This window comes from Nuphar pumila, chromosome 5 (assembly GCF_984573655.1).
Source record: "Nuphar pumila chromosome 5, dmNupPumi1.hap1.1, whole genome shotgun sequence".
NCBI lineage: Eukaryota > Viridiplantae > Streptophyta > Magnoliopsida > Nymphaeales > Nymphaeaceae > Nuphar > Nuphar pumila.
The window spans coordinates 45,209,766-45,498,123 of record NC_143253.1 but is presented as its reverse complement, the minus strand read 5'-3'; the positions used below and the strand labels follow the sequence as shown (position 1 = coordinate 45,498,123).

General features: G+C 36.0%; 3 protein-coding genes across 4 annotated transcripts in view; 1 reads left to right on the top strand and 2 right to left on the bottom strand.

Moving 5' to 3' along the window:
* The window catches only part of LOC149837493 (ABC transporter C family member 3-like), a 17,227-nt gene extending 3,149 nt beyond the window's left edge, over window positions 1-14,078 (bottom strand). The window contains exons 1-10 of one of the 2 annotated variants that reach the window (XM_090006079.1): window positions 11,573-14,078; window positions 10,547-10,633; window positions 9,749-10,420; window positions 9,493-9,657; window positions 7,944-8,238; window positions 7,616-7,830; window positions 7,215-7,520; window positions 6,659-6,722; window positions 6,343-6,582; window positions 6,149-6,236 (exon numbers count right to left, since the gene is read on the bottom strand). In XM_090006079.1, coding sequence (XP_089862205.1) covers window positions 6,149-6,236; window positions 6,343-6,582; window positions 6,659-6,722; window positions 7,215-7,520; window positions 7,616-7,830; window positions 7,944-8,238; window positions 9,493-9,657; window positions 9,749-10,420; window positions 10,547-10,633; window positions 11,573-13,903 — 4,463 coding nt within the window. In that variant the 5' untranslated portion in view covers window positions 13,904-14,078. Of the gene's footprint in view, window positions 1-6,080; window positions 6,237-6,342; window positions 6,583-6,658; window positions 6,723-7,214; window positions 7,521-7,615; window positions 7,831-7,943; window positions 8,239-9,492; window positions 9,658-9,748; window positions 10,421-10,546; window positions 10,634-11,572 lie in introns of those variants that run through there. The other variant, XM_090006080.1, reaches the window with a different exon arrangement.
* A 96,209-nt stretch (window positions 14,079-110,287) lies between these two features.
* LOC149837491 (uncharacterized) lies at window positions 110,288-282,005 on the bottom strand. Its single transcript, XM_090006078.1, has 2 exons — window positions 281,775-282,005; window positions 110,288-110,468 (listed from the first exon to the last, which is right to left on the bottom strand). Exons 1-2 carry the CDS (start codon window positions 281,994-281,996, stop codon window positions 110,382-110,384), a joined length of 309 nt encoding a protein of 102 aa, XP_089862204.1. The 5' UTR covers window positions 281,997-282,005; the 3' UTR covers window positions 110,288-110,381.
* LOC149837492 (uncharacterized) lies at window positions 177,518-179,339 on the top strand. The gene is made up of 3 exons (XM_090006073.1): window positions 177,518-177,789; window positions 177,985-178,051; window positions 178,173-179,339. The coding sequence occupies exons 1-3, from the start codon at window positions 177,649-177,651 to the stop codon at window positions 179,051-179,053; spliced, it is 1,089 nt and encodes a 362-aa protein (XP_089862199.1). The 5' UTR covers window positions 177,518-177,648; the 3' UTR covers window positions 179,054-179,339.
* Window positions 282,006-288,358: the final 6,353 nt, after the last annotated feature.

Below are 288,358 nucleotides of genomic sequence, written 5' to 3'. Positions count from 1 at the left end.
TTCTAATTATGGAGTCAGGCCTTTTCTTCACATTCCAGAGAATATTTTTTGATCCATTTTTTATATCCGAGTATATTGCCATAGAAGATTTCTACTTGGGTCAAAGAAGCTAAATAATCTGGTCATTATATTATCTTCAAAATCTGATTATTCATTTGATTCACTAAGTATGTTTGGTTCATATTATGTTGAGTTCACACTTGGTGCCATCAAGGCTAAGACATATTCTTTTCTTGACCTGTCTGATTGAAGGTGGCTATCATGCCATCACACAAACTAATATCTTTGAATAGATATGAGAGGCCTTGGAGGTCTGATTCTTTTGATGACACTTCAGGGATGACTTCTTGAATGACCGTGGGATTTAAAGTTTCTCCCTAAAAGAAAAGAGGTTCTAACTTTTTCTGGGTTGTTACCTTCTTTTTCGTATTTTAACATTTGCCCGTAGAAATTCACAGATCAATGACAAACTTTTGTAGACTAAATTCAAGAGGAATCTAAACTTCTAAATTTTTAATGAAAGCTATACTTGTTAGAATTCAAATTAATCTAATTTCACCAAAAAACTCCATCATATGAATTTTTTGACTGGACCCTGTCTGAGATAGTTGTAGATTCAGATTTTCTGCAGATTCTTGAATTTCACCTGATTAGTATGAGATTCTGGAATTCACATATAATGAATCTAATTTTTATATTATTTTTTACAAATTCATTCATATAAAGCCAAAACATATTAAAAAATCATCTATAAATATCAAACCATTGATTTATGAGATTTTCTACAAGACCGATTAACAAACCTTGCTATGCACACTGGATATAATTTTTGTCTTGTGTTGCAGAAGCCATGACCCTCAATTCCAAATTGCAACTAGGTCCCAATTTTTTCTATGATACCTACCAGATGTCAAGAAGGCTTTCATAAAAGGATTTGGTCAGAAGTAGCCTGATTTGGGAGTTATGATTTTTCCACTGCAACAGGTCGGTTAGGGAAAAATCGAGACAACATATACATTATAAATCATACTTAAAATAAAAATACACATGCTTTAACATGCAAAACTAATTTACAGTCATGCAACAACCATATGAATAGTGCCTACATGCCACGTAGGCTCATGACAATCATCACATGATCATAAAATATGCAATGGATCCTAAATTATCCATATAACTCACGATTTATGTATATAATACCTAGTTTAAGATGCTAGCATTCTAAATCATTATAGAACACATGAAATACATTTATAGAATCATGATCCATGTTGTAAACACATGAAATAAAATAAATATTCATTTGATTATGCTGAAAACAATGATATACTAATATGAAATCACGTAAGAATATAAAAGTAAGCATTTTATCAAAAATGTCTTGCTGATTTCCTAGTTTTGGGCGTTTGGGCATAGTTTTACTGAAAACATATTTATCAATCCTTTTTAAAGCATGATATTGATTCGAAAATAATTTTAAAATACTTTTCTAACTTATTTCAGGTCTGATCCACCATAGATCAAACCCTAGAATTGGCAAGACACATGATTTATGTGCTTGTACTCGATCTACAACTATGGGTGAGATGAATCATACCTTAATCACTTTTTGGGGCATACTATTGCCTTTGTCTCTCGTCGCAACTCCTTGGAGCAACATTAATGACTGCTGTAAATTTTCTCCAAGCTGAAAGAAGGAGAGAGAGAGAGAGAGAGAGAGAGAGAGAGAGAGAGAGAGAGATTGGAAAAGAAGAAAGAAGAGAGATAGATTATAGAGAGATCCTCTAATTATAATGGAGAGGTGGTTTCCTAAACTTATGAACTTAGGAAAATATAGAGTTACCAAACTCTTATGGTTTTTTAAAAACTTCTTTAATTATCTTAAATTTTCTAATTATTTTTATTTAGATAATTACCCAAAAATTTAAATGTCATGAGACCTACTTGTAGAATTTCTATGCATTATGGAGTTGCCACGTGACAGAGATGGTGCAAAAGACTATAATACCCTTGGACACCTCCATAACCCTTATGGGCCCCTACGTGGCACCCCACTAGGCTGGGCATGACCCACTGGGCCCCATATGCCACTCTTGGATTCCACCAGGACTCTGGGTTGGGTCTAAAATATAGCCTGATCAATTAAAAAAAAACAATTTTGGATCCAATCCAAATTTAAAAACCTAAAATAGATGCTGGTCCATTTTGAAAAATGCATTTTTTGAACCAACCCAAGTCTAAAATTGCCGGATCGAATCTCCTACGAGATCTACAACTCATAACGGATCTAACTAGAGTCATTGTTCAAATTAAACTCTTGAATTTTGCCTGAATTAACTCATCTTAAATAGTGACCTTCAGGGATCAAAGTTGTTGAACCATCAACCGAGGAATAATCCTACATGAAGTGGCCGCAAGGTCGCCAAAGTGTTGGATGATGACATGCCCTAAAATCACGACAAGGGGAGAACAATGTAATAATTATTTCACACGAGGTAACACGTATTCTAAGTTTTAGGGCCAACATTGTCGCTCCATCACACACGCAATAGACACCGCAGTGTAGCCAAAATATTGGATAGTGGCAGCAAGGTAGCTAAAATGTTGGATAGTTGCCACAGGGTAGTAAGAATATTGGATGGTGAAACACCCTTCAATCTCCACAGGGGAGATGAAAGTTAGGGTTTGTTCGATAAGGGCATAAAGAACTGCCAAAACCACAATATTTATATGATTACGAATAAGTCCACATTTTGTGCTCAATATTGTGAACCCATGGAGATTCACACACCAACAGTGCCCTCCGCAGGAAATATCACAATACTATTGAATCTCTTTTCTTTTGGACCTACGTCCGAGCAAGCATTGCACATCTAAGTCTGAGTCCTTAGCTTTTTTGGACATGACGTGTCACATATTTGTTTGCATTTGAGCAGGTCCATTCAAAATAGTGTGAAGCTGATATACCTTAATTTTTTTTTGAAGTTATATAGGATGTTTGTACGCATGTCCACAGATCCACTCAATCTTTTGTTGGTTCAGTGAGGTGCTCCAAAAATTTGCTAGTTTGATTTTTTTTTTTTAACTTTTAATCTTCTCACTTTCATTTTTTTTAATCTTAAGAGCATATTTACCGTAGACATTCACACAAATATCTAGTGAATGACTGACATATTCAAATTAAAGAAGGGTATTAAAATTAAATAAGGATATTCTAATCAAAATAAAATGAAGATGCACACAAACAAAAGAGGCTGACTAGTTCTTTTTTAAATTATGCACGTATCCGATGACATTCATAGCAAAACCCTAAGAAATCGTAAATCTTTCTTACAACCAAGGGGTAAGTCACATTAGCTGAATAGCATCACAAGTTGTTATAAATTGTGTGAGTTCCCCTGACATTCGCTGGAAGGACCTAATGAATAGCTAATGTTCGAATGTGTAATGTCTTCCGAACCTCTAAGGGAGATGCACATGCAGTTTTTGAGGACCTCTTGACATCTGCAGGTATACCTTGTAAAACTACGAATCAGCTATGCAAGTTTGGCTCTATCAGAGATTCACAACATATTGGTGCAAATGTCAAAGGTCTGCGCAGAACGCTTGCTAAGGGTAAAATGGTCCCACAAAATTTGAGAATCGACAATTTTGGATAGGCGGAGAATTTTGGTATATTAGCGGGTATTTGCGAGAATGGACCAAATTTTGAGGATAGTATGATTATTTTCTTCTATTATGTATATGTTTGTAATATGAAGTATATATTATATTTTCTGAGTGATCTGAAAGCTAAAATTATGTTCTCCCATGCTTCTGCATGAGTTTTTGTACTAGTGTATATATATATATATATATATATATATATATATATATATATATATATATATATATATATATATATATATATATATATATATATATATATATGTAGAGAGAGAGAGAGAGAGAGGGGATGGTCCTACCCCTGTTTTTAGTTAGATCCTGTTAAGACCCTTTAAAGATCATACTTTTACATATGTTTTTGCTTGCTAAACTATTGGATATGTTTGTCATTGCTTATTTACTAAGAAACAGGTTTTTTTTATAATTGATTTGATGTAAAAATGTAAATATTTTATCATCAAAATTTAGTATAATATCAACCATTGTTTTTTTACCTCTTTAAAATACACATCTAAGCATAAAAAAACTTAATAAAATACATCTCCCTATTGAGTAAACAATGATAAGCACATCTAACGATATAAATCGAGCCAAAAATTTCTGAAAATACAATTTTTGGAAGGTCCTAATGGAACCTAACAAAAAATAGGGTAAGACCATCCGCCTTATATATATAGGAAAACTGAAATATGTAAACCAACAAAATATGTAAACCAGTATGCACTAAGATTTTTGTAGGTTTTTTTTATTTTTTTCTAAAATTTCACCATACGGATGTGATCTAGATGCTTGGTTTTATAGAAATAGACTCTTAGATCATCCAATTATGATGTATAAGAGTAATCTTTTAAGGCTTCAAAATCAATAGCTCAAAATTTTCATAAATATTCATACGAAATCACATTTCTTGATCCTATTACGATGATCCAATAGTCGATTCCGAGCAAATAGACTATGTTGAATGCATCTAAGGTTAGATTTACAAAAAAACTATAAAAATCTTGGTTCAAGCTAGTTTACATATTTTACTAGTTTACATATTTCAATTTTCCTATATATATATATATATATATATATATATATATAGAGAGAGAGAGAGAGAGAGAGAGAGAGGTGGCTGCTTAATAAAAACACACTCATGCTAAGCATGAATCACATTCATGATGGATGCTCAGCACTCAAAGAGCAAAAAACCATTTAGCAACGCTTTTGAAAAGACTAAACAAATTTTTGAACCCCATGACACCCCTACTGAGCATTTAGCGCACTTCAAAAGCATCACTAAATGTCCTTTTTTGCTTGTTTGCGCACTGAGCATCCATCACATACACGCCATGGACACTTAGCGTGTATGTGTTTTCATTAAGCAGGGATGGGATTAAGCAACTATCACTTTTCTATATATATAATATATAGAAGGTGGTAGTTGCTAAGCACTTTTCTAGCTAACCGCCGTGCTAATGGAGCTTTAAAAGGGTTTTCTTCATGTATTACTTAAATGACCATACAAATATATTCAGCACAATCGATTTACTAGGAAACATCACTTAGAATCATGTTTCTTGGATGAAAAACATGATTTTTTAAGCCTTGAATATCTAGGAAAAAGTTAGACCATCTATTTTTTAAACCTTATAAAAAACTACCTGTGTATAAGAATCAGAATTCCTATAAAATCAAGCATGTAGAATCTATTTGTATGGTCAGATTTAAGAAAAACATGAAAAAGCCCTTGAAGCTGTTATCTAGAAAAGCAGTTAGCAGCTATATATATAATCATTAGAATATGTTTACTAGAATGTAAACTAAGTAATTCTGGTTCAAGCTTGAAGATGCGTTCAATATAGTCCATTTGCTAAGATTTGACTGTTGGATAGTTTATTTTTTATGCAAAAATACAATTTTTTGATGCTCGAATATTTGCGAGAATTATGAGCAGTCGATTTTCAAGCCTCAAAAGATCCTGCTTATGCATTGTAAATGGTTAATCCAAGAGCCAATCTCCAAGAAACCGAGCATGTAGATTGCATCCACATGGTGAGATTTAAGAAAAAGAAAAAAAAAGCCATTGAAAATCTCAGTTCATACTCCAATAAACATATTCTAGTGACTCTCTCTCTCTCTCTCTCTCTCTCTCTCTCTCTCTCTCTCTCTCTCTATATATATATATATATATATATATATATATATATATATATATGTGTGTGTGTGTGGGCTAGAAGGCCAAAATCTTACCAAGCTCATCTTGGAAGTTACTACCTTAGCTCTATAATAATCTCCCATCACAGTGATCGGATTCTCATCATTCTACCTACAAAAGGAAAGCATGCCCTGTCCAGCTTGCCCATAAGACAGACTTGTGCTACTGCAGGTTGCTTGAAACATTCAATGAGTATTACCTCTTCAATTCCTTGTTATCAATTAACATGCTTAAATATCAGATGCTCAAAGATGGGTCGATTTCTCAGTGTTAGTACTTGACCTCATTGTGTATTCAGCGACAAGCCGTGCAAATGCCGATGAACTATCCTCCAATAATTTGGTTGGAGAGTCGTACTCTGCAATTTTTCCTAATATGATAAAAACAAAGAAAAACAAGAAAAGAAAACTGATTAATAAATGGAGGTTGGTAAAGAGATATCTGTTAATGTTATAGATAGAGAGTAGAATACACACCATTATCAAGAAGAAGGACCGAATCGCTATCTAGAACTGACGCTATACGGTGAGCTATTGTGATCACAGTACAGTCTGAGAATTGCTGCTTAAGTGTCTGCTGAATCAGGCTATCAGTTGCAGTGTCGACTGAAGCTGTTGCTTCATCAAGCACCAAGATTCTGCTCCTCTTTAGTAGAACTCTCCCTAAACAAACAAGCTGCCTCTGACCAACGCTCCAGTTATCTCCATTCTCAGTAACTGCAACAATCCAAGAAATTATCAAAATTGAAGAGGAAATACAATCACTGTTATTAGGAGATGCGAGAAGCCAAACCTATGGAATCAAGTTTGCCTTCCTTCTGCCTCACCACCTCTCCAAGCTGGCATCTTTCTAAAGCCTAGAACATTAGACAATTGCGTCAAGAAATCATAGCCAGGAAGATAGTTACTAGCAACAAGTGGGCACAAGAAGCAATGCACCAAACAGGGGACAAGAAGCGTTTAGGAAGCCTTAGGGTGAATAAGCAAGCAGCAGCAGCAGCAGCAGCAGAAGTGAGTATGATGAAATATGAAGAAAGTAGTTAAACATATATTTACCAAAAAGAACCCCAGATATGCAGGTTCTACAAGAAAATCAAAATTTTTGAAAGAGATGTACAATTCCTCTAGGAAGGAAAGCACAATTTGAATGTCAAGCAAGCTTGATCTCGAAGAAGGCAAGATTTACAGTTTCTGGAAGCATACTCAAGTTTCAGAAGGAAAAAGTATCAGGTTTCTAAAGTCAGCTTCCTGAAAATCGAATTTGTGTGATACTAAAGCTTCTGGTGACTATTGTAAGAAGCAACCAACAAATGCCAGTCAAGAGAGGAAGAATTGCAGGTTCACAGTACCTCCCAAATTTGTTCATCCCTGTAATCTTCTAGGGGATCAAGATTGCTTCGAATGGTTCCCTCGAACATGGTTGGATCTTGTGGAATGATGCTTAATCTGGATCTCAAGTCATGCAATCCAATGGTAGAGATATTAATTCCATCAATCACAATATGGCCACTTGTTGGATCGATAATGCGGAAGAGTGTTTGCACAAGTGTTGACTTGCCACTGCCTGTTCTCCCAACAACACCAACCCTCCTTCCCCCATGAAATGTGCATGTAAGGTCTCTCAAAACAAGAGGCAGATGTGGGGCATAACGGACCTATATAGATGCTAGCCTTTAGTTTGGAGTTCCAATTCTATGGACAAAACTGCCAACTGTAGAGAATCAACAGAAATGATGAGACTTCAACTCACCTGCAGTTCATTGATAACTATCTCTCCATGAGATGGCCAACTTTTACTAGGCCTGTTTGTGTCTATCACAAGAGGAGGTTCACTAGGAACGCGTGTATATTGAAGTATTCTTTCAACAGAAATGATTTTGTTCTCAAGAGTGCATAAGTTCCACACCACCCACATTTGCAGCATGTTTAAGTTCAATCCATATGTCACCGATAAACCTGCAATTCCTGAATAAAAATTGGAGCGAATCTTTCAGTATATGCATAAGATGCTTTTCTATTTCTCAGCAGGTCACATGAGAAAATAGGCGCTATTTCAAACTTCAAGGACTGCATTTTACCTGGGTTAATTACACCCTCAGGCAGAAAGATCAAAAAGATCAGAGAACAGGCAAATGTAAATGAAGATAACAAATCCAAGCGGAAGCAGAGCCACTCCATTGCACCAGCAATATGGAATTTGGGTCTAGAAAGCCCATCTACTAGCTCAAGGTTTGTTTCTATGAATCTTGATTCTTGCTCAAAACTCCTAATAGTTGTTGATCCTGACAGTGACTCAGAAAAATGCTGAATGATAGGGGCTGTGCATACTCCGACCAGTCGAGAAAGTTCTCGGGCAGCTGGTATGTAGTATTGCTGTTATTGAGATGAATATTACAATTAAATTACAACACTTCCAGCAAAATAATAATACATGGATAATAAATGTAAAAAAAAAAAGAATTGTGGGTGCTTTGGACAAAGAGCAAATCCATAGTAAAAAGGAATCCTCATTAATGAAGGTTCCTAGAAATCTAAAGAATGAGAACTTTAGAGCACAAATATATATATATATATATATATATATATAGAGAGAGAGAGAGAGAGAGAGAGAGAGAGTGGGGCTCATATAGAGTGGAGAGTAGGTGCCTACCGCGAGCATACGAGGGTTTTCGGGGTCTTTTTTACAAATCTGACCCTGAAGATGTGTTCAGCAAAATCAATTTGCCAGAAAACGACACTTGAATTATGTTTTTTTGATGAAAAAATGTGAATTTTTAATCTTGAATACTTATAAAAAATTTAGACCCTCAATTTTAAAAACTTATAAAAACCTACTACATGTCAGAATCAGATGATCCAAGAGTTCATTCCTATAAAATCAAGTATCTAGAATACATCTCTATGGTCATATTTGAGAAAAACATGAAAAAAAAATCCTTGGGTAGGCACGGATTGGAGTAGGCAGCTCTCTCTCTCTCTCTCTCTATACACACACACACAACCTCAGCAAAACTCCATAGTAGGAATCATATGAGAGAACAGCAATTGTGAACACATTATGAAGGCCTTAGTTATATCCAAAGTTAAAATGATGAAATGTCATTATCAGATTTAGAAAGACTTTTCATTTATTAAGGCAACAGAGATTAGCATGCTGACATGATCCTTGTAGATACCAAAAGAAAACTTACAAGAGCTATCTTAATTTTTAAATATCTTGCTTAATGTCAGATCAAGTAATCTTTGAAAGGTGCTCATTCTAGCTGTGGGTTTTCCTTCCTTATGCAGAAGGAATTTGAAGGCAAAATGCTCTGCTTAAGAAGTTACACTTCAAGCCATTTGGAAAATATGTTTGGTCCTTTGTTTCAATTTAGCTCCTTCATCAGATGTGGGAAACCATCCTAGATATTTCCAGTTTTTTACCTTTCATTTATTTTTTTACCTGATGAAATTGACTTTTTAACATAAATCTTATTATGAGACAAGCATCAAGATTGAAAATGATAGGCAATCTAGTCCAACCAAGTTGCATGAACAAAGGTCAACCCACTCTAATTATGAAAAAAATGTGGACAAGGGGGAAACAGGATGGAAAACTACAGGCTAATGGATGATATGATGCATTACCTGTAACCAAAGACATGCTGCGATCACAGGGATGAAAATAATGAAAACTTGCCATGCAACCTGTGACATTACAGCAATTATACCAAGGAGCTGTATGATGGAGAAGGCAGAGGCACCCAGCTGGAAAAGAATGGATGTATCAACTGTACTTTGATCTGTTGATGCCTAAACAACATAAAGAAGAATAAATTATACAATGTTGGTTGCAACCACTGTTTCGGCATTCAGGAAAAGAGAGGAAGCAAGAAATTCTGACCCTATTAAGTATTCGTCCAGTCGGAGTGGCATCGAAGAATGACATAGGCGAACGGAAGATACGATTATGCATCCTGTCAAAGAGTACCTTTGCTGCCTTATAGCCAGCTGTTACAAGGAGCATAACCCTTGCAAGGACACAGAGGGAGCTTGCCAATGCCAAAGCAACATAGACAAGAATAAGGGTCAAGCTGCTCACTTGAGATGGCTTGTCTTCAGAAACAGGAGTTGCCCAAGCCATCCAATAGTTGCTCCCAATCTGAAGAAGCTGAAATAAAACCTGAGCCAATATAATAAATGGCACTAAAGCTCCACCATATGCTGCTCTCATGTACTCCCAATAAACTGAAAATCCAACCCTGCCTTTCTCTCTTTCTTCTTCCTCAACAAGCTGTCCCTTCTCCAGCGTATCCACCACTTCATCCTTTTGACTGTTAGCCTCACCACTGTCTCCGGTTTTGGCATGTTGGCTGTTCTGCCTAGCTTGTGAACCATCCTCACATATCGTATTTGAACCATGGTTTTCAGATATTTGTGGAACAGATGCAGTTTTCACAGCATCTATGGCTGACAAAGCTTGCCTGTGCGCACCAACCAGTTCTTCAAAATCAGTTCCTGAAGTTAGAATGCTGTTGTATGGTCCTGCTTGTGTGATCCTCCCATCCTTCATAACCTGCAATATTAGAATAGTGATGACATTCCTAAGCGATCAGACCAAATTTTGATGAAGGTGGACATCTCCCTGCTACGACTCAAGGTGAATCAAGAAATGGAAAACAATAAACTCAACATAACTCACCAGGATGAGATCTGCGGAAGGTAAAAACTCAACCTGATGGGTCACATAGATGACTGTTTTGGAACCCAGAAATCCAAGCAGACACTCCTACAAGCAAAGAAGTCAATTAATGTGAGGTGCTAAGAAGTTTGATAAAACCTACCAGATCGGTAAATGAACACATTGAGGGCATGTTTATTTTTATCACAGGTTACTGTAGCTGTAAAAGTTTTGTCCATGTGAAAGTGATTTATGTGATTCACATTCTCAAGCATTAACTTTCTAATGTTCCCTTTTAGGTTGTGAAATTGACGAGTGAAAATCTATCATGTAAGAATGTGTCATGTCATGTCATGTCATTACTTTAACACATTCACAGCTAAGCATTAATGCTTGTGAAAGTTTTATACACCCTCAGACTTGTGTAAAACTTTCACAAGTTTTGAGGCTTCAACATTCACAGATGAGAATCACATTCATGGGTTGCATTTTTGCATGTTTGCAATGCCCCTATGAAAGTTGTAAAATGTGATTCAGAATCACAAGAAACCTGTGAAAGTTACAAAATCACAGGTGTCGCAAACATCATGTACAAACTTAATGTACCACATCTCTAAGCTCCGAAATAAAAAACTGACTTGTGAATCACATTTAGCATGCCCTGTTTACTAGTTTCATGTGTTAAAGCTGTCTCAAATATGATATTTTTATATAAGCTCCTAATATAAAAAATCCATGTTAGACATCTGTATGGTTATATTTAAACATTTGGTGGTTAGATCTGTGGAAGCAAGAGTGTATAGCACCATATGGCATCATGGTAGAGAATCACCTTATATTTTCTCAGCACATGCACACACACACACATGAATAAAGAGAAGAACATGATAAGAAGAATACAAGCAGAAGTGTGTGTTTTCTCATGATATTTACCAATGAAGAAACAAACATGACAAAAACACAGCATTTTCTCAAACAACAACATAAGCCACTATATCCCAGATCTGTGAAAATCAGAAAAATGAAACTTCGGAAAGGGGATGGTACCTGAAAGAGATGAGTTCCAGTGTGTGCATCAACAGCGCTAAAAGGATCATCAAAGAGATAAATATCAGCATCCTGATAGATAGCACGAGCAATTTGTATCCTCTGCTTCTGGCCACCACTCAAGTTGATTCCCCTCTCCCCTATAACAGTTTGGTCACCAAATGGAAGTACTTCTAGGTCCTTTTTCAGAGCACATACCTCAAGCACATGCTCATACTTCTCCCCATCCATCCTACTACCAAAAAGGATGTTGTCTTGTATCTTACCACTCTGTATCCATGGAGATTGAGCAACATAAGCTGTTTTGCCACTTAATTTAATCCTTCCAGACACCCTAGGAACTTCACCTAAGATGCATGAAAGAAGGCTTGACTTGCCCGAACCAACAGTTCCGCAGACAGCAACTCTCATGCCATGGAGAACTTGCAAATTCAGATCTTTCAGAGTGGGAGTCACTAAAGAAGGATCCCAAGAGAAGACACCATTACAAATTTCAACTGCCATTGCAGAGGGATCTTTCTCAGACTTCTCAACTGCATCCTGCTGGATATCCTCAAGGCGAAGAAATGAAGCAATCCTGTCAAGGGAAACCTTTGCCTGCACAATCATCGAAATTGTGTCGGGGAGCTGATATATAGGCTCCTGGAGCACTCTGAAAGTTGCAAGTGCAGAGAGAATCCTCCCAGACTTAAGTGGTATCCCCAGAAGAACACAAGCACCAAATGAGATCACTGATATGAAAGTAGGAGCTCCCCAGAAAACAAAGGTTAACATGGCAGATGTATACAGATACTTCTTCAACCAACTTGTTTCCGTCTTCCTCAATTCAATTATTTTCTGCAAGAACCTCATTTCCCAACCTTGAAGTTTCAGTATCCTCATGTTCCTTAGGATCTCTGTTGTGGCTTTCATCCTCTTGTCCTTTGACTCCATCATCTTATCTTGAAAACCTTCCTCCAATTTGCCTAAAGGGACGTTGGCAAGCATAACAGCAAAGGTGGCCAACAAAGCAGCAACTGAAGCAAGACCCAAGTTCTTGTACAAGATGACCAATGCAAGAAGTACTTGAATTGGAACCATCCAGAGATCATGCATATACCAACTGAACTCTCCAACCTTTTCAGCATCAACGCTCATGATATTGATGATTTCTCCTGTAGTACGCCCCTGCCTAGCTTGGTTTGAGAGTGAAAGACCCTTCTTATATATCATGGCATTCAAGGCGGCTCTGCTTCTAACACCAACCTGCTGTAACCTGAAAAACCAGTGCCTCTGCGAGAAGCACTCGACGAACTTTGCAACGAGGAACACTGAAACCAGGACGTAGCCCTCGTTCGCGTAGCTGCGATCGCCGTTGAGGTATCGCACCAAAGAGTCGATGAGATAAGGACCTACATATGATGCACAATTATAGGCCAAGCAGAAGAAGGCTGTCCATAGCACCTCTTTCCACACAGAAAAGAACAATGCCTTCACCAATTTGAGCGTCCCCAAACTCTCTCTAGTCCCACTATCATCTAGTCTATCGCTAAAGGCAAGAAAGATGAGTCTTGCACTATCATCTTCAGCCAGTTTTGGGACGTCCTCCAGGTTCAATGCTTTTTTGTTGCCAACAGATAGCAAAGGGCCCATCCAAGAAAAGGTGAGTATGCTAAAAAGGCTTGCATTTGCATAAGGTGTAACATTTTCACTAACATCTTTCTTCTGTGTTAAGCTATTCAATAAAGGTTTCCTGAGATGGGTCTCTCCATCTCCTTCCTCAATCCCAGTTTCACCAAATACAGAAGCATAACAGAGGAAGAGTCCAGCAATAATTGACAGAATATCAACCCAAGCATAAACACCAACATGATGAACTCTCTCAAAAAGGACCACGTCAACAAAAGAACTATATAAAGAGATGATGAAGAACATTGTCCACCACACTCTTAATAAGATTGGGAATCTTCTCTCAGACACCCTGTATCTCAGAACCACAGAAACAGCACACCAAGCTACAATTTGGACCAAAAAATCAACTTGGGTACTGATGAATTCAAGCGACCCTCTATCCCAATACCTCAAACAATTGAAAGCACCCAAAAAAACAAACAGAACAACCAAGGCTAAGCTACAACCAAGGCTCAGTTTCAGCAAAACACCTGAACCTTTAGACGAAAGGGTTTTTCTTCGCCGTCGAAAGAACCAATCCGGTATCAAGAGAAGAATGAAAAACAGATGAAAACCCGAAGAGATCGAATGACGGAAAAGGGGACTAAATAGGAGAAAACCAGCATCAGAATCGTGGGTTTTCATCAAGTTGGAGACATGGTTAGAGAGGGAGCTCAACATGGTTGATATTGATGAACTGATGTTGGGTTTTCTGTAAGAAAACACAGAAAAGAAGAAGAGGGGGAGGGGGAGGGGGGGCCGCAGGAGGAGGAGGAGGAAGATGAAGATGAAGATGGGGAAGAAGTGAAACTTGTAGAGTGAGAATGGAGGGAATTGGTGATGTTGGTGATGACCAACATGTTATTATTTAGTGAGAGCGGTGATGGGCTTTCATAGGGGGAGAGGAAGAGGAAGGGCAGGAGGAGGGATTCCTTCCTCGATGGCCGTGGCTGCTTGGGAGGTCGCTATTGGCTACCCCACAAGTTGGCTTGGAGCCCAAGGAGGAGATTTTGGACCGTTATTGGCTTACATGGCCATGCCTGCGTCATCATCAGCCATTTTGACTCGCTTCAGATCTTGGTATATGCCGATACGAAACGTCGAAACCTGAAGGAATTCAGTCAGGTTTGACTGGATCTAATCAATATCGTCATAATCGAATCAAATTGAATCGGCCCCACATTGATTGGCTTCATGGTCGAACGCACCCGCCCCCCTTTCAGTAGAACCGGGATGGATCTGCCCAATTTTAGCTAACTCGAGTTGAGTTAACCCTTTTTTTTATGATTTTTGAATTTAATAAATTGACTAATTCAGACGGACTCGGTTCGAGCCTAAATCAGTTGATTCTCTGAATCTTTTTGAAAATGGATTCGGGCCTGAAATGGATTCTGGTAACATTGGATCTAATGACGCAAATCTTTTTCTCCAAAACAGTATTGTCATAAAATAAAAAATTCGGTTTTTCTTGGAAAAATATTAACAAGTGTAAAAATGGAAATTTGTTAAATATATATGTAAAACGCTAGAAGGAAATATAACAATGTTAATGTCAATATGATGATAAAAGGAAATTTTATGATGTTTTTTTAAGGTCATGTTGGTTACTAAAAATATTGCAATAGAATTGTGACATTTTTCAAAACATTTTTCAAAATACCAGAGTACGAGTTCATGTCACCTCAGAAGTCCGCAGTTTGGATTGACCTTTCAACCTTAATTCCTTGTGCTCCACACAAACCAAAGCTGAAAATGGTGGTCACTTTTTAGAATCATATTACTTTCAAGGGCATAAGTGACATGATTCATAGACTAAGTTGGAAAAATAAAGTTAGAAAATTATATTTACAAAGTTTACAAAGAATAATTAGAAAATAAATTTACAAATTTAAAAAAAGGCTATGCTTGACTCATCATTTATTTACAAATAATTGTTGAATTCATAGCCTAAGTTAGAAAACCAGTTCTCCCCACACTTTTTCGTTATATGTTTAACCGATTGAATAATGAAATCGATATTTTGTCGTTCATTAATAAAAATATTTAAGAAGCTCATCTTTTTTTTTTTCATATAGAATAAATTTCAAGGGTAGTCAAGTGATCAACAAAATGAATTATATATGGTTGTTGGTCAGCATTAAACAGGAGAAAGAAAGCTGAGGAAATTCCAACATTCCTGATCAAGTTCACAAACTTTTAAGTCGCAATTCATAGAGAGGAATAAGAGAGAAACCAACTTGGGCTCCTAAATATTGTATTATATATTTTACAACTCCCCAAACACCATATTAGGCCATAGACAAAGGTAGGGATGACAGTGGACCGGGGCGGGGCGGGGCGGGAACAAGGTCTCCATGATGGGAGAACTTTGGACCTCCATCCTTGCCCTGTCCCCATTCTCGTTCCCGTTCCTGTCAAATTTACTGTCCCCATCTCCATCCCCACCCTTGCACCAAATCTAGTAGGATCGTACTCCACCAAAATAGGTGAGCCCAGACTCAGATCTGATTGAGAAGTATTGGTATTAAGTTTGAGTTTAGATCCAGTGGATCTTTCATAAGAAAAACCATACCATATCTAATAAATATTACTACATCAATCAACCCGGTTCATATCCGGTAAAGAGATGTTTTTTAAAAAAGTTTTATTCATTAAAAATTTATGTTATCTTAATGGGAACTTGGAACTTAGGTTTGATATAAAATTTCATAAACTAATAATCAGACCTCATGGGTCCAACCAAATAGTTATTCGGATATCTTTCTTTGTCACCAAATAGCGATCCTACCAGATTTGGTGCCGGTTGGGATCGGGTCATACCCGACTCATTGGCATCCCTAGATGAAAGTGGCAGTACATCTTCAAATGGGTCTGTGTTCGGGTTTGGATATATCTTAAGACAAATCAAACTTAATGATAGGGTCACAAATGGATCAGTTTTGTTCGGACCTTTGATTTGAACCTGACACTTTATTTCTTGATCCAGTAACCGACTCTTCTGACTCTATCTCTTATGCCTCTCATTTATTTTTAAATACGGGATTCTAACAGTGATACTTAAAGCTTTTAATTCGATCAGTTTTCTAATTATGATAAGCTTCTTAAATATGATTATCTTTCTAACTCTAATAATGTTTTAATTTTAAATATAAATCAAACGCATGGATCCAATTTTGAAATACAAGTTTAAAAATGTAAAATCTAAATACCTATAGATCCAAATGAATTTTATGGACCTGGATTGAACCTTTCTCCTGGTCTACATCACACGTTCACAAGAAAATAATTATAAAAAGTGTTAGTCCATCAATTACAAGACTATATATAAAAAACGGAAATTAACCATACTTTATGTCAAAATGATGCATTTTTTTAAATGCCCTGCAATTTTCAAAATCCACCTGACGTCCAAATTTGCAAATTTTTTATTGTAAAAAGACTTCGTTACACTTTGCACAAGGGAATTTTATTCAGATACTCAAACTTCTTTCCAAATATCCAAATATGTCAATTTTCTTCTAAGTATATGGATTTTTATTAAATATGTGAATTTTCACTCAAATATGAGTATGTAAATTTTTTACTAAATACGTGAATTAATTTCCTCTTAAAAGCTATAGTGGCACTTTTGAAGCACCACTAAAGGTTTTAGTAGCATTTTTGAAGTGTGGTTAAAGGTTTTTTTATATCTTTATCGATACTTTTGCAAATGCCAGACATGAGGACTTTTGCTACAGTACATCAGTTACAACCATAAGTTGTGAAGGTTTCCAAAATGTGCAAACTTTTTTTACTAAAATTGCATAAGAAGCACAAGCAAGAGGACATTCTCGAATGTGTGAGGACATTTGCATGCAAAGGACATTCATATATATATGAGAGTATTTAGTTAAAAAATGTCCTCACATTTTAAGGACTTTCGCAATCATGAATATCCTTAAAATGTGCAAGCCTCCTTTTAATAAAATCGGAGGACATTTGCAAATTTAAGAGAAAAATCGTATATTTGGATATTTGGAATGAAGTTCACATATTTAGAAGAAATTCACTTGTGTGAAAGGTAAAGGAGTTCTTTTATGGTAAAAAAAATTGTGAATTTAAATATTGGGCAGATTTAAAAAATTATAAAGTATTTCAGAAAACACGTCATTTTTGTTGTAGAGTACGAACATTTTTTGTAAAAAAAAATATGGTTCAGTTTTAGGTGAATAGTAAAAAAAATGGTAAAACAGGAAGCATTTCTTTACAGGTGTACTTCCAAACTGAGATCAAATTTAGAAATACGTAAAGCAGCAAAAAAACCGTTAAATATTAAATACATGATTTAAAAGGTAGGAGTTTTAGTATATATATATATACCCCAAATATTAAAAAGCAGGTGTAAATAGGTGCCAAAACTTAGATGCTTCGTTACATTTATTTTGATGACGAGGAACCTTTGTCACGTGTCCTCATGGTATAATTAAAAAAATTGGTTTGATATTTCTCTATAAACTTTTCAAAAATATAAAAGTGTTACATGACATCATGTAGTTTTTTTAAAAACTCATAAATACCAAATATAACTCCCTCCCTCTCTCTCTCTTAATTACTATAATAAAATTAGAATATGATGTAAATTCCTCAACAAAGCACTCTTCCAAAAAAAATGTCTCCTCATCAATTGTTTGTATATATGGATTGTTTTAAAAAGTTACCATTTGCAATTAAATATGCCGTTTTGCATGGATTGGATGCATTTTGAAAGCATATCATTTGCATTTTGGAACCCCAAGCCTACAGTTTTGAAAATTGAAGCATTTTGCATTACCTTTCATTAAGACGAGTTGTTGCAGGGATGTTTTTGTTCATCATTGGGGTTACAATTTTGAAAATAGAAGCATTTTGCATTACCTTTCATTAAGACGAGCTGTTATAGGAATGTTTTTATTCATCAAGACTTAATTGGGGTCAGGTCTGGAGGACTGCCAGTTTTATTTTATTTTATTATATACTGGCCTTCACTCCCTCACTGCAACAAATTCTACCTTTATTGGCACGAAAATCGAACTGTAAAGACATGAATAATGCCACTAAAAAGATTTACTGCTGTACTTAGTAAGTGCGCCATAGTAGTAGGTAGCATGAAATGATAGCACCAGTAAAGACTATCGTTATTGGCACGCCAATAAAAATCTCTTTATTGGCTCTAACATGACGCTAGTAAAGAGATTTTTTTGTATTTTATTTTCTGACAAAAATAACATCTTCACTAGTGCAAAAATTTCGGCCTCAGGCCAACCCAAGCCTATGGTCTATAACCGAGAGATTTTTGAAATAATGGCAAACTAGATTACATTTCCCTATTATTGTAGCAGCCGAGGTATATCATTTTTGGGCAACCTCGACCTCTCTAACTCTGATCGACTAAAGGTCCAAGGATGCCTTTGCTCATTAATTATAACATATAACTCAAACCTACATGCGACATCGTCACTCGGGGTTGTATCGTTTCACCCTCTCTAGGGTGGACCATAGTGTGAATGGGTTACATAGGCAGTTTTATCTTTATTAGGATAGTTAGTATTTCATGCCCTCGCTTCACGAAGCAATTTAGGCTCAATAGCCTTCATACTTCCCTCAGGGTAGTATGCATATCATGACTTAGTTTTGCCCAACCTAATTCACGTGCTTTGGCGCCTTTAGCGCAGATGAGCACCTTGTCGGTGAAGGCGACAACAAAGATCTTAAATGTGTGGATGTTTGCATGCGAATAATTCAGCAATGCATTTCACAGTTAGTTCATAACCACACACAAGTTCAATGATGTTCATACATGCCTCAATGTATCATGCCATAGCATAATAAAGCATAATATTCAAATGCAAATAGAAGTATTTCTACAACATGATATGTATATCATTCTGTGTAGGCATTATAGCCAATTCGAGAGACAATAATCTATGTTAAAAACATGAACATCATGATCAAATGCTTTTATGCATCATATGCTACTTATGCAAGTTCTTTGAATCAAGTATAACCTCGTGTCATATGCATCTTTCATTTTTGCATAGCCATAATATTTCATAGGCAATTCACATTTAGCATAATATGAACAAGTGTTATCATATGGCACTCGGCCCGAGCATAGACATTATGACATAATGTATTTGTGTCAAACATAACATAAGTATTTCATTCACTATGTCAAAGTGTACTTATTACAAACATGAACATAGGTAAGCATAATTTTCATGAGCAATGTCTTAATACTAATTCCATAAGCATAGACAAGTGTGATTGTTTTATAAGCAATGTCACCTTGCCTTTATCATAAGCATATGTAAAAATATATGCAATACATCTTTCATATGCATAGATACGTTTGTTCTTTTCATATTGCATCTATCTCAAGTATAGGTATAGTCAAGTATAATCTTTCCATGTGCAATATCATATTGCATCCATTAGGATTATATATATGCATGTGTTGATTCCATATGTTACATTCCTTTGGTCATACTCATACGTATAGGCAAAAAAAAATCATTCTTCATGAGAATCATACTGCATTGATCACAAGGCAATTAAACTCTTAATTTCGAAAGTACATGAGCATCTAATCCCTTGCGCGCTCGATATGATGATTTTTTTATATGTGAAAACTTAGGCTTATGCATAGACTTTTCAAGTATGGGTATGAGAAAAGTTGCGCAATATAGTTTGCTTCAGATTTTGCATAATATACTTAGGCCAAAACAAGTTTATAAACCTTATTCTATCTGTTGCCAAAACTTAGTCTTGAATCATGAACTCTTTAGTTTCTTTTTCCATTTCTTTCTTTTTCCTTTCTTTATTTTTTTCCTTTTTTTTTGCTTTCGCAGCTAAGGAGTTGTCGATTGCCGGTCTGTCCAACCAGTATTGGACTGGTTCTGGATCAGACAGCCTGACCTAGTTCATACCTTGGCTGGACTAAACCATTTGGTCCAACCATTTTAAACTGGCTCAGTGCAGACCGCCCGAACCGATCTGCTCGCTTTCGGGTTGGTTTATGCCGACCCAATTGGATCTAGGTTTGAACCAACTGTTGGTTCAGACCTGTCCGGTCTTGGCATGGTTCAAACCTAGTCTGGACCACGAATTTTGATTTATGTCATGAATAGCTATCCATTACTCTTTTATTCATAAGTTATTCTGGACTTTCTGTAATAAACAAGAAATTGTTTTTTATTTTTGTGAATTCTATCACATTCACACAAATTTCCAAGACTACCTCATAATTAAAAAACTTCATGTATTAAGTATGATAATCTCATAAGTATGACTTTGTTAGAGAGAAACAAAATTCGTAAGATGCTTATAAATTTCAAGAATTATAACTTCATAAAACATAAATCACTATTCATGATTGAACATGGTTTTGAAATGATTAAACACCATTAGAGTTGGTGCACATCCATTTCAACCATGGTTTTTTCCAAAATCATGTGTCAGTCAAGAAAGTGTATACATAAAAAAATAATCATGGTTCATACCATGAGAATTCCTTCACCATACCCACATGTATTATGAAATACATGTTTATATGGTTGAGGAGAGAGAGAAGAATTTGAATAAATATCAAAATACATATAACATAAATTCACTTACCTTATCTTGTTGTTGCAACTAGCTTGAACTACTTCACTCTTGGATCTTCAACTCACAAGTGGTGTAGTATAGAGTTTCTCAATGGGCACCCTACACTACACTCAAGTGGAGAAGATGAGTAAAATCCTAAAATCATAGGAGGGGAGAGAGAGAGAGGTCTTGGATGCCTCTCCTCTTCCTTTTGGAGTGGTATTTATAGGCAAGAAGTAATGATTACAATAAGATGTGTGGTTTAGATCATTTATAGGAAAATAGAGGGTTGAGATTAATCCAATCCTCTTCTCAAAAAAAATCTTTCATATATGACTCTTGACTTCCATAAACATGTGAAGACTTTCACCAATTTCAAAACCTACACAAATGCTAAGGATTGTAGCATTTTCCTCTTTGGATTTTCCTATGATTTGTTGAGATTCCTCTTAGAATCTTAGTAGAATTTTCTTGGGTACAAATCCCAAGACAATGATTAGACCAAAACTGCCCCCCCCCCCTTATTAGACCAAAACTGCCTCCCTGATTAGACTCTAGTTTGTTCCATTTCAACTAACTTTAACTACCTAGTTACCTTTTTGTCATATTTTATTATTTGTTAGTTTCACTATTTATTGATATTACTTTTAGAAACCTCAATTTATGAAAATTTTATATTAGTCCTTACTTTATTTTTAGAAATTCTATTTCATGGCTCTTTTTACTTTGGATCTGATCCAATTGGATCTGGTCCAAACTCTATATTACACTTTAATAGACTTTTCCTTAATTTAAAATCATAGTTTAGGGAATAATTCAAAAGTAATTAGCCACTTAAGGTTAATTAAACATAGTTTCTAATTAATTATGATTATTTAACAATTAAACATTAGTTTAATTATTCTGGTTAGTTAATACTAAAATTTTAAATTCAAAAAAAAAAAAACCTTATTAGCTAAGATAAACATTAAATCAACATTTTCACAACTCTAATTTTCCACATTAAAATTTCTCTTCATTTTAATTAAAATTTCACAAAATTTGTGGGTCTTACATCATACCTCTCTTAAAAAGAATTTCATTCGCAAAATCTGATCGTATAGCTATATAAAAAGGTTAGGATATTTTTCTCTCATATTGGCCTCGGGTTCCCATGTACATTCTTTGATGTCATGGTGTTGCCAATGTACTTTAACTAATGAGATTGTCTTTGATCACAAAACCTGATCTTGATGATCAATGATCTCTACCGATCGTTCTCACATGGTTAGATCCTCTTGCACCTCCACATCCTCATATATGACGGCGTGGGACGGGTCGTGAATGTATTTTTGAAACATAGATACGTGGAAAATGTTATGTATCTAGGCATACTATGGTGGTAATTTCATACGGTATGCTGCTTCGCCAATCCGTTTTAGGATTTTTAATGGTCCAATGAATCTTAGACTTAATTTTTTTTCCCGAAATCTGAATACGCTCTTAGTAGGAGATACTTTCACAAATACCTTATCTCTTTCCGCAAAAGTGAGCTCCTGACGTCATTGGTTGGTGTAACTCTTTTGCATGTTCTGGGCAGCTTTCAATCTGTCTCGAATTTTCTGAACTTGATGAGTGTAGTGCTGCAAAACCATTGGTGATTCGGTTGATCGTTCACCGACATCATCCTAGTAAGTTGGTGATATACATGGCCTTCCCTACAAAGCCTCTTATGCAGTCATCCCAACACTTGCGTGATAGTTATTATTATAAGTAAATTCTATAAAACTCAGATGCATATCCTAATCACCCTTCCAGTCAAGTATACAAGCTCGCAACATGTCTTCTAGGATTTGAATCTTCCTTTCTGACTATTCATCAATCTGTGGGTGAAACATGATACTGGATTTAATTTTTGTACCTAATGCTTGGTGAAGTTATCCCCAAAATCATGATGTAAATCGTGGATCACGGTCTTAAATGATCAAAATTGGTATCCCGTGTAATCTTACAATTTCCTTAACATACAAATCAGCCAGACTCTCTAGAGGCTGATTGATCCTGATGGGTAAAAAGTGAAAAGAATTAGTGAGTTCGTTAACTATAACCCAAATTGCATTGTGCTTCTTGCGGGTCCTCGATAGACCTACCACAAAGTCCATGGTAATGTCTTTCCATTTCATTGAGGAATCTCAATTTTTTGTATTGTCCCACCAGGTCTTTGGTGCTCGATTTTAAGTTGTTGACAAATTAAGCATCTAAAGACGTGAGCCACTACTTCTCACTTCATGCCATTTCACCAATATTTTTATTGCAAGTCTTTGAACATCTTGGTACCTCCATGATGGATGGTGTATTTGGTCTTATGGGCATCATCGAGAATTTCTTGTCTCAGCTCAGGTTTATCTGGTACCCTGAGTTGTCCTTCCATTCAGATACTTCCATCATTTTTAATACGAAAAGATGTACCTTCTTCTAGTGCTCGCACTTTCAATTTTTCATACTGAACATATTGCTTCTGTTTTGTAATGATTCTTGAGAGAATCTCTGATTGTATGGTTAATCCAAACAACTGAATAACTCTGCAACTATCTGAAAATGCCTTCCACACAATAAAATCTTTCACAAGCTTCCAACTTCTTATAAGACTAACCAGAACACTACCAGACTTGCTACTAAGTGCATCTACTATGACATTTTCCTCTCCTAGGTGATAGGATAAGGTAAATTTGTAGTATTTGATAAATTTTAACCATCGTTGTTGTCTCATATTTAGCTCTTTCTAAGAGAAAAAATATTTGAGACTCTTATTATCCAAAAAGACTTCAAACTTGTCTTCATACAAGTAGTGTCATCAAAGTTTCAATGCAAACACTACTGATGCTAGCTCCAAGTCATAGGTTGGATAGTTTTGTTCATGAATCTTTAATTGATGAGATGCATATGCTAAACTTTGTCGTTCTGCATCAGCACACAACCCAAACATGTTCCAGAGGCGTCTGTGTACACCACAAAAACTCCTCGACCAGAAGGCAAAGCCAAACAGAAGTTGTTGTGAGCTTTGTCTTTAAAATATGGAAACTCTCTTTACATTTGTCCATCCATTCAAACAGGAGGACTGCTTGATAAAATTGCTCAACTCGCAGGTTGAATCTTGGAAAAGGGAAAGTCCAACACCAAATTGGATTCTAAAGGAAAGTCCAACATGAAGCTCAATTTCGAAGGTAAATCCAATATAAAGTTGGAATTCTGAAGGTAAGTCCTAGCACAATGCGGGATTCTGAAGGTAAGTCCAGTATGAAGCTAAATTTTGAAGGAAATTTCAATTCTGAAGATGAGTTTGAAAAGGAAAGTTTGAAAATAGGATTTTGGAAAGGGACCAACTTGAAAGCTAGATTTTGAAAGTAAGTCCAACTCGAAAGTTGGATTTGAAAGAATGTTAGAGTTTGAACTCGAATCTTGCAAGAAAAACTAGAAAGTTCGAATCGAAATTCAAATCTTTGAAGGAAAATTAGAAAGTTTGAGTCAGAACTCGAATCTTCAAAGAAAAATTAGAAAGCTCTAGTCGAAACTCGAATCTTCAAAGAAAAATTAGAAAGTTTAAGTCGGAACTCGAATCTTCAAAGGAAATCGAGTCGAAACTCAAATCTTAAAAGGAAAACTAGACCAACTTGAAAGTTGGATTTTGAAAGAAAACTCGAGTCGGAACTCGAATCTTTAAAGGAAAACTAGACCAACTCAGAAGTTGGATTTGAAAAAAAGTTTGAGTCAAAATTTGAATCTTCAAAGGGAAACTAGACCAACTCGAAAGTTGGATTTGAAAGAAAATTGGAGTTGGAACTCGAATCTTGAAAGGAAAACTAGACCAACTCGAAAGTTGGATTTGAAAGAAAAGTTCGATTTGAAAACTGGATTTTTGAAAAGACTCGGTCTGAAATAGTCTTGAAAAACAAAGGATCTTAAGGATCAAATTTTGAAATAGAATTGCTTTTAATAGAAAAGAGTGGCCTGGGAATTGAATTTTGAAAAGGAAATTACCTCGAAGTTTGAATTTTGAAAAAAGACCGATTGAAATGATTTTGGAAATAGGCTCAACCTGAAGGTTGATTTTGACATGATCGACAACAATGGCTTCAATAAAAGACTTGACCCGAAGGTCGAATTTGAAAAAGACTGGTGTTTTAAAAGCGCTTGATGATTGGGATGGGAGATTTTTAATCTTCATCCTCACGATAACTTGGACGACTGCCGAAGTCTCAAGATTATCCCTTATCCTGAAGGGATAATGAATTCGATGCAAATGAATGCAAATGGATGGTGAGAGATTTTGTTTGATTCTGCCTGCATACAAGACATTTTGAGGTAAAGACAAATTTTCAAAAAAAAATGCCCTAGTGTAACTAGGGAGTAAGATATTGGACAAAAGGATAAATAATTGATATTTAAAGAACGCTCTCCGAGAATAACATGGAAAAGATTAGCAATGAACTTTTTGATTGATTTGAAAGGCACTCTGAAAGAGGTCGCTCCTCACAAAAGATATATTGCAAAAAGACAAAGAGCAACAATATATAAAGATGGTGCCAACTATGAGGAAAGTTGATGTCTTATTGATGCATTTGAAGAGGGACAACCAATTGAAGAAAGAATTTGGACTACATCATCCCTTCAAAACAACAGAAGCAAAATGAAAGAGATGAGGGAGCATTGGCATCATCATTATTCTTCACGTTCGGAAAAGGTGTCTGCGAGATAGCTGGTTGATCCTCCTCCTTGTCTCCTACAAGAAGTCCTTTGTCGATGCAATCCTGCATAATGTTCTTGAAGACGAAACAATGTTCTAAGTCATGCCCCATTGCTCGATGGTACTTGCAGAATTGATCCTTCCATTTTCCCATGGTGACAGAAGGATCAGTGGCCTTCAGAAATCTTACCATGTCCTTTGTCAGCATGTACTCGAGAACACTCTAGAGTGTTTGATCTAGTGGGGTAAGTTTACGATCATGGCTCCAATCGTCGTGCTGTATCTTTTGCTAAGTGCTTGATTTCTGCTGAGGCTTGGTCAGGGCAGTCGACTGATCCTCTTTTTCATCCTCAACGAAGAGATTCTTGTCGATGCAGTCTTGGATGATGTTCTTGAGAATGAACCACTGATCAGTATCATGTCCCATCATCCAATGGAATTTACAAAATTGGCCTTTGAATCTTTCCATGATCGTGGGAGGATCAAAGACTCTTGGGAGCTTTACCAATCCTTTAGTCAATATGTATTCAAGAACTTTTTCACGCGGCTGATTCAGAGGAGTGAACCCACGGTTATGGCCCCAATCATTATGCTTTATCTTTTTTTTTTGCAGGGATTTCTGGTGAGAGCTCGACTAAAATGGCTTGTTGTCTTGCTTGAAGGTGTTTCTCCTTTTTCTTTCAACGTTGCTTCTAACGGGCTTAAAACCTCCTGTGTCGTTGCTATTGTTGTTGCGAGTGATGTTCATGGAGAAGGTGACATGTGCCTTCTTCTCGACAAGAATCTTTTTAGAACTGGCTTCAGCTTGCTCAAACATCATTTTAATCATCATTTTCTGAAACAACTGATATACGTCAAGATCGATGTCATCCCTATCTGTTTGACCCTGTCCTCTAACAAATCTTGGAGAATCCATCTCTTGCTCGCTATTGCTGCTCTAACTAACACCCTGAGATGATGTAGTCTTCTAGTCGGATCTTGTCTGAACCATGCAGAATCGCGAGTGTTCTCTGCAGAATAAGGTAGATGATTAGATTTGGGATGAAAATAAGGGAAAATAATTAAGGGAGATCATGTCAACAATTTGAAGGATATCCCATTACCAAGGATTGGGTCATCGCTGGAATTGCGGTAATTGTGTTGTCATTCTTAATGAAAGAAGTGAGCAACTAAGATATGCCTTCTTACCTAGGTGAGGTCGTCAAACCATGATAGAATGAAAATTGTTGAAAGGAAATGATTTTATTGATAATAAACTTGACAAAAAGGGGGTGGACAAAAAATCTGCCACCACTTAAGATAATTATGGGACACTCAAGGACCTGGGAAAATAGTAAGGACGACAAAAGAAGCCCAGCTATATTTAGCGGAGTGGTATGTTCTAGACCACTGAGCAGACTTTAGATCATATTCTGCCACAATGCCTGATAACATTCAAGTATCAACACACTTCTGCCTCTGCGAGAACTACCTGACGTATCGCTCTGGCTGATAATAGATGGAGAAGAACGGTCCGAGCAACTTGAGTTGCTTGCCATGCGCATAAGTGTATCGAGGGGTGACTCTCGACGGTCGAAGTAATCCCATATGATTTCTTCTTCATGGAGGTTCTCGATCAAGAATCTGCATCGAGGAATAGGTAGTGACTCCTTGCTGTTATATCTGAATGAACTTTCTCGAGTTGGCACGTGCTGGAAGAACCAAGACTGCAATGCGTAGATGCACCCTTCTACTAAGATCGAATCTCTGAGCATGAAGCGGGTCAATCCATGGTACAAGAAGGCAAGTGTGGTCATGGTGATCGAGAGACGGTTGGTCTGCCGACTTCCACATCTTCGTAAAATTTGCATTATTCTGATGTCGACGTAGTTCTATCCATCCTGGAAGAAGGCTAGTCCTACTGTGCAGAAGATTATTGCACGTTGAATCCTTTATTGCGCTGCTCGAGATAAGGAATCGACTTCTTTAAATGCCCCATATTGTCGGTATAGCTCAAACAAGTCGACACACTAACTCTCATATGCTTCTATCAGTGGCCAGGATATGCGTCCAGTCATCCTGGCTAAAGCATCTTAGGGGTCAAGTCTCTTGACATTGATTAAAAATTGTTGCTCTAATGGATCTTTTGGCTGACCAGCTAGCTCAGGTAGACCCATAATCTCTGAAAATTCATCGAGTAGTAGAGTCATCTCTCCCCAAGGGAACCAGAAGGCACAGGTGCGCAGATTCCACCGCTTTGCCAGTGCTTGAATCAAATTGCCATTGGCGAACTGCTTGCCAACTATCGTTGCCAGCTCTAATCTGCAATCACTCGGATGGTCTGAGAACATACGAAAGAAGTTTTGAAGCCAGGAATAATACCACCGAGAAAGGAAAGATCCGGTGTTCAGAGTCTGATATTCAGGGAGACCTTGCCGCACCTCATAAGAGATATGGCCCTCATGAAAGGCAAAATAAAGGTGACTGGATGTTATCAGGATAGACTGGAAAATAAATAAGAAATAAAGGCAAGACTATACATGATTTTTTTAAAAATTGCAGGCAGGATCAAAACAAGGTTGGAAATTTGAGATCCAGAGGAACAGAAGGAAAAGAAAAATCGCCTAGAGTTTTGAAGAAAAATAGAGGATTTTTTTGAAAAATCATCCAGGGTTTTATAAAATTGTTGAAAAATATAAGAAAAATAAAGAGAAAATAATTGAAAATGTCTAAGATACACTCGCATCACATCTTGCAAACAAGTATGCACATACAACATTCCCTAAAAGGCTGACTCTACATACACAAGTTTTGAAATATCTGTAGGACCCTAACCTTAACTCTAAGGCTCAGATCATATGTGTCTAATCATGCTATGCTGATATACTCGAGCCGAAGCCCGATGTATGTGGCATAAAAATACTTTCTCCGGTTCTAGGCTCATGTTTTTCAACATCCTTGAGCGTCTGCCGATATACTTTGGACTATGGCTATTGGTATGTGGCAGGGGGTTCGACCCAAATAGGTGGCCCAGTTGTGGGGCTTTGTCCCAAACTATGGTTCTGGAAGAAAGCCCAGCAACGTGGTGGCCAGGTAAATTAGGTGGGGTTGTTTTTTGAAAAATGATCAGCATGTAAGAACACAGAAGGCTCTAATTAGGAATGGTAGTGGACCGGGGGAAAGCGAGGCCCCGCCCCGCCTCGCCCCGTTTGGACTGGGGATGAAGGGTATGAAACGGGGATGGAGGCAGGGACGAAGGTTAAAATCCATCCTCGTTCGGGGATGAACCGTCACTTTTCCCCGCCCCGCCTCGCCCCACCCTGCTCGTTAATGATATTACTAGAATACCCTAAATCAAAAAATAAGATTACAAAATACCCACCTTCATAAATACTCTTCTCTTATCCGTCAGAGTCATCGCCATCCAGAGGAGAGGGAGAGAAGGTAAATGGAGTTTTTTTGCTCTGTTTGAATGAGGAGAACAAATCATAAGTTTATTCAGGTCAGTGATCCAGCTTGCAATGTTTATAAAGGTTATTCACTACAAAAGAAATTAGAGGACTTACTTTCTGCCAGTGGAATGAAAAATGCATTGTATTCAATTAGTTCAATGGATCTTATGGCAGAGTTTTTCGGTGCTCTTGCACCTTGCCGAGATTTGGTATGTTTCTGAACTTGTTTCTATAGATGTGGAAATGCCTAATTTTTTATGTGATCTAAATGTTATATTGTTGTAACCTATTTTTGCAAGTTTGCCTTATGTTCTATTGTGTGATTTGTAAATAATTTTTCTTAGTAAAATATCTTTGTTTGTTTTTTGTGAAGCCTGGCTTCATCTGTTGATTTTATTAAGAAGTTACAAGATGGTGGTGTTACTGCACATATACTTCATAAAGGAAATGATTTGATACTCAGGCAGACAACCTGAGTTGGATGGGTTGGTATCATCTGGTACTAATTGTGGTCTTGCTTAGGTGTTCATTTTGATTTATTTTATTTATTAGTGTGTCATAAGTCCTTTAGATGTTTTAGCATATGGTGAGTCCTTTAGATGTTCAATGAATTCAGCAGAGACAAGATCAGGGATGTTAATGAAAGACATCCATATTGGTGAAGGGGGAGCAGACTGAAAATGGGAGAAGAGGGATGGGGCGGGGACGGGGCAGGGATGTGGCGGGGGCGGGGGCGAGGCGGGGGTGGGGATTCATATTTTGAGATGGAGCAGGGTGGAGGTCCAAAGTCTCCCCGCCCACGGGGATGGACCGGGGATGAAGGTTAAATTTTTGAGATGGGGCGGGGTTGGAGACCTTGTCCCCCGCCCCGCCCCGCCCCGGTCCACTGCCATCCCTAGCTCTAATGACCTAAAGAAGTAGAATTTTGAAAATTTTTAAGAAGCAAACAATGTTTTCAATCAGATCCTAGATTAAGGAGGATTGTATGAGACCTAAGTCTATGTGAGCATGAATAATGCCTCCTCAATCAGTCCTACCAAACCATGCCTAAGTTTACATGTAATCCATGTCAACTGAGTTTGATTCTAGGCTCCTAGGTTCACATGAAATAAAGTTGACATTGTAGAACACGATTTTGATAAGTTGAATAGAGCAAAGCACAAGATTAATCAAGCAAAGACTGGTCCCATCTCAATCGCCAAACCTGTTATCATTGTAAAATTTTACTTTTGCAAGTCAAACTGACCTTTGAAAAAGTTTTAAAATAACTCGCCTCTGTTTTAAAATGTGGGAAAAATCTGTAGAATGAGACTCGCTTGTCGGTACGAGGTTCAACAGTTCTTGGCTCCATAAGCAGGGGTAATCTAACCATGGATCAATCTTATGCTTTGCTTTGCTCAACTGTCTAAATCGTTATTTTATTCTTAAATGCACAAAGAATCAGGCATATGTTATGAACTTTGGAAAAATGCAGATTGAAAACATGATGTATGCTTCGAATTTATTGGAAATACTTGGAAAAGGAGATGCTTTGAAAATTGTGAGCCACACTTGGGAAATATTTTTGAAGAAATGGAAACTTGGAAAATCGTGAATTCAACTTAGAAAATTCAAAGTTTCATGAAAACTAGAGATTTTGAGAAAATCAATTTTGAGGAAATAACTTAGAAAATGATGTTGACTAACCTATATGATGAATGAAATGTGGTTTTATAAAATCATATTTGGAAAAAGAAAATTCAAATATCTTTAAAGAATCCTCCTTTCTTTCTGAAATTGAATTTATATAAAATAAAAGGATTTTATGTTCCTTATAGAATTTAAACGAAATAGATTCGCTACGTATCCCTGACTATGGCCACGAATACGCTTTGAATATATTCCATTTGATTATAAAAGAGAAAATATTTGGAAAAGCTTTTGAAAATATGCAATGATTTCTGAAGATAGCCTAAGATTGTAGGTCGTTTGTAACTTAAAAGAAGATGATAAATTTGAGTATCGTTTGTATTCTGACTATGGCCACAAATACGAAATCCACCGAGTTTATCAACTCCCTAGAAGAAGGTGCATGTGTCATTTGTGTTGACCATTGCAAATTTGAAATATGCATATGAATGACAAACAATAGCAGTTATATATCAAATCAAATTATATGCAAATACATTCTAAGCTAAGCAGAAAAGAATTTTTCTTATTTAAATATTACAATTACAATTTACATCAATAATTGAAAGGAAAAAGAAGAAATAAAAAAAATCTATTCTTGAGTTTTCCTGCAAAATTAGCAAACTTATCAGTAAAAATATGTCGGCTTTTCTGGATTTATCCAACAATATCTTGAAGTTGAGAGATTTATCCGGATATATGCCTTTTCCTATACTTCCATAGAATAAAACCAACTAAATAACATAATGGATACTGCATAAATAAATAAATAATAAAAATAAACAAATTTGAAATTTGAAAATGAGAAAAAATTACTAAAATACCCTTAAAACTGATATTATTTGCAAAATAGGGTTTTTCATAAAAGATTTTTGTAATACGCTTAATCCGGAGATCAAACAGATTTAAAACAATGCCAAATCAGATGGAGATCACCCTAACATTATTATGAACATGATCAAATCCTAAAATCATAAAAACAATGTATGAAAATAATAAAATATGCAAAGAAGATAAAATTTGCCCGTGTTTCGGTTGAATCAGAACTCCATGGGCATCCTATTTTTAGGAAATAACTAAATAACACATCAAATGAATTCAAAAAATCATAAAAATTGTCATGGACACTTCTAATAACCCTAAAAATAATATGCAATCAAAAAATGAATTTTGTGATTATTTAAGCAATAAATATTAAATAAAAAGATAAAAATATGTTATTTTACCTCCTATTTCGTACCTATCACGTTGTCAGACCAGAATGACATATCAAACTTGGGCTGCTTCAATGGAGGAGGCTGCTGGAACTTGAAGGAAAGAGAGGAGAGAGAGAGCATGGGTTGAAATCCTAGAAGTCCCCTATTTATAGTTTTTCAAGACTTAGGTTTAGAGAGTTCTGATCTAGTCAAAACTCTCTTAATTAAAAGAGATAATTAAGAGGGGGGCGATTTTCCTTAATTTTTTTTTACTTTTCAAACTTTAATTTAATTAAAACTCTAACTAACCTAAACTAACTTAAATGTCTTCCAAATGTGGTGCCACCTAATGTGGGCCCCATTTGATTTTTCAAAAACAATTTTAAAAGAATGAAAATAAAGGGGTTAATGTAAACACCCCAAATTTTCACTCACCTCCCCGACATCTTCACCAAGCATCATCATCCAGCCTCTGAAATTGCTGGAGGGCAAAATGGTCATTTTCTGAGTCGGACCTTGCAAAAGTCCAAATTTTATCTGCAACTCTCAAAATTTCTCTAATTTTAACTCAGATGTTCAAAATTTTATTCCTGACAGGAGACAGACATCTCCAAGTCTTGATTCAAGATTGCATTTCATAAGACATGACATTGCATATCATTTCATGAACATTTCAAATCACTGCACTGCACAACATGTCATTTCGAGGTCCAGAACTCTCGATTTCAAAATTTTCAATCCAGATTAGAATTTCAACTCTTTTCAAAATTGATTTCAAAACCCTGGGTCTTCAAAATTATCAGTTCTTCCCATTTTACCCCCAGGGCTCTGAATTTTAAAATATTTCCTCAGAAAAATGATCTGGATAGTTTTCAATATGGATTTCAGCCAATTCATCTCAGATTTTGCCATTTTGTCAACAATTTCAAATATCTCCTTTTTACAAAATCGCCCCACAAGGGCCAACTCTTTCCAAAAAAAATTTATTTTACCAATTATTCCAGATTTTATGAAAATTCCAAAAAAGAAGTTTTGTTATTTTATCCTTATTTCAGTAAATAAGCAATGTGGGACCCACACTGGGGTGGTGTCACACAAGCTTTTCTTTTGAAAATTTGAATTTTGAAAAAACCAAAAATATAGGAGCCTTGTCCCCTGGATTGGTGCCACTTGTCTTTTCTCTCTCCTCCCATTTCCATGCCAAGTGTCAGTGTGGGGCTACCCTAAGAAGCCGCCACATGTCATCCCAATTATCTGCCATATGTCACCCTATCCATCCTGCGCCATGTGTCATTTCAAAGACTACCAGGAGATGCCAAGTGTCATAGGTTGTCCTGTCTAGAAAAAGTGGAGTTTGTCTCCTCTGAGGTGGCGCCACTTGAAGTGTGTCTCCTGCAGGGGACACGTGTCAACCCCTCCTTCCTTCTAGAAAAGTAGCCTGACACATGTCTCTTCCTACTTTTCTCAGAAAAGTAGGAGACATGTGTCACTCCTAAATTCCTACAAAAAAGGTAGGCTTGTCTCCTCTGAGGTGGCGCCATCTGGAGTGTCTCCTGCAGAGGACACATGGCAAGCTCTCATTTCCTCAGAAAAAGCAAGTGCCATGTGTCATTTTCTGCTTTCTTCAGAAAAGCTAGAATTCAAATATTCAAAAATCCCCATAGGTGGCGAAAATCAAGAACTCCTACCTTTTTCATCCTGTCTGAGATGGCGCCACATGGCTTGGCCCACCTTCTCTCCCCTCTGCCACGTGTCATTCTCTGCTTCTTTCAGAAAAAGTAGAGGACACATGTCTTCTCCCTACTTCTTTCAGAAAAGTAGGAGACACATGTCACTTCTGGCTTTCTTCAGAAAAAGCAAACCATTCAAAATTCAAACAAGGCACTAGGTGGCGAAAATCCTGAGCTCTGATTTTTCCAGATGGCCTGAGATGGCGCCACATGTCCCTTCCCTCCTTCTCATCCCTCTGCCACGTGTCATCTTCTGCTTCTTTCAGAAAAAGAAGGTGACACATGTCTCCTTCTCATTCCTTCAGAAAAAGTAGAGGACACATGTCCTCTCCCTACTTTTTTTTAGAAAAGTAGGAGACACATGTCACTGCCCTCTTTTTCCTCCCTCTTGCCACATGGCATTGTAGGAGCCACCCTGAGGTGGCGCCACATGTCCATCCTCCATTCCTCCAGGGCCAACCTCCATTTGAAATTCGAATTCTCCTCTAAGGTGGCGTCATCTGAAGAACCTCCTCCAGCAGGCTGACACTTGGAACCATCCTGGACTGCCACATGTCCAGATCTCCTTTCACCAGAAAAAGCAAAATTCAATATCCTCTGAGGTGGCGCCTTCTGAGCCCACTGCTCTGACCTTCTGACATGTGTCAAACACCTTTTGAGGTGGCACCATTCCAAGACTCCACTTGGCTCCATTTTTATTTTTTTATTTTATTTTTAATAAAGGTAGCCCACCATGAGGTGGCGCCACCTGAAGACTCCCTACAAAAGGTGAGTTTGAATTTCAAATTCCAAGAGAGCACCCTCTGAGGTGGCGCCTTCTGAGAGTTCCCTGCAGAGAGAATCAAGCAAACTTTTGAAAAATTCCAAATCCCCCCTGCTGAGGTGTCTCACCCACAAAATTTCCATTTTTTATTTTTCTCAAAAAAATCAAAATAGCCTTTTGAGGTGGCGCCACCTGAGGGCTCCCTGCAGAAGACAAATTCGAATTTCAAACCCCTCAGATGGCACCCCCTGAGATGGCGCCACATGGAGGGCTCAGATCCAGCCTGTTTGAATTTCAAAATTTTTCAGAAAAGTTATAAAAACAAGGGTTCACGCCCAGCCTAAGGAGATCATTTTTTTTAGCTCTGGTGAACTTGGAAAATCCGACCTAGCCTTCCTAGAATCAGATTTTGAACCTTGGAAATCGTGCCCCCTTTGGCGCATTGAAGAAGGTGGAGTAGAGCTCGTGCTGTGGCCAATCCGATTCCAACAGAGCTCGATTTTGGTGGACCATCCGAAGCTCGGAGCGAAGGACGAAGGAAGCTCGTGATAGATTCCCTTTTCAAGAGCTCCTACGCTGCGTAACGAAGCAAGGTGCACTTCTTTTCCTATTGATTGGATTCCATAATTCGAATCGGGGGTCGTTTGAAGAAAGAGCTCATCCGAGGGATGGATTGAGCTATTCTCATAAAACGACATATATAAAAATGTTTTGTTATGCTTCCTTGATGATTTTTAACATTCATATAGTTAGCTAGGTTTAATTTGCATTTTATTTCATTCATTTAGCATATTTCATGAATTAATTAGGATTAATTTAGCATTTATTTCAATTCTGCTTATTTTCAGTAGGTCTCTGTTTTTGTCAGTCAGTCCACACGTCATTTCATGCATTTGTTTTTTATTAAAAATTTCAAAAAAATCACGAAATGCGCCCTTAGGTGTCCCTAAAATTTTTCCAAAAATTCGGAGGCATTTGAATTTGTTTACTGCGGTAAACATTCAAAATGGCAAGTCAGGTTGTTTTACCCGAGATGCGTTTTGAAAATCATTTGCCAACTTGTAAAATCGAGATATCCCTCATGGGAGATTCGATTTTCGATACAAAAGATGTTTTGAACTCGTGAGAATGTATAGTTTTTAATATGATTTTTTCAGATTTGTCTGATTTTTTTTATTTCTGAAAAAAATCCGAGAGTTCGGGACACGTGTCAGAGCCTAATTTGGGCCTCTGAGATCTTGGATCGACTTAGGGCTATGGTTTCTATTTGTGTGTTGCTCCAAATCCGAAACTGTAAAAAGTGAAAGTGGTGTCCGAGATGTCCTCTGTTTGAATATGAAAGCCTGTAATTTTTAGAACAGTGTTGACCCCTGCTTCGGATTTTTTTTGTCAGCCCCCTGTTTTGCTACATTTGTCTGTTCTGTTAGTTTAGGCAGAAATAGTTATATTTTTATCTGTGTTTACGTTGATCAAATGCCGAAGTCATAAACATGAAAGTTGTTCATGTAGGTGTCGTGCATAACTCTGATTAATTTCATAAATTTCCATGGCCGTTTTGTATTTCTTTAGCATTTTTCATCATATTAGTGTGATTTTTACCTCTGTCAGAACTAAATCTCTGTTATTGAACTCCCCATGGCTCAAATCCCGAGGCTATAAAAACCAAAAATGTTCCATTTCGGGTCTTTTAGCAGTCTGCAAAATAACATAAGTTTCCATGGTGTAAATCTTGCATTATCATATTAGGCATTGCATTTGGTTCGGATCCATAGGCAAAATCCATCATTTTTAGGACTTTCCTTGAATTTTAGCATTTAAATCATATCATTTCGTGATTTTTAGCATTCTAGGCTGTTTATCAGAGTAAGTAGATGCTTCATACCGAATTTGGTGCAATTTGGAATCCATTTGAGGTTCGGATCATCCATAATACCAAAACAGGGTCCCGCAGGACCCAGATCCAAGCGAAAAGCAAGCGAAATTCGTTATTTTGGATAAATTGCAAAATGCCAAATTCTGATTTTACAGTCCTAATGTGTTTAGCAGCATGTCATCATGTCTCTTACTGCATTTCATCATCATTTGATTCAATTTGAATTTCAAATTCTCAATTTTACCAAGTTTTCCTTCAAAAAACCCTGATTTTAAAGGTATAACTTTATAATTAGGGGTATTTTGGTCATTTTAACCTCAATTCCGAATTTCAAATTGTTTTCTACTGAATTTCTAGCATTTTCATCATTTCAAATATCAAGGAAGCATGAGAATATGGTTTATATCCAATTAAGTCCAATAATTTCATAATATTATTGGAAAATCTTGAAAAAACCCACATATTTGAGCTAACTTTATTTCAAGTTTGGCAGGAACAATCAAAAGAAGGAGCTGAAGTCTGCAAATTTCTTTTATTTCCTTTATTTAGTGATGTAATAATTTTGGAATAAGAGAGTTAATTTCCTGCTTAGACTATGATACATGTCATATAGTTTGAATTTATGCAATATCCTGATTATATGATTCATGCATTTTATTTCAAAAGCACTATGGATGTTCACGAATGGCACGTGCACCAACTCTTAGGGAGTTGATGGACTCGGTGGGATCCATATTTACGGCCCTAGTCGAAATATGGACGAGACCCAGATCCGTCATCTTTCTACTAGTCACATTGAGCCTACACTCTTAGGCTATCTTAAAATGCACATCATATTTCCAAAGTTTTCAAAATCATGTGCATCAAATCAACTAAATTCTGAACATATTCATGGCCACAGTCAGAATATGTGAAGGATTTATCTTGACTTAATGCACATTTTTCCAACAAATCTCTTAGAAAATCTTTTCAAAGTGCATTCATTCACTCATGTCATTTGCATCATGAAATCATTGATTTTCTCAAGATTTTCTCAAGAAAACTTCATTCTCAAGAAATCGATTTCTCAAGAAACTCTAAGGATTTTTCAAAATCGGTTTTCCAAAGACAAGTTTTTCCACAGTTTTCCCAGGAAAATGATATTTTCTTAAGATATTCAAAAGAGTTTTCCAATCTTTCTTCAAGATCCAAAATCGATTTCCAAGTATTTAAAAAGGTAAAATTCTCAGGATTTCGATTCCACAAGTTTTGAATTTCCTTCTCCAATGAGCTTTCCTATAAATCTTCCATCATTTTCCTAAGAAAACTCTCAAAGTCCAAGTTTTCCTAAGAAGTGCTTCCCTTTTCAAAAAGTTCATCTTTTCTCAAGAATCACTTCCATTTTCCCAAGATTTTCAACTATTTCTGATTTTTCCACATCTTTATAAGCTTTCTCATGTTTTCAAAAACCCCTTTTTTATCTGAGTTTCCTGAGAAATTGACCTTTTTCCTGAGAGATTCTTTCCAACTCCAAATGTTTTTCTAAGCATACATCATGTTTTCCAACTGACATTTTCCAAAATCTCATAGCACATGCCTGAATTCTCTATGCATTTAGGATAAAACATAACTTTGATAATTTCGCTAAGTCAAGCATAGTTTTGGTCCTTGGTTCGATTACCCCTGTTAAAGGCAGCAGGAACGGTCGAACCTCGTACCGACAGGTCGAGCCCCATCCCATGGATTTTCCCGCAATTTTCAAAAACGGAGGCGAGTATTTCAAAACAATTTCCAAAATCCGGTCAAAGTTTGAAGCGCGAAAGCGTTTCTCTCTTTTTCTCTTCCGCAAGGAAGGGAAGACGGGGGAAAAATTTCGCGACGCAAACAGTTAAAAACAAAATTTTCAAAAGCTTTAAAAAGACACTTATATTTATAAAAAAATTTGTAGTTTTAAAATAAGTAAAACATGAAAATGAAATGACATTGAATAAAGATGGAGAAAATTAGGTTTTGCACCCATGCAGGGTGGGCCCCACTTGAAGAAAATTGGTAAAAAATGAAAATTAATTTAGGAATCAAGTTTAAAATGAATCTAGATCATTTTTCTAAGAAAAATGCTTTGAAATAAGGGAATACAAAGCCCTGGGGGTTGGCCAAATAGAAAATACTGATTTAAAACCCAGGCTTTTTAAATTGATTTCAAAAGAAAGGTTTTAAAATCGAGCCTAGATTTGATATTTTGAAAACAAGAGTGGTGGATCTCAAAAATGATATGCAATGCGATAAAATGATATGAAATGACATGCAATGACACAAAATGATATGAAATGACATGAAATGCTATGCAATGACATGCGAAATGCAAACCCTGGATGAGGGATTTAAAGTCTCAAACCCCTGGCAGAGACAAGGAATTGGAGATTCCTGTCTAAGAACGAAAATTGAGTATTGGTTATCAGATTCGATATTGAATCCTATCCAAATGTGAATTGGATCTCAGATATAGCTAGATTTTTTAAAAAAGAAATTGATATGAGCTCAGATTGACACTTGTACCAGCTTGAAAAATGATAAAAATGATGTTCTGAATAAAAATGACTTGAGAAATGATTTTACCCCTGCAGGGCAAAATGTGACACTGGAAAATAAGGTTTGAACTGGTTTAAACTAGATTGAACCGGTTTCTAGGATTTCTAAACTCAAAGGAACTAAAAAGACACTGACTCAACTAAACTCCTAGACTGGATGATTGAGAAATGACATAATTCTAAAAAAAATGGTGAGAAATAAATACTGGAGTAAAGTGAATTACGAAAATGTATTGAGGGTGAGCTGAAATGAATGTCAGCTATACTAAGGTGAACTAAATCTGGAGCTCATACACTAGCTGGGCCGACTGGGATTAGCTCAATTTCAGTTGAAACAAGCTGAAATGGGCCAAAATAAACTCCAAGACTGTGGGAATGGAATCTGGATTGGAATTGGATCACTTGAACTCCTGATAAGCTCAAGCTAGACTCAAAGGAACATGATTGACTGGAATTGACTTACTCAGAGACAACTGACTAGAGTTCAAAATAGAATTGAGCTCATTTCTCAGGAAATTGATCAATTTTAGGGTCTAACTGACAGGGATCTAGGGTGACCTAGGGGTAATGTTACTGACAAAAGGAGCAAAATGACACCTAAACTTGAGTAGACCCAGGGTTAGACTCCTAAGGGGATTGGCATCTGTTGAAAGAGGGTGTTTGAAAATGAATGAGGAAAATTTGGGGTGTTTACAAGTGCCTATGATATTTTAGCTTGTTCATGGTATGCCTTCACTTGGGCACAGAAGAATGAGGTGGTGATGCTGGTGTGTACTGCAGAGATCCCGCTTCACATACCATAGGGTTCAGATCCTCTACTACTAGAGGTACTGGTATTGGGCTAGCTTGAGAGAGCACATCCATTTGCATTTCGGCATTTCCTTGCCATTTCTCATGTTCCATCTTCAACTGACACTCATCTATAATGTGTGGTTTAGATGATTTGTAAGAAAATGGAGGGTTGAGATTAGTCCAACCCTCTTCTAAAAAAAAATCTCTCATATATGACCCTTGAATTTCATAAACATATGAAGACTTTCACCAATTTGGAAACCTACACAAATGCTAAGGATTCTAGCCTTTTCCTCTTTGGATTTTCTTATGATTTCTTGGGATTCCTTTTGGGATCTTGGTAGAATTCTATTGGCTACAAATCCCAAGACAATGATTACACCACCAACCCAACCCACCTCCCTTGGTTAGACTTTAGTTTGTTCCATTTCAACTAACTTTAACTACTTAGTTACCTTTCTTGTCATATTTTATTATTTGTTAGTTTCACTATTTGTTGATATTACTTTTAGCAACCTCAATTTATGAAAATGCTATATTAGTCCTTACTTTAATTTTAGAAATTTCATTTCATGACTCTTTCTACTTTAGATCTTTTAGTTGGATCCGATCTGATTGAATCTGATCCAAATTCAAATTAGGTCTAAACTCTACATTACACTTTAATAGATTTTTTTAAATTTAAAATCATAGTTAGGAAATAATTCAAGAGTAATTAGCCACTTAAGTTTAATTAAACATAGTTTCTAATTAATTATGATTATTTAACAATTAAACACTGGTTTAATTATTTTGGTTAGTTAATACTAAAATTTTAAATTCAAAAAAAAAATAAACAACCTTAATTAACTAAGATAAACATTAAATCAACATTTTCATAACTCTGATTTTCCATATTAAAATTCCTCTTCATTTTGATTAAAATTTCAGAAAATTTGTGGGTGTTACAAAGGACATCAGGTTAGGTCATGAAAGAGGCTGGTGAGGTCGAACAGGCCAACTGTGTGTTCTGCTGAATCAGTAAGATGCAATTTTAGTGTTTTGGGTCATGGATGTGGGTAGGGTCTTAGCTAAGATTGGGATTAGTTGGATGGGTTGTATAGTAGTACACATTTAGGTGTGGTTAAGGTATGTGTAGAGGACTAGAGAAGGCCAAACAACTCATAAAATAAGACTATATGCTTTTATGGATGTGGTCTTGGTCTAGATGGCTTATGCGGCTTTAGAGAAGGTTAGGGACTGATCTTAAGGTATTATAGATTTGCAGGGAGTTGTATAAATACTTGTGACACGTTTGTAAGGAAGATTGATTAGCATAACCATGGTTAAGAGGGCTTTTAGATCAATTTCTATGGTAAGGATCACTCCACAATGAAGGTATGGGTACAAGAAGACCTTGGTCCCTTAGAAGGGTTGAAGGATCAGCCTAACGAGGCCTAGCTTCATGTGGATCACATAGAGGAGAGAGAGAAATATGAGGGAGGAGAGAGAGGAGAAGAAGGGGGGAGAGACGTCTAGAGAGAGGGAGACATCTAGAGAGAAGGGTTCAGGAAATCAATTCAAACTTATTCAATCTATTTATTTGGGTTCTCTAACCCTCTATTTATAGAGTGGAAGCTTGGAGTCCAATCTTAAACTAGTTGTGACTTCACAAACCAAGAACATGAAACTTTATAAGAGAGAATATCCTAGAAGCCAATCTCTATCAAGACTCCTACATTAACTAAAAATTTTAAACAATTAAGGAAGATGAACAATTAAGATTTTAGCTAATTAATGATTAATTAATTTTTTGAAAGATCCAAGAAGCTTTTGGAAGTTAGATGATGTCCTATGGTGGTCTCCTAGTTCACGCCTCCTATGTGGGCCCTACCTATTGACTCTAGTTGTGACGCATGTCAAGTTCCTTCTCCAGATTAGTAGATGTGACCTCTGACTTTTCAATATGTCGAGAAGCTTCCTCAACTGCTATATCACCCTTATGGGTCTCACCTATGACTGGACAACCCTCACAGCATGCAGAGAAAGGCATGTGGATCCTTGAGCTTGGATTTATGCGATCTTCTGAAATTCAGACCATAACAGGAATCACCATGAGATTAGACTACTTTTGGAGTTCATATGGACAAACTGTCTGACTTGATTCACAGCTTTAACACTATCATTTCCTGGGAAGGGTTTAGTACAAATGTTGAGATTCTCATGTCTAGTTGATTGCTCTTCACGAGTGAATTGAAGTTCACTTTTATCAAGTAAATCATGGATGATATGACAAAGTATAATACATTGCTCGGTATCGTGTCTAAGAGTTTAATGGGGATTTGGAACTTCAAGCAGATTAATCATGCTTTCCTATAGTAAATAATCTAGGACTTTTGTTAGGGATTGACTATACCTTGCAAATTTTTTATCTCTGGTCCAGCTCAGGTTCTAGTTAGAATTGGGCTGCCCCTTTTTTTAATTTTCTTATTGTTAATGTTGCCCTTGTGGCCTCTAAATGGTAGTGTTTTGCTGTTCTTGATTTTGGAATGCCCTTGGCCTCAATTGGACCCTTTCTAGTTTACTATGATGACTTGATTTTTATAGTCAGATTTCTTTGACCCATAGTCCTTACTTCCTCCAGTCTTGAACTATTTCTTCATGCATGCCCCTTTTCAGGTTGGATTCCATCCAAGTGGTTGTATTGATTAGATTTACAAAGGTGTTGCATTTTTGGGTGGCTAGAAGACTTTTCAACAGTTAGCTAAAGTTATTCAGGATAATCATGAGTGCATGGGACATACGTGGGCTCCTTCATCCGATGGTACACAACTCTTTATCGATTGATAAGCTCTTGTGCATTCTCATCCTTCTTTTGTGTGAGGTGGTACAATTGGCTTATTGTGGGTAGTGAATCAGTGTTATATATGAATCTCTCCATAAAAAGATCGATAACAATATCAAATTTCTTGATTTAATGAATATTCAATGTGAAAAATCAAGTCAAAGCTCCCCCCTCCAAGCTTCTAGGGAACTATTTTATGAGCGCTCGAACATGATAGTTGACATAATTATTTAAGAATAAGTGAGATGGGCTTCTAGATCCCCAACCCCGCTATACTTTATGATTTTTTGGAGAGCCATTTATGGGATCCCATCTCCATTCAAGATAAAATCCCTGACTGTGTATGACTGCCTTTCACCTTTAAAGTGTTGCATTTGGTGATGCATGTCACGAAGCAACAAAGCTCATTTTCTAAACTTTGCATTTGATCTTCATAGTCTTTATTATTGCCAGATTGAATATGGGTCTGAGGATCCTCCTGATATTGATTGATCTGAACTGTTAGGACAAAAGCTATTTCCTAGAACTATCTCTTACATTGGAAGGCCCTGAGTTTGATTTCATTTTTGGCCATTTTTGTTGCACTTCCCTTAACATCAATTTCAAGGCAGTATTCTCACTTTCTAAATCTATTTGAAACTACTTGCTGCCATGTTCATAGGCCACCTATTTTCATCACCTATTCGACTCTGCCATTAATTGCTTCGGGTCATAGACCATTTGATTTTCTTTTCCAACTAACTTTGCCATAAATGGCCTCTGATAATAGATTATGTACATTCTTGTCTTGATTGGGCCTACTACAAATGGAACTTCTTTGTTCTCATTGGCCTCTTCCCATTCGGTGTCATGTCTATCTATTCGATCCTTGTGTCTCGATTCATCTGGGCGCTCTTCCATCTCTTGGTTATTTAGATCATTTTTCTTTTCAGGATCTTATTGGTTGTCATGGACTTAGTGATTCTTTTGCCTATGTTAGCAAGATTAGGCACCCCTTTGGATTTCAAATAAGATGCCCTTGGAATTTGATCTAGCTTTCGAGTATTCAAGATATTTTTAGATTTTGTATTAGATTTTTTGTATTTTGATCACCTTTCCCCATAGGTCTAGGTTCTAACGATACACAAGAGTCCAATCAAAACAACCAGCACAAAGACTCAATTTTTGAAAAGTGGGTCTTTGTAAACACCCCAAATTTTCACTCACCTCCCCAACATTTCCACCAAGCATCAACATCCAGCCTCTGAAATCGCTGGAGGGCAAAATGGTCATTTTCTAAGCCCGGACCTTGCAAAAGTCCAAATTTCATCTGAAACTCTCAATTTTTCTCTATTTTTATCTCAGATGTTCAAGATTTTACTCCTGACAGGAGACAGACATCTCCAGAGTCTTGGTTCAAGATTGCATTTCATAAGACATGACATTGCATATCATTGCATGAGCATTTCAAATCAATGCACTGCACAGCATGTCATTTCGAGGTCCAGAACTCTTGATTTCAAAATTTTCAATCTAGATTAGAATTTTAACTCTTTTCAAAATTGACTCCAAAACCCTGGGTCTTCAAAATTATCAATTCTTCCCATTTTACCCCCAGGGCTCTGAATGTCAAAATATTTTCTCAGGAAGACGATCTGGATAGTTTTTAATGTGGATTTCAGTCACTTCACCTCAAATTTTGCCCTTTTTGACAATTTCAAATATCTTTCTTTTACAAAATCGCCCTACAAGGGCCAACTCTTTCCAAAATTCCTGTTTTGCCCATTAGTCCAGATTTTATGAAAATTCCAAAAAGAAGTTGTGGTTTTATCCTTATTTCAATAAAGAAGCAATGTGGGACCCACGCTGAGGTGGTGTCACACAAGCTTTTCTTTTGAAAATTTTGAATTTTGAAAAAACCCAAAAATATAGGAGCCTTGTCCCCTGGATTGGTGCCACTTGTCTTTTCTCTCTCCTCTCATTTCCATGCCAAGTGTCAGTGTGGGGCTACCCTAAGAAGCCGCCACATGTCAGCCCATTTATCTACCATGTGTCACCCTATCCATCCTGCGCCATGTGTCATTCCAAGATTACCAGGAGATGCCAAGTGTCATAGGTTGTCCTGTCTAGAAAAAGTGGAGCTTGTCTCCTCTGAGGTGGCGCCACTTGAAGTGTGTCTCCTGCAGGGGACACGTGTCAACCCCTCCCTCCTTCTAGAAAAGTAGCCTGACACATGTCTCTCCCTACTTTTCTCAGAAAAGTAGGAGACATGTGTCACTCCTAAATTCCTACAGAAAAGGTAGGCTTGTCACCTCTGAGGTGGCGCCATCTGGAGTGTGTCTCCTGCAGAGGACACATGGCAATCTCTCATTTCTTCAGAAAAAGTAGATGCCATGTGTCGTTTTCTGCTTTCTTCAGAAAAACTAGAATTCAAAAGTTCAAAACTCCTCATAGGTGGCGCAAATCCTGAACTTCTACCTTTTTCATGTTGTCTGAGATGGCGCCACATGGCTTGGCCCTCCTTCTCTCCCCTCTGCCACGTGTCATTCTCTGCTTCTTTCAGAAAAAGCAGGTGACACATGTTTCCTCCTAACTCCTTCAGAAAAAGTAGAGGACACATGTCTTCTCCCTATTTTTTTCAGAAAAGTAGGAGACACATGTCACTCCTGGCTTTCTTCAGAAAAAGCAAACCATTCAAAAATTCAAACAGAGCCTAGGTGGCGCAAATCCTGAGCTCTGATTTTTCCAGATGGCCTGAGGTGGCGCCACATGTCCTTTCCCTCATTTTCCTCCCTTTTGCCACATGGCATTGTAGGAGCCACCCTGAGGTGGCGCCACAAGTCCACCCTCCATTCCTCCAGGGCCAACCTCCATTTGAATTTCAAACTTTCCCCTGAGGTGGCACCATTTGAGAAGGCCTCTCCAGACAACTGACACTTGTTTGCCACATGTCCAGTTCTCCTTTCTCCAGAAAAGATAGAATTCAAATTCCTCTGAGGTGGCGCCTTCTGAGCCCACTGCTCTGACCTTCTGACATGTGTCAAACACCTTTTGAGGTGGCGCCATTCCAGGACTCCACTTGGCTCCATTTTTTATTTTTATTTTATTTTTAATAAAGGTAGCCCACCATGAGGTGGCGCCACCTGAGGACTCCCTACAAAAGGTGAGTTTGAATTTCAAATTCCAAGAGAGCACCCTCTGAGGTGGCGCCATCTGGGAGCTCCCTGCAGAGAGAATCAAGCAAGCTTTTGAAAAATTCCAAATTCCCCCTGCTGAGGTGTCTCACCCACAAAATTTCCATTTTTTTTATTTTTCTCAAAAATCAAAATAGCCTCATGAGGTGGCGCCACCTGAGGGCTCCCTGCAAAAGCCAAATTCGAATTTCAAACCCTCAGATGGCACCCCCTGAGATGGCGCCACATGGAGGGCTCAGATTGAGCCTGTTTGAATTTCAAATTTCTTCAGAAAATTTATAAAAACAAGGCTCCACGCCCAAGAGAGAGGCATCTTTGGAAACCATTTTGTGAACTTGAAAATCCGACCTAGCCTCCCTAAAATCTGATTTTGAACTTTGGAAATCGTGCCTCCTTTGGCTCATTGGAGAAGGTGGAGTAAAGTTCGTGCAGTGGCCAATCCGATTCAAACATAGCTCGATTTTGGTGAACCATCCGAAGTTCGGAGCGAAGGACGAAGGAAGCTCTCAATAGCCGCCCCTTTCAAGAGCTTCTACGCTGCGTAACGAAGCAAGGTGCACTTCTTTTCCCCTTGATGTGATTCCATAATCCGAATCGGCAGTCGTTTGAAGAAAGAGCTCATCTGAGGGATGGATTGAGCTATTCTCATAAAACGACATATATAAAAATGTTTCATTATGCTTTCTTGATGATTTTTAACATTCACGTAGTTAGCTAGGTTTAATTTGCATTTTATTTCATTCATTTAGCATATTTCATGAATTAATTAGGATTAATTTAGCATTTATTTCAATTTTGCTTATTTTCATTAGGTCTCTGTTTTTGTCAGTCAGTCCACACGTCATTTCATGCATTTATATTTTATTAAAAATCCTAAAAAAATCACGGAATGCGCCCTTAGGGGTCCCTGAAAGTTTGCCAAAAATTCGGAGGCATTTGAATTGGTTTTTTTAGGTAAACATTCAAAATGGCAAGTCGGGTTTTTTTTACCCGGGATGCGTTTTGAAAATCATTTGCCGACTTCTAAAATCGAGATATCCCTCATGGGAGATCCGATTTTCTATACTAAATATGTTCTGAACTCAGGAGAATGTCTAGTTTTTAATATGATTTTGGCAGATTTTTATGAATTTTTTTAATGTCTGACAAAAATCCGAGAGTTTGGGACACATGTCAGAGCCTAATTTGGGCCTCTGAGATCTTGGATCGACTTAGGGCGATGGTTTCTCTTTGTGTGTTGCTCCAAATCCAAAACTGTAAAATATGAAAGTTATGTACGTGGTGTCTTCTGTTTGCATCTGAAAGACTGTAATTTTTAGAACAGTATTGACCCCTTCTTCGGTTTTTTCTTGTCAGTCCCCTGTTTTGCTACATTTGTCTGTTCTGTTGATTTAGGCAGAAATAGTCACATTTTTATCTGTGTTTCTGTTGATCAAATGCCAAAGTCATAAACATGAAAGTTGTTCATGTAGATGTAGTGAGTAGCTCTGATTAATGTCATAAATTTCCATGGCTGTTTTATATTTATTTGGTATTTACATCTGATTAGAATGATTTTTACCTCTGTCAAAACTAAATCCCTGTTGCCGAACTCACCATGGCTCAAATCCCGAGGCTGTAAAAAACAAAAATGTTCCATTTTGGTTCTTTTAGCAGTCTGCAAAATATCATAAGTTTCCATGGTGTAAATCTTGCATTATCATATTAGGCATTGCATTTGTTTCGGATCCATATGCAAAATCCACCATTTTAGGTCTATCTTTGAATTTTAGCATTTAAATCATATCATTTCGTGATTTTTAGCATTCTAGGTTGTTTATCAGAGTAAGTAGATGCTTTATATCGAATTTGGTGCAATTTGGAATCCATTTGAGGTTCGGATTAGCCATAATACCAAAACAGGGTCCCGCAGGACCCGGATCCAAGTGAAAAACAAGCGAAAATCGTTATTTTGATAAATTGCAAAATATCAAATTCCGGTTTTAAAGCCTTAGTGTGTTTAGCAGCATGTCATCATGTCTCTTACTGCATTTCATCATCATTGGATTCAATTTGAATTTCAAAATCTCAATTTTACCAAGTTTTCCTTCAAAAAACCCTCATTTTAAAGGTATAACTTTATAATTAGGGGTATTTTGGTCATTTTGACCACCATTCCGAATTTCAAACTATTTTCTACTGAATTTCTAGCATTTTCATCATTTCAAAATATCAAGGAAGCATGAGAATAGGGTTTATATCCAATTAAATCCAATAATTCCATAATATTATTGGAAAATCTTGGAAAAACCCACATATTTGAGCTAACCCAATTGCAAGTTTGGCAGAAACAATCAAAAGAGGGAGCTGAAGTCTGCAAATTTCTTTTATTTCCTTTATTTAGTGATGTAATAATGTAAATTTTGGAATAAGAGAGTTAATTTCCTTCTTAGATTAGGATGCATATCATATAGTTTAAATTTATGCAATATACTGCTTATATGATTCATGCATTTTTATTTCAAAAGCACTATGGATGTTCACGAATGACACGTGCACCAACTCTTAGGGAGTTGATGAACTCGGTGGAATCCATATTTACGGCCCTAGTCGGAATATGGACGAGACCCAGATCCATCATCTTTCTACTAGTCACATTGAGCCTACACTCTTAGGCTATCTTAAAATGCACATCATATTTCTAATATTTTCAAAGTATTGTACATTAAATCAATTAAACTCTGAACATGTTCATGGCCACAGTCAAAATATGTGAAGGATTTATTTTGACTTAATACACATTTTTCCAATAAATTTCTTAGAAAATCTTTCAAAGTGCATTCATTCACTCATATCATTTGCATCATGAAATCATTGGTTTTCCCATGATTTTCTTAAGAAAACTTCATTCTCAAGAAAATCAATTTCTCAAGAAACTTTGAAGATTTTCCAAAATCAGTTTTCCCAAATCAAGTTTTTCCATAGTTTTCCCTGGACAAGGTTATTTTCTTAAGATTTCCAAAAGAAGTTTCCAATTTTCCTCAAAGATCAAACTCAATTTCCAAGTGTTTCAAGGCCAAAATTCTCAGGATTTCAGTTTCCCAAGTTTCAATTCTCCCTCTCCAAAGAATTTTCCAATGAATTTCAATCATTTTCCAAAGAAAGCTTTCAAAACTTGAAGCTTTTCCTGACCAACATTTTCCTTCAACTATTCATCTTTTCTCAAGAATTTCTTGCCATCTTCTCGAGATTTCCATCATTTTCCTAAGAAAATTCTCAAAATCTAAGTTTTCCTGAGAAGTGTTCCCCTTTTCAAAGGTTCACCTTTTTCTCTAGAATCACTCCTATTTTCCCAGGATTTTCAACCATTCATGATTTTCTCACAACTTTATGAACTTTCCTGAGATTTCAAATCTTTTCATCTGAGTTTCCTGAGAAATCGACTTTCACCTTTTTCCTGAGAGAATCTTTTCAACTCTAAATGTTTCCTAAGCATACATCATGTTTTCCAACTTGCATTTTCCAAAATCTCATAGCACATGCCTGAATTCTCTGTGCATTTAGGATAGGACATAACTTTGATAATTTCGCTAAGTCAAGCATAATTTTGGTCCTTGGTTGAATTACCCCTGTTAAAGGCGGCAGGAACGGTCGAACCTCGTACCGACAGGTCGAGCCCCATCCCATGAATTTTCCCGTAATTTTCAAAACGGATGCGAGTATTTCAAAACAATTTCCAAAATTCGGTCAAGTTTGAAGCGCGGAAGCGTTTCTTCTTTTCTCTCTTCCGCAAGGAAGGGAAGACGGGGGAAAAATTTCGCGATGAGAACAGGTTTGGCGACCGTGATGGGACCTGTCCTTGTCTGACCTAAATTATGCTTGACTTAGTTTAATTATCAAAATTATGTTCACAAAATGTCAGTTCTTTACTTTTTGCTATCATGTGAACCTAGGAGCCTAGATTCTGACCTAGCTGACATTGATTGCATATAGCTTAGGCATGGTTTGGTAGTACCATATTGAGAAGAAATTTTCATGCTCACATAGACTTAGGTCTAAATACAACCCTCCTCAATTTAGGATCTGAATGCAAACAATGTATGCTTCTTCAAAGTTTTCAAAATCTATCTCTCTAGGACTTAGAGCCCTCTATTTCTTGCATGTGATCATTTTTTTTAAAACTCCTCTACCTATCATTACCCGGTCTTTACGTTGCTGGGCTCTCTTCCAGAACCATAGTTCGGGACAGAGCCTCACAACTGGGCCAACTATTTGGGTTAACACCCCCCTACCACGTACTGCGGGCCACAGTCCGAAGTATATCGGTAGGCGCTCAAGGATGTTGGAAAACCTTACCTTAGAACCGAAGTTGAAACTCTATGCCACGTACCTCGGATTTCGATTCGGGTATATCGGCATAACTGGATTGGACAAAGATGATCTGAACTTTGAGTTAGGATTAAGCTCCTACAGCTGTTTTCAAATTGATGCATCTAGAGTCAGCCTTTTAAGGAGTGCTGAATGTGCATGAATGTTTGTGCAGGATGTGATTGTATGTGTATGATTTCCTTAATTTCTTATATTTCCCAATGTTTTCCAACTTCTTAGGCCTTTTTCAAAACATCCTCATTTTCCACAAGATGTTTTCTCAAACCCTGGATGATTTTCAAATATCCCATTTCTTCCAAAACTCCAGGCGATTTTACATTCTATCTTTCTACTGGATCTCGAATTTCTAGCTGCATTTTTATTTTGCCTGCAAAATTTTTCAAAATTTCCCACATTTTCCTAAGTCTCATTCCGAGTCTTCCTCTGTTTTCAGTTCGATGGCATCCAGTCAAGTCGATCCTATCTTTCCTGAATGTCACATCTCCTTCGAGGTGCGACAAGGTCGTCCTGAACATCGAGCCCTCAGCACCGGAACTTTCATTCCCCGGTGGTATTATTCCTGGCTAAAGAGCTTTTCCCGAATGTTCCCGGACCATGTGAGCGAGTGCGGATTAGAACTGGCATCAGCAATCGGCAAGCAGACCATCAATGGCAACCTGATCCATGCAATGGCGGAGCGATGGAATCCTCGGAAGTGTACCTTCTGGTTCCCATGGGGAGAAATGACCGTTTTAATGGATGAATTTTCAGAAATCATGGGTTGCCAGAACCAGCCGGTCAACCAGGAGACCCATTAGAGCATCAATTCCTTATTAATGTCAAGGGTTTGGACCCCCGAGACTCCTTAGCTCGTATGACAGGCCGCCGATCCTGGCCCCTGATCCAGTTAGAAGGAAATGAATATGTTGACCTACTTGAGTTGTACCGCCAGTACAGGACCTTCATGGAAGTCAGTTCGCTATCAAGAACAGCTAAAGAAAGGATTCAAAATGCGATGGTTCTGTGCACTGTAGGGTTATCCCTCTTCCCAGATGGGCAAAACTACATGGACATCAGGATAATCCAACTTATGAGAAGATGGGGAAGTCGACAAACCAATCGCCTCTCCATAGCCATGGCAGCACTCACCTTTCTTTATCGAGGTCTGACTCGATTCTCACTTGGAGAGTCCATTTTAGTTGAAGGATGCATCTACGCACTTCAGTCCTGGTTTTTCCAGCACGTTCCAGCCCGAGCAAGCTCTTTCAGATACAATGGTCAAGAACTGCTTCCGGTGGCGCAGTATCGGTCTATGATCAACAACATTCAAGAGGATGACATTGTTTGGGACTATTTTGATCGACAAATATCTCCTCCCAGATATACCTACGCTTATGGCAAGCGGTTCAAGTTGCTAGGACCATTCTTCTGCACTTACTACTAACCAGAGAGATGTGTTCGGCAGTTCTCCCAGAGGCAGCAGTATGTCGAAGCCCGGCTGTTATCAGGAGCTATGGCAGAGTTCGACCTCACTTCCGCACAATGGTCTGGGGCATATCATTCTGCCCGCTATAGCTGGGACTCTTTTGTTTCTCTTAAAATCTTTCCTGGTCCTAGAGTGTCTGCCGACTATCATGAATGGTGGCAAATTGTTTGTCCCCCACCTCTTTGTCAAGATCAATAAAATCATATTTTCCCCATTTCAATAAAATTTTCTTTCTCTTTCCATTGTGGTTTGACGACCTCGCCTAGGTAACAAGGCATATTTTCGTTGTTTATTTCTTTTGAAGAAGGAATGACAACATAATTGTCGTGATTCCCACGACGACTCAGTCCCTAGTAATGGGACATCTTTTCCAAATTGTCTACCATATTTTCAGCAAATATTTCTTCCAAAAGCTAATTCCGTCATAATCTAATCAGGTCTTTGCCCTGCAGAGAGCATCCATACCATTTGATGGTTGAGACAAGATCAGGCAAAAGAACCACGGCATCCCAGTACTCGTCAGCCTCGGAAGAAAAAATGGGTTCCCCTCGATCCGAGAAGAGTCAAGAGCAGCAGCAAGAAGATGACGGCATAGACCCTCAGATGTATGCCATGTTCAGAAAAATGATGAATAAGATGATGAATGAGCAGCCTGGGACCAGCTCAGAAAGGAATCCATTCAGAGAAAAGTTCCATGGTCGTAGGAGTAAGAAGGCTCCCAAGAAGTAGATCCAGCCAGAAGAGATTTCAGATGAATCAGATTCCACTGAAAAACACAGATGAAGAATATGAGGTGCCTCCGGCATTTCAGAAGCGTGGCCAAAGCAAAAGCCGCAGATCAAAGAGCAGAGATAAAGAAGCGCCTTTGCAAGCGCAGTTTAAAGAAATGGCCCGAGTTGTCAAGGATCTGCAAGCCCGTGACAAGGGCAAGAAAGTCTTCACCAGTGAGGACTTTTATGACGGCTTAGAAGGGGATGATGATCTGGAAAATCTCGCCCGAAAATTCATCAAATTCGATGGTTCTGGCGACCCAAAAGCGCACCTCGCCACTTTCTTTGCTGAATGCTCTCGGTTCAAAAGGGATAACCAAGCATTGTTTCTATGCTTCCCCCGCAGCTTGGAAGAAGTTGCAACCAAGTGGTATGCTGAGCATATCAACCCCATCGAGCTCAAGGAGTTCGACAAAGTTGTGAATCTTTTTATTGAACGCTTCTTGTTCAACACAGAGGCGCTTCCTACACTAAGTCATCTCTGCAATTTAAGGCAGAACGAGAATGAAAAAGCACGGGACTTCATTCACAGATGGAGATCAGCCTGTAATAAGATGAGAGATCCTATCTCGGAAAGGCATGCCCTGTCCTTAATCCTCAATAACTTTTCGCAGCCGTTAAGAGGATTGATCTCCACAGCACCATCCAGGACCTTCATTGAGTTGACTGAACGAGCCGAATGGCTCGAGCTAAGTGTGGAAAATGGAGTCTATGAAGGCTTCACCTTTTCCAAGAACAACTCCCATGGTGAGCAGAAGAAGAAAGCTCACTTCACTTATTCTGCTAACAACAACAACAAAGGCCGAAATCAGCACAAAGGGCAGAAGAAAGATTACTGCTATGGCACATGCAGTTCGAACAACAAGGACCAAAAAGCAAAGCCTGCTCCTCAGTACAGCAAGCCTCCTCAGCAAGATCAAGGGCCGAAACTGCGTGAGAAGACCAAACATGAAGGATGGAGTTACGATAGAAAATTTACTCCTCTCGACCAATCACTCGAGGATGTGCTCGAGTATATGCTATCGAAAGAAATGGTCAAATTGCCCAGATTGGCCGATCCCCCTGTGCCCATGGGAAAATGGAAAGATCAGTTCTGCAAGTTCCACAGGACAGTGGGGCACAACACCGAGAACTGCTTTGTTCTCAAAAACATCGTGCAAGATCTCATTGAAAAGAATCTATTGGTAGAAGAAGAAGAAGAAGAGAAAATGGACATTCTCAACCACCCCTTCCCTTCGCACACCACGACGGTAGTATCGGCACAGCCATTTCTGCCGCATGAGCACATCAAGTCGTGTTCTGCGCAAGATCTCCAAGTTCAACATCAGGTGACAGTGCTACGACAAGCAGCTCCAGATTCCAAGAAGATGGACTTAATTTCAGCGTTCGATAAAATGAAAGTTGCGGAAGCACCTGTAAAGTCAGTTCCCAAATCAAAAGGAACTCCTGACTTCTTCAAGCAAATCGTTAGACCTAGGCCAGAAAGGTCAAGTCAGAAGCCTCTGACCGCTTTATCCAATGTCTCCATCCTTAACTTGGCCAAGAATTTTAGCAAGCACCGACAAGTACTGGATGATTTACTCAGGAAAATCAAGGTTAAACCCAGTACCACTCCTGAAGACATGGCACAAATTGTGAACTCTGCCATGACCAATGCACCAATCACTTTTTCGGATGAGGACCTTCCAAAGCCTCATTCCTTTCACAATAATGCTCTTTACATCGTCGTTCGAGTCAGAGGAATGACAGTACCGCATGTGCTAGTCGATGGAGGCAGTAGCCTCAATATTTGCCCTGAGATGACCGCAAAAGCATTAGGGATCAAGGACGAAGAATACATTCCAGATCCCATCACTATCTATGGATTTGACAACCATGGTCAAACGGCAAAAGGGAAGATATTCCTGGAGGTGTTCATCAACTATTCAGTGCATTCAGTGCGTTTCCATGTGGTTAACGTACCACCCACCTACAACTTGCTGCTCGGAAGGACATGGATTCACAATGCAAATGCAGTACCTTCCACCCTACATCAATGTGTGAAGTGGTCAAAAGGTGGAATGATTACCATAATACTAGGAGAAGACCCAGAAGAAAGGCTCCCGCAGCCCATGATTCCCCGGCCATCATTCAATGCAGATATTCCCAGCATCAGAGAAAGTGAAGAGATCGGTCACGGAGAAAATCGAGAAATACTCCAGGCATCCTCAGAACTATCTCTACACACAGTAGCCACGACTCAATGGAAAGGTCCTCAATTCTTCAAAGTTGGAGGCCGAATCGACTACAACACCATTAAGGATCACCCATTGTTTCCATAATTCATGAAGTCAAGAAAGGGATTTGAGCTACTCCTAAAGCATGGCTATCAACCCTTCAAGGGACTCGGCAAGAACGAAGATGGCCGCATCGAGCCAATGATCCAGAAACATCGTCCCCACAGAGCAGGACTAGGGTTCTTCAGAGGAAGCTCGTCAAAGGAGACTGTTTTTGTCAAAGGGGCACAATGAAGACCATTTGTTATTTTCTTTCTATTCTTTTCCAAATAAATGCCTCATTTTACCAATGTCATTGATCAATTCAATCAATAAAATTCCAAGTTTCTTTGTCTATCCGGATGCCATCTACTCCCTTTCTGTCTATCTCTTCATTTTTCAATGCCATTTTATGCATGGTTCTCTTCAAATGATTGCTTGTCTTACTATAGGCCGATTTATCTAAACCAGATTTCTTCTCCAAACTTTCAGAATGACTTCTCGGACAATTAAGAAGCTCGTTCTCAATCCCAAGGCCTTTTAGAAGTCGACAGCAATTCACAGAATCAAAGCAAGCACCGGAAATGATAAGGTTGCAAAGCAGTCAGATGATTGTGCAGAACACGATCAGTCTCTTCAGGAATTACCGGAGTTCGCCGCAGTTCAGAAGCAAGATGAACCATCTCCTCTAGTACAAGATCCAACTGAAGGTGTCAATATCGGTTCAGAGGAAGATCCCAAAATTCTCCAGATCGGAACCAGTCTGAGTCCGGAAGAAAAGAAAAGGCTTACAGATTTTCTCAAGCGGCATGAAGAAGTGTTCGCATGGACATATGAAGACATGCCAGGCTTAGACCCCAAATTAGTCGAACACCGTCTTGTTTTAAAGCCAAATGCTAAGCCAGTCAAGCAGAAGCTGAGAAAAATGGATCCCAGAATAGAACAACAAGTCAAAGAAGGACTTGAAGATTTGCTCAAAGCAGGATTTATCCGAGCTATTGACTACCTGGATTGGTTAGCCAATATCGTCGTTGTCCCAAAGAAAAGTTGCAAAGTAAGGATCTGCATAGACTTTAGAGACCTCAATAAGGCAACTCCGAAGGATGACTATCCACTCCCAAGCATCGATCTTCTAGTCGATAGCACGGCAGGACATGCCATGTTCTCCTTCATGGACGGATATTCCGGCTACAATCAGATTAAGTTGGCCGCCCGCGACCAATCAAAAACTTCATTTACTACGCCTTGGGGCACTTTTTGCTATACAGTTATGCCTTTTGGGCTCAAGAATGCTGGAGCAACGTATCAACGGACAATGGCTGTCATCTTTCACGATCAGATGCGCAAAATCATGGATGCGTATGTTGATGATATCCTCGTGAAATCTAAAGAGGAAGAAGATCACCTCGAAGCACTTGATCAAGTCTTTAAGCGACTCATCCTTTACAAGTTAAGGCTTAACCCGCAAAAGTGTGTCTTTGGAGTCGAATCAGGCAAACTATTGGGTTTTCTGGTCAGCAAAAAGGGAATTGAAGTTGACCCGGCCAAAGCAAAGGCTATCATTGATATGCCTCCCCCGAAGAATCTCAAAGAACTGCGTAGCCTTCAGGGACGTATGCAATCAATCCGGCGATTTATTTCCAACTTGGCGATGAGATGCGAACCTTTCAATCACTTGCTCAGAAAAGGAGTGAAGTTTGAATGGGGACCAGAGTGTCAGCAATCGTTCGATAGAATCAAGAAGTATCTTCTCAATCCTCCCATCCTGAAGCCGCCAGAATTGGGAAAACCTCTTCTGTTATACATCTCAGTCAATCAAGTCGCATGCGGTGGATTCTTGGCGCAATACAAAGAAGGCGGCTTGATAGAGCACGCCATCTATTATGTGAGTAAGACTTTCATAGATTATGAAAAGAGATACTCTCAAATAGAGAAGACATGCCTAGCTCTGGTATGGATGTGTCAGAAGCTAAGACACTACCTGCTAGCATCTGAAGTCAAAATCTTGTCTAAACTCAATCCTCTCAAATACATCTTGGAGCAGCCTTTTCTCAGCGGACGGGTCGCAAAATGGCAAGTCTTATTGATGCAGTATGACTTAGAATATGTCTCGCAACAATCAATCAAAGGCCAAGCAATTGCAGATCAATTGGCGGATTTTCCTCTGGCCGAAGAAGTGAAAGCCGAAGATGACTTCCCTGATGAGCAAATTTGCAACATCCAGAAATTCCCAGTCTGGAATTTATTCTTCGATGGTTCTAAGAACATGGCCGGAATAGGCATTGGAATCTTATTAATCACTCCTGAGAAGGAGATGATTCCATTTTCTCTCAAGTTAGACTTTCAATGCACTCACAATATGGCTGAATATGAAGCCCTGATTCAAGGTCTAAAGATTCTGCTAGACTTCAATGTCAAGAGAGTACATGCCTACGGTGACTCATTACTTGTTGTCAATCAAGTTCGAGCCGAATGGCAAGTCAAAGATCCGAAGTTATTTCCCTATCAGAAAATTGTTTCAGCTCTCGTCAGCAAGTTCGAAGAATTTTAGTTATTCCACATCAAGAGAGATTTTAATCAAGTGGCCGATAGCCTAGCCAGTTTAGGCTCCATTATGGCATTCAAGAATGGAGAATCTTGTCGCTCTTTTGAATTTGGCAGACTTGACCAACCTGCTTTCATTCCAGCGGAACAAGTAAACCAGGCTGAGCAAAAGAAGAAGCCTTGGTATTACAATATCAAAACTTTCATAGAAACTGGTGAATTTCCTCCAGAACTCTCAAAGAAAGAGCAACGAGCAATCCAGCGTATGTCTACTCGATACTTCATTTTGGCCAATGTCCTCTATCGTCATGGATTCAGTTCAGAGTATTCCAGATGTTTAGATGAAGACGAAGCCAAAGAAGTCGTGCGAGAAGCACACGAAGGCATCTGTGGTGGCCACGTTGGCTACCAAACCCTTGTCAAGCAAATCATATGAGCAGGGTACTACTGGAAGACTATGCAACAAGACTGTTATCATTATGTGAAGAAGTGTGTGCAATGTCAGATACACGCACCTTTCATCCATGCTCCGGCAACATATTTACAATCCGTTGTTTCTCCATGGCCGTTCTCCATGTGGGCCTTTGATGTCGTAGGTCCCATCACTCCTTCAGCTTCAAATGGCCATAAATACTTCCTTGCCGCAACAGAATATTTCACCAAGTGGGTAGAAGCCATCAGTCTCCGCACAGTAGAAGGCCGACACATGGTCTCTTTTATTCACAAGAACATCCTTTGTCGTTTCGGCATCCCACATGACATTGTGTCAGACAATGGTAGTCATTTCAAGAATGAAAAGATGAAGACATTTTGCTCAAAATTCAAGATCTATCATCATTTCTCCGCTCCATATTATCCTCAAGGGAATGGTCAGGCAGAAGCCACCAACAAGATCTTAATTCGTATCTTGGAGCGAACTGTGGAAACAGGCCGTGACTGGCATGAGAAGATCCACGATGCACTATGGGCCTATCGGACCACCATTCGAACTCCAACGAATGCTACCCCATCAGAACTGGTCTATGGGACAGAAGTAGTATTGTCGCTACATGTTTAGAAGCCCGCTTTGAAATTTGCTTCACTTCTGCAATTACCTCTTGATCAATACCAGCAACAGCGACTAGTGCAGCTAGACTTACTCGACGAGAGAAGGCTAAAAGCAGCAGAGCATGCTCAATCCTATTGCCAGAGAGTAGCAAGGCAATATGCGAAGTCTATCATCGAAAGAAGATTCAAAGTCAATGATTTAGTACTTCGGTCCACAGCTTATCTCAAGCATCGTCCCAGCGGCAAATGGTCGCCCAATTGGGAAGGTCCCTATGTTGTCAAAGAAGCATTACTCCGCAACTCATATCGGCTCATCAATGCCGATGGGGTAGAATTGGCAGATCCTATTAATGCTCGACACTTGAAAAAGTTTTATACTTGAAACATTTATCCTTCTCTTGTAATCCTTCCTGTTTCCTTCAAATAATGATCCAACTTTCTTTCCCAGTTACACTGGGGCATTTTAAAATTTTGTTCTATATGCAGGCAGGATATACAAATTCCTCATTTCATGCACATGTGCATTCATATGCATCAATTCATATTCATTTGCATCCAACTGCATTAGCAACAATCTGGTCAGTATTAGGATTTCAACAAACAGTCCCACCACGATTCCTAAATGATTCAAAATCGAAAGGTCATCACCAATACTGAACCAAAACCCAGCGCTCGGACTGGTATTATTTCAAAATCCAGTACTCAAACAGGCACATTTTCAAAATCCCAATTTTTCAGAAAACCGAGTTTCGACTCGGGTTTTTATTCAAATCATTTTCATTTGTTGATCCGAGTTCCGACTCGAGATCTCTCTATGTATTCGAGCTCAGATTCGAGCTCCTCATTTTCATTTGTTGATCTGGGTTCCGACTCGTGATCTCATTATCTTATTTGAGCTCTGATTTGAGCTCTTCATTTTCTTTTGTTGATCCGAGTTCTGACTCGTGTTCTCATTATCTTAATTGAGCGCTGATTTGAGCCTCTCATTTTCTTCTGCTGATCCAAGTTTCGACTCGTGATCTCATTACCTCATTCGAGCTCAGATTCGAGCTCTTCATTTTTTCTCTATTGATCCGAGTTCCGACTCGTGATCTCATTATCCTATTCGAGCTCAGATGCGAGCTCTTCATTTTCTTTTGTTGATCCGGGTTCCGACTCGAGATCTCTTTAGTTACTCGAGCCTTGACTCGAGCGCTTCATTTTCTTCTGTTGATCCAGGTTCCGACTCGTGATCTCTATATTTTATTCGAGCTCTGACTCGAACTCATCATTTTCCCTTGTTGATACAAGTCATTTTGAACCTCAGGGTCTGTCAATTGCTCAAATTTGATATTTCGCCCTCCAAATTCCAATTTAAATCTTCAAATCAGGCAATTCTCCAATTTCGACCTCTGGGTCACCCAATTTCCAATTCCCAATTGCAATTACCAATTTCCAATTTTCGACCTTTCGGTCAATCAATTGCCAAAATTTCGACCTTTGGGTCAATCAATTTCCAATTTTCGACCTTCGGGTCAATCAATTCTCAATTTCGACCTTCGGGTCACACAATTTCGACCTTTCGGTCAACCAACCCTCAATTTCAACCTTTTTGGTCAAATCAATTCTCAATTTCGACCGCCAGGTCATCCAATTTCGACCTTCGGGTCATTCAATTTCCAACAACCAATTTTCTAATTTCCAATTTCGACCTTTGGGTCAATCAATATCAATATCCAATTTCAATCATTTTCTCTTGCGAGATACCCTTTTTAGGGAGAGTTCGAGGGAGCTCGTTCTTTTCGCATGCTATCCAATTCGTTCACTTAGCCCCTTTTCAGGGAGAGTTTGAAGGGACTCGCGTCTTTGTGAACCGTTTGCAAAACAATTTCCAATTTCACACGAGAAACCCTTCTTAAGGGAGAGGCTCGACGGAGACTCGTTTTTCTTGTGACCCCCCAATTTCATACTAGGCCATTTTCGTCATGAAAGACCCTCTTTGCAGAAAGAGTGTGATGGACTCGTTCCTTTCATAACCCAATTTTCAGACCTCACTATTTATCGGCCCCCTTTCCATAAGAGAAGCCTAATATTAAGGAGCTTTGACGAAAGTTTGATTTCTCTTCGAAAGTTCGTTTTGCAAACACCTCCTCTTCAGGGAAGAGAGGAGTATTTCCCATTTCCCATTCAGGTAAGGGCTAAGCCTGAGTCTCTCTTTTTGGGGAAAAAGAGAGGAGAATTTTCGTCACGGATGTGTTGAGCCGGATTTCAAATACTCATTTTCACCAAGGATTTCAAGAAGATTTTGTCAATTTGTCAATCAAATGTTGATTTCAGAATCTTTATTGCACAAATCTTTATTTCAGTTTACCTTCAGCATTACTTCCAAAAGAGTGAAGCTTCTACGAAAAGAGATTCAAAATTCAAATTCTTTTTATTGGCCAACCAAAAGGATGAAGGATAAGTCCTCGATATGGCCAGAAAAGAAGATTCAATGTTATTGAAAAATCGTAGATGATTGATATTGATCGCAGTTATGGCACATCTTTAAGGATTATTCTTGTAAAGACAAGGCAGTGAAAATATCCTGAGTGCTAGAAAAGAGAGAATTTACCCAAGCCCCATTTTCTCAAAATCACCTAAGCTGCAATTAAATATCCGCAAAAGGGATCTCTCACCTGTCGTCAAGATGAAGGCGAATTAGGCGAGTAGACCCCCGGGGCCAAAGAAGATTCGAAACATCTCCAAGATGACGGAGTTTGTGACGGATCCTTCCAGGGAAGGTCCAAAGCACTGTTGAGATGAAGGCAGATGCGATGAACCTCTCGACAATCCCTAAAAGATATTTAATTTCAGCTATCATCCAAAGATCTCCAAACCCATCGTCCAAGAAGGATCGAAACATCTCCAAGATGAAGGAGTTTGTAACGTACCCTTTCAAAAGAGAGAAAGAGATGAAAAAGAAAAGAGAGAAAAGTCAGAACATCTTTAAAATGAAAGAGAATGTAGCCAAAACACAAGAGAGTCAAAAGAGTGCAGAAAGATTATCATGAGAGAAGCCCTCAGGATATCAAACTGCCAGATTTATCAAGAATCCTCTTTAAATTGGTGAAATTCTATTATCAATACTCTTTCATCAACTGCTTTCGTAATATCAAATTCTCTTTCTTGCTCATATCAAGGAAATTGATAACTTCTTTGAAGAAGGTCAATTGCGAGCAATTTGGATTTCAAGTCTCGATTCTACAAAGTGAACCTTGTTTGGAGGTAATGCTTTGGGTAGAAAAGAAAGAATATCTTTGCAAAAATGTGCAACATTTTCAAATATTTTGAATCAATAATAAAATTCTCAATATTTTGATAATATTTTCCAGCTATCTTGACGTGAAGTGAGAGCTTGATGTCCCTTTTTGATACATCCTTACACCAATTTTAAATCCCTCTTAAGGACTTGATTCCTTCCCTTCTTTGAGAGCATGAACTCTCAGATTGCACACTTCCCTGTGTCCCCACTGTCCCACCATAGACAGTCCCATTTCGGTTCGAGGTCGAACCACCAATCATTTTCTCGCAAAAGGCAATTTCAAAAGCTGATTTTAGTCTCAGCAATGAGACGCCCAAAACCAATCCCTTTTCAAGATTTAGGGACCCCATTTTCCTTCCTTTTGCAAAACCCCTGTCGGATTTACTGTGCAAAATCCGAAGGTTCCATCATGGTCTCTTCCTTCGAGGATTCCATTTCATTTTCCGCCCGATCAGGATAAGGGTACAAACCTGAGCCTCAATCAAAGAGGTATTTTATTTTCCACCCGATCAGGTTAAGGGTACAAACCTGAGCCTCATTCAAAGAGGTATTTCATTTTCCACCCGATCAGGTTAAGGGTACAAACCTGAGCCTCATTCAAAGAGGTATTTCATTTTCCACCCGATCAGGTTAAGGGTACAAACCTGAGCCTCATTCAAAGAGGTATTTCATTTTCCACCCGATCAGGTTAAGGGTACAAACCTGAGCCTCATTCAAAGAGGTATTTCATTTTCCGCCCGATCAGGTTAAGGGTACAAACCTGAGTCTCATTTCAATGAGATATTTCATTTTCCGCCCGATCAGGTCAAGGGTTCAAACCGGAGCTTCGTTTCATACGAGGTATTTCTGTCCCATCCAGGTCAAAGGCAAAAACCTGAACTTTGCTCTCACAAAGCAAATCTTTCCTCTCCATTCTTCGTTTCATATCTACCATCTTCCTCGGGCTAATTTCTTCACGCCCAGTCAGATCCTTCTAACTGGGGCATTTTTTTATGTATAGCCCAAATTTGGTGTGTTTTTCTTTGCCACTAAGCTCGGCCATGAGCCGGCTTAGTAGCAAAGAGGGGCATCTGTAAACACCCCAAATTTTCACTCACCTCCCCAACATTTCCACCAAGCATCAACATCCAGCCTTTGAAATCGCTGGAGGGCAAAATGGTCATTTTCTGAGCCCCGATCTTGCAAAAGTCCAAATTTCATCTGAAACTCTCAATTTTTCTCTATTTTTATCTCAGATGTTCAAGATTTTACTCCTGACATGAGACAGACATCTCCAGAGTCTTGGTTCAAGATTGCATTTCATAAGACATGACATTGCATATCATTGCATGAGCATTTCAAATCACTGCACTGCACAACATGTCATTTCGAGGTCCAGAACTCTTGATTTCAAAATTTTCAATCCAGATTAGAATTTTAACTCTTTTCAAAATTGACTCCAAAACCCTGGGTCTTCAAAATTATCAATTCTTCCCATTTTACCCCCAGGGCTCTGAATGTCAAAATATTTTCTCAGGAAGACGATCTGGATAGTTTTTAATGTGGATTTCAGTCACTTCACCTCAAATTTTGCCCTTTTTGACAATTTCAAATATCTTTCTTTTACAAAATCGCCCTACAAGGGCCAACTCTTTCCAAAATTCCTGTTTTGCCCATTAGTCCAGATTTTATGAAAATTCCAAAAAGAAGTTGTGGTTTTATCCTTATTTCAATAAAAAAGCAATATGGGACCCACGCTGAGGTGGTGTCACACAAGCTTTTCTTTTGAAAAATTTAAATTTTGAAAAAACCCAAAAATATAGGAGCCTTGTCCCCTGGATTGGTGCCACTTGTCTTTTCTCTCTCCTCCCATTTCCATGCCAAGTGTCAGTGTGGGGCTACCCTAAGAAGCCGCCACATGTCAGCCCATTTATCTACCATGTGTCACCCTATCCATCCTGCGCCATGTGTCATTCCAAGATTACCAGAAGATGCCAAGTGTCATAGGTTGTCCTGTCTAGAAAAAGTGGAGCTTGTCTCCTCTGAGGTGGCACCACTTGAAGTGTGTCTCCTGCAGGGGACACGTGTCAACCCCTCCCTCCTTTTAGAAAAGTAGCCTGACACATGTCTCTCCCTACTTTTCTCAGAAAAGTAGGAGACATGTGTCACTCCTAAATTCCTACAGAAAAGGTAGGCTTGTCACCTCTGAGGTGGCGCCATCTGGAGTGTGTCTCCTGCAGAGGACACATGGCAATCTCTCATTTCCTCAAAAAAAGTAGACGCCATGTGTCGTTTTCTGCTTTCTTCAGAAAAACTAGAATTCAAAAGTTCAAAACTCCTCATAGATGGCGCAAATCCTGAACTTCTACCTTTTTCATGTTGTCTGAGATGGCGCCACATGGCTTGGACCTCCTTCTCTCCCCTCTGCCACGTGTCATTCTCTGCTTCTTTCAGAAAAAGCAGGTGACACATGTTTCCTCCTAACTCCTTCAGAAAAAGTAGAGGACACATGTCTTCTCCCTATTTTTTTCAGAAAAGTAGGAGACACATGTCACTCCTGGCTTTCTTCAGAAAAAGCAAACCATTCAAAAATTCAAACAGAGCCTAGGTGGCGCAAATCCTGAGCTCTGATTTTTCCAGATGGCCTGAGGTGGCGCCACATGTCCTTTCCCTCATTTTCCTCCCTTTTGCCACATGGCATTGTAGGAGCCACCCTGAGGTGGCGCCACAAGTCCACCCTCCATTCCTCCAGGGCCAACCTCCATTTGAATTTCAAACTTTCCCCTGAGGTGGCACCATTTGAGAAGGCCTCTCCAGACAACTGACACTTGTCTGCCACATGTCCAGATCTCCTTTCTTCAGAAAAGATAGAATTCAAATTCCTCTGAGGTGGCGCCTTCTGAGCCCACTGCTCTGACCTTCTGACATGTGTCAAACACCTTTTGAGGTGGCGCCATTCCAGGACTCCACTTGGCTCCATTTTTTATTTTTATTTTATTTTTAATAAAGGTAGCCCACCATGAGGTGGCGCCACCTGAGGACTCCCTACAAAAGGTGAGTTTGAATTTCAAATTCCAAGAGAGCACCCTCTGAGGTGGCGCCATCTGGGAGCTCCCTGCAGAGAGAATCAAGCAAGCTTTTGAAAAATTCCAAATTCCCCCTGCTGAGGTGTCTCACCCACAAAATTTCCATTTTTTTTATTTTTCTCAAAAATCAAAATAGCCTCATGAGGTGGCGCCACATGGGGGCTCCCTGCAAAAGCCAAATTCGAATTTCAAACCCCCAGATGGCACCTCCTGAGATGGCGCCACATGGAGGGCTCAGATTGAGCCTGTTTGAATTTCAAATTTCTTCAGAAAATTTATAAAAACAAGGCTCCACGCCCAAGAGAGAGGCATCTTTGGAAACCATTTTGTGAACTTGAAAATCCGACCTAGCCTCCCTAAAATCTGATTTTGAACTTTGGAAATCGTGCCTCCTTTGGCTCATTGGAGAAGGTGGAGTAAAGTTCGTGCAGTGGCCAATCCGATTCAAACATAGCTCGATTTTGGTGAACCATCCGAAGTTTGGAGCGAAGGACGAAGGAAGCTCTCAATAGCCGCCCCTTTCAAGAGCTTCTACGCTGCGTAACGAAGCAAGGTGCACTTCTTTTCCCCTTGATGTGATTCCATAATCCGAATCGGGAGTCGTTTGAAGAAAGAGCTCATCTGAGGGATGGATTGAGCTATTCTCATAAAACGACATATATAAAAATGTTTCATTATGCTTTCTTGATGATTTTTAACATTCACGTAGTTAGCTAGGTTTAATTTGCATTTTATTTCATTCATTTAGCATATTTCATGAATTAATTAGGATTAATTTAGCATTTATTTCAATTTTGCTTATTTTCATTAGGTCTCTGTTTTTGTCAGTCAGTCCACACGTCATTTCATGCATTTATATTTTATTAAAAATCCTAAAAAAATCACGGAATGCGCCCTTAGCTGTCCCTGAAATTTTGCCAAAAATTCGGAGGCATTTGAATTGGTTTACTTCGGTAAACATTCAAAATGGCAAGTCGGGTTTTTTTTACCCGGGATGCGTTTTGAAAATCATTTTCCGACTTCTAAAATCGAGATATCCCTCATGGGAGATCCGATGTTCTATCCTAAATATGTTCTGAACTCAGGAGAATGTCTAGTTTTTAATATGATTTTGGCAGATTTTTATGAATTTTTTTAATGTCTAACAAAAATCCGAGAGTTTGGGACACATGTCAGAGCCTAATTTGGGCCTCTGAGATCTTGGATCGACTTAGGGCGATGGTTTCTCTTTGTGTGTTGCTCCAAATCCAAAACTATAAAATATGAAAGTTATGTACGTGGTGTCTTCTGTTTCCATCTGAAAGACTGTAATTTTTAGAACAGTGTTGACCCCTTCTTCGGATTTTTCTTGTCAGTCCCCTGTTTTGCTACATTTGTCTGTTCTGTTGATTTAGGCAGAAATAGTCACATTTTTATCTGTGTTTCTGTTGATCAAATGCCAAAGTCATAAACATGAAAGTTGTTCATGTAGATGCAGTGAGTAGCTATGATTAATTTCATAAATTTCCATAGCTGTTTTATATTTATTTGGTATTTACATCTGATTAGGATGATTTTTACCTCTGTCAAAACTAAATCCCTGTTGCCGAACTCACCATGGCTCAAATCCCGAGGCTGTAAAAAACAAAAATGTTCCATTTCGGTTCTTTTAGCAGTCTGCAAAATATCAGAAGTTTCCATGGTGTAAATCTTGCATTATCATATTAGGCATTGCATTTGTTTCGGATCTATATGCAAAATCCACCATTTTAGGTCTATCTTTGAATTTTAGCATTTAAATCATATCATTTCGTGATTTTTAGCATTCTAGGTTGTTTATCAGAGTAAGTAGATGCTTTATATCGAATTTGGTGCAATTTAGAATCCATTTGAGGTTCGGATTAGCCATAATACCAAAACAGGGTCCCGCAGGACCCGGATCCAAGTGAAAAACAAGCGAAAATCGTTATTTTGATAAATTGCAAAATATCAAATTCCGGTTTTACAGCCTTAGTGTGTTTAGCAGCATGTCATCATGTCTCTTACTGCATTTCATCATCATTGGATTCAATTTGAATTTCAAAATCTCAATTTTACCAAGTTTTCCTTCAAAAAAACCTGATTTTAAAGGTATAACTTTATAATTAGGGGTATTTTGGTCATTTTGACCACCATTCCGAATTTCAAACTATTTTCTACTGAATTTCTAGCATTTTCATCATTTCAAAATATCAAGGAAGCATGAGAATAGGGTTTATATCCAATTAAATCCAATAATTCCATAATATTATTGGAAAATCTTGGAAAAACCCACATATTTGAGCTAACCCAATTGCAAGTTTGGCAGGAACAATCAAAAGAGGGAGCTGAAGTCTGCAAATTTCTTTTATTTCCTTTATTTAGTGATGTAATAATGTAAATTTTGGAATAAGAGAGTTAATTTCCTGCTTAGATTAGGATGCATATCATATAGTTTAAATTTATGCAATATCCTGCTTATATGATTCATGCATTTTTATTTCAAAAGCACTATGGATGTTCACGAATGGCATGTGCACCAACTCTTAGGGAGTTGATGAACTCGGTGGAATCCATATTTACGGCCCTAGTCGGAATATGGACGAGACCCAGATCCATCATCTTTCTACTAGTCACATTGAGCCTACACTCTTAGGCTATCTTAAAATGCACATCACATTTCTAATATTTTCAAAGTATTGTGCATTAAATCAATTAAACTCTGAACATGTTCATGGCCACAGTCAAAATATGTGAAGTATTTATTTTGACTTAATACACATTTTTCCAATAAATTTCTTAGAAAATCTTTTAAAGTGCATTCATTCACTCATATCATTTGCATCATGAAATCATTGGTTTTCCCATGATTTTCTTAAGAAAACTTCATTCTCAAGAAAATCAATTTCTCAAGAAACTCTGAAGATTTTCCAAAATCGGTTTTCCCAAATCAAGTTTTTCCATAGTTTTCTCTGGACAAGGTTATTTTCTTAAGATTTCCAAAAGAAGTTTCCAATTTTCCTCAAAGATCAAACTCAATTTCCAAGTGTTTCAAGGCCAAAATTCTCAGGATTTCAGTTTCCCAAGTTTCAATTCTCCCTCTCCAAAGAATTTTCCAATGAATTTCAATCATTTTCCAAAGAAAGCTTTCAAAACTTGAAGCTTTTCCTGACCAACATTTTCCTTCAACTATTCATCTTTTCTCAAGAATTTCTTGCCATCTTCTCGAGATTTCCATCATTTTCCTAAGAAAATTCTCAAAATCTAAGTTTTCCTGAGAAGTGTTCCCCTTTTCAAAGGTTCACCTTTTTCTCTAGAATCACTCCTATTTTCCCAGGATTTTCAACCATTCATGATTTTCTCACAACTTTATGAACTTTCCTGAGATTTCAAATCTTTTCATCTGAGTTTCCCGAGAAATCGACTTTCACCTTTTTCCTGAGAGAATCTTTTCAACTCCAAATGTTTCCTAAGCATACATCATGTTTTCCAACTTGCATTTTCCAAAATCTCATAGCACATGCCTGAATTCTCTGTGCATTTAGGATAGGACATAACTTTGATAATTTCGCTAAGTCAAGCATAATTTTGGTCCTTGGTTCGATTACCCCTGTTAAAGGCGGCAGGAACGGTCGAACCTCGTACCGACAGGTCGAGCCCCATCCCATGAATTTTCCCGCAATTTTCAAAACGGAGGCGAGTATTTCAAAACAATTTCCAAAATCCGGTCAAGTTTGAAGCGCGGAAGCGTTTCTTCCTTTCTCTCTTCCGCAAGGAAGGGAAGACGGGGGAAAAATTTCGCGACTAGAACAGTCTTCCTAGATCTCATTGATACTTGTGAGGCAACTTCAATAGGTTCTATTGGGTAGGGGTTCCTCCTTTCGAACCTTTCTTGTATATACCTGAGCTAATACTCTTGGCATGCATAAACAAGGTATCCGACTTCGGGGAACCACCAATATACCCGAGTTAATACTCCTGGTATAGGTGGAGGGATTTGAAGATCCAAAGAGTAGGACTGAAAGATTTAGAAAAAAATCACATACAAAATAGAGGCTACCAATAAGAGTCCTAAGAGGAAGGATAAAATCAAGACAGAAGCAATCACGAGGCAGACAATGCCACACACAAACTGATTTTCCTAACTTGTTGGAGGTTAATATTTTTTTAATATCTACGTGAAATGATATTCTCCAACAATGGTCTCTAAGTTCTTTTCCTAGGAAACTCTAGCATGCAAGCACATAATCTATCTAGGATCTCCACCTAGGAAATGCAATAAAAGAATGACAAAAATATCAGCTTTCCAATAATATTGAGATCACTAAGATCCGACAATTGGGTGTTCAGATATCGCCTAGGAAATGCAACTATGTCAGGAGTCAAGTAGGCATCAGAGTACCTACCTCTAAAAAAAAATTGCGATTTTCTAAGCACTTGCATTGGAAATCTTGAAAATCCCTAAAAGAAAAGAAAGCTCGACAATGAGAGCTTTTCAATGATACCAAACACGCAAAAAATGGATCAACAGTTGCAAAGATATAGGCTTGCAAAGTCCACACTATGCTACCTAGAGAAAACAGATTTTGGATTTCTAATAGATCCAAGATCCAAAATGCAAGAAAAGACTATAAAAGAAAGTACTATCCTTAGACGTTTGTTATCGTCGCAAAATTTTTCCCTTCTTTGCGGGAGAGAGGGGAAACATTTTCGCGAGTCAAACTTGACCAACGTTTGAAAATTGTTTTAAAATACTCGCCTCCGTTTTTGAAAATAGCAGAAAAAATCCGAAGAATGGGACTCGATCTGTCGGTACAAGGTTCGACTGTTTCTGGAGCCTTTACCAGGGGTAATCGAACCAAGGACCAAATGTGTGCTTAACTTAGCCAAATTAACAAAATCGTGTTCAATACTAAATGCACAGAGAATTCAGGCATGTGCGATGAAATTTTGTAAAATGCAGGTTGGAAAACATGATGTATGCTTGGAAAATGCTTTGGAGTTGGAAAATGTTTTTAAGGAAAAAGATGGGAATCGATCTCTCAAGGAAGCCCTGATAAAAGAATTTGAAAATCTTAAGAAAGTTTCTGGAGATTTTGAGAAAATCATGAATGGATGGAAATCCTCAGAAAATAGAAAGAATTCTTGGGAAAAGATAAGCATTTGAATGGAAAATATTCCAACTTTGAAAATCGTCTTTGGGAAATGATTGAAGATTTGTAGGAAAACGATTTTGAGAAAAGAAATCAAATCCTAGGAAATTGAGATTCTGGGAATCCGGGACTTGAGGAATTGGAAATTGATTTTGACTCTGGGAAATGATGGTAAGTTTCATTTGAAAATTTGGAAATGAATTCTAAGATAAGAAGTATTTTCTGGGAAAATCAGGGAAAACTTAGCTTGGAAAAATCAATTTTTGAAAACATGTTCAGAGCATCTTGAGAAATCGATTTCCTTGAAATGGAGTTTTTATAGAAATGCACATGATTTCATGATGTGAATTGTCTTGAATGAATGAATGTCTTTTTATGAAAACATCTTTTCAGGCAAATATGCAATTTTAAAATTAAACTAAGGTAAAATTACCACATATTCCGACTATGGCCATAAATATGCTTGCAATTTACTTAGTTAATTCTAAAATATTTTGTAAAAATTGAAGATATGCAGTGAATTTTGGAAGATAGCCTAAGAGTGTAGGCTCGGTGTGACTAGTAGGAAGATGCTGAATCTGGGTCTCATCCATATTCTGACTAGGGCCATAAATATGGACTCCACAGAGTTTATCAACTCCCTAAGGGTTGGTGCACGTACCATTTGTGTACATTCATAGTGATTTTTGAAATAAAATGCATGAATCACATAATCATGATATTGCAGAAATTCAAACTATATGATATGCATCCTAATCTAAACGGAAAAGTAAATCGCTTATTCCAAAGTTACATTATTACATCACTAAATAAAAAGAAAGAAGGAAACTTGCAGATTCCAGCTCCTTCCTTTGAATGTCTCTGCCAAGCTTGAAATAGGGTTATAGCTCAAATATGTGGGTTTTACCAAGATTTTCCAATAATATCCAGAGATTATTGGATTGAGTTGGATGTAAACTTGATTTTCATACTTCCTTGATATTTGAATGCTGAAAATACATGAAAATTAGGTAATAAATAGTTTGAAATTCGGAATTGTGGTCAAAATGACCAAAATACCCCTAATATTGAGGTTATACCTTTTAAAGTCAGGGTTTTTGAAGGGATTTTGACAAAATTTGGGGATTTTAAAATGCAAATGGGATCAAATGATGATGAAATGCATGATGACATGCTACTAAATATGATGGGACTATAAAAATCAGAATTGTCATTTGAAATTTGGCCAAAATAACGAATTTCGCTTGTTTTTCGCCTGCATTAGGGTCCCACGGGAACCCTAATTTGATGATACAACTAAACTGGTCATCAAACGGTTCTCAAATCATGCCAAATTTAGTATAGAGCATCTCTCTACCCTTAGGAACACTATAGAATGATAAAATGCATGGAATGGCATGGCCTAAATGTAAAATTTCAAAGAAAACTCCAAAATAAGCAAATTTTGCCTACGGGTAAGAACCAAACGTAGCATTTAATGCAATAATGCAGAAATCCACCATACAAATGTCTGATATTTTGCAGGCTGATAAAGGACATGAAAATGAACATCTTTGGCTCTTACAGCCCTGCGATTTGACCTACGGTGAGTTCGATAGCAGAGATTTAGTTCTAATGGGACTAAAATCAATATGATCTGATGTGAAAATGGATAAAAAATGATAATTGATCACCAAAAATTAATTGCGAAACTACTGACATGCATATGAACAACTTTTATTTGTATAGATTTGGCATTTGACTAACTGGTTGAGAAATAAAAATACGACAATATACGCATAAACCAGAAGAGCATATATAAATACCAAAACAGAAGACTGAAATAAAAAATACAAAACTAGCATGTAGATTGTTCTAAAAATTGTAAAATTTCCGAATCAAACAGGGGACATTTAGAAATAAAGTTTATTTTAGACAGAACCAATCAACTTAAGTCAATCCAGAATTTCAGAGACTCAAATTAGGCTCTGACACGTGTTCCAAACTCTCAGATTTTTTTCAGTGTCAAACAAAATAAAAAAAATCTGATACAATCAGGTAAAATAATAAACTCAATCCCGAGTTAAGGACATTTTTTGGATTGGGAATCAAATCTTCCATGAGGGAGATCTCGATTTTACAAGTTGAGACCCAATGTTATGAACGTTTCTTAGGTCATAAAACCGGACTTGGCATTTTGATTTTTTAACAAAGCATATGAACTCAAACGATTCCGATTTTTTTGCAAATTATCAGGGACAGTTATATGCACATAATATGATTTTTTTGGCATTTTTGGAGAAAAATAAAAACATAAAATAACATGTGGACTGACTGATAAAAATAGAGAATTACTGAAATAAAACAGAATTGAAACAAACACTAAATACTACCTAATTAACTTCTAAAATATACTAAATTAAAGAAATAAAATAAAAATTAAATCTAATTAATGCATGAATGCTGGAAAATCATCAAGAAAGCATGATCATACTTAATATATGTCATTTTATGGGAATGGTTCGATCCATCATTCAGATGAACCCTTTCTTTAAAACAAAAAATTCATGGGATTCATTATGTGAATTGAAATAAGAACATTATTTCAATAGAATCAACTCGAATGGGGAGCTCACCTAGTGTTCTTCTGGAGCTTCAGGTGCAAAGTTTCATATAAGACCAAAAGGGGTGTGGACTCAGAGAAGAAAATGGGAATTTAAAACTCAGGTTGAAATTCAGATCCAAAGAGAAAAGCCTCTCTTTAGACTGGGCGTGGGCTAGGTTATTTATTGATTTCTGGGAAGATTTTGAAATTCAAACAGAATGAATCTAGAACCTCCATGTGGCACCATCTCTGAGGATGCTACTTGGGATTTTTTGAAATAAATAAAATGCAAATTTTTTAAATAAGACACCTCAATAGAATTTGAAATTTTTTGAAATGAGGTTGGCTTGATTTTCTCTGTAGGAGCTTCTCATGTGGTGCCACCTATGTGTGGGCCCTCTTTAGGATTTTCTTTTTCTGGAGGAAGTAGAGATGGACATGTGGCATCAACTCAGGGTGGCTCTACACTGCCATGTGTCAGAGGGAAGGAGCAGAGGGAGCATAATGCGCCACCTCATAAGCCTTTTGAATTTTGGTTTTGCCTTTTCCTAAAAGCAAGTTGCAGAGCTATTTTTTGAGAAGAGCTATTTTCAGAGATGGTGCCACCTCAAAGGGGGAGTGATTCTGCTTTTTTTGGAGAAGGGGAGTTGGACATGTGTTGGATGCATGAGGAGGCATCTCAGATGGCGCCACCTCAGGCTCATTTTGAAATTTGAGCTTGGTTGGTTCTGGAGGAAGGAGGGATGGCCATGTGGCGCCACCTCAGGGTGGCCCCACATTGCCATGTGGCAAGTGAGAGAGAACAAGGGGGTGGACATGTGACACGTGGCATGAGATAAAGAAGAGGACTGAACACACGTGGCATCTCCTAAAAGAGGCCCCACATTGACATATGTCAAAAGGTAAAAAGAGGAAGATGTAGGGAGGACAAGTGGCAGCTAATGGTGGTGCAAGGAGGAGGACATGTGGTGTCACCTCAGGATGACCCCACACTGACATATGACAGAGAAATAAAATGGAAGGTGAGAGAAAGTGACATGTGTCACCACCTCTAGGTGAACCCCACACTGACACATGGCAGAGGATGGAAGGAGAGAGAAAGGGCCAAGTGGCGCCAATTCAGAGACAAGGCTCCTACATTTGAGGCTTTTTGAATTTTTGCTTTTTCTGAAAGAGGACACATGTGGCGCCACCTCAAAGTGGCTCCACCTTGACAAATGGCAAAATGACAGGATGAGAGAGAATGAGACATGTGGCATCACCTCAGGGTGGTCCCACATCTAGCTCTTTATTGATTGGAAATCAGAATTGAAGGCAAAAGGTAAAACTAAAAAAAAAATCTCTTTTTGGAATTTTTATCAAAACCTAGACTAACTAGCAGATAAGAAATAAACTTGGCCTAGTTATGAAAACCTTGAAAAGAGGTGGTGGCCTCTGTAGGGCGATTTTGTAAAAGAATGATATTTGAAATTGCTGACCAAAGGGTAAAATCTGAGATAAAGTTGCTAAATTCAAAGCTTCGTCCGCTTCTTCAAGGCAGAGCCGATCCAGTTGATAAAATTTAAAAATCCATATTGAAAACTATCCAGATCATTTTCCTGAGAAAATCTTTTGAGATTCAGAGTCCTGGGGGTAAAATAGGAAGAATTGGCAATTTTGAAGACCTAGGGGGTTTAAAATAAATTTTGAAAAGGTTAAAAACTTGAATCTGGATTGAGAATTTTGAAAATCAGGAGTTTTGGACCTCGAAATGACATGTTGTGTCGTGCAGTGATATGAGATGCTCATGCGATGATATGCAATGACATGTCTCGGAGTATTTCATACTGCATGAAGAACTGGAGATTTCAATCTCTTGATGTGAATAAGACTTTGAGATTTTGTGACTGGAGATATTTCTGATCAAAATAATAGAAAATTTTTGAGAATCGGGGATGAAATCTTGAGTTTTGCAGGATTCAAGCTCAAAGAATGACCATTTTGCCCTCCGGTTATCCTAAAGGATGGTTCACAATGGTTGGTGGAGATGTCAGGGTGGTGAGTGAAAATTTGGGGTGTTTACAGATGCTCCTCTTTGTTACTAAGCCGGCTTGTTGCCGGGATTAGTGGCAAAGAAAAAGATGTCAAATTTGGGCTATATAAAATGCACCAGTTAGAAGGATCTGACCGGGTATAAAAAAATTGGCCCTGATGAAGATGGTAGTTATGAAATGGAAAATGAAGAAGAAAGATTCACTCTGCGAGAGTGAAGTTCAGGTTTTGTCTTTATCCGGGATGGGACATAAATACTTCGTATGAACGAAGCTCAGGTTTTAACCCTTGACTTGATTGGGGAATGAAATACCTCATCAAAATGAGGCTCAGGTTTGTACCCTTAACCTGATCGGGCGGAAATGAAATACCTCATCAGAATGAGGCTCAGGTTTGTACCCTTAATCTGATCGGGCGGAAATGAAATACCTCATCAGAATGAGGCTCGGGTTTGTACCGTTAATCTGATCGGGCGGAAATTAAATACCTCATCAAAGGAGACTCAGGTTTGTACCCTTAACCTGATTGGGCGGAAATGAAATACCTCATCAAAGGAGGCTCAGGTTTGTACCCATAACCTGATCGGGCGGAAAATGAAATGCCTCATCAAAATGAGGCTCAGGTTTATACCCTTAACCTGATCGGGCGGAAATGAAATACCTCATCAGAATGAGGCTCGGGTTTGTACCGTTAATCTGATCGGGCGGAAATTAAATACCTCATTAAAGGAGACTCGGGTTTGTACCCTTAACCTGATCGGGCGGAAATGAAATACCTCATCAAAGGAGGCTCAGGTTTGTACCCATAACCTGATCGGGCGGAAAATGAAATGCCTCATCAAAATGAGGCTCAGGTTTATACCCTTAACCTGATCGGGCGGAAATGAAATACCTCATCAGAATAAGGCTCTGATTTATACCCTTAACCTGATTGGGCGGAAATGAAATACCTCATCAGAATGAGGCTCAGGTTTATACCCTTAACCTGATCGGGCAAAAATGAAATATATCATCAGAATGAGGCTCAGGTTTATACCCTTAACCTGATCGGGCGGAAAATGAAATACCTCATCAAATGAGGGTCAGGTTTATACCCTTAACCTGATCGGGAAAAATGAAATACATCATCAAATGAGGTTCAGGTTTATACCCTTAACCTGATCGGAGAAAAAATGAATGGAATCCTCAAAGGAAGAGACCATGATGGAACCTTCGGATTTTGCACAATGAATCCGACAGAGGTTTTGCAAAAGGAAGGAAAGTGGGGTCTCTAAATCTTGAAAAGGGGTTGATCTTGGGCACCTCATTGCTGAGACTAAATCAGCTTTTAAAATTGCCTTTTGCGATAAAATGATTGGGGTTCGACCTCGAATCAGAATTTAACTGTCTATGGTGGGACAGTGGGGACACAAGGAAGTGTGCGAATCTGAGAGCCTGGGTGCTTAGATTATACATGAAGGAATCTTGAAAACTCCCATAATCAAGTCCTAAAGAGAGATGAAAATGGTGTCAGGATGTATCAAAAACGGACATCAAGCTCTCACTTCAAGTCAGGATAGCTAGAAAATATTGTCAAAATGTTGAAAATTTTGTTGTTGATTCAAAGTATTTGAAAATGATGCACATTGTTGTGAAAATGTTCCTTTTTTTCCACCTAAAGTATTACCTCCAAACGGAATTGACTTCATAGAATCAAGATTTGGAATTCAAATTGCTTGTGATTGACCTTCTTCAAAGAAGCTATCAATTTCCTTGATATGAACAGAAAAGAGAGAATTTAATATTGTGAAAGCCATTGATGAAAGAATATTGATAATAGAATTTCACAAAATCAAAGAATATTCTTAGCAGATTTGGCAGTTTGATATCCTGGGATGCTTCTCGCATGATGATCTTTCTGCACTCTTTTGGGCTTTCTTGGACTTCGGGAGAGTTTATAACATCATCCTTCATTTTGGAGATGTTCTGACTTTTCTCTCTTTCTTTTCCCTCTCTCTTTTTTTTTTGGAAGGGTACATCACAAACTCCTTCAACTTGGAGATGTTTCGATCCTTTTTTGCCTAAGGGATTATATTGACGATACTGGCTCATGGGTTGAAGATCTCTGGATGATAGCACAAATTAAATATCTTTTAGGGATTGTCGGGAGGTTCATCGCATCCGCCTTCAACTTGATGGTGCTTTGGACTTTCCCTGGAAAGATCCGTCACAAACCCCTTCATCTCGGAGATGATCCAAATCTTCTTTGGCCCCGTGGATCTAACTCGCCTAATTCGTCTTCATCTTGACGACAATTGAGAGATCCCTTTTGCAGATATTTAATTGCAGCTTAGGTGATTTGAGAAGATATAGATTGGGTGAATTCTCTCTTTTTCTAGCGCTCAAGATATTTCCACTGCCTCATCTTTACAAGAATGGTCTTTAAAGATGTGTCATAACTGCGATCAATACCGATCATTTATGGCTTTGTAATAATATTGACTTTTTCTTGCTGGCCATATCAAGGATTTATCCTTCATCCTTTTGGTTGGCCAATGGAAAGAATTTGGATTTTTGAATCTTTCTTCGCAAAAGCTTTTCCTTTTTAGAAGTAATGCTGAAAGTATTCTGAGGTAAAGATTTGTGCTATAAAGATTTTGAAATCCACAAGTAATTAATTGACAAATTGGCAAAATGTTCTTGAAATCCTTGGTGAAAGAGAGCATTTGAAGTCTGGCTTAACGCATCCGTGACAAAAATTTATCATTCCCTTTCCTCAAATGAGAAGATTTATGCTAGACTAACAAAGGATTTAATATTTAATACAAGATCAACTCAAACATTCAATAAGGATTCAGCCTCAGAACAATATCAGTTCAATTAAGAATGACCATCGGTTTACTGGAAACAATATCAGTTTAATTAAGAACGATCATCGGTTCGCTGAGAACAGTATCAGTTCAATTAAGAACGATCATTGGTTCGCTGGGAACAATATCAGTTCAATTAAGAATGATCATCGGTTCACTGGGAACAATATTAGTTCAATTAAGAATGATCATCGGTTCACTGGGAACATTATCAGTTCAATTAAGAACGACCATCGGTTCACTGGGAACAATATCAGTTCAATTAAGAACGACCATCGGTTCACTGGGAACAATATCAGTTCAATTAAGAACGACCATCGGTTCGCTAGGAACAGTATCAATTCAATTAAGAACGATCATCGGTTCGCTGGGAACAATATCAGTTCAATTAAGAATGACCATCGATTCACTGGGAACAATATCAGTTCAATAGGGATTCAACCTAAGAACATGTAAAAAATATTTGATCATTGCAGAAAAGTTAGGATTAAAAGGGAAGTCTGAGTTGGAACTCAGATCTTCGGAGCAGAAATAATTCTTGAGAAAAGACCCGAATCGGAACTCGGATCAACAAAGGAAAAATGGACCATCATAGTTAGTTGTATGTGGTCTTATTTCAGAATTATCCTCTTATCATGAACGGGGAGTGAATAGAAATTGAAGAATTTTGGGAAAATCATGGAAAATGATTCAGGTTTATCCCTTAACCTGAAGGAGAATTTTGATATAAATTTAATGCAAATGAATAAAAATGAGTGCAAATTGATGCAAATAAAATGCAAAATTAATGCAAGTGGGTGCATATACATGCAAAATGAGAGATTGGTTTATCCTGCCTGCATACAGGATGTTTTGAGGTGAAGATAAATTTAAAAAAAAATGCCTCAGTATAACTAGGGAGGAAAATTTTGAATAAAGGAAGGATAATTGATGAATAAGGTGACATGCTTCTTGACTCAGAGACGTCCTCAAGATCATTCCTCACAAGAGACACATTGTGAAAAGGAAGGAGAAACAAATAAGATGGCGCCAAGCTATTGGAAAGTTTGATGATTTTATTGATGCTTTAAAATCAAGAAAAGAAAATGAGATTACATTATTCTTTCGAAATAATAAAAGCAAGATGAAAAATGAGAAAGTGCCGACATTGTCAGCTTTTGAATGTTAGGATGACCGGTCCTCCTTTTCATCTTCGACGAGGAGATTCTTGTCAATGCAGTCTTGAACAATGTTCTTAAGGATGAAACAATTTTTCGTATCGTGCCCTACTGCTCGATGAAACTTGCAAAACTGTTCTTTGAATCTTTCCATAATTACAAGGGGATCAACGACTTTAGGCAAATAGACAATGTCTTTCGCAAGCATATATTCTAGGATACTCTCGAGTGTCTGATCCAGAGGAGTGAATTCTTGATCAGTGCTCCAATCCTTGTGTTTTGGTTTTTCCTGATCTTTCTCCTTATGCTGAGGGCTGGATTGGAGAGGTTTATCATTGTTGATGTCCTTCCCTTTTTGCTTTTTGAATCTCTCCAAACTGTTACCATGATTATTCTTGTTGCCTTTTCTATTATTGAAAGATTTGGCCAAAAAAAGTAAAGTGAGCCTTTTTTTGGCATCTTGACTGTTTCTTGCAATGGTAATGCCTTCATAGACTCCATTCTCATCTTGAGTCATTCGGCTTGTTCAATGAGTTCAATAAAAGACTTGGAGGGCGAGGTAGAAATGAGACTCCTCAAAGGCTGTGAAAAGTTGTTCAAGATAATTTGGAGTGCATGCTCCTCTGAAATTGGGCTCCTCATTTTATTGCAGGTCTCTCTCCATCTGCGAATGAAGTCCCTTGCCTTTTCACTATCTCCCTGCTTCAGTTTACAGAGGTGATTTAACGTTGGTAGCGCTTCAGTATTGAACATAAATCACTCAATGAATAAGTTGACCACCTTATCGAACTCTCGTAGTTCCATTGGATTGATATGCTCGGACTACCACTTGGTGGCGGTGCCTTCCAAGCTGCGAGAAAAACATCTGAACAGCGCACGATTGTCTCTTCGGAACCGATTACATTTCGCAAAAACATAGCCAGGTGTGCCTTGGGATCAACAATCCCATCAAATTTGACAAATTTAAGAGGGAGATCCTCTAGGCTGTCATCTCCTTCCAAGCCATCATAGAAATCCTCGCTCATGAATATTTTCTTGCCTTTATCCCGAACCTGCAAATCTTTGACCATCTTGGCCATTTCCTTCAATTGAGCTTGTAGTGGTTCTTCTATTGCTTGGACCTTTGGTTTGCGAGTTGCTTCCTGAATGATCTCACATTCTTCCTCGGTATCATCTTCGTCTGAAGTATCTTGAACATGCTTCTTGGTTGATTTCTTGGCCACACAATCTCTAATTCTCTAACTGAATGGATTTTTGTCTAAGCTGGTGCCAGCCTGCTCACTCATCATCTTCTTCATCATTTTTTGAAACATTGCATACATCTGAGGGTCGATGTCGTCATCTTCTGGCTGCTCTTGGTCTTTGGCTGACCTTGGCGAATTCATCTCTTCTTCTAATGCTGATGAGTAGCTGATGCGCTGCGATAATGTTTTCCTTCCGGACCTTGTCTGAACCATCAAATGTTGTGAATGCTCTCTTTCTCTTTCTTCTTTATCTTTCTCTGCAGGACTCTGTAGGACAAAGACATGATTAGATTTTGAGGAAAATTTTTGAATTTTTAAAAGAAAATATTGAGGAAAATATGGTAGACCATTGGAAGATTATCCCATTACTAGGGATTAAGTTGTCACAGAAATTACAACAATTGTGTTGTTATTCTTTGCAAGAGAAATGAACAACGAAAAATGTGCCTTGTTACCTAGGCAAGGTCGTCAAACCATGGTAGAAAGAGAGGAAATTTTATTGAAGAGAGAAAAATATGATTTTATTGATCTTGACAAAGAGGTAGAGGACAAACAATTTGCCACCATTCATGATAGTCGACAGACACTTTAGGACCAGGAAAGAACTTGAAAGTAACAAAGGAGTCTCAGCCGTAGCGGCCAGAATGATATGCACCGGACCATTGTGCAGAGGTGAAGTCGAATTCGGTCATAACTCCTGATAGTAGTCGAGTCTCGATGTACTGCTGCCTCTGAGAGAACTGTCGAACACATCGCTTCGGCTGATAGTAAGTGTAGAAAAATGGTCTCAGCAACTTGAACTGCTTGCCATGTGTATCTGGGAGGGGATAATTATCGATCAAAGTAGTCCCAGACAATGTCATCTTCCTGAATGTTGTAGATCATGGACCTGTACTGCGCCACTGGAATGAGCTCTTGACCATTGTATCTGAAAGAATTCGCTCGGGCAATAATGTGCCAGAAGAACCAGGATTGAAGCGCGTAGATGCATCCTTCGACGAGAATAGACTCTCCAAGTGAGATGTGGGTCAATCCATGGCTACGGAGAGACGGTTAGTTTGTCGAATTCCCCATCTTCTCATGAGTTGGATTATTCTAACATCCATGTAGTTTTGTCCGTCTGGGAAGAGGGTTAATCCTACAGTACATAGAACCATTGCGTTCTGAATTCTTTCTCTGGCTGTCCTTGATAGTGAGCTAACTTCGACGAATATCCTGTACTGGTAGTACAACTCGAGCAGATTGACATATTCATTTTCATCCATCTGAATCAGGGGCCAAGATCGACGGCCTGTCATACGAGCTAGGGCATATCGATGATCCAAATCCTTGACATTAATCAGAAATTGATGTTCCAACAGATCTCTCGGTTGACCAGCTGGTTCTGGTAATCCCATAATCTCTGAAAATTCATCCATTAAAATGGTCATCTCTCCCCATGGGAACCAAAAAGTGCATGTACGCGGGTTCCATCGCTCTGCCACTCCATGGATCAGGTTGCCATTGATGGTCTGTTGGTGATGCCAGTTCTAATCCACACTCGCTCAAATGGTCCGGAAACATGAGAGAAAAGCTTTTGAGCCATAAATAGTACCACCGGGGAATGAAAGTTCCGGTGTTGAGGGCTCGATGTTCAGGATGACCTTGTCGCACCTCATAAGAGATGTGACCTTCAAGAAAAATAGGATCGATTTGACTGAATGCCATCGGACTGAAAAATAGAGACAGACTCGGAATCAGACTTAGGAAAAATACAGGAATTTTTAAAAATTACAGGCAGGATAAGAATGAGGTGGAAAATTCTAGATCCAGTAGAACGAAAGAATGCAAAATCACCTGGAGTTTTGAGAATAAAAAGGGATAATTTTAAAATCGTCCAGGGTTTGGAGAAAATAAGAGAAATATTTTATGAAAGATAAAAGACAAGGATATTTGGAAAATTGTCTAATATTTTTGAGGAAAATATGAGAGGAATGTAAATAAAATACGAACAATCACATCCTGCACAAATATTTTTGTACATACAACACTCCTTAAAAGTCTGACTCTAGATGCATCACTTTGAAAAGCAGTTGTAGGACCCTAATCTTAACTCTAGGTTCATATCATCTTTGTCCAATCCAGTTATGCCAATATACTTGAGTGGAGACCCGAAGTACGTGGCATAGAATTTTAACTCCGGTTCTAGGGTAAGGTTTTCCAACATCCTTGAGTGCCTACCGATATACTTCGGACTATGGCCCTTAGTACGTGGTAGGGGGGCATCAACCCAAATAGGTGGCCAAGTTGTGAGGCTCTGTCCTGAACTAGGGTTCTAGAAGAGATCCCAACAAGGTGAAGACCGGGTAAAGATAGGTAAGGGGGTTTTGAAAAAGTGATCCCATGCAAGAGATAGAGGGCTCTAAGTCCTAGAGAGATAGATTTTTGAAAACTTTTGAAGAAGCATACATTGTTTGCATTCAGATCCTAAGTTGAGGAGAGTTGTGTTTAGACCTAAGTCTATGTGAGCATAAAAGTATCTCTTCAATATAGTCCTACCAAACCATGCCTAAGCTATATGCAATCAATGTCAGCTAGGTCAGAATCTAGGCTCCTAAGTTCGCATGATATCAGAAAGTAAAGAGCTGACATTTTGATAACATAGCCTCGATAATTGAACTAAGTCAAACACACTTTTAATCAGACAAGGACAGGTCCCATCACGGTCGCCAAAGTTGTTATCGTCTCAAAATTTTTGCCTTCTCTGCGAGAGAGAGGGGAAACGTTTCCACGAGTCAAACTTGACCAAAGTTTGAAAATTGTTTTAAAATACCCGCCTTTGTTTTTGAAAATAGTGGAAAATTTTTGAAGAATATGACCCGACCTGTCGGTACAAGGTTCGACCATTCCTGGCGCCTTTACCAAGGGTAATCGAACCAAGGACCAAATGTGTGCTTGACTTAGCCAAATTAACAAAATTGTGTTCTATCCTAAATGCACAGAGAATTCAGGCATGTGCTATGAAATTTTGTAAAATGCAGGTTGGAAAACATGATGTATGCTTGGAAAATGCTTTGGAGTTGGAAAATGATTTTAAGGTAAAAGATGGGAATCGATCTCTCAAGGAAGCCCTGATAAAAGGATTTGAAAATCTTAAGAAAGTTTCTGGAGATTTTGAGAAAATCATGAATGGATGGAAATCCTCATAAAATAGAAAAAATTCTTGGGAAAAGATAAGCATTTGAATGGAAAATATTCCAACTTTGAAAATCGTCTTTAAGAAATGATTGAAGATTTGTAGGAAAACGATTTTGAGAAAGGAAATCAAATCCTAGGAAATTGAGATTCTGGGAATCCAGGCCTTGAGGAATTGGAAATCGATTTTGACTCTGAAAAAATGATGGTAAGTTTCATTTGAAAATTTGGAAATGAATTCTAAGATAAGAAGTATTTTCTGGGAAAATCAGGGAAAACTTAGCTTGAGAAAATCAATTTTTGAAAACATTTTCAGAGCATCTTGAGAAATCGATTTCCTTGAAATGGAGTTTTTATAGAAATGCACATGATTTCATGATGTGAATTGTCCTGAATGAATGAATGTTTTTTTATGAAAACATCTTTTCAGGCAAATATGTAATTTTAAAATTAAACTAAGGTAAGATTACCACATATTCCGACTATGACCATAAATATGCTTGCAATTTACTTAGTTAATTCTAAAATATTTTGTAAAAATTGAAGATATGCAATGAATTTTGGAAGATAGCCTAAGAGTGTAGGCTCGGACTAGTAGGAAGATGCTGAATCTGGGTCTCGTCCATATTCTGACTAGGGCCATAAATATGGACTCCACCGAGTTCATCAACTCCCTAAGAGTTGGTGCACGTACCATTTGTGTACATCCATAGTGATTTTTGAAATAAAATGCATGAATCACATAATCATGATATTGCAGAAATTCAAACTATATGATATGCATCCTAATCTAAGCGGAAAAGTAAATCTCTTATTTCAAAGTTACATTATTACATCACTAAATAAAAGGAAAGAAGAAAAATTGCAGATTCCAGCTCCTTCCTTTGAATGTCTCTGCCAAGCTTGAAATGGGGTTAGCTCAAATATGTGGGTTTTACCAAGATTTTCCAATAATATCCTGAGATTATTGGATTGAGTTGGATGTAAACTCGATTTTCATACTTCCTTGATATTTGAATGTTGCAAATGCATGAAAATTAGGTAATAAATAGTTTGAAATTCGGAATTGTGGTCAAAATGACCAAAATACCCCTAATATTGAGGTTATACCTTTCAAAGTCAGGGTTTTTGAAGGGATTTTGACAAAATTTGGGGATTTTAAATTGCAAATGGGATCAAATGATGATGAAATGCATGATGACATGCTACTAAATATGATGGGACTATAAAAATCAGAATTGTCATTTGAAATTTGGCCAAAATAACGAATTTCGCTAGTTTTTCGCCTGCATCAGGGTCCCACGGGAACCCTAATTTGATGATACGACTAAACTGGTCATCAAACGGTTCTCAAATCATGCCAAATTTAGTAGAGAGCATCTCTCTACCCTTAGAAATACTATAGAATGATAAAATGCATGGAATGACTTGGCCTAAATGCAAAATTTCAAAGAAAACTCCAAAATAAGCAAATTTCGCCTACGGGTACGAACCAAACGTAGCATTTAATGCAATAATGCAGAAATCCACTATACAAATGTCTGATATTTTGCAGGCTGATAAAGGACATAAAAATGAACATCTTTGGCTTTTACAGTCTCACGATTTGACCTACAGTGAGTTCGGTAGCAGAGATTTAGTTCTGATGGGACTAAAATCAATATGATCTGATGTGAAAATGAATAAAAAATGATAATTGATCACCACAAATTCCAAAAATTAATTGAGAACTACTGACATTCATATAAACAACTTTTATTTGTATAGATTTGGAATTTGACTAACTGGTTGAGAAATAAAAATACGACAATACACGCATAAACCAGAAGAGCAGATATAAATACCAAAACAGAAGACTGAAATAAAAAATACAAAACTAGCATGCAGATTATTCTAAAAATTGTAAAATTTCATAATCGAACAGAGGACATTTAGAAATAAAGTTCATTTTTGACAGATCTGTATTTGAAGCTATATTCACAGAGAACCAATCAACTTAAGTCAATCCAGAATTTCACAGACTCAAATTAGGCTCTGACACATGTTCCAAACTCTCGGATTTTTTTTAGTGTCAAACAAAATCAGAAAAATCTGATACAATCAGGTAAAATAATAGACTCAATCCTAAGTTAATGACATTTTTTGGATTGGGAATCAAATCTTCCATGAGGGAGATCTCGATTTTACAAGTTGAGACCCAATGTTATGAACATTTCCCGGGTCATAAAACCGGACTTGGCATTTTGAATTTTTAACAAAGCATATGAACTCAAACAATTCTGATTTTTTTGCAGTTTATCAGAGACATTTATACTCACATAATATGATTTTTTTGGCATTTTTAGAGAAAAATCAAAACATAAAATAACATGTGGACTGACTGATAAAAATAGAGAATTACTGAAATAAAACAGAATTGAAACAAACACTAAATACTACCTAATTAACTTCTAAAATATACTAAATTAACGAAATAAAATATAAATTAAATCTAATTAATGCATGAATGCTGGAAAATCATCAATAAAGCATGATCATACTTAATATATGTCATTTTATGGGAATGGTTTGATCCATCATTCGGATGAACCCTTTCTTTAAAACAAAAAATCCATGGGATTCAGTATGTGAATTGAAATGAGAACATTATTTCAATAGAATCAACTCGAATGGGAGCTCACCTTGTGTTCTTCTGGTATTTCTGGAGCTTCAGGTGCAAAGTTTCAGATAAGACCAATTGGGGCGTGGACTCAGAGAAGAAAATGGGAATTTAAAACTCAGGTAGAAATTCAGATCCAAAGAGAAAAGTCTTTCTTTAGATTGGGTGTGGGCTAGGTTATTTATAGATTTCTTGGAAGATTTTGAAATTCAAACAGAATGAATCTAGACCCTCCATGTGGCGCCATCTCAGAGGATGCTACTTGGGATTTTTTGAAATAAATAAAATGCAAATTTTTTAAATAAGACACCTCAGTAGAATTTGAAAATTTTTGAAATGAGGTTGGCTTGATTTTCTCTGTAGGAGCTTCTCATGTGGTGCCACCTATGTGTGGGCTCTCTTTGGGATTTGCTTTTTCTGGAGAAAGTAGAGATGGACATATGGCATCAACTCAGGGTGGCTTTACACTGTCATGTGTCAGAGGGAAGGAGCAGAGGGAGCATATGGCGCCACCTCAGAAGCCTTTTGAATTTTGGTTTTGCCTTTTCCTAAAAGCAAGCTTCAGAGCTATTTTTGAGGAGAGCTCTTTTCAGAGATGGTGTCACCTCAAAGGGGGGTGATTCTGCTTTTTTTTGGAGAAGGGAGAGTTGGACATGTGTTGGCTGCAGGAGGAGGCATCTCAGATGGCGCCACCTCAGGCTCATTTTGAAATTTGAGCTTGGTTGGTTCTGGAGGAAGGAGGGATGGCCATGTGGCAAGTGAGAGAGAACAAGGGGGTGGACATGTTACATGTGGCATGAGATAAAGAAGAGGACTGAAGACACGTGACGTCTCCTTAAAGAGGCCCCACATTGACACTTGTCAAAAGGTAAAAAGAGGAAGATGTAGGGAGGACAAGTGGCAGCTAATGGAGGTGCAAGGAGGAGGACATGTGGTGTCACCTCAGGATGACCCCACACTAACATGTGGCAGAGAAATAAAATGGAAGGTGAGAGAAAGTGACATGTGGTGCCACCTCTGGGTGAACCCCACACTGACACATGGCAGAGGATGGAAGGAGAGAGAAAGGGCCAAGTGGCGCCAATTCATAGACATGGCTCCTACATTTTAGGCTTTTTTAATTTTTGCTTTTTTTGAAGGAGGACACAAGTGGCGCCACCTCAGAGTGGCCCCACCTTGACAAATGGCAAAATGACAGGATGAGAGAGAATAAGACATGTGGCGTCACCTCAGGGTGGTCCCACATCTAGCTCTTTATTGATTGGATATCAGAATTGAAGGCAAAAGGTAAAACTAAAAAAAAAAGCTCTTTTTGGAATTTTTATCAAAACCTAGACTAACTAGCAGATAAGAAATAAACTTGGCCTAGTTATGAAAATCTTGAAAAGAGAAGGCGGCCCCTGTAGGGCGATTTTGTAAAAGAATGATTTTTGAATTTGCTGACCAAAGGGTAAAATCTGAGATAAAGTTGCTAAATTCAAAGCTTCGTCCCTATTTTCAGGGCAGAGCCGATCGAGTTGATAAAATTTAAAAATCCATATTGAAAACTATCCAGATCGTTTTCCTAAGAAAATCTTTTGAGATTCAGAGTCCTGGGGGTAAAATGGGAAGAGTTGGCAATTTTGAAGACCCAGGAGGTTTAAAATCAATTTTGAAAAGGTTAAAAACTCGAATCTGGATTGAGAATTTTGAAAATCAAGAGTTCTGGACCTCGAAATGACATGCTGTGTTGTGCAGTGATATGAGATGCTCATGTGATGATATGCAATGACATGTCTCAGAGGATTTCATACTGCATGAAGAACTGGAGATTTCAGTCTCTTGATGTGAATAAGACTTTGAGATTTTGTGACTGGAGATAATTCTGAGCAAAACAATAGAAAAATTTTGAGAATCGAGGATGAATTCTGGAGTTTTGCAGGATTCAAGCTCAGAGAATGACCATTTTGGCCTTCGGTGATCCTAAAGGATGGTTCACAATGGTTGGTGGAGATGTCGGGGAGGTGAGTAAAAATTTGGGGTGTTTACAACGTTGAGATTTGTGACTGTTAAAAGCTGCTTCCAAAATAAATCGGCTCCTCTATGATCGATATTTTGTGGATCCCTATTTTTTGAAAGATTTTTTAAATAAATTTTAAAATGAATTTTTTGAAAATGGATCTGGTTTAAGATTCTAAGAGACAAGTGTTTCGTTCTTCAAGAATACGAGCATTTCCTCTTCTAGTAAGCAGGGATAAGCGAATTCAAGGGTGTAGCTTTTTGTCATATAATTATAAGTGCATGATCTAGATGTACCTCGATCTGATCTCCTAAAAAGAGGTGAGGTTGATGGTGTGTGGCACCCCCAACACTCCAAAAACACAAGAAACCTACAAAAGTGCAAAAAATTAAAGATAAACACTTCTCAATAAATAAAATAATAATAAGTGAATAAAAAGGACTTACCAAGGGCTTAGGTAGCCCTCCTAATGACTTCGACGAGCATGAGGTGAATCTGGCAGGCCTTCTATAAGATTGAGACTCTAAAAGGTTATGGTCAGGTAGAGTGGGCCCAGTGGGGCTATGGATCTAGACTTAGGGTATGGCTAGTGGGCTTAGCAAGGTGAGGTGTCAAGGATAGCAGGCTTCATCATAGTAATAGCACTCTCACTCTCAGAGGGATTAAACTCTAGATAGGTTCTAGATGCTGAAAAGGGGGAAAATGACCCTTATTTATAGGTTTTTAGGTAGATTTTTGGATCCTAATTGGTGGATTCTAGAACCAAGTATCCATATCCGACTACTATGCAGTAGCCTCACTTTGATTGATTGATGATTTGAGGTGGAAAACTTTGATTGGGTGGTGGGTTGCTTAAAGGATAAGAAACAAGGTTTTTGGCAAGCTAGGAGGATAGGTTTTGGTTTATAGAAGGTCTAATCACAAAATCTAAAGGTTTTGCAAGGTTTTCGTATGGCTTATCCTCATTCCCATATGTTCCTAATCCAAAATAGGAAACTTTGTTTGACAATAGGTGGGATTGTTTGGTGTTAAGTTAAGACTTTTGCCCCTATCTAATGTCAATTCATTGACCTCTGATGACAACTAGGTCTGACGATAATTCATTTTCCTGACTTGTCGTCTGATAGACATGCTTGAACTACACCAATAGGCCAACTTGTTTTGGCTATACCTCCCTAACCGAATGTTGTATTAAAGTGATTTTTAATGCAGTGTAAAACTAACATCCTTTAGTTTAGTTCATCTTTTAAGTGCAAAACTAAATTTGATCGTTTTGGTGATCAAAATTGCACTCAAAATAAGACTTACCTAAAAAGACAAGTTTAATTCATCTTGAGAAATTCTAATGAAAATTCCTCCAAGTTTGACGACAAGAAAGAAATTTTGGCTTTTTGGCTAGAAAATCAAATTGTTTCGGTTATAACTTTGTGTTCTAGTATTGAAATGATCTGATTTTTATCACGTTTGAAAGCTAAGACTATCTAGTTTAAACTTTATTTTTATATAAATCTTAAGGATGCTGTTTTAAAGGCCAAAAATATAATAAGAGTTGAGAATATGTTGAAAGAGATGCAGTGCCATGCATTGGTTGTGGGCACCATTTGAATACGGTAATGGTGCATTTTAATAAAGTTTTTAAAAGAAAATACAATGTCAATGGGAATCCACTGGTTTGGTTGCCATCACAAAGGGGATGTTCACATTTGAAATCATACATAAGGTCGCGTTGGATGAAATTTTGGAACTTATTTAGGAAGCGAATCTCTTTTCATTATGAAATATTAGGTGTATTACTTCAGAACTGCTCTAAGTAGAGTGAGTTTTCCAACTCCTTTAGCTACATTTCACATTCATGCCTTGGTGGTTTATTAATGCTAGAAATATGTATTTTGAGTGCTAAGCCTTCTCCTAGATCTAAGGTATTTGTATGGTTGGTGTTGTTAGATAGAGTTCAAATATAGAATAATCTCTAGAAGTGGGATCACAATTAGTTGGAATGTCTGAAAATTATGAAATGGGTTTGGGTTTAAGTAGTTGCTAAACACATTAGCATTGGATCCAAGATCCATTTAATGCATTTTGGACTGGATCAAGGTCCAAATTGCCTTGGGATTCAGTTCAAAACTGTAAAATGGCTGTAACTTTCTCGTTTTAACTCTGAATTCTGCAAGATTCGAACCGTGACTTCTTTAACCCTAAAACATCATAAGAATGAAATGTAAACCAATAAAATATACTTAAATGCATGATTTCTATAATAAAATGAATGCATAATCATGTATTATCAAATTCCCCCATGCTTATTGTTTGCTAGTCCTCGAGCAAACACTAATCCTAAACTAAATTGAAAGCTTAAACCTCTATTTTAAAGAATACAAAAACCAAAGTAAAATTGTCTAACTCACTTTCGTAGGAATCACGGTTGCATTTAACATATGCAACAAGCCCTTTAAACTCCTGGGTTACCCCAGTGGATGAGTAAGGTCTCGTGAGGGTTTCCAGTGATGATACCTACAAATATATGTATCATGCATAACTTTACAATTTTCTCAAATATCAGGCAAGTATAAAGCTTTTTTTAACAAATACATTTCAGATATTCACATTTTTTTTCATTTATTGAATCATCCATGCCTCCATAGTAGAAAAAAATTCTTCTATCTCTTTAGATTTCTGGGTTAGCTATGTTTTATTTTTAGACAATTTTGCTTACTAATGTCATCCTCTATTTATCATTACATAAACACTTTTGCACTATTTTGTAAAAAATTTCAAACAATGTTTTTCTTTTCTTTAAGCTCTTTTATTTTTTTTCTTTCTCTTTCATTAAGCACTATGTCAATTTTCAGATTTCATGACCCATGTAACGAGCTTTAGGCCAATGTCTCTCAGGTTAATCAACCTTAGGGCACTAGACACAGAGTGTCCCTCAGACTTAGTCACTCGAGTCATTACATCTTGAATTTTCATAGTTACATATAGTTTTTCCTCTCTGCTTAAGTAATGTCTCTACTAACTGGGCTTTCTAATGGATCCTTGTAATGATCTTTGGGTCGATGGCTCCCAAACAAGATGGTTTTAAAGCACGAGGTGTAGAACACCCCTCGGGCTTAATTACTCAAATCCAAAATGCCTGATATGATAATTGCACAGAGTTTTAATATTCTAGCGGCCCTATTCACTTGAGCACAAACACTTCAACTCGTGTCTATTCCCAATGATTAGGTATTCAATCACTTTAGTGCAAACACTTCATCTTGTGCCTGAACCGTGCTTTTAAATGCACTACAGCTAGAAGTGTCAAAATACTATTTGTATGCCCTTTTTCTTTCTTTGCTAACATATGTTTGTTTTCAAAAAATCCAAAGCATTTATATTCATATAAATCATAATAGATTTTCACAGTTATAAACAAATATTTTCTTCAAATGCCACATAGGTAACCTTTTCATCTAAATCAATTTTGGAAAAATTTTCACATGGAGCTTGAAATTCATTTCAAAATGACAAAGATATGCAAAAACCATCATATATTGTTAAAATTTTACTTTAAAAATGCCCAATTTTATGAGTCTTTTTAAAAAAATTACTCAAGATTTTTTTAGGTAGATCATACCTTCCCCTATGCTTGAATGTCATTGTCCTCCATGACACTCCCCATGCTTGAATTAAACTGCATGAATGCTTGAAAAGTCATATGGACACATAAGAAAGGAAAGATATGACCAAAGTAATATGATGCCTCGTGTTGTGAATCTCCAAACTGTCCTATGTGTGTAATCCATCCTGGTGTGTATGCATGATATATATCATTTATGCTCACAAAAACAAAAGAATCAAAGGAATAAAAGAAACAAATAAACAACTGAACAAAAAAACTCTACTAATATACACTAGTGTGGCATGCCTTCCACCAAACGCTAAGTTTTGCGTCTTTAGCTAGATGTCAGATAGTGCTCAGCCCTCAAAGTCTATGAGCTTGATGGACTCCTTGTCCAGTCCCTCACCAAGATCCGAAATATAAGGCTTCAGTCTGTGCTCATTTACCTTAAAATGCCCTCCTATTTTGAGGTCCACTAGAGTGACTGCTCTATGTGAAAAAACTTCGTGAACCTCAAACGAACCATTCCATCTAGACCTAAGTTTCCTTGGAAAGAGTTTCAATCTAGCATTGAATAGCCAAACTTTTTGTCTCGGTATGAATTGTTTTCTATTGATATGCTTGTCATGGAAACCCTTGGTTCATACTTTATAGATTTTGGCACTATCATATGCCTCATTATGCAACTCTTCCAGTTCACTTAACTGTAATCTGCATTCCTTACTAGCATGGGATAAATCAAAATTGAACGCTTTGATGGCCCAATATGCCCTATGTTCCATCTCAACGGGAAGGTGGCATGCTTTTTCAAAAACTAATCGATAGGGTGACATGCCAATGGGAGTCTTAAAAGTGGTCCTATATGCCCATAGAATATCATCCAAACGCTGAGACCAGTTTGGTCTGACCGACTTTTCTAAGATCTTTTTGATCTCCTTATTGGAGACCCCAACCTGCTGTAAACACCCCAAATTTTCATCATCCATTCTCAAACAACCCTCCTCGTGCAGTGTCAACCCTGTTAGGTCAGAATAGGAGTCAAACCCTGAGTCAGTTTTAGAAAATCACCATTTTACCCACTTTCATTAAGAAAATTACCATTTTATCCCTAGGTCATCCCGGACTCCTGTCAGTTGGAGTCAACCAAGCTCGTTAGTCAATTCAGAACAGTAAAAATGTCAGTCATTTCAAGCTCATCTGAGCTCATAATGAACAGACAATTTTCATTTCTGACCATTCCTGACAAAATGGGATCATTTCTTCATAAATGAGCTCATTTCTCACTTAAATCCAAACCAATTGTATCCGAGTCAGTCATTCACAGTCAATCATATTCCCCAGAGTCTAACTTGAGCTCACCAGGAGTTCAAGCACTCCAGTTTCAGTTTAAAATCATTTCCAAGTGTCAAGGAGCTCATTTTAGTCCATTTCAGCTCTTTCAGCTGAAATTGAGTTGAGTTTAGTCGGTTGAGCTAGTGTTTGAGATTCAATTTTAGTTCATGTCAGTATTACTGACCTTTAACCCAACTCAAACCCAGCTCAGGTTCGTAATTCACTTCACTCCAGTTACCATTCCGAACCATTTCTCTAAAAATGGCAGCTTTTCTCGAAAAATCAGTCTGTAAGGTCAGTTGAGTCAGTGTCTGGTCAGTTCAGTTGAGTTCTGAAACTCTAAAACCCAACTCAATCCAGTTTAGTCCAGCTCGAACTCCAATTTTCAGTGTCACTCTAACCCAATAGAGTCCCGAAAACCATTTTTTGAGCTATTTTGCAAATTTTATCAATTTTAATGCTTTTTAAACTGGTACAACTGCCAATCAGGGTTTAAAATCCAAAATTCTTCATTCAGGGTCTGCATTTCGCATATCATTTCTCATCATTTCATATCATTTTATCACATTTCATCACATTTCATTTTAGAAGTCTAGAACTCCAGTTTTATAAATTTCAATCCAGACCGAGTTTTAAAAGGTTTCAGAAATCAATTTCAAACCCTGAGTTTTCAAAATTAACATTTTACCCCCATAATTCTAAATTTGGAAATATTTTCTTGAGAAAAACAATCTGGATTTCTTTCAAAATTAAAATTTTAAATTCTACACTGAATTTGCTTCGCAACGAGGTATTGAACTTCAAAATCTGAGCTTATTTCAAAAACTGCCACAAATAGCTCATTTCGTCTGGAAATTTTCTAAAAAGACTATTTTACCCCTTTAATCGTCAAAATGAATTTTAAAAGTGTAATTTGGACCCGCTCTGAGATGGCCCATCCATTTACATTTTCTTGTTTTAATTTATAAGAAAAGAAAAAAAATTATCTTTTTCTTTATTTTTTGTTTGTTTTATTTTATTTTTTTAATTATTTTATTCCTCCTAAGGTGGGACCCTCAAGGGGGTCGACCACCCTAGCCCACCTTCCAGCCCACTTCCTTTCTCTTTTTCCTCCATTTTCTTTTTATTTTATTTTATTTCTTTTCGTTTCTTCTTTCTTTGTCCTTTTTCTTTCTTTTTCTTTTTTTTTTGTTCTTTCTTTCTTTCTTTTTCTCCTTTCTTTCCTCTCTCTCCACTCACGTACATCTTTTTCCAGCTTCTCCTTCTTCCTCTTTCCCTCTCCTTTCTTCCCCTTTCTTTCCTTTTCCTTCTTCCCCTCTTCTTTCCTTTTCCTTCCCCTCCTTCTTTCCCCTTTCTTCCTTACCTCCTTTCCATCTTTTTCAAAGGCAAAAAGCCTCCAACCATTTCACGTAGGGTGGTTCACATGAGTCAGTTGATATTATTAGGAACTTAGGTTTTGATGAAAAAACCTAAGTTATCAAAGGGACACCATACGGCTGGTCCAAGAATCCAATTCAACGCATCTCTCTCTCTCTCTCTCTCTCTCTCTCTCTCTCTCTCTCTCTCTCTCTCTCTCTCTCTCTCTTGAACTCTCTTTTTCTCTCCCCTTTGCTGCAACAGCAACACAGCCCCATCTCTTGGCTGAGATCCCCTCCATTACAGCCCATCTTCTAGCCACCAGTGCAATCCCTTCCATTGCAGCAACCTCCTCCCTCCAGCCACGGCTCCAACAAGCAAGAGATCCACGCCCTTCAGCCACAGCACAACAATCGTTCCCTTTGGTTCATCCAAAGGCAGCCCAACCTTCATTGTTCCAGCAGCTGCTCCACGTTGAAGCCTCCTTCTAACAGCCACCTCCGGATCTCCTTATACCAGCCACCAAAGGGAAGTATCTGCCTCCACTGCACCAGTTGGTTCCAACATCTATAACTCCAGCCCATCAAGAAGCCATCACACGCCATCTCCAACCGGTGCAAGCACAACCCAAGGTAAATCATTTTTTTCTTTTTTTCTTTTTTTCTTTTTTATTCCTTCTTTTCATAAAAATATCATTATGAACCCAGTCCCAAGCTGTATTCACACGTTTGATTTTATTTCATAAACCTATGCCTTTGATTTGGTAGCTAAGGCTGCATAAAGGAAAAGATATGTCCGATGCATGGATTGGATCATTCCTTCCACAGCTAAAAAAAAAAGAAAACTATGATTCATATGCCCTGTTCATCTTTGATTTCATTTTTAATGTTCTCATATAGGTAACGTGTGCTAGGAATCATACGTATTGCATTTAGTTATTCGACACTAATTCTAATAGTTTAATTAACATATGTTTTTTTAGTTCGTAAAGGCTGATTCGGGTGTCCAGTCTAATTATGATTTCATGCTCAAATTCTTGTTTAAAATTTCTGCCTTTTTCGTGATAGATGCATCTATGTGTTTGTGATTCTCTTTAAAAAACCCAGATTGATTTGGGTTCTGCAACTTCATTTCAAAAATCAAATCCCAATTCGGGTTTTGAACTTCTTTGAATTTTTAATTTCTGCTTTAGCAGAAAAGAACCTCCAACACCACCCTCATGGGAGATCCGAATTGTCCTCCAAAAATCACAGTGGATTCATAGTAGAATCTACTGATGATCTGGAAAATTTGATGTTTTTCCAGCTAGTTTTGACCTCTGTCAAAAATCGGATTTCCCAGCTCCCTGGGAAAATCTCGATTTTCCTTCGTCAGGGTATAGACAGACCCTAATGCACCAAGTGCATCCAATCCGTAGCTCATCTGCAAAAACTTTCAATACGAAAGTTATTCCAAACATGTTTTCCTGTCATTTCCTCATATTTTCGGATAAATTCAGAAAAACCTACATTTTCGTGCTAACATTGTTTTCTAGTTTTGCAGAAACATTCAAGAAGAAGATTTTATTTTCTTATTTCATTTTAAATTCAATATAATAACAAATGTAATAATTTGGAATAAGAGTTACAATTCTGCTTAGAATAGGGATGCATTGCATATAGTTTAATTTCTGCAAATTTCAATATTTGATGTATGATTCATGCATATTTATTTCAAATTCACTATGGTTTACACGAATGGCACGTGAACAAGCTCTTATGGAGTTTATAAACTCGGTGGGATTCGTATTTATGGCCATAGTCAGAATAGGAAGAAAACCAAGATTTATGATCTTCATATCAGCTACATTCAACCTACACTCTTAGGCTAACTTCAAAAATACACTGCATTTCTCAAAACTTCAAAAGGATTTCTCAATTCCTCAATTGAAATTCCCTTTCAAATTCATATTCATTCATTCATATTATTCAAATTGCAAATTCATTTTCCAATTTCAATTTCAGAAAATTTAGTTTTTTCAAGAATTTCCAAGTCTTTCTCAGGATCTGATTTTTTCAAAATCCTGAGTTTTCAAATGAGATTTCAAAGTATTTCCCAAGTTCAAATTAAGATTTTCCAATGTTTTAAAATTCTCAAATTTCAAAATCCTAAGTTTTCAAAAATCGATTTTCTCAGATTTCCCATTTTCCTAAGAACCCAGTTTCTTGAGAATTCATTTTTCATTTCAAAAATCATTTTCCAATGAATTTCCTGATTTTCCCAGAATTCGCAAATCCATTTTCTCAGAAAAGCAATTCCACATTTCAAAATCGATTTTCTAAAGTTTAAATTTTCCTGAGAAATCACTTTCCAATGCAAATTTCTGATTTCCAATGAAATTCAATGATTTTCCCAGGAATTCAATTTTCAAGTACTTTTCCAATCAATTTTTAAGCATATTTCAATTTTCCAAAGCAAACATCATATTTTCTCAAACATTGCATTGTTTTCAAAATTTCATAGCACAAGTCTGATTCTATGTGCATTCTAGAAAAAATAGAGCATAATTTAGATATTTGAGTCAAGTTAAAGCACGCAATTGATCCTTGGTTCAATTACCTCTGGTAAAGGCGTCAGGAACGGTTGAACCTTGTACCGACAGGCGGATCCCATTCCACGGATTTTTTCCGCAAATTTTCAAAACGGAGGCGAGTAATTTTCAAAACCATTTTCAAAACTTTGATCGAGTTTGACTCGTAAAATTCATTTCTCTCTCACAAGAGAAGGGGGAAAATTTTTGCGATGATAATAGGTGATGATGCATAAATATTCTGTTTTATTAACACATTTTCACTGCATAAATGCATCATCTATAGGTTTAAAGCATACACTTAGGTGCATAATGATGTTATAGAGCTTTGGTTCGAATTTCATCGAAATCAGACTTAAAATGAAGAAATTAATGCATTTACAGTGTAGCGGGTCAAACCTTGGAGCAGATTTGAGAGATTTGGATCCAGACACCCATTTGGATCTTGGATTTGGGTCAAAACACATGGAATCAATCCAGCTCCAACCCAATTCGAGTTTTCATAAATTATTTTCCAAAAACCCCCTGCAGAAAGAGGCACCCAGTAAATAATTTTCTTTTAACACTGTTTTTGTAAAATAACCCAAAACAGCCCAAAACGTCAAAAGGGAGAACACGCCCATTCCAGCCTTGTCTTTGCTTTGATTTTCGTGCCCTAGGGGCACGATTCTTGCTCACCTCCACTTCCACCTAGCCGCCCCTCCCATTCATGTTTTTCCTCATCCATGAAGCTCATCTTCAATGGAGACGCCATCTTCTTCTTCCATTCTTTTCTTTTCACATCTTGTCCTTCTTCTCACCATGCTGAAACTAATCATTGAGGTTTTCTTTTGTAGGTTGCAGCTGCAGGTGGAGTGACCAGCCGTGGTAGGGGCGTCGTCTGCCTCTCCATAGCAAGCCATCCCTACCCCCGTTGGCTCTCTTCTCCATTAAAACACGCCATCTTCGGGCATATCCATCCAGATTGTTTCCCTGCAAAAGACAACAAAGAGATGTTAGACGGCATCAACGAGGTCCTTCGTGGCGCGAGATCATTGCAAAGTCTGCTCTCTTCTCCCCCTCAGACGTCGGATCGCCCTGGAGGTTGGTTCTCTCATCCCTTTCTTCTAGTTAAAACCTATCATGTGTGTGAGTTAGGTGTTAGGTATTTTCTGTTTTTCATCCAGCTTTAGCATAGATATTGTTCGTGCATAGACCAGAACGTAGAGTGTTTAGGTGTTTGGGTTGTTTAATTGTTTTATTTTTAATCCATCGATGGTGATTTAGGTGTGTGCGTGTGATCCAAATATTTCTGTTATTTACAATGTGTCTGCGTTTTCTAGTGTTTCTCTGTCTCATGAACCTCGTCTTGATTGAATCCATTACCTTAGAAATCATGTAGATGTCATTCCTTGTTTTTAATGTTTTTAGATTTTGATAAAACTAAGTGTTGAGTATTGTCTTTCTGATTTTTAGGTAGGTCGTCCAGCCAGTTGTGATGTTTTCTATGATTCTTTAGTTTGCTGTCTTAATTTCAGTTTGTAAATTACTGTTTAGGTTTTTAATAGATTTTAAATCATGTAGTATATTTAGTATGAATTTCTGTTTTGTTCTTAGTCTAGTCGATTGTAGGGATATGTTAGAATTCACTTTCTGTTTTGATTTTCTGTACAGCATAGTAGTTAGCTTCTTTTCATGTTTCTTAGTTTAATATTTCAGTTTAGACGTGTACTCATGTAGAATATAATTTAGATTTTGCTTAGAGTCCTTAGTTCGTATTTTTTAGTTGTTAATTTAATGTAGATTGCATATTAGGTTTGTTCAATTCGTGTGTTGCCTAAAAGTTCTGTAGATAGCAGTTTATAGATTATTGTTTAACGGGTTTGGTAATTAGGTTAGGCATGTGTTCATTAGAATAGTTATAGTCTTTAATTTTTGTTTTAGTTAATTTAGTATTAATGTAGTAATTTAATTTGGTGTATAGCATTTACTTTGATAGACAATGTCCATTTCATTTTATTCTTTGTGCCCTTGAATTAGTTGTATATATATTAGTTTAGTTAGATTAATGCTAGAGTAATTTAGTTAGTTGCTTAATATGATATTTTAGATAAGGGGAAATTCAGTGTTTATTGTTAGAATGCGTTTTTGGGAAGGCGGATGTCCTATCCAAATTCGTGGGAATGAATTTAGGAAAGTTGTAATGATTGTTATCCAGCCAATTACCATGAGTTACATTTTCAAAGGTGGAAACCCATTTGAATTTCAAATGAATTTCTCTAAAATGTATTTACACGATTTTGGTAAGTGTTGACATGTCTTTTAAAGCCAATCAAAACGTGTGCAAGGATTAGAAAAGGATTTCTAAAAAGGGAGTAATGCTTTTAAAGCTAGCCAAAATCGTGTATTGTGCTTTTGGAAGAGTTTTCAATTTGGATAGATTGCTTTTAATGATAAAAAGGAAAAAATGCATGATGCCACTGGGCTGGACGGTTTTACACTTTAAAACTTTCCTAAAGTGCTATTAAGGCAAGAATGAGATAGGTTATCCCCTACCAAATCCGTGGATTCTTATTTTAAAGCCCCATTTATTATTGTCTAGTTTGAATTAGCATTAATTTTAGAGTAGATAACTTAGTAAGTTTTGCAATAGGATTAGGTTTTAGAAATTCGTGTAGGCCCATTTAGGTAGGTAGTGATCTTAGTTAAATTTCATTCATGAGTTAGATTATGTGTACATTATTGTTTAGTAAGGTTTAATTAATCATTAGAATAGGTAATTTAGAGGGTGGCATGGACCCATTTTAATTCCATATCCTAACCGACCCCCTAGTCTAACCGTAGTCTACCCCAACTAACCATAGTTTGTGCTTGACCATAGTTAGTTACCCATAGTTAGTTAATCCTAACCAAATCCTAGCCTTAGTTAAACCCTACTAACTCCCACAGTACCCTAGAACTCTAGTTATTAAGTAATCATAGTTAGTCAACTAACCTAGATAGTTAATTAATGCCTAACCCTAGGTAGTTAATTACCTTAGTTAATCCTAGTAACCACAACCGATCCTAGTTAGTCTAAACCTTAGTTAGTTAGTTAGTTAATGCTACTAACCCTAATCGACCCATGTCAACCCTAGTGAGCCTTAGTCGACTAACCCTAGGTACCTAATCCCAACCGTATCCTAGAACCTTAGTTAGTACCCTAAGTGATAAATTATTTTAGCTACCCTAGTTAACCAACCCCTAGCGAGCCATAGTTAGTGATTAGCATTAGTTAACCCTAGGTAACTAACCTAGTTAGTTAGTTGATCCGAACCTTAGTTAACCTTAGTTAGCATGACCATAGGTTCGTAGTTGTTTCTATTAACTTTTAACATTAGTTAGATAGTTTATTAATTTAGTTAGTTAGTTAGTGAGTTTAGGTTAAATTAGATTTAACAAGTAGTGTAGATTAGAATTAATAGTAGTTGTTTAGGTTATTTCTTAGATTTTATAACTTAGTTTAATTGTTATTGTTTTCTGTAGTTTAGCAGTAGCTTAGGTTTAGTTAGGACTGTATTTGTTTGTGATTTCAAAGTAAAATGTCATTAGTGGATTCAAATCAATGAATAGTGCAGTGAGCCAAAACCCTAATTTCTACCCAATCGTGCACTTGTCATTTCATGTGGATTTTTACTGAGTTTTCTGAAAATTATTTTTCATTCTTTACATCTGTGTGTTAACTCTCTGCAGACCAAATTTCAGCTCGATCCGAGTTGATTTGGTCTGTGTTTTAAGCGTTTTGTGAAAACAGCATTTTCGGATTTTAAAATTTCGGGTCTAGCGATTTCCAAGATTATCCTGATTTTGAAACACTTAGATCTGGAGATCCAGAACGTATTTTTCAAATCTGTAAAATGTGTCATTTTCTTGGATCTGTCAGTTACAGTATAGAAGTGATTTCAGAAAAATTGAAATTCGTTTGACCCCTCAAAACTGTGTTTTGCGAAAAGCTGTCAGAGTCCATTTTTGCATTCTTTAGGGACAGAAAAGTCATTTAGCTATTTGTTTGATTTCGTATAGTTTTAGTGTTTTCTAGTATTGCAGTTAGTAAATTAAAAAAATTTAGATTAATTAGAGTTGTTTTACTTAGTTAGACTAGTTAGAAGTTATAATTGTAGTTTTCTTTAGTTTTAATTGTAATTTAATTTATGTATTAGTTTAGAACTAGTTGTAGACGTAAGTTAATTTTAATTGTTAATTGTGTACTGTCTTTGTGTTTTTATTGTGTAGGTTGATAAGTTAGAACAGGTTCACAGGTGTAATTCAAATATGAGGTGCCAATGCCCATGTTGTGAAAAGACAGTTTTGCCCCTAGAGACCTGCAGAAGACTTAGCTTCCTATTTTAGTTTATTTTCATAGTTTAGATTGTTATTTAATTCAATTTATAATTTTGACATAGTTGTAAAGTGTGTGATATTAATAAAGTGTTATTTTAGAATTAATTCAGATTATATCCCGTTCCGTGTGGATTCGACCCGTACTCGCCACTTCGGTGGAAAGTCGGTTTTATATCTTTGGTTGACGATTTTCCCTTGATTTCATTGCGAAATATGTTTTAAAAATGCCATCTCCAAAAGTATAACCAAATTATGGCGTTGTTGCCGGGGAACGGCGATATATTCTGATTATTTCTGAGATATCATTTTATTAATATATGTGTTTAGTTTAGTTTAGTTTATTTAATTGTTTTAGTTTGTAGATTTTAACATAGTTAGAAAATATAGGGTTCATTCGTTGTTTTTCTTAGGATTCACTGAATTCCATGCTTTAATGATTATTTAAACAGGTGAGTCTTAGATAAAATAGTAGTGTTTTCCTATGTTTACTAATATTGCGTTTTAGATTAGAATTGTTTTCATAGATTAATTAGATTGTTTTAACATAGTTTAAAATAGTTTAGTTGTTTAACTTTCTGATTTAGAGTAGAATTGTCTTTTTATTTCGTAAAGTAATTAGATTATTTTAACATAGTCTAACATAGAGTAATTGCTAACTTGCTGATTTAGATTAGATTGATTATCTTAGTTAATTCTAATATAGGTTAGCTGCTATTTTGTTCATTGTTTTACTGATTTAGATATAGATTGATTTTATAGAGTAAGTCTGACATAGTTTAGTTGTTTTATATCTTAGTGTTTTATTTCATTAACTGTTATTTAGGATGTATCATATGTACATTAGAATAAAGTAGTTAGTTGTTCATGAGTTTTATTCTGAATTATGTTTGATTTCATTTCTTTTGTGTTGCATTTCATTGTTTACATATATGAACATCCGATCCATCAATGTGTGAGTCAAAGTCACCAGTCATGAAGAAGCCTTCAGGAGTAGAACGTTGACCAGATGAGCAGAAAACTATGCATTTGTACATGCATAGTGGTGGTGCAAAGTCCAGTCAATCGACAGCTTCAGATGGCTCGAGCATACCAGGTTGTATCAATCCTTTCTCCTTATTTATTTTATTGTTCTGTAGTGTGCATCTGCATTGCATGATTACATATTTTGTATGCCACTAGGGACAGTGTCATTCAAGCATGGGGGGATGGTTTAGATGCACAGAATTTAAAAAAAAAAAATCTTTATGTTTGGTAGCTAAAAACTCGTAAAAATAGGTCTTTAAGAATAATTTGTAGCATTTATGATTGTATTGCTGCATGATTTGACAATTTAGACATTTGTAAGCCCCGTGTGAAATGTTTTTTCTGATCTGATTTAAATAGTGTAGTTGTTTATGAAATAGTTTAAAGAAAAGATAGTATTTGATTGTTAGCAAGTTTTGAATCACCTTAGTATAAGTATGCACAGTGTGTTTTGTAGAAAAAGTGAGCAATTGAATGATGTTTTTGAAAAATAAGCTTTATAGAATAGAGCTACGTTTAGTTGTTGATGTCTTTGTGAATCCTAGTAGTAGAACTCAGACACGAGTTGAAATGTTTGAGTCTCTTACGAAATGGATAATGAAGGAGATCATCTTCTTGTCGAGTTGATATTTGTGGCCTTTGTAGTTCAAGTAAGTAGAGTCTGAAGGGTGTTTTACACCTAGTGCCCTAAAGCCATCTGGTTTGGGAGCCACCGATTCGAAAGCCTGTTACATGGACTGCATAGAAAGCCTAAGAGATAGAGACATTGCACATGATGAGAGGAAACTGTACGTAAACTATTAGAATAGAAGGTTAGTGACTCGAGCAATTAAGTCTGAGGGATACTTTGTATCTGGTGCCCTAAGGTTGTCTGACCTGGGAGTCACTGACCTAAAGCTCGCTACACGGGTCATGAGACTTGATATTCGAAATAGTGCTCAAGTTAGAAGAATTGAAAAAGAGTGAAAATTGAATATCAAAAGAAAAAGAATGAGCTGAATGAATAAAATTTCATTGCTTAAGAATATTTGTGAATTACTGTGCAGAAAATATACAGGTGAGGATAAATGAGTAAAACATGAAAATACTTGACTTTCTGAGAGAATTCATAGATAATTACAATTTTAGAAAAGTGAAGAAAATGATTTTTACTGTGGTGACATAAGAATTTCTGAAATTGTTTTGAAAATGTAGATTACATGAAATATATGTTTACAATGAGTTCTTAATTTCCTAATATTTCTGAAAAAAATCAATCATGCATGATATTGATGTTTGTGGGTAGCATCTCTGCAAACCCTCACGAGACCTTACTCGTCCACTAGGGTAACCCAGGGGTTTAAAGGGCTTGTTGCATATGCTAAATGCAACCGTGATTCCTACGAAAGTGAGTTAGTTTTTTTTATTTATTTAATAAGAGCTTTCATGTTATTGGGTAGTCCATATTTTTATTGCATGGTAGAGTGTATTGCTAGGGACTAGCAATTATTCTAGCATGGGGGTATTTGATGATGCATAAATATTCTATTTTATTAACATAGTTTCACTGCATAAATGCATCATCTATAGGTTTAAAGCATACACTTAGGTGCATAATGATGTTATAGAGCTTTGGTTCGAATTTCATCAAAATCGGACTTAAAATGAAGGAATTAATGCATTTACAGTGTAGGGGTCAAACCTCGGAGCAGATTTGAGAGATTTGGATCCAAACGCCCATTTGGATCTTGGATTTGGGTCAAAACACATGGAATCAATCCAGCTCCAACTCAATTCGAGTTTTCATAAATTATTTTCCAAAAAACACTTGCAGAAAGAGGCGCCCAGTAAATATTTTGCTTTTAACACTGTTTTTGTAAAATAACCCAAAACAGCCCAAAACGTCAAAAGGGAGAACACGCCCATTCCAGCCTTGTCTTTGCTTTGATTTTCGTGCCCTAGGGGCACGATTCTTGCTCACCTCCACTTCCACCTAGCCGCCCCTCCCATTCATGTTTTTCCTCATCCATGAAGCTCATCTTCAATGGAGATGCCATCTTCTTCTTCCATTCTTTTCTTTTCACATCTTGTCCTTCTTCTCACCCTACTGAAACTAATTATTGAGGTTTTCTTTTGTAGGTTGCAGCTATAGGTGGAGTGACCAGCCGTGGTAGGGGCGTTGTCTGCCTCTCCATAGCAAGCCATCCCTACCCTCGATGGCTCTCTTCTCCATTAAAACACGCCATCTTCAGGCATATCCATCCAGACTGTTTCCCTGCAAAAGACAGCAAAGAGATGTGAGACAGCATCAACGAGGTCCTTCGTGGCGCGAGATCATTACAAAGTCTGCTCTCTTCTCCCCCTCAGTCGTCGGATCGCCCTAGAGGTTGGTTCTCTCATCCCTTTCTTCTAGTTAAAACCTATCATGTGCGTGAGTTAGGTGTTAGGTATTTTCTGTTTTTCGTCCAGTTTTAGCATAGATATTGTTCGTGCATAGACCAACACCTAGAGTGTTTAGGTGTTTGGGTTGTTTAATTGTTTTAACTGACTAACAAAAAAAAAACAAAAAAAAAATGATTAATAAAACCAACTGAAAATTCTATATGCTGGAAACGACTAACATGCTGAACAAAAACCAGAATCGGATGATAAAAACTATGCACTCAACTACCTAACAGACATTAACACTATCCTAAATAAATTAATCTAACACTGCAGCCAAACACAATGGAAATCACCCACCTGTGCAAAAGAAATTCAAATGAAATAGCAAACCAAAACCGGCTATTCTAATTCACTACAAAATTAGAAAAAGTAAATTCTAATAAATAAAAAGTTAAACAACTAACCTAATCAAACAATGATTGACATAATAAAACAAAAGAACAAAAAAGACTTTCACGCAGCTGGTAATGTATTGTTGGCTCAAGAGAGAGACCAACGTGTCACGCTGATTGATGTTAGATAAAAATTAATATTGAACTTGTTGACAGCGTGAAACGCTGTTCATGGATTTTGAAGTGCGACCAGATGAGTGCAGCCTGCACGGTCTACGTTCTCCAGCACAGCGGACCTGCAGATTATGCTGAACTAAACCACGATTCCCTGTTTGCGTGACTAAAAAAAAACTATACACAATAATGCAACTAAACAGTGAGAACACAACGATGTTTAAAGTAACTATTACTAAAGAAAAATTTATGCTATCTAGAAGATGAGACGAGCATCAAACGTAGCCAATCTAATTTCTATCATGCCAAGATGAACGAATAAAAAAAACATACCAAATCATGCTATATGTAGAGAATAGGTAAAAAAAATATCAAGTACGAAGCATGCAATGATCCTAAGATGGGGAGAAAAGAAGGACTTACTAAGATCGGCTGGATGGGTTGAGGAAAGAGGGTGGTTGATCCAGCTGCATCCACACGGTCCCGACGAAAAAAAAGAGGCTGCCGATGAAGAAGGGGTTCGAGGCTTGATGAAACGAAGGGGGAAAAAGAAGAAGGTGAGAAGAAGAGAAATCGGCAATAGAGGGAGAGAGCAAGGGAGAGAGAGAAGAGAGAGGCAAGATGGAGGGAGTGTGAGGGCTGCTGGAAAAACAGCCTCCATGGCTGGAAAAGATGAGTTTATCATGATCTAATTAGGTTAAAACAGGTTTTTCAAAAAGAGTCTGAAGATTTTTGCTAATTTCCAAAACAAGGTCTCTTATGAAAAACATGTTTTTCTAAAAATCAAAACTTACTAAACTAATTAAATTTTAGCTAATACAAGCCTAAACTAATTGAACTACAATTAAAAAATCTAAATCTAATAAAAACACTAAAACTGCAGGGAAAGCTTTGAAAAAACTGATTTTCTGGTAAAATTCAATTCAATGCGGTTTCTCAAAACTAATGATAAAAATGGGTTTTTATAGTAATTTTAACATGGATCATGCATAAATAATGATTATTAAAATGCAAATATTATGCATGATCAAATACCCTCATGCTTATCGTTTGCTAGTCCTCGAGCAAACTGAAGAAAAAACAAAAATGATAAACTAATCAAAACAAAAACCTAACTCACTTTCGTAGGAATCAAGGTTGCATTTAGCCCATGCAACAAGCCCTTTCAATCCCTGGGTTACCCCAGTGGACGAGTAAGGTCTCGTGAGGGTTTGCAGTGATGCTACCCACAAACATCTCTGTCATGTATGCATAATATTACACATCCTCATAAGTAGTAGATAATCAAAGACTTTATTTTCACAAATATTTCCTGTTATTTCAAAATCAAAACATAACTAGAATCTTTTATATACCACCACAGAAAAATAATTTCTTTCACTTTTCTAAATATCATAATTATTTATGTTTTATTCTTAGAAAACATATTATTATTTACTTATCCTCACTCATATGTTTTCTGCACAGGTTTTCTCAATCACACTTCTAAGCATTGAACTTTTCTTTCTTTTTCAGCTCTTTTCTCGATTTTTTTCATTTTTTTCACGCTTTTTCTTTTTGCGCATTCATTCTTCTCTTATAGCTTGCGTGTGGTCTGCTTTTATGCCTTGTGCAATGTCAATATCTTCTATACTTTTTCAATACATACCAAAAGATATCAACTAAGACATAAAAGTGACTTCCTTTATTCACCTTTATAACATGAGAATCAAACATTTCAACTTGTATCTGTTCTCAGCTACTTAGGATCATGAAGTTTCCACTCTCCTTTTCAAAATGGAATTAAAAGTTTCAACTTGCATCTAAGTTCCATCTACTAAGGATTGTGGAATTATCCAAACAACCTAACGCATGCTCTTTTTTCACTTTCTTTTGAGCTCATTTTTACACTTTAAAACTTTCCTAAAGTGCTATTAAGGCAAGAATGAGATAGGTTATCCCCTACCAAATCCGTGGATTCTTATTTTAAAGCCCCACTTATTATTGTCTAGTTTGAATTAGCATTAATTTTAGAGTAGATAACTTAGTAAGTTTTGCAATCGGATTAGGTTTTAGAAATTCGTGTAGGCCCCATTTAGGTAGGTAGTGATCTTAATTAAATTTCATTCATGAGTTAGATTATGTGTACATTATTGTTTAGTAAGGTTTAATTAATCATTAGAATAGGTAATTTAGAGGGTGGCATGGACCCATTTTAATTCCATATCCTAACCGACCCCCTAGTCTAACCGTAGTCTACCCCAACTAACCATAGTTTGTGCTTGACCATAGTTAGTTACCCATAGTTAGTTAATCCTAACCAAATCCTAGCCTTAGTTAAACCCTACTAACTCCCACAGTACCCTAGAACTCTAGTTATTAAGTAATCATAGTTAGTCAACTAACCTAGATAGTTAATTAATGCCTAACCCTAGGTAGTTAATTACCTTAGTTAATCCTACTAACCACAACCGATCCTAGTTAGTCTAAACCTTAGTTAGTTAGTTAGTTAATGCTACTAACCCTAATCGACCCATGTCAACCCTAGTGAGCCTTAGTCGACTAACCCTAGGTACCTAATCCCAACCGTATCCTAGAACCTTAGTTAGTACCCTAAGTGATTAATTATTTTAGCTACCCTAGTTAACCAACCCCTAGCGAGCCATAGTTAGTGATTAGCATTAGTTAACCCTAGGTAACTAACCTAGTTAGTTAGTTGATCCGAACCTTAGTTAACCTTAGTTAGCATGACCATAGGTTCGTAGTTGTTTCTATTAACTTTTAACATTAGTTAGATAGTTTATTAATTTAGTTAGTTAGTTAGTGAGTTTAGGTTAAATTAGATTTAACAAGTAGTGTAGATTAGAATTAATAGTAGTTGTTTAGGTTATTTCTTAGATTTTATAACTTAGTTTAATTGTTATTGTTTTCTGTAGTTTAGCAGTAGCTTAGGTTTAGTTAGGACTGTATTTGTCTGTGATTTCAAAGTAAAATGTCATTAGTGGATTCAAATCAATGAATAGTGCACTGAGCCAAAACCCTAATTTCTACCCAATCGTGCACTTGTCATTTCATGTGGATTTTTACTGAGTTTTCTGAAAATTATTTTCCATTCTTTACATCTGTGTGTTAACTGTCTGCAGACCAAATTTCAGCTCGATCCGAGTTGATTTGGCTTGTGTTTTAAGCGTTTTGTGAAAACAGCTTTTTCGGATTTTAAAATTTCGGGTCTAGCGATTTCCAAGATTATCCTGATTTTGAAACACTTAGATCTGGAGATCCAAAATGTATTTTTCAAATCTGTAAAATGTGTCATTTTCTTGGATCTGTGAGTTACAGTATAGAAGTAATTTCAGAAAAATTGGAATTCGTTTGACTCCTCAAAACTGTGTTTTGCGAAAAGTTGTCAAAGTCCATTTTTGCATTCTTTAGGGACAGAAAAGTCATTTAGCTATTTGTTTGATTTCGTATAGTTTTAGTGTTTTCTAGTATTGCAGTTAGTAAATTAACAGTATTTAGATTAATTAGAGTTGTTTTACTTAGTTAGACTAGTTAGAAGTTATAATTGTAGTTTTCTTTAGTTTTAATTGTAATTTAATTTATGTATTAGTTTAGAACTAGTTGTAGACGTAAGTTAATTTTAATTGTTAATTGTGTACTGACTTTGTGTTTTTATTGTGTAGGTTGATAGGTTAGAACTGGTTCACAGGTGTAATTCAAATATGAGGTGCCAATGCCCATGTTGTGAAAAGACAGTTTTGCCCCTAGAGACCTGCAGAAGACTTAGCTTCCTATTTTAGTTTATTTTCATAGTTTAGATTGTTATTTAATTCAATTTATAATTTTGACATAGTTGTAAAGTGTGTGATATTAATAAATTGTTATTTGAGAATTAATTCAGATTATATCCCGTTCCCTGTGGATTCGACCCGTACTCGCCACTTCGGTGGAAAGTCAGTTTTTATATCTTTGGTTGACGATTTTTCCTTGATTTCATTGCGAAATATGTTTTAAAAATACCATCTCCAAAAGTACAACCAACAGGTTTGGTGACCGTGATGAGACCTGTCTTCGTATGATCAATCATGTGCTTTAACTTAGCTCAATTATCAAAATTATGTTTTATGGAATGTCAGCTTTAATTCTGATATCATGTGAACCTAGGAGCCTAGACTTAAACCCAGCTTACATGAATTGCATGTAGACTAGGCATGGTTTGGTATGACCATATTAAGGAGAATTATTCATGCTCACATAGACTTAGGTCTGAAATAGAACACTCCTTAATCTAGGAATTGTATGAAAACAATGCTTGCTTCTTCAAAAAATTTCAAAATCTCTATCTCTTTAGTTTTTAGAGCCCTCTGTTTGCCTGCATGTGCTCATATTTCAAAAACCACCCCACCTATGTCTACCCGGTCTTCACGTTGCTGGGCTCTCATCCAGAACCATAGTTTGGGACAGAGCCTCACAACTGGGCCACTTATTTGGGCTAACGCCCCCCTGCCACGTACCAAGGGCCATAGTCCAACGTATATCGGCAGGTGCTCAAGGATGTTGGGAAAACACAGGCCTAGAATCGAAGATGAAATTTTATGCCACGTACTTCGAGCCTCAGCTCGAGTATATCGGCATAGCATGATTGGACATAGTTGATCTGAGCCTAGAGTCAGGATTAGGGTCCTAAAGCTCTTTCAAAATTGATGCATTTAGAATCAGCTTCTTAGGGAATACTGTATGTGCATAATTGTTTGTGATTGAATGTATGATATTCATTTCCATCTTATTTTCCCATATTTTCCCCAGTTTTTCCAAAATACTTCATTTTCTCATTTATAAAGCATTTCTTTGTAAACCCTGGACGATTTTTCCAAATTATCCATTTTTTCTTCAAAACTCTAGGTGATTTTCCATTCTTTCGTTCCTCTGGACTTCGAATTTCCAGCTCTTATTTTATTCTGCCTGCAATTTTCAAAATTCTTGTATTTTTCCAAAATTCTAATTCCAAATTTCCTATCTTTCAGTCCAATGGCATCCAGTCAGCTCGATTCTGTTTTTCCTGAGGGTCACATCTCCTACGAGGTGTGATAAAGTCTTTCTGAGCATCGAGCTCTCAGCACCAGACCCTCATTCCTCCGGTGGTACTATGTTTGGTTCAAAAAATTCTCTCGTATGTTTCTGGACCATTTGAGCGATTGCGGGTTAGAACTGCCATCTGTAGTGGGAAAGTTGATGGTTAATGGCAATCTGATCTATGCACTGGCAGAGCGGTGGAATCCGTGCACTTGCATATTTTGGTTCCCATGGGGCGAGATGACACTAGTGATGGATGAGTTTTCAGAGATCATGGGATTGCCCGAGCCAGTAGGTCAGCCTGGAGATCCGTTAAAGCAGCAGTTCTTGATCAATGTCAAGGGTCTAGACTCTAAAGATGTTGTGGCTCGCATGACAGGGCGCAAGTCTTGGCCACTGATTGAAGAAAAACACTACAACAAAGCAGTAGATTAGCGATGACCACATTCCGTTGCTAATCCGTCGCTACGCCTGTTAGCGACGGATTAGAGACAACGAGGCGACGGTATGCTTACGTCGCGAATATTTCGACGCTAACTGGCGACGGATTTATTCCGTCGCCAGGTCCGTCGCTAATTGTGATGGACTAACGAGCGCTATATTCCGTCGCCAATCCGCCAGTACTAAACGGCGACCACGGCTTGGCGACGGATTTACTTCCGTCGCTATGTCATCGCTAGATTTATATGAATAGCGACGGATGGTTCCGTCGCAAACACGAAAAAAAATTTAAAAAAATTTATTTGAAAATTAAATACCGAGAACGGTACAATTATATTTCCTGTAAATTTATATTTCCTGTAAATAAAAAACAAACCACACAAAAAATTTCATATAACAAGAATATACAACAATTAATCGTTCCACCTTAAAATTAACAAGTTTAATTATTTACAATTCAACAATTACAATTAGGAAACATAAAAAAATAGAACTTCTTCAACACAGTTCTCTAATCATCGCCAAGATTTTGTGCGTCTTCTTGTTCATTGTCTTTATCTGTCCCTTCAGCTCCACTACGCTGATTATCGCTAGCAGCCTACACAAGAAAAGAACAGTCAGTATTAATAAACAAAATATAATGAAATAAATTACACACTATATGTGATTCTATCATGTGCTCATGTGTGATCTAAGGCAATAAAAAAACTCTATATGTGATTCTATCATGCTCATATGTGCTCTAAGGCAGACAAAAAGTTATATATATATGTGATTCTATCATGCTCATATGTGTGCTAAGGCAGTCAAAAAATTGAATATGTGATTATAGCATGTTCATATGTGTTCTAAGGCAGCTAGAAAAACTCTATATGTGATTCTACCATGCTCAGATGTGCTTTAAGGCAGGCAAAAAACTATATATGTGATTCGATCATGCTCGTATGTGTGCTAAGGCAGTCAAAAAATTGAATATGTGATTATAGCATGCTCATATGTGCTCTAAGGCAGGCAAAGCAAAAAAATTTATATGTGATTCTATCATAAATGATATATGTTCTAAGGCAGTAAAAAAACTCTATATGTGATTTGTGCATGCTCATATGTGTTTTAAGGTAGTCAAAAAACTGAATATGTGATTATAACATGCTCATATGTGTTCTTAGGCAGTCAAAAAACTGAATATGTGATTATAACATGCTCATATGTGCTCTAAGGCAGGCAAAAAAACTTTATATGTGATTATAGTGGTGTGAGTTTTGGAAAACGGTTTTTTTTTAAATAATATTTTTAATCAAAATCAAGTGAAAGCCAGACACCAAAAATATAAAAACCGGCTCGCACGAGTGGTGGAGTCCGGGTCGATCTCAGGGAACAGGAAATACTTGTATTCAACCACACAAGCTAAACTACTCTTTATTGCCAAAAGTAAAAGAATAAATTAAATAATTAAGTAACTAAGGGAGTATGGCCCTACGCAGAGGGCTTAAACAAAATAAATAAATGGTTTTATTACAGACCCAATTAATAAAATAAAATAAAACTCTAATCTAAAAAGAAAAGAAAAGGCTTCAGTGCTTCGAGTCTTCTTGTCCCTTCTTGAGGTAATGTATGTTTTCTTGAACTTTTACTTTTCTGAGGGCTCCCTGAGGGGTCTTTCTGAGGGTCTGAGGGTCCCTTGAGAGGACCTCTTAAAGACCTCAGAGGGCTCTTTTAGGGCACGAAAAGGGCTCTACCGCATGTTCCAACGCTTCCCTGCAAAACACAAACCAAAAGCAGTACGAAGAAAACTAACAAGAATTTACTGATTAATGCCTAAAAATATTCAACATAAACAAGAATGAAATTAACTAAACTAAACATAAACTAAACTATGAACAAGCTAATATAACCACCTACATTAAAAGACAAAATAGCAAAACAGATTTAACTAACTAGAATTCAAGAATTAATGTAACAAACTAATGCCTAATACAAGAAATTAAGAAACTAACTAATAAATGATAGAATAACTAACAAACTGCTGAAACTCAATAAAACACATTACATAACTATGTTGTCTAATAAACTAAATAAAGGGCTTAAGCAAAAAGCAAGAATCAACTAATGATTAAACAAACTATTAAAATAAACCACCAAAACAATTAACGTCTATTGTAGAAGACTACTTAAAAAAAAAAAAAACTTAATAAACTAAAACAACCAAAATAAATGCTGAATGCAATAACAGGCCAACTAATAAAGAAATAACCAAAGCAACAGACGTTGATTCAGAAAAGTTAACATGTTGTATGCACAAGATTAAACTGACTAACAAAAAAAAAACAAAAAAAAAATGATTAATAAAACCAACTGAAAATTCTATATGCTGGAAACGACTAACATGCTGAACAAAAACCAGAATCGGATGATAAAAACTATGCACTCAACTACCTAACAGACATTAACACTATCCTAAATAAATTAATCTAACACTGCAGCCAAACACAATGGAAATCACCCACCTGTGCAAAAGAAATTCAAATGAAATAGCAAACCAAAACCGGCTATTCTAATTCACTACAAAATTAGAAAAAGTAAATTCTAATAAATAAAAAGTTAAACAACTAACCTAATCAAACAATGATTGACATAATAAAACAAAAGAACAAAAAAGACTTTCACGCAGCTGGTAATGTATTGCTGGCTCAAGAGAGAGACCAACGTGTCACGCTGATTGATGTTAGATAAAAATTAATATTGAACTTGTTGACAACGTGAAACGCTGTTCATGGATTTTGAAGTGCGACCAGATGAGTGCAGCCTGCACGGTCTACGTTCTCCAGCACAGCGGACCTGCAGATTGTGCTGAACTAAACCACGATTCCCTGTTTGCGTGACTAAAAAAAACTATACACAATAATGCAACTAAACAGTGAGAACACAACGATGTTTAAAGTAACTATTACTAAAGAAAAATTTATGCTATCTAGAAGATGAGACGAGCATCAAACGTAGCCAATCTAATTTCTATCATGCCAAGATGAACGAATAAAAAAAACATACCAAATCATGCTATATGTAGAGAATAGGTAAAAAAAATATCAAGTACGAAGCATGCAATGATCCTAAGATGGGGAGAAAAGAAGGACTTACTAAGATCGGCTGGATGGGTTGAGGAAAGAGGGTGGTTGATCCAGCTGCATCCACACGGTCCCGACGAAAAAAAAGAGGCTGCCGATGAAGAAGGGGTTCGAGGCTTGATGAAACGAAGGGGGAAAAAGAAGAAGGTGAGAAGAAGAGAAATCGGCAATAGAGGGAGAGAGCAAGGGAGAGAGAGAAGAGAGAGGCAAGATGGAGGGAGTGTGAGGGCTGCTGGAAAAACAGCCTCCATGGCTGGAAAAGATGAGTTTATCATGATCTAATTAGGTTAAAACAGGTTTTTCAAAAAGAGTCTGAAGATTTTTGCTAATTTCCAAAACAAGGTCTCTTATGAAAAACATGTTTTTCTAAAAATCAAAACTTACTAAACTAATTAAATTTTAGCTAATACAAGCCTAAACTAATTGAACTACAATTAAAAAATCTAAATCTAATAAAAACACTAAAACTGCAGGGAAAGCTTTGAAAAAACTGATTTTCTGGTAAAATTCAATTCAATGCGGTTTCTCAAAACTAATGATAAAAATGGGTTTTTATAGTAATTTTAACATGGATCATGCATAAATAATGATTATTAAAATGCAAATATTATGCATGATCAAATACCCTCATGCTTATCGTTTGCTAGTCCTCGAGCAAACTGAAGAAAAAACAAAAATGATAAATTAATCAAAACAAAAACCTAACTCACTTTCGTAGGAATCAAGGTTGCATTTAGCCCATGCAACAAGCCCTTTCAATCCCTGGGTTACCCCAGTGGACGAGTAAGGTCTCGTGAGGGTTTGCAGTGATGCTACCCACAAACATCTCTGTCATGTATGCATAATATTACACATCCTCATAAGTAGTAGATAATCAAAGACTTTATTTTCACAAATATTTCCTGTTATTTCAAAATCAAAACATAATTAGAATCTTTTATATACCACCACAGAAAAAGAATTTCTTTCACTTTTCTAAATATCACAATTATTTATGTTTTATTCTTAGAAAACATATTATTATTTACTTATCCTCACTCATATGTTTTCTGCACAGGTTTTCTCAATCACACTTCTAAGCATTGAAATTTTCTTTCTTTTTCAGCTCTTTTCTCGATTTTTTTCATTTTTTTCACGCTTTTTCTTTTTGCGCATTCATTCTTCTCTTATAGCTTGCGTGTGGTCTGCTTTTATGCCTTGTGCAATGTCAATATCTTCTATACTTTTTCAATACATACCAAAAGATATCAACTAAGACATAAAAGTGACTTCCTTTATTCACCTTTATAACATGAGAATCAAACATTTCAACTTGTATCTGTTCTCAGCTACTTAGGATCATGAAGTTTCCACTCTCCTTTTCAAAATGGAATTAAAAGTTTCAACTTGCATCTAAGTTCCATCTACTAAGGATTGTGGAATTATCCAAACAACCTAACGCATGCTCTTTTTTCACTTTCTTTTGAGCTCATTTTTACACTTTTGTCCATTTGCTTAGTTTTTCAAAAATAAAACTGTGCATATTCATATTTATGATTCAAAATAAATTCTAACATGTATTTATCATCAATTCTTCGAAATCCGCATAAACAACCATAATTTTTAGATCTATGTCAGAAAATTTTTCGTGGGGCTTAAAAATCCTCTAAAAACATCAGATTTGAAATAACATTCATATAAGTTTAAATTTTTTCTTTAAAAATCTACTTTTCATGAGAGATGTGTAAACATGTGCAAGAACGTAAACAGAAATATCAAGGTGTGCAAACTACACCCTCCCCCATGCTTGAATGACACTGTCCCAGTGGCACTCCCCCATGCATATATGAAACTAAGTGAATGCACATGAGAGGAAATAAATGTGGGAAAAGAGTAGAATAACCTGACATGAATTAAAAATGTACGTTCTATGAATGTAATGAATGCAATGTATACATGACATGACATGAAAACCATGAATGAAACAAAAAGAACATGAAAAACTCATGAATAAAACTAAAAAGTAAAAACAAAATAAAATCTATAAATTCTAAGCAAAGCTAATAATATACAAGATATGAGTTGCCTCCCATATAGCGCTAAGTTTCACGTCCCCAGCCAGACGTTTCCCTGGAAAAACCTTCATCGTCCATGAGATCGATGGACATGAAGTCAGGCTCTATGAAGAAAAGAGTGTCATCTGTGACACTACGCACTGTGTTTCCATCCCGTCTACCTCTAAAAGTAGTATCATGACTCTCTCGACATGAAGAACGAAGATTAGTCTCATCTGAGAGACTGGTCAGTAAATGAGAGTCTAGGACCGACCGACTATCAATAACTGCAACTTCAGACAAGTGGTGAATATGATCCTTCTTGACTAGGTCAAGCATCTTTTGCATCTGCACCTCTTGCTTGCTAAAAGCAATCGACGGTCTGAATGCTTGGGGGACTGGGGCTTGGTCAATATATGATGATTGTAGAAGTTGTGGGCCTTGCCCCTTCTCCTGGGGCCTAATGGAGGAGATCGACTCATCAGTGAGTAGGACATTGGGTTCATGAATCGATTCCTGAATGGGGTGACACGCCTTCCCATTCCTAAGGGATGCAACAGATTTAACCTGCACAGGATGTGAATATGTGGGGTGCAGGTCAAATGACATAGGATCATTTCCCTTTGGGTTGACAACAGACTGACTAGATAGGCCCCCCTCGCTTTGCCTACTGAAGGCCTGAGCCAATTGTCCGATTTGAGTCTCTAGCTTGGCTATTGACTGCGTATGGGAGCAAAGAGTGGCCTTGATGTCAGAAAAGGCCTCTAACATCTTCTCCTGAAATGATGAGCTTGGAATGGGCTCCTGAAGAGAAGGTAGACTAGACTGGGGATGAACCTGTGGAAATATAGGATGCGAGTAACCTTGTGAAGGGTTACTGTGTCTATACTGTGTCTAGGAGGGCTGATGGGATAGGGAAATGGACTGGTTTCGCCAACATGGGTTATATGATGGTGCAAATGAATCAGGCATGGGTTTAGCGAAACCTTGGGCAATATTCACCTGCTCCTGAACAAATTCAGGATATAGCGGTGCTGCCGAACAATCCGAAACACAATGTGCAGGGTTAGCACATACCTCGCACACTCTTCCTACTGGACTTCTCGAAGAATTGGCTAGGAATTGATCTAACTTCCTAGTCAACTGGTCAACCTTGGTACACAATTCTAACTCGGACCCAACTTCGGAAATCCCAACTTTCCTAGGACTACTAGACAGAGATGTAGTCCTATCGAGCCGTGAAGACAAGGTATGATGCATCCTGTTCTCACTCAAGGTCTCAAATAGAGACCATGCCTCGTCCTCACTCTTGAGCATAAAAGTGCCCCCACAAGATGAATCAACCATTTGACGGTGCTTCTCAGTAAGCCCGTTATAAAAATACTGCACCAACTGCCAACGAGGCACCTGGTGATGGAGACACTTGCGGAGAAGATCTTTCAATCTCTCCCAAGACTCGTGAAACTGTTCTCCCTCAATTTGAGAAAAACTGGTTATAGCTTTACGAAACTGATTCGTTTTACCAATTGGGAAGTACTTTTTGAGGATTTCGCGCTGCATTCCTTCCCAAGTAGTAATACAAACCGTCTCAAGAGATTTTAGCCAGTGCTTGGCTTTATCCTTGAGAGAGAACGGAAACAAAGTCAACCTCATAGCATCATCTCCAAAATTATTGATTCGCACAGTCGAGCAAATCTCAAGGAATTCGTCGAGATGACGATATGGGTCCTTATTGCTAAGGCCATAAAACGAAGGTAGCATTTGAATCACACTGGCCTTAATCTCAAAATGGCTCGCTCCTACATCAGGTCTCGTGATGCAGGAGGCGGGAGTATACGTATTTGGCATGAAGTACTCCCTCAAAGGACGTATCAAATGATGATCGTCAGCCATTCGTACACCTTGGAGTAGACTGGTGTAGCACACGCCCTAATTTGGGTTTTCTACCTAACTAACGCACTAAGCGGCCAAACCATGCAAACCACAAAGCGAGTAAACTAAAAACAACAAAAACTAAACAAACACACCACGCAGTTACACATAACAGAGATTATGCAAAAGAAATATGAAATCTATATGTACGGTACCAATCGTACACAATCACCTCTAAGGGGATCCGAGTAGGTGGGCTGTGCAGAAAAGTAAGCTCGTCTCTAAGATATGCACATACGTGGTTCTAAACCTAAATGCAAACAAACACTAGGCAATAAAGTGAATACTAATATTACGTCGTTCCCCGGCAACGGCGCCAAAATTTGGTGTGAGTTTTGGAAAATGGTTTTTTTTAAAATAATATTTTTAATCAAAATCAAGTGAAAGCCAGACACCAAAAATATAAAAACCGGCTCGCACGAGTGGTGGAGTCCGGGTCGATCTCAGGGAACGGGAAATACTTGTATTCAACCACACAAGCTAAACTACTCTTTATTGCCAAAAGTAAAAGAATAAATTAAATAATTAAGTAACTAAGGGAGTATGGCCCTACGCAGAGGGCTTAAACAAAATAAATAAATGGTTTTATTACAGACCCAATTAATAAAATAAAATAAAACTCTAATCTAAAAAGAAAAGAAAAGGCTTCAGTGCTTCGAGTCTTCTTGTCCCTTCTTGAGGTAATGTATGTTTTCTTGAACTTTTGCTTTTCTGAGGGCTCCCTGAGGGGTCTTTTTGAGGGTCTGAGGGTCCCTTGAGAGGACCTCTTAGAGACCTCAGAGGGCTCTTTTAGGGCACGAAAAGGGCTCTACCGCATGTTCCAACGCTTCCCTGCAAAACACAAACCAAAAGCAGTACGAAGAAAACTAACAAGAATTTACTGATTAATGCCTAAAAATATTCAACATAAACAAGAATGAAATTAACTAAACTAAACATAAACTAAACTATGAACAAGCTAATATAACCACCTACATTAAAAGACAAAATAGCAAAACAGATTTAACTAACTAGAATTCAAGAATTAATGTAACAAACTAATGCCTAATACAAGAAATTAAGAAACTAACTAATAAATGATAGAATAACTAACAAACTGCTGAAACTCAATAAAACACATTACATAACTATGTTGTCTAATGAACTAAATAAAGGGCTTAAGCAAAAAGCAAGAATCAACTAATGATTAAACAAACTATTAAAATAAACCACCAAAACAATTAACGTCTATTGTAGAAGACTACTTAAAAAAAAAAAAAAAACTTAATAAACTAAAACTAAAACAACCAAAATAAATGCTGAATGCAATAACAGGCCAACTAATAAAGAAATAACCAAAGCAACAGACGTTGATTCAGAAAAGTTAACATGTTGTATGCACAAGATTAAACTGACTAACAAAAAAAAAACAAAAAAAAAATGATTAATAAAACCAACTGAAAATTCTATATGCTGGAAACGACTAACATGCTGAACAAAAACCAGAATCGGATGATAAAAACTATGCACTCAACTACCTAACAGACATTAACACTATCCTAAATAAATTAATCTAACACTGCAGCCAAACACAATGGAAATCACCCACCTGTGCAAAAGAAATTCAAATGAAATAGCAAACCAAAACCGGCTATTCTAATTCACTACAAAATTAGAAAAAGTAAATTCTAATAAATAAAAAGTTAAACAACTAACCTAATCAAACAATGATTGACATAATAAAACAAAAGAACAAAAAAGACTTTCACGCAGCTGGTAATGTATTGCTGGCTCAAGAGAGAGACCAACGTGTCACGCTGATTGATGTTAGATAAAAATTAATATTGAACTTGTTGACAGCGTGAAACGCTGTTCATGGATTTTGAAGTGCGACCAGATGAGTGCAGCCTGCACGGTCTACGTTCTCCAGCACAGCGGACCTGCAGATTGTGCTGAACTAAACCACGATTCCCTGTTTGCGTGACTAAAAAAAAACTATACACAATAATGCAACTAAACAGTGAGAACACAACGATGTTTAAAGTAACTATTACTAAAGAAAAATTTATGCTATCTAGAAGATGAGACGAGCATCAAACGTAGCCAATCTAATTTCTATCATGCCAAGATGAACGAATAAAAAAAACATACCAAATCATGCTATATGTAGAGAATAGGTAAAAAAAATATCAAGTACGAAGCATGCAATGATCCTAAGATGGGGAGAAAAGAAGGACTTACTAAGATCGGCTGGATGGGTTGAGGAAAGAGGGTGGTTGATCCAGCTGCATCCACACGGTCCCGACGAAAAAAAAGAGGCTGCCGATGAAGAAGGGGTTCGAGGCTTGATGAAACGAAGGGGGAAAAAGAAGAAGGTGAGAAGAAGAGAAATCGGCAATAGAGGGAGAGAGCAAGGGAGAGAGAGAAGAGAGAGGCAAGATGGAGGGGGTGTGAGGGCTGCTGGAAAAACAGCCTCCATGGCTGGAAAAGATGAGTTTATCATGATCTAATTAGGTTAAAACAGGTTTTTCAAAAAGAGTCTGAAGATTTTTGCTAATTTCCAAAACAAGGTCTCTTATGAAAAACATGTTTTTCTAAAAATCAAAACTTACTAAACTAATTAAATTTTAGCTAATACAAGCCTAAACTAATTGAACTACAATTAAAAAATCTAAATCTAATAAAAACACTAAAACTGCAGGGAAAGCTTTGAAAAAACTGATTTTCTGGTAAAATTCAATTCAATGCGGTTTCTCAAAACTAATGATAAAAATGGGTTTTTATAGTAATTTTAACATGGATCATGCATAAATAATGATTATTAAAATGCAAATATTATGCATGATCAAATACCCTCATGCTTATCGTTTGCTAGTCCTCGAGCAAACTGAAGAAAAAACAAAAATGATAAACTAATCAAAACAAAAACCTAACTCACTTTCGTAGGAATCAAGGTTGCATTTAGCCCATGCAACAAGCCCTTTCAATCCCTGGGTTACCCCAGTGGACGAGTAAGGTCTCGTGAGGGTTTGCAGTGATGCTACCCACAAACATCTCTGTCATGTATGCATAATATTACACATCCTCATAAGTAGTAGATAATCAAAGACTTTATTTTCACAAATATTTCCTGTTATTTCAAAATCAAAACATAATTAGAATCTTTTATATACCACCACAGAAAAAGAATTTCTTTCACTTTTCTAAATATCACAATTATTTATGTTTTATTCTTAGAAAACATATTATTATTTACTTATCCTCACTCATATGTTTTCTGCACAGGTTTTCTCAATCACACTTCTAAGCATTGAACTTTTCTTTCTTTTTCAGCTCTTTTCTCGATTTTTTTCATTTTTTTCACGCTTTTTCTTTTTGCGCATTCATTCTTCTCTTATAGCTTGCGTGTGGTCTGCTTTTATGCCTTGTGCAATGTCAATATCTTCTATACTTTTTCAATACATACCAAAAGATATCAACTAAGACATAAAAGTGACTTCCTTTATTCACCTTTATAACATGAGAATCAAACATTTCAACTTGTATCTGTTCTCAGCTACTTAGGATCATGAAGTTTCCACTCTCCTTTTCAAAATGGAATTAAAAGTTTCAACTTGCATCTAAGTTCCATCTACTAAGGATTGTGGAATTATCCAAACAACCTAACGCATGCTCTTTTTTCACTTTCTTTTGAGCTCATTTTTACACTTTTGTCCATTTGCTTAGTTTTTCAAAAATAAAACTGTGCATATTCATATTTATGATTCAAAATAAATTCTAACATGTATTTATCATCAATTCTTCGAAATCCGCATAAACAACCATAATTTTTAGATCTATGTCAGAAAATTTTTCGTGGGGCTTAAAAATCCTCTAAAAACATCAGATTTGAAATAACATTCATATAAGTTTAAATTTTTTCTTTAAAAATCTACTTTTCATGAGAGATGTGTAAACATGTGCAAGAACGTAAACAGAAATATCAAGGTGTGCAAACTACACCCTCCCCCATGCTTGAATGACACTGTCCCAGTGGCACTCCCCCATGCATATATGAAACTAAGTGAATGCACATGAGAGGAAATAAATGTGGGAAAAGAGTAGAATAACCTGACATGAATTAAAAATGTACGTTCTATGAATGTAATGAATGCAATGTATACATGACATGACATGAAAACCATGAATGAAACAAAAAGAACATGAAAAACTCATGAATAAAACTAAAAAGTAAAAACAAAATAAAATCTATAAATTCTAAGCAAAGCTAATAATATACAAGATATGAGTTGCCTCCCATAAAGCGCTAAGTTTCACGTCCCCAGCCAGACGTTTCCCTGGAAAAACCTTCATCGTCCATGAGATCGATGGACATGAAGTCAGGCTCTATGAAGAAAAGAGTGTCATCTGTGACACTACGCACTGTGTTTCCATCCCGTCTACCTCTAAAAGTAGTATCATGACTCTCTCGACATGAAGAACGAAGATTAGTCTCATCTGAGAGACTGGTCAGTAAATGAGAGTCTAGGACCGACCGACTATCAATAACTGCAACTTCAGACAAGTGGTGAATATGATCCTTCTTGACTAGGTCAAGCATCTTTTGCATCTGCACCTCTTGCTTGCTAAAAGCAATCGACGGTCTGAATGCTTGGGGGACTGGGGCTTGGTCAATATATGATGATTGTAGAAGTTGTGGGCCTTGCCCCTTCTCCTGGGGCCTAATGGAGGAGATCGACTCATCAGTGAGTAGGACATTGGGTTCATGAATCGATTCCTGAATGGGGTGACACGCCTTCCCATTCCTAAGGGATGCAACAGATTTAACCTGCACAGGATGTGAATATGTGGGGTGCAGGTCAAATGACATAGGATCATTTCCCTTTGGGTTGACAACAGACTGACTAGATAGGCCCCCCTCGCTTTGCCTACTGAAGGCCTGAGCCAATTGTCCGATTTGAGTCTCTAGCTTGGCTATTGACTGCGTATGGGAGCAAAGAGTGGCCTTGATGTCAGAAAAGGCCTCTAACATCTTCTCCTGAAATGATGAGCTTGGAATGGGCTCCTGAAGAGAAGGTAGACTAGACTGGGGATGAACCTGTGGAAATATAGGATGCGAGTAACCTTGTGAAGGGTTACTGTGTCTATACTGTGTCTAGGAGGGCTGATGGGATAGGGAAATGGACTGGTTTCGCCAACATGGGTTATATGATGGTGCAAATGAATCAGGCATGGGTTTAGCGAAACCTTGGGCAATATTCACCTGCTCCTGAACAAATTCAGGATATAGCGGTGCTGCCGAACAATCCGAAACACAATGTGCAGGGTTAGCACATACCTCGCACACTCTTCCTACTGGACTTCTCGAAGAATTGGCTAGGAATTGATCTAACTTCCTAGTCAACTGGTCAACCTTGGTACACAATTCTAACTCGGACCCAACTTCGGAAATCCCAACTTTCCTAGGACTACTAGACAGAGATGTAGTCCTATCGAGCCGTGAAGACAAGGTATGATGCATCCTGTTCTCACTCAAGGTCTCAAATAGAGACCATGCCTCGTCCTCACTCTTGAGCATAAAAGTGCCCCCATAAGATGAATCAACCATTTGACGGTGCTTCTCAGTAAGCCCGTCATAAAAATACTGCATCAACTGCCAACGAGGCACCTGGTGATGGAGACACTTGCGGAGAAGATCTTTCAATCTCTCCCAAGACTCGTGAAACTGTTCTCCCTCAATTTGAGAAAAACTGGTTATAGCTTTACGAAACTGATTCGTTTTACCAATTGGGAAGTACTTTTTGAGGATTTCACGCTGCATTCCTTCCCAAGTAGTAATACAAACCGTCTCAAGAGATTTTAGCCAGTGCTTGGCTTTATCCTTGAGAGAGAACGGAAACAAAGTCAACCTCATAGCATCATCTCCAAAATTATTGATTCGCACAGTCGAGCAAATCTCAAGGAATTCGTCGAGATGACGATATGGGTCCTTATTGCTAAGGCCATAAAACGAAGGTAGCATTTGAATCACACTGGCCTTAATCTCAAAATGGCTCGCTCCTACATCAGGTCTCGTGATGCAGGAGGCGGGAGTATACGTATTTGGCATGAAGTACTCCCTCAAAGGACGTATCAAATGATGATCGTCAGCCATTCGTACACCTTGGAGTAGACCGGTGTAGCACACGCCCTAATTTGGGTTTTCTACCTAACTAACGCACTAAGCGGCCAAACCATGCAAACCACAAAGCGCGTAAACTAAAAACAACAAAAACTAAACAAACACACCACGCAGTTACACATAACAGAGATTATGCAAAAGAAATATGAAATCTATATGTACGGTACCAATCGTACACAATCACCTCTAAGGGGATCCGAGTAGGTGGGCTGTGCAGAAAAGTAAGCTCGTCTCTAAGATATGCACATACGTGGTTCTAAACCTAAATGCAAACAAACACTAGGCAATAAAGTGAATACTAATATTACGTCGTTCCCCGGCAACGGCGCCAAAATTTGGTGTGAGTTTTGGAAAACGGTTTTTTTTAAAATAGTATTTTTAATCAAAATCAAGTGAAAGCCAGACACCAAAAATATAAAAACCGGCTCGCACGAGTGGTGGAGTCCGGGTCGATCTCAGGGAACGGGAAATACGTGTATTCAACCACACAAGCTAAACTACTCTTTATTGCCAAAAGTAAAAGAATAAATTAAATAATTAAGTAACTAAGGGAGTATGGCCCTACGCAGAGGGCTTAAACAAAATAAATAAATGGTTTTATTACAGACCCAATTAATAAAATAAAATAAAACTCTAATCTAAAAAGAAAAGAAAAGGCTTCAGTGCTTCGAGTCTTCTTGTCCCTTCTTGAGGTAATGTATGTTTTCTTGAACTTTTGCTTTTCTGAGGGCTCCCTGAGGGGTCTTTCTGAGGGTCTGAGGGTCCCTTGAGAGGACCTCTTAGAGACCTCAGAGGGCTCTTTTAGGGCACGAAAAGGGCTCTACCGCATGTTCCAACGCTTCCCTGCAAAACACAAACCAAAAGCAGTACGAAGAAAACTAACAAGAATTTACTGATTAATGCCTAAAAATATTCAACATAAACAAGAATGAAATTAACTAAACTAAACATAAACTAAACTATGAACAAGCTAATATAACCACCTACATTAAAAGACAAAATAGCAAAACAGATTTAACTAACTAGAATTCAAGAATTAATGTAACAAACTAATGCCTAATACAAGAAATTAAGAAACTAACTAATAAATGATAGAATAACTAACAAACTGCTGAAACTCAATAAAACACATTACATAACTATGTTGTCTAATGAACTAAATAAAGGGCTTAAGCAAAAAGCAAGAATCAACTAATGATTAAACAAACTATTAAAATAAACCACCAAAACAATTAACGTCTATTGTAGAAGACTACTTAAAAAAAAAAAAAAACTTAATAAACTAAAACTAAAACAACCAAAATAAATGCTGAATGCAATAACAGGCCAACTAATAAAGAAATAACCAAAGCAACAGACGTTGATTCAGAAAAGTTAACATGTTGTATGCACAAGATTAAACTGACTAACAAAAAAAAAACAAAAAAAAAATGATTAATAAAACCAACTGAAAATTCTATATGCTGGAAACGACTAACATGCTGAACAAAAACCAGAATCGGATGATAAAAACTATGCACTCAACTACCTAACAGACATTAACACTATCCTAAATAAATTAATCTAACACTGCAGCCAAACACAATGGAAATCACCCACCTGTGCAAAAGAAATTCAAATGAAATAGCAAACCAAAACCGGCTATTCTAATTCACTACAAAATTAGAAAAAGTAAATTCTAATAAATAAAAAGTTAAACAACTAACCTAATCAAACAATGATTGACATAATAAAACAAAAGAACAAAAAAGACTTTCACGCAGCTGGTAATGTATTGCTGGCTCAAGAGAGAGACCAACGTGTCACGCTGATTGATGTTAGATAAAAATTAATATTGAACTTGTTGACAACGTGAAACGCTGTTCATGGATTTTGAAGTGCGACCAGATGAGTGCAGCCTGCACGGTCTACGTTCTCCAGCACAGCGGACCTGCAGATTGTGCTGAACTAAACCACGATTCCCTGTTTGCGTGACTAAAAAAAAACTATACACAATAATGCAACTAAACAGTGAGAACACAACGATGTTTAAAGTAACTATTACTAAAGAAAAATTTATGCTATCTAGAAGATGAGACGAGCATCAAACGTAGCCAATCTAATTTCTATCATGCCAAGATGAACGAATAAAAAAAACATACCAAATCATGCTATATGTAGAGAATAGGTAAAAAAAATATCAAGTACGAAGCATGCAATGATCCTAAGATGGGGAGAAAAGAAGGACTTACTAAGATCGGCTGGATGGGTTGAGGAAAGAGGGTGGTTGATCCAGCTGCATCCACACGGTCCCGACGAAAAAAAAGAGGCTGCCGATGAAGAAGGGGTTCGAGGCTTGATGAAACGAAGGGGGAAAAAGAAGAAGGTGAGAAGAAGAGAAATCGGCAATAGAGGGAGAGAGCGAGAAATCGGCAATTTATCATGCAATATATGATGTCATACAATCACAAGAATTATGATGCATGCATTGATAACTTAATATTTTCATGTGCAAACTATTCATGACACGATACATTCATTTAAAGCATGCTTTCAGTATACAATTTCACATGGAAGACATAATCAAATTGAAAGTAACTACATGCAAGCATGGATACAATCACATCAAACATTGCAATACATTGAAATAATTCATATCAAACAAATGTCAAACATGTACCTGCAACAAACACACTTCAATATCCCACTAACTACTACCATGCCTAGCATGGACTCCGTACTCTAAAAATAAGAACACTTCCATATTCATACATTAAAATCCTGCTCAGCATGATCTCTGAACTCCAACAAAGCAGTCCTAGATATCAACAACTAAGTGAGTGTGTGAACAATAAAGTGTTACATTCAATAAATTAAATAACATGTGATGCGCTTGCATCACTTACTCACCACGGGTATTTACCCGATTTGCATTGTTTTTGTCACTTACTTACCACGGGTGGCAGGGCACAAGCGAGTTCCGTTGAGAAATCTGCAAAAAACACTGTGTTAAAATGAATATTTAAGCTAATTAGGGAAACACAAACACTTATACAATGCAAAAAACAACTAAACTGATGATGATATATCTAATGATGAAATGTGATGAAATAAAGTGTGCAAGTAATGTACTACAATGAATATTGAAGCTAATTAGGGAAACACAAACACTTATGCAAAGGAAGCAAAAATACTAAACAGAACTTTTACAAGAATGAAAAACTAAAAGATTAAAAACAAGAAATGCAGACAAGGAATTATCTAAACATGAAATGCAATGATGAAAAGCAAACACAGAAAAATGAAACAAGAAAATAACGAGAAAAACACAATTGGAAATTGAAATACAGGAAAACAGAAAAATGAACTTGTAAAAAAATTCAGGAAAATAAAATTTGAATGAAATAGACATAAAAAAATCAGATAAAAGCATGAAACATAAAACTGGACAAACAGAATTTTGAATGAAAGAAAAGAAAACAGGTAAAAATTAAAAACAGGAAATTAGAACCAGAAATTAAAAACAGGAACAATTAGCAACAGAAAAAAAAACTAAAAACTATACCGAATGTAGACAGTAAAGCAAACAGAAAATTACTGAAAATTCAGAAAAGAAAAACAGGTAATGCAATGCTGAAAAAGAAAGCAAACAGGAACCGACTCAATTGAAAAGCAGGAAATTCAACAATGAAAACAGAAAAATAAAAAATGGACATCAAACAATACATAAAATGAAAATCAGATTTATGCTAAAAATGAAAACAGGAATTGGAATAGTTTGAGAATTAGGAAACACAAATATATTACGATGACTGAATCATAATGCAGAAACACTGAATTAAAAACAAATAGAGACAATTGAATGTAAACTGAAAGTGTAATGCAGAAAAAAAAACACAAAAAAAAAAAACATGAAATTGACGACTGTAAAACAAGAAAAATTAACAATGAACAACAACAATCGACAAACAATGAAAATAAAAACTCAGATCTATGAACCGATTAAAAAAATTTGCAGATGCTTAAGACGGGAAACAGAGAAACAAATGCTAATTCGATCTATTGTTTTTTTCTTTTTTTTTATTTCTCTTGTTTTTGTTTTTTATTTATTCTGTTTTATACAGAATTAATGAAAGAAGAAGAAAATGCAGATGAGGAATCGGAGGAAGAAGAAGAAGAAGAAGAAGAAGAAGAAGAAGAAGAAGAAGAATGAAGATGACTTACCATACCGGAAATGATTACCTGCGCGTCGCTAGGCGGTGGCGGGAGGCTGACGGGGAGTGGCGGCTGGCGAGCGGTGGATGGCTGGCGAGCGGCGGCTGGCGAGCGGTGGACGGGGAGCGGCGACTGGCGAGAGCCGACGGGCGGCGGGAGGGAGAGGGCGGCGGGCGGGAGCAAGACAGCGAAACAGGAAAAAGAGAAAGAGGGATGGGATTAGGGATTTACGCGACATTTAGCGACAGAATAATTCTGTCGCTAAGCCGTCGTAAATCAAAATACCAAAAAAGCGACAGAATATATTATGTCGCTACGTCGTCACTAATTAGCGACGACAGAGTTCCCTCTCTAAATCTATCGCTAAAATGGTGTTCTTGTAATAAGAATTAGCGACAAAAAATTGCAGTCGCTAATCCGTCGTTAAGTAGCGACGGATTAGCGATAAAAGTTGTTTCCTCGCTAATCCGTCGTGAATTAGCGACAGATTGTTTCTCTAGCTAATCTGTCGCTAATTAGCGACGGAAAAAAATCGTCGCAAATTTCCGTTGCTAATTAACAATTTTCTTGTAGTGAATGGGAATGAATATGTGAGCCTGATCGAGATCTACCGACAGTACGGAGAATTCACAAAAGTCAGCTCGTTGTCCAGGACAGCTCGAGAGAAAATTCAGCATGCAATGGTTTTGTGTACTGTGGGACTTGCTTTCTTTCCAGATGAACAGAATTATGTGGATGTCAGAATAGTACAACTTCTGAGAAGATGGGGAAGTCGACGGACCAGTTGTCTTTCGATAGTTATGGTTGCGCTTGCTTTTCTATACAGAGGACTGACCCGCTTCACAATGGGAGACTCCATCTTAGTCGAGGGATGTACCTATGCTCTTTAGTCTTGGTTCCTTTAGCATGTGCCGACCAGAGCTAGCTCGTTCAGATACAACGGCAAAGAGCTCCTTCCAGTTGTGCGATATTGGTTCCTGATCGATTATCTGCAGGAAGAGAAAGTGTTATGGGACTATTTTGATCGAGAATTATCGCCTCCCAAATACACCATACATATGGCAAGAGATTCAAGCTACTTGGTCCATTCTTCTGTGTCTACTATCATCCAGAGCGGTGTGTTCGACAGTTTTCTCAGAGACAAAAGCACATAGAGATGCGGCTGTTATCAGGAGTCGTGCCAGAATTCGACCTTACATCAGCGCAATGGTCCGAAACATACCATTCTGCCAGATATGGCTGGGACTCTTTTGTTACTCTTCCACTTTTTTCTGGTCCTTCTGTCTTTGCTGATCATTGAGAGTGGTGGCAGACTGTCTATATGCCCCCTCTTTCTCAAATCTACCATTGATACAATCATATTTTTCCTTCAATAAAAAAAATCCTTTAATTTTCATTCTATCATGGTTTGACGACCTCGTCTAGGTGACAAGGCATATTTGCAGTTGTTCGTTTTCCTAAAAAAGAATGGCAACACAATTGTCATGACTCCAGCGGCGACCCAATCCGTAGTAATGGGATGTTCTTCCAATTATCTATCAAATTCTCATCAAATATTTTCCCTATATTCATTTCTATCCTGAATCTTCATCATCAAAATTTAATCATCTATCACATTCTGCAGAGAATATCGGTATTTCCAAGTGGTTCAGATCAGATCAAGCAAGAAGACACCACTGTGTCAGTGCATCAGTGATTTTAGAAGCAGGCAAGAAGAAATGGATTCTCCAAAATCTGTCAAAAGACAGAGTTTGAATGATAGGGATGACATTGATCCTACTACATATCAGATGTTCAAGAAAATGATGATTAGGATGATGTTTGAGCAAGCTGAAAACAGCCTAAAAAAGGCTCCCATCAAGGAGAAGACATCTGTCTCCTTCTCTCAGAATATCACTGGCAAGAGCAACAAGTGATTCAGCGCGTGTTTGCCCGATATTTTATTCTCGCTGATATCCTCTATCATCATGGATTCAGTTCTGAATATGCCAGATGCCTAGATGAAGATGAAGCCAAAGAAGTCGTGAGGGAAGTACACTAAGGCATTTGTGGTGGTCACGTCGGTTACCAAAATCTTATCAAGCAAATCATCTAGGCAGGATATTATTGGAAGACTATGCAGCAAGATTGCTACCATTTTGTGAAGAAGTGTGCTCTATACCAGATACATGCACCTTCTATTCATGCGCCAACAACATATTTGCAAACCGCCATCTCTCCATGGCTATTTTCTATGTGGGCCTTTGATGTGGTAGGCCCTATCGCTCCTTTTGCTTCAAATGACCACAAATATTTTTTTGCCGCAACAGAATATTTCACCAAATGGGTAGAAGCAGTCACTCTACACACAGTAGAAGGTCGACACGTGGTCTCATTCATCCACAAGAATATCCTGTGTCACTTTGGTATACCGCATGATATTGTGTCAGACAATGGCAGTCATTTCAAGAATGAGAAAATGAGGACATTCTGCTCAAAATTCAGAATTCATTATCATTTCTCTGCTCCTTATTATCCTCAAGGGAATGGTCAAGCAGAGGCCACCAATAAGATTTTGATTCGAATCCTGGAGCAAACTTTAGAAACAGGCTGTGACTGGCATGAGAAGATCCATGATGCATTATGAGCATACAGAACCACCATTTGAAATCCAACTAATGCTACTCCGTCAGAACTTGTCTAGGGAACTGAAGTAGTACTACCTCTACATATTCAGAAACCTGCCTTGAAATTTGCATCACTTCTAGAATTACCTCTTGATCAGTATCAGCAACAACGGCTAGTACAACTTGATTTGCTAGATGAAAGAAGACTCAGAGCAGCAGAGCACGCTCAATCATATCGGCAGAGAGTAGCCAGACAATATGCTAAATTTGTCATTGAAAGAAAATTTTGAGTCAATGATCTAGTGTTCTGATCAACGGCCTATCTCAAGCACCGCCCGAGTGGCAAATGGTCGCCAAATTGAGAAGGGCCCTATGTTGTCGAGGAAGCATTACCCTGCAATTCATATCTGCTCATCAATGCCGATGGTGTGGAATTATCAGACCCTATCAATGCTCAACATTTGAAATTTTTCTATACTTAAATCCTCTATTCCATCTTTTGTAATTTCTCAATATATTTTCTTTAATAATGGTCCAATTCTTCCTCCCCTATTACACTAGGGCATTATTTTGAAAATTGTCTTCAAAATGTCCTGTATGCAGGCAGGATCAAACAAATCTCTCATTTTTCATGCATGTGCATTCATTTACATCATTTTGCATACATTTGCATTCATTTGCATTTACATGCATTCATTTACATCCATTTACATTTATTTGCATCAAATTCACTTCCCCTTCAGGTTAAGGGATAAACCTGAACTGCCCATTCAGGATAAGGGATAAATCCTGAGGCCCCGACAGTTGTCCAAATCATCGTGAGGGTGAAGACTGAAAATCTTTTATCAAAATCAATTAGTAATTTTTCAAAAAAAACAGTGTTCGTGCTGGTAATTTTTCAAAAATCTAGTGTCCGTGCTGGTAAATTTTCAAAACCCAGTGTTAGTGCTGGTAAAATTTCAAAAACCCAATGTTCGTGCTGGTAAATTTCCAAAACTCAGTGTTCGTACTGATAATTTTTCAAAAATTCAGTGTTCGTGCTGGTAATTTTTCAAAAATCCAGTGTTCATGCTGGTAATTTTTCAAAAATCCAGTGTTTATGCTGGTAATTTTTCAAAAATCCAGTGCTCGTGCTGGTAAATTTCCAAAACCCAGTGTTCGTGCTGGTAATTTTTCAAAAATCCAGTGTTCGTGCTGGTAATATTTCAAAAACCCAGTGTTCGTGTTGGTAATTTTTCAAAAACTCAGTGTTCGTGCTGGTAATTTTCCAAAATCCAGTGTTCGTACTGGTAATTTTTCAAAACATAATGCTTGTACTGGTACATTTTCAAAATCTGGTGTTCACACTGGTACACTTTAAAATTCAGTGTCCACATTGATCTATTTTTCCTTCGGGATTTGAGTTCCGACTCAAATTTCCTTTCCTTCCAATTGATCTAGTTTTCTTTCGAGGTTCGAGTTCCGACTCAAATTTCCTTTCCTTCTAACCAATCTAGTTTTCCTTTGGGATTCGAGTTTCGACTCGAATTTTCTTTCCTTCTAATTTAGTTTTTCTTCGGGATTCGAGTTCCGACTCGAATTTCTTTCCTTCCAAGTTGATCTACTTTTCCTTTAGGATTCGAGTTCCGACTCGAATTTCTTTTCCTTCCACAATGGATCTAGTTTTTCTTTGAAGATTCGAGTTCCGATCCGAGTTTTCTTTTCCTTCTAAATTGGTCTAGAAAATTAGAGTTCCAACTCAAATTTTCTTCCAAATCCAATTCAAATGTCCTAGAATTGGTCTAGAAAATTAGAGTTTCGGCTCGAATTTTCTTCCAAATCCAATTCAAATGTCCTAGAATTGGTCTAGAAGATTAGAGTTCCGACTCAAATTTTCTTCCAGATCCAATTCAAATGTCCTAGAATTGGTCTAGAAAATTAGAGTTCCGACTCAAATTTTCTTCCAAATCCAATTCAAATGCCTGGAATTGGTGTAGAAGATTAGAGTTCCGACTCGAATTTTCTTCCAAATCCAATTCGCTTGGCTTTCCTTTAAAGGTTTGAACTCCTACTCAAACTTTTCTATAATTTAGTAATTGGTCTAGAAGATCCAAGTTCCGACTCAAATTTTCTTTCAAAACCCAATTCATTTAGTTTTTCCTTGAAGATTTGAATTTCGATTTGAATCTTCCCTCAAAACCCAGTTTAGCACCTGGTCCATTCAAAGCTCACAAGTCGAATCCTTCCTTCTTAAACTAGGGTCCTTAGGTTAAATCCCTATGGAATTGATAGTTTGTAGGTCGAACCCCTACTGCACCGATGTGATCCCTAGGTTAAATTCCTATGGAATTATAGTTCTTAGGCTGAATCCCTATTGCACACATGTCGTTCCCAGTGAACCAATGTCGTTCTCAATAGAACCAATGTCGTTCTTAGGCTCAATTCCTATTGAACCCATATTTTTTCCAGTAAACCAATTCTCAATTTCGGCTTCCAAGTCATCCAATTTCCAATTTCCAATTTCCAATTTCTAATTTCTAATTTCCAATTTCCAATTTTTCAATTTCCAATCCCAATTTTGACCTTTGGGTCAATCAAATTCCAATTTCGGCCCTCAGGCCATCCAATCACCAATGTCGGCCCTCAGGCCATCCAATTACCAATTCGGCCCTTGAGCCACCCAATTTCCAAATTTCGAATTTCGACCTTTGGGTCAATCAATTCCAATTTCGACCTTTGGGTGAATCAATTTCCAAATATCAATTTTCAAATTCCAAATTTCCAATTTCGACCTTCGGGTCAATCAATTTTCAAATTCCAAATTTCCAATTTCGACCTTCGGGTCAATCAATTTCCAAATATCAATTTCCAAATTCCAAATTTCCAAATTTTTAAATTCCAATTTCGACCTTTTGGTCACTCAATACCAATTTCAATCATTTCCTCTTGCTAGAGACCCTTTATACAGGGAGAGTTTGAGGGAGCTCGTTCTTTTCGCATGCTATCCTTTGTTCACTTAGCCCCTTTTCAGGGAAAGTTTGAAGGGACTCATGTCTTTGTGAACCGTTTGCAAAACAAAATTCCAATTTCATACAAGGAACCCTTAGTTCAAGGAAAGCTTCGACGGAAGTTCGCTTTCCTTGTGACCATAATTTCATACTAAGCCATTTCATCGTGAAGGACCCTCTTTTCGGGGAGAGTGTGATGGACTCGTTCCTTCATGACCAATTCACTGACCTCACCATTACCGGCCCCCTTTCCATAAGAGAAGCCTAATATTAGGAAGTTTTGACGAAAGCTTAATTTCTCTTCGAAAGTTCGTTTTGCAAACACCTCCTCTTTAGGGAAGAGAGGAGTAATTTTTATTTCTAATTTCTGAATCTTCTCCTTTGGGGAAAGGAGAAGAAAATCTCTGTCATGGATGCGTTGCGTTGTGCTTCAAATACTCGCTTTCATAAAGGATTTCAAGAAAATTTTGCTAATTTGTCATTAAATATTTGTTGATTTTAAAATCTTTATTACACAAAAACATTACCACATAATACCTTCAGTATTACTTCCGAAAGGACAAATCTTTTGCGAAGAGGGATTCAAAATTCAAAATCTTTCAATCGGCCAACCAAAAGAATGAAGAATAAATTCTCGATATGGCCAGCAAAGAAAATTCAATGTTGTCGCAAAGCCATAAGTGATTGATATTGATCGCAATCAATGGCACATTTTTAAAGATCATTCTTAAAAAATAAAGCAGTCGAAATATCTTGGGTGATGCAGAAAAATCCATTCAATTTTCATACCTCCTCAATCACCTAAGTCGCAATTAAATATCTGCAAAAGGGATTTCTCAATTGTCGTCAAGATGAAGACGAATTATGCGAGTTAGATCCCCGGGGCCAAAGAAGATTTGGATCATCTCCAAGATGAAGGAGTTTGTGACGGATCCTTCCAGGGAAAGTTTAGAGTACCGTCAAGATGAAGGCGACTGCGATGAGCCTCCTGATAAACCCTAAAGGATATTTAATTTCTGCTATCATTAAGATATTTTCAACCAAAAAGCCAATAACCATCAATATAATCCCTGAAAAAAAAAAAAGAAGGATCAGAACATCTCTGAGATGAAGGAGTTTGTGACGTACCCTTCCCAAAAAAGAGAGAGAGAGAGAGAGAAAAGTCAGGACATCTCCAAAATGAAGGATGATGTAATCCCCAAAAAACCCAAGAGAGCTCCAATTCTGTCAAAAAAAAAAGTGGGCAGAAAGATCATCATGAGAAAAGAATCCCAGGATATCAGACTGTCAAATCTACCAAGAATCTTCTTTAATTTTGTGAAATTCTATTATCAATATTCTTTCACCAATTGCTTTCACAATATCAAGAATACTCTCTTTTCTGTTCATATAAAGGAAACTGATAGCTTCCTTGAAAGAAAGTCAATTGCAAGCAATTTGAATTCGAATCTTGATTCTACGGAGTTAAGCCCAGTCGGAGGTAATACTTCAGGTAGAAAAGAGGGAATACTTTCAAACCAATGTGCATCATTTTCAATTATTCTAAATCAACAATAATTTTCAACATTTTGACAATATTTTTTAGTCATCCTGGCGTGAAGCAAGAGCTTGAGGTTCATCTTTAGCGCATTTTAACATCAGTTGTTATCCCTTTTCGGACTTGATAATGGGAATTTTCAAGGTTCTTTTCCTTCTGTTGGTATAATCTGAGCGCCTGGGTTCTCAGATTCGCACACTTCCCTGTGTCCCCACTGTCCCACCATATTTCGGCTTGAGGTTAAGCCACCAATCATTTTCTCGCAAAAGGTCATCAATTTCAAAAGTTATTTAGTCTCATCAATGAGGCGCCCAAAATCAAATCTCTTTTCAAGCTTTAGGGACCCCAATTTCATCCTTTTGCAAAATCCCTATCAGATTCATTGTGCGGAAGTCCGAAGGTTCCATCATGGGTTTTTCTTTCGAGAATTTCATCATTTTCATTCCCAGTCAGGTTAAGGGTTAAATCTGAGCCTCATTCTGATGAGGTATTTCACTTCCCGGTCATGTTAAGGGTTAAACCTGAGCCTCATTTGATGAGGTATTTCATTTTCGGTCAAGTTAAGGATTAAATCTGAGCCTTATTTTGATGAGGTATTTCATTCCCGGTCAGGTTAAGGGTTAAACCTGAGCCTCATTTTGATGAGGTATTTCATCCTCGGTCAGGTTAAGGGTTAAACCTGAGCCTCATTTTGATGAGGTATTTCACTTTCCGGTCAGGTTAAGGGTTAAACCTGAGCCTCATTTTGATGAGGTATTTCATCCCCGGTCAGGTTAAAGGTTAAACCAGAGCCTCATTCTGATGAGGTATTTCACTTCCCGGTCAGGTTAAGGGTTAAACCTGAGCCTCATTTTGGTGAGGTATTTCATTTCCCGGTCAGGTTAAGGGTTAAACCTGAGCCTCATTTTGATGAGGTATTTCATTTCTCAATCAGGTTAAGGGTCAAACCTGAGCTTCGTTTCTACACGAGGTATTTTTCGTCCCATCCAGGATAAGGGAAAAACCTGAATCTCACTTTTTTTTTAAGTGAAATTTTCTTCTTCATTATTCACTTCATATCTACCATTCTCGTCAGGGCTAATCTTTATAACCAGACAGATTCTTCTAACTGGGGCATTTTTATAGCCCGAATTTGGTGTGTTTTTCTTTGCCACTAAGCTCGTCTTCAAGCCGACTTAGTAGCAAAGAGGGGCATCTGTAAACACCCCAAATTTTCATCATCCATTCTCAAACAACCCTCCTCGTGCAGTGGCAACCCTGTTAGGTCAGAATAGGAGTCAAACCCTGAGTCAGTTTCAAAAAATCACCATTTTACCCACTTTCATTAAGAAAATTAACATTTTACCCCTAGGTCATCCCGGACTCCTGTCAGTTGGAGTCAACCAAGCTCGTTAGTCAATTCAGAACAGTAAGAATGTCAGTCATTTCAAGCTCATCTGAGCTCACAATGAACAGACCATTTTCATTTCTGACCATTCCTGCCAAAATGGGATCATTTCTTCAGAAATGAGCTCATTTCTCACTCAAATCCAAACCAATTGTCTCCAACTCAGTCATTCACAGTCAGTCATATTCTCCAGAGTCTAACTTGAGCTCACCAGGAGTTCAAGCGCTCCAGTTTCAGTTTAAAATCATTTCCAAGTGTTCAGGAGCCCATTTTAGTCCATTTCAGCTCTTTCAGCTGAAACTGAGCTTAGTTTAGTCAGTTGAGCTAGTGTTTGAGCTTCAATTTTAGTTTATGTCAGTATTACTGACCTTTAACCCAGCTCAAACCCAGCTCAGATTCGTAATTCACTTCACTCCAGTTACCATTCCGTACCATTTCTCTAAAAATGGCAGCTTTTCTCGAAAAATCAGTCTGTAAGGTCAGTTGAGTCAGTGTCTGGTCAGTTCAGTTGAGTTCTGAATCTCTAAAACCCAACTCAATCCAGTTCAATCCAGCTTGAACCCCAATTTTCAGTGTCACTCTAACCCAATAGAGTCCTGAAAACCATTTCTTGAGCTATTTTGCAAATTTTATCAATTTTAATGCTTTTTAAACTGGTACAACTGCCAATCAGGGTTTAAAATCCAAAATTCTTCATTGAGGGTCTGCATTTCGCATGTCATTTCTCATCATTTCATATCATTTCATCACATTTCATCATATTTCATTTCATTTTCAAAGTCCAGAACTCCAGTTTTATAAATTTCAATCCAGACTGAGTTTTAAAAGCTTTCAGAAATCAATTTCAAACTCCAGGTTTTCAAAATTGACATTTTTACCCCCGAGATTCTAAATTTGGAAATATTTTCTCGAGAAAAACAATCTGGATTTCTTTCAAAATTAAATTTTCAAATTCTACACTGGATTTGCTTCGCAACGAGGTATTGAACTTCAAAATCCGAGCTCGTTTCAAAAACTGCCAAAAATAGCTCGTTTCGTCTGGAATTTTTTTTAGAAATATTTTCTCGAGAAAAACAATCTGGATTTCTTTCAAAATTAAATTTTCTAATTCTACATTGGATTTGCTTCGCAACGAGGTATTGAACTTCAAAATCCGAGCTCGTTTCAAAAACTGCCAAAAATAGCTCATTTCGTCTGGAAATTTTCTAAAAAGACTATTTTACCCCTTTAATCATCAAAATGAATTTCAAAAGTGAAATTTGGACTCGCTCTGAGATGGCCCATCCATTTGCATTTTCTTGTTTTAATTTATAAGAAAAGAAAAAAATTATTTTTTCCTTTATTTTTTGTTTGTTTTATTTTATATTTTTAATTATTTTATTCTTCCTAAGGTGGGACCCACAAGGGATTCGACCACCCTAGCCCACTTCCTTTCTCTTTTTCCTCCATTTTCTTTTTTTTATTTCTTTTCTTTCTTTCTTTCTTTCTTTCTTTCTTCTTCCTTTTTCTTTTTTTTTCCTTTTTTTTTGTTCTTTTTTTCTTTTTTTTCTCCTTTCTTTCCTCTCTCTCCACTCACGTACATCTTTTTCCAGTTTCTCCTTCTTTTTCTTTTCCTCTCCTTTCTTCCCCTTTCTTTCCTTTTCCTTCTTCCCCTCTTCTTTCCTTTTCCTTCCCTTCCTTCTTTTCCCTTTCTTCCTTGCCTCCTTTCCATCTTTTTCAAAGGCAATAAGCCTCCAACCATTTCACCTAGGGTGGTTCACAAGAGTCAGTTGATATTATTAGGAACTTAGGTTTTAATGAAAAAACCTAAGTTATCAAAGGGACACCATACGGCTGGCCCAAGAATCCAATTCAACGCATCTCTCTCTCTCTCTCTCTCTCTCTCTCTCTCTCTCTCTCTCTCTCTCTCTCTCTCTCTCTCTCTCTCTTTCTCTCTTGAACTCTCTTTTTCTCTCCCCTTTGCTGCAACAGCAACACAGCCCCATCTCTTGGCTGAGATCCCCTCCATTACAGCCCATCTTCTAGACATCAGTGCAATCCCCTCCATTGCAGCAACCTCCTCCCTCCAGCCACGGCTCCAACAAGCAAGAGATCCACGCCCTTTAGCCACAACACAACAGCCGTTCCCTTCGGTTCAGCCAAAGGCAGCCCAACCTTCATTGTTCCAGCAGCTGCTCCACATTGAAGCCTCCTTCTAACAGCCACCTCCGGATCTCCTTATTCCAGCCACCAAAGGGAAGTATCTTCCTCCACTGCACCAGTTGGTTCCAACATCTATAACTCCAGCCCATCAAGAAGCCATCACACGCCATCTCCAACCGGTGCAAGCACAACCCAAGGTAAATCATTTTTTTCTTTTTTTTCTTTTTTTTTTATTCCTTCTTTTCATAAAAATATCATTGTGAACTCAGTCCCAAGCTGGATTCACACGTTTGATTTTATTTCATAAACCTATGCCTTTGATTTGGTTGCTAAGGCTGCATAAAGGAAAAGATTCGTCTGATGCATGGATCGGATCATTCCTTCCACAACTAAAAAAAAAAAGAAAACTATGATTCATATGCCCTGTTCATCTTTGTTTTCATTTTTAATGTTCTCATATAGGTAACGTGTGCTAGGAATCATAAGTATTGCATTTAGTTGTTCGACACTAATTCTAATAGTTTAATTAACATATGTTTTTTCAGTTCGTAAAAGGCTGATTTGGGTGTCCAGTCCAATTATGATTTCATGCTCAAATTCTTGTTTAAAATTTCTGAGTTTTTCGTGATAGATGCATCTATGTGTTTGCAATTCTTTGTAAAAAAACCAGATTGATTTGGGTTCTGCAACTTCATTTCAAAAATCAAATCCCAATTCGGGTTTTGAACTTCTCTGAATTTTCAATTTCTGCTTTAGCAAAAAAGAACCTCCAGCACCACCCTTGTGGGAGATTTGGATTGTCCTTCAAAAATCACATTGGATTCATAATAAAATCTACTGATGATATGGAAATTTTGAGGTTTTTCCAGCTAGTTTTGACCTCTGTCAAAAATCGGATTTCCCAGCTCTTTGGGAAAATCTCGATTTTCTTTCGCCAGGGTATAAACAGACCTTAATGCACAAAGTCCACCCAATACGTAGCCCGTCTGCAAAAACTTTCAACAGAAAAGTTATTCTTAACATGTTTTTCTGTCATTTTCCAAAATTTGGTGATTTTTGGAACTGTTTCAACATTTTTTCCGAAATTTGCTTTTCTGTATCACAGATTTCAATATCCTAAAATTTCAGAGATTTGGGTCTCTGATAACAGTGTTCCCTTTTCCAATCCATAACCTGAATCCCAATGATAAAAAAAGATCAAATTTTTCTATATTTGTCAGGGACATTTTCTCACAATTTCAGCCTTTTTCACATCTGTTTACTATTTTTCCCATATTTTCTACCGAAACCTATCTGTTTCCCCTAAATCCTAGAGTCGCCGGATTCCGATCCGACTTGCCGGAGTGGTACAGATCCGACCATAGGTTTAAACCAGAAAGTGTAAAAGGAAAAAATCTTTTCCTTACTGTCCTCTGTCATCCCATAAAATTTGGGAAATTTTTATGGAAGTTTGATATCCGAAATCCCCTTTAGAATCAACATTTTAGGCAAAAATCACAAAATTTAAGGTTTTTATTTGAATTTCCATATTTACAAATACAAAAAAAAAGATTTTAGAGCTTCATTCTGTTTTTAGGGTTATTTTAGGTGTCCATGCCAAATTTGGATTAATTCCAAGTTCATTTGCTCCATGTGTTAGTTTATCTTTAAATTCAAAAGCGAAAATCAGGCGAAAATCAAGTTAAAATTGATATTTTATGATATTTTCGCCATTTTAGAATTTTATTCATGTAAATAAGCATGTAATATCATATTAGGGTTAATTTCAATCTCATTTGCATTTCATATTTTTCAATTTTGCAAAATTTATTTCAGAAAACCCTGGTTTCAAGGCCATAGTCTTGTTGTGAGAGGTATTTTGGTCATTTTGACCATAATTTCCAAATTTCAATCTTTAATTTCAAAAATTTTCATGCATATCATCATATTGTATTTGATTTATTTCATTTGATTTTCAAAATTCCAAAATTTACAAAATTTGTTTTAGAAAATCCTGATTTCAAGGTCATTAGGGGCATTTTGGTCATTTTGACCCCAATTTCGAATTTTCAAGTTTATTTTCGAAATTTATTCATTATTTATCATGTTTATATCAATAGGAGCATGATTCTAGGTTTATATTTGAATAATATCTGATAATTTCCCATATTTTCGAATAAATTCAGAAAAACCTACATTTTCGTGCTAACATTGTTTTCTAGTTTTGCAGAAACATTCAAGAAGAAGATTTTATTTTCTTATTTCATTTTAAATTCAATGTAATATCAAATGTAATATCAAATGTAATAATTTGGAATAAGAGTTACATTTCTGCTTAGAATAGGGATGCATTGCATATAGTTTAATTTCTGCAAATTTCAATATTTGATGTATGATTCATGCATATTTATTTCAAATTCACTATGGTTTACACGAATGGCACGTGAACAAGCTCTTATGGAGTTTATAAACTCGGTGGGATTCGTATTTATGGTCATAGTCAGAATAGGAAGAAAACCAAGATTTATGATCTTCATATCAGCTACATTCAACCTACACTCTTAGGCAAACTTCAAAAATGCACTGCATTTCTCAAAACTTCAAAAGGATTTCTCAATTCCTCAACTGAAATTCCCTTTAAAATTCATATTCATTCATTCATATTATTCAAATTGCAAATTCATTTTCCAATTTCAATTTCAGAAAATTCAGTTTTTTCAAGAATTTCCAAGTCTTTCTCAGGATCTGATTTTCTCAAAATCCTAAGCTTTCAAATGAGATTTCAAAGTATTTCCCAAGTTCAAATTAAGATTTTCCAATGTTTTAAAATTCTCAAATTTCAAAATCCTAAGTTTTCAAAAAACGATTTTCTCAGATTTCCCATTTTCCTGAGAACCCAGTTTCTTGAGAATTCATTTTCCATTTCAAAAATCATTTTCCAATAAATTTCCTGATTTTCCCAGAATTCGTAAATCCATTTTCACAGAAAAGCAATTCCACATTTCAAAATCGATTTTCTAAAGTTTAAATTTTCCTGAGAAATCACTTTCCAATGCAAATTTCTGATTTCCAATGAAATTCAATGATTTTCCCAGGAATTCAATTTTCAAGTACTTTTTCAATCAATTTTTAAGCATATTTCAATTTTCCAAAGCAAACATCATATTTTCTCAAACATTGCATTGTTTTCAAAATTTCATAGCACAAGCCTGATTCTATGTGCATTCTAGGAAAAATAGAGCATAATTTAGATATTTGAGTCAAGTTAAAGCACGCAATTGATCCTTGGTTCAATTACCCCTGGTAAAGGCGACAGGAACGGTTGAACCTCGTACCGACAGGCGGATCCCATTCCACGGAATTTTCCCGCAAATTTTCAAAACGGATGCGAGTAATTTTCAAAACTATTTTCAAAACTTTGGTCGAGTTTGACTCGCGAAATTCATTTCTCTCTCGCAAGAGAAGGGGGAAAATTTTTGCGATGATAACACCTGCCTGCTAGTTTATGGGTGATATGGGGTGGCTATCTTATGATGCACATAATACTTCTTTAGCAAAGAAGCAACCTGTACATTTTTGAAATGTTTGCTTCCATCACTAATGATGGCACGTGGCATACCGAACCGGCTAAAGATGTTATGCTTAATGAACTTAAGCACTACCTTGTGATCATTGGTTTGGGTGGTCACTGCCTCAACCCACTTCGAAACATAATCCACATCAAGTATATAAACAAAGTCGAATGAGGGTGGAAAGGGACCCATGAAATCTATCCTCCATACATCAAAGATCTGAACTATCAAGATGGGGAACAAGGGCATCATATCCCTCTTGAATATGTTTCCCATTTGCTGGCATTGCAGACATTTCTGACAAAACTCATAAGCATCCTTATGCAATATGGGCCACCAAAATCCAGACTGAAAGACCTTTGTTGTAGTCTTTCTACCTGAAAAATGTCCTCCATATGCTAAGGAATGACAAAAGTTCAAAATGGAATGAACCTCCTTCTCAGGCACACACCTCCTAATGATCTGGTCTGCTCCTAGTCGAAAAAGTTCTGGATCCTCCCAAAAGTAATACTTCATCTGCGCCATAAAATGATCTTTTTCCATTTTACTTTAATGCGCAAGGTATTCTCGTGTCATCGGATAATTGACTATGTTGGTAAACCATGGGAGACGCCTAATACTCAAAAGCTATTTATCTGAGAAAGAGTCATTAATTGGCCCCAACTAAGGGGATGACACAACTGTCAGTCTCGATAGATGATCTGCTACTATATTTTGACTTATACTCTTATCTCGAATCCTGATATCAAACACTTGTGGTAACAAGATCCACCGGATGAGCCGCGGCTTGGTGTCCTTCTTACTCATCAAATACTGCAAAGTGGCATGGTTTGAGCAGACAGTTATCTTAGAGCCCAAAAGATTTGATCGAAACTTCTCTAATGTGAAAACTGCAGCTAGTAGTTCCTTTTCTGTGGTAGTATAATTCAGTTGGGCATCAGATAGGGTTCTACTAGCGTAATAGATCACATATGGGATAGGCCACTAGAACAAATAAGCTATTAGGCATTATTTATATTGGGTCCAACTACAATACTGGGTGCACTCAGCACCAGGCTCAACAGCCCCAAGCTTCACTATGAGCAACTCAATAAACCACGACCTCACAAGGCACCAACCCACACCTCCTACAGTTACTGAGGTGTCCTAACATAGCTTATTAGAACCCAACTCATAGTACATATTAAACTTAAGGAGCACCTAAGAGTATCTCAAAGTACATACTCATATTAAGGAGTACCCAAGAGTATCTCAAAGTACGTATTCAACTTAAAGAATACCCAATAGTCCAGTTAGAGAGCGTGTGTATATGAGCATATATAACAAAACCAAACCAGGTACTCACAAGTACCCCATTAGTTCTACTGAACCTGACTCACATTTGAGCCCCATGTATGTGTGCTTCACATGATTTATAATATATCGCATGTCACATACCACGCTCCATAATGCATGAAACTCATTTTAATTTAGCGTGAACCATAAATTTCATAGAATAACACATGCATGATCATGCATATCCTTTGGTATAATTATCATATTTAATATGCAGTCTCATATGCCAGCATGCCTAAATAATTAACATGCATATATACGGCATATTCATGACAAATTTTACATTAACATATGCATGATTAACATCTCATATCAAAATCAAACATATGACTTTAGAAACGTAATTTCACAAGTAAGATATTATTTAAAATCAAGGACTGTATAATATCAGAACTTGCATGTTGTTCACGGGTTTGACAGACCATCAAAATGAATAGATATAACTCTATAAAAATTCACCATCATGTCAAAGAATATTAGCTTTGAATTCTAAGTGGTAGATCTAAAAAATAATAATTTCGTTTGCTCGTTAAAATTCAGGGACCCGAAACTGTTTTTTTGTTTTTTATAGAACCTGCTAAAATCTTGCTTCCCAAAGAAGCAATCACCAGGTACAATCTGAGAGGGATTTTGTCTTTCCAAATTTTCTACTGAAAGGTATGCTTATTAGCTTTTGGAATCATTTAAGTTTGTCAAAAAACTCTATCATATGAATTTTTTTGGTTTTCAGAACTGGACCCTGCCTGAGATAGTTCCAGATCTAGTTTTTTTGTAAAATCTTTAATACTTTATGATTTGTGTGAGCCTTAAATATTTACAGAAAATGAAACATACTTTTATTTTATTTTTCTAAGATCTATTCATATGATATGAAAGATATATCTGAAAATCAGCCATTAACTCGAAATCAATTAGATTTTAAACAAAACTGAATCTCAAGAATCACTCTGCACGCATGACAAAATTTTTGTCTTGGGTTGCAGTAGTCATAACCCTCACTTTCATACAACCAATAAGGCCTAATATTTTTCTAAGACACCTCTCAGATGTCAGGAAAGTCTCTATGAAAGGGTTTAGCCATTGGTGATCCAATTTGAGAGGTATAATTTTTTTACTGCAATGGATTAGTCAAGAAAATCAAGAAAGCATGAAAAATATAATATAAATCATGAGATTAAATAAGAAAACTCAAGCATCAACATGAAATAACGATTTTTAATCATGCATCAACCAATGAACAATATCTAAACATCATCTACAGTTATAAAAAGATGTCATATGATCATTATACATGCCTTAGAATCAAAACTATCAAAATAAATCATGATTTTTGCACAAAATAACTACTTTAAGATGCTAGCATGTGAAAATACCATGAAATGCATAAAATAAATTTGCAAAGACATGATTCATAATGTAAACACATGCAAGAAAGCAAATATACATTCATTCATGCCATAAACAAAGATTTAACCATCTAAAATTACGTAAGAATACAAAACTACGTGTTTCGGGTTACCCGATTTTCTGGTTTAACCGTCTGAGCAAAGATTTACCAAAAATATTTTTGTAAATATGTTTTAATGCATAATAATGAATTAAAAATACTTTTAAAACCTTTTTCAAACATATTCCAGATTTGATCCACCATAGATCAGCCTATAAAATTGGAAAGATGCACGGTTTATGCGTTTGCATTCGATCTATGCTATGCGTATGATGAATCCTACCTGAAACATATTTTTGGAAATATAAAGACCTTCATCTCCCATCCTAGAACCTTGAATCAGCTTCAATGGCTACTAAAAAAGCTCTAAGAAAGAAGAAGAAGAAGATAGAGAATTCTAATGAGAAGAGAAGAGAAGAGGGAGAAAAAACTAACCTTGTTAATCCTCCTCATGAGAGCCTATATTTATAGATGGGCTTAAACAAGAGTCTCATCTTTAATATAAGAGGTTAATATCTATTAATTTTATTTATTAATAAAACAAGTAAATAAATTATGGATCCTAATTTATTAGATTTTAAAATTACTTATGCTATAAAAAAGAAATAAGAACTTCTTACCCTGATCTGGGTTCTAGTGACATGTTAACCTTTTGGGAGGCCTATAGACCCAAAGACTCAACAGAATTCGATGTTTAAATAGTCAATTTGATATCCCTCGAAACATAGATCATTGTAGTGGTCTTATATTTAATCATACACATATGAATCATCAAAAAACTTTAGTTGATGTCAAAAAACATTAGTTTTTGACCTACAATTAAGCATAAACTTTGGTTGATGATAAAATGATCAAATTAACACCAATTTGGGCGTGTAGATAGTTTATTTCAATGCCATAAAAATGAGGAACATGAATGTCAACTCTAATTTAATAGGTGAGTCACCAATCAGATGAAATTTCTGTCAAAACAATAATGACGTTATCCAGAGCGTCCCACTCTATGGGTCCAATCCAATGAAACTAGATCCAAATATCTTGAGTTATATTCAATCAAATTTATCTCTAATTAGATTCAAATGTTATAGATTATGTCCAACCAAATTGGGTTAGATCCAAAATACCATGAGTTAAATCTACTACCTAATTTAAGGCCCAAATCCATATTGGATACGAATGATAGGATTTAGATCCAAATCCAATGTCTATAATCTAAAAATAAATAAATCATTTACTTTCTGGTTTAGTCCACATATTTTAAATTTTATAATTATTCTTGCAATTTTTTTCATAACTTGAGACTTAATTTTATAATAATTCGAAATCAAGAAAATCAAGAAATTCAAGAATTTTAAGAAAACCAAGAAATTGCACTCATGTCATAGATGCATATAAAGTTCATCATTTATTCATTTTAATTGTCAAAGAAAAATCTCGAGTTTTACACCATCTTTGTCGCTCAAAGAAGAAATTGATATTTATTTGTTTTGGGAATGCTCTATGACACATTGGATCTTCGAAAAACAACCATATTGTACGCATAATTTGATGTGTTTTCCTAAAAATCCTATAATTTTCACTATTCTCTCCATGTCCAAAATTGTAAATATTTGGTTTTAAAAAGACCTTTTTACCCTTTGCACATGCAATTTCCTAAATATACATGAATTTTCTCTCGAATATGTGACTATTTTCTGCAAAATAATCTATGTTCTCAGGTTTGTATCTCTCCACTTTAATGTCAAAAACTTGTATTTTTATAGTTGTTGAGAAGCTAAGATGTAGGCCTATAACTTTCTTGTTTTGAGTTACGAAAACCCCTTTAGGATTCTCATTTTTTAGCTCCAAAATCATAATAAAAGCATGCTCTGCAGATTGGAATAGTCATGGTTGTGCCATTTTTGTCTATTCTATGCTATTTTCTAGTCGCATAAAAAAATTAAACAATGATGGATCATGATATTAGCTTTTCAACGCCACTAAAATCACCTTGATATGATGAGTGGTTGGGGAGAAATGTCATATGAAACATATATTGTTCTATTGTTTCAGTCTGTAAAGCAGGTTTCTATTCTGATTTTGGGGCTAAAAAATGGGAAACCTAGATGAGGTTTTTGACTCTAACTCAAAACAGGAAAGTTAACTTTTTAATGACTATAAAATAGAGGTTTTCGATATCGGAGCAAAGAGATACATACCTAAGAACAAAGACTGCTCGACAAAAAATATATATGTGATTACCTCCTATATATGCAATTTTTGCATATATTTTTTATGATTTTCTCCTATATATATATGATTTTCTCCTAAATATATGTGATTTCTTCCTACCTATGTGATTTTTCTCCTAAACATGTGATTTTCTCCTAAATATATAAAATTTTTCTCCTAAATATATGTGATTTTTTTCGTACATATGTGATTTTCTCTTAAATATATATGGAGTTTTTCCTATATATGTGATTTTTTGTTCATGATAATCATATATATTTAAGAAAAATTACATATTTGGGAGAAAATAGCATATAAAGAAGAAAAATTGCATATATTTATGAGAAAAATTGCATATATATAAGAGAAAAATTGCATATACTTAGGAGAAATCACATGTTTGAGAGAAAAATCGCATATATAGGAGAAAATCACATATATTTAGGAGAAAATTACTTATATTTAAGAGTAAATCACATTAAATATATGTGAAAATCACATATATAGTAGAAAATCATATATATATATATAATGAAATCACATATATTTAGGAGAAAATCACAGAAAATATATGTGAAAATCACATATATATTTTCTGCAGAATGGTTTCTATTCTCAAGTCTATATCTCTTCGCTCTGCTTCAATGTCGAAAACCTATGTTTTTATAATCGTTGAAATGCTGAGATATAGGCTTATAACTATTTTGTTTTGAGTCAGAGCCAAAAACCCTTTTAGGGTTCTCATTTTTTAACTCCAAAATTGGAATAGAAGCATGCTCTGCAAAATGAAATAACCAAATAGTTTATCTTTCATATAACGTTTCTCCCTAACCGCTCATCAGATTAAAAGTGATTTTAGTGGCTATGAAAAGCTAAGGTCCTGATATTTTTTTTATTTTTCTCAATTTTTAGTACATGCAACTAGAAAATAGCATAAAATAGACAAAAAATGCTCAATCACACATGTTTTAGTCTACAAAGTATGCTTATATTTCAATTTTTGAGCTAGAAAATGGAAAACATAGAGAGATTTTTTGCTATAAAAATGCAGGTTTATGTCTCAGTTTTCTAACTGCTATAAAAATGCAGGTTTTTGACATCATTGAGCTAAGAGATACAAACTTGATAACAGAGACTATTTTGTAGAAAATTATCACATATTTGAGAGCAAATTTGCATATATTTAAGAAATCGCATGAGAAAAAGGTAAAAAGGTCTTTTTAAAACCATATATTTGTGATTTTAAAGATAGGAAGAATAACAGAAATTATAGGGATTTTAGGAAAATTGCATCAAATTACATATCCAGTATGATCATTTTCCATTGGATCTCCTTATTTTGGAGAATAGCAGTTTAGAGGTTAGACTACCATAATGGGCCCGTGATTTACTCCTTGGACCTGAATGGCTGACGAAGTTGAAGAAGGTGCATTTGTTTGGAGGTGTTGGCTTATTACATCCTGGTGGGTGCTTTGGAAAGAAAGAACTCCCCCCGTTCGCATCGTGGTGAATCCCTTCACCTATCCACGACCTCTAAACGTATTGTATTGGATGTTTGTTGTATGGTTGGGTCAAAATGGGGTTCTGACTCCCAAATCTGTCTGTAGCAGTTCTCCTTGGGATTTTCTGAATTTCTTGGCTCCCAACACTGTTATCTGATTGCATGCAGCTAAGGTTTGTTTTAATGAAACGTTTTCCTTCATTTAAAAAAATACATCTGTTGTATGAGAATTACTTTCGCAGTTTCAACCAGTGGCCCGGTAACTATCAAGACTAGATAGCCTTACTTATATAAAGCAAGTTCACACAAAAAAGAAAAAAAAGGTGATTGATGTAGCCCAAAGAAAGATTGTCATTACCTGTAATTAAGATCAATGGAAGGTATACGTATGTGTTTGTGTGTGGACACAAGCAATAAGCCCTCTATTGTTGGATTCAGGTATCGGATCCATAGGGATTCACAAAGAAAAAACTATAAACCACTAACATGGTGGGCCCATTAAGTGCAGTTATGAGATATATAGGAAAAGATATAACGACATGATAAAGTTAGATAGGAGCAGTATGTATAAACGATACGTGGTTATGGAGGGGGATTATTGAGATAATGAGGCATTATCCCCAAGTTATAGTGGAATTAATTTTAATCCTTTTAGTTGTCTGTATAATGAACCATGGTCATGGCAAGATATATGAACGAGGAGTAAGGCATAATGAGAGGATTGTGAAACCCTCACTTGAAGAAGGTCTAGAATAGCTCAATTAGATAGGGCATCAAGGTTGAAGATTCAAGCCCTCCTTCTAGCATACATGTCCTCACGTTTTGTGACCCCAAATCAATTCTAGGTTTGGAAGCCTATCTGATTATTCCAACATATACTACCTTTTCATAGAGTTATTGGACTTTGTTAGGGTATTCCAACATGGGTTTTCTCATACATTTCGTGTGGACACTCCAATTATCCAAGTGTCAGACAAAACAAGTGGGTTTGTTGGATACCAACGGGGGGCTCCGCTTGTCTGGTAGGAGCAGCTAGTTCACGTCATGTTGGGAAGTTGCAAGTTCAAATCCCAATGGTATTTTTGTATAAGTGGTAAGGTCTGCCTAACCCCAGCTTGCCTTTTAAAAAAAAAAGTAGGTTTTTTGGATAGTTATTTAAAAAGGTAAAAAAATTACCAATTTTGGTCAAGTGTTCAACACAAGATCCCAACTTATTCTATGCTCTTGGATAAGTGGGTGCTTATGGGAATCAAGAATCCAGTTATGGGTGCCCCCTCTCACAAACTAAAGGTTACATCCATTTACAACACTATTGATTGTCTCCCTCGTTGCACGTACATATTCTAGTAGATTCCAGTAGTCAAGCTTCTTTTTATGAATTGAAATCTTACCACATGAACATGGGTGCTTACGATGTTACATTACTGGATTGCTGAACTTGCTACAAGAAAAGAAACATCAAATCTAGACTACATTTTATAAACTTAAAAAAGAAAAGAAAGCAGAAGTTTTGTTTGATTACGTTCAAAACTATTTTCAGTTAATGTTAGCCAACCAAATAGATAAAAGAGTATATGAAATCCCAGTTTATGTTCTCTTTCCATAAAATAACAATAGGAAAAGTTGTCTTATCTCATCCCTTAATTAAATGTAGTAAATATTAAGAGAATAACAAACTATCATAGTTCTCTTTTCTTAAAATAACAGTAGGAAGAGTTGTCTTATCTCGTGAACTAATTAATTGTAGTAAATATAAAGAGAATAACAAATAGGGATGGCAGTGGACCGGGGACAACAGGGCTCCGCCCTGCCTCTGCTCGTTTGGACCGGGGATGAAGGGCATGAAACGGGGATGGAGGCGGGGATGAAGGTTAAAATCTATCCCCGTGCGAGGATGGAGGTGGGGATGGACTTAAGCTTTTCCTTGCCCCGCCCTGCCCCGTCCCCATCCCAATCCCTGCCCCGCCCCGCCTTGCCCCCAATCCTTTAAGTGATGACTATAGACTAAGGGGAAACGGTGCCCCGCACCGCCTCGCCCCCATTTAGACCGGGGATGGAGGTTGAAATTCATTCCCGTGTGGGGATGGAGGCATGGATGAAGGTTCAGATTTTGAAACAGGGCAGGGGTGGAGACCTTGTCCCCACCCCGGTCCATTGCCATCCCTAATAACAAACTATCATATTTAGGTTATGTTTGAATAGCGACATGCACCCGAGCGGAAACTGACTGGTGCCTTCCTAAGTGTACTCTGGCGTTTGATACGCGGGAACCAATGGGTCCGGCAAGGATCCGTTGCTTCGCTGCAGCTTTATAATTTAGAGGAGGGGATGGAACCTGGGTGCGACTCGCAGGTTCTGGACAAACACCATATGGTGTGTTTAGGTGGCATTTTTTAGTGAGTCAAACACAGCCATAAAAAGTTTGATTATTCACATCCTGAAAGTTTTCCTCTAAATTTAGGATAATCTCTCTCTCTCTCTCTCTCTCTCTCTCTCTCTCTCTCTCTCTCTCTCTCTCTCTCTCTCTCTCAGATATCCAATATCTGACATCCGATATCAAAAGAAACTTTTGCGCCTAGGTAAGGATATTAAACTTTGGTTGCAAAGGCGATCTGTGAGTAAGTTTCGTGAGATGGTTGAATGGGAGGCAGCAATCTCATCACTGTTCACCTTATTATCTTCCACTGAAGGGTTGTCGGATGCGCAATTGAAGGGGTTGCAAAGCAGACTTGCTAATCGAACGACATTATTGAAATGTTGGAGGATAAAAGAGGAGTTGAAGTGGAAGCAGCGTGCTCGGGTGAAATGGTTGGCGGCAGGGGATTCAAATATTCATTTTTTTCATTCATTTGCTTCTGATCGGTTTAGACGAAGTATCCTTCAATCGATCACAAATGACGGGGTGTTGTGGGAAGGGCAGAATCTTGTGTTGGCGGTCTCTAACTATTCTGAGAAGCTTTATTCTATTTCACCAAATACGGGGGTAATATTGGGCATGAGTTATTTCCTTCTCTTCAACCGGATCAGGTCTTAACCTTGCAACGTAGGCTTTTGGAAGCAGAAACCATGAACGCAATTAAAGATTTGTTAGGTTGGAAGGCACCGAGAGTAGATGATTTCCCTATAGATTTTTCAAAGTTTTTTGGAGAGTAGTGAAGAGTGATTTGTGTGCAGTGTTTGATATGTTTCATCGTAACTCTAGACTGCCTAGGCAGTGTCATGTCGGATTAATCTCTCTTATTCCAAAAGAAAGTATCGCCACAGATATTATGTGCTTCTGTCCCATTTCCATAATGGGAGCCTTGTATCGTATAGTCGCAAAGGTCTTAGCATCAAGACTAAATTTGGTGGCATCTAATCTATTTTTTTATTTTCAGTTTGCTTTTATTCCTAATAGGAGAGTTCAACAAGTATATATCTCAGCTTTTGAGGTCATTCATTTCATGCACGCGAGTCGTACTCCTTACTTCGTGTTGAAGCTTGATTTTAATAAAGCATATGATTCTATGTACTGGTCTTTTCTTTTTGCAAGTGGTGAATCACATGGGATTCGGCATCCGCTTTTCTAAATGGGTGTCAGAGCTTCTTACCAATACACAAGCCATGGTGTCCATTAACGAGGTAAATAATGAGCAGCTTTCATTGCAGCACGACCTACAATAGGGATGTCTATTATCTCCGCTTTTGTTTAATACAGTGGCAGAAGGACTTGCGATGGTTCTTAGACGTGCACAGACAAGGGGCTTCGTACAGTCGTTGAATATTCAAGGTTTTTCTGAGCATATTATACAATATGCAGACGATAGGCTAGTCTTTGGATACGCTTCACTACAGCAGATGTTTCATGTAAGGCTTATTCTCATGTTTTTTGCAGCTTTGTCTGGGCTGAGGCTCAATGAAAATAAATGTTCGGTTACGCTTCTAAATGGCGATCCGATCAGTCAAAACACGGCAAAAAAAAATTTTCAACTGCGCTTTAGGGTCGTTGCCGATCAAGTACTTGGGGCTCCCCCTATAAGTCAAGCCAACCTCTAAAACATCATGGGCACCGGTTGTTGACAAGGTGTGTCTTAAGCTCCAGTCTTGGCATGCCAGATATTTGTCTCTTGCAGGCAGAATTACTTTGATCAGGCATGTTTTGTCAGTGATTTCAAAATTCTTCATGTCGGTTTGTGTCATGCAAGTTAACGTTGAGCAACAACTTAAGCGCGTCCTATCAAGGTTTTTATGGCGTGGTGTAAATAGACCTTATAAGAGGTACTTTGCGGGATGGAACTCCATTGTTATGCCAAGTACTATGGCTGGCTTAAGATTTTTTGCTTTGTGTAAAAGGAGTGTGACATTGGCTGTGAAGCCATGTTGGTTGGCTCATACTTCACAGGATACGTGTGCAAACTTTCTCCAGCTGAAATATGGTCTAATCGATTCGCTTGCTGTTCGTCGGGGGGCTCGTGGACCATACACATTGCATTTGAGGAAAATGTGGTTTAGAGCATTGCGTTTGTTTCTTGAAAGAGATTTGGACGTGGGGGTAGACAGATCTTGGCTTCAATGGGCAGTCTCAAATGCGGGAGTTTTCCAAGTCCACAAGGTCTATCATTCTCTTTTACCTTCAGGTCTGGGCTGGATCCTTAAAAATGTTTTATGGGCGAAGGGACCATCTTCGAGGACCAAGGTATTGGTTTGGTTGATTATTCATGACCAGATACAAACCCATAACAATATCAATAGGATGGGGTTTCACTTTCCCAATTGGTGTGTGCTTTGTCGACAGGCTGAAGAAACCACACATCTTTTTTGGTCGTGTGAAGTGTTTCGAGAATTGTTTTCTAAAACTTCGAGGGCTTCATCAGTTGTTGTGTGGGAGGGCTGCTTTGCATTAGATCTTATCATCGGCCCTGCTATAATTAGACGCGAAAAAAAGTGAAGGACTCTTTGGAGAGTTTGGTTATTTACAGTGTGGTGGTTCATATGGATGGCCAGAAATGATGCTACTTTTCGGGATGTCCCGTTCAACCTTAACCGTTTGACTCATAGAATATTGGCTGATGCGTATGCTATCTTACGCATATATCTCAAAGACCTGCCTCTGCCACCAACCGATCCTCATCTAGATGTTTGTGGTCCTTGATGAGTTTTTTGTTTTGTGTTAGAGTTTTTTCTGTTTTTTTGTGTAAATGGTGTTTTCATGTTTTGTTGTTGTGTTTGTGTTTGTGGGACTCAACCCTTTGTTGAGTTTCACTTTTAAGTAATGTTGATTGTTTTTTGGCTCTCTCTCTCTCATATGACACATTCTTAAAAGCAAGTAAAAAGAAATCAAATGGCATAATGGCAAGAAAGGATTTTGAGGCCATTGTAGAATTCTTCTGCAGCAAATAGCTTGCACCAGACGACCCCTGTATCTATGTATAATATATGGCAATTTACATGTAGGTGCATAACATATGGTGAATTTTACATTTAGCCGCCTCAGGGTTCTAATATTTAAGGTAGATGCTTAACCTCACAAGAAGTTGCTTATATGATAGCTTGATTTGATTTTCTAAATTACTTATTTACCCTTAAGTATAGTTGCAAATGTAGAAGGCTATAAAGATATTTAGTGATTTAAAAGAAAACAAGGTTAAAAATCTCAATTTCAAAAGTTAGCTAGAGTTAGGTCAATGAAAAAGCAACTCACACGGTCATTTGACCGATTTTTAAAAGGTCAGATGCTATCATAAATATTTAAACCTAAGACAGTTAAATGTAAATTTGTCATACATGTATATCATAAATATTTAAACCTAAATTTAGGATAATCTATTTGGTTGGCTAACATTAAACTGAAAAAAAAATTGTATTATTAAAATAAGAATATATTCAACCCCGATCCACGTCAAAACTGACAACATTGCCTTCTTGTAAGAAAAAGAACTTTTTAAGATTTAGCACCATTCCCTCCCTCCCTCTATAGTCTATGTTGCCATTCAATCCTTTGCTACTTGTCCTACTGGACGCCACACAAATCACTGGCTGAAACAATGCCATTTTTTTTTTATCTATGCAATTGTCCGTACTACCTACAGATCCAATCATGAGTCGTGAATTTAGGTCATTGAATGAAGAGAACATGAGCTGGTTTATTTTCACGCCCTACTTTCATTTGAAAGGCATCTTTCACATGAAAGTGGTGCTCTTTCCCACCTGAGTTGACACAAACAAACTCCGAGCGGGAAAAAGCAAGTGGGGCCCACACACTTTTCACCTAAATAAAAGGGTTCAAACGGAAATTTACGTCACATCTCTCCCTTGGAGAATTGTTTTCCTCTCAAGGGGGGCTTTGGTGGGATTTCGGTTTCCGCTGAAACAAACGGGCCCAATGGGATTCAAAACCAAGCCCTATACACTAATGTATATAGCTCCACTTAGGCTCTGCTTAAGGGCATAGGGATATGAGGGGATATCGAGAGTTACTGGACCGAGTTTGACTCTATTTAGTTGGATTGGTTAAGCCAAAACTATATCTAATCATAATTGCATGTGGATATAATTTTAATTTTTTTAATAATTAATCTGATGAATATCTGGATTTGATTGATATCCGAATATGTTTATATGTAAAATACTGAATTGAAATCCATTTAAACAACACCTGATTAGTTGTATATGCTAATGGCATCATCCCACTTGAATCTGAACCGTTTCCATCCCTAGCTATCTCACTTTTGTGTTGGAGCTTAGAGTTGAGAGATGGAACTGAGATGAGAGTAAAGATGGCCTTCCATCTCCTCTTTTCAACTATATTTTTTTTTTTTTATAACGAAGATCCTACTTAAGAATGGGGTTTACTTAATGGGCTCCCCCTCATAAGTAGTAATTAAAAGCCAGGTGAGTACCCATTACCCTTCTCGTCTCTGCTCCAACAGCGTCTTCCAAATCAGCCTGCTATTTCGTTCAAACCCTCACCATTTGCATTACATTGAAATTGACCAAATAGACTTGGTTTTAGATATGGGTTAGGGTTGAGCATAGGGATGCACAACGAGCCAAGCTAGTTCGAGCTTGGCTGAGGCTCGACCCATTTAAGCTCAGCTCAAACTCGTTTGGAAAAATAAACGGGCCAAGCTTGAACAAGGGTTCAGGCTCGGTACACGTAAACGAGCCGAGCTTGAGCAGCCAGTCCAGCTCGGATATGCCCGATTAAGCTCCGCTATATGAAGAAACTAGATTTTATGTATGTATTATTTTTTTCATAATATGGTCATAAAGAAAAGTCCGATTTTTAGTGGAGATAAATTGCTGGTCTTTGTTGAAGGTGGCGTGAGTTAAAATCCCATTGTCTTCTCCAGTTTCAAAAAGACTTGAGACACGATTTTAGTTGAGCATATCTTCCTCTACTCAAAAGACTTGCTTGAGCTCATTATTGACCTTGATATCTAGAAATAGGCATAAAAGTGAACTGCATAGAAGCTGATATCTCATCTCTTTTGTTGTCGTACTCTAGAGACAGATTCTTTTGTTTGGAGGGGTTGGCATCGATGGTCAATCACGTTGAAGAAGAATGCCTCCAGTGTTTACCGCCTCTTCCTCAGGCAGAGCATCAGGGACGTTAGGGCTCCTGCTGAATGGCCATGCATCTTGGGTGGGACCAGCTTATGAGTTGTATAATCTGTCATGATGTTATGCTCATGGGTTCTTTATTGGCTATGAGTTGTGTATTTTTCTTGCTTCGAAATTGTAATAATTTGATGTGGAAAGACAAGAAGCCATAGGTTTGATGGAGATCATTTGTAAACTCTTAATTAGTTAATATAAATTCGGGGTAACCCCAGTGTTATTTTTCCAAAAAAAAAAAGTGAATTGCATGAAGTGATAATTGTAAAGCCACCAAATCTATATCCTAAATAATATAAAAGCCGAAGAAAGGGTATCAAGTGCAAAAAATTAGATGCTTTATAACTTTTTCTTAATTAACATTCTTGTCATCATGTGAATTGGGGATGTAATTAAAAATTTGTAAGGACATATTATAATTTTTTTTAAAAATTAATGACTTATTCTTTATAACTGCCCTCTCTCTCTCTAAAACTTTTCTCTTCCCTTTGTAGGCATAAAATGCGGAAACTCTCTCTCTCCAAAACGACTTTTTCTAACATTTTAATAGTCATAAATTGAAACCATTTTATAATGTTTTAAAATTATTAATATGTTTGTGATTTTCATTAATTTTACTTCCCATCCTGTTAAATGTATATGATGTAAACTTTATCTACCGTTTGAGTTATCATATATGACCCGGCCATATGTGTTGAGAAACTCTGTTTTGATGTCACATAATATGATACACTGTCTCATTTGATTCTATATAATATGATAATATGCCTTCTTGAAAAATGTTATATTATGACTGGATATGTTTTGCCATAAATCTAACGAGTATTTGATGCAAGGATAATCTCACCCAAAAAGGATGGAGTCCTCCTGTTCAAGTACAACTATGGTGCAATCATACTCCTTGAAGAAAAGCTTGATGAGTTATGCATTACTAAAGAGCATCCAAAAAGTTCGGCTACCTCAAGATTGAAGATTGTATTTTTCTTCTTTAGAGTCATATGTAACAGAACCTTCAGAAGCATGCATATTGCATAGTACATAACCATTCATAAAAGCCATATTTCATAAAAGTATACGATAGTTTCAAAAAGCTCCTTTTTGAAAACAAATCATCGTACCTTCTTACAACCCTTCATGAAAAAGATATTTTGACATGACTTCAAAATGTAATAATTGTACCTTATATCATATACAAGACAACTTGAAAAGTAATGTTTTTAAAGGAAGAAAAAAGACAAAACATGAAATCGGCTACACCAAGAAAAACAAATATAATACTAATTGAAAAGACTCTAGTTACCTTCTTTAAAGAAATGATTTCAAATATAGGAAAAAGACAAAACATGAAATCGGCTACACCAAAAAAAACAAATATAATAAAGTTTTTTGAAATGACTCTAGTTACCTTTTTATAAACCCATAGAATGTCGACTTACTTGAAGTCATCATTCTCTTTGTACAAGCATTAAATACCTCCTGTAAAGAATCTTTGTTAAATATCCTTCTCAAGAATATCGACCTTCTTGTAGTCCTCATTCTCTCTGAAGACTTTGAAAATCACAACATAAAGAAAACACTTGACATGACCATGTACAAATAAATATCTCAAAGAACTCATTGTACTTACACTCATTTAAAGTAAAGAAGTACTTATGTACCTCAAAATCATTAATTAGAATAAAGACAAAACTACAATCCAACGTTCAATGTACTATTGTAAGAAATAGACTTTTGCCATAAAATATGTATTACCTAAAAAATTACAACGACTAGTGTACCCCATACTTCACTGTTTATGGAAAAAGGCATTCTCGAATTTCTCTAAAGATGTTTTTGAAAATGACATGACATTTCACATCTCAAAAAGGCTATGATTTCAAAAAGCAACGACTACTTTTTCAAAAGCTATATAAACACACTCAAATAAACTATTCAACATGGAATGGAATAGACGTGTGAGCTTACAACGAGAAAAATTCCTATTCGATATTTGAAAAGAGAGCCTTGAAAAAGAAAAGAAAGGAAAGAGAAAAAGTCAAGTCCAGCTCTTTGACAAAGAGCATCCTCTGAGTGACAAACAGAACATTCTGAGAATCCTTCATTCGTGCATTCTTATCATTCTGAAGGTTCTATAGGAAGTATTGTAACTCTGTTATTCACTGTTTCCCTTCTTTGTTGAAAGAGTAGACCTCTGTGAAAGAGGGTGTTGCCCTTCTCTGTTGAGAGAAGAAGACCTCTGTGAAAGAGGGTGTTGTCCTTCTCTGTTGAGAGAAGAAGACCTCTGTGAAAGAGGGTGTTGTCCTTCTCTGTTGAGAGAAGAAGACCTCTGAGGAAGAGGGTGTTGTACTATTTATCCGGTGACTCGGATGTTATAGTGGAAAGCTCAAGTGGTTTGCTTGGGGACTGGATGTAGGTCTGGGTACTGACCGAACCAGTATAAATTCTGTGTTTTATGTGTTGTGCCTTATTGCCTGATTATTTTATTTTATCGATCTTTATCGTATTTCACTATTCACCCCCCCTCTAGTGGAATTTCATTTGGTATCAGAGCAGGTTTGCTGGTTTCGACATAACAAGTCTTCCAGCACAAATGGCATCTACCTCTTATGCTCGTGATATTGAAGGTCAACACGCATCTCGTCCTCCTTTCTTCAATGGCTCCAACTATGGATACTGGAAGTGCAGAATGGCTATCTTTCTCAAATCCATAGACTTTGCTGTATGGAAAATTGTTGAGCATCCATACATATCTCCATCCGCAGACTATAACTTATGGTCTGATGAAGAAAAGAAAATGGCAAACCTAAATGCAAAGGCTATGAATGCCTTATATTGTGCCATTGATCAGAACGAATTCAATAGAATATCTATATGTGAATCTGCATATGATATTTGGCATTCTTTGGAAGTTATTCATGAAGGAACCAACAAAGTGAAAGAAGCCAAAATCTCATCTCTTGTTAGAAAATATGAGTTGTTCAAAATGAACAAAGATGAACCCATCACAGAAATGTTTACCAGATTCACCAACGATCTGAAATCTCTGGGTGTAACATATTCCCAGACTGAAAAGGTGAAGAAAATCTTGAGATCTCTCACAACTGATTGGGAGAAGAAGACTACAGCTATTGAAGAAGCTCAAGATTTATCTAAGCTTACTTTGGACGACTTAATAGGCAATCTTATGGCCTATGAAGTCCACATCAAAGAAAGAAGGGAAGAAGAACAACCAGTAAAGAAAACTCTAGCTTTCCCAGCTCTATCTGAGAATGAAGACTCAGATAAAGAATCTGAAATTGCGCTACTTACCAGAAAATTCCAGCGCTTCATGAGAAGGAACCGGCTTCCTAACAGGCACAAGGAAAGAAAAGATCCTAAAGAAGATCCCATGTGCTATCAGTGTAACAAGCCAGGTCACTTGAGACGTGACTGTCCCCTTCTCAAAAGAAAGTCCAAGACTGAGGAACCTAAGAAGAGGTTCTTCAAGAAAAAGGCTCTGCATGCTCAATGGGATGATTCAGAACCATCCAGCAGTGAAGAGTCAAGTGATGATGAAGCCGAAACTGCAAATATGTGCTTCATGGCAAACGAAAGTTCTGTAAGTGAAATTTCTGATTTTTCCTTTGAAGAACTTCTAGATGCTTTTCAAGAATTATTTGAAGAATCTAGAAAATTGAGTTTCAAAAATAAAGCCTTAAAATCTGAAAATCTAGAGCTTTCTCAGAAAAATGAAAAACTCAGTAGTGAAAACTCTGAGTTGAAAAAGAAAAACTTAATGCTTATGTCTGAAATATCTTCTACTAGCTCCAAAACTAAAAATCTGCAAGTAGAAATTTCAGAACTAAAAAGTAAAACTGAGAACCTCATGAAAACGGTTTTCAAGTTTACTAAAGGTAAAGAGAACTTGGATAAACTCTTATCCTCTCAGAAAGTCTCTTTCTACAAGAATGGTATTGGCTATTCTCATTTTAACAAGCCTTCTTGTATCAACCAAAAGACCATGTTTGTGAAAGGTTCGTCTGAACCAAATAAGGAATATTATAATGATAATCTTTTTAATTCCTCTAAAGATATAGACAAACCAAAATCCAAATGGATATGGGTTCCAAATTCTAACAAAAAAGGACCCGATTGGGTACCAAAAAAGAGATTTACTTAATGTTTTGCAGGCTCCAAAGAAGAAGAACAGATGGATACTAGATAGTGGATGTTCAAAGCACATGACAGGACATCCAGACCTTTTTGCTGTTCTTCATCATAAAGAAGGAGGAACCGTCACCTTTGGAGATAACAACAAAGGTTTGATAATTGGTATTAGTAATATTGGTAACATAGATAAACCTCTTATCAAAGACGTTCTCCTTGTTAAAGGCTTAAAACATAACCTACTAAGTATCAGTCAAATGTGTGACACAGGTTATAATGTTAGCTTTAATCATGATGCATGCCTCATAGCAGACACCAACGAAAACATCATCTTAAAAGGTATAAGAAAGAATAATATATGTGAACTATACCTAAAAAACATCACAGAACATTGCCTTATAGCTAATAATGACTCTCAACATTTATGGCACATGAGAATGGGTCATATAAATTCTAAGTATATGTCTAAATTAGCTAAAAATAAGTTAGTATGTGGGTTACCCAAAATTTCTTTTAAAAAAGATTACTTTTGTGATGCATGTCAATTAGGAAAATTGTCAAAATCATCTTTCAAATCAAAAAATATCATTTCAAGTAAAAGACCTTTAGAGCTTCTCCACCTGGATCTTTTTGGTCCTTCTAGAGTAGCTAGTCATAATCACAATAAATACGTTTTTGTTATTGTAGATGACTACTCAAGATTTACTTGGGTAATATTTTTGAAAAACAAAAGTGACACGTTTTGTCAATTTGAAATCTTATGTAAAAAATTACAAAACGAAAAATCTTGTGCTATTGTTAAAATCCGTAGTGACCATGGAGGAGAATTTGAAAATAAACTTTTTGAAAAATTTTGTAACTTGCATGGTATTTCTCATAACTTTGCCTTTCCTAGAGCTGCACCTCAAAATGGTGTAGTAGAAAGAAAGAATAGAACCCTTCAGGAATCTGCTAGAACTATGCTCTAACACAATAATCTTGCTAAATCTTTTTGGGCAGAAGCTGTTAATATTGCATGCTACATAACAAATAGAGTTCTCATTAGACCCTTATTAAATAAAACTCCCTATGAACTATTCTATGACAGAACTCCAAGAATAGACTATTTCAAAGTCTTTGGATGTAAATGCTTTATCCTAAACACAAAAGATAGCCTGGATAAATTTGATGCAAAATCCGTTGAAGGCATATTCTTAGGATATTCAAGTCATAGTAAAGCATACAGAGTTTTCAATAAAAGTTATAATACTATTGAAGAATCTATGCATGTTAGTTTTTGTGAATCTATTGATCAATCTGTTCATAAGCAAACTAATGATGATGATGTTGAAAGTACAGATTTATTCTTAGATAACACAGCTAAGTCTAATGAAGATGATCATCAAAGAACATTTGTCGATATCAAAGATCATCCTCAAAAGCAGATTTTTGGAGACCTGACAAAAGGGGTTCAAACTAGAGCTCAGCTAGAACGGATTGCAAACATGGCATTCATTTCTCAACTTGAACCAAAGAAGATTGATGAAGCCATCATTGATGAGTTCTGGATGCTAGCCATGACTGAAGAATTGAATCAATTCCAAAGAAATGATGTTTGGGATCTTGTACCAAGACCAAAGGACCATCAGATCATTGGAACAAGATGGATCTTCAGAAACAAGCTAGATGAAACAGGTAATGTTATAAGGAACAAAGCTAGACTAGTAGCTCAAGGATACAACCAGGAAGAAGGTATTGATTTTGATGAAACATTTGCTCCTGTTGCTAGACTTGAATCTATTAGAATGTTTTTAGCATATGCAAGCTATATGGATTTCAAATTATATCAAATGGATGTTAAAAGTGCCTTTTTAAATGGTTTTATAAATGAAGAAGTTTATGTAAAACAACCTCCAGGATTTGAAAATGAACAATATCCAGATCATGTTTTTAAACTCAAACGTGCTTTGTATGGTTTAAAACAAGCACCTCGTGCTTGGTATGATAGACTTAAAACCTTTCTGTTAAAAAATGGTTTTTCTGTAGGCAAAGCAGACTCTACATTATTTGTTAAAATAGTGAATAATCATACCCTAATTGTTCAAATATATGTAGACGATATCATCTTTGGATCTTCTAACAGCACTCTTTGTGAAGAATTTTCTAAGTCCATGCAGAAAGAATTTGAAATGAGTATGATGGGAGAACTCACCTACTTTCTTGGACTGCATATTAAGCAAACCAAGGATGGAGTTTTCATCAATCAATCTAAGTATGCTCATGAACTTCTGAAGAGGTTCAACATGAACTCAACTGCTTCAAAATCTACTCCTATGAGCACTACTACTGTTTTGGACAAAGATGAAGATGGTAAGTCTGTTGATACAAAGGTATACCGAGGTATGATAGGATCACTTTTTTATTTAACTGCTAGCCGTCCAGATATTATGTTCAGTGTTTGCTTGTGTGCTAGATTTCAGTCAAATCCAAAAGAATCGCATCTTAAAGCTGTAAAAAGAATAATGAGATATTTAAAAGACACAGTTGATTTTGGATTATTCTATTCAAAATCCTCTACATTTGATCTAATCTCATACAGCGATGCTGACTTTGCTGGAAGTAAATCTGACAGAAAAAACACAAGTGAAACATGTCATATGCTAGGGCACTCACTAGTATCATGGTTCAGTAAGAAACAAAACTGTGTATTCTTATCAACTACTCAAGCCGAATACATTGCTGCTAGCCTAGCCTGTACACAAGTTATCTGGATGAAACAAACCTTAAAAGATTTTGGTCTAAATTTTGAAAATACAACTATTTTCTGTGATAATACTAGTGCTATAAACTTATCTAAGAATCCTATTTTACACTCACAAACTAAGCACATTCAAATAAGACACCACTTCTTAAAAGAACAAGTCTTAAACAACATAATTAAACTCGAATTCATACCCACTAATCAACAGTTAGCAGACATATTCACTAAACCATTAAAACATGAAGACTTCACACGTATTAGAAGAGAACTAGGAATATGCAAACTAAGTGACTTGTAAATTAATCACACTTATTAAGAGTATTGCTTTTGATAAAATCTTATTTTAAAAGTTTCTTATTATCGATTTTTTTGTGTTTGTTTTACTATTCAAAGTCAAACTATGTTTTCATATTTTCGTATACTCACAATACTCATAGAAATTCATTCATCATAACACATTCTTTATGTCTTTCAACATGTCATCTTTCAAGTACACTCTCATCATGTCTTCTTGTCCTATATCCTTTTACATATATCCATAAAAACCATTTACTTTAAGTAAAAAGTTATCATGACTTGGATCACATCACTCATTTCATTACACCTTTTATATCTTTTGTCTTTTTGTGACAACCTCTCATACAAAAAGCTAGCCGACCTCCAAACATGACTCCTCATTATTATTCTTAATAAATTATATGTGATATATTTTCTTTTTTATGACCTCTTATCAATGTACGTATCTAAAATCTTAAGACCTCTTATGAAAAAAAATTCAAAGTGATTATTATTTTTGTATCACCTCTTAAGTGGTTATATTTCACGTAAACTTTTACTATATCATCGGTTATTTCATAGCTTAAGAATAATCTATTATCATTCGGTCATCCTTCACATCTTTTATGAAATCATATTCTAAACAACTTGTCCTCTATTGTTTTTAATACTACTAGTGCCACCTTTTTTTTTTTCTCTCTTTCTCTCTTTATCTCATATGAAGTGACTTTCCATCCGTGACCATGACTCTCTCTTATATTGTATATCTCTCTAAAATCAAGAATTATTAAAGTCTTGTCTCCAAGCAAAACTTTATTTATTCTAACTCTACTTTATGTCATATCTAAATCAAGTGAATGTTGTCCTTTATAACCTTTCTTTTTTCTCTACATATCCGTATCATCTTTTTATGTCTTTCACTCTCCTTTCACGCTTATCAATATATATACTTCTTAAATAAAAACTATTATTGCCTCTCACTCATACCCCATGGGTTGTCCTATTCTAAACTCTCCATTCACAAATTAAGAATACCTCCACATAAAGTAAAAAGTTGCTTGTCTTATTAGGCCATTATTTTCAAAATCATTCACTCTTTTTAGTTCAACATGACACCCCATACTCTATTAATGGCCTCTCTCACTAGTCAATAAACTCACCCATAGTAAAATCTATATATATACTATATATTTCAAAACTATGTCCTTCTCAACCTAATATAATACACTATCTTCAAACATTGATTTGATTTGTCATTCACAAGTCTCTTAACTTACTACTCACGGATTTCCTTATTTGACTAAAATCTAAAAATCACTCACTTCCAATGTCATTCAAAACCTATCAAAATTATTTTCATTCCTCTATTTAATGGATTGGTTCATCACACACCAATTCCACTCGTATCTATCTATCATCCTACAAACTATTACCCACTTCAAACTCGCCCTTCTTAGTCCTCCTTTTTCCTTACAAACTCTTGCAATGGCCTCTTCCTCCTCCAACAATGTGATTACTGCAGCAGATCTAAGGTATCCAGATCTGTTTCACAATTACAACTTACTATGCTCTCGCCTCATTCATGAAGGTAAATTGGTTAACTTCGACGACTTCATGCTATTTGACTTAGACAACTATCTCCCTGAACTCAAACCTCTACTAGGATCTTCATCCCAAGCTGCCTACTATCCTGAACTAGTTCGACTTTTCTATACAAACTTTTCTACTGATCATGAACAAACTACAATCACCACCAAAGTTCGAGGCAAGCTGATGATCTTTCATGCTTCTTCACTAGGTAGAATTCTAAATCTGCCTTCCACCGGCACCGACCTCAACACCATAGTACCTATCGAACGATCGGTACTTCGAAAAATTCTTCTCTGTACCAACTGCTACCAACTTCTATGGCACATGAGGAATCTCCAACCTCATGCTCAATTACTTGCCCAGATTCTTCTCCACAACATCTATCCCAAGCTTCCCCGCAAGGGATTAGTTCCACGAAAAATCTCTCTTCTTATATACGCAATTTTTTCTTTTACTCCGATAAACTGGTCCTCCATTCTTTTCGACCTTTTCATTCGTTACCAGAAATTCAAGCCTCTTCTTTTCGGGTGTTTTATAACTCCCATTCTCAAATACTTCAAAGTACCCCTTCACAATGAAGTCATCCTCCATCCCTCTCAGGTCCTCGATGCTACCACCTTCAATCTAAGGTCCCTGCACATGCCCGGCTCTGATGAAGAAGATCTAACATCCACCTTTGATTACTTCTCTGCTATGATGGATATCGAGCGCTCTCAGGATCGTATCCTTCGCAATCAAGCCCTGTTGCAGCAAACTCGTCCAGCTCACAAGCGGAATCGTGCCGACCGAACACATCAACCTCCTCCACCTTCGGGATAAACTTGTTTTTTTTTTGTCTGTAATAACTTTTAATTCCTTTTGGTCTGTAATAACTCTCTTACTCTGATCCCTTCCTTTTTATCCATGACAAAGGGGGAGAAAACCTGTCTCCATTATTGGAGAAATACTCTCTTTAAACATTTTTCAAAATTTTTATCATATTATTATTTCTATGCATAATGTCTTTTTGACAAGGGGAGCATATTTTGTCATCATCAAAAAGGGGGAGAATGTTGAGAAACTCTGTTTTGATGTCACATAATATGATACACTGTCTCATTTGATTCTATATAATATGATAATATGCCTTCTTGAAAAATGTTATATTATGACTGGATATGTTTTGCCATAAATCTAACGAGTATTTGATGCAAGGATAATCTCACCCAAAAAGGATGGAGTCCTCCTGTTCAAGTACAACTATGGTGCAATCATACTCCTTGAAGAAAAGCTTGATGAGTTATGCATTACTAAAGAGCATCCAAAAAGTTCGGCTACCTCAAGATTGAAGATTGTATTTTTCTTCTTTAGAGTCATATGTAACAAAACCTTCAGAAGCATGCATATTGCATAGTACATAACCATTCATAAAAGCCATATTTCATAAAAGTATACGATAGTTTCAAAAAGCTCCTTTTTGAAAACAAATCATCGTACCTTCTTACAACCCTTCATGAAAAAGATATTTTGACATGACTTCAAAATGTAATAATTGTACCTTATATCATATACAAGACAACTTGAAAAGTAATGTTTTTAAAGGAAGAAAAAAGACAAAACATGAAATCGGCTACACCAAGAAAAACAAATATAATACTAATTGAAAAGACTCTAGTTACCTTCTTTAAAGAAATGATTTCAAATATAGGAAAAAGACAAAACATGAAATCGGCTACACCAAAAAAAACAAATATAATAAAGTTTTTTGAAATGACTCTAGTTACCTTTTTATAAACCCATAGAATGTCGACTTACTTGAAGTCATCATTCTCTTTGTACAAGCATTAAATACCTCCTGTAAAGAATCCTTGTTAAATATCCTTCTCAAGAATATCGACCTTCTTGTAGTCCTCATTCTCTCTGAAGACTTTGAAAATCACAACATAAAGAAAACACTTGACATGACCATGTACAAATAAATATCTCAAAGAACTCATTGTACTTACACTCATTTAAAGTAAAGAAGTACTTATGTACCTCAAAATCATTAATTAGAATAAAGACAAAACTACAATCCAACGTTCAATGTACTATTGTAAGAAATAGACTTTTGCCATAAAATATGTATTACCTAAAAAATTACAACGACTAGTGTACCCCATACTTCACTGTTTATGGAAAAAGGCATTCTCGAATTTCTCTAAAGATGTTTTTGAAAATGACATGACATTTCACATCTCAAAAAGGCTACGATTTCAAAAAGCAACGACTACTTTTTTAAAAGCTATATAAACACACTCAAATAAACTATTCAACATGGAATGAAATAGACGTGTGAGCTTACAACGAGAAAAATTCCTATTCGATATTTGAAAAGAGAGCCTTGAAAAAGAAAGAGAAAAAGAAAAGAAAGGAAAGAGAAAAAGTCAAGTCCAGCTCTTTGACAAAGAGCATCTTCTGAGTGACAAACAGAACATTCTGAGAATCCTTCATTCGTGCATTCTTATCATTCTGAAGGTTCTATAGGAAGTATTGTAACTCTGTTATTCACTGTTTCCCTTCTTTGTTGAAAGAAGTAGACCTCTGTGAAAGAGGGTGTTGCCCTTCTCTGTTGAGAGAAGAAGACCTCTGTGAAAGAGGGTGTTGTCCTTCTCTGTTGAGAGAAGAAGACCTCTGAGGAAGAGGGTGTTGTACTATTTATCCGGTGACTCGGATGTTATAGTGGAAAGCTCAAGTGGTTTGCTTGGGGACTGGATGTAGGTCTGGGTACTGACCGAACCAGTATAAATTCTGTGTTTTATGTGTTGTGCCTTATTGCCTGATTATTTTATTTTATCGATCTTTATCGTATTTCACTATTCACCCCCCCTCTAGTGGAATTTCAATATGGTCGGGGTCGATTATCTAGTATGAGTTTTAAGGAACAAGTCTGAAACAGAAACCAATTCCTTGCTACATGTAATGCAATAAATTCCAACTGGATCCAAATTTATACACTAACGCTAAATCTAGCTTTGAAAACAAAAGCTTTATATGTGAAAAATGCAAACGATGACCATATCTAGGGGTGGCAAAACCTGACACGACTCGCCAACCCGCCTCTTAGGTGGGTTCGGGTTTGGAAAAAAATGAACCTGTTTAATAAATGGGTCGACCCGCCTAACCCGTTTATTAAACGGGTCGGGTTTGTGTTAGGGGTATGCCAACCCGCCTGACCCTTTTAATAAACGGGTTAGGCGGGTGGGTCAACCCGCCAACTCGTCTGCCAACCCGCCAACCCGACCCGTCAACCCGCCAACCTGAGAACCCGTTTACCCGACCCAACCCAACCCATTTATTAAATGGGTTAGCGGGTCGTGTCGGGTTACCCGTTTATTAAACGGGCCGGGTTCGTGTTTGCCATAGCCGACCCGTTTAATAAACGGGTCGGGTTGAGGTATGCTGACACGCCAACCCGCCAACCCGACCCGATTGCCACCCCTAACCATATCTGATGTATATTGGCCGGATCAAGGTTAATAAGAGCTGAAGCCCAAATTCAAGTTATAGGTCCGAATGTGAATATGATGTAGTGAAGGACTTTATATGGTCATAGTGATTCTAGGGAAGAAAAGACTGGAAACAAGTTCTTTTTACATGCACAAATAGAAGTGTATTGGATTTGATATATATCCCCAAAAAGTCATCCAACAGATTATGTCCAAATCTGATCATGTATTCAAATCTTAAGGTATGTTTGGTTGCTCTTTACAAATGTGAAAGTAAATCTCATGAGAATCAAAATCATATGATTTGGAGTCTAATGAGATTTCACTTCTCATGTTTGGTTGGTCCATGAACCTCTAGCCACCACTAGGGTGTTGTTTGAGACCCAATCGTCGTTGCTCAGGTTTTGGTGAACCTCCAGCAAATTTTGGCAGCCTCACCTCCCCCTTCCTCCTTCCCTTTCCCATCTACCCTTTCTCTAGAAAGCTTTTCACTTATCTCCCCTCCTTTGCTATGTTCTTCTTCACCTAAGTGAGTTCTTCATAAGGGAGAGAGGAGAAGAGAGAGAAGAATGCTGGGAGGGTTCCCAACATTCACCTGCACTTTTTTGGCAGAACTCGTAAATAGTGGTGTGATTTCGAAAAATGTGATTCAAAATCACAACCCTACTCATGAGATTTTGAATCTCATCATGGGTTGAAGTGATTTTGAATCACATGAGATTCAAAATCATGTGAGCCCCAAATCTCATGTTTGGTTGAGCATGAGATTTGGGGCCATATGAGATTCACTCTCTCATTCAAATCAGAAAGTGAATCTCATGTGATCGAACCAAACATGCCCTTAGTTTTAACTTTCATGTTTGAGATTAAGGTGAATAGATTAGTGTTGGGTGATTATGTCAATAATAAGTCTGCTGAAGCGGGTAATCTTCAGGTGGGGTCACCGACACCCAAGCCCTTATGGAGCCCACCAATGAAAGGCACAAGTACAACCAGTGGGACAAAGAGGTCAGCACCTTCTTCCCAAGCTCGCTACCACTTAGGTGATCTGGTCAGGTGTATGTCCATATCCAATTTGACCAAAACCCAAATTCAAGGTGTGAGCATAAAAAACTCGACCTGAATATTATTTACATCTAACTATGTTGTGTTTGATTCATGATTTTTATGGGATACCCAAAGAATCGATGATTCTTTTTTTTTTTTTTGGGGGGGGGGGGGGGATAGTAAGAAATCGACCTAACCTTACTTTTTTTTTTAAATGACCATATTATATGGCAAAAATAATGTATTTTCAAAAATGCCCCATAAATTATCAAATCCATCGAATGCACAATACCACAGGTTCTTAATTTTTTTTTATGCTTTTACCCCTTACAAATGCGAATTTTTGATTTTCACACATCGTGATACTAAAATAATATACCTATGAAACTCGTTAACAAAATCGCATCGGAGGTTGCGATATTCCAAAAAAGATTACAAAAATCCAAAAAAAAAATGAAATTCGTGACTAGTTTTGCATAAAGGATTGTGAAATTCTGAATTATTTACGAAAGCTCGATATTGCAAAATTACTATGAGTATCGCACATCATGTTGTGAAAATATCTTTAAGTATTGCAGAAGTTCGTAATTTATAAAATTTTGAAAGGGTATCACACGACGTATTGTGAAATTACAAAAAAATTATGAAAGTTTGATATTGTGAAAAATTTTATTCACATTGCACCTGTATTTTGAAATTCATTTTTGTTGTGAATTCTCGTCCCATATAAATGCGCATTTATATTTTTTTTCTTTTTCTCGTTTGTATCTAGAAAGAGCAGTAACCCCAATCCTCCTTTTAGAACCCCAACCCTTTTGTCGATTCACGTGAAAGTTATTCGCACCATCTCGTGTAAGGTTGTTGTATCCTTCTTCACTTCTCTGGTTAGTTATTAAGGTGAGTTTTATACAGTGTATCTATTGTTTTATTGCTTTTTCTTATTCTTTACAATATAGTTTTCTCTTTTTTTTTTTTTGGTTGTTGTTGTGAACTTATTATGTATGTTTTGTTGTTGTGGATGTTATCTTATGTAAACATGTAATATTTATTATTGGATTTACCATTTAGGGTTTATGATATTTAGGAATTTTCACATATAGTTATTCATTTTTGTCCGTTGCTTGTCAATATTATGTGGTTTTGTCAATATTTACCTCTATTTGATTGAGGCTAGGGTTGATTCAATTAGTTAGATGTAGTTGAGATTGATTATGCATAAACATTGAATAAGGGTTGTGGGGGTATTGTGATTTATTATCGATTTTCAGAGTTGTTAACTAAGTGATACGTTGTGCGGTTGGTGTAAGCAGTTATGATAGTTGCTGAAATGATATTTGTAAATTATTGTAGCACTGAGCAACCCCTTTGAAGATCTACAATGATCTCTAAAAACATCAGTTATAAGGTATTTGTAGCATTAATATCTCATAAAACTGGATAGATGAAAGAGTTAATGATCCTTCGGTATAAGTGCACTGCAAAATTAAATGGTAGAGATATATGGATGCGTCTCGTGAATGACGATGATGTTAAGTCAATGTTATATAGGGGCAATATTTACATAGTTGCTAGTAAAGCTACAAGAATTGACAATGTTAGTCATGTTAAATAAGAAGTTGGAGGATGCATAGTTAAATATGAAGTGATAGTGTTGATCTCGAAAGTATGAAATGCTCTTGTGAAGAGTGGCATATTAGTTGGATTCCTTGTAATCATGACATCACATGCATTTTGTATGAGGGAAATCTTTGAGATGATTACTACAACAAGTTTTATATAGTTGAATCATATTGAGCAACATATGGTACTTATCCATTTAATTTGATGATCGATAATGTCTCATATGTCGCTCCTCCGACCCTTATTCCCATCTTACTATCAACTCCAATTAAGAAAGTAAGGCGACCTAAAGTGAAGATATGAAGAATGGAACACAAGGAGGTCGTGCCATATAAGTACATTGTATGTCACCAGTTTGGCCACAATAGGCGAAAACATGATTAGAAAGTAATGTATGAGTATTCAATGCATTTTGAAAGTAGTCTATGACACGCTTCTTTATAGTTTATATAATATTTTCTAATTAAATACTCAAATTTAATTATCTACAAAGTATAATGTCTACTATTTAAATCATAGGTAGCTCGGGATGTCTAAATGTGGTGCAAGCAAAGAAGTCACCCGACACAATTGTGATGGCTAAGACTAAAGAGATTGTTTTGATAAAGCCAAAATATAGTAAAGTGTTATTATTTTTCAAAGAAACTTTGTTGGTCAATGAAGTAAGTATATTATAAGTTTTTTTAGGTGTGTTTTGTTCTGATCATATGTGGATTCTTTTAAAAATAATATAAGCGTATTTACCTATTTTATGTAATACCTAAAAAGATTCATAGTCAGACTTAGTAGTTTTCACAGCAAAAAAATAACAAAAGGACGTGATTTGCAGAACACCATTTACATGACCCCGTACTTCTTTGTGAGTTTATAAAACAATGTTTCTCTTTTTTTATTCATTCTAATAGAAATTAATCAATAAACATTAAAAATCATAGCAAATGCTTAAAACTCTCCAATATCGAGACATGGCACATGCATGCTTCAAACCTGATCGTTTGTCATATTTGTTCTATGAATGTGACAAGGTATACACTTACATAACATAAAATTTAAACTACAAAACTACCTTTAAATTGATTTATGTTGCAGATCTTGATTCCTGTAAATTGGGGCAATTATAACTAGGTTCTTTGAGAGATGAATATGAAAGCGAAGGAGTTAAGGTTATATAATTCAATGAAGACTGCAAAATATGTTGATAGAATGTCATAGATATGGTACGTAACGTTATTACCTAGTCAATATTATGTTTTTTTTGTTCAAGTACTCATTCAGTTTAATGTTATGTTGCATGCTCATTTTTTTGCATAATGGATTGGTTACAATATTTATGCAGAATGGTCGACCACTGTAATGCAAGACATTCCTAAGCAATCAAACTAGTAATTATTGTTGTACATGTTTGTCCACTTGGTATATGAATTATATAAGTACGATTATAGAATATGTATCATTTTGTATATGTAATACTTGGGATTAGGCGAACCATTAAATTTCACACAGGTATACTATGTTGTTGATCATGTTTTGTTTTTTTTTCTATGATATTTGTCGCATGTTTACTGAGTGATCTTTTTTCAAGATCATATAACTGCAGTTAGGCATCGAATGATAAAGTTCAATAAACATGAAAGGAAGATCATCCGTGAGGAGTGGAAGAAAATGATGGCTAAGGTTGTAGCAATGAAAGCGGCTGAAGAGTCTAAGCCAGACGATTTACTTGTGCTTGTGGATGTAAAGACAACATTGGACAATGAGGTACTGGATGATGATAAGAGTTTACAAGAGCTCTAGGCACTCATGGGTATTGTTTGTTGATGGTTGTATATATAATGACTTTATAATTTTGAGAGAATAAACAATGAACAATTTTATGAAATTTGTATTGACTATGAATGTGATGTATTGACTAAATTTCATGTGGATGACTATGCATATTTTATACTATGAATGTGAACAAGGTATTATGTATTGACTATGGATGTGAAAAATTCTACATGAAATTTTAAATTTATGTGGGTGACTATGCAATTTTTTTACTATGAATGTGGATGACTATGACGATTTTTTACTATGTAAAGTTGGAAATTTCGGACGTACATTGCAAAATTCCTTCTTAATTTAAAAAGAATAAATAAAAATTTGCACGTACCTTGTAAAATTCATTTCTAGTGCAAAAAATCATCAGTTACAATTAATTCTTCTCAAAAAAACAAGAATCAAACAACTTCATTCCCCATTATATATATAACTTATTTTCCTCAAAATACAAGAATCAAACAACTTCATTCCATGATATATACATAATTCATTCATAAACAACTTCATTACCTCACACATGCACACATTCATTAATTTATACATAACATGATAAAGTTCAATTAATATACATAACAAAATTCAAGAATATACAAAGTTCAATTAATATACATAACAAAATTCAATAATATATAGAGTTTAATAATGTACACCACAAAATTAATTATCAAGCTACAAATCACTATTCATATCGCTTTAGGTGGTCTTGTAGCTCCTTGTTGTAATTTTGCAAATGAACGATAAGACCACCGTGATAGTTAAGCATCACCCTTAGCCTAACAACTTCTTCCCTTAAAGAGACTATTTCTTTCCTTAAACTCTCTTATGAAGAGTGGTAGGTAGCACTTGTTATAGCCCCAACTTCCTTTTTGATGTGAACCTTATCTCTCTCTTCATCTCTGTGTACATCGGTTATGGATTTCCTGTTGATGTTGTTCCCATCGCCGTTTCAGTCTTCTAGTTCATATTCAAACAAAGTACCTTCTTCTTCTCCTTCATTGTGTCATGAATTATATTACTAACTACTCCAAGGTGACAGGGTGTTCGCTGAACAAAGCCAAACTGTCGAACCACTTGGTTGGCTAGTTGTTGCTCAACTTCGTTTATGTTGTGCAGCCAAAAATCACTCTTCGTGAGGTCTCTCACGTGCATAACCACATCATCATGATCCTCAACTACACGTAGGGGCACCATATTACTTAAAACATAAAAAACATCATGAATACCTTCAAAAAAAGAATGAACACCTCCAACAAATTATTTAAAGAAAACTTACATGTACTTTGGTGATATTATGTAATTGTGCTATCCAAGATACCCAATTGATATTAGAACCCAACCCTCTTCGATCATTTATATCTTCTTTATCATGTGTTTGTCTCCATATTGCAGCACATGAAAATTCAGGAAACGGGTTACGTCTCAAGGGCTTTCAAATGGATATGTGCTTACATATCTAAAGTTGTAAGGATCAATACAATGATTAGTACCACATTAACGATTCATAGATAATGAATGTAAAGATATCAAATAGAAAATATAAAAGAATGTATATCTCTAACAAAACCAATATAACTGCAATATTTTTTATGCCAGTCTTGCACTAAGATATATGTGTAAAAGAATGATAACTCTCTATGCATATTCATCAATGAAAGTCAATGGTTACAATAATTCTAAGTACGATCCATGAGTCATCTTTTCACCGAAGTCGATAAATAAGCATCTACCAAAAAAGTAGAGCCAGAATGCTATGATGTCGTTCTGCAGATTCTTTTTGCCATTCCCTCCAAAAGTCGGTAGTAGCTTTCCACCAGAACTCTGTCAATATGAGGTCATAATGGTTCTTCAACCATGATAACTTGACCTAGCACTATCCCATGCCAAATCGTCTGCATTTATAAGGACACAACCCAAATCCTTGAATTCTCAACACTGACGCCTAGTCATTGGCTTTCCATAACACTTCAATCTGGTGATTCATGCCACATCCTCCAATGTAACCATCATCTCAATGTCTTCGAAGTTGAATGTATTTCACGACAAACTCCAAAACTGCACAATAGAATCTACGAGACTATCGCCAATGTTCTATAGCATGATCTTCAAGAATTTTAAAAAATGCATCTGATCCAATAAATTTTATGGGATTTCGTCGGTGCTAGAAACTACGAGTGTGCTTTGTGCCAGAAGAATCATTGCACGCGTGGTGGTGGAGGCTGATGTAGCTGGTGCACTCACATGCACATATTTAGTAGTTCTAACATTTTTACTGATTAAAATGCAAGTATATAAACACACAAATAAACACATGGCTATGCATAGCATGCATGATACATATATACAAACTAGTGATAATTATATGAAGTGCAGAATAAACATGATTTATTATCCGATCAACAAAAAAATTAAAGAATATGAAATAAATTTTTTTAATGGATGATCTAATCAATATTTTCATGTGTCAATGTTAACTCAAAGACTTTTTTTTTTTGTTCTTGAAAGATAACTCAAAGATGTTGTTTTAAACCTTATGTTCATGAATTATGCTTACACAAAAACATTAAGTGGTTTGTCAATGCTTACACACACAAAAACATCAAGTGTCAATATTTATGCTTACAAACATCACAAAATATGATAGTATCTATGCTTACACACACAAATATCAAGTGACAATTATATATGATAATTTTAACAGCCATTGAATATAAAATCGATAATGAATATACAAAATAAATGTAGAAAACTACCTATCCAAAACTACACCTGCAACCCACATCAATTGTCTCTCGACACTAGACATTGTTTGTTGTTGTGACCTCCTACTCGAAGCATGCACTCTGACAGAAGGAAGAACCTCCTATGCACGATGTATTCCAACATGATTCTCCTCTATTTTTGAGTTCTCATTCTTCTCGACTGAGCCCATAATCACATCTACTACCTGAGGACCTTCCATAATTTTCCCAAACCTCACTCTCCTCCACATTTTGGGTACCTACTCTCCTTTAATTCATGCACAACTTGAAGAATTGCCTCCATCTCCCTCGCCACTACCACTACAAGTGGTCACATATCCATCTTGTTCAAGCCAGGTATTGAGGTTGGCAACAACCTCAATGTGAGCTAATTGCTTAAACTTCTTCACTAATGAGTCCCCCTCCCCTTACTTCAATACTTTTGGTATGAGAGACAAATATTTGGTCGCAATATCATCAACTTTTCTTGTAGAATCAACCAGACTTGTGGGTCAGTCTTAAAATTTTAGTAGTTGATTTGTTGAAAGTGCATACAACTGCTTGAATGAGTGCAAATTTCAACATTGTAGATCGTTAATGTTGTATTTTTGGTGGACAAGATCTGACACCTAGATTTTTTGTGCTAGTGCAAGATCTCTATCTATTAGAGCGACATGCCTATTGTATGTGTTAAGAAGTATCTCATGAAACATCACATAACCGCTAAATCCTAGAGGTTCTTTAGTTTCAGGCTTAGGCTCAATGTTATTTTTCTTTTTTGTGATGGTAGGTGTAAATTGTGTATTTTTTCTCTTCCTTGATGTCATCTCGTAATAAAAAAACTTAATTCCTACGATAACAAGAGGGGTACAATCATAATTCAAACATGCAATAGAGACAAACAATTTTCTATATTCAAAATGGGACAAATCAACACAGAAACAACAATAATAGTAAAATAGACAATGCATCAGAAACAAAACAAAATGTCCAAAGTCGAGGAAGGTAACTGACAACACAATAACATAGACAATGCAGTAAAGGGATTTTTGCAATAAAATAGTCAATGCAATAGAAACAATAGTAACTCAATAAAATAGACAACACGTAAACAAAAATGACATACAAGTGGTGTTTTCAAGTATAAACAAAATCGAAGAAACTCACACGCAATGTTCTACACACCGCCATCAACTGAAACTCACATGCAAATGTCAAAAAAATCGATTAAACTGGATAATATACATAAAAAAATAAGCCAATCAAGAGACGTAACTGGCACATATAACCAATTAAAAAATTTATTTTTATTGAAAAAAACAATAGAAAACAATTAACTAGAAAATCTAGCCATCGGTAACCTTATAAAAAAAACTCTGTTAAGGGACGCTGATGAAGTCATTGCCAATGGTTTTACTGGAATATTCATAGGTGATTCGTTGAAGGGGTGCCAAAATTCAGAGTTTTTCACCACTGGTGAATTGTCGTCGATGAGAAATTTTTAAAAAGTTGTCTCACCAGAATATTCCCCTGAATGTCATCAAAAGATCATCAAAAGATTGGGAACCACAAGAACCTTAGGGTTGCGAAAATAGAGCATCGGGATGCAAACAAGGGGTTGAGAAACAAATCGTTATTTATGTGAGATAAAATTTTGCAAGAAAAGGGTATTTTCACAATACGATTGCAATACTCGTCATAATTTCACAATATCGAACTTTCACAAATATTTCAAATTTTTGCAATACTTCATGCAATACTCGTTCAAAATTTTGCAAGGTACAAACTTCTGCAATGCTAAAACATATTTTTGCAATGTGCCTTGTGATACTCACCCGCAATTTTGCAATTATCAGACTTTCATAAATTTTATGATTTTCACAGGTAATTGCGTGAAACTCATCATGAGTTTCATAAATTTTTTAGAATTTCATATTTTTTTTGAAATATCGCAACCTTCAATGCAATTTTGTTGATGAGTTTTGTGGGTGTATTATTTTAGCATGATGATTGCGTGGAAATAAAAGATTTGCATTTGCGAAGAGTAAAAGCATCTAGAAAAACTTGGGATTGTCTATTAGGCGAATTTGATAAATTGCGAAGCATTTTTTAAAACACATTATTTTTTTTTTATGTAAGTGACAAAACATATACAAGGACCCAATTCCCCTCACCACCTTTGGAACCAAGCCCGGACATCAAATTCGGAACCAGATCCGAACCATTGACGAATCTAATTTCGTCCTCTGACCACCATCCGAACCAAGAAAAATTCTCCAAGACACCCTTCCGAACCTCAGCCACACCCCACCCCACCCCACCTCAACCTCTTCCCAGAACCATACTCAAACAAGCTCCGACCGTCCAATCATCTCAATCGGGCTGCGCTCGGAGATTCGTGATTGAAAGGCGTCTCTACGCCCCGCCGTCCCATAAATAGAGAGAGAGGCGTTAAACCCGCATACCAGAGAGAGAGAGAGAGAGAGCCCGATTTGTCTGCGTTTCTTCATCTCTATCCGTTTCCCGTCTTCCCCCTAACTTCCCCTTTTTCCGATCGGAATCTCACCGGAATATTCCTTTCCGACAGTCACAATGGTGCCCCAGATCGCGAGCGTGACGCCCGAGCCCATCGACGCTTCCGATCTCCTGTCAAAGCAGGTCGAAGCGGTGGCGACGAAGGCGTGCGGCAATGGGGCCGCGGCGGCCGGACGGGATCTCGGGAAGAAGAAGAGGGTATGGTTCTCTCCACCTGAATTCGCTTGCTTTGCTTTCCGAACCAGTTTTCGCGAGAATTATGGTTTTGAGGGTTTTAGATGCAGGAGACTCTGTCTGTGGTTGCTTTCGATTTGGTTTTTCTTTTATGGCTAGGGTTTGTGTGTTGTTATGTCTGAGTTAAATTTTTTTTGGAGTTTTCCGTGGAATTTTTAGGCGAATCGTTCGGCGAAATTGAAGCAATGCAAGCTTGATGCGAGGCGGGAGCAATGGCTTTCTCATGGTATGCAAATTGCGATTTTCTTTCCTCTATTTATTTATTTATTTATTTGTGGTTGGCAATTTGGGTCCTTTTTTTTGCTGAAATGGATTATGTTTGTGAATTCTGGGGTTTGTATTGACAGTTAAGGATAAGGGTAGGAAAGATGGGAATGGGGGCTCTTCTCCATCGACAGAGAGAAGCAGATCGCCAGAGAATTCAGATGATAGGTCTGTGAGGGATGCGAACGAGGTTTTGGAGTTGCATGACAGCGACTTGGAGTCACCCACGAATAGCTCGGGGATTAGTGTGGCGGGCGATGGCCATACAGGATCGAGGCCAGAACGGCCCGGCACGAGCAGCAGCAGCGGCAGTTGTTCAGGGAGTGCCAGCATAAGCGACGATGATGACGATGGTAGCTTTGATGATTGGGAGGCGGTAGCTGATGCATTGGGTATGGATGATTTACAGAAACCCTCGACCGAGCCTTCCGCGGGTGGCAGCATCAGCGTGTGTTCTGCCCCGGTAGATAGTGATTTCCTGAAGAATTCGGCACGCTTTTCAACAGAGGTTGCAGATCAGGGGATTCTTAGACCGGAATATAAGGGGAAGCCAAGTTGTTTCGAGAATAACCGGATTGATCGTGCAACCACCTGTAGGGCATGGCGGCCTGACGATGCTTCCCGACCGGTTTCACTACCAACACTTTCTAAGCAGATGAGCCTCCCGGCCCCATCGGAGAGACATCTCTCTCGGGGATCCATGAATTGGGGGAGCCTTGGAACCGATTCTTCACATCCGTCCTCCTGCCCTATTTGCTATGAAGATCTTGACTTCACAGACTCAAGTTTCCTTCCATGTTCATGTGGGTTCCGGTTATGTCTCTTCTGCCACAAGAGGATCCTTGAAGCGGATGGGCGGTGCCCTGGTTGCAGGAAGCAGTATGGGCCTGTAGGTGAGGACACAAAAGGATCGCCACCGGTAATGTGGTTGTCTCGCTCCAGCAGCATGCGTGTGAGACCTTAGAAGCCTCTAGTTTTGCTTATATTGTAGTGGTGCTACATGTACGAGCAGCTTTGAGTGTCTTGTGCTTCTCATGAAGATGTGAATATAGCTTTAGGCTTGGAAGAACTTTAGGACAATTGAGATGATTTCTTATATAATCTCAGTTCCTATTCTACATGGTACATATATTGGTGTAGGATTTGTCTGTTTTTTCTTTGAACAATCTGTGAATAGATAAGAGGGGTAATTGATATTTTGTCGAGAGGACCAATAATTCCAATAAACTTCTGTTGGATCATTTTCATAACAGCCTTTTTATTTGGATAAAATATTAGGTTTACATATGCACTGAAATTTGATTGCGTGAAAATGACCTTGGTAGATTTACTGTATTCTTGAATTGTACCTTTTATGGCTTACCATGAGGTTTTACCTTGTTTAAAGGGTCAGTGTGCTAAAGATGTTAGTTAAGGTGCAAAAGGCAGATCTTTTTGGTTTATCTTGTTCACTGGTGTGATTTCTATTTTCTTCTTTACATTTAGCTGCCCGTTTGTGTGGTTGGGAAATGTGTTCTGTGCATGCAATTTTGGAATTCTTTGGACAGCCATGCTAGTTGCTGCTAAGACTGTCGTTGCTAATCAATGGACATCCAGCTACAGGAAGAAACTGGGGTTATATTCTCTTAGTTTTTCACATCTTAACCATTAGCCGGACATGAGTTGCTGATTATCTGATTGTAACCATTCTCCAGTTCTCTGCTTGCCAATGATGCCTGTGAGAGACACTGGGGCATGAAGTTTAAGGTATATAAAGTCAGAAGTTTGCCCATGTTATATCATTTCTTTTTCCCTCCCACCACCCCTTTTTTTGGTTGCTATGGCTAGGTAATTCATTTTATTAGTGCAATATGCAGTTTATGGGAAATATTCTCTTCCTGTGTGAAGTCCAGTTGATACAACTACTAGAGCACTTTGCTTTCATCTCAGTTTGCACCACTGTGCACTAGTTGATGCTTGCTTATTGAAATTCCTGTATGTTAGTTATGATATTCTCCCATTCTAATGAGTGTATGCGTCAGTTGTAGATGGAGATATCATTTGCTGAAGACTAAGGTGGCAGCAATGTGTGTGTGGGGGTATTGTGAAAATTATATTCGTTCTGACATTAGATGATTATTTTTAGTTAGACTGAAGAACCAAAATTGTCAAGAGTTGTAGATTTTCTTGGTGTGCTTTGCTTCCTTGATAAATTATTTTTATGTCAGTAAATGCTAAATGTACGTGATTGTTTGGTAGTCCTATTTCTCATAAATTTATTCTGATGTTCAAATGTTGGACTGCTTATGGTTTCTGCAATTAACAATTCAAATCACTGCGTAGAATTACTTCTACATGTATGTGTTTATGGTTGTTAATGTGATGTAACATTGATTTGTTCTAAAATTATGGTCAATGTTCTGCTTTATCAGTTCGGGAAGTGGTGGACTGGATGCCAAAGATTATGATGTTAAATTGTTCCTTTAATCTCCATACTTGAAAACCAATTTGGAAAAAAGAATGCAACTTAGTGTAAATTACAGAATTTGTTATTGATCGTATGGTCTTATTTCCTCCTCTTTTTATAAGACAAACTTAATAAAAAAAGCAAAATTACCACCAAAATGAGCAGAAAAGTAGGGAGGACAAATAAGACATGCTGTGACTAGTTTTGACTTTATCAAGGAGGCAAAAGAGCTAACAAAAAACTTAAAGACGGACATTGATAAAAACTAAATGGTAATGGAAGTGAACATATTTATTCTTTGAGTATTCAATAAATCTAGAGTAATTGCTTTCTAAAACTCATGTAAAATATAAATTAAAGAATTTTGAGTTTGGTTCAACCTTTTGGGTGAAAAAGGAGAGGCTGGATTTTTTTAGCATCTATTTTTTTTCAAGTAGGGATTGGTAGTTTGAAAGATGAAAAAAATTTGTTCTACACGTTAGGTTTAGTCGATTAAGGTTATGCTTCTCACTCTAAATTAGCCATCTAAATCACCTTTTATCCAGCTCTTCTACTGTAGTCTATCCCAAGGTCGCCATACTGAAAAGCAGGAAACCATATGAGAAACAATAGTAAGAAGGCATTTTAAAATGTCTAGGAAGCAAGAAGTTGGGAACCAATTTAGAAGTGAAACAAGAATCAAACAGGTGTAATGGTGATGGTGGATGCTATGTAGTCAAAAGTGCCGACTAGGCACTAACTAGTCCGCCTAATCGGCCTAGGTGCAAGTAAAACGCCTAGGCTTTGCAGTTCCTAGGTTGGTATTTTGCCGACTAGGCACCGACTAGGTCACCCAGTTGTTGACTAAGCTGTCCTCGCCTAGGCGTGAGGGTAGTTTGGTCATTTATGATTATTACATATATTCTGTTACTTTTTTTGTATATATATATAATTAGATATGTGTATGTGTTTGTATGATTTGTTCTGTGAAATTATGGAAACATGCTTAGTTAATTATATATATTGATTATGTTTTATATATATGTTTGCTTTTTTTTTCTGTGAAACGGTAAAAGCATGGACAGTTCATTTTAGTTTGATTATGTTTTCTTTATATATGTGTGTGTTACTTTGTTTCTGATGAATTTTTCTATAAAAGCATAAAAACATGATTAGTATTATGGATTATGCAATATGTTATTTATATATGTATGTGTTATTGTGCTTCTGTGAAAAGGCTGAAAGCATATTTTGTTGATTGTATTGAATATGTTATGCATAATTGAATATATATACATATATTTGTGTGTGTACAATTATATATATGTATATTTTAGTAATGTATATTAATATATTTTGTGAAAGCATGTGTAATTTTGTACTTGTGATTTAAACATCTTATTACTAACAGAATTAAGCATATTGTTATATATATTTTGTATACTTTTTTTTTTTATATTTTAATTGGGATACTGACTAGTCCGACTAGTTCCGCCTTGTCCTTGACTAGTCTTTTTTGGGGTCTACCGACTAGGCACCACCTAGCGCTCTTGACTACATAGGCTATGTAGTCAAAGGCGTCGACTAGGTGCCTAGTCGGGCTAGGCTTTAGAAAAAACTAGGAATCAGTTAGATTCCTAATTTTTTGCTGACTAGGTGCCTAGTCGGCTTGACCTGCCCTCGCCCAGTTGTGAGGGAAGTAACTTCTTTTTTTTTTATGATAACATGAGGCGGGGGAGGGGGGTTATAAACCCTTCTCTCTTTCTCTCTCAGGCCCGACTCGCCGCCACGGATGCCCTCAACCTCCAGGTATGGCTTCTCTCCCCCTTCCTCAGCCTCTTCTTCGTCTTCTTCTTCTCTCCTCCTTCCTCCGCCTCTTCTTCTTCTTCTCTCCCTCTCTCTATCTCTCTTTCTCTCTCCCCTTTCTTTTGCCTCTTCTTCTTCTCCTCCTCCTCTCTATGTCTCTCTTTCTCTCCTCCTTGCTCCACCTCTTCTTCTCCTCTCTATCCCTCTACCCCTTCCTCTGCTTCTTCTTCTCTTTCTCTCTCTCCTCCTTCCTCTCTCTCTCTCTCTCCCCCTTCTTCTTCTTCTTCTTCTCTCTCTCCTTCCATCTCTCTTTCTCTCTCCCCCTTCCTTTGTCTCTTCTCCTTCTTCTTCTCATCCTATTTTTTGTTGCAATTGCTATAATTTCTCCCTAGTTTTGTAATTGCTGTAATTTCTATCCCTATTTTTTGCTGCTGTCGATTTTGTGACTGTGTGTTGATTGAACTGTTATTAACTTATTACTAATTTAATATCCATGTAATATGTATATGTTTCTTTGATTTTTTTTCTTCTAAATTGTGTAGTTTTTATTAACTTTTTTAACTGGGTGAGTTTAGTATTACTCATTATATGTATTAGTTATGTGTGTATATGTAAATTATGTAATCTTGTACTTGTTTGATTCTTATATATATATATATATATATATATATATATATATATATATATATATATGCAATGCCACAAGGATTCGATCGGCAGGGTGCCGCACCCGTGTCGACATGATGTGACTCGGGTGCTGGTGCAGGTGCGGTCAAGCCGACCTTGGGGTGCAGTCAACACACCCAGGGTCATAAATGTCCAAATATGGACTTTAAAAAAATACTGTTAAAAATTACTCTTACTGCTATTAACTGCTAAAAATTATATTATAATATATATAATTATATATATACCCTCCCACACCCCCGCACCCAAGTTCTTTTAAAGTGCCGCATCGCCGCACCCGCACCTATGTGACATAGTGTATATGTTTGATTAACTTTATTTTAAGAATTCATATTTAAATTTCATAGCTTTTGTTAATATTGGCAATTGTTTGCTTGTTTATTCAATTCTTCTTAATTTTTTGACCGGTTTTGTAATATAACTTGTTAATTATGCAACTATGCTTCACAATATGGTATTTTGTTCTTTGTGCATTTGTTGATTAATTTTATGTTGGATACATCTTTTCTGTTGGTCTTAATAATATTTGGGCAGGTTTTGTAATATAACATGTTTACTATGCTTGATGAATGACAGTATCAATATCTTATGCTTTGTTGTTGATTAATATTATGTTGGATACATGTTTGCCGTTAGTTTTAACACTTTATTTTAAGAATTTAGATTATTTTTAAATTATTTGGCATTTGTTGATAGTTGTTTGCTTAACTTATTCAATTGTTTTTAATATTTGGGCATGTTTTGTAATGTTCGACATTGTTTTTTTATCTTTTGCTTATTGTTAATTGGTTTTTTGTTGCATACATGTTTGTTACTAATTATAACAGTTTATTTGCATATATATATATATATTAAATTAAATTAAGGTATCAACTAGTTCACCTAGTCTTCACCTAGTCTTTTTAGGGGTCCAACGACTAGGCACCGCCTAGTGCTTTTGACTACATAGGTCACATCTCTAGAAATATATAATTTATTATTTTTGAAATCACAACACTTATAATCTTTTTGGTTTTTTCCATAGCCATGGAAAACATATTCAATAGCTTTTGGGGATAGTTTGTCCCATTGAACTTGAAGGAGAGCTCAATCTTGGATTCATGCTTTTAGCCATGATGGAGTGAATATAAGAGAAGATGAAAGGTGGAAGGAAGAGAAATGTCACGAATCCCAATGTACTAAAAAATGATTCCTAAGGACCAAGAATACAATGTAGTTAAACATACATTCACAATAGAAATACCAAAAGACTTAAAAAATAAACTTCGTTAAGGATGAAATTCAAATAATATAAAAGAAATATAAAATTACAAGAAATCCTCAATACAATACACTCAAATCACACACATAATCCTAAAACTACCCATCTCTCACATGTTACAAAAGCACCCACCCAACCATATATATAGGCAAAAGAAGAGAGAGGAGAGGGATTAAAGGAGTAAAGAAGAGAGCCATCTAGCCATTGGACTAACTTCCAATGGCTAGACATAGTCAACCTAGGTTGACTAAATATATATAATATATATATATATATATATATATATATATCACTCTCTATCTATTATATATATAAACAAATATAAACATTATATATATAAATATATATACATATTATATATAATATATATGAGGATATATATTATATATATTTATATATATACATACGCATATACGTATATACATAGGAAAGTAAATCCATCTTAACAACCCCATCAAACTTACAGTGTCTCACTGTAAGTTTGTAATTCCAATAAGAAGAAACTCATTACATAAAGATTTTTTTCATCAAGTTTTTCCATTTGGTGCGTCTTTAAAGGGGCTTTGGCTCTTCAATCATATGCACCACTACTTTCAATATCATCATTTCTTGAATAACCAGTAAATAGTGCAATCTAACAAGAAATAGTTATTTATTTATATATATATATATATATTTATTTTGGAGAGAGGATGGCTAAACACGCAAAAGTGATAGAACCTTGGGGATATAAGATTTGGTATACAGGAATAAATAGGAATAAGAATGGAGTAAGGATTGTTATTGGTCGTGAGTTTATAGATAATGTAGTTGAGGTCCGTAGGAAGGGTGATAGGATTTTACTTATTAAATTAGTATTAAGTACATATATTATTAATATTATTAGTGTTTATGCACCTCAAGTAGGTTTAGATGATTCCATTAAGCGTCAATTTTGGGAAGATTTAGATGAAGTAGTACAAGGGATATCTTATGGAGAAAAGCTTTTCATCGGCGGTGACCTTAATGGACATGTAGGCATTAGTAGGGATGGATTTGAAAGTATCCATGGAGGCTATGGTATAGGAGAAAGAAACGAAAGTGCAGAAAGGATTTTAGATTTTGGTTTGTCCTATGATATGATCTTAGCAAACACTTGATTTAGGAAGAGGGAGTCTCACCTAGTAACATTTAAAAGTGGGGTTAATGCGAATCAGATAGATTTTTTCTTACTTATAAATAGAGATAGAGGTTGTTGCATCGATTGTAAGGTTATATTTGGAGAAAGTGTAGCTACACAACATAGAGTCTTAATTTTAGATCTTAGAATTAGAAAATGCCGCAAAAGGGATAGACATAGGATAGATCCTAGAATTAAGCGGTGGGCACTGAAAGGAGCTAAACAAAGAATGTTTGTAGAGCAGGTAGTTAAGGAAGCTGATTGGTGTCTCGAGGAGGATTCAGAATCAATGTGGAATAAGATAGCGGGTGACATGAGAAAGGTGGCTAAGGAGGTATTGGGTGAGTCTAAAGGCGGTGCACCGCTAGGTAAGGATACATCATGGTGGAACGAGGATGTCAAATTAGCTATTAAGGTTAAAAGAGAGTGTTATAGAAATCTAAGTAAGAGTCGTGATAATGAGAATTTGGAGAAGTATATGATAGCAAAGAAGGAAGCTAAAAAAGTAGTTCGAAACGCGAGGGATAAGGTATATAAGGAAGTTTATGACAAGTTTGATACAAAAGAGGGCGAGAAAGATATTTATAGGCTTGGAAAGATGAGAGATAGAAAATTGAGGGATCTGGGTATGGTTAGATGTATAAAAAATGAAACACAAAGGGTTTTAGTCAAAGATGAGGATATTAAGGAGAGATGGAAAGATTATTTTGATAAGCTATTTAATGGAAGTCATGCTCATGATCTTGGAGACTTTTCCATTCCTTTTCATGAGATGAATCGTGACTTCATGCGCAAGATTCAAAAGAAAGAAATTACAGAGGCTTTGAAGAAAATGAAATCAAGAAGGGCAGTTGGCCCAGATGGTATACCTATCGAGGCTTGAAAATGCTTGGGTGAGAAAGGTTTAGAATGGTTGACAAATCTTTTTAACAAGATTTGGCGGACAAATAAGACTCCTAATGAGTGGAGGAAGAGTACTTTGGTGCCTCTATATAAGAATAAGGGGATATACAAGATTGCACAAATTATCATGGTATAAAACTCATGAGTCATACTATGAAACTTTGGGAGAGGGTGATTGAGTATAGGTTGAGGAAGGTTGTCATGATATCGGAGAATCAATTTGGTTTTATGCCTAGAAGATCAACTATGGAAGCTATACATCTTCTTAGACAACTTATTGAGAGATATAGAGAGAGGAACAAAGATTTGCATATGGTTTTTATTGATTTGGAGAAGGCATACGATAGAGTACTTAGGGATGTTCTCTGGTGGACAATGATGAAGAAAAATGTTTCTCTCAAGCACATTAGTATAATTAAAGATATGTACGAAGGAGTAGTAACCAATGTCTGCACGTGTGGAGGGTGACAACCAATTTTCCTATAACGGTTGGGTTACATCAAGGATCTGCATTAAGCCCTTTCCTATTTGCTATAGTGATGTATGAGCTTACGAGATCAATTCAAGAAAATGTGCCGTGGTGTATGTTGTTTGCTGATGATATTGTTTTGATTGATGAGTCTAGAACTGAGGTTAATGCTAAGTTAGAATTATGGAGACAGACATTGGAAGCAAGAGGTTTTAAGTTGAGTAAGAGTAAGACAAAATATATAGAATGTCGGTTTAGTAAGCAACGAAGTAGTGATGGGAGTGTAGTGAAGCTTGGTGAGCAAGAAATACCGGTGGATGATTGTTTCAAATATTTGGGATCTATCATTCAAAAGTATGGAGAAATTGATGGAGATGTAAATCATAGGATAAAGGTTGGGTGGATGAAATGGAAAAGTGCAACTGGAGTGTTGTGCGATCTTAAAATGCCATTGCGGTTGAAGGGAAAGTTTTATAGGACGACAATTAGGCCCACTTTACTATATGGTATGGAATGTTGGGCTGCCAAAAGACATCATATTCAAAAAATGAGTGTAGCTGAGATGCATATGCTTAGATGGATGTGTGGAAATACAATAAAAGATAAGATTCAGAACGAGGAGATACGTAAGAAGGTAGGCGTTGCATCCATTGAAAATAAGATGAGAGAATCGTTTACGGTGGTTTTGACATATTCGGCGAAGGCCTAATGATGCTCCAATCAGAAGGATGGAGAAATGGGAAAATATATTAGTTAAAAGAGGTCGGGGTAGGCCTAAGAAGACTTGGATGGAGATGATAGGAAAGGATATGAATGCTTTGAACCTCACCGAGGATATGGCATTGGATAAAAATGATTGGAGGAGAAGGATTCATGTGGAAGACCCAGAATGATTTTCTTTTTTGCTTCATATCGCTGACCCCAATTGTTTTGGGATGAAGGCGTAGTTGTTGTTGATGGCTAAACACACAAAAATATAATATATAGAAAACATTTAATAAGATAATTTACCATTTTTCAAAAAAAAAGTATATGAAAAATCATTAATTTTGAGAAATCATAGTTCTTAATAAGAGAACATAAGTGCATAAAAAATATCTTTAAGATAGGTTTAATGACTCTAAACATTCATGAAAACATGAATCATTTAAAGTCACTACACACGTATTTATCACATTAATGGATAAGAGACATGAAATATGCAATTTTTTGAACAATCATTAATACCATGAAGAAATAACTCACAAGAGTTTAAATCATAAAACATTTTTACACTGCGGAAGATAAAAAATAATTTCAATCACTCAACAAAGAAGTAATATAACTAAAAGGATCACTTATGAACCACATAAATATTTTGCAAGGTAAAAATAATGTATCCTTCAAATGCTTAGAAAGTAATATAAGCGGAAATACAAAAGTGACCGCAATGATGATCAATACAAATACAAGAGGATAATCAAAACACTATATTGAGTGCTAAAAAGCATTAATTCACCAAAAGATAATAAAAAGTGTCAACAATCTCAAGAGCATAACAAATGCACATAATAGCCACTATGGGTACACACAACACAATATGCAATTTTACTAATGAAATGTTTGAAAATAGAATAAATCATGCAATTAAAGCATATATATAATGCAAAATGCATGAAAATATTTTAATAACCATTTCTCATGCAAGAGCGAATGAGTTTAGAAAAATTACGAAGAAATTTTAAAAATTACTAGACCTCCAATCGTCAAAAATCAATCAGCGACTAGAACAAGAGCTTAATCATAATGCCACTAAAAGGCTAAAAACATCTCTTGTCTACATATAATGATACTTAAAACAAGTATATCATCAACTAGAATAAGAGTATAATCTCAATGTCACATATGAGCTAAACAAATACACAAAAGTGTGAATAAACATATCTTGTCTACATGTAATGTCACTTAAAACAAGTGTATCACTGACTAAAACAAGAGCATAATTACTGTGCCACTAATGGGTTAAAAATACACACAAAAGTGAACAAATATATCTTGTCTACATATAATGACATTAAAAAAGAGTGTATCAACTACTAAATCAAGAGTATTATTTTAATGCCACTTATGAGCTAAACACACACATACAAAAATTTGAATAATCATCTCTTGTCTACGTATAATGACACTCAAAATGAGTGTATAAGCTACTAGAACAAGAATATTATCTTAATGCCACTTATGGGCTAAGCACACACACAAAAGTGTGAATAAACATCTCTTGTCTACATATAATGACACTTAGATACGAGGCATAACAGGAGGGAACACGAAAGGTAAGAGAGCTTGTAATGAGAAACAAACTAATGCTATCAATAATGATTTTAACATTAAAACTCCATGGTTTCGAAAACATAACTACCACCATAAGATATCAAGCATCCAATGATCAAATAAAAAAATGAGTGTCAAAACACACTCACATAAACAGAGGTCAATCACCTGCCTATACTTACAAGATGACATGAGGTGCATGCCTATACTTACAAGATGACATGAGGTGCACATACAACTCACCCCAACAACTAACTTGGATTTCCTTCAACAATGAGTTTAGAGGCCAATCATCCATCATTCAGACCCACAACAAATGACAACACGTCACTCAAATACTTAAGAATCTAGATTGATAGGATGACATGAGGTGCAGACATAACTCACCTCAACGACTAACCCTGACCCAATAACAACAAAGCCAAAAACAAATGACGCATTATATAAAATTCAGTGATAGACAATTCAAATGCCATAAAAAGGCAATAGATACTCACGAAAATCATTTTCCAAATAGGTGAGTTCATATCAAATATCCGATTTGAAAAAAAAAGTTTCAAATCCAATCTAATAAAGTTAGATGAAAACCTTACAATAAAAAATAGTGCAATCATATGCACAACAATATGTCAATTGATGAAATTATATGCAATGATGTCTTTGACAATTTTAAGAAATTTGAAGAAGCAAATAACAAGTATGCCCAATATAAGCAATCTCCATAGAGGAGATGAAATTATGAAGTTTGAGAATCCTTCAAAAGAGATCATAAATCCACCAATCAAAAAACAAGTGCACTAAGCACATCACATACAAATGATCAATAAATCTTACTAAAGAGACAAAAACACATATGATAAGAAGTTGGAGCTAAATCATAAGTCTGCTATGAGGCAATTGAAGACAATCATACGGAGATTCCCAAAGAGCTATAAAATCTCAAGTGCACTAGTGCACAATCACATATATGATCACATCAAACAATAGATTTTTCTTAAGTGTAACACTCTTCAATAAGCATGATGTAAAATATCAATATGCAAGAGAGAAATACAAAAGATAAACACATTTATTATGCGATAACAAGTCATGCTTATGATTTTCAATAAAGACTTCTTAAGGCATATACCTAAAAAGGTCTTAATCCAACACGTGTCATTTGAAAATAATCTTACTTAATAGAGCAATATTGCTCAAATATTTATAAATTAATATATTAAAAAAGGCCTCATTAGAAATAGATCACGATAAAAGTTCATGCTTGATTACATCACAATATATTAAAAATTCCAAAGATAGTCTATACATACGTTAAGAGACATTCAAATATGAATTTTAGTATTTTGCAAAACCCATAATATTTTAAGAAGCCACATATTCAACTTGAGTGGATAATTACAAAAGTGTTCTCTAAGGAACACACTTTCAATACCCACAAAGAGAACCAAAAACAGGTGTTCTAAAAAAACACAATCACAAATCCCACAAAGGGGATGCACAACTTAAAATTCTATTTTTATTCAAATGAAATGAGCGTGCAAAAGCATATATATTTTTGCAAAATATAGTTTTTCACTACACATATCCATAATCTAAGTCATATATATCAAAATACAACAATTTCTACGTACTTCAAAAATATTTATCTTTAATATAACTCCTTAAAAAAACTTACCATACATGAAAATCAAGAAGCCAAAGATACGTACCGGAATGCGAAATCCTTGAGTCCATTCCATTCATTAATACGAATCCTTTCCAAGATCCATTTGCCTCGCTCTTATACCATGTCACGAAATGACATGGATCCCAATGCACTTCGAAATGGGTCCCAAGGATCAATAATACTAGAGTTGCCAGTCGAGGAAGCGGGAGCGGGAAGCGATACGGGAAGCGGAAGCAGGAAGCGAGGCACTTTAAAAAATTTAGGAAGCGGGAAGCGTGGGACCACTTAGGAGCGAACCGGGAAGCGTCTCGGAAGCGACATAGGAAGCGTCTCGGAAACGACATAGGAAGCGAACCGGAAGCGACCTAAGAAGCTATAAATTTCTAAATTGTAAATTATAAGTTACAAAGTTCTAAACTCTAAGTCTAACCTTAAAATTAACATAATCCACTACTTCACTTCATCATGCAATATTCAAAATAAAAGTATACCAAAAAAATATTATAAGATCATGACAAAAAAGTAACATAAAAGTTTTTAAGTTGGACTACTCCAACTACATCATAAAAAAAAATAATAATTCAAGAGTTCATTAATCTGTCATCTTTCTCTTCCCCTTCAAGTCAGCAATAGATCGCGAACTTTCTGCATCATCACGTGCATCTTGTCCTCTACGACCATGTCTTCTGCTCCTTCCTTCATTTCCTATAATGAATACGTTAAAAAGTTAAAATGTTCAAAAACCATAATTTAAAATATAAAAAACACAATATCAACATACCTTGCCTAGGTCTCCGGCTAAAGAAACGATCAATCGACCATGAGGAACTGATGGTCGCTCTTGTATATCTGCAGTTCTACTAGCTCTGATGGATTGATTTGTATCCTCTTCAACTTCATTTGTACGTATAATTATTGGAGGTAATGGAGCTCTTGGTTGTGCATCTTTATGTTTGGATTTGGAAATAGTGCTTGATTGTTGTGCACTATCATCCAAATCTTTCCATCACATATCCTCTAATCTCAACGTATTTTCTTCTACAATAGGAAGTTCTGGGTTGATATCCCATTTTCGACTAGGCCCTTCTTTATAGCGATTGTTGCACCTTTTATAACAAGAATATAAAATATGAATGCTAATAAACAATCAATGATAAAAAAAGAGAAAAAAAATACCAAAACAAAAGTACAATACAGTTTAATTATGCCTGTCAATCAATCGAAGATTGGAATAAATATACACTAAGGTATCAGCACGATCTTCATTGAGCCTATTTCTTTTAACATTGTGAATGTAACTATAGGTGCTCCACACTCTTTCTGCAGAAGATGTGCTAATAGGTTGAGATAAAACCTTAATGGCTAATGCTCTCAACTCCGGTGTATCACCACCATAAAAACACCACCAATTAAGCACTGACATTGTAGGATTCAGTGTATCTATTCGTGCTGCATTTTGGCTAAATCTTTCACTTCTTGATGCAAAAGCCACAAGTTGTGACCTATAAAGTGTAGATAACTCTTCATTTCCAGAAGATATGACTTCAAGCGCAAGCATTGCACCGTTTAAGATATCATTATCCTTTTCTGCAAAAAAAATGTTTAGTAACTATAACAAGAGAAATGCAAATGAAATAATAAAATAATTAAATCATTTAACTTTAAACTTTATTAAATAGATAGAATTAAATTTTTACCAGGAGAAACTCGTTTGACCCCTCCTGCTGCTGGGATTTTGAGATACTCCGACTCGTAATATTTTGGATTTAGCATGTGGGCTAGACTATGGAGAGGCACATTCATTCTATCCCATCTATTTGAGACAATCTTATGAATCTTTTCATATAAATCTGGTTGTCCTTATAGATTGTCTTTGATTTCCCCCAACATGTTGTCCATGCCTTCATACACTTCACCAATTATAGGGCCTTCCTGATCACAAAATTTAATCATCTTATAGATGGGTTTTGTAATCAATAATGCTAAACGTACAGAATCCCAATATTCTTCATCAAGAACAGTTGTTTCTGTTGTAACAACCCTTTTTTTCATAATTTCATCCGTGCATGATTGCTTCCAATCGCTCCATCTATCTGAAATTACTGTGAGCCTTAAGCTCTCCCTCACATCAAGCAAGCGTTTCAAAGTAGTATAATGTGAAGCAAGCCTTGTTTTTGCAATCTTTATTAATTCTAATTTTTCATTGCTTCTAAAGATTGCTAGTGCTTTTGAATGATTTGTGATATACTTCACAATTTCTTTACTCTGCAAATATGTTTCTCCCAACCAATGAAACTCATCTGCCAAATCCTTGAAGATCAAATTAAGTGTGTGCACAACACAAGGTGACCAAAAAATATACTTGTACGTTTGTTTTAATTCTTCACCTGCTAACTTGCAATTTGCTGCATTGTCTGTAATCACTTGCACTACATTAGAAGGCCCCACAAGTTTAAATTCCGTCTTCAAAAACTCGGCAATGTTTGCAGCTGACTGTTGCACATTAGAAAAATCGCTTGCATATAAGGACATCGAGCCAAAACAGTTTGAGGCAAGTATATTTATCAAGTGTTTGTTCTTGATATTTGTCCAACCGTCTGAGACAATGGAAACTCCAAACTCCTCAAACTTTTCTCGAAATTCATTTAACTCCCTGTGAACACACTCTTTCTCACTGTCAAGCAACGTTGTTCGCGCTTTTTCATATGATGGGGGTTTATATCCGGGCACTTTACTAACTGCAGATATCATCTCTTCCCAATATGGTGATCGAAGCACATTGAAAGGTATGCCATTTGCACACAAAAATCTGATAATTTTGTGATCTACATCATCTCTTTCTACCTTTTTAAAGGTATCACGAATATCAACTGTTTTTCGGCTTCCACTAGATGATGTAGTCATACTAATAGGCTTCTTCGGAGTATCAATTCTTGATCTCCTCAACTCAAATGCACTTGATGAAACCTCCACTCGACGAACTTGCCTCTTAATTTTTTTTGCCAATTCTGCATTTTTTGCAACTTCAGGGCAAAAGGCAATCCCAACACTTTGTCCCTTTGGAGATCCCATGAGATGTGCAAAAACTCGAGTATATGACCCATGATAAATATTTTTGCAGTGCCTGCACATAAAAACTTGGGTTCCACCTTGCTTTCCTTGCCCACTCTTCTTTTGTTTCAATACATGGCGCCATAGCACTGTTGTTTTATGCATGCTAGGTGGTTCATCATCTTGGTCATCTTCAGAATAGTAGTCATCCAAGTCATATTCTTCTTCATCTTCCTCATCAAAACAATTTTCGTTTCGGTCCTCAAACTGATATGGACAAGCAGAAGACCTCTTCTTGCCCTTCCCAACACCACTAGATGATTCATGCTCCAAATTGTACAAAGAATCGTCATCGTCATCAGAATTATCGTGATCATAGCTTGAGATGGTCATTAATGAAGCAAAGAACATGCAAATATATCTGCATCATAAAAGTATCAGAATCAACCTAAAACAATTTAAAAAAGCTATTATTAACAGTAAATAATGGAGAGTGAAGAACACAAATCATTACTCATAATTTACCAATTACTAAAACAAATAAATAAACATCATTTAAGGAGGTGAAAGATCTATGATTCTATAATATACTATGATAAAGCAAACAAAATTAAAAAAAAAAGTTCTTTCAAAAGTTTGCATTTATGAAAAAATGCCAAAATAAGATAACATAACAACGAAGAAAAACAAAATTCATATTGGCCGACTGTTACTAGCAATAATGATATTTATTTAAAATTTTAAACAACTAGCTGCAGCATACTAGTTGCCCCACTCTTCTGATAGAGTAAATGAGCCGAGCCTGGGTGTGCCTACGCTCAGTATATCAAAGAATTCATACTTAATAGGGATGATAAGCTCAATCATGCTTGGTATACATTTTGTATAATATGTTTTTATAATATGAATTCAAGAATTTTCCTATAATATATTTTTTATATATTATAGGATACTTATAAGTATCTCTTTTGTTTTGTTTCTTTTATCATGCTTGGTTCACTTGATCAACATGTAAGTTCAGAATTCACATAAAGCAAAATCACTTCAAGAGATCAAGGAGAGAATAGATTCTAAAAGTCTGCAAGATCAAACACCATAATGAAACCATAAGACAACTTGTGGAGGCAGAACATGTTTTTCATTGACTTTGAAATTGAAAACAATAAATCAATAATCCATATATATCCAACAGTAAAAGAATAATAAAAGTGATCCAGTCAATCTGATCAGGAATCAGGATTCAAGCAATCGTCAAAATGACTTAAAAGTTAAAACCTACAAGAATGATAAAAAAATACTGCATTAACCCTTATTTCTAAAAAAGACGACCAAATAAACTCAGTTAAACAACCACAAAATGTGAAATGTTTCTCAACCAATATACTCTTCATTCATGGGTCTCAAATAAGAATATAAATGATCATCATATGATAACACAAAACAAAAGATAAAGACCATCATGTTATTGCAACGGAAAAATGAAACAAATAGTCTCTAACAATCCCCTGTTCCTTAAATGTACTTTCTAGAGAGAATGAAGGAATCAAACCTCTGCTCACGAGCTGAACCTCACACCACACAAGTCAGACACCAGCCCTATATCACTCGAAAACTCTTCATCAAAGCAAAATATGGGCCTCCCGGTCCAGTTAAAAAAAAATTTAAAAGCTCAGTATTAGCCCAGTTCCGATTCCATATGAAATAGATTTTTATCCATTTTTGTAGCCCAACCCTGACTGCAGCAAATAGTTTGATTTGTCCATATGAAATAGATTTTTATTAATAATTGTAGCCATTTTTATTTTATCTCAAAAAAAAAAGGAGGATGCTGCCCCTGAACCCCTATCACACCAATTTTTTTTCTTGCTACACCCCTATTTGCGCCCCCGAACCCCTATCAACAAAGTTTTGTTCATTTCTGGGTTGACCCAGTAAATGCCTGAGTGAAACCGAGTCACTAGGTTGACTCGGCCAGTTTTTAAACCATCATTAGATAGCGTATCATGGAGACAATAAAAAACAACCCACTGCTTCATGCAGAATGAATAAAAAAAACCGCTGCGATAATGAATCAAAAACTAAAAAAACTACAAACAAACCCTTGATCTACAGGAACAAAAAAACCCTTGATATACACCCAGAAAAAGAATCTTACACCTAGCAACCCCTGCGATAGATCTACACCGAGAAAGAAAAAACCCTTGATCACTTTCCCCAAAACTACCCTATTGGATCCCACTGGTGTTGCTGACTGGAGGGGAGCTCGCACGACAGAGAGATAGAGAGAGTGACAAAGCGTGAGAGAGGGGGGTAAGAGAAGATAGCATACCTGAAGGTGAACATCTTCATCTTCGGAAGTCAGTGGAGGCCACCGGAATTTTTTGAGGTCGCCGGAACTCGGAGCTCGCCGAAAACTCGAGAGAGAGAGAGAGAGAGAGAGAGAGAGAGAGAGAGAGAGAGAGGAGTCAGAACGCGTGAAAAAACAAAACCCTAAGCCCCTTTTGATTTTATTTTTTCACGGGTTTTATAAAATACCCATTTTAACCTCGGTAAAAAATATATTAATGTGTAAAAAAAAAATTTAAGGGCAAATTCGACCTTTCCATAATAGCGTCCCCCTTTAAAGGGGTACGCGTACCCCTTTAAAGAGGTACGCGTCTCCCATTAAAGAGGTACGCGTCCCCCTTTAAAGGGGTACGCGTACCCCTTTAAAGAGGTACGCGTACCCCTTTAAAGAGGTACGCGCTTCCCTTTAAAGGGGGACGCGCTTCCTCAATTGAACCTGCGCTTCCCCTCGCGTTTCGGAAGCGCTGCGTTTCGCGCTTCCGAAGCGCGCTTCCCCTATTCTATAGGCGTTTCCGGTAACTCTGAATAATACAATATAGTTAAACATACATTCACAATAGCAATACCCATATAACACAAGGCTTAAAAAATAAACAATTTTATTAAGGATGAAATTCAAATAATACAAAAAAATATAAAATTACAAGAAATCCTCACTACAATGCACTCAAATCACACATAATCCTAAAACTCTCATCTCTCTCACACATTACAAAAGCACACATCCACCCATATATATATATATATATAATATATATATAAAATATATATATATATAGGCAAAATAAGAGAGAAGAAAGGGATTAAAGGAGTGAAGAAGTGAGCCTTCTAGCCGTTATACTAGCTTCCAACGGCTAGACATAGTCAACCTTGGTTGACTAAGGCCTAATCCTAGTCAACCTAGGTTGACTAAATATAATATATATATATCACTATATATATAAACATATATGAATATTATAATATATATATATATATATACATATATAAATATACATACATATTCTGTATAATATATATGAAGATATATATATTTATATATGTACATACGTATATATGTATATACATAGGAAAGTACATCCATCTTAAAAACGAGCACACCAAGCACGATCACTACGAGCACCCGATCACATGAACACAACGATCAACAAGGTCCAAGGGTCAAAATCCCAAGGGCTCTGATACCATGTAATGAAATATCGAACACGGGCACAAGCACAAAACCAATAAGGCGATACACGAGACACTAATGGGAAAATACAAGTCCACAAGTGCACACACCACAATAGCTCACAATTAACACTCAAGAGAGCACTCAAGATAAAATAATAAGTTATTTTACTCAAGAAATGCTTAAGAAAAGTATGTTAGTGATATGGGTGAGATCCCATATATATACAAGTGGGAGGAGACATGAGAGCTAGTCCAACTAGTTGTTGGGCTAGTCCCAACGGCTACAAAGAATAAATAAAAACAAAAATGAAAAAAACAGAAAAAATACCAAACTGCCCCTAATGGGCAGATCCTATTACATTAATATAAAATGATTAAAATGCCCCTAAGGGGCATGGCCTATTACATACAAAGACAGGTGAATGGTAGTGGTGGTAATGGTGGTGATGACATAGTGATGGTGGTAGTGGCAAAGGTGGTGGTGGTAATAGTGGTGATGACACAGTGATGGTGGTAGTGGTGAGGGTAGTGATGGTGGTGGTGGTAATGGTGATGGTAATAGTGGTGATGGTGGTGGCGATGACAATGTTGATGGTGCTAGTGATGGTGGTGATGATGAGGGTGGCAAAAATAATGGTGTTGGTGTTGGTGTTGGTGTTGGTGTTGGATGGTGGCGGTGGTTGCAATGGTGATGATGATGGCTATGGTGGTTGCGGTGTTGATGGTGGTGGTGATGATGGTAGTAATGGTGAATGGGGGTGATGAGGGTTGAATGGAAGAAAATAAGCACTTACAAAGGAAATAAGTAGGTCTACCCTTATTTTTGAAAAAAGGGTGAAATTTATAAAATGTCTTTAAAAAAAATAAAAGTAAATGGTCTAAACCATGGTTGTCAGTCGAGGAAGCGGGAGTGGGAAGCGATACGGGAAGCGGGAAGCGAGGCACTTTCAAAATTTTAGTAAGCGGGAAGCGTGGGATGACTTAGAAGCGAATCACAAACCTTTTTGGAAGCGACCTAGGAAGCGAAGCGAACCGGAAGCGACCTAGGAAGCGAGGGGGAAGCAAAAAAGAAGAATTTTTTTTAAAAAACAATAAAAAATAAAAAATGAAAAAAATGAAAAAAGAGGAAAGCGTGGGGGAAGCACGCTTCCCATAAAAGGGAAACATGCTTTCCAAAAAAAGGACGCTTCCCCACGCATTTTGGAAGCGCGACGTTTTGCGCTTTCGAAACACGTATCGGGGAAGCGCGCTTCCCCTATGGTATAGGCGCTTCCGGTAACTCTGGTCTAAACACCAAAACATGCTACTTAAAATAAGCATAAATGGAAATGAGTAGTTTATAAAGTGATCCAAATAAGGGGTAATAGTTTTAACTCTTTCAAATTCTTGAGCATATAATATTTTCTTTTAAAAACTAAAAATAAAAGAAGTTATTTTTTAATATCATGATTTTCTGGTGTATGAACTAAGATTTCATGTTATCAATTTAAGATAATTGCATGGGAAGCACATGGGAGCATAAGATGAATCGTGGGAAAAACACATGGGGAGTACATGGAAATAATGAAAACATGGGAGAATCACTTGGGGAACATGAAAAGAAACATGGAGAATCTTATGAGATTTGTTTCACATTTTTGCAAGCATAGTAAGTAAGCTTTTTGAGGAGCATGCTTTCCACTTATATAAGGTGCTTCCAATAACTTTGGTCTATCCTAGAATTGTGTCCAAGCTACATGTGCTGATGATTGGACTGAAGCTGGTCAGTAGGAGGCTTAAACTTTAATACAGTTGTGTAAGTTTAGCTTTCACCCATTCTGACTTCTTAGCTGGTTTTACTCTTAAACTCTTAGGCATGAGATTGAAGGGTTTCTGATGGTTTTCTTGCCTGCTTTTGTGTTTTTTAATTTTATCATCCTTTTTGTGATGACTTAAAAGGTTGGTAATTGTACTAATTGTCCATTAGAAGATCGTTTAGCTTTTTTGGAGTAACTTTAATTAGTGATTTGCCCCAATGGGTTTGGCAGAGTTGAGGGGGCCTTGACCACTAGACGGGCGGTCAGGATTCCATTCCCACAAGTGTCAAGCCCCTTGCATTAATGAGGGCAAGGGGTAAACCCCCTTGCTCAGCCGAAGCTGGGCGACTCCTTGGGGGCAAGGGGTGCGCCACGGGTTTACACTGTCGGGAAGGCGACCACAAGTACGCAATGCTGAGCCAGTGCGACTAGGTCTCTGACCTCGAGGGTGCTTTCCCACCCTTCATTGGAAGAAAACTTTGTTTATTGACTTGAAAGGTTGGTAATTGTCCTAACTGTCAATTAGAAGTTCATTCAGATTTTTTGGAGTAGCTTTGTTTAGTGATTTAAGAGGTTGCTAATTGCACTAATTATCAGTGAGAAGATCATTCAGCTTTTCTGCAGTAACTTTGTTTAGTGTCAAAAATGACTTTTCTGTTCTTTAATCTCTTGGTGAAAGGTGTACACTGTGAACTTTGAAGGGAAGGTGGCTAGCACTTGGAAAGACAATACTGCAGTGAGTTTCTTATGAAACAACCTACATTCGACACATCTTTTTCATTTTGCATATTCTTACTATTTCACTTGAAAGAAGTCTAGATAGTTTGGCAGCTCAGGTGAACATGTGAATCCTTGGACTCGTTGTTTCTCTGTTTTCAAGTTATAGTGATTGGACCGATCACCTACTCTTAGCTTTCGTATTTTGATTGATCCTATTAAGCCATGTAATATAGCAATTTGCAGTTTGCACTCAATGGCAAATTTCTGTTGCAACATGGTATTACAAACTAAATTCTTGTTTTCCTCCTTTCCTCAAGGTGCTATCTTCACTGCCTCAATCATTGCATTCTTCTATGATATGTAAACGTAATATTCCTTCATCAGCTTCTATTTAATTTTGAATCTAGGTCTCACTAATATTTTCCTTTCTCCACATGCTCTCCTGTGCAGTTTTCTTCATTTCTTTCCCTTTTATTATGCATTCAGCCTATCATTTTGCATTGGTGTGCTTTAGATTTTGTGGAATATGCAGGAAGGAACCAACTCCAATAGCATTTCTTAAGCCATGTAATATAGCAATTTGCAGTTTGCACTCAATAGCAAATTTCTGTTGCAACATGGTATTACAAACTAAATTCTTGTTTTCCTCCTTTCCTCAAGGTGCTATCTTCACTGCCTCAATCATTGCATTCTTCTATATGTAAACGTAATATTCCTGTGCCTAAAGTCCCTTTAGTACACTTCCTTTCAATTCTACTTTTGTTACCTTAGGCCATGGTAATAAATATAAGTGATATCATGAAAATATAGCAATATATCATGATATAGTAAAAAATGGTTAAAGAGAAATATTGTGATATTTTCAAAATAATATTACAATGTCATCATGATTACATCTTGATATTTTCACAACTTTATCTATTTCTCTTTATATTGTATAAATATGTTTCTTTTCATTCGTATCTTTTGTAAAGATTTTCTACCTTTTCTTTTACTTTTGATAAAAAATAGTACATCTAAATGGCTTGATTTCTTCTTAGTCTCTGTTTGGAAACTGCCTTTTGGGGTTGTAAAAGTAGATTCCATATTGGTCATGGATTTAGCAAATCCTTTGGGTCGTTTGGGAGCACTCTTTAAAATCCATTAAGGATTCCCCACTTCCATGGGCATGATGTTTGGGATGCAGTTTTTACCCTTATAAAATGAACTAAGTCACCAGAAGGTCACCGGTGTGACCATCGGAAGTGTCACTGGTGTAGCATTTGGTAATTACCACCTCACCCTGGCGGTAGCTGAAATGAGGAATTGGAACTGGCAAAGGTCATGCCAGTTCCTACTTTTCCCCTTTTTCATGGCTTTCAAACAATTTTTGAAGTGGGGATTCCACACTCACCACTACTGTGACCTCCGACGGTCACTTTCCAAACAGCATTATTTTAGTACTTTTAGCTTCACAATATTTATTAGAAACCTATAACATTGTCTGTAACTTTGATTCAATTTGTGAACTCATTCCTTATGTTGTCTCTTCCTTTTGTTGTTAAAACCCATTAATTGGATAGGTTCTTGGATTTTGCCCCACAAGCTATAGTCAAGATCAATACATGTACTTGTATGCTTTTGACATATGCCTAAGAACATGCATTTAAGTGACAAGAAATGCATTGTTGCTAAATTCAGCCAAATGTTCTACACTATGTCATAGGGGTGCGAGTAGGGCTGGACAATGGGCGGGCCAGCCCAACCCATTGAGTGGACGAGCCTGGTCCAGCCCAACCCGGGTTGGGCATAGGCCCAATTTGGGTCAGGCCCAGGTCTAATTCAAAACCGGCAGCCTGCCCATTAGCACCATGGGCCTAATTTGAGTCGGACTGGGCTGGATTGCAAGCCATCATATATTCACAACATTTCTTATTCGTGTCCTCAAATTCATAGTTTCTTTTAACAAAAATTTAAAAAATGCAAAAGAATACATGGGATCCAAGATGTATCCTTTTTTTGGATCATATATATATATATATATATATATATATATATATATATATATATATATATATATGATCCAAAAAAAGGATACATCTTGGATCCCATGTATTCTTTTGCATTTTTTAAATTTTTGTTAAAAGAAACTATGAATTTGAGGACACGAATAAGAAATGTTGTGAATCCGTGGGTAGCTCGTTAGCCCGTGGGCTGGACTGACCTGACTTGTGATTTTGTCGGGTCAGGTTTAAGCCCGGTTTGAGTCGGGCCTTCTTTTGAAAACTAGGCCCAAGCCTGACCCATTGTCTAGCCTTAGGTGCGAGTTGATGCATTCTTGGGTCTGGGTTAAGAATTTTTTAGCAGGGTTAGACTTGATTAGGTCAAAGTCTAGGTCAATAGGTCAACTCGGGTAAAGAGGGTTTGATTTTCTGATAGGGTTTGGTAGAAAAATCAGAACGCACAAGCAACACCACAGAAAAGTCTTAGATTTTAAGGAATGGTTCTGGACACCTTGGACTAGGTACGATTAAAATTTGAGAGGTAGGCAATACAACGATAGGGAATTATGATTTTTGGAAATGGCTGGAAAGACAGGATAGGGACAAACCGGGTTTTGGGGACAGACATGCTAACTTGTAAAATCGAGTTCTTATAGAGAGCTCAATAAATCATGCAATTTTGAGAGCATACACTAGACACCTTAAATTATACTGAGTCCAAATTTTAGACTCAGATACTTTACAGTTTGGGCTAGGTGTTTTTTTGAAGTTTGACTACTTTTCAGGGTATGTTAAAAAACATGTTTGGACTGAATGGGTTTGGTGGACTCTAAGCTAGGTATGGGTTAAGGGAATGTGCTTAGACGACTTGCTGGACTTAGGCTGACTTGGCTAGGGTCTACTACAGAGGCTAGTCTAGTAGGGAAAATCCAGGGCTTTGCGAACTAGGCTTGGGAAAGCTGGAGATTCACAGTCGATGCACGCCAGATTGAGGTGGGCCTTGGCAGTAGCCTTGGTCCACTAAAGTGAGCAGACCCACTAGGGATCAACACACCAAATAAGCTAGTGAGTTGGATCCACGAAGGAAACAACACACACCATAGTGAGAGACAGACTAACCCTAGAGAGAGAGATGAGTCAGGGGTAAGGACTCGTTAAAAGAGAGAGAGAATTGAGTCAAAAGAGAGAGACTCTAGCTAGAGAGAGAGAGATGAAAGAATTTGAGAGAGATCAATTCTATTTTCTTTTTTCATGAACCTCGAGCTGATAACAAGATCCCTATATATAGGCCAACGAGGGACATACAGTGATTTAAACAAATGTTAAATCTAAAACTAAACCTAGTTAAACCCAAAATAAGCTAAGACTTTTTGGTTAAACCTACCTGGACCAAGCCTTAAATAGAGGTCTTCGACTCCCACATTTCTTTCTTTAGAGAACTCTTAAAGCCCTCTATATGCCCTTCTTTGCTCTCCAGAAATAGGTAGGGTTCCCCTGGGATGGGTCCCACTGAGCCTTTATCTTAAAAAACAAGAGGGGTCAATCCATAGGTGGGCCCCACATGATCTTCTTTGCTAGAATTAGGAGGTGGTGTCCCATAGGTGGGCCCCACAAGTTTCAACACTTGGGTAATTGGATTCAGATCTGAGTCTTTAAAAATTGGATTTGCATCATCTCCTCCGACTTAAGAATTTCCTAGTCCCTTAGGCAAGAATCCGAGAGGATGTTTTCGAAGTGTGGAGTCGATTTCCAAGGTTGGAACATTCTTTCGAATTTTTTGGAAGACTATCTTCCAGCCTATAGCACCATATGGCACCTGCATGTCCTTCCAACACGTGAGTCGTCTGCATAGGTGAGCTTCTAGAGGAAGGAGTTGACTTTGTCGGTGATGGATCCATTGTTGACTTCCACCGAGATAAAAAATAGTGAATAGATCAATTACAAACACCAAGAGTTGCATTCTCAAAGTTTTCTCCACCGTCCAGATGACCTCTTTATTGGTGCTTTTATTGAGATTTGAACTCGAGACTTTCTTCAAGCCTTTGGGAGCCTTTGATGTAGTCACCACCATTGAGCCTTTAATAAACTTCATATTTTCAGCATCTAATAGGGATACATCCTCATCCTTGTCTATCTCACAACAATTTAGTGTGGGGTCTGCGACCAATAGCGCCTTCATCATGTGTTTCTTAAACCAACAGAACTCGACCTTGGGTTCTTGCAGGGTCTTGAGAACCTCTCTGTGACTACCCACAAGGGATAAGTGGTAATGGGAGAATAAATCAGAGGTGATCTCGAAATTACTAGGAAGTAAGGATCTTCTCATATGGAAGCCTTCTTCACCCAACACTTGGCAGAGGAGGTGGGTACTTAGACCATCCAAAATTGTCCTCTTCCACTCTTGTAAAATTTTTCTATCTTTTTTCATCTTACATGCCTCCCTCAAAAGATTACAATTTAGAAAAAGAATATTCAATTTGATTTTCTCTATTTGTCGGGTCAAAGCATCAGTGACACATTCTTGGGCCCTCCTCAATGTATAGGCGCTCAATTCTTTCACGTTCATGGGCAAGGATTTGGCAAGGTTGATGAGGTTTATGAAAGCCATTGGGTGGCCTCTAGCATCCGATCGGCTTCTGTTCCGGTGTCACATGCCTTAGACTCCGCAATGCCACAAGCCTTAGACCAAGCCAAAGAAAACCTAAATCCAACTTCTAGGGTCCATAAGAAGCAAACAGATCCACTAATGATCAATCTAGATCTATTATCCAAGCTCCATTTTTTGCAAGCCACCTCAACCAACAACCACATCAGCAGTATGAGAACCACCTGTTAAAATGTAAAATATAAAGTGTAACATATATATATATATATTTATTTTTTTCATTTTATTTTTATCTAGTTTCATTTGAACTAGATATATAATCTAGTCAAGTTCTTGTTAGAACTTGATTGGGTTATAGCCGTTGGAATCTAGTCCAACGGCTACAATAAGAGCCGTTGGACTAGAGTCCAACGACTCTTTTTGGGAGAGCTCAAAATGAACTCTCCCCTCTTTATTTCTCTTGTATAAATAGGGGTGAAGCCCTCTATTACTTGTATTCAATGCTTTTTAAGCATTTTGGTTATTAATAAAGATATTTTATTTATTGTTGTGTTCTTTTTTTATGCCCTTTTATGGGTTGTGTATGAAGTGTCTTTTAGACACTCTTTTTGGTGGATTCAAGTGATTTCGTAGAAGACCACCATTTCATTACATGGTATCAGAGCCGTGAAGATCTTAGATCGAGAAAAGCTTTTGCCTCACTTGCAAAGGATGTTTCACCTTGTTCTTGGCTCAAGATTCGTTTGAAGGAGGCTATTAAAGATTTTTTTTTGTATTATCTATTCTCTCTGTGTAGTGTATTATCTATGTTTAGTATATTTGTTAAGCTAAAACCATATCAGATTATAATTAGATGTGGATATGGTTTTAATTTTTTGCTATCATATCCAAGAAATATTTGAATTTGACGAATATTTAAATCCATTTACATGTGAAAAAGTGGATCCAGTGTGAGCTTTTCACCATCCGAATTTGAACCGAATCTGTTTAGCCAACATCCGATTAGTCAAATATGGTATTGGCCACATCAGATCCGAATTCAAACTGTTGACATCCCTAGCTTTGAACAAGGTCTTCATGTGAATTCCTTGCAGTTGTCAAGTCCACATCTGTTGTTGTTGAGGTATCATGGCTCACAAGATTTGAGCAAGTTTGTCTAATTGATTAAATTATCAAATTCCACTATCCTGCAAAAGAAGAAAGGTAGAACCTGACACGATTCTCTTTCTTTTTAGAATATGCAGATCCCTACCAATTACACAACAACCTATATACTGGTGGATATCAAAGTTGTGATCATCATAAGCCCCTTTGACCATATGAGCATAACTGTTATGGTATGGCTAATATGCTCTAAAACATTTCCTTCCACCATGCAGAGAATATCCTGAATCACGTTATCAAGTTTTTAGTTGATATAGTTGTGTCTTTAGTTATATTTTTCAAAAATTGACCATACTGTATGACAAAAATGACACATTCTTGAAATGTCTTACAATTTGCAAAATTTGCCCCATATTCAAAATCATGCATACATGACTTTTTAAGACCTTTTTACCCTTTGCATTAGCGAACCTTTGACAAACAAGTATATTGACATGATAATTGTGCCGACCTCACAAATTTCGCATAATTTTTTTTATGAATCTTTCATTCGAAGGAGATTCACAAATACCATACAACATTTGAATATATTAAGGCATTCACGAGCTCCTTTAAGTAACTGATCCTCAAGGATATCTACAAATGTGTGATGACATTCACATATAATACGACATTTATGACCTCCCATGCAAATCTCCTTTAAGTGATTGATCTTGAAGGAGATCCGCAAATGTGTGGCGATATTCACATATATATTGTACGACATTCACGACCTCCCATGTGAAGCTCTTTTAAGTGACTGATCCTCAAGGAGGTCCACAAATGTGTGGTGACATTCAAATATATGAGTTGTGAATGTCAGCGATGTTTGCACTATGATACGATTGTTGCAAATACAATACTACCTTCACAAATAATGTACGACATTCACATAGAATTCCTGCAAATTTTTGTTGTGGATGTTCGTACATTCACATGCTTGCTGATTCATATATAAAGTGATTGCAGTTCTATGTTTTAGTTTTTTCATTTGTTTATGGTTAGAACTCTAACCCTTTTCCTTCTAAAACCATAACTCTTTTTCCTCTCCCCTTGTAGCGATTCTCATAAAATCTTTTGCAGTGTATTGACGACTTTCTTAGTTAGGTCAAAAGGTAAGTTCCATACAAACAATATATATATATTATTCTAAAGTTTTTTTGTAGATATGATCATTTAATAGCCTTGTAGTATTTGCATTTGGTTGTTGTTGTAAATGTTTTATCTATGTTTTCTTGTGCTTTATTTAAAATCTGACACCAAATTTATTATTTAGGGTTTACTACGTTTAGGTTATATATATATATATTGATGTTGTACATAATTTATATTTGTTTGATTATTTTTTATGTAATATTCAGTGGTTTTGTGTTGGCATAATGGGGGTAGGGTTGACTACGCACAAACATTCAATTAGTATGATGGGGTTGGGGTTGACTGTGCACAAGCATTGAATAGGAGTTAGGATTATTGTAGCTAGTTGGTTTTCAAAGTGGTTGTTGTAGATAGTTTTATTAATTGAATGAATGAAAAATATATAAATAACTTTTTTTGTCACTTGCTATTTTCATTAGATAAATGTTATATTTTGTGGTTGGTGTAGGCAGTTAATGATGATCCCTAAAAGGGTTAAAGTACATTATCGTAACACTGATCACCATACTTGGAGATCTATAGTGATTTCTAAAAATAATAGCCTTAAGAAATTTAATGCTTTGATGTCTCATAAAATCGGACACGCGAAAGAGTTATTGAGCCTATGATATAATTATTCTTCAAACTTAGATAACCATGGATAAATGTTTTGGACAATGATGATATAGAATCAATGTTATTTAGTGACAATATTTACTTACTTGCTTGAAAAGTTAAACAAAGATTAGGTAAACAAGAAGCAATTGATGATGTGAATTATGAGAATCTTGTGGAGAATGTGCATTTATCTCAAACACCATCTATTGAGCTCAGTCCTTTGGTGAACATCCAATTGTCTTAAACAATAGGAGATATTGATGTTCTTAACATGCATGCGGTGGACATGCAATTACATAAACCAATTAGGGATATAGATGTTCTATGTGCAGACAATGAAGAACTTCCATGAACAATTAATGTTTTATATGATTAGTAGATCACTGCAGAAGATATGGAATTACATAAGCAAATCAATACTAGTGATCTTCACTGCAGTAATTTAGATGACATCTAGCCTTTCAGGGCAGATGACATAATTATGTAGAATTTTTTGGACTTTGTGATTTATGCTTGAAATGTAGGTATGATGATGAATGTGTTATTTTTATGGTTAATCTTAAAAGTTAAAAATGGAAGAATGTTGCATGCGTGAAAGCAAATGAACTCATAGATACAATGAATTTTGATTAAGCTTATGCATCCGAATAATCAATTAGTGGTAACAACGATTGCATTGACAATAAAGGATCAAATGATGATGATGGCTATAGTATGTCGGTTGAGGATGACTCAGAAATGAAAGGACACTAATGACATGAAACAAATAATGGAGGATGAAAAATGATGCACAAATAGCAATTAGGAAGTCGAACCCTTGGTATGTTGTATAAGCTATACAAGCATTTGTTAGGCATTAGAAATGTTTTATGTTTTTACACTAATGAGATTTGGTTGCATAGGTTCTTGTTTAATAGGTTCTCATACAATGAAGAAAAATAAAAAATTATTGAAGCAAAGATATTTCAGTTGTATGACAAGTTGCATAACAAAAAACTTAATGATTGAGAAGTTTTTCAATGGCTAACAACAAGCTCAAAAGATGGAGACTATTGTCGGCCAAAAAACTGGCTTGAGTTTTTGAAAGATTATGTGATCAGGAATAACTATAAAGAAAAATCCATGAAGATCTGTAGTAACAGAGTCACTATCGTTTGCATGAAAAAAAACCCGTAGACTATGGGTGATTGCCCCTGGAAGATCTATTGCACAAAGGTGTACAAAGCATTGTTATTTCAAGTGAATAAGTATGAAAAAAAAACATATATGTGGATCATTAGGAAACTTTTAAGTTAAAAAAGTGTCTTTCAAGTGGATTTCAGGTGTTATTCATAAACACTTGCATAGTAACCTAAATATGATTCTAAGAAAAATCATGAATGACATAAGTCACGAGGAACATATGGAGATTACTTACAAACAAGTATGGCATGGATGCGATTCATTTGAAGATTCTTTAAATATGCTTTCCGCCTATTTGGATTATTTGGTGAAGGCAAACCCACGAATGCTAGGTTACATTGAGACCAATAATAAAGATCAATTTATGTACATGTCCTTATCCTTCTGTTTATGCATCGATGGGGTTTTAAAATGATGGCCTCTAATTCTTATGGTAGATTACATATTCCTAAAAGAAAAATATATAAGTATATTATTATCGTCCCATAGTATTGATCCTTGCAGTGAGTTATTTTCGATAACATTTACAGTTATAGATAGAGTCAAATGATTCATGGGCATGGTTTTTGAAGCATGTGAAGTGAGAATTCACAAACTTTGATCACTTTGAAGAGATATGAGAGTTGGAAGTTATATTAAATAGGTACTCATGGCTAAAGTATGGTGTCCCCCACATATGACCTAAATGTCATGTTGGATATTGCATGAAACACTTAATGAAAAACTTTGCTAAAAAATTTGTTTTACCACTTAGTACACTTTGGTGCAGCATAGCTCGAGCATCTATAAAACAACAATGCAATTATTATTTTTTTAAATATATCAGAAAGACTTTGATACTTACAATTATAATTCCACCGATGTAAAACCGAAACATTGGGCTAATAGTCACTCTCTAGCAAAAAGGTATAGGTGATTAACTTCTAATATGACAGAGAGCTTAAATTTGTGGATTATCCTCATACCTGACAAACCACTAATTCCTCTTATTGAAAGACTTTATCTCATACTAATAAAACTTTTTGAGAAAATGAATAATATTAAGCATAAAATATCAGGCGTTGTGATGCCTTAGGTAAAAGAAAAGGTAGATGCACTGAGGAGAAAGACACAACAACTACGTATGCAAGTAATGCATTGCTACTGATAGAAATACAAAGCTCATGACCAATCTTACAGTTACAATGTTGATCTTGAGAAGCAGTTATGCTCTTATGAAGAGTGGCAGGTCAGTGAGATTCCATGCGAATGTGCAATCACATACATTTTGTATGAGAGCAAGCTACCAGAGGATTTTAGTGACAAGTTATTTACAGTTGAATAATATCGAGCATCATATCATTCATATCCCTTCCTTCTAATGGATAATGTCTTACATAATGCTCCACTGACTCTTATTCCTGTCTATCCACTAAAAGTGACTCGTAAACCAATACGACCTAAAGTGAAGAGATAAAGAACATAACACAAGGATGTTATACTATACAAGTACAATGTATATGGTGAGGTTGGCCACAACAGATAGATGAACATCAAGATCATCAAAAATGTCAAAAATGATACTTTTCAAAACACCCAACAGGAAACCAAGTATAAGTCTTAAGAATCAAAAGAAAAATGATGTCAACACAAAATATTAAGGTTCTATTTACCATCAAAACACTCCAAAAAAATATTTCTCAAAGAAATCAATTAATGTCATTAAAAACCAACTAACAACAAGAGTGTAGTATAGAACATATGGCTGAAGTCTTTGGTTTGCAAGCAATAAGTTTAGAGTTCAATCATACTTTCTCTCAGAAAAAAAACAACAATTCAGCTAATGATGATAAGCTAACTAAGTGTCTAATACTTCAAAGAGAGAGAGAGAGAGAGAGAGAGAGAGAGAGAGAGAGAGAGAGAACATGAGCTTCTAACTAGAACCCACTTATGATGATGAAAATAATTGAACACCTTCAAGAAACCCAGACCTTGCTCAAGAAGCTGAGCTATGGACAATTCTAGAGCATCATTGTTGATTATTATTGTGAATTTAACAACAATTTGATAGAATGATTCATTAGTAAATATTTTGTTTTGCTTTGGGATGTAGTTTTGACACATTGGATGTAAATTTGATAGAATTTTAGATGTTTAACTTCAGTTCGGGTTCGATGTTATGCAATTTTTTGATGTTTTGTAATTTGCCTATAGTTAGGTTTTTTAGGTTGATAGTAACAAGGCCATATTCCTTCCATAAACATAGAAAATTTATATATTTAGTTCGCAAATAGAAGAAATTCGCAAATGCATGGGGATAGTTTACATGCAAAGATCATATGATAAACGACATCCTTATATAATAAAGTACTTTCACAAGTACATGATATAAAAGTTGCGAACATGATGACCTTCGTGCGTGAGGTGCTTACGGTTCTCACTTAAGTATACAATAACTTCAATTATAAAATAACATCTATAAATAATGAAGTACATTCATATATAGATAATGGGAACATATCAACAATCACAAATTCTTCATGAGGACATTGTGATGCACTTTCATAAGTGAAAGTTGTGAACATGACGACCTTCACACGTGAGGTGTCTGTAGATCTCACTTAAATAAACAATAACTTTAGTTGAAAAACGATATCTGCAAATAATGGAGTACATTCACATATAGATGATGTGAACATACCGACAATCACAAGTCTTTCATGAGGACGGTGTGATGTACTTTTGCAATTTGAAGTTGCGAACATGACAACCTTCTAATGTGAGGTGCCTTTGGATCTCACTTAAGTATAAAGTAACTTCAGTTTAAAAACAATATCCACAAATAATGAAGTACATTCACATATAGATGATGGGAATATATCAACAATCGCAAGTCCTTCATGAGGAGGGTGTGATGCACTTTTACAAGTAAAAGTTGTGAACATGATGACCTTCATGCATGAGGTGTCTGCATATCTCACTTAAGTATATAGTATCTTCAGTCAAAAAATGACATCCGTAAATAATGGAATACATTCACATATAGTTGATGCAAATGTATTGACAATCAAAAGTCTTTCATGAGGACAATGTGATGCACTTTCATAAGTAAAATTTGTGAATATGATGACTTTTGCACATGAGGTACTTGCAGATCTCACTTAAGTATATAATAACTTTAATTAAAAAATGCCATTCATAAATAATAAAGTACATTCACATATAGATGACACAAACGTACTAACAATCTCATGTCCTCTATGAGGATGGTGTGACGCACTTTCATAAGTGAAAGTTGCAAACATGACAAACTTCGCACGTGAGGTGCCTGCAGATCTCACTTAAGTATACAATAACTTCAGTTGAAAATGACATCCATAAATAATGCAGTACATTCACATATAGATGACGCAAACATAGTGATACTTACAAGTGGAAGTTACAAACATGATGACCTTCGCATGTGAAATGCATGTAGATCTCACATATGTATACAATAACTTCAGTTAAAAAATGACATCCACAAATAATGGAGTACATTCGCATATAGATGATGCGAACATACCAACAATCACAAGTCCTTTATGAGGACAATGTGATGCACTTTTGCAAGTGAAAGTTGTGAACATGACGACCTTCATGCGTGAGGTGCCTGCAGATCTCACTTAAGTATATAATAACTTCAATTAAAAAATGACATCTACAAATAGTGGAGTACATTCACATATAGATGATGCGAACATATTGACAATCACAAGACCTTCATGAGGACAATGTGATGCACTTTCTCAAGTGAAAGTTATGAACATGATGACCTTCACACATGAGGTGCCTGCGGATCTCACTTAAGTATACAACTTTAGTTAAAAAATGACATATGTAAATAATAGAGTACATTCATATATAGGTGATGTGAACATATTGACAATTGCAAGTCCTTCATGACGACAGTGTGATGCACTTTCATAAGTGGAAGTTGCAAACATGACAACCTTCATGCGTGAGGTGCCTACGAATCTCACTTAAGTATATAGTAACTTTAGTTAAAAAATGACATTTGCAAATAATGGAGTACATTCACATATAGATGATAAGAACATATTGACAATCGGAAGTCCTTCATGAGGATGGTGTGGTGCACTTTTGCAAGTAAAAGTTGCGAGCATGATGACCTTCACGCATGAGGTGCCTGCGAATCTCATTTAAGTAAATAGTAACTTCAGTTCAAAAACAACATATGCAAATAATGGAGTACATTCACATATAGATGATGAGAATGTATCTAGATTATGAGAATGTATCGACAATCACAAGTCCTTTATGATGTTGGTGTGATGTACTTTTGCAAGTAAAAGTTGTGAACATGATGGCCTTCACGCGTGAGGTGCCTGCAGATCTCACTTAAGTATAAAGCAACTTCAGTTAAAGAATTACATTTGCACATAATGGAGTACATTCTCATATAGATGATGCAAACATACTGAGAATCGTAAGTCCTTCATGAGCATGGTGTGATGCACTTTGGCAAGTTGAAGTTATAGACATGATGACCTTCGTGCTAGAGGTGCCTGCGGATCTCACAAGTATACATTAACTTCAGTTAAAAAATGACATCCATAAATAATGGAGTACATTTGCATATAGATGATGTGAATGTACCAACAATCACAAGTCCTTCATGAGGACGCTATGATGCACTTTCACATGTGGAAGCTGCAAACATGATGACCTTCACTTGTGAGATGCCTACAGATGTCACTTAAGTATACAATAACTTCAGTTTAAAAATGATATCCGCAAATATTAGTTAGAGTTTGCAATATTTTATTGTGGACTTACCTACCCTCACAACACAGACATCAGCAAATACGTAACCAGTTTCACAAATATGCACATCATATCTGCATGTTTTGTTGTGAACATCCTGAATGTCCTTATGTTCTCGCAACCCTAGTGTTTGCATGGGCTTATGTTCACATATGTTGATGTGATACATATACATTCTAAGTTATAAATATACATTAAAGTTGTAACATTCATACAAATATAAATTGCATTATAACTTTACACAAGCTGTAACATTCATTCAAAAATTTTATTGCAAAATATATATATTCTCACAAAATTATTCACACAAGTATATAGATTCAAATTTACAGATATACATTCAAGCCTTAACAATCATACAAACAAAAAGTGAAAATAACTTTACATAAGTTGTATATCCATTCAAATTTATAAAAGTATTTAATTATAGAAGTAATAGGTATTCAAATATAAATGTATTAAAATTTATAAAAGTAATTAAAAACAAAAGTCACTGTTGTGGATGCGATAGGCACACTCTTAGTTCATCGAGCTCCTTATCCTTGTTAATGAGCAGGTCAACTTAAATCCATATAATGGACTCCTTTGCTTGAAACAAATCCTTTAGCATGCAGTTTTTAGCTCTTGCAGGAGCCAACTCTACATCCGCTCCACTTGCAGTCCTTCTGTGATTTAGACTTCTTGCCCCAAGTTTCTCCTCATCCTTAATACCCAACTTTACAGAGGTACTACTTGCAAACTCTAGGTTGTCAACAACTACATCCTTATCTTCGAAGGCACACACCATTGATGAAAAGCCATTGTCCTTGCTGCCATTATAGTAGTCTTCAAGTTTGATTTCAAATATTGTGGGATAATCCTTGGTTTAATCCTTTGCATAGCCTGAGACACTTTTGCTAATGGAGGGCGGACGATAGGCTCACTACTAAAATTACCCAAACTATCAAACCACTCGACTAGTTATTTGACACTCAACTTTATTCATGTTGTGTAACTAAATGTCCCTCCTTGCGAGGTCTATGGATTGGACAACCACATTCTTTTCCTCTTTGTCTACGTCTTTGTAGGGGCACCACACTACCTACAAAATAAAGTTTTATTCATTGTTAGTCCTATATCGTATTATTGATAAAAACATAAAAAATATTTCAAGTATACTTGCATGTGTCATGTCATCCAGCAAAATTTTGCAGTGCAAGGCATCCTTCCCATTTAAGGATCCAACCTTTTTCAATCATTCCCCTTCTCTTCGTTATGTGATCGACTCCATATTGCAACATGTAAAAATTCAAGGACACAATCATGTCTCCAAGGCCTTCTAATGGATATGTGCTCACATATCTAAACTTGCAAGGATCAATACATGGATTAATATAGATTAATACATAATATACTACAACAAGAATGATAAATCATGTTTGAGCATAAATCAAAAGTATAGGTGCAATAAATGGATAAATACCTTCAACAACACCAACATGTCAGCGACATTTTATTTTTCACGTCTCACATTACTCAAACTTGCATATAGGTGTGTAAGTGAGGCTGCTCCCCATGCATATTCGTTGATGTGATCTATGTCTTGCCCCAGTTGGATTTACTTTGCATAGATCGACTTTTCACCAGTGTTAATGAATACACATATGCCAAAGAAGTAGAACAAGAATGTTATCACCTCCTTGTCCACCCTAAAATTGCCCTTTCTTCCAACACACACCAACTTTCCCTTCATTCTCCTTGCCTTGTTGGGGTTATAGTGGTTCCCCAACTAAGAAAACTTCAGTCTTTCACCTTCAAACACATCTACCAATTCCAAATAAAGATCACACATGTGCTTGAAATCTCTCTACCGATGTGCACTTACAGGCTCCCCAAGGCACTTAAATCTGGTGATTTGTGCCATGTCTTTCAACATGATAGTGTAAACACCCCAAATTTTTTCAGGTCCGTTCCGAACACCTCCTTTTGCATATGCCAACCCTCTGCAGGGCGATGTAGAGTCTCACCCCTATGTTTACCCCAGTCTAGAGGTCAGTTTACCCAATTTTGTCAATAAAATTATCATTTTACCCCTAAGTCACCCTTACCCCTTTGTCAGTTAGACTTAGCCAAACTCATTTTAAGTTCAAAGAAGTTAGAATGACAGTCATTTCTAGTTCTCCTGAGCTCACGATGAGCAGTGTCAGTTCATTTCAGCTAAATTCAGTTCATTCCAAGAGAAATTAGCTCATTTGTATCTCAAATTTTAGCCAAAGTGTTCCCGAGTGAGTCAAATCTAGTAGATCCCATCCTCATGAGTCTAATTTGAGTTCATCAAGAGTTTGAATGGTCCAGTTCCAGTTCTAAGTTACTTTCCACACTCTCGGATCTTCATTTCAGCTTGTTTCAACTCAATTCAGTCAGAATTGAGCTAACCTCAGTCAACCTAGCTAGTGTTTTAACTTCAAATTTAGTTCACCTTAGTATAACTGACTTCCAATTTAGTCCATTTCAATTCTATCCAGTTTAAGTCAGTTCAAACTAGTCTAATACTATGTTACGTTACCCCTGCAGGGCAAAAACTAAAAAATAATAATTTCTCTGAAACATCATTTTCATTAATTTTCATGCTGAGACAATTTCTAATTCAGACTTGGATCAATTCCTTTATTTGATATTTTATCAATATCCGAGATCCAATCCATATTTCAATTCGGATATTAGATCCAATGTTGGGTCTGATATCCATTTTCCATCCTGGATTTGGATTCTTCATCCAATTCATTCTATTATCCATGTTCAGAGTCTAATTTACTTTTTGAACCTAGAATGTCTCATTGGATATCCAAGATCCAATCAATCATTCCAGATCCATTTTCATTCGGATCCACCTTCTAATCCTTTCAGAAGGATACAGTGGAACAAATTTTTGAACTCGGACTCAGATCCATTTCTTTGTCTAATATTTAAGACATAGTTTCATTTCTTGGATTCTGATCCAGATCCAAGATTCAATTCCATTTTCGAGCTTGATCCAATATCCAAATCCAAGATCCAAATTTCATCATGAGCCTGGATTTTTCATTTTAATTATTTTTATAAATCCATATTCAGGGTTCAATTACCATTTTGAACCAATTTCCTTCATTTTTACCTTCAATCGAGATCCAAATCCACTTTATTCAAAATTTTGAATCTAGATCCAAATTCAAAATCTATTTTTTATCCAATTTTCAAAATTAAATCCTTGGATTTCAAATTCAAACTCATCATTTTTTACAAAATCTTTTGAAAATTAGTTTGGGTTCAATTTATAACTCTATTTAGATTTTGAAGAAAAATCAAAATGGATCTTAGATCCAGTCAAGATCCATTAAATTCAAAAAACAAAATTCTCTTTTTTTATTTCTTTCATTTTCACTTTCTCTTTTTAAATCCTCTCCTTTGTTAGCTTTTTAAATCAAAAGAAAATACATTTTTTTTCTAAAGGGGCGCCACTTGGCATTTTCTCTCAATTTCAAAGATGATTTTTACTTTAAACTTTTTATTTAGCTTAAACACCTTTTTTTCACTTGTTTTTAACTTTTTCCTTTGTTTTTAACAATCTCACATGTTCACACACTTGAAAGTGGTGCCACATGTCCACTTTTCACTAAAATTCCCACTTTGTCCACTTAAAAAAACTTAAAATGACCCACATGGGGAGGTCGACCCCTTCTTGTGAGCTCTCAAAGTGACATGTAGAAGAGCCTTCTAGAGGCCCCTCCACATCAGCCCCAACCTAACCAACTTCTCTTTTCCCCATACCCAAAATGTCCCTCGCTCTAACTATAAATAGACCCCTTAGGGGGGTCGATTTTCTCAAGTTGGACATTTTGGATCTATTTGCTCTCTTGAAATTGGTGCCAACTTGGGAAGAAGAAGCTTCCTTCCTCCTCCTCTTCAACCAAGGTATTCTTCTTTTTTCTCTCTTATTTCATTTCTTTTTTGCTTTAATCAATTTATATTTTTTTATAATTTCTATTTCTATCAAAAAGCCACCATGAAGATGGAATTTGATCTTCTATAGATCAAATTCATCTTCAATTGGCCATATCAAATTGAACCATGCCTTGTTTCTTTTGATTTTTACTTTGTTAATTATGTATTGGATGTTATTTTACTATTTTTTTTCTTCTAAAATTCAAAAATATATCATCTATGCTTTCATTTCTGTTTTATGCTTCAATAGATTAAATGCTTCCATTCTCTTTTCTATTCTACATGCATTTTGATTCTGGCTTCATGTTAGCATCTTAATTTTGGATGTTTTTTCTTGTATTTTTTATCTGATTTTTTTATAGGTGACTCATGTTTGTGTCTCCACGAATCTGTGATTTTTTGGGGATCTGTGAAATTACTTTAAAGATTGAAATTCGGAACCTATTATTCTGTATCGTTAGGGTTTTAACATAATCAGGACCAACTTGCCAGAGTGATTTCTCCCTAACTGAAGATGATCTTTCCAATCTATAAAAAGTGGTGTCTCCAGGATTGAATCTAGTTTATTAATGTCAATTTTTAGCAATTTCTATGGTCATTTCATGCATGTTTTTAATCAAAAACCATAACCCTGTCACTCTATATCATTTTAATTGATCAGGTTTTAGTCTATTTTGTTAGAGTCATATCTCCCTAATGAGAGATCAATTTCTAGATCTGTAAAAGGGTTTTTTTTATTTGCATGTCTAATTCATATCTAGAAATTTTCAGCAATTTCTATGGTCGATTTCTATTTTATTCTTATTTAAAACCAAAATCCTGTTTGTTTGCAACCTCAGGCGTTGATCAGGTCTAGGATCAACTTGTTGCAATCATATCTCCCTAACTGAAGATCATTTTCTAGATCTGTAAAAAGGAATTTCTTTTTTGAAATATCTCGTTTATGCATGACAATTTTTTTAAATTTTCATTGCCATTTCTTATTTCATTTTGATAAAAAATTGAAACCCTATTGTTTTGTATTGTCAAGCCTTGCTCAGATCTTTAGCCAACTTGCATGAATCAGATCTCCCTAATGGGAGATCAATTTTACAATATGTAAAAAGTGTTTTATTCCTTTACATGTCTAGTTTACCTCTGTAAATGTTTAGCAATTTTCATGAATATTTCATATTTGATTTCTATAAAAAATCATAACCCTATTATTTTGCATCATTAAATATTGCTTAGATCTTATCTAATCTTGTCTGGATCAGATCTCTCTAACCAGAAATGGTTTTTGAGATATGTAAAAAAGATTTTCTTTTATTCTGTGTCGAATTTGTCTGTCATTTTTTATAAATTTTCATGCCCATTTGCTATTTCAATTCTGTTAAAAACTGTGAATGGTTACAAAACTTCAATTTTATGTAATAGGTTCATTTCCAGAGATAGAATAATGACCTTTCGAAGTCACTACATCCAAACCAAAATTAATTTTTTACTTTTGTAAATTAGAGTAATTTTCTGATTGTGTTAAGCAACTTCTTCCATAAATTTGGGAAAAATTGAGTCAGTATAGTCTCTGAAACACCTAAATTACAGATGACTGTATGTTAAAATTCAATCTTCTGTTTCTAAATATACTTTTCCAATATTTTTCATTCATATCTCAAGATTCAAAAATGATTTTGATGTTCTGTAAAAAAGAAATATTTTTTTGATTTTTTATAAATTTATGGATCTATTTTTAGATTGATTTGATTTGTTTTAGACCTTCATTCATTCAAAATACTCTGACAGGTTTTTCTATAAATCTTGATTTTGCAAATTCTTATTTTAATTTGATAAAAAACTTTAATTTGGGGTTTTCTGCAATGTTTTCTTAAATTTTTTAATTCTAGATTGTTCCTAGGATTGTTAGGGGTATTCATATCAATTTTTATAAATTTTTATGGTCATTTGGCATTTTATTCATTGCATTTTTCAAAACCGGTTTTCTAAAAGTCCGAATTTTACCAAAGTAGGGGTGAATTAGGCATTTTTGTACTTAATTTCTCATATTTCCAATATTATTTCCATGATTTAGGACTTTGATAATGTTTTTAATTACTTAATCAAGCACGCCAATCAATTTCATAAAATTTTGAGCTTCCATGTGATAAATATTTCAAAATCTATTTCTGAAAACCCTAATTTTAAGGCCATAGTCTTAAAATTAGGAATTTTTTGGTCATTTTCCCAAATTTTGAAGTTCATTTTCTAAATTAGGTTTATTTTAATATCTTATTACATCATGCATTTATCCTTTACTTCATTTTATGATTTTGATTTTATGAAACATACGAAAAAGGTTTATTTCTGAAAAATATCCTTCAATTTCCATATATTATTGGATAAATCCCGAAAAACCTACATTTTTCTACTAATGTGTTTGCTAATTTTACAGAGATTTTGATTTTGATTTTATCAATTATCGTACCAATGTAAATTTTGTAATTGTATAATTAATGAAAAATTTACTTTATGCTTAGTTTAGGAATAGATGAGCCTATAGTTTCAATTTCGAATCTCATGCTTGAATGTTTCATTTTTTTTTGTTAAAATTTATGTTGGTCAACACGAATGGCATGTGAACCACCTTAATACGGTTTAATAAACTTAGTAAAGTTTGTATTTATGGCCATAGTCAGAATATGAATAATACTTAGATTTATTATTCTTTATTAAGACAAAATTGACCTACACTCTTAGGTCATCTTCAAAAATCATCATATTTCAAAATTCATTTATTTTTTTTCTTTATTAAAATTCAAATAAATATTAATTCAAAATATATTTGTTACCATAGTCATGGATATATAAAAAATTAATCTTGTTTGAATTCTATAAAGACACAAAATTCTCTTTTAAAATTTTGAATAATTCTCAATAAAATTTATTCAAAACTTTTTATAAAATAATGCATTCATCATTTAGGATAGAATTGCATCGTTTTTTTTTTAATTTTCAAAACATTTTCAATTTCAAAACTTTTTCCAAGTGATTTTTGAAATATTTTCAAGTCTTTCATTTTATTTTCAAAACTATTTTCATTTTTAAATCCAAAGTACTTTCAAAAACTATTTTCAAGATTAATTTCAAAAATATTTTTTAAATCAATTTCAAGTTAATTTTGATTTTTTTTTCAAAAGATATTTTTCAAAGTTATTTCAAAATTATTTTTCAAAGTTGATTTTCAAATTCAAAATATTTTCAAGAATATTTTATTCATTTTTTTGAAATAATTTTCAAGTATATTTTCAATCATTTTTGAAATATTTTCCAAGTAATTTTCAATTCATTTTCAAATTTTTTTAAGTGATTTTTGAAAATAATTTCAAACCATTTTTAAGATAATTTTGAAATATTTTTGAATTAATTTTGAAATCATTTCAATTAAATTTCTAAATAATTTTCAAAGTAATTTTGAAATCATTTCAAAATATTTTTCCACATGATTTTTAAAGATATTTTTAATCAATATAAAAAACATTTCAAATTAATTTCAATGATTTTAAGATAATTTTCCAAGTAATTCAAAAATTCATTTTTCAAAATCATTTCAAGTCAATTTCAAGATATTTTCAAACAATGTTCCAAAGTATATTTTCAAATCAATTTCAAAATCACTTGGAAGTTCAATTTTGAAATATTTTCAAAGGATTTTCAAATCAAAGCAATTTTCCAAAGCATGCATCATATTTTCAAAATTAACCTTTTTCAAAGATCATAGCACAAGCATGATTCTTTGTGCATTTTAGGATTTAAAATAATTTCTTAGGAAAATTTAAGCAAAGTAAAGGCATAAATTCGATCCTTGTTTCAATTACCTCTGATAAAGGCGCCAGAAATGGTTGAACCTTGTACCGATTAGTGAGCTCTGTCTCCCAATTTTTCCGCATATTTAAAAAACAAAGGCAAGTTTTATTTTAAAACCATTTTCAAAAAGACCAAAAATGTTGAAATGCAAAAGATGAAAATTTTGCATAGATATAGATAGTCATCTCAATATCTCCGAGCTAAAATGTATTGGTTGTTGAATTCTAGAAATGCACAACAGACTGTAAGAGACTATGATTGACGTTTCATGGTGTGACCTCCAAGAATTTTTGAAAATGCATCTGATTCTACCAATCTTTCACGTGTTTCGATAGTAAGATGAACCCCTCGTGTGCTTAAAAACAGTATAACCGGTGCATGCAACTTATTGGATCTTCAGAATCTTGAGGTTGCAAATTTTGCAATCACAATAAATTTTGATGAAAGCAGTCAATTATCAAAGTTTAATCATTAAATATAAGACTCAAATTCAAATTACACATATATGACAAATTAATCAATAAATTGTAATACTCAACATAGTTATCTTACAAATATGCTTCATACATACACACATAATGTTTTAAAGATTGAATTTCTCTCTCTCTAAAACTAACTATCCTAAAAACATGCTTCACACATACACATATAAGACTATTTAATGGATGCATATATTCAAACTAGTTATCCTACAAACATGCTTCAAACATATATGAAAAATTAATCAATGAATTGCAATACTCAATATAGTTATCTTACAAACATGCTTCATACACATATACATATTTATATAACATTTTAAATATTAAACTGCAAGAATCAAATTAGCTATCCTAAAAACATGCTTCACACACACACACACACACACACACACACACACACACACACACATATATATATATATATATGATAATTTAATTAATGATTAATATAAAATTGATAATGATTGCAAACATCTTATAAACATGTATATAAAAAATAATAAATAAAGAAAGTATTTGTCCACGAGCACCGAACCTTGTTTGCTGCAGTGACCTCTTCCTCTTAGCCTTTGATAGCAACCTGACCCAAAATACTTTTGTTGTACTATTATGTGGTATTTTTATTTTTTAGTTGGGTCTGGGTTTACCTATGTAAGACTTAAATCTACTGATCCAATTGGGTATATAAGGGATTTGGAGAATATGTGGAGGGTAATTGGGACATTAGTACTAGGCAAGGGAATTCTGAGAATTATTCCAAATGCCAAGGGGTATATTAGTCTTTTACAGTAGGAATGTTAAGGTAGAAAATTGGGTTTGTTAATAAGGGTATTTTAGGCACAGGACCATCCAAAATATCCTTCCAAGGACTTATTGTCAATCTTTGAGTTCAACGCCCATTTATGGAAAAAACATCATTATACAAAAGGAGAAAATCTCTCCTCTAGATTGAATGACCAAGTGAGTCCTCAATTAAAATTTGAATTGGCCCTCACATCTATATAAACCTTATAAAGTTGCTAGTTTAAGGAATGAAAATACAAGTTCATTTGAGATGTATCTACCTTTCTGGCTTACCTTTATTTTGCGTAAGATATACTCATTCCTGTAAACACCTCAAATTTTCCAGGTCCATTCCGAATACCCCCTTTCACAAATGTCGACCCCTTTAGTATAGTGTAGGAGTCTAACCCTAGGTCCATTCTAGTTTAGGTATCATTTTACCCTATTTTGCCAGTAAAATTACTATTTTACCCCTATGTCACCTTAGACCCTTGTCAGTTAGACCCAACAAAACTCATTTCAAGCTTAGAAGAACTAGAATATCAATCATTTCTAGCTCCTCTAATTTCACGATGAGTAGACTTTATTCATTTCAGCTAAATTTGGTTCATTTCATATGAAATAAACTCATTTCTAGCTCGAATTCAATCTAATTGTCCTAGAGTCAGTCAATTCCAGTAATAACTATTTCCATGTGTTTAACTTGAGCTCATCAGAAGTTCAAGTGGTCTGGTCTTAGTTCAAACCTCTTTTCCACATTCTTGGAGTTTATTTTAGCTCAATTCAGCTCATTTTAGCTAGAACTGAGCTAACCCTAGATAAGATTCAACACGTTTAAGCTTTGGATTTAGTTCATCTTAGTTCAGGTGACTTTGATTTTACCTCACACCCAGTACACTCTCGTTATTCACTTTACTCTAGAGTGAATTTCTCACCATTTCTCTTAGAATTGTGTTTATTTTTTATCACCTAGTCTAGGAATCTAGTTGAGTTAGTGTCTTTTTAGTTCATCTAAGTTTAGAAACCCTAGAACCCAGTTCAATTTAGTTCAACCTTGTTCAAACCAGCCCTTCAAGTGTCACTCTTTGCCCTACAGGGCAAAATCATTTCTGTTCAGAGTGGCAATTCAGAGCAATTTTCAGTCTGAACTCGGATCAATTTTTTTTTCTGAAATTATATCTATATCCAAGATCCAATTCATGTTCTAATTTGGATATTAGATGCAATATTGGATCTGATATCCGATATCCATTTTCTATTCTAGACCTCGATCTTTTATTCAATTCACTTTGTTATTTATATCCAGAGTCCAATCTATTTTCAGAACCTGGATTATCTCATCAGATATCCAAGATCCAATCATTTGTTATCCAGGATCCACTTTCTAATTTTATCTTTGATCCAGGATCCACTTGGCCCAAGATCCAATTCATTTGTTTATCATGTCAGGATCCATTTTTGGCAAGTTTATCTTCGATCCAGTATCTGTCTACCATTCTCGAGCATGGATCAGGCTCATCGTCTGAGATCCAAATCTATCTTTCATTTGAAGCTTCAGATCCAGATTCGGATTTGAATTTTCTTTCCGATTCAATCCTTAACCTAGATTCAAAATTGATTGAAAAAAATATTTTAAATCTAGTACTTTCAGATTGCAATATTTGGCATTTTAAATATTGGGTGTACCAAATTTAAATCCAAACCCGTCTTTGATTTGGATCTCAGATCCCTAACAGATTTTAGATCCAATCCAACCTAGATGGGTCCCTTATAGGTGGTGCCACATCTAGAGTTTTCCAGCCCAAAGTTTCTTTTTCTTATGTTATAATTACACTTTGGTAAGTATTTTACACCTTTTACTTTCCATGTTGATTTTTAACACTTCTTTTTTATTTTAATTTTTATTTAGGCTAAAAGGAAAAATCCAAAATAATTCCAAGGTGGACCCAACTAAGGAGGTCGATCCTCCCTTCTTTTTCATTTTCCTTCTTTTACTATTGTCCTTTTCAAACTCTTAAAACTTTCTAAAAATTTTCTTTTCTCCTCCTCTTATTTTCTTTTTCCAAGCTTTCAAAATTTATTTTTATTTTTTGTTTGCTATTTTGTTTTAGGCCAACTAAAAGGGTGGGAATGGACCCCACTAGGGAGGTCAACCTCCTCCCTCTCACCTCTTTCTATCCTGCCCTTTCTTCTCCTTCCATTCCTCTTTTCATTCTTTCCTTTCTTTTCCTCCCCCTTCTTTCCTATTTCTAACTTTTTTTTCTTTGATAATTGAAGCCTTATAAAAAGGCATGAAGGTGCGGGGATGAAGGGGCATCTCAAAAGGCTCTCTATCTCTTCTCAATATGTGCTACCTCCCTCCTCTTCTTTGTCTTCTTTACAGCAAAGAGAACATGAGGGTCAGCCATCTCCTTCACCACCACCAGCACCACCAACCGACCGACCTGCATACAAGTGGAGCATCTTCTTCTCCACATAGTCTGAATTCCAAAGAAGAGTAGGTGATCTCTTCTCCCTCTCCCTTTTCTTTTCATTATTTTAGATGTTTTAATATATTTGATAGATGTTGTGTTCATCCATTTATTCTTTTTTTATGCATATATAGTCATTAGAGACTTAGATTTCAACCTTCACATGGCTGAATTCTTTTTCTCAATTGGCTAAATCAAATACTTTACCATGCATTTGTTTGGTTTCTTTTGACTCTCATACATGTTAGGTTAGAATAGATTATGTATCATCTCTATGATCATCTAGGCTTAGATTAAATTCAGAATTTTGGTCTTGCCATTTACCTGTATTTTGCTTTCTTAATTATGTGATCCTGTAATTTCCTGATTCTAACCTCTATTAATGACTTTATTTCATGGGGTTATTGATCTATTTTTTAATTGAATTTTTTACCAACCCATGTGTCTACATGATTCTGGCCAAATTTCACCATTTTTCAACACCTCTGGACCCATTTTCAAAAATCAAAATCGAAACCTATTTTCTGCACCGACGGGTCGCTGTCCACAATCTGGATCATCTTGCCAGAATCATATCTCCCTAACCGGAGATGATTTTTCAAATCCGTAAAAGTAATTTCTTTGTCGGCACGTCTAGTTTATTTTTGGTGATTTTGGTAATTTTTATTATTGTTTTTCTAATTTATTTTAGCCAAAACCTAGAACCTATCCTTCTGTACTATTATGACATTGTTCATGATCAGGTTCAACTTACTATAGTCATATCTCTCTAACCGGAGATGGTTTTTCAAATCTGTACAAAAGAGTTTCTTTTTTTACTTGTATAGTTTATTCTTGCCATTTTTTTTTTATTTTCTATGGTCATTTGCTATATTATTTCAGTTCAAAACTGATGCTGGTTACAAAATATCATGTTCTGTAACAAGTTAGTTTTTTTAGACAAAGCAACGACTTTGTGATGTTATTGTGCCCAAACCGTAATATATTTTTAATTTCTGTAAATTAAAGTGGTTTTCTGATATTTTCAAGCAATGTTTTCCATAAATTTGAGAAAAATTGACTTTGTTTATCCTCTGAACCATCCAAAATACATAAACTGGTCTGCTGCCCTCTATTCCTGTTTCACAGATTTTAAAATCATTTATTTCATTAATATCTCAAAATCTAGAAAAGATTTTTGAATTTTGTAAAAAAGATATGTTTTTAAGGTTTGTCTTGAATCCACAGACTTAATTTGGGATAAAATCAAATCTGTTTATGCATCTCTCTACTCAGAAAACCCTAATAGGTTTTCTGCCTGTTACATTCCTGTTAAAATCTTGCAGCGTTCATAACTAGAGGTTAAATCAGTATTTTCTTTCACGTTTCCCCAAAATTTTTGATTCTAGGTTGTTAGGAATAAGTATACTAATTTTCAGAATTTTAGCATATCATTTAGTATTTTACTTAGTTGATTTTCCAAAATTGGTTCTCTATAAAGTCTTAATTTTGCTGAAATAGGAGCAATTTTAGTATTTTTATTTATATTTTCAATTTTAGGCATTATTTTCATGATTTAAAAATCTTAATTATATTTTTGATCATATCAACATACTCTCCAATCAATTTGATAAATTTTTGAGCTTCCATATTGGATATATTTTAAATTTCATTCATAAAACCCTAATTTTAAGACTATTTTGATAAATAGTCTTAGTTTTAGGGGTATTTTGGTTCTTTTTCCCCCTAATTCCAAAATTTATTTTCTAAAATATTTTTAGCTTTATAGTCTACTAAATCATTTAGTATATTTTGTTTTTACGAAAGCATGAGAAAGGCTTATTTTAGGAAAATATCCCTCAAATTGTAGATATTATTGGATAAATCCCGAAAAGCCTACATTTTTCTACTAACATGTTTGCTAATTTTGCAAGAAAGTTCAAGATTATATTTTCTCTTCTTTTCTTTATTTTATTGTCCAATTTATCAATATAAATTATAATAAAAAAGCCATAAATAGTGAAAATTTATTTTTCTACATAGTCTAGGTTGCATATGCATGTAGTTGATTTTCTTAATATTAATTATGATTATTTATCATGCATATACACATTTTAATCTCACTTATGGTGATTCATGAATGGCACGTGCACCTTTTTTTAATAAGTTAATAAAATTGGTGGAATTCATATTTGTGGCCATAGTCAGAATATGAATGAAATTCAAGTTTATTAACCTCTTTTAAGTTACAAAAACCCTAAACACTTGAGCTATTTTAGAAAATTATTATGTATTTTAAAAGGTTTTTAAGATATTTAGAATTTAATAAGATGTATTTAAAACATATTTGTGGCCATAGTCATGGATATGTGTCAAATTCATCTTTATTGAATTTTGTAAGGCACAAAAACAAATTTCAAAACAAAGGGGATTTATAAATAAATTTTCTTAAATCTTTTAAAAGGGGTGTTTTCAAAATTGCATTAATGCATCACGCAGACTTAGGTTGCATCATTTCAGGGGTCCACAAGGCCACACACCCATCCATTTGACCTTTCAGAAATTCAATCTCAAAAGACTTCAAAATATTTCTTCAAAAAGTATTTCATCAACAATTCCAAGCATATATCTTGTTTTTCATTAACTCTTTTCAAAACTCATGTCATATGTATGTTTCTTTATACATTCTAGGACTTAGAATAGTTTCTTAGGCATTTAAACAAACAAGGCATAATTGTTCGATCCTTGGTCCAATTACCCTTGGTTAAGGCACCAAGAACGGTTGAACCTCGTACCGACAGACGAATCCCATCTACCAAGTTTTTCTCACATTTTTTAAAATGAAGGTGAGTTTTCTAAAAAAATCTTTCCAAAAGGTCAGTTGAATTGTAAAGTGAAAATTTTGCATGGATATAGATTTTGGCGATCGTGATGGGACATGTCTTCAAATTGATTGAACTTATGCCTTGTCTTGTTTAATTGTCAAAGTTATTATTTTTTATAATGTCAGCCTTTATTTGTGAACCTAGGAGCCTAGAATTAGGCCTAGCTGACATTGATGCATGTAAGCTTAGGCATGGTTTGGTAGGACTGATTGAGGAGATCTATTCATGTTCACTTAGACCTAGGTCAAATACAACCCTCCTCAATCTAGGTGTTGAATGCAAACCTTGTATGCAAGTGTATGCTCTCATTTATTTAAAGCTCTATCTTAAGTCAAAATGCATTAGAGCTCTCTGATTTCTTGCATGCATGACTCATATTTCTAAAACATTCTTTACCTATGTTGTCCCGGCCACCACGTAGCTGGGCTTTCTTCCTGAACCATAGTTTGGGACAAAGCCTCACAACTGGGCTACTTATCTGGGCTAATACCCCCCTGTCACATACTGAGGGTTATAGTCCAAAGTATATTGACAGGCGCTCAAGGATGTTAAAGAGCCATACTTTTAGAACCCTGAAGATATTTTATGCCACGTACATTGAGCCTCAACTCAAGTATATAGGTGTATAATGATTGGACACAGATGATATGAACCCTTAGAGTTAGGGTAGGGTCTTATAAGCTTTTTAAAAAAAAAATTGCATGATAGAGTCAACCTTTAGGGAGTGCTGTATGCGCATCCTTGTTTGTGCAACTTTGTTGTGATGCTAATTTGATTATGCGATCCTTATTATTTGCTTCCTATATTTTCCTATAGTTTTAGAATAAATTTCTTAAAACCCTGGATGTATTTTCTAAATTTCTCTATTTTTTAAAAATCTAGGCGTATATCTTTTTCCTCCTTGTTATCTTGGATCTTGACTCTTCAATCAAATCTGGTTCTACCATCTATCATCTTTAACAAATCTTGTGTCTTCTTTAGATTTTGTCATCATCTTGTTCTAACTCTCTTCATGATTGTCAGTGTGTTCCAATGGCTTTTAGCCAAAATGACACCATTTTTTCTGAGGGCCATATCTCATACTAGATAAGGCTAGGTCTTCTAGAACATAAGATTCTAGACACTGGTCATTTTCTTCCCCAGTGGTATTACTCTTGGCTCACTAACTTCTCTTGTATATTTTTGGACCATCTGAATGACTATGGATTGGAATTAGAGTCAGCGGTGGGCAAGCAAACTATCAATGGTAACCTTATTCAAACTCTGACAGAGAGATGAAACCCACGATCTTGCACCTTTTGGTTTCCATGGGGAGAGATGACATTCCTTCTGAACGAGTTCACGAAAATCATGGGCCTACCCAAGCCAGCTGGTTAGGCCGATGATCCCATAGAGCAACAATTCTTAATCAATATGAGAGAACTTGATCCCTAAGATGCTCTAGCTCAAATGACAAGCTGTTGATCTTGACCACTTATTCAGGAAGATGAAATCCAATATGTCAATTTGTTTGAGCTCTACCACAAGTATGGGACATATGAGGATGTCGATACTCTGTCTAGAATAGCTCGAGAAAGAATTCAACATGCCATAGTCTTGTGCACTGTAGGATTGGTTTTCTTCCAGGACGGACGAAGATATGTGGATGTCTGAATGGTTTAGCTTTTGCGAAGGTGGGAAAGTTAGTAGACTAGTCACCTCTCTATTGTCATGACTGCCTTAGCTTTTCTTTATCATGGTTTGACCCACTACACCTTCGTTGATGCAATCCTTGTGGAAGAGTATACATATGCCCTACAATCTTGGTTTCTCTAACATGTGCTAACGAGAGTCAGCTCCTTTAGATACAATGGAAAAGAGCCACAACCTACTCCTTAGTACCAAACTTTAATCGAGAATCTACATAAAGAAGAAATCATTTGGGACTATTTCAACCGATAGGAGTCACCTCCTCGTTACACCTATGCACGTGGCAAGCATTACAAGTTGCTTGGACCATTCTTTTGTATCAATTATCAGCCAGAGAGATATGTCAGACAATTCTCGCAGAGGCAAATGCGTACTAATCTTTTAACATGCATTGTTCCATAATTTGATCTGACAATTGCTCAGTGGTTCGAAGCATACCATGGAGCCAAATATAGTTGGGGTTCTTTTGTTACTATTTTCATCTTTCCTGGACCCAACGTGCCTTGTGATTACCTAGAGTGGTGGGAAATTGTTTGCCCACCCTCCTTTTGTCTATAATCTTACATTATTTCTTCAATAAAATTCTTTTCTCATATCAATTTTTATAATATCCTTTGGTATCTACATCATGGTTGACGACCCCGCCTGAGTAACAAGGCATCCTTTAGTTGTTTACTTCCTTTATCAAGGTAGCAACGCAATTGTCACATTTTTGTGATGACCTCGTTTCAGGTAACGGAACACTCTTGCTTAATTGTCAGCCTAAATCTTCTATTCTCTTACTCATTTATTATTTTTTCGTCGTGGTTGATGACCTTGCCTAGGTAACAAGGTCTCCTTTAGTTGTTTGTTTTCTTTCAAGGAACAACAACACAATTATCACAACGTCTGTGATGACCCAATCCTTGGTAATGAGATATTCCTTTCAATTGTCAACCTCACTCCAACTTCTACCTATTCATTATCCTCCTTATCAAACCTTTTTCAAAATCTTTTATCGGTCTAACCATTTCTTTATTCTGCAAAATACCTTGACATTGTTGCATGGTTGAGACAAGGTTCAGGAAGAAGACTGTTCCACCCAAGTACAATAGTGATAAGGAAGAAATGAATTCTTTGACTTTATCTAAGGGGCAAGGTCAAGCAAGTGAAGATGATATTGATCCAGCCATGTATCTAATGTTCCAAAAGCTGATGGCAAAGCTGTTATCAGAGCCAACCGGGGCAGGTTCAGGGAAGGTGTCCTCCGAAAAGAAAACCAAGGGCAACCCCGTGAAGAAGCATGTCAAAATTGCCAAGAAGAAGAATCAACATAACTCCTCAGAAAAAGCAGAATCAGTAGAAGAAGATTCGAAGGTGGAGCCGCGAGTGTTCTTTTAAAATCCTCCATATCAATTTAAGAGGCCTATTCAAATTGAGGAAGCAAAACCAATAACCAAGCCCAAGATTCAGCCTCCGATCAAAGATTCAATCCAAGTATAGTTTAAAAAAATGACCCGTATGGTCAATGATCTGCAAGCCAAAGACAAGTGCAAAAGGGTCTACACTGGTGAAAACTTCTACAATGACATTGAAGGGGATGATAGTCTGGAAGATCATTCCCAAAAATTTATAAAGTTTGATGGGACTGGCGATCCCAAGGGCCACCTGGCCATGTTCTTCGCGGAGTAAATGCGGCCCTCTACGGAGGACTTAAACAAATAATAATTAGTTACATGCCTTTTATAAATTCAAAATGAATAAACGAATAAATCATAAGCTAAAAATAAAAGAAGAAGGATCTTCAATGCTCTAGCTTATAGTCCCTTTGATGTCTTTGATTTATGCTCTTTATTTTCTATTCATGAAGGGCTCCCTTGAGGGGCTCTTTGAAGGGCTTCAAGGGACCTTTTGGGGACCTCAGAGGGCTCCTCAGGGGTACTTTTGAGGGCTCACTACACATCCAACCTCTTCACTGCAAAACAATAACACAAAACAAAGCAAAAACAATGCAAAACTAGACAAAAACTTAAGGTTAGTTGAATTAAAAATCAGCAAAACAAGAATCTAAACAACTAACAATCAAACTAACTCATTAAAAGACAAAATAGCAAAATAAACTAACAAACTATGTAATAAATATGAAACAAACTAAACTACCTAAAGCAACTATGAACCTAATAAATTCAAAACAAGCAATATGTATGCAACTAAATAATAACTATGCCCAATTAAACTAATTATTTAGACTAACACAATAAAGAAAACGTGAATACACTAAATAATAAAAATCATAAGTCTAAATTAATTGTAATCTAACTATAATAAAAGAAGCTAACTAATTTATTTTTACTAAATAAACCATTGATGAACTAATAAATTAAATCTAAAGACAACTCTATTACTAAACATGCCGACGTTGGACTAGAGTTTTCGTCAAACATGAAGAATCGTGTTTGGCGTTAATCCCTCAAAACAAAACAACATGAATTGTTGTTCCTCACACATGATGTGGGTCGGCTGCAGCTGATCTAATGTATTGAATGAATAACTAAAAAAATTAATGTAACTTAAGTTAAAAGAACAAGAAATAGTAAGTTGATCTAATCTGCACTAACCTACATGTTAAAACCATAAAAAGAAAAATGAAAGAACTCCAACTATGGATCAGCGTCAATCATGCCTATTGCGTGTTTGACACTGAAGACCGGGCTTGACCAGTGTTTCACGTTGATGATCTGAGTAGGGTCAATCATGCAGTATCGTGTTTGATGTTACTTTAACAAAATATTGTATTGATAGCGTGAAATGCTATTCAGATTGCTTATTGAGTGAGAAAAAAATATGCAAACTACACGGTCTACGTGCTCAAGTAACGTTTATGATCCACGACCAACACACACTGATGCCTACGATTCCAGCATCACACGGATCCAAAAAGTGTGTGATGATGTAGACTTGTGTGCATAAAACTCAACAAAAACTAAGAAACTAAAAATAGCACTAAATAGTAACAAACAAACAAAAATGATTTAAGAATTAACTATTACTAGAGAGATTGTATTTTTAATCTATGCTACCAAAATGACCAATGAAAAATCAAATATGATAGAACATCACAACAAAATTAATTTCTATGATGCATATGAACTATTCTAAGATGCAGAAACAAAACAAATAAAAATCAGATTACGCTATATGCAACGAAGATGCAAAAAATCAAATATGATGCATGCAGTGATTCTAAATAACTACAAAGATAGGGGAAAAGAAGCAAACCTCACGATTTGCCTCCGATGGAGGGGTTGAGAAAAGAAAGTGTTCTTACCTAGGAGTTGCACGTGCCTCCATCGAGAGGGGGTAAGAAGAACTGATGCCAGAGAAAGGTTAGAAGCGAGACGAAAATGGGGGAGAAATGAAGAGATCGAGGGAGAACCAATTGGGAACGAGGAGGGGGAAGAGAAGAGAAGAGGGAGAAGAGGCATATGTTTTCTCAAGAGGAAAGACACCTTCCATGGCTGAAAACATAGAATTTATAATGAAAAATTAGGTCATATGATTTTTCAGAAGAGGTCTGATTAATTTTTGAAATTTTCAAAAGGCCACCTCTAAAAAAACATGTTTTCAAAGAGAGGATACTTCTAAACAGAATAAAATACTAATTAAACACTTATAAACTAGTTAGACTAATAATTAAAAAGTTATAAATAAAACAAAACACTAAAAAATGTAGGGAAGAACTTGAAATATGCTATTTTTTCTTTATTTTCAATTTAAAGCAGTTTCTCAAAATACTGATAAGAATAAGTTTTTAATGTAAATTTTTACTGAATTATGCATAAAATAGTATGAATAAAATGCAAAACTTATGCATGATCAATATTCATTCTCCCCTCTCTCTTCAAACCCCAAACACATTTGGCCTTCTCCATTCCTTCTCCCTTCCATATCTCTCAACCTCTCTTAGTACATAGGCAACTCCATCTCCCTACCAACTCTCCCTCCCCCCATCCATTGCCTTCTTCATACAACCTTAGAGGAAGACACCATCCTCAAACTACCTTCCCTGTTGCCAACCTTCACTTGTCGATCTTCAAATCAAGAATTGCAACCTTCGTTGGAATGTAGGTACAAGTATCAACATCCTCCTGTACACTCTGCACCCCAGCCTTAACCTTTGGCTGAGCATCCGATCCAACCAAAGGATCCTTTGTCTCCTTCACTTCCTGAGGTACCTCCTCTGCCCTTGGATAAGATCATTTTCCTATATTTGCCACATTGTCCCTCTCCATCTTGCTATTGTCATTGTAGTTGGTCATTGAGGTTAGCAACAACCTCAAACTGAGCCAATGGCTTGCACTCTTTGTAGCCTTCAGGGAACCAGATGGTCAACATGTGAGGCATGGCTGTTCATGGCCCAAAATTTACAACAAATTTTAATATTTTATCTCACAATCAAGATTCAATCGTCATTTTGGCTCAATCTCAATTATCAGTTCTCATCCTCAGATGAGAATTTCCAATCCTTTGTGTCTGCCAGGGGTTCGGATTTCCAAGTCCTTCATCCAGGATTTATATTTTATGTGTCATTGCATATCATTGCATGCATTTGGCATATCATCTCATACCATATCATATCATTTCATGGCATTGCATGTCATTGCATCTCATTTTCGAGATCCAGCACTCTATTTTTTCAAAATCTTTAATCTAGATTCGAGTTTTAAAACCCTAATTCAAAATCAATTTCAAATACCTGGGTTTTTGATCGATATTTTTCCACTTGTCAACCCCCGAGATCTTATATTTCAAAATATTTTTCTTAGAAAGTAATCTGGACTCATTTTAAACTCATTTTTTTTATTAATCTCAATTCTCATATGAGACCCATCTAGGTGGTGTCACTTCTGGATCCCTTCTTTCATCAAAACTTCTCAAGTGTTAGAGTTTTAGTCTGATTAGGACACTGTCCTTTCACCTTTTTGAACCTTTTCAAAATTCTATTTTGGTTTTAAATCAGAAGAAGTCTTATCTTTAGTCCATTTCCTTCATTTTGACCAAAATTTTAGAGTTGCAGTTGGACTAGAACTCTATCGCAGAGTTTCAGTCGGACTAGAACTCTATCCCGATTCTATCTTTTATTCCTGTTTTTTACCTATTTTCAAAAAGCTTCTTATCTGACTTTCAAAAAGACAAAAATCTTAGAGTTTCAGTCGAACTAGGACTCTATCACAGAGTTTCAGTCAGACTAGGACTCTGTCTTTCATCTCTATTTTCACTTATTTTCAACAAAATTTGTCAAAATCTTCTGTTTTGGTTAAAATTCTAGAGTTTCATTCAGACTAGAACTCTGTCCCAAAGTTTCAGTCGAATTAGAACTCTATCCTTTACCTCTATTTTTACCTATTTTCATAAAAATCTTTTAAAAGAAGTCAAAATTTTAGAGTTTTAGTTGGATCAGGACTCTGTTCCAGAGTGTCAGTTGGATTAGGACTCTAACTCTGACTTCATTTTTTTAGAAAGTTTTTCAAAAACTTCTTTATCTATCTTTTGAATAATCAAATTTCAAATTTTAAATTTCAGGACTTCATTGTAGAGTTTCAAAATTTTAGGACTCTACCCCAGAGTTTCAATCAATCCAAAACTCTACTTTGATTTCATCTTTTTACTTTTATCTCACTTGTTTTTCGAAAACAGATTTAGTTCTAAGAAATTCAAAATTCTAGGACTTTATCCTAGAGTCCCAATTGATTAGAACTCTAACCCTGGTCTCGTATTTTGATCATTTTTACTAATCTTTGAGAAGATCTTTTAAAACCTCTTCATTTGTCCTTCAAAAATCCAAATTTAAGAGTTTCAAAATTTTAAGACTCTGTTTCAGAGTTTCAGTTAGTTTAGGACTCTGTTTTCAAAACTTTTTATTCTCATCTGGTGATTTCAACTTCGTTTCAAAACCCTTTTCAGTCTTTATTTCAACTTTTTCAAAACCCTGGCGTGGGGCCCACACAGTTGGCACCACATCTGGAAGAGTTTTGATCTAGTTAGAACTTTGGTTGATTCGAAACTCTCGATTTCAAAGTTCATTCTTTCTGACCCCTTTTAAAATCTCATTTTTAATCCTTTATTTTCAGGTTTTTAAATCATTTTTCTGAAAAACCAAATGGTACCCACTCTGAGTGGTGCCACATTTGAAAGTGTTTGGGTTAGTTTAGGATTAGTTAATGTTCTACTCAGGTTAGACTTTTGAAAAGTGTTAAAATTGATTTTAAAATTCTATTTTCACCTTGATATTTTAAACCTTGATTTTAAAGCTTTAAAAAAAAATAAATGTGGGCTCACAAGGGGGGGGGGGTTCCATATTTGAGATCTTTCTTAACCCATTAGGAGTTTTTGTTAGGTCTAATTAAGACTAATTAAATAGATCCTTCCAAGGTTGAAACACTCCAAGCAAAATCCCCCCCCCCCCCCATGGATCTATCTTAATTAATTAAGAGGAAGAATTTCAAAATAATCCAACTCTTTAATTAAGAGTTGGAAAACTTATAAATAGGGGGACCAAGGGGGTCGACCCTCATGATTTCTTCTCTCCATCTCAAAACCATGGTACTCAACTCCATTGCTGCAGCCCAAGGTAAGTTTCCTTTCTCTCCCCTTTTATTATTTTTTATTTTTTTATGCGTTTTCACCCTTGCCGCCTCTATGCATGAGCTTTTTCCTTATTTTTTTCATTTAGGGAGCCCTAAAACGATTCAATATGATGATCTACAGATCATCCATGGCTGTTTTCAAATTTTTTGATCCATTAAAATCATTGGTGCTATGCTTATTATGCTAAACACCCAAAAAAGATCAAGATTCAACCGTTCGAATCCCTCTTTTAATGGCTATATCAAATCCCAACCATATTTTCTCTGATTTTTTTTTATTTTATTTTATCATATTAATGTTTATTTTGTATGCTTGAGCATCAAATCTAAATTCGTTGGATTATTTATAGCTTTTTGTTTTATTACTTTTCATGTTTAGATTAGATTTATTAATGCTTTATTGATAATATGTGATTCTCGATCCTGGGCATGCATGAACCATGTTATTTTATATTCAAGTTTCTAATAAAAAAATACAAATTTTTTAGGGTTAAACCATGAATACATCAATGATTTCTTATAAAATAAATTAGATTATTTTGGGTTCTGTAACTCTATCAAAAAATAGGAAATCGAATCCTGCTTTTTGAACCGTGAAATCTCTATGTGGATTTAGGAACAACTTGTTGAGGTGATATCTCCCTCGTTGGAGATCCAATCAATGATACGTAAGTTGAAGTGTTTTCTTTATCTTGTCTAGTATTTTCTGTAAAATTTTTAGATTTTTATATATCTGTTTGCTATTTTTCCTCTATCAGAAATCATAATCGGTTTTACAGAGCCTGTTATGAATTGTCTAAACCCTAGATCGACTTGTGTGTATTGTATCTCCCTCACCAAAGATTTGATTGATGATCTGTAAAAAAGACTATCATAATATGTGTATCTACTGTCATCTACTAAAATTTTATAATTTTTTAATATAGTTTGGCATATTTCACTATACCCGAAACCGGATGTGTTTATTTCAAGCATATATTGCCGAAATGATATTTCCCTAACCAGAGATGATTTTTCTGATCTATAAAAAGATTTTTTTTGTTTATCTATCTAGTATATCTCTATAAATTTTTATAAATTTATATGGTTATTTGATACCCGATTCAGGTCTGACACTGTGACATGTACGTGCCTATGGGCAAAATTGTGTATTTTATGGTTTTATTCAATTTTTATATTAAAAAAATGTCAAAATATATATTTTTAAATGCAGTTTAATTTTAGGGTTATCAAAACTATCCATGTCACATTTTTATAGATTTTTGAATTTATTTAATATATTATTTGATTAAATCAAAAAAATAGGGTGCCAGCGGAGTCCCGGTTCGAGTAAAACACTAGCGAAAATCATTATTTTTGTGATATTTCAAATTTTTATAAGAATTTTTATATTTTTAGGGTTTGATCATGTTTATAATCATGTTAAGGTGCTCCACACCTGATTTGGTGTTTATTTAAATCCATTTGAGTCCTAAATCCAAAGTTTTACAAAAATCTTTTCTGAAAACTCTGATTTCAAGACCATAGTCTTATTTTCAGGGGCATTTTGGTCACTTTTTCCAAAATTCAAAATTTCAAAGTTCTTTATCTTTATTATTTATTCAATTTTATGTCATCTTTTATTATGTTTATCTCAGAGAAACATAAAAAAGGGCTTATATCTAGATAAATTCAGTAATTTTCAGATATTGCTGGATAAATCTCGAAAAGCCGACATATTTTTACTAACAAGTTTGCTAGTTTTTAGGGACATTCAAGACTGTACTTCCTTTATTTTCCTTTTCTTTATTTCAATTTGTTATTGATATAAATTATAAAAATATTAGAATAAAATTTTACTTTCCTACTTAGATTAGGGCTACATTGCATATAGTTTATTTTTTTTAATAATGTTAATGTGAGATGGATGGTGATTCATGCATATTCAAATTCACCATGGTCAACACGAATGACACATTCACTGACTTCTAAAGTGTTGATAAACTTGGTGGGTTTCGTATTTGTGGGCATAGTCAGAATACGAATAAAACCCAGATTTATCATATTTTTATAAGCCACAGATGGTCTACACTTTTAGGCATTTTCAGAAATCATAGCATATTTTCAAACTTTTCCAAATATTTTCTCCTTTTAGAATAAAATGAGATATTATTCAATACATATTCGTGGCCATAGTCAGAGATATGTAGAGAATTTATTCCATTAAAATTCTATAAGGCACATAAATTCCTTCTTCAAAGATTTTCCATAAATTCTTCAGAAAATATTTTTTGCAAATTGTATTCATTCATTCATATAGGTTTAAATTACTTCATAAAAAGATTTCACATGGCTACACGCCCATTCTTTTGATCAATTCATAAAATCATCTCAGAAAATTTGATTTTTCTTGATTTTTCTCCAAGTTATCCTGAATTTTCTCAAAATCGATTTTCTTAAAACATCTGACTTTTCTTTAAAAATAGATTTTCCTTTTCTTTAAAAAGCATTTCCCAATGTGATTCACAATTTTTCAATCATCCTCTTTTCCAAGTATTTCAAATTTTTGAAGCAAACATCATGTTTTTTCAAATCTGTACTTTCAGAAATTCATAGCACATAACTGATTCTTTGTGCATTTAGGAATAAAACATCGATTTAGACAAGTTGAGGAAAGCAAAGCACTAGATTGATCCTTGGTTTGATTACCTCTGGTTATGGTGCCAGGAACGGTTGAACCTCGTACTGACAGGCGAGTCCCATTATTTGAAATTATCTTGCATTTTAAAATGGAGGGGAGTTATTTTCAAAATCTTTTTCAAAGGTTAGTTTGACTTGAAAAAGTAAAATTTTGCAATGAAAACAATGAGAGACATGAATGTGGTTATAAACTCAACAACAGTTTTTGCAGATTCAACCATAAATTTATGCAACACCGAAGGTGTTAGCAACTGCTTCTTCATTGAGCACAAATTTTTGGGTATCAGCTGAATGATGTTGTAGTTTATTGAAAAATGTCAAACACCCAAGCTTTTGGCCATAAAATAGCCCCCCTCTCTACCCATTTATCAAGCTTACTTTGTACTTTATAGTAGGAAGTGTCACTCAACAAGTAATTTTTCTTTGATTTTTTCTGTTGTGTTTCAATTGTAATGACCCCCAAAAAATTATCCTAAATATCTTGATTTTTTTAAAGATCTTTATATATGAATCTAAAGTACATCCCAAGGATCCAGGGCACATCATAGATTCGGAACCCACATTCCACCATCAAACCAACAAATCATTTCAAATCATTTATGAAAAAAGACAGTTCAAACTCTTAACGAAATATCATAAACTTTAAATTAAGTTCACAAATTTTCTATTCAACCCATCCATTTAGAAAAAAAATACTCCACAATCCATAGATCCGTCCTCTCCAGCACCAGTCCTGCCATCAAACCACTCAACTATGCCTTTGTCTCACTACCTAAAAAACATAAAACAATGGGGTGAGAACCATGGATCTTGTATGAAACCTTACATAATCATCCTTAGAACATGTTAAAATACGTAAAGCAATTCAGATATGCTTGCAACACATAAGATACATAAACCAATGCATAATGCATGAGGTAACTTTTATCTTCCTTATTGACACTTTTGAATGCATTAGCATGTTATATGTAATTTATTTAAGTTTCCTCCTAACTGCTCGATGGGTACTATTCCAAGCAAAAAATGAAGTTCAAGGCAATCTTAGAGTATACTTTATTCTCATACATAATTGTATTTTGTTAACCGGATATGCACCTGTCCCTCAGAGCGATACCAAGAATCATCATCATAGGTGGCTACTTCTTGGTATACCAATAACGCTTAATAGTTGAAGCCAAAACCACAACATTCTCAGGTTTCAATGGTGGAAAAGGTCATTTACTACCATGGTTGAACACACGAGGCCTAATATCATGCTCTTTGAGAAAACTACACCACGTAGTTTAATACTACCATGTCCCCCATGACAATCATCCAAGGATCCCACCTTCTTTGTGGGTAACCAATAAGCAAAAATTAGCACACAGTTTGAGTATCTTTTCATCTTTAAATTTTATGCATTCTTTCCATATAGAATGGTTTTGGTTTGGATCCACAACATTCATAGCATGCATTCATGCCATATGAGCTTCATATCCAACTCAAACATGCATATCATCTCATGTATCATTCGATTGAGCAATCTCTCCACTCAAACACAACAACATATCCATCATGTGCTAATATGTGCCAATATATGCAAATATGTATCATTCATCATATGCATCATGACAAAGTTTAAACTTTATGATCAACATAATTTTCATAAAAGATTTCACCAACACACTGCCTCAATAGGCCTATATGCTACTCAACAACATGCCACAAACTCATTCGGTTCACCTCTTGAACCATCAAATGCATGCAAACCAAAAACAATTTACTCTTAAGACTATAAATGCACAAATTAATGTGACATTATAAAATCTATCATAAATCATACATAACGATTTAGGGTCTCAGATTTTAATTAAAGGTTCTTACATATGTTACTTACATACCCTAAAAAACTCAAGCCTCAACTCATTACAGATCATGAATTAAAATTTATGTAACACAGACTATTTTCTGATCACAGAATGGTCTTTTCCAAGTATGTCTCTCCAATAAAAAATTAGTGATAAATCATACATAAAGAATTAGATGCTGAAATTTTTATTGTGGGTGACTTGTTATGTTAGATTCAATCCCACAGAAACCCATAATTTAATTATGTTCTAGCATAGTGCTAAAAATCTCATAACACATTATTTCTGTTATTTAACAGAACATGTTCAAGAAAATTATAGATTCTAGACTTTCTATGAATTTTCATTTACAAACCTTAAGAAGTCTATGTCCAAGATTTTAAATGTGTGTTCTTCCATATCTAGGCTAATAAACCTTAAAATCTTAGCCACAGATATTGAGTATTCTGGAAGATATGTTTTTTACAAAATATTTTGCCTCCAAAAGCTCACTGTCATGACCAAATTTCTGTGTCAACTTGTAGAGAACATATTTCACAATCCACAAATCATCTAACTTTGAGATTTAAACTGAGATTACTTTCATATGTATGAAACATCCCCATAAATTTTTAGGATTTATGGGTCTATGGTTTGAGAGAAACATATTTATTTTTCTTACTAGTTGGATCAAAATACATATAACATAATATAACTTTTCAAGAATTAGTCCAGAGACTTCAAGATTTAAAAAAAAAATCAAGAAAGCCATCCAATTATTTTAAATCCTTCAAGAATACATTAAATTTATTCATTCAATATTTAACATGCTATAAATACAAAAATTTAACACATAACATGAATATAACACCCAAAATCAATCATTTTTATAAAGAAAAAATGTTTTCTTTATACTACGAATAAAAATTGACTTTGGTAAAAAAAGATCATGTCTTAAAAATTAATCTAACCTAGATCCTCTGTACACAATCCATAAAAACAAGGTTCAATTCTTGATTGACCTATGCTAAATCCCATACTTGCTGAAAAATATAAAAATCCCATACCTTAATACAATTTTGTTTATAGAAAATCGTTTCTTAATGCAATGATGACCTCCACAAGGTTGGCTGATCCTCCTTCCTCTCTCTCTCTCTTTATTTTTCAAAAACATGAGTGAGGAATAAAGAGACTCAACCCCTCTTAAATAGAGGAGGTTTGGAATTTCCTATCTTTATCCCACTACCTAGGTGACCCGCCCCTCTTCTTGGGGTTTTAAAATAAATCAAACTCCTATCTTGTGTTTACCTATTTACTATTTTTTTTTTAGAATTTGGACTCCTCAAGTGGTCTCATGCATGAACTATGGATCCTCTCCATTAGGTCCATGATCTAACCTAAGATTCAACGTATAATACTAACCCCTTTATTAAATAAATAATGATTAATTATAATGAGCCTATACATTTAAAACATAAAAAATCTTATTAATTAATTTGTTTTTATTTTAGAAAATGCTTAGTATTACATTCCTACCCCCTTAAAAGAATTTCATTTATGAAATTAAAACTTACAGAATAAGTGTGGATATTGCTCACGCATATCGTTCTCAGGTTCCTAGGTGTACTCCTCCAATCGTGATGTTGCCAATGCACTTTCACCAACGAAATCTATATGCCACAAAGTAGATTCTTCCTAAGATCCATAATCACCACTGCTCTCTCATCTATCATTAAATTCTCCTGTATATCGACTGTCTCATACTAAATTATATGTGAGAGATCTAATACATGCTTCCTTAACATTAACATTATCGATGTGAGAATACTAAGGTAGAAGCCACTCAACACGTTGATCCTCCAATCCTTTCTAGGATTTTAAAGGGACTCACATATCGAGGATTGAGCTTTCCCTTCTTACTGAATCTAAAAACATTCTTTGATGGTGAGACCCAAATAAAAACACAATCTCCCATAACAAAGCTGAGCTTCTTATGCCTCTGATCTGTATAACTTTTTTGTCTGCTCTACATTACGATAACATGCTGGCAAATCAATTGCACCTGATCTGTGGAGTATTGGATCACCACTAAGGATTCTACTACCCTAGCACCAACTTCATTCTAGCATATAGAAGATTTGTAAGGCCTACCATACAGGACTTCATATGGGGACATAACAATATTGTCATGATAGCTATTATTATAAGAAAACTCTACAAGCTTCACATGCTTGTCCCAATGTCCTACCCAATCTAACATATATGATCTCAACATATCTTCGAGAGTTTGTATGCTTCTCTATGATTGTCCATCAGTCTGAGGATGAAAAGTCATATTGAACTTTACTCTGGTACTTAAATCTTTCTGCAGTTGATCCCAAAATCGTGATGTAAAATGAAGATCTTTATCTGACACTACAGATAGGGGTACTCCATGTAATCTAATTATCTTATCTATGTGTAATTTTGCTAAACTGTGTAAAGTTTGATTGGAAAAAAATATGCACGCTTAGTCAGACAGTCAACTATCACCCAAACTTTATCATGCTGGCGTCAAGTTTTAGGAAACCCCACGATAAAATCCATTATAATATCATTCCATTTTTATTTTGGAATCTCCAATAGTTGTAGTAGTTCTCCAAGCTTCTGATGCTCAATCTTTACCTTCTGACAAGTAAGGTATCTGGATATGAAATTTGCCATATCTTGCTTCATTTTGTTCTACAAAAAAGTCTTTTGAAGATCCTTGAACATTTTGGTGCTTCCTAGGTGTACAAAATACTTAACTATGGGCTTCAATGAGCAACTCTTCTCTAAGGGCTTTAAGGACCTACCATCTTTCTCAGAACTTGATGGTCTCGTCCTCTTTACAGTGGAATTGTGTGTTTGGCTTCTAGGCGGTCTCACACATCTTTACAAACTTTGAATCATTTATCTACAATAGCTCTATATGCTCTATTATCTCGAGTCGAGCTCTCATACATGCATAATAAATTTGCCTAGCTTCATCTGTAAATGACTGCCACTTAACAGACTCTTTCAACATATTTCAACTTTGACCAATCAAACTGGTGGCTGAAACTGGTGTTTTCCTACTTAAAGCATATGCGAGAGGATATATTTGAGGTTCTTATGATCAGAGAAGACCTCAACTTGTTCACCATAAAGATACTAGCATCAATTTTTTAGGAGAAACTGCCAACTCCAAATTATGAGTCGAATAGTTCTTTTCATTCACTTTTAGTTTCCTTGATGCATAAGTGATTATCTTACTCGAGGCAAGAATTTAAACTAGGGTGGGAACAAATACACATTAAAAAAGAAAAAAATAGTTTCTATGATAATAAACTATAGCAAGTGCAAAGAAAATGGAGGAACTACAGAATGTCATATTCATAATTAGGAACTTTGGTTGAAACTAAACAATATATTTTTAGTAATAAAAAAATTTATTGAAGAACTGCGGAGTACCATAATAACATGCATGTATACTCCAAAATTTAGTTTTGTTTGAAATAATGATAAAAAAGTACCTTCCATGGATAATGCAGTGTAATTGAGCTCAAGTTTTGATCTTAAAATGTATTTAGCAGGACATGAAAATGAACACAAAGATCCTACCAACAAGTAGTCAATTAATTAGTTTTGCAAAAAATCTACAAAGAACATCATAAATATAAGTAATGCAATCCACCAAGGCCATATCCAAGAACTCTAAATATGACCCACTCAAGAATTCATAAAATGTGATAACTTAAGACAATAAAATCGTCAGAAAGATCTATATAGATTCATGGAGGAGAATAATCTGCATAATCTAAACCCATTAAGATAGTCAAATCATTATAATGAAGTAACGAACCCATCCAACTTAGCATTTGGCTTAAAACCATAATCACTAATATCAACATTTTTTTCATTTAAATCAGTTTTTCAGGACTTTCAAAAAATAAAAAAGAACTGTAAATATATCATGATAAACAAAAATACAACAAATTAAACTTCTTACATTATAATACCCAAGAAATTCATTAAAATTTCAATTTTGCTATATTAATCAAATATAGAAGAAGAAGAAGAGATAGAGGGTGAAACAAGGAGAAGGAGAAGAAGAAGAAAATAAAAAGCAGAAACAGAGGGAGAGAGAGATGGGGAAGAAGGAAAAAAAGAAGAGATGGAGGGAGAGAGACAAAGAAGAGAGGTGTAGGAGAAAAAGCAGGATAAAAAAGAAAAGCAGAAAAAAAAAATGAAAACAACAGAGAAGAAGAAGGAAAGAAGAAGAAGATGAGGGAGAGGGACACAAAAGAGAGGCAGAGGAGAAGAAATAGAAAAAAGAAGAGAAGAAAAAGATGGAAAAAAATAATAAAAAACAAAAAATGAAGAAGAGGGAGAGAAATAGAGAAGGAAAAAATAGAGCAGGATAGGATAATAAAGTTGGGCATAAATAGAATTTTCAACTTTTCTTTTTTGGCAAGGTCACATTGGCAGGACTTTGGTTGAAAAAATGCTTGACTTTCTCACTTGCACCTTGGTGAAAAGGATAAGTGTTAGCCACTGGGACCAAGCTTGAGGTGATGCTGCTAGAAGAGGTTATATGTCATATCTTCTAACATTGAGGGTATATCAAATATAATGCCCCAGATTTTCAAAACAAAGCTAAGTTGAAAATTTTATAAATTTCTTTTTTTTAAGCAAAACTTAGAAATGGTTTTAGCAACGAAAATGGACAATAATGAGTCAATAGTTTTAGAAAACTCTAGGCAAGTCATAGGTATGTGTTCAAACACTCATTGACCACTAAGGTGTTTCATTTATCAAATCAAGTTTATTACAAACATCACTGCTTCAAAAAAGCAGTATTAGTTTAATAAAGGAATCAATACAATATTTTCTAGAGAAACATTGGAACTTGATGCCGCCTTGCTCCGCATATCGCAATTCAGGTTCAACACTTGAAATCCTCATTAAATAGGGTCAAAACCATTGCTGGTCTAGTAAACAATCATTTATTCACATATTCAAACAACTCAAGCAAAGACCACTCAGGGTTACAATTCGCAACAATGACGCTCAAGTCTCCATAACTTAGCATATATCGCGAGAGCCTCCTCAGGGCTACGAGTTGAACACTTCGCTCAAGTCTCCATGACTTGGCACGAGTCTCTCCAGGGCTGTGATTGAACATTGTGCTCAAGTCTCCACGACTTAGCGTAGACCTCTTCAAGGCCTCATGTGAGATGTCAAAACTCAAGTCACCATGACTTGGCACATCCGTATCCCACAAATCCAAGCGCGAGCTTAGCTTAGTCGTGCAGATACAACATGGGTCTTTGCCCTATCGGTCCAGTAGTATACTGATCATGACACCTTTCTCAAGGTTATGCAGGACTTGATAAAACAATATCCATTCACTCATACATTCATACATCATTGAACCTAGAGCTAATGCATTGTTTCGATATTAGCGATTTACCCCCTGGTACATGGGAGAAGTTTTGTCTAGGCATCAACGTGATGTTCTCGGGATTGATTATTCCATGTATTTTAGATACCCCAGAGGCCTGTTGACCCTATCCATGGTAGGGCGGTAGAACTCATATAGAGATAACCCTACCAGGCCGGTTCAGATGCATCCTCTACTATAGTAGTCGGGTTCAATCCTTAGATATTTAAGGATAACCACAACCTCCAAACCTCCTAAGTGATGGAAGGTCCCTTGAACTATATCAGGTTCATAATCAAATACATGTCACTCGCGGTTGTACCATCATCATCTTCCATGATGAACAATAGTTCTGAAGGAGTCTGTCGATCTAACCATTAATTATCGGATATTCGCATGCCATTCGGGCAAGCTAGTGCATACCGCACTGAGGAAATATGTACCTGACCCCATTCAGTATTTCCCTAACACGGTAAAAAATTTTGGGGTTCTGCAACCTTAAGTCTTATTCATATGCATGCTTGACTCTACTCTCGACATTTGCGGTCATCATGAGCACCTCACCTCTTTCAGGTGGACAACGTACTCTGGCTCTCCAGCCCTTGTGAGTCTAGTTATGTAACAATATTTTAATGAGCATGCATATGACACAATCTCAACGGATCGACTGCTCAGCGTATATCACCGCAACGAGCACCTGGCCTAGTCAAGGTGAAACAACTACTCAGGCTCTTCGGCCCTTACAAGTAAAGTACCCTGTTATCATTGCAAAATTTTACTTTTGCAAGTCAAACTGACATTTGAAAAAAAATTTAAAAATAACTCGCCTCTGTTTTAAAATGTAGGATAATTCTCAAGAATGAGACTTGCCTATCGGTACGAGGTTCAATCATTTCTGGCACCATAACTAGGGGTAATCAAACTAAGGATCAATCATGTGCTTTGCTTTGCTCAACTTGTCTAAATCAATGTTCTATTTCTAAATGCACAAAGAATCAGACATGTGCTATGAATTTCAGAAAATGCAGATTTGAAAACATGATATTTGCTTGGAATAATTGGAAATATTTGGAAAAGGAGACACCTTAAAAACCGTGAATTGCATTGAAAAAACATTTCTGAAGAAAAGGGAAATTGTTTCTTGAAGAAATCCTGAGTAAATTTTGAGAAAATCGATTTTTCTGAATTAAATTTATGAAATAGGTCAAAAGGAATGGGTGTGTGGCCCAGTGAAATCCTTTTATGATGCAATCTAAACCTAGAGGAATGAATGAATGCAATTTGCAAAAATATTTTTTTAAAGAAATTTTGAGAAAATCCTCTGAAAATGAAAGTTTATGTGCCTTATAGAATTTCAATGGAAGAAATTTGCCTTATATCCGAGACTATGGCCATCGATATGGATTGAATATAACCCATTTGATTCTAAAAGGAGAAAATATTTAGAAAACTTTGAAAATATGTAATGTTTTTTAAAATGCCTAAGAGTGTAGGTTGTTTGTGGCTTAGGAAAAGATGATAAATCTGGGTTTATCAACTCCTTAGAAGTGGCGAAACCCACCGATTTTATCAACTCCTTAGAAGCTAGTGACATGCCATTCGTGTAGACCATGGTGAACTTGAATATGCATGAATCATCATCCATCACACATTAACATTATTAAAGAATAAAACTATATGCAATACAATCCTATTCTAAGCAGGAAATTAAATTCTTATTCCAATGTTTACAATTATAATTTACATAAAAATAAAATAAAATAAAATACACTCTTGAATGTCCCTATAAAATTATAAAGCTTGTTAGTGAAAATATGTCAGCTTTTCGAGATTTATCCAGCAATATCTGGAAATTGTTGGATTTATCCAAATATAAGACTTTTTCCATGTTTTCCTAAGATAAATATAATAAAAGATGATGTAAATTTGAAAAAATAATAAAGGTAAACAACTTTGAAATTCAGAATTTGGAGAAAAATGATAAAAATACCCCTGAAAACAAGACTATGGCCTTGAAATCAGGGTTTTCAAAAAATATTTTGGTAAAACTTTAGATTTAGGGCTCAAATGGATTCAAATAGACACCAAATCGGGTGTAAATCTCCCTAGCATGATTATAAACATAATCAAACATTAAAAATATAAAATGTTTTATAAAAAATCAAAATATCATAAAAATAGTAATTTTTGCCAGTGCTTTACTCGAACCGTGACTCTGCGGGCACCCTATTTTTGTAATTTAATCAAATAATATATCAAATAGATTCAAAAATTAACAAAAATTGACATAGACACTTATAATAACCCTAAAATTAAACTTTAATAAAAAAATATGTTTTTGGTATTATTTTAATACAAAAAATGAATAAAATTCTAAAATACACAATTTTGCCCGCGGGAACATACCTATCATAGTGTTAGACCTGAATCAGGTATCAATTCACCATGGAAATTCATAAAAAATTAAAAATAGATACTATACAGAAAAACAAAGATTTTTTTTTTACATATATGAAAAATCATCTTTGGTTAGGGAGATATCGCTCTGGCAATATACGCTTGATTTTGGCTTATACGTAGTGAGTTGAAATAAATACATCCGGTTTTGGCTACAGGGAAATAAATCAAACTGTGCTAAAAAAATATAAAATTTTAGAAGATGACAGTAAACACATATATAAAGATACTTAATTTTATGGATCATTGATCGTATTTTCGGTTAGGGAGATACGATCAACACAAGTTGATCTAGAGTTTAGACAATGCATAACAGGCTCTGTAAAACTGATTCTGATTTCTGTCAGAGGAAAAATAGCAAACAGATGTATAAAAATCTAAACATTTTACATAAAATACTAGACATAATAATAAAAACACTGAAACTTACGAATCATCAATCGGATCTTTGACAAGGAAGATATCGCCTCAGCAAGTCATTTCTGAATCCCCATAGCAATTTCACAGTTTAAAAAGTAGGGTTTGGTTTTCTATTTTTTTGACAAGGTTATAGAACCCAAAATAATTCGAGTTTTTTTATAAAAAATCACTGACATGTTCATAGTTCAACCCTAAAAAAATTGTATTTTTTTAACAGAAACTTAAACATAAAATAACATGATTCCCGCATGCCCGGGATCAAAATCCATATATTATTGATAAAATATAAAAAACCTAATCTAAATATGAAAAATAATAAATAAAACTTGAAAATAACACCACGAATGTGGATTTGACATTTGAATGACCAAAAAAAACATGAACATGATAAAAAAACCCATAGAATATACGGTTAGAATTTGATTTAGCCTTCGAAAAGAGAGATTCAACCCATTGAACGGGCGAATCTCATCTTTTGTTTGACTTAAACATATAAAATGGTAGTTCAAATGATTTCAGCAGTTTGGAATCATGAAAAACACCTTCATACAGCTTTAGATAACTTTCTTGAATCAATTTCACGGTTCTTGAATAAAAAATAAGCTTGAAATCTATATGCAAGGGGCGGTAATGGTGAAAACCATAGCAAAAAGCATAAAAAATTTAATAAAATTAATTAAATAAGGTAAATAAAACTTACCTTGGAGGTTGCTGCAACAATGGAGGAGGAAGGCTGTTGGAGGAGAGAGAAGAAGCAAGAAAATAATAGGGAGAGAGAGAGCATGGGTCGACCCCCCCTTTTTGCTCCTTTTTATAGAATTTATTTAGGATTAGTTTGACATTTTGAAATCTTATCTAGAAAAACTATCTAGGGTGGGGGGGCGATTTTGGGTAGAGTACTAACCTAGGTGGGACATTAACCTAATTAGCTTAATTGACTCCTAACCAAACCCTAAAACTCCCTCAAATGTGGCACCATCCATGGGGCCCATATTTGGTTTGTAAAACTTTAAATTTAAAAGTTAAAAATGAGGTTTAAAAACATCAAAGTAAAATGAAAATTTTAAAATCAATTTGGAATTTTTCAAAACTCCTAACCTACTTAGGACATTAACTAATCCTAAGCTAACCCTAATTCTTTAAAATATGGCGCCACCCAAAGTGGGCCCCACTTGATTTTTAAAAAACGATTTTAAAGCTTGAAAATAAGGTTTTCAAAAAGAAGTTTAGAATAAAGTTGGTTTTGAAATTGAAAGTTTTGAGTCCATTAGAGTTTTGAATGGATTGAGACTCCTCAAGATGTGGTGCCAACTGAGTGGGCCCACATCAGGGTTTTAAAAGAAAGTTGAAATAAAGACTGGAAAGGGTTTTAAAATAGAGTTAAAATCATCAGATGACATTCGGAGGTTCTAAAAATAGAGTCCTAAACGAACTGAAACTCTAGACTAGAGTCCTAAACCAACTAAAACTTTGACATTTAGGTTTTTGAAATCCGAACGAAGAAGTTTTTGAAGGATTTTTTCAAAACTAATGAAAATAAGTCAGAAAATGCAGTCAGGGTTAGAGTCCTAATTCAATCAAAACTCTGAAATAGAGTCTTGATTCAACAGAGACTCTGCAAATAGACTAATTTTTGAAAGACGAATGGATTTTTTTTCAAAATAAGTGGAATTGATAGTGAAAATAAGATTCAGAATAAAGTCCTAACCCGATTAGGACTCTGGGACAGAGTCATAAAATTTTGAAACTCTTTATTTTTGGTTTTTTTTGAAAGACAAACAAAGAGATTTTGAAAGACCTTCTCTGGGATTAGTGAAAATGAATAAAATACGAGACCAAGGTCAGAGTCCTGATCAACTGGGACTCTATGATAGAGTGCCAGAATTTTGAAACTCTGTGATAAAATTATAACAATTTTGAAATTTGGTTTCTAAAAAGATAAATGAAGAGATTTTTGAAAGATTCTCTCAAAATTGAAGTCAGGGTCAGAGTCCTGATCCAACTAGGACTCTTGAATAGAGTCCTCGTTTGACTAAAACTCTGAGATTTTGACCTCTTTCGAAATATTTTAGAAGGTTTCCTAAAAAATAGGTGAAAACAACAATGAAAGATAGAGTCCTGAACCGACTGAAACTCTGAAGGAGAGTCACAGTCCAACTAAAACTCTAGAATTCTGACCAAAATGAATTTTTTTGATAATTTTTGTTGAAAACAAGTAAAAATAGTGATAAAAAACAGAGTCCTACTGCGACTAAAACTCTGTGATAGAGTTCTAGTTCGACTGAAACTCTAAGATTTTGGCGCTTTTGAAAGTCAGATGAGAAGGTTTTCAAAAATAAGTGAAAAATAAGAATAAAGGATGAAATCGAAGTAGAGTCCTAGTCCAACTGAAACTCTGGGACAGAGTCCTAGTCCAACTGAAACTCTAAAATTTTGGCCAAATAAAATTTTTTGAAAGGTTTTCTCGAAATTGAACAAAATTAGAAGTAAAAGGCAGAGTCCTGATCCGATGGGAACTCTGAAAAAGAGTCCTAATTCGATTGGGAGTCTGAGATTTTGGCCAAAATGAAAGGAATGGACAAGGGATAAGACTACTTCTAGTTTAAAATCAAAATAGAATTTTGAAGGGGTTCAAAAAGATAAAAAAATAGAGTCCTAATCCGACTAGGACTCTAAAAATTTGAGAAATCCCAATGAAAGAAGTGATCCAGAAGCGACACCACCTAAATGGGTCTCATTCAAGAATTGAGATCAGTTAAAATTGAGTTTAAAATGAATCCAGATCGCTTTCTAAAGAAAATATTTTAAAATAAAGAAATATATGATCTTGGGGGTTGACAAAAGACAAATATCGATCTAAAACCCATGTTTTTGAAATTGATTTCGAAAGAAAAGTTTTAAAATTCGAATCTAGATTGAAAGATTTTGAAAAACAGGAGTGCTAGATCTCGAAAATGAGATACAACGACATGCAATGTCATGAAATGATATGAGATGAAATGCCAAATGCATGCAATGATATGCAATGACACATGAAATGCAAACCCTGGATGAGGGAATTGGAATCCCGAACCCCTGACAGAGACAAAGAATTGAACATTTATGTTCGAAGGCAAGAATTGATGATTGGAATTGAGCCAAAATAGAGATTAAATCTTGATTGCAAGATGAAATATTTAGATTTTGATGTAAAACTTGGGCTTCAAATAGCTCTGGCTCGGGTGTCGACCAACTGGTTCCTTGAAAGCTTTCGAGAGTGGATCTCAGTGGCAAGATAAAAAGGTTTGTGAGCGAAGGTGAAAAATTTGGGGTGTTTACAGATGCCCTTCTTTGCTACTAAGCTGGTTGAAAGTCGAGCTTAGTGGCAAAAACACACACACCAAATTCGGACTATAAAAATGCCCCAGTTAAAGAATCTGACTGGGTGTAAAAGAATTAGCTCTGGTGATTATGGTAGGTATGAAATGGAGAATAAAGAAGAAATTTCACCTCATCAAAATGAGGCTCGCGCTTGACCTTTGACCTGAACGGGAAAAATAGAAGAAAATCCACCTCATCGAAATGAGGCTTAGCCCTTAACCTGGATGAGACGAAAGATACCTCATGGAAGAACGATGCTCAGGGTTGACCCTTAACCTGAAGGGGATAAAAAAATGGAATTCTCAAATGAAGAAACCATGATGGAACCTTCTGATTTTGCACAATAAATCCGAGAGGGGTTTGCAAAAGGAAGAAAATGGGGGTCCCTAAAGCTTGAAAAGGGGTTGATCTTGGGCGTCTCATTGCTGAGACTGACTGACTTTAAAAATGGATGACCTTTTGCAAAAACAATTCAGGTTTAACCCTTACTCTGAACGAGAACTGTCTATGGTGGGTCAGTGGGGTACACAAGGAAGTGTGCAAATCTGAGAACCCAGGCTTTCAAATTAAAAACATAAGGGAAGGATCTTGAAAACTCCCATTATCAAGTCTTAAAGAGAATGCCAGGATATATCAAAATAGACATCAAGTTCTTACTTCATGTCAGGATAACTTAAAATATTGTCAATAAGGTAAAAATTGTAGTTGATTCAAAATAATTGAAAGTAAGCACATTTGTTTGAAAGATATTCCCTCTTCTACCTAGAGTATTACCTCCAACCGGGTTAACTCTGTAGAATCCAGAATCAAAATCAAATTTATTGTTGTTGAGTTTCTTTAAGGAAGTTATTCATTTCTTTGATATGAAAAAAAAGAAATTCGTTCTTAGTATCATAAAAGCGATTAATGGAAAGATATTGATAAAAGAATTTCACATGAATAAAGATAATTCTTGGCAGTTTGGTGTATGGGGTTTACCCATGATGATCTTTTTGCATTCTTTTAAGACATAGGGATTGAACTTTTCTTGGGGTTTGGCAAGAATTTCATCGTATCAGCCTTCAATTTGGCTATGTTCTAATTTTCTCTGAAAGGACACGTCACATGCTCCTTCAACTTGAAGATGATCCGAGTCTTCTTTGGTCCCAGAAATTATATTAATGTTGTCTTTTTAATTAAAATCTCTTGATGATCTTTTAAACTCTTTTGAGACATGAAAAGTAAGTTCTCTTGGAATTTGATGAGAATTTCATCACATCAGCCTTCATCTTGGCGATGTTCTGATTTTCTCTAGAAGGACACGTCACAAAACTCGTTCAACTTGGAGATGATTCGAGTCTTCTTTAGTCCCAAGAATTATATTGATAAGATTATCTCATTGGATTGAAAATATTTTTATGATAATAGTGATCAAATATCTTTAAGGGATTGTCGGAAGGTTCATCACATCAGTCTTTAACTTGACGATGACTTAAACTTTTCGTGTAAGGACACGCTACATACTTCTTCAACTTGGAGATGATCCGAGTCTTCTTTGGCCCGGGGGTCTAACTCATCCATCAGTCTTTATCTTGACAATAATTGAGAGATCCCTTTTGCAGATAGTTGATTATAGCTTGATTGATTGAAGAGATATTGAAGTTGAGTTAATTCTTTTATATTGCCCAAGATATTTTCATTGCCTTATTACCAGACGAATAATCTTTAAAAATGTGTCATAGCTATGATCAATATCAATTCACTTATGGCTTTTCAACCTCATTGATTTTTTCCTTTACTGGTCATATTGAGGATTTTTCTTCATCCTTTTGGTTGACCAATAGACAAAGCTTGAATTTTCTTTTTTTTTCGCAAAAGTCTTGTCCTTTTGAAAGGAATACTGAAGGTAATTGAGGTAATTCTTTGTGCTATAAAAGTTTGAGATCAACAACTATATTTTATGACAAATTGGCAAAATATTCTTGAAATCCTTAGTGAAAGAAATCGTTTGAGGTCTAATTGACATATCCATGGTTAAATTCTCTTCTCCTTTCCCCAAAGGAGAGACTCAGGCTTGACCCTTACATGAACGGATAATAAAAAATACTCCTCTCTTCCTTGAAGAGGAGGTGTTTGCAAAATGAACTTTTAAAGAGAAATAAGGTTTTCGTCAAAACTCCCTATCTCTAGGCTTCTCTTATGAAAATGTGACTGATAACAAAGGTCGAGAAAAATATCATAGAAGAGCGAGTCCATCACACTCTCTCTAGAAAAGGGCTCTCGATGATGGGATGGCCTAACAAAAAATATTGGGGGGCCACAAGGAGAACGAGCTTCCGTTGAGGCTCTCCCTAGAAACACAGTTTCTTGTGATAATAAAAAATTGCTTTGCAAACTATTTGCGGAACACGAGTCTCTTCAAACTCTCTCTAAAAAGGGGTTCAACGAAGCAACAAAAATTGCATGCAAAAAGAACGAGCTCCCTCAAACTCTCCCTATAAGAAAGGGTCGCTCGCAAGAGAAATGATTGATAATTGATTTTGATCCAATTGGTAGATGAGTTAGACACAAAGGTCAAATCTTAAAAGACCATGATTGGTGGATGCAACCCGAAGGTTGAAAAATAATGACTTTGATAAAATTGATAACCCGAAGGTTTGCTTGATAAAAAATTGATGACCCGAAGATTGATTTGATAAAATGAGAGACCCGAAGATCTGATTGATAAAATTGATTGATAAGAATTGATTGACCCGAAGGTCTGAAAATGATTGATTTTGACAAAATTGGTGACTAGAGGTCTGATTGATAGACTGGAATGGTCTGAAGGTCTGATAAAGATTGTTTGGCTCACAGATCTGAAGATTGACATTGAGCTTGAACCCTAATGCAAGACTAGTGTTTTGATTGAATTTTAGAAGAGCGACTAGTATGAAAAATTAGATTTTGAAGAAGCGCCAGCACAAACCCTGGGTTTTGAAAGAGTACCAGCACAAACACTGGATTTTGAAAGAGTACCAGCACGAACATTGGATTTTGAAAAAGGTACCAGCATGAACATTGAGTTTTGAAAAAGTACCAGCACAAACACTAAATTTTGAAAGAGTACCAGCACAAACACTGGATTTTGAAAGAGGTACCAACACAAACACTGGGTTTTGAAAAAGTATTAGCACGAACACTGGGTTTTAAATATGTACCAACATGAACACTGAATTTTAAAAAAGTAACTAGCATAAACACTGGGTTTTGAAAAGTACCAGTATGAACACTGGATTTTGAAAAAGTACCAGCATGAAGCTAGATTTTTGAAAGAATACTAGTACAAACACTGGATTTTGAAAAAGTACCAACACGAACACTGGATTTTGAAAAAGGTACCAGCACGAACACTAGGTTTTGAAAAGTACTCATTGATTATAATGAGAGATTTTTAGTCTTCAGCCTCACGATGACTTGGACAACTGCCGGGAGTCTCAGGATTATCCCTTATCTTGAATGGGTAATAAATTTGATGCAAATGAGTGCAAATGAATGCAAAATATGGATGGATGCAAATAAATGCAAATGAATGGTGGAAGATTTTGTTTGATCCTGCCTGCATACAGGGTATTCCAAATAAAAGACAAGTTTTTATAACAAAAGATGCCCTAGTGTAGTCTGGGAGGAAGATGTTCAGATGAAAGAATAATTGATCATTATTGAAGGAAATTCATTGAAAAATACAAAAGATAGAATAGAAGTTCTACGTATAGAATTTCTTCAGATGTCAGGCATTGATTGGATCGGGTAATTCTATCCCATCTGCATTAATCAGACGATATAAATTGAGTGGTAATGCTTCTTCGACCACGTAGGGACCTTCCCAGTTTGGTGCCCATTTGCCATGTGGGCGGTGCTTGAGATGATTCGTAGATCTAAGGACCAGATCGTTAACTCAAAATCTTCTTTCGATGACGGACTTGGCATATTGCCTAGCTATCCTCTGACTATAAGATTGAGCGTGCTCTGCCGCCTTGAGTCTTCTCTCATCGAGTAGATCAAGTTGTACCAACCTCTATGGTTTATACTGATCGAATGGTAACTCTAGTAAAGATGCAAATTTAAGAGTGGGCTTCTAAACATGAAGAGACAGTACCACCTCGGTTCCATAAACAAGCTCTGAAGGAGTTGCATTAGTTGGGGTCCGAATGGTGGTTCGATATGCTCAGAGTGCATCATGAATTTTCTCATGCCAATCATGACCCATCTCAATAGTTCTTTCCAATATGCGAATCAAAATTTTATTGGTTGTTTCTGCCTGACCGTTTCCTTGAGGATAGTAGGGAGCTGAGAAATGATGATGAATTCTAAATTTCAAACAAAAGGTCTTCATTCTCTCATTCTTGAAATGAGTGCCATTATCTGAAACAATATCGTGTAGTATACCAAAACGGCAAAGGATATTCTTGTGGATGAACGAAACCACATGTCCGGCCTTCCACTGTACACAAGGTAATGTGAACACCCTAAAATTTTCAAAAAAAATATAAAAATTCCCTTTTTGCCTCTGGCCTCCATTTTCTGAATATTTGTGTCAGTTTCAATCTAAATTCCAGTTATTTCTTGGATTCACTAGAATCCAAAACCCATTTTCTATATTTGACTCTATTTTGGATTCAGATTTAGTACTAAAATCCAAATCTGAGCCCTGTTATCTAATTTTTAATTTAAAATTATAAAAATACCAAAAATATCTTTGAATGGCTTAGACAGTCCATCCGGTATCCGTTTGGATCCACTACTATGTATTTCTAAATCCGAGGTTCAAAACTCAAATATTTCCTCAAAACTCCGGATCCAAACCCGTTTTCTGAAGAAATTTCCAAAGAATGACCCCAAATTCTCAGAAAACCCTCTTTGTAAATATTTTTAATTTTTACAAAAATAGTTTAAAACCCCCTTAGTTTTATAGTTTTTATTTCAAAAACATAAAAAAATATGGAAAATGTAAAGAAAAAGAACAAAAAAATAAAATAGAAAAGAAAACACAAAAAAAATTGGTTTCAGAAGCTCCTTTTGAAAATTGTTTTATTAAAAACCACTTTCAAGGAAACTTTTTTTTAACTAACCACTGTTCTGAAATTTCTTAAAACTTTTTGTACCTCCTTTGAAAATCCCCCCAATGGCCTTATGTTATAAGAAGGGCCGTGGGGGGGGGGGGGGTGTCGAAGATCATTTGTTCTCACCTCCCCATTCTCACATCTTCCTCTGATCTCTTCCCCTCCACGATCAAATCTCTTCCCCTCCTCTTCTTCTTATCGATCGGAAGAAGAGCTTAAGAAGAGGACATAAGAGAAGCTCCTTTCGGCCCCTGTAAAGAAATCAGGTAAGTCACCATCCACATTCCCTCTAGTTATTTTCCTTCTTGGCAATGTCATTTAACAGTATTGCTTATCTTTTTATGGTTTTTTTATTTATTTTCTCTTTCCTTTTTCTCTTTATTTCTGATTTCTTTCAAATTTCCTTGTTCTGCCCCATCGAAGCACCCATGGTAACATTGATTTGCTTATAACAAATCGATCTGTCTATGTGCGACATTAACATGAATGACTCGATTCCATTTTTTTTTGTTTATCATTTTCCTTTCTGTTGGTTTTGAATTCTGGTAGTTCTATATATGTCGATATTCTGGTTATCATACAGTAGATCGTGACTCTAATTTATGTCTCGTTCTACTGTGATTTCTTTTTCCCATCTCCGTTTCTCTTTCATACCTGATTTCTAGTTTTTTTTTTCAACAATTGGTCGGTATTTTGATCATCCATTGTTGGTCGGATCCCTGTTTTGATTATCCGCTGAATGTTGGATTAACGATCGATTGATCTTGATGGTCATAATGGTCTTGATTTCCTATCTATCCATGAATAGTCTATCTTCACCTTGGTTTTTTGGCAGTTTACAGGTTATCATCAGTTCCTTTTGATAAGTTCATTTCATCTAGATCTTTTTGTTCTGTCGTGAATAGCTTGTTTTAGTTATTTTTCTTTTTACCTTTGATTATCTCCTTTGATAGTCCAGTCCAACACCTGCTCTTCTTCTCAGTAATCGTTTCTCTGTATCAAGCTTGGTCTATTTACAACTTTGAAAGTCGTTGGTCTTTCCTTTTTTTGGGAGGGGGGGGGGAGTCGTCTTGAACTTTGTAAGCCACAGGACGCTGTATCATGTAGTTTTGCATCTTGAATCAGTCCGGCCCACCATGTGAGCCATGGTGAGTTAACATTTATGGTGGGAAATTAAAGGTCTCGGGTCTCAATGATAATCAGTTCTCCAGAAATCAAATGCCCTTTCTGGTATAATCTCCTGGTTCTAGAGAGGATTAATCCTTTGTTAAAATCACACAATAGAATTACTATAAATGAGTGTGGCCTTGTGAAATGGGCATCCAAGGGTCGTTTTGCCATCATCTCCATAGGTGTCTGACAGTCGATCCGATTTATGGAAAATGTCCAGAACCATGAGAAACAGAAGAGCTGAGGTAATTTCTCTTGCAGCACCATTGGATGGTTGCTGAATTAATTACAATTTATAATGAGAAAGGGAGTGAACTGGGGGATGTCAAGGGAGTTTTGGGTCTTGCCATAAGGTTATCAGCACACGGAAGAGTGTATTCATATTTCAAATGTTGGCTTGCACATTTCTTTCTTCGAGCTATCGAAGTGGGTGTATTTACAACAGAATAGTAGTCAGAATGTATATAGTTTGCAGTTAAGCGTGGAATATATGTCTACCTTCTGTTGATGCCACTACTGTGAAAGGTATTGTCATGCATGCAAATTTTTTTTTTATACCTTCAAGATCTCGACTCTAAAGAGTTTGATAATTGATTTCCTTTAGTATTCAAAATATATTTATGGTAACTAGGATTGTGTCTCTTACTTCTCAATATGCCTCTTGTTGTAGTTTAATGTCTGTACATTACTTACCAGCTATGTCACATGGGTGCGGGTGCAGCACTTTCAAAAACCTTGGGTGCGGGTGCGGCAAAAAAAAATACATATATATATATATATATATATATATATATATATATATATATATATATATATATATATATATATATATATATATATATATATATATATATATATATATATATATATATAGAAGGGGGTTCCCGAGGCGCAGGTCCTCTCTCTCATACAAGTGAGCGTAGAGCATGCAATAGCCGACCCGAGGCCATCGCCCGTTCACATGTACGTCCAAATATTTAGCAGTGGTTGTAAATTTACTGTTGTTTGATGGGGGCATGTGGGCTTCACTGAAAACAGTTCTCCCTGTGCAACTTCTGCCCTTGTTTTCAAACATGTCCTAAAAGTCTACAATTTTAGCAGGATTCAGATTCAGACCCGAATCGAGTTGGGTAGGGTAACATCTCCGAACAAAACCAGACTTGAACTGGCACTTATACTTGTACACCAAGTAAAAGAAAGTGGATCAGGCGAATCCTCTAGATGAATGTTGTCAGTATCGAGCCAACGATTCAGGTGAATCTGCCGATACCAACCCTTAATTGAATCACTCTGAATAGGTTAAAAAATAATTAAAAAATATTTCATGTCAATCAAAACATGACACGTGTTAAAACCATTAAAAAATATTAAGAATTAATTTTTAGCGTTTTTTATATTTATTCAAAAATAGTCGATTCAGGCTAGTATCGTATCTATTTTCTGCCGACAATGACAACATTGCTCTAGATGCCGTCAATCTAGATTAATCTGAAAATTGAACGGCGGAAAAACATTTTGTGGGGCTCATCTATGTGGTTGATTCTTGGACCAAGCTACATATCCCAAAATGTTTCATTTTTTGTTCATGAAAGAGACGAAACTTTCCATAATCCAGCCTTACTGGTGTAACATTACCCAAACGCGTGGTTCCAGTTGTCCCATCAACGGATGCATGGCATCAGTTCGTTGGACTGACTACCTTTCAAGAATGTACGCTAGGCTCAAAGCACCTTTTAGGCATTGCCGTTCATCTTCTTCTTTCTATAGTAATAGTATAATACCCTGCAACCTATGGATCTTTACCCTCCTCAAGTGTAGAAATAAGACTAGCTGAACTCTCTCTCAGAACCCTTCATCTACTTATCTTATGGAGGAGGAATTCAGAGTATTCCTGAGCTTTAGAGGAAAGGACACACAAAGGGGTTTTGCAGGACACCTCTATGAGGCTTTCGATCAGAAAGGCGTTCATACGTTCATTGATGATGAGAGACTGGAGATCAGAGAGGAGATAGGAGACAACCTTTGGAAGGCGATTGAGGGGTCTACAGTCTGCATACCCATCTTGTCCAGAAACTATGCCAAATCAAAATGGTGCCTCAAGGAGGTGGCCAAGATGGTTGAGACCAATAAGATGCTTATTCCCATCTTCTACGATGTCAATCCTTCAGATGTACGAAAACAGAAGGGTCCCTTTGAGGCAGCGTTTAATAAACATGAGCAATGCATTGAAGAGAAGACGGTAAAAGAATTAATGGAGGGAGGCGTTGAGGCAAGTCAGTGAAATTAAAGGGTTCGATTTTTGGATTGCCACAGATGGGTCTCTCTCTCTCTCTCTCAAATTTCAATTTGTCTAAAGGCACAATATTTTTGCATTCTTTTATATATCATTAGTTTAACAAAAGGTCTAACTTTACCTGTAACCAAGTTTATTGAGGCCAACCCCCCTTCACTCACTCAGGCTCAAAATTCCAGCCATTTATATTCGAAGTGACAGGCCTGAAAATGGCCCAAAATGATCTTTTCTAAAAATATTTGGTTTCGTCTGAAGATTTTTCAACCAGCCACCACCTAAAAAAATGTCACTGTTTGAACGTCTTTGTTGATGATGGTACCAGAACAACCATTTTTTACATTCCGCAGCCTATTTCCCAGGGAAATTTAAAAAAAAAAAATCCAAAAATGGACCAAATGACTCTGGGTGCGTTGACTGCACCCAGGGTCGGGTTGACCGCACCGGTATCGCACCCGCATCGCGTCGATGCCGGTGCATGTCATTCCGCCGAATCCCTGTGACATAGCTTACCAGTATCATGAGTGTGTATGTCATTCCATTGTCAATCTATTTTCCTTGATGCAAATCATCCAAGCACCCTGAAACATGAAGGTTTGTTGTTGGCTATGTGTTGTATGAGTGCTGCAAAAATAAGCGTATGTTCCTATCATAATTCTCCTTGACCATGGAGGTCATAAGAAAGAATTACCATGAGCTCTGGAGTTGGGGTTCAACTCAGTTATGGTTAATGGCTCTCATGGATGAAACTAGCATCAATGCCTTAGCAGTGGACATTGAAAATGTAGAAGGAAAATACTTAGTGTATTCTCACAATATTACACACCTCTTACACCCTCATCATCTATACATTCTCGTTACATCCCATCACCCTCTCTGTTCACCACACGAACACAGTGTTTCCATCATATGCATGACACTCTTGCTACAAATGTCATAGCTGCATGAACACAGGAATGTCTTATATGACATCTGCATCACTCATTTATCTGTTTCATTCTAGAAAATGCTATACATATTGGTCCAAATATAATCTGTGTTGCAAACATCATCGCACCATCCTTCTATCTCCTGCTAATTGCATCCATTCTTACTTATGTTGTAATTTATCTGTCCCAGACTTAGCATCACTCCTTTTCTTCAGCACACCACCCTCACTACTTGCTTTTGCACCGGCTACCTTTAGCACTTACAACAATATACGCTCATTCACTGCCCACATCATTACCTTCGCATTCCCCACAACCTCACCTTCACAGAACCATCCTGCTGCCAGTGGCTACCTACCTGTAACTCTCTTTACTCCTATATACCTCGTTCAGCATATATATGTTTCTATTCCCCTGTCGCCTCTATCACTCCCTTGTAACATCATTATGGCCGCACTTAGTATAAAATTTCACACATAACACCCAGGCTGTTATACCTTCCATCACATTCCTATTGTTGTCCCTACAACGGCACCAGCCATCCCCTATATCACCCACTACACCTTAGTGCCTTCAGTTGTACCCTGTATATTGTTTTACAGCCTTTGTATTCCCTGCATATTAGGTAGTTTACCACTTCATATTGATGGGTTATTTGGGTATCATTGCATTTGTACCATTTAGCATCATACCATTACACACCTATCCCCTCCTATACATAACACTGTACACAATGTCTTCAGCCACTTTGCATTATTTTCACAGCCTGTAGGTTCTTAACATCTCTCACTACTGCCTTCATTAATGCATGCTCTGTTGCAATAATGCCCCATCACTTACATGTTCATTTACAGTTTAAGCACCGTTTAATCGTACTATGTTTTCCTTCAACCCACTGTGCCACCTACTAGCTCAAACCATATACATAACATCCACAGCCCTTCCCTATAAATATTTCATCTGCATTAGACATAATGCCTTAGGCCAATGAATATAGGTTTGCATTTTGCCTAAGGTACTATGTATATCTTCACCTTCCTGTTAGTTTAGGATATTACATGTATATCTCACTATTCACTCAATTCCAGTGTATATTTTGCCATTTACATTGATTTTTTTTAGTGTAAGAGCATTTCATTGGACCTGATATGATATAAATTGCTGTCTATATGCATTTTTCATCTCATACTGATTCGGGTTTTGCAGGAATTAGGCAAAAAAGACTATTTTCCTTTCTTAGTTTAGGAATTTGAATCTCAATTTCATTTCAAAACTTGTAATAGTTAGATCAATGAGAATATTTATATCTCCTGTATTAGATTAGAATATATGAGCATGTAAATATCATAAATTGCTTGTTTCATATCATTTTTCTCTCTTTTATTCCAAAAAATTCACGAATGGGAACACGAATGACACGTGCACCATTCTAATAAAAGGTGATTAAATCCTAAGTTAACGATTTGCATTTATGACCATATTCAAAATGTTAACAAAACTTAGGGTTTTCATCTTTTATAGAATAACATTGGATCCACACTGGATCTCTTTCAAAAATCATCATATTTTCTGAATTTTTCTTTCTTTATCAGGGTTTAACTTGAAATTAACTTAAAATATATATCAATGGTCATAGTCAGGATATATTGAGAGTTAATTTCATTTCAAAACTCTGTAAAGGCACCAAAATGTATTTTATTCTTCATCTGAATTTAAATATACATTATCTTATAATACATTTTATGACCATAGTCAGGAATGTATTATATCTTCAATCTTATTTCAATTCATTTAAAGAATGAAATATGCTTCTCAATATTCAATTTTCAAAATTCTTTAATTCATTCATCATTTAGGATAGAATTACATCATATTTTTCAAATTATTTCAAATTTTCTTCAAAAATCCAGGTGTTTTTTGAGATAAATTTCTAAATATTTCTCTTATTTCTCAAATCAATCTTCAATTCTTATTTATAAATTCAAATTCATCTTTCTATTCTCAATTCTATGTTATTCTTCAAAATTCAATATTCCAATTTCAAAGTTCAATTCAACTTTAAAATTTCAAATTCATCTCTAAATTCAAATAAAATTTCAAAATTCAATTCAACTTTGAAATTCCAAATTCATTTTCAGGATTCAATTTCAAATTCAATTCAATATTCCATATTAAATTTCAAAGTTCAATTCAACTTTGAAATCCTAGATTCAACACCTGATTTCAAAATTTTAAGTTTTAAAATAAGTTCATTTTCTATTTTTCACCTCAAGTTCTCAAATCCCCAAGTTCTTTTGAAATCTTTTGAGTTTTTAATCTTCAAATCACTTTGAGATTAAGATTAGTACTAAATTTAAGTCCATTTTTTTTTCAAATTCAATCAGAATTTCTCAAATCCAACTCCAAATTTTCGAATTCTACTTGGATTTTTCAAATCCACTTCCAAAATCAAATTCAATATGGATTCCCAGAATCCAGATCCATCTTCTAATTCCATATTGGATTCCAGATTTCAAATCCAATTTTATCTTGGACTCTAGATTTCAAATCCAATTCCATCTTGGATTCCAGATTTTCAAATCCAATTCCATCTAGGATTCAATATTTCAAATCCAAATTCTATATTAAATTCCAGATTTTCAAATCCAATTCCATCTTGGATTTCAGATTTTCAAAACCAATTCCATCTTGGATTCCAGATTTTCAAATCCAATTCCATCTTTGATTCAAATTTTCAAATTCAATTCCATTTTACAAATTGATTTCCAATTCTAAATTCAAATTCCATTTTTCATAATTCATCTAGATCTCAAGATTCTAATTTCAATTCCTATTTTCAAATCATTTTTCAAACTTATTTTCTGAGCCTGAAATCAATTCAATTCTTGTTTCATGTTCTGAAATTAAGAATTCCTTTTTTAGAATCGATTCATTCAAATTCAAAGTCTATTTTAACTTTGAGACTTCATTTTCTTCAAAAATTCTATCTCAAGTTCCAAAATCCTCTTCAAATCCAAGGGCTATTTTCAAATCTCTAAGTATTCCAAGACATGAAATTTCAAATCTTCCAGGTTTATTTCAAGTCTTAAGTTAGATTCAAAATCTAACTTTTCCAAGTCAATCTTCAACTTTCAAAAATTATTTCTTTACCATATTCTCAAATTTATTTCAAAATCATTTGGAAAACCCAAAAATTTCTAAATTATTCTTCTCAAAAGCAAACATTTTTGCATTTGCATTGCACAAGCATGATTCTTTGTGCATTTTAGACCTAGAATAAATTCTTAGATAATATTTAGGCAAAGAAAAAAAGCATAAGTTTGATCCTTGGTTTGATTACCCCTGGTAAAGACGTCAGGAACAGTCGAACCTCGTACCGACGAGCGAATCCCGTCTCTTCATTTTTTTACGTGAATTTTCAAAGACGGAGGTGAGTAATTTCAAAATATTTTCAAAATTAAGGTCAAGTGAGACCTTTGCAAAAGAGTTCCTCTCTTTCTTTCTTTTCTTTTTCTCTTTTCTTTTCTATCTTTTATTCCCTTTCAAAAAGGGAATAGAGGTTAGAAAGGGACAGAGAAGGAAAAGAAGGATTTTTTTTTTTTTTTGCAATGATCACAGGTAACAACTTTAACCCACTTGGTGAAGTACTCTGATGTAGCAAAAAAATACTTGTGATCATTGGAAGCAGAAGGAGTAATTGGGCCTACTACATCGAAGGCCCACATAGAGAATGGCCATGCATATACGATTGATTGTAAATATGTGGCTGGAGCATAAATGGAAGGTGCATGCATCTAACATTGAACCCACTTCTTCATGAAATGATAATAGTTTTGTTGCATGGTTTTCCAATAATACCCTGCCCGAAAGACCTACTTAACAAGAGTTTGATAACCAACATGGCCACCACAAATGCCTTTGTGCGCTTCTCGTACGACTTCCTTGGCTTCTTCTTTGTCTAAGCATCTAGAATACTTGACATTGAATCCACGACGATAAAACACATCAGCAAGAATAAAATATTAGACAGACATACTTTGAATCGCTTTTTGCTCCCTTTTTGACAATTCTGGTGGAAGCTCACCAGTTTCAATGAAATTTTTGATATCGTGATACCAAAGCTTCTTCTTTTGCTTCACCTGGTTGATTGACATAACTGGAATGAAGGCATGCTGATTGAGTCTGCGGATTTCAAAAGAGCGACAAAATTCTCTGTCTTTGAAATATATAATGGAGCCTAGGTTGGCCAAGCCATCATCTATTTAATTAAATTCTCTTTTGATATGATAAAACTGAAATTCATCAAAATTATCGATGAAAGCTAGAACAATCTTCTGGTAAAGAAGTAGCTTTTGATCTTTCATCTGCCATTCAGCTTTGACCTGGCTGATGATGAGCAATAAGTCGCCAAAGGCATGCACTTTCTTGACATTGAAATCTTGCAGAATTCTTAGACCTTGTATTAAAGCTTCATACTCGGCCATGTTATGAGTGCATTAAAAATCAAGTTTGAGGGAGAAAGGGATCATTTTCTTCTCAGGCGTTATTAACAGAATCTTGATCCCTATACCAACCATATTCTTGGAACCATCGAAAAATAAACTCCAAACTGGATACTGCTGAATGTTATGGATACGCTCATCAAGGAAATCATCCTCAGCCTTCACATCTTCTGACAAAGGAAAATCAGCTAGTTGGTCAACGATGACCTAGCCTTTGATTGACTTCTAAGAGACATACTCTAAGTTATATTGCATCAACAAAACTTACCACTTGGTGATCCATCCACTAAGAAATGGTTGTTCAAGAATATACTTGAAAGGATTAAGCTTTGATAAAATCTTGGCTTCTGATGCTAACAAGTAATGTCTCAATTTTTGACACATCTAGACCAGAGCTAGGCATGTCTTCTCTATCTGAGAATACTTCTTCTCGTAGTCAATGCAGGTCTTGCTAACATAGTAAATGGCATGCTCTACCTGACTGCCTTCTTTGTACTGTATCAAGAATCCGCCACAAGCGTTTTGATTTACCGAGACATATAACAAAAGAGACTTTTCCAATTCTGGCGGCTTTAGAACAGGAGGATTGAAAAGATACTTCTTGATGCGTTCGAATAACTGTTGATACTCTGGTCCCCATTCGAACTTAACTCTCTTTCTAAGTAGATGATTGAAAGGTTCACACCTTGTGGCCAAATTGGATATGAATCGTTGGATCGACTGCATACGTCCCTGAAGACTATGCAACTCTTTAAGATTGGTCGTGTTATGACAATAAAGCCGTACACAATACTTCAAGTACAAGGTTTTGATAATGAACAAGTGAATCAACTGCATTTCAGCTAAGGCAATGAAAAAAGATGACAAAAATTGAAGAATTCGATGAAGAATCTTTGAAGACTAGTGTGCAAATGTAAAATTCATTAAAAGTCTTAGATTCTTGTAAGAGCCTTACTTAGAGTGCATATTTCGATTGCATTTCACCAAAAAAGTCTTTAGAAAAACTTTTCTAAAAGAACCCTTCATGAAAATCATTTTAGAAAACTCTTTACTTAATTTTTCATCTTTATTAGTCGACCAATAGACTCACCAGTCGACCAACTTTCTCGCACCAAATTTTTTAAGCAAAACATCATTTTTGTCAAATTAGTCGACTGGAGGTTTTATCAGTCGACCGGACAGAACATGTATTTTTAGAAAATTTAGCAGCAGTCGACTGAAAGATTTTTCAGTCTACTGATGATATTATCAGTCGACTAACTTTTTTTTTATTCGACTAAGTTTCAAAACTTCAGATTTTCAAACGGCTATGATAAACACATTAGTCGACCGTCGATAACTGTCTGTCTGCTAATATTTAATTTCAGTCGACTAACTACTGTTCCAGTCGACTAATTTTGTTGTTTTTTTGTAACTTTTTAAAAGGTGTGTCTTTTCATTTTTCAAACGTTTTGATCGTTCAAAATGGACTGTTTTGACACCCTTTTATACCCTCAACATATGAAATCTTTCAACTATAAATATGAGTGCATTCCATACTCAAAAACATCAAATTCAATCGAATTACATTGAATTATTCTTTGCTTTTTACTCATATTCATTTTCTCACTCACTTGATATTTTTACTTTAGTTTTTCACTCAAATTCCTTTGAGAGATAGTGAATTCGTGAATTGAGTATTTCAACAACCTCAAAAGCCAATTGTATTTCATTTTCATTCATAAGAAGGGCTCGTAGGTTGGTTATAAGCTGATTATTTCATTTTTCTGTAAAAAGAAAAGACTCCTTGGTTTAAAGGAGTTGTTTGCTTTCAGTAGGATTGTTACTGAAAGTGAGACCGGATTTGGTCTGTATGATCTTGCAGTTACACAAGGTTGATAGTGGAAATCTCAAGCTGGTTTTGCTTAGGGACTGAATGTAGGTCGGGAAAGACCAAACCAGGATAAATTCTTGTGTTCTTTGTGTGATTGCTTTGCGAATTTCAAAATCTGTCATAATTCCAAAGACGATATATAAAAGCACTATTCACCCTCCTTCTAGTGCTCGTTGCCTCGATCCAATAGTTCTTTCATTTGGTATCAGAGCAGGTTAGCTATATTTTGATCTTACTATCATCTAACATGACAACAACATCATCTCAGCACAAAGAAGGATGCTCCTTTGTTCATCCTCCTCTCTTCGACGGAACAAACTATGGCTATTGAAAAGTAAGAATGACAATATTCCTACAATCCATGAATCTCGAAATTTGGAGAGTTGTTTCAGAAAAGTACCAAATGCCATCAACTAATTTCAGCCAATGGACCGATGAAGAAAAGAAGATTGCTTCACTCAATGCTAAAGCTATGAATGCATTGTATTGTGTCGTTGACAAGGTAGAGTTCAATCACATCTCTCAATGTTCCACAATAAATGAAATCTGACATACTCTTCTCGTGACTCATGAATGTATGTCAAAGGTAAAAGAATCTAAGATTGCTTCTTTAGTTCATAAATTTGAATTGTTTAAAATGAAGCAAAATGAATCTATATTGGAAACGGTAACAAGAATGACCGATATTTTTAACACTCTAAATTCCCTTGGAAAAGAATATTCACAAGTGGATTTAGTCAGAAAAATTCTAAGGTGTTTAACTCCTGAATGAGAGAGAAAAACCATAGCTATAGAGGAAGCAAATAATTTAAACACTCTCACTCTTGAAGATTTGGTTGGTAACTTAATGGCATATGAAGTCCAACTTCATGATAGACAAGAAGAAGAACCCAAGAAGAAATCTCTTGCTTTCAAGGCTACTTCTGACTCTGAAGATTCAGAAGAAGATGAAGATGAAGATATTTCCCTCATTACAAGGCAATTCAAAAGATTCATCAAAAAGGGAAGATTTCAAAGAAAGGTAAAGAAAGCAGATTCTTCCAATTCTAATGAAGTCAAGTGCTTTAACTGCAAAAAGGCAGGACACAACAAGAAAGATTGTCCTCTTCTCAAAATCAAGCTCAAGGACCAATTCAAAAAGGCATTTCAAGCATGTTGGGATGATAGTGACTCCTCTTCCGATGAATAATCTAATGAAGAAGTCACCAACATGTGCTTTGTAGCACAAGAAGACTTGGTAAGTCAATTTGAATATGATGGTTTATTAGAAGCATTTAATGATTTATATACTAAATTTAAGAGTCTAAGTTCTAGAAACAAAGAGTTAAAAACTGAAAATTCAACTCTTGACTCTCAAAACAAAGTGTTACTTCAAGAGATAGAAGATCTCAAGAAGGAAAACTCTTGTCAAGCATTTGAGATAAAAGAAATTGAAATTAGAACCAATCTCTTACAAGAAGAAATAACAAGTCTAAAAGAAAAATCAAACGATCTTCTTTCTATAGTGACCAAATTCACTAATGGACAAGAAAATCTAGAAAAACTTCTTTGTTCTCAAAGATGCTCGGTTAACAAAACCGGATTGGGATATAGTTTCTTTGATATTCAAAATAGACCAAACTATGTGGTGAAAAATCAAAGACAAAATTCTCAACCATTTATTCAAAGAACTCAATTTTCTAGTTATAATAGAAATGCATCTAATCATGGTACTTATAATGCTTATAAGCTTAGACATGATTACTCTAGAAATGCTAATTTTTTTATAGAAAGAATATTTATTATCAAAGAAAACCAAAATCCAAATGGATATGGGTTCCTAAGACTAACTCTCATGGACGCAAAAATAGAAAGGGGTCAAATGCTTTGTCTTCTAATTTTGTTGTAGGTACACAAAATAAGGAGCAAATGGACATTGAACAACGGTTGTTCCAAACATATGACTGGAAAGCCGAAGTTATTTTCCACCCTCCAAAGTAAGGATGGAGGAACCATCACCTTTGGTGACAATAACAAGAGAAAAGTAATCAGTATTGGTAACATTGGTAATCCAAAATTTTCCTTGATAGAAAATGTTCTTTTAGTTGATGATTTAATGCATAAATTATTATCCATTAGTCAATTATGTGATAAAGGTTTTCTCATTTCTTTTGAACATGATTTATGCTTAATTTCTGATTTTCAATCTAAAAAGATCATTTTTAAAAGTAAAAGAAGGAACAATGTATATGAACTTTATCTAGATGAGTTACCCACTTTTAATGAAAAATGTCTTATTGCTTCAAATGAAATTCAATGGTTATGGCACAAGAGACTTGGACATGTTAACTTTAAATTAATTTCTAAGTTATCCAAGAATGATCTTGTTAGAGGCCTACCTAGAATACCATATAAGAAGGATCACTTATGTGATGCTAGACAAATGGGTAAACAAATCAAGAGTTCTTTTAAAGCAAAAGATATAGTTTCAACAAAATGTCCTCTTGAACTTTTACATTTAGATCTATTTGGACCATCTAGAATTCAAAGTTTGAATGATAGCAAGTATGCTTTTGTTATAGTAGATGATTATTCTCGATTTACATGAGTGATTTTTCTAAAAAGCAAAAATGATGCTTTTTCTTAATTTTCTAAACTTTGTAGAAGAATTACAAATGAAAAATCTACATCTATTATTAAAATTTGTAGTGATCATGGTGGTGAATTTGAAAATGATTTTTTTCTAAAGTTTTGTGATTTACATCCTGTCCCTACGATAGTCATCCAAGGAATCCACCTTCCTAGAGGGCAACCAATGAACGAAAATTAGCATATGGTTTGGGTATCTTTTACATCCTTAACTTTTATATATTCTTTCTACATAGAACAGTTTTGAATCCATAACATGCACTCATGCTACATGAGCTCAATATCCAACTCAAACATGCATATCATCTCATGCATCATTCGATTGGGCGATCTCTCCACTCGAACACAACAACATACCCATTATGTGTCAATATATGCAAATATGTGTTATTCATCATATGCATCATGACAAAATTTAAACTTTATATTTAATATAATTTTCATAAAAGATTGCACCAACACACTGCCTCAATAGACCTATATGCTACTCAACAGCATGTCACAAGCTCATCTGGTTCACCTCTTGAACCATCACATGCATTCAAACCAAAAACAATTTATTCTTAAGACTATTAATGAAGAAATTAACGTGATGTTAGAAAATCTGACATAAATCATACAAAATGTTTTACGCTCTAGGATTTTAATTGAAGGTTATTACATATGTTAGTTATATACCCTAAAAAACTCAGACCTTAAGTCATTACAGATCAGGAATTAAAATGTTTGTAACATAGATTGTTTTCTGATCACAAAACAGTCATGTCCAAGTCTGTCTCTCCAATGAAAAATCAATGATAAATCATCCATGAAGAATTAGATGCTGGGATTTTTACTGTGGGTGTCTTGTTATATCAAATTCAAGCCCACAAAAACCCAAAATTTAATTCAGTTCCAGTAGAGTACTAAAAATCTTATAACACATTGTTTCTATTATTTAATAGAACATGTTCTAGAAAATTAAAGATTATGGACTATCTTATATGAATTTTTGTTTTCAAACCATGAAGAATCGACCTCTAATATTTTAAACATGTGTTCTTCTATATCTAAATTAACACACCTTAAAATCCCAGCCATAGACCTAGAGTATTTTGAGATATATGAGTTTAAAATGTATTTTGTTTCTATAAGTGGCCAGGACAAAATTTTTGTGTAGACTTGTAGAGGGCATATCTCTCAATCCACAACTCATCTGTATCTGGGATTTGAACTGAGATTATTTTCATATGTATGGAACATTCTCACAATTTTTTAGGTTTAATGAGTCTACAGTTTGGGATAAACAAATTTATCTTTATGATTGGTCGGATCAAAATACACAGAACATAATATAACTTTTCAAGAATTATTCAAGAAATTTCAAGATTTCAAAAATAATTTCAAAAAAACCATCCAACAATTTTAAATCTATCAAGAATATATCAAATTCATTCATACAATATTTAACATGTTGTAAATACAGAAATCAAACACATGACATGAATATAACACCAAAAATTAACCTTTTTCACAAGAGAAACATGTTTGCTCTATGAATAAAAATTGACTTTCATAAAAAGAATCATCTTAAAAATTAATCCAATGTAGATCCTCTATATATAATCCATAAAAACAAGATTCAATGTTTGATTGGCCTATGCAAAACCCCATGTTAAAAAATATAAAAATCATGTATCTTAATGTGATTTTGTTCGTAGTGAATCGTTTCTTAATGAAACGATGGCCTCCACAAGGCTGACTGATCCTCCTTCCTCTCTCCCTCTCCCAATGTTGATATATTTATCTTTCTCTCTTTCTCTCAAAAACATGATTGGGGAACAAAGAGGCTCAACCTCTTTTAATTAGAGGAGGTTTGGAGTTTTCTATCTTTATCCCACTACCTAGGTGACACCCCTCCCTTCTTGGAGTTTTAAAACAAATCAAGCTCTTATCTTGGGTTTACCTCTTCACTAATTTCTTTTTAGAATTTGGACTCCTCAAGTGGTCCCATGCATGGACTATGAATCCTCTCCATTAGGTCCATGATTCAACCTAGGATTCATTCCTAAGATCCAACATATAATAATGACTCCTTTATTAAATAAGTAATGATTAATTATAATAAGCCTACACCTTTAAAATATTAAAAATCTTATTAATTATTTTTTTTTAGGTTTTAGAAAATACTTAGTATTTACACCACCAGTAGTATGGGTGTGACCTCCTTAAAGATAATCTTTTCAATCACTATTTTGTAATAAACAAATTTTGAATTTCTTGCAATAACAAAACAGAAAATAAAGCTAAACAAGCAAACAATAGAGACCAAGAATAGGATATTGATAAAAAATAAAAAAAAATGTGCTACTGAAAATGCAAAATAAAAAATAAAAAATGATGCAAGTATTCTCTACTCATGTTTATAATATATAATACATGATAGATAAACAACCAAATTCAATGATAGAGGCATAACAATCATTAAGAAAACAAAATGACAAACGAACACTCACATGCAAATGATTTAAATGAAAAAAAAATAGAATAAGCTATTGAGTGTGCAAAGATAATTTGAAAACATACAATTTTTCCACAAAATAATTGACTCATACCAATAATTAAAAAAAAATGATTTATAAAATTGTTTCAAAAAATAATTGATTCAGTCGTTAAAGATGTGTATACTGGAAAAACTCATTGTTGGTGATTCTAAAAAAGTCACCGATGAAGTGCCATTGATGAATCATAAAAAATAGTTGCCAGAATTTTATGCTGGAGGGGAGAATGTTGGAGACTACAAAAAGAAACCCTAGTTTATATGAAAATAGCCCTGATATACGAACCATCGGTTTTAATAGAAGGGTCACATTTAATGTTTATACAAATTTTTGCAAAAGCATAAGAAATTTGCATTGTAGTCATTCTCAAGTTTTGCGAATGTCCAATAATTCTTTAATTTAGTTAGGTGTTTTGCATACACAGAGCATATTTGCAATGAAAAATGTGAAAGTCATAATGACATCCACAACAATAGGTAAATTTTGTCAAAGGAGATTTGCAGGAATGCTTCATGAAGGCCATTCATTATATACAAAGTTAGCATATTATTTGTATGGTGGCTCACAAAAGTTATAGGGTATTTGTGAATCCGCATAGGTTTTCAGTTACAGGAGTTTCACATGGCCTATGCGTGAATTTCTGGATCCACAAATGCATGGGGCAAACTTTTTGAGGTAGAACATTTCAATCAGAGCAAGTTCGCATGGGTGTTGTGAAACTAAGATGAGTTTGATATGAGAATCTACTCTATTGGGATGAAATATCTAGATTGTCAACTTTGTTTATGTGAAATTTGTGAGGTTCGTGCAATTACTGTGTGAATACATTTTTTAGTTAGAGTTTGTGATATCCGGATTACATACCGATATATCACGCGAATCTCAGAAGGTTTGCTAGTGTGAAGGGTAAAAAGGTTTTAAAAAAGTCGGGCATCCGCGATTTGTACATAGGGCAAATTTTGTAAATTATGGGGCATTTTATAAAATATGTCATTTTTGTCATAGAATATGATCATTTTTTGTATATTTTTTCAATAATTCTTGTCCTTTCCTTGTAAAGAAAATCTTAAGCTCATGAGTGAGTGAGGTGGTTTTCTCCAATCCAATTATCAAAAAACTTATAAAAGGGACTTTGCTTTCTTGGGCATGCTTTGAAATCATGAAATAAGGAGTATTATGAACATTTTTTCTTTAATTTGTAAGTCTATCCCTGCCTCCATCCTTGCACTGGTTTTGATTTAAACCTCCATCCTTGCCTCTATCCCCATTTCATGTCCTCTATCCTTGGTCCAAATGGGGCGAGGTGGGGCAGGGCCCCATTTTCCCTTAGTCCACTACCATCCCTAAGCCAAACTTGAGCCGACTTGTTTTTTTTTTAAATTTGAAATTAACAAAATTTAAAGTTTAAATTGAATGAGTCAAGCTCAAATAATGTATTTACAAAATAAATATATTTTTCTAAAAAATAAAACAACTATATTGTTTCAAAGTTGTAACCAATAGGATTTGAATTTTAAACTCGTTCGTTGTTGTCACGGGCTTACTTTTTCAATAAGTCAATGCAACACAACAATCCTTTCTTACCACTGCAAGACTTCTTATCACTCTGTCATGGGCATAGAATGCTTCGCAAACCCTCAACGTGCCAAGCTGCTCAATCTGGCCAGCTTAATGGCCAAAGGCCGTGTACCAACACATTTTCATATGATGAATCATTTTCATTGGCCCTGCATACCTCCTCGTGCACAACTGTCTAGCAAAAGTTGATCAAACGTATTTCCAAATGAGAATTCCATCTAGTTCATGTTGCTTAGTGTATAGTCATCTCATACCAGCTATGACTTTCGAAAGGGGCACAAACTTGCCTTAGCCTTGCGTGACATGGAGCCTATTGCAACTCCATGTGCATGCTACAACAAAACCTCACCACTGAATGTAAAAGACCTTACGGCCCCCAGTCCGAAGGCCAATTGATGATTGAATACTATAGCAAAGAGCACCACCCAGACTCATTCATCGCTGCCTAGGCATTTACTCGCCTAGCCCCAAGTCACCATACTCGGTTGGAATCACCTAATGTGATCCCTGAGGGAATTAGCCCTAACCCACATGTACTCCCGTGCATCCAACCGCTACGTTTAGAAAATCTGAAAGTCGGGAGGTCCTTAACCAAATCTCTAAAGGCAACATCCTTTGATCCATTGACACTGCTTAACCAAACAATGCTCCACGTTTTTGTTGCCATACAATGATGCACTAATGACAATATTGTTGCCTATCGCGTGTCGTGCTACCACTGCATGCCACCGATCAAGCCAACGCATACCACACGTTCCTACACTCGATGCATTTTTCATTCAGTAGAACTTTACACTGCACATGCCCTATTCTGAAAGATTGGTCTGAGACATTCTCCCCCACCCAAACCATTGTCATCCTCGATAATGCCGGTATAGGTAAGGACACAGTATTCACTGATATGTCATTTTTTCTTTGTACTTATCTTTGGTTTACTCTTTTTCTTCAGCCTACTCAACTTGTTCTGGTTTACATCCGCTATCACCGCAACCTTTAACATGCCAAGTCTCATTCTTTAACACATCTCTGATCACTTAGATAGCGGTCTTTTGCTTTATCAACATCAAACATGTTTTGCTCGTGAGACCCTAATGTAGTTTCTTACCCAAATAGGTCATCCTCGCACGTATGACAAACTTGTTATCTTCATGCTCATGGCTGGAGTGCCTTCCAACTCCAGCAAGGGCAATTCTAAGCCCTTCGTGGTCCTCACAAAGAAAGATGGTCACCAATGCGTGCCACAAAAATATCAACTCCCTTAGGCACCAACTTGCAATTTTTTAATGGTCCAAACTAGTCCTCAAGTAGAGGATGCCTTCTTGCGTATCACCCCCAAGTGATCCTTCAAAACGTTTTCCTAGGCACTCATCCTCACAAGGGCACATTTGGCTCAATGTTGCAACTCCCCTTCCCAAAGCTAGTATGCTATAACTCTCTCTCTCGAAGTCAACAAAACATTTCTGCAGGAACCGACAAGCCACGAACAACTTTTTTTACACACACAATCCATAGAGGATCTGCCAATTCAAGGGACCAAAACAACGAGCATTTAGCTCAACGTGGGCACTCTGCTAACCCACAATCTCGGGAGAGAATCTAGAAGTTTAGTTGAGTCTTCCGTACCCAAAAGTGCAAATCCATCCAACCGAATCCAACGTGCATTCTCTGCATATACAAGGCAAATGTCACGCTTCACCTATGAGTATGAGCATAACACACAACTGGTAGGAATATTTTGGCTTATCTATGTTTTCTTAGCCAACTAAACAATAACTTTTAACTTTTGTTTACCATGGTCAAGATGTCTCATACAATCCTGCCAACATCTTGCTTTTGTGCTTGGTCAACAATACTTCAGCTGCAAAAATTTGCGTCACTAAGATAAATCATCATTGTCCTCTTTAGTGTCGCACACAATGAACAACAAAGTCATCGTGAATCTTTCTGATCTGATATCAATTTATCACGGGCTTACTTTTTCAATAAGTCAGTGCGACGTGATGGTCCTTTCTTACTATCGCAAGCTTTCTTATCGCTCTGTCATGGGCATAGAATGCTTTGCAAACCTGTGATGCTCCAAGCTGCCCAATCTGTCCAGTTTAATAGTCAAAGGCCACGTACCAACACCTTTCTATGTGCTAAATCATTTTCATTGGCCCTGCACACCACTTCGTGTGCTACCTAGCAAAAGTTGATCAAGTACATTTTCAAATATGAATTTCATCTAGTCCATGCCACTTAGTGCATAGTCATCCCATACCAGCTATCACTTTCGAAAGAAACACAAATTTGCCTTAGCTTTGTATGACATGGAGCATATTGCAACTTCATGTGCATGCTACAGTAAAACCTTGTCACTGAAAGAACACCATAGCGAAGAGCACCACTCATACTCATTCGTTGGTGTTTAGGCATTCACTCGCCTAACCCCGAGTCACCATACTCGATTGTAATCACCTAATGTGATTCTTGGATAAATTAGCCCTAATGCACATTCACCCCGTGCGTTCAACCATTACGTGTGAAAACTCTGCAAGCCGAGATATCTTTAACCAAATCTCTAAAGATAATATCTTTTAATCTGCTGACACTACTTAACCAAACAATACTCAACGTCTATGCCACCATACAACGATGCATTAACGATGATACTGTTATCTATCACGTGTCATGCTATCATCGTACATCATTGATCAAGCCAACACATATCGTGCACTCTTACACTTAATGCGTTTCTCATTCAATAAACTCCACAATAAACCTGCCCTGTTCCCAAAGATTGGTTATGGACAATTGCAAACCAAACTCTTAAACCAGCTGCACTTTATAATATAAAAATATATTTATCACCAATTAGTGAGTACCGAGCTGAGCTGTCGTTGTTTGCATTTGGCTTGTCGCGTTTATTTCACGAGAATGAGAAGGAAACATAAGATGAACGAAGCGTGGCATGTTTCCTTTCTCAGATCTTTAAGCAATTGAAAATTGTTGCAGGTGGAGCCTTCCCAAGGATTGACAAACTTGTCAGAAAAAAAAAAAACTGTGGACAGCGAGATGCTTTTATTAAAGGCGTTGCATGCCTTTTATAATGTCAACCTTTCATTGAAGAGGGAACCATGGACATTAAATGCTGCACACTTGTTTTTTTTAGGCGAAAATTTCATTTAGGGGCCAACGATTTGCCCCTAGTTCTAAATATGAGACATACTTTTCCTGAAAACAGTAATAGGGAATTATGGCTATTATTATAATTTGACTTATGATTTAACCTGTGTGTTACAGCAACAATAAATGTGGGCTCTTGTTTGGCAGTTTCTTGAAAATTTTAATTGGCCTATATTTGGAAATTTCATAAATGTGAAGCTCATTTCTGAAATTAAGGGCAAAAGGTTGGGCCCTACCTAAATGAAATTTTCGTTAGTTTTTTTTAATAGATAGAGGAAGAAGTTTGGCTCAAAGATAATGTAGTTGGGCGGGTGAGAGTGGAAAGATAGGAGGAAAACTTAACTAAATGGGAAAAAAAGTTTCAGGGTAAATTAGTAAATCCATCGTCAAAACACAACTTAAATTATTGTTAACTGAAGTTAAATAAATAGAAACAGGGATTTGTTTAACGAAATATAAGTTTAAATGTGTTTTTAACAATTTTTAAATTTTAGTTGTGTTTTATTATTTGCGGCATAAAAGATGACCTCATAAAGGGAAAAAAGACATAATTTATTCCCACTAATAAGAAAAGGTTGCAGACATCTTATCATATCAAAAAAATCATGGTTGGTGATAATGAATTTATTTATTAAATGAAGAAATTCTCTCTCTTTTTTAGAAGGACCAATTGGGTTCCACGTGGTTCGTAGGAGCTGTCAGCGCACGTCTCCTTGTGGTGAGATGGGACGTTGCAGGTTCAAAACCTATGGTACGTTGAATAACTGGTGGGGAATACTTAATTAAAAAAAAAAAAAAGAGAAGAAGAGAAACCCTTGTTGACATCAACAATGGCCTTTAAGGAAGGAAAATGAAGTTGGTGTGTTTGTTTCACATGCATACTAAAATGAGGGGTTTCATATGTAAACCACCCGCATTTTAATGTGCAGAGTGGGTGAAACAAATGAAGCTTAAGAATCTTACACGTTTCACTCTCTCTCTCTCTCTCTCTCTCTGAGTAAACAGGAGCAAATGAATTGGATTTCGTCAGACCTTATCCAAATTTGGTATGCTATTTTTGGATATAGATCTTAAAATAGAACCGGATGGTTGTCAGATCAGATTGGGATGTACATAGTTATATGGTCGACCTCTTTTCACATTCAGATTCAATTTTAGTTTTGATGTTTTCTTTCGGATTCTTATATAAATCCAAATCAAATTTGATGTTTGTGTGTTTATCTTTTTCATATGAATACAGTGATATATTTTCACATTCATATTTTTACAGGATTTGATTATGCCATATAAAAGTTTGATCCTGATTGAAGTGTATGCCACTGGATCTGTTTCAGATTCAGAATCAGACTTACTGCTTAAAATTTAGATTCATGTTTGGATCAACCATAACTGAGCTGAGCTGGATAGCCACCTCTTAAAGCTTGGTTCATTTAACATACAAAACCCACATGGAATCTAAGATATTTTCTCAAACCAGAGGGACGTTACTAGTAGGGTGGGCACGTGTCCACCCTGACCCAAAAAAAACCCTTGAAAGGGTTAATGAGTCGGGATGGGTAGTGCACACCCTAACCCAACAACTATGTATACAGTGCCCACCCTAACCCGGCAGTGCCTCAGGTCAAGGTGGGCACCGGTGCCCCGTTCCCCTTCCTGCGTGCCTTACTCTACTCTCTCTCTCTCTCTCTCATTTCGTTTTTCCCCAGCTCCTCTAACCCAACCATACTCTTTCTCTATCCTTTTGTTTTGTTTCTCCTTAGCTCCTCACTTCTCAGTTAAGATTCCGCCCCCCTTCATCTTTTATTTAGCTTTTTTCTTCTTTTCATCTCTCTCTTTTCTTCCTTTTTTCTGTTTTTTTTCTTTTCTTTTTCTTCTCTTTTGTCTCTCTCTCTCTCCTTCCGTCTCTTCTTCTTTCCAATAGTTTCTTTTTTTTTCTCTGTCTCTCTCCCTCTTCTTCATTTTCTGCTCTTTTTTTTCTCCTCCATCTCTCTTCTCCTGTTTCTTTTTTTCTTTTTAGTGTTTCTTCACTACAACAAAGCAGTAGATTAGCGACGACCACATTTCGTCGCGAATCCGTCGCTAACCATGTTAGCGACGGATTAGCGACAACGCGGCGACAGTATGCTTACGTCGCGAATATTTCGACGCTAACTGGCGACGGAATAATTCCGTCGCCAGGTCCGTCGCTAATTGCGACGGAATAACGAGCGCTATATTCCGTCGCCAATCCGCCGGTACTAAAGGGCGACCACGGCTTGGCGACGAATTTAATTCCGTCGCTAGATTAATATGAATAGCGACGGATGGTTCCGTCGCTAAGCCGTCGCTAGATTAATATGAATAGCGACAGAATCATCCGTCGCTAATCCGTCGCAAACACGAAAAAAAAATTAAAAAAATTTATTTAAAAATTAATTACCGAGAACTGTACAATTTCTATTTCCTGTAAATAAAAAACAAACCACACAAAAAAAATCATATAACAAGTATCTATAATAATTAATCGTTCCACCTTAAAATTAAGAAGTTTAATTATTTACAATTCAACAATTACAATTAAAAAAAATAAAAAAAATAGAACTTCTTCAACACAGTCCTCTAATCATCGCCAAGATTTTGTGCGTCTTCTTGTTCATTGTCTTTATCTGTCCCTTCAGCTCCACTACCCTGATTATCGCTAGCAGCCTACACAAGAAAAGAACAGTCAGTATTGATAAACAAAATATAATGAAATAAATTACACACTATATGTGATTCTATCATGTGCTCATGTGTGATCTAAGGCAATAAAAAAACTCTATATGTGATTCTATCATGCTCATATGTGTGCTAAGGCAGTCAAAAAATTGAATATGTGATTATAGCATGTTCATATGTGTTCTAAGGCATCTAAAAAAACTCTATATGTGATTCTACCATGCTCAGATGTGCTTTAAGGCAGGCAAAAAACTATATATGTGATTCGATCATGCTCGTATGTGTGCTAAGGCAGTAAAAAAATTGAATATGTGAATATAGCATGCTCATATGTGCTCTAAGGCAGGCAAAGCAAAAAATTTTATATGTGATTCTATCATAAATGATATATAACATGTTCATATGTGTTCTAAGGCAGTTAAAAAACTCTATATGTTATTATAGCATGCTCATATGTGTGCTAAGGCAGTCAAAAAACAGAATATGTGATTATAATATGCTCATATGTGTTCTTAGGCAGTCAAAAAACTGAATATGTGATTATAGCATGCTCATATGTGTTCTAATGCAATCAAAAAAACTTTATATGTGATTCTATCATGCTCATATGTGCTCTAAGGCAGACAAAAAGTTAAATATATATATATATATATATACATATATATGTGATTCTATCATGCTCATATGTGTGCTAAGGCAGTCAAAAAATTGAATAGGTGATTATAGAATGTTCATATGTGTTCTAAGGCATATAAAAAAACTCTATATGTGATTCTACCATGCTCAGATGTGCTTTAAGGCAGGCAAAAAACTATATATGTGATTCGATCATGCTCGTATGTGTGCTAAGGCAGTAAAAAAATTGAATATGTGAATATAGCATGCTCATATGTGCTCTAAGGCAGGCAAAGCAACTTTATATGTGATTCTATCATGCTCATATGTGTGCTAAGGCAGTAAAAAAATTGAATATGTGATTATAGCATGTTCATATGTGTTATAAGGCATCTAGAAAAACTCTATATGTGATTCTACTATGCTCAGATGTGCTTTAAGACAGTCAAAAAAACTATATATGTGATTATACCTGAGAGAGACCTGGAATCGAAGATCCCCTATCCTGAACAGCGGCCTTGATCTCATTTCGGAGAAAGGGGGCGACGGTGTATTGGAAGTAGTTATTCAGTGATTCATTAATGATCTCGCGTACATCATCACCGGAAAGAATAGTCGGCTGCTTGGAGCTTATGTCGGCGCAAGAAGTCAGTGAGCCGTAACTGGAAGAACCAATAACTGGTGAATTGTTCATATTACTCCCAAACCCGAACACGCGACCTTTTTTGGGTTCACTTGCTGCAGTCACCCATGCTGTAGGATCAAATGATGGATGCTGAGTAGCGTCTTCGCCATATCGCTCTACCATCTGTTGCTCATATGCCTCCTACAAAATAATGTTTAAAGTATTCATTAATAATTAATGATAACATTATGATAACTTGCATATATATTGCAATGATTATTAATAGAATTAATACATACCGTTGTCGTTCTCGCCTTCTCTGATACGAAGACTCTCGTGGTCTTCCGTTTATGTGTTTCTACAAACACATCCTTATATGGTACACTGCCTCCTTTTTCTGCTTCCTGCGAAGTTAAATGACAAAAGATTTAGTACACAAGTTTGCAACAATACTTATAAAATTAATATTATATATTGATGAGTTACCATTTTCTTTAGGTGGCTCCCAAATGTCTTAGATCCACCTGTGTGTAGATGGGCTTCGGGCATCTTCGATCGATTTTGTGAAGCCTTCGCAGAGCGATTTTTAAATGCATCTCTCGCCCACTTATCGCACATTTCATCCCAGTAATCTCTCCTGATAGTAATAGGACCATGGCCCTTCCACAGTAATGGATCATCTACTACGCCAAATGTTTTTTTTGCTGCAGTCTTCATAGTGTGCAGCATGTCTGCAAATCGATTGGCAGCCACCTTCTGCCACACCTTCCTTGCATCATTTTCTTCCACCGTAGTTGCAAAACGATTCGAAGCCTACAATTTTTTTCAGAAAGTTAGTAGACATTGCTTAAATAAATTAAATATGAAACACATTAACTATGAGGAACAACTGTATACCATGAATGAGGACCACAATCTGTCTAACACCTCCTTTGGGTACTCTTTCCATTGAGCAACTGGTCCTGGTAGATGTTGAAGAAGTGAATTCCTAATCTCCCGTACTACTTCTTGTGGCTCAAACCTCGTGCTGCACATGAATTGTTACACAATAAATATCAATATAAAATATTTAAAAGATATGCAATAATTGAAAACAAAATACTTACGGTCGATTATCGATATACACTATTCGAATGAGTCTTCTTGTGCCAGCCTGAGAAGACCCTGTTTTCTGTGTTGGCTGTTGACTTGTGCGATCAACTGGTGTAGGTGGGTCGTGTACAGGCGCAACATCATCTGTAAAAAAATACATTAGAAATTCTCAGAATGTGCATTTGAACTAATCAAGCATCTAATTAGTTATATGATATACCTATCACAGGAGCCCGTGAAGATGAAGGTTGAGCCTGGCTACTACTGGATGAGCGATCACTATAACCTCCACGAACCATATTTTAACAAATAACATATGTCATACAATACATTTAAATAATTCACATCAAGTATTACAATGCATTCAAGTCATTCACATCAAGCATTGCAATGCATTCAAATAATTCAAATCATTGACATCAAGTATTGTACTAATTCAAATCATTCGTTAATTGCATAAATTATAATACATTCAGATAATTGAAATCATTCACATCAAGTATTACAATGCATTCGAATCATTCGTATCAAGTATTACAATACATTCAAATAAATTTTTTAATCATTCACACCAAGTATTGCAATACAACTCACATCAAGTATTACAATGCATTTAAATAGAGGTTTGTAGTATAAGATTTTGCTCACTAGCTTGAGAATTCTTCCTCGTCACTAGTTTGACTTTCTTCTTCTTCCTCGTGCACCACATTCACCCGTGCATCAAAATCGTTTCTAAATTCTTCTCCATGAAACGTCCAGTTCTGATAATCACTCACAAAACCCTTCCTATATAGGTGATGTCTAACGCCATGAGGTTCTACAAATCGATTATTCTTACAAATCTTGCAGGGACACTTAATCCGACCTGTGGGATCTACCGTACTGACACTCGCCGTTGCAAATTCAATAAAACTATCGACACCATCCATATATTCATGCGATAACTCATTGTCCACTATCCTACGGTACATCCATTCACGGTTTGCAGTCATTCTGTCGTATGATGTTACGAATAGTATCCTAACGAATTAAGAAAAAAACAATCAGAATGCTACGATGAAGAAAATATCAAATTTATCATGCAATATACTATGTCAAACAATAACAAGAATTTTGATGCATGCATTGATAACTTAATATTTTCATGTGCAAACTATTAATGACACGATACAATCATTTGAAGCATGCTTTTATTATAAAATTTCACATGGAAGTCAAAATCAAATTGAAAGTAACTACATGCAAGAATGAATACAATTACATCAAACATTGCAATACATCATAATCATTCATATCAAATAAATGGCAAACATGTACCTGCAGCAAACACACTTCAATATCTCACTAACTACTACCATGCTTAGCATGGACTCCGTACTCCAAAAATAAGAACACTTCCATATTTCTATATTAAAATCATGCTCAGCATGATCTCCGAACTCCAACAAAGCAGTCCTAGATATCAACAACTAAGTGAGTGTGTGAACAATAAAGTGCTGCATTCAATAAATTAAATAACATGTGATACGTTTGCATCACTTACTCACCACGGGTATTTACCCGATTTGCATTGTTTTTGTCATTTACTTACCACAGGTGGCCGAGCACGAGTTGGTTCCGTTGAAAAATCTGCACAAAAACAAAACAAATTAAGTAACAAACTAACTAATCATGAAACAAGATGAAACACTAACTAAAAAAATTAAAACAAATTAAAACAACTCTAACTAATTGAAAGAAGAGAAAAGAAAAATAGTATATATGTTAAGCCAAATCTAACTAGAAGATGCTAATTTAACAAACCAGCTATAACATGTTGAACCAGTCGACTAACATAAAGTCATAGACAATTTCTAATCTGAACTACTTAGCAAAGGAATAGTAAATCAATCAATTAGTTTACTAGAAAAGATGTGAACTCCGTTTAACCACCACTATCATAAAGAATTCAAATAGCCCTAATCTAACTAACTGATTGTGAGAACATTAAATACCAATCTATCTAAGAAAAATATAATTATAAAAGACTAATAGATTGAAATACTCTAAGTAACCAGATTTCAAGAAAACAAATTGAAGTAAAACTAACTACCAGTAGACATTAACAAACTAACAAATTGATAAAAATTTATGAACTACTCTAACTAGAACAAACTAACAAATTGATAAAAATTTATGAAATACTCTAACTAACCACAGTTGATTAAATCTCAACCTAGCCAGTTGATTTCGATTTGAATTTTTTTTTTATAATTTAGTCATTATAGTTGTTGATTAAACTCAAAACAATAAATCTTTTGCTACGATTTTATTAATTTTACAACTGTTGGGTTCAATCACAATAGTCTATTATATTTTAGCAGTGTGGTTCTTCATAACTACAGTCGTTTCAAATTTCAGCAGCTTGAATTGTAGTACCGTTGTTATTCTTTTTATTTCAACAGCAGTAATTGTTTCTAATAATTACGATCTGATTTTAGCACAACATAAAAGTATTAATTTTTTTTATTCAAATCATCAGCAACTTATATTTTTATTTTGAGCCGATGTTTGTAATCCAAATAGTCAATTTTTTATATATATATCAGCAGTTAGACATTCTTTTTAGCAGTTGATTTTATGACAGCATATTTATTATAATTTCCAGTAGTTTGATTCAATCTTTTCACAACAGTTTGACAAATTGCAAATCAGTAGCTTGATTTATCATAGTTCAGTAGTGGATTTTGATTTCCACAAAAATTTAAGAATAGTTCTACTTTTATCGACATGATTTTCAAATACAACAATTTGTTTTCAATTTGTTAGTTTGTTTTCAATTTGTTAGTTTGAAAGCACGGCAGGGGGTTAAACCCCCTGCCTTTCCGGCAGGGAAGGGGGTTAAACCCCCTGCCGGAAAGGCAGTTCCGGCATGGGGGGTTGACCCCCTGCCGTGCTTTTACGGCAGGGGGGGTCGACCCCCTGCGTTTCCGGCAGTGGGTCGACCCCCCATGCCTTTCCGGCAGGGGGTCGACCACCCCTGCCGAAAACGCAGGGGGTCGACCCCCCCTGCCAGAAACGCAGGGGGTCGACCCCCCCTGCCGGAAAGCACGGGGAGCGGCGGCTGGCGAGGTTGCTGGTGGCCGGCGCAGTCGACAGCAGAGAGGGGGAGACCTGGAGCGAAGCTCGGGGGCCACTGGGTCGCCAGAACTCAGAGCGGAGGCGAAGAGGTGGCTGCAGGGAGGATCGTCGGTCGTCGGCGGTTGAGGACGCCGGTTGCGAGTCGCCGGCGAAGGGGAGACAACACCTCCCGGCAGCAGCCACAGGGAGGAACAGCAGGGAGGAGGAAGAGGTCGGCGGCGGGTCGCCGGTGCTCGGGGTCCCTGGCGCAGCCGCTAGCCAAGCAGGGAGGTCGGCAGCGAGGATCATCGGCGAGGCGGCGGCGGCCGGACGATGGCGAGAGCCGACGGGCGGCGGGAGGGAGAGGGCGGCGGGCGGGAGCAATACAACGAAACAGGAAAAAGAGAAAGAGGGATGGGATTAGGGATTTACGCGACATTTAGCGACGGCTTAGCGACGGAAACATTCCATCGCTAAGCCGTCGCTAAATCAAAATACAAAAAACGCGACGGAATATATTCTGTCGCTACGCCGTCGCTAATTAGCGACGGATTAACGACGACAGAGTTCCCTCTCTAAATCCATCGCTAAAATGGTGTTCTTGTAATAAAAAGTAGCGACAAAAAATTTAGTCGCTAATCCGTCGCTAAGTAGCGACAGATTAGCGATAAAATTTGTTTTCTCGCTAATCCGTCGCGAATTAGCGACAGATTCTATCTCTAGCTAATCTGTCGCTAATTAGCGACGGATTTTTTCCGTCGCTAATTTCCGTCGCTAATTAACAATTTTCTTGTAGTGCTTCTCCTTACCTCTTTTCTCTCTATTATTTTTTTCCTTCTTTTGTTTCTTGTTTTTTTTTTCTTCTCCTTTGTGATGGTGTATCTATATAATGCAATGCATTTGGACCAATTCAGATCTACACAAAGAGCGGGACCCAATTCAGAATGCCATACCCATGACCCTCAAGCCAAAAATACCCATTTTGGGTCCAAATAGTATCTAAGGGCAATTTTGTCATTTTGCATGAATTAATTTTCAGATATTTTGGTTTCACTCATCTCAGAAAATATATTTTGATATGCGATTTCATTTTTATAATTTTTGGAATCACTCATAAAAAATTGTATCATTTTAAATGTTTTTTGATTTATTATTTTTAGTAGAAGCTGGATCCTATGAATCCGGATGGCCCTGGTGCCTGCAGGACTTATTTTGTAGCACTAGAGGACGTATTGAGGTAATTTAGTAGTTTTTTATTTTTAGATTCAGATCTAAATCCAAATTTGAGAGAAGCCTTAAACAAATGGCAGAATTCGGTTAGGCCTTGAGGGAGATAGCCTTTTAAAGGGTCAATCCTAATCACATTTTGCTAGTATTGGCTAAAATGAAGGTATCACTCAAGAGATCCACTCTTAACAAATTTTTGTGGTTCTTCATTGGCCACGTGAGAGGAGGAAAATTAAAGACAAAAAAATGCAGTTGCTTGCTGACCACCACACAAGAAGGCCAATGAGATTCACACATCATTATTGCTTCCTTTAAAACTCTCCAAAAATGTTAATCAAGGGGAGATGCTACTTTTGTTTAACTTAGAAAAAAAAATAAAAGGAAAAAGAAGGATGGAGAAAACGTGAGCCTTGAGGAGGGTTTCAAATCTTACTTGGAGCTGTCCAAGTTGGGGAGAAAGGTGCTAAGTTTTGTGACTATTTGGCAAAATTGTGAACCCCGTATTGCCGAATTGAGTGTGAGGTCATAGCCGACTTGTGAGCCTCCTCCATTGTTTATGTTGTACTGTTGCACCTATGCTGGGCATCATTTTGGGGAATCATCCACCTTGGTCCAAGCAGGTGGCTATGTGAAAACCGGGAGGTTGACATATTAGTGTTGTCGTGAGATGGGTGATGCTGGTAGTCGCGCACCTTGTTCTTTCTCTGCTAGTTGTGAAGCAGGAGAAGGGCTGACGTTGTCCACGTTAAAGGCAGTGGTTCGAGACATTGCGGACTCGAAGTAGTGGCGGACTGACATGTCGCTAGTTGCTGTGTCAACTGACTGTTTGAAAATTTCTTTTCGCCTTAAACTTTCATTATTATTGTTGTTGTTTGGGTTGCTTAACTTATGACTGCGATTGAGTCCCAATACATTCAGTTGTTGAGTGTTTTATGCTAGAAATACTGATTATAAAATATGTGAGTGTCGTTTGAAAATCGTTATTGCTGAATACGGAATTCAAAAAAGAATCG

Bases quoted from the DNA above. Each gene is read 5' to 3' on its own strand.
- LOC149837492 (XM_090006073.1), top strand. From the start codon at position 177,649: ATGGTGCCCCAGATCGCGAGCGTGACGCCCGAGCCCATCGACGCTTCC. The intron at 177,790-177,984 runs GTATGGTTCTCT...TGGAATTTTTAG, and splicing joins ATCTCGGGAAGAAGAAGAGG to GCGAATCGTTCGGCGAAATT. The intron at 178,052-178,172 runs GTATGCAAATTG...TTGTATTGACAG, and splicing joins GGAGCAATGGCTTTCTCATG to TTAAGGATAAGGGTAGGAAA.
- LOC149837491 (XM_090006078.1), bottom strand. From the start codon at position 281,996: ATGAACAATTCACCAGTTATTGGTTCTTCCAGTTACGGCTCACTGACT. The intron at 110,469-281,774 runs GTATAATCACAT...TTTCTTGTGTAG, and splicing joins CGATTCCAGGTCTCTCTCAG to GCTGCTAGCGATAATCAGCG.